The sequence below is a fragment of the Salmo trutta genome, chromosome 11 (assembly GCF_901001165.1).
Source record: "Salmo trutta chromosome 11, fSalTru1.1, whole genome shotgun sequence".
Taxonomy (NCBI): Eukaryota; Metazoa; Chordata; class Actinopteri; order Salmoniformes; family Salmonidae; genus Salmo; species Salmo trutta.
Window position 1 is genome coordinate 13,614,099 of NC_042967.1, and position 237,500 is coordinate 13,851,598.

Below are 237,500 nucleotides of genomic sequence, written 5' to 3' on the forward strand. Positions count from 1 at the left end.
CTGAAAAATGTGGAAATACCCTCAGGCTTCAAACCTCTTAATAACTTCACTCCCGGGACCCCCTGGTTTCAAACCACACACATACACACGAACACACGCACTCTCCTCCAAGGGCTCCGACTCTGCCCTTTAACAGTGACCCTAATTCATCTACTCACGTCCACATGATGACTCTGTTTCCACAGTATAAGTAGTATACATTGCCCACTTTCTGCCCCCTCTTCAATGACAAAAGACCCCCCTCCCTTACAATGTAAAACAATCGGAACACCCAAATCATGGGGGGTGCAATGAAAACTAAGGTCCAGTCCATGTCCTGCTCTGGCCGGAATACAGTGTGCCTAAATCATTCCTAATACACGGTCAAGGGATTATCCTGGCAGAGCAGAAAGATTTCTAGCTAATCTATATCGGAATGCTTGGTGAGGACAAGGTAAATGGAAGTGGCCGAGACTAGGAGGGGTTGCTGCTCTTGGAAGCCAACACTCTTCATATTTTTTTTCATGGCAATTACGGGGTGGATGGATGCGAGAGAGAGAAGCTAGAACCTATTTCTGGTCCTCTGGAACACAAATTTCCTTGAAATTACAGAAGGAAGCTATCACTATTGTGTAATTTTGTGGTAAGAGGAAGGTTTCCGAGCACCAAACCTGGAGGTTGGCAACGTGGAAAACAATAACACCAGGATGTGTAATGAACACCTGATAATACCGTGTCAGTTGGTGGCCTGACCTTATATGTATTTCCTGACCTCTGAGATTATAACTGAGATGTTTTAATTAGGCCAAGACACCTACTATTATGGCGCAATTGGTATTATATGCCTTTCTTGGCAGCAGGGTGCAACCACTGCCCTGCGGCTTAATTTCTCAAGCAGCTCTGTAAAGGCATACGGGGAACATGAGGAAGGGAGGGGGAGCAGAGCAGAGAGAAGCCCACAGAGAAGGAATCAATTACATGATGATTTAATCAATGGAGGAAAGCGCGAAAGCAGTAAATTTAGTTTACAAAAAGGCTGGTCAATAACTCAATTTCAACTGTGCAGTGGCAGCTGTGGGGTGGGTTTAGGAGGGGGGAGGAGTTGGGGTAGAGGGGGGAGGAGTGTGTGTGTGTGTGTGTGTGTGTGGTGTGTGTGTGGTGTGTGTGTGTGTGTGTGTGTGTGTGTGTGTTGTGTGTGTGTGTGTGTGTGGGAGGGGGGGGCGTTCTGGCAGGGACGGAGATGGGCGCCGTTTTAATTAGTTCTGTATTGGAAGTGGAACAGTGGAAGCGTTGTGGAGCGGGACGGAACAGCTGCAGCAGGGTGCAGGGATCGCTGGCTGGCCGACTGGCTAGAAGTCTGGCTGGGCTCTCCCTCCCTCCATCCCTCCATCCTTCCCTCCTCTCCTTCTCTGCTGTGCCAGCTCAGGTGTCTGGGTCTGCCTGGGGAGCGACTGGGTGGCACACACGGTTGTGTGGCTCTGCGTGGTTGGCAGCGGGTGGGTTAAAGGCCTGGGGCTGGGGGCGGTGTGGGGGAATGTATGAAAGGGCTGGTGGCTCGCTGGGCAAGGCTGCCCCGAGGGGATCACTGTATGAGAGAGGCTGGGAGCCAAGGGCCTGTCACCGGCCAGCCAGACCGGCACTCTGCCCTGCTCTTACAGGGCCAGGGCCAGGGGCCGACACAGACAGGGAGACTACAGTGCATTCGGAAAGTATTCAGACCCCTTCCCTTTTTCCAGATTTTGTTATGTTACAGCCTGATTCTAAAATGATTAAATAAAAATGTTACTCATCAATCTACACACAATACCCTAGAAGGACAAAGCGAAATCAGGTTTTTAGAATTTTTCCAAATGTATTACAAGTAAAAAACAGAAATACCTTATTACATAAGTATTCAGACCTTTTGCTATGAGACTCAAAATTGAGCTCAGGTGCATCCTGTTTCCATTGATCCTCCTTGAGATGTTTCTACAACTTGATTGGAGTCCACCTGTGGTAAATTCAATTGATTGGACATGATTTGGAAAGGCACACACCTGTCTATATAAGGTCCCACAGTTGAGGAATTGTCCATAGAGCTCTGAGACAGGATTGTAGAGTGGCCAGAAGGAAGCCACTCCTCAGTAAAATGCACATGACATTCTCTTTGAGTTCGCCAAAAGGCATCTAAAGGACTCTCAGACCATGAGAAACAAGATTCTCTGGTCTGATGAAATCAAGATTGAACTCTTTTACCTGAATGCCAAGCGTCACGTCTGAAGGAAACCTGGCACCATCCCTACGGTAAAGCATGGTGGTGGCAGCATCATGCTGTTGGGATGTTTTTCAGCGGCAGGGCCTGGGAGGACTAGTCAGGATCGAGGGAAAGATGAACAGAGAAAAGTACAGAGAGATCCTTGATGAAAACCTGCTCCAGAACGCTCAGGACCTCAGACTGGGGCGAAGGTTCACCTTCCAACAAGACAACGACCCTAAGCTCACAGCAAGACAACGCAGGAGTGGCTTCGGGACAAGTCTCTGATTGTCTTTGAGTGGCCCAGCCAGAGCCTGGACTTCAACCCGATCAAACATCTCTAGGAAGAGACCTGAAAATAGTTGTGCTGCGACGCTCCCCATCCAACCTGGCAGAGCTTGAGAGGATCTGCAGAGAAGAATGAGAGAAACTCCCCAAATACAGGTGTGCCGAGCTTGTAACATCATACTCAAAAAAAAAAAGATTAAAAAAAAAGGCTTTTTTATTTTAATACATTTGCTAACATTTCTAAAAACCTGTTTTTGCTTTGTCATTATGGAGTATTGTGTGTAGATTGATGAGGGGAAAAATCTATTTAATCCATTTTAGAATAAGGCTGTAAGGTGGAAAAAGTCATGGGGTCTGAATACTCATGAATGTTGTTCTGGAGGCAGCTCTGCAGAGTGGTCACTAGCTGGCGCAGCCACAAAGTCATACCATCTGATTTTAAACCTAACCTAACCCTAACCTTAGCCACACTGCTAACCTTAATGCCTAACCTTAACCTTAAATTAAGACCAAAAGGCATATTTTTGTTTTCATAAATGTTTACAATATAGCCAATTTTGACTTGCAGCTGGCCTATCTAGCGGATATCGCTAAGTCCTGTGTTCATCCCAATAAACGTCAATCTATAGTTATCTTTTTTTATTCTGCCCTGTGTCGCTGTAGTTAGCCTATCAAAATATCATATCAAAGCCTATCAAAACATACATTTTTTTGGGATCTTTAAAATATTTGTGCATGACAAAAGAACATGAAAACTAAGCTTAATGAGCCCTAAAAGGTTAACTAGTATTGCTCCATGTTATAGCAACCAGGCCAAACAGAACCTCAACTTCCACTCAAGTCTAAACCCCAGGAACAACCCACAACCCAAGACCTCACCTCGACCTAACCACACAGCACCACACTCGCACTCCGGTCCAATGTTGAGATCTTATGAACCAATTGGTTTAGATATTATTTTACTTTAGGCCCTCAACTCTGTCTACTTTGGCTCTGTAGACATCAACACTGGCCTGTACTGACTGTACGTTTAGCTACATGAATTACTAGCACATTATTTGAGATTAAAAGGGTTTCTCAGAACTTTGGCTTGTTTTAATGGGGAAAGTGTAAATCATTTGACATGGAATGTTTCTTGAGGACTGAGTCAGAGTCCAACTTTCCGCCCAAAGGTACCAGCAGCGTCTGTCTCACTGTTGGGTCAGATGTTGCCAAGACACTCTCAAAAGCTCCATTGACAAAGCGTTTGGATTTAGAGGAGAGAGCTGTGGTGATGGTTTTATTTGACTATGATACAATGCTGACCTCTTGTGGATAAAAATAAAACCGGCATTCTGATCTCCAATCAAATCACATACACATGTTTAGCAGATGTTATTGCGGGTGTAGCGAAATGCTTGTGTTTCTAGCTCCGACAGTGCAGTAATATCTAACAACTAATATCTAACAATTACACAACAATACACACAGATCTAAGTAAAGGAATGGAATTAAGAATATCTAAATATTTGGACGAGCAATGTCAGAGCGGCATAGACTAAGATACAGTAGAATAGAATACAGTATATACATATGATGGCCAGCCTGATGGCCTTGAGATAGAAGCTGTTTTTCAGTCTCTCAGCCCAGCTTTGATGCACCTGTACTGACCTCGCCTTCTGATGGTAGCGGGTGTGAACAGGCAGTGGCTCGGGCGGTTGATGTCCTTGATGATCTTTTTGGCTTCCTGTGACATCGGGTGCTGTACGTGTCCTGGAGGGCAGGTAGTTGGGTAGACCGCACCACCCTCTAGAGAGTCCTGTGGTTGTGTGTGTGTGGGGGGGGGGGGTGTAAATCAAATATTATTTGTGCATCAGCGCATGTGACAAATAATATTTGATTTGATTGTATCTGACATTCACGCCCTGCATGCGGTTTTGCGCATGTGCTAGGTGATAGAAATGTCAGTACTGGTGCTTTAAACAGTTCGAGCAGTTTCGAGCAGTTGAAGGACCAACCGCACAGATAGACAACTTATAGTGTAAGTTCAAATTGTATTCAACATTCTGGCTTGTAAGGAACATGTCCACGATTTTGCAGTTTGTTTGACTGCGTACCAATAATTGGTATCAAAGTATGATTTATTAGGCACCTTGAGAGGATGAGGAGTGTGCGAGAGGCCTTTAAATCCGCTATCACTACACTCTTAGAAAAAAAGGATTCATCTGCTGTCCCCATAGGAGAACCATTTTTGGTTCCAGGTAGAACCCTCCGTGGAAAGGGTTCTACCTGGAATCAAATGGGTTCTACCTGGAACAGAAAAGGGTTAAATCATGGGTTATCCTATAGGGACAGCTAAATAACCCTTTTAGGTTCCAGACAGCACCTTTTGTTCTGTGAATGTACTGCCTACTGCTATTGTAAGTAGATATTTTGTTATTTGTCCTTAAAAAGATTGCATGAGCTCCATCATCGCTGTACGTGCCTGCTGTCTGACGCCTTCAATGGAAAGAACTGAGAGGTTACAAGACACAAATACAGCATGAGGACTCAGATCAACAACAAGTATCTGTGGCAACCTGATAAAGACAGACATGACCCAATGCAGTCATAAGATGAGGTAAGATAAGGGTGTTGTAAGGGTACTGTATTACACACATACACCACAACACACGCAAGCATCAGGAATCAAATTCAGCGTCCACCTTTAACGATGGAATCAAACAATAAATGTCTGGGGTTGGGTATGGGCAGAATCCTAGATGATAGAAAAGCATCACTCCTCTGCGTTTGAGAGAATGTCTGAATTCTGAACCCGAAGGGGAGGGGGAGTAGTTTTGTATAAAAGTTTGTAATTTCCCCCAGTACTTTTTCGAGCAACGTTATTTCTCTATTATACATCCTGTGGCGGTGAATGTTCTCTGTGGCTTCATGGCCCAGCATCCTGAGAGGGATGCACTAGACTGCACTGCATTTCCTCACTCTGTTAGTGACACAGTCTACAGCAGGCTACTAGAGTAACAGGGAAAGATAACTATACACAAGGGTTACTCAAAATGGACAAAATACAGTTTACTTTTCCCTGGCTAATTGTCCTTTTGGGTAAGCTGCCTCTCTGCCTTTCTCTGTTTTTGCGACATTTACAGTATGTTTACATTTTAGTTATTTAGCAGACGCTCTTATCCAGGGCGACTTACCGGAGACATGTTGATGTGCCCTTGTGCAAGAGCACGTTAACCAAGTCGGCTCGGTGATTCGAACCAGCGACCTTTCGTTTACTGTCCAAAAGCTATTTTTTATCTTTAAAATAATAACAAAAATGTATTTTATTTTTTGGGGCTGGCCAAACACTCTTAAACACTAGGTTACTTGTTGAATTTTATCTAGTATAACATTACTTTGATGTACTTTGCTTGTTTTTTGTATAGGTAAGATCAAGTCTTTGATTATTTTGCACAGGTTATTATAGAAATACAAGATTGTTTTCTCAACTGGCTTTGTCAATTCAGTTTATCTGCCAAAATGCTGCTGATGTAATCAATGCTCTATCTATGCAATGGTTTCTTCTCTCTATATTCTACACAGTGTTGGGGAAGCTACTCTGAAATCATAGTTTACCAAACTCCCAGTGACTTTACATTGGAAGAAGATGAGCTACGCTAAAGCTGCCCTTACAGGGCTCTACGAGGGGCATGGGTGCGCCTAAGTTGAAAAATGCAGGCGTACACAAATACATTTAGGAGCACAATGAAAGATATTTGAGATTACATCCTTAATTTTTCTATTCCAGGTCTACACAGCAAAATAATTAGGCGCATAAGCGAGTAAAAAGGTTGTGCAGTAGAGCCCTACCTTAAGGGAAATATAGTTTACTTAAATAAATCTTCTTATGGATCGGTGCCCCGTCTACGGGACAGTTGTTGCTCAAAATGCATGATGTGACTACAACGTCGTTTTAACAACAACAAAAAAGTAGTTCACTACATTGAAGCTACTTTGTGAAAATGATCATTTCTAAATCTGAAATATGATAGACCGGGGATTCCCAAACTCTGATACCAACAAAAAAAAGAAAGGAGAATATTTCCTACTCCACCCATACTTTATTTTCTTATTGCAAAAAACAAGTAGTGTGTAGTTCCAGTACTTAGCTACACCACTACATGGCAACAAAGTAATGAACTACTGAAAACACTACCAAGATGTGAATTTAGTTCAACTACAGTACCACCAAGCTACAGCAAAATGTCATTAATATGAGTAGTTGAACTACATGTAGTTCGCTACTCCCCAACACTGATTCTAAACCATACCCATGTCTTTTTCCAGGTCTCGTCCTGGCTTCTACCACCACAGCCCAGACACAGCCAGTCAATCCCACTGTAACCCAGCCCACCTCAGCCTCCAACCCAGCCAACGACACAGCCACTCCAGGACATGCCATGGCTGTAGACAACGATGATTTAACATTATCCGCCATAACCCCAAGCCTTCCTGATCTAATGTTTGATAACGGTCCTATAACCAATTCCACCGGGAGGCCTAACCACACGGTAACTACACCACTGAAGACCAGTTCAGGTAGGTTGGAGTTGCTGCTTTCACTCTATGGTCAGTTTATGGTCAGTGGTCGATACTGGAGATGGAGTCTTGACCTCGTTGTCTTGGGTCTTGAGACCACTCAAGTCTTGGCTCCATCTCTGATCGATGCTAATTTCCTGCCTGCTTTGGTGGAGGTAAAGTAACAGTCATTTCTCTCAAGATGCATCTCCAGGACCTACATCCTGGCCCTCACCAATGGAAGTCTCTACATCAAAGCCCCCAGCAGAGGCCAGCAGTACAACTGCTGGCACTTCTGCTACTAGCACCACCAAGAATACAGGTGAGTTGATCTCAACAGAGTGAAGTGAATCCACTGCGAAGTGAATCCACTGTGAAGTGAATCCACTGCGAAGTGAATCCACTGTGAAGTGAATCCACTGTGAAGTGAATCCACTGTGAAGTGAATCCACTGTGAAGTGAATCCACTGCGAAGTGAATCCACTGCGAAGTGAATCCACTGCGAAGTGAATCCACTGTGAAGTGAATCCACTGTGAAGTGAATCCACTGTGAAGTGAATCCACTGCGAAGTGAATCCACTGCGAAGTGAATCCACTGCGAAGTGAATCCACTGCGAAGTGAATCCACTGTGAAGTGAATCCACTGTGAAGTGAATCCACTGTGAAGTGAATTCATCAGTACACAACTTCTATCTTCTCTTTATTTAAAAGGTTTGGCGGGAACTGCTCAACCAAAACCCTCTGCGAGAAAATCGCCCCACATTGGTAACGTGATTGCATTTAAAAAATGTCTCAAACTTGCCCAACGGTGTGTGTTCTGACACCAAATCTGAATTGGTTATCATTTGTCAGACTAACCCACATTATAAATAACATTAACATTTAGGTCCCGAATGACTTGCATGGCCTTTATCTTGTTGCTCAACAATGGATTGTTTTCTGTTTCTTAATAGGATTGATCATCTTGATTGTGATCCTCATCACTTCCTGTGTGCTTGTAGCAGCATGCTTCTTTACAAAGAAGACATCAAGGGTGAGTAAGGTGTATGCTGTTTGTCAAATTCAATTCTGTGATTTAATCAATTCTAACGTTCTATAACAAATCTTCAGCTTGACTTTGTACTAACACCAACCACTAGCATTCAATGATGTCTGTAGATGCCTGTATGTTTTCTAGCCTGTTGAAGTGTGTGTGTGTGTGTGTGTGTGTGTGTTGTACCCTGTTGTGTTTCCAGAGGTACTCCGTAGATCTCCGAGACAGGCATGAGGATCTGCCTCTGAGTACTGCGGATCCTGACGCCGTGTTTGACAACTCCTCAACACAGAAGGGTGACAACATAGAATTACATGTAATATGTATAGAATAAAACATGTATTATTATACATCTGTATGGATGAGAATACACTACATTCATTTACACTATCATCATGAATGATCATTTACTACACATTAATAGGGAAACTTAGACTTTGTAGAAGCCTTTGTACACAAGACATCACCAAAACACTTCTGTAAATCTTGATTTAGATTTTATTCATCCCATGCGTCATCCCATGCTAACAGTGAAACGCTTACTTACGGGCCATTCTTAACAATGCAGAGAGAAAGAGAAACTGAACTACCCAAAAAAGAATAATGAGCATCTAGCTAATGTACATTAACTCGTGGTCAAACTGGTAATACGTGTTAGACTAGTAGTAAGCATTTTTTATTGAACCTTTATTTAACTAAGTCAGTTAAGAACAAATGCTTGTTTACAGTGGCGGCCTGTAAACCATGACTAATGCATGTTATCTTTGATCACTTCTCCAGAGATGGACACCTTTACCGCCGTGGATCTCAGCAGCACCGAGGTCCTGGTTAAGGGAAGTGAGGGAGAAAGAGGTGAGCTTGATGAAGTAATGGGGTCATAGGGTCAGTTTGCTGGGCCTATGATAGTGTGCCCCCAAAAGAGGAACAATTCTCTATTAGAATGATATATTTGTAGTTTTTCTATGAGTTATTGAGTTATTGCACAGTGATCTGTCAAGTGTGATGTATTGTTTGGTTACTGGAATGGGTTTTGTGTTCAGAGTGGATTTCCTCTTTTGCAACAGCCGTTAAAGAGAAGAGAGTCGAAGTGTGTTAATAACTATACTGTACATTCATAGTTATCTACGTTTTAAAATGGCCAGAGTCACAGCTGAAATAATACATTTTCAACTTCATTTTAAAACTTCATGATGTCTTGTGTGGCAGGTGTGTGGGAATAATGAGAGAACTTAAAAGAAAAGACAAACCCACTCACTGCTCTTATCACTGTTTTTATTCAAGTTTTATTCAAAACAGTGATAAGAGCACCGTGTAAGGTTTAGAGTCCCTAAGAGCTTACATTTACAGTCCCGACCGAAATGATTGGCACCCTTGATAAAGATGATCAAAACAGACTGTGTAAAATAAAAAATGCTGAGGTTTGTTTATTTTTTTAATTTTTTATTTAACCAGGTAGGCTAGTTGAGAACAAGTTCTCATTTACAACTGCGACCTGGCCAATGTATGGGAACAAGTAATAAAACAAATCTAAAAAAGATATCAAAATGATTAGCACCCCTAACAATTCGTATAAATAAAATCAAACAAAATTGAATCAGCATTAACATAGCATACTTTTTTTGTATTAATCTCAGCTTAAAGGGGAACTCTACTCAAACTATAATTCAGTGTTTTTTTCATTAGTCCACTGTTGATACAGTCCCAAAATGTTTTGCATGTCAGCAGTCAAGTTTTGAAGATATTTGTCCTGTTACATACACATGTGTAATGGAAATGTGTTTTTTTGCACGTCACAACTCCCCCTGAAGCAAAGTGTCCCTGACCACTTATTCATGGTGACACAAAATGCATCATTTAAAGAACTGTATTGTGGCCTTTCATAACTTCCTGTTTCACTGGGGTAAAAATGAGGTAACACGCATGAAAATCCATTTGTCATCCATCACAATGGGGAAAAGGAAACTACTAGGCAACATTTACAAAGTTTAAAACCACTGGAACAGTGGTGAGCAGGTCTGGTAGAGAACCCAACTGTAACTTGTCCCCAGTCACAGTGAGGAAGATGGTTAGGCAAAGAAAAGTCCAAGGGTCATCGTTGGAGAATTACCGAAGTTGGTCGCATCCTGGGGTCACCAAGACTCCAAATCTACAAATAGACGCCGCCTCCATGCCAATAGGAGCCTTTTTTGAGCAACAAATGTAAACACCTGGTGTTTGCTAAACAGCATTGGCACTTGGATTGGGACCGGGTGTTATGATCAGATTAGACAAAAATAGAGCTCTTTGGTCACACACACCGTGGTTTGGTGTTTAAAAGAAAAACCCTCAAGATATGGTGGTGGATCTTTGATGTTGTGGGGCTGTTGGTCCTGGGGCCCTTGCTAACTAAGGTCAACGGCATCATGAACTTTGCCAAGTTTTTCAAATTAATTTTGTATTTTTATTTAGGCTTTATTTAACTAGGCAAGTCAGTTAAGAGTAAATTCTTATTTACAATGACGGCCTACACTGGCCAAACCCAGAAGCTGGGCCACTTGTGCGCCGCCCTATGGGACTCCCAATCACGGCTGGTTGTGATACAGCCTGGATTCAAACCAGGATGTCTGTTGTGACGCCTCTAGCACTGAGTTGCAGTGCTTTAGACCTCTGCGCCACTCAGGAGCCCAAAGTTACAGTACATCTTTGCCAAAAACCTGGTTGCTTCTGCCAGGAGGCTGAAACATTGCCCCAAGTGGATCTTCCAGCAAGAAAATTACCCAAGAACACATCAAAATCCACAAAGAAATGGTTAATTGGCCACAAAATAAAACATTTGTGGTAGCCATCCCATCTCCGGACTTCGAATAATTTTGATACTTTTTTTTAATTACTTGGTAAACAAACTATGCATTGTTTAGATAGATAAGAACTTCCCCACTGGGCAAAAACTGGTTGAATCAACTTGGAAAACTGATTGGATTTGAAAGAAGTCATCAACGTTAGGGATTTTTATATTCTTTTCTCCTTACTTTTTAACCTAAATCCAATGAGATTGTGCCATTTTTTTGTCACGTTGAATTCACGTTAATTAACAACTCAACCAAATGTACTGTAAATCAAAACTAGACGTTGAACTGCCTAGTGGGTCAGCTCTCATTGCATCCATAACACATTTGATTTGTAAAAGGTTTTCTCCCGCCCCAGGCTAACTCTGCCCGGTGTCAGATCATACTTTGAATAACCAGAGCCGCATGACTCATGGAGGTTGAAATGCGAGAATAGACTGTAAGACACGTGTATGTCTGTGTGTGACTTCAGTCTGATCTCAGTGTGATAACCTCCAGATAAGGAGTAGACTGACCTCTATGCAGCAGACCTGGGTTCAAACAGTATTAGTTTTCTTGCCAAAACGTTAAGCGTTAAGCATTTGACTGAGCTTGCCATGGAGTGCCAGATAAGAAGGGTTTACGCATTTGGGACTTCTACAAAACGTCAAATGATTAGCATTTCAGTGCTCTCAATCTGTTGAATGTAATACAAGAGACAGTAGAAAATGGAATGTCCCGTCTTGCTCCATTGAATGACAGCACCCAACCTACTCTGTGTAATGTCATCTCTGTGGTGGGGTGCCGTACCAACGTCCGCCACTGGATGGAAACAAAACCCTAGAGAATAAACAGGAGAAGTAAAAGCACAGAGCAAGTTGTTCATTGGTCTCTGATGGATATGTAACTACAGCTTCTATGGTATAGGCTACCTTTTTATATGTTCTTGGGTTATAAGACATGACCTTTTATACTTTGGTCTATTGTTCTCAGTGCTTTAAACAGAGGACATTTCAAAATAGTGACAGGTTTTGTGTCAGAAAATCCCATAGCTCTAATATGCTGCTCAGCTGGTTGTGGATAACCATATCCTCTTTTACCAGAGTGCTATCTTGTCAAACAAGTGTATCGTCCTCAACCCCATCTTATCTGCAAAGTAAACCTGTTTATGTACTAAATAGGGCTGGCTCTACGCTGACCTTTTTTTTAGAAGGAGCACGTGTGCACCTGTGTTGAAAAATCTAGGCGCGCACGCAAGAACATTTAGGAGCACAATGAGAAATATTAAAGCTTGAATCGTACATTTTTTTAATATGTGCACTGGTGCTCCTAAATGACAATTCTAGGTCGCACAGCAAAATATTTTGCCACATATGCGAGAAAAATGGTGGCAGTGTAGAACCCAGCTAAAGAGTCCTGGATGTCAGGCATCAGACACCTGTGTATTAAAACACACACAGTGAAATAATGTAAACATCAACCGTTATAGTAAGAGAAGAGAACACCATGCAGCATTAGCTGTTTTAATTCATTCTTTATCTGTGATAGTCCTTCCTTTAGACGTAACGTTTCATTCAGGTTGAAAGTGGTTGGAATTGTTATTTCTCTCCGAGATCTTCCCAGGATTTGTGACTGTCGTGGGCATGTCTGAGCTTGTCTTTCTCTCTTTGCCCTGGGTCACACTTTGTGGAATGGGTCAGTTTTTATTGGCGCTTTTAAAAGTAACTACCTCTCAAGTAGTTTTTTCCTCTCCTTTTTTAAAAAAAATCATCAACTCAAGAAGTTGCACTGGCATCATGTTTTACTACTGTTATGATACAGCTCAGTAGCGACAGACGTCTGCTTCTTTTGCAGTTCTCCCGGCCGTAACCTTCCACCTTTACTTTTTTCTGTGCTCTTTCTAAAAGAGATACAAGTCAAACAAATGAAACCATGGTCTGGAGAGGTGTGAATTCCACTGTTGTAAAAGCATACTGCTGCCCCATGACTGTAAAGTCAGTCTGTTAAAAAGGAGAGACAACTGTCACTAGGACTGGGTTTGAGATGGACACCATGGAAAGGATCTTATGTGTATGAAGCAGAGTAATGAGAACAGTTTAACTCCTTTTAGAATGAATTACACACCCGCACACACACTCAAACACAAAGGCCCACAGATACACAATTAGACATGGTCTCTATTTCTTAACCTCTCTGTGGTCTTTACGGGTCAGTGCCAAGATCCTTGCAGTCTAGTCCGTCTCCTTTACTAGAGGTGTGGAGAGAAAGCCCTTTTGAAATATTTTGGTTGTTGTCGGTCCTTTATGTATTTGTGTTCCTTTTTATGGTTTGGCTTGACCAAAATGTCCTACATGTCCGTCAGCTGATCGATTTGGTCGACTTCGACTTTGTAAGATTGTTTTTCAGTACCATGATGTAATGGCTAGATTGTGTTACTACGTACTTGGTATGATGTTGTAAGAACCTCTTGTTTAGGGAGATATGTTCTCTGCAGAAAAAGGGGACACTTTGCTATACTCGTTTTCAAGAGTTCTCTGCTTGCGGAAGTACACACACACACACACACACACACACACACACACACACACACACACACACACACACACACACACACACACACACACACACACTCTACCGGTCCAAAGTTTTAGAACACCTCAAGGGTTTTTCTTTTCTTTTTACTATTTTCTACATTGTAGAATAACAGTGAAGACATCAACACTATGAAATAACACATATGGAATCATGTAGTAACCAAAAAAGTGTTAAACAAATCTAAATATATTTTAGATTCTTCAAAGTAGCCCTTTGCCTTGCCCAAATTTCAATATAGAAATAATAAACAAATCAAAATACACTGCTCCAAAAAATAAAGGGAACACTTAAACAACACAATGTAACTCCAAGTCAATCACACTTCTGTGAAATCAAACTGTCCACTTTGGAAGCAACACTGATTGACAATACATTTCACATGCTGTTGTGCAAATGGAATAGACAACAGGTGGATATTATAGGCAATTAGCAAGACACCCCCAATAAAGGAGTGGTTCTGCAGGTGGGGACCACAGACCACTTCTCAGTTCCTATGCTTCCTGGCTGATGTTTTGGTCACTTTTGAATGCTGGCGGTGCTTTCACTCTAGTGGTAGCATGAGACGGAGTCTACAACCCACACTAGTGGCTCAGGTAGTGCAGCTCATCCAGGATGGCACATCAATGCGAGCTGTGGCAAGAATGTTTGCTGTGTCTGTCAGCGTAGTGTCCAGAGCATGGAGGCGCTACCAGGAGACAGGCCAATACATCAGGAGACGTGGAGGAGGCCGTAGGAGGGCAACAACCCAGCAGCAGGACCGCTACCTCCGCCTTTGTGCAAGGAGGAGCAGGAGAAGCACTGCCAGAGCCCTGCAAAATGACCTCCAGCAGGCCACAAATGTGCATGTGTCTGCTCAAACGGTCAGAAACAGACTCCATGAGGGTGGTATGAGGGCCCGACGTCCACAGGTGGGGGTTGTGCTTACAGCCCAACACCGTGCAGGACGTTTGGCATTTGCCAGAGAACACCAAGATTGGCAAATTTGCCACTGGCGCCCTGTGCTCTTCACAGATGAAAGCAGGTTCACACTGAGCACATGTGACAGACGTGACAGTCTGGAGACGCCGTGGAGAACGTTCTGCTGCCTGCAACATCCTCCAGCATGACCGGTTTGGCGGTGGGTCAGTCATGGTGTGGGGTGGCATTTCTTTGGGGGGCCGCACAGCCCTCCATGTGCTCGCCAGAGGTAGCCTGACTGCCATTAGGTACCGAGATGAGATCCTCAGACCCCTTGTGAGACCATATGCTGGTGCGGTTGGCCCTGGGTTCCTCCTAATGCAAGACAATGCTAGACCTCATGTGGCTGGAGTGTGTCAGCAGTTCCTGCAAGAGGAAGGCATTGATGCTATGGACTGGCCCACCCGTTCCCCAGACCTGAATCCAATTGAGCACATCTGGGACATCATGTCTCGCTCCATCCACCAACGTCACGTTGCACCACAGACTGTCCAGGAGTTGGCGGATGCTTTAGTCCAGGTCTGGGAGGAGATCCCTCAGGAGACCATCCGCCACCTCATCAGGAGCATGCCCAGGCGTTGTAGGGAGGTCATACAGGCACGTGGAGGCCACACACACTACTGAGCCTCATTTTGACTTGTTTTAAGGACATTACATCAAAGTTGGATCAGCCTGTAGTGTGGTTTTCCACTTTAATTTTGAGTGTGACTCCAAATCCAGACCTCCATGGGTTGATAAATTGGATTTCCATTGATTATTTTTGTGTGATTTTGTTGTCAGCACATTCAACTATGTAAAGAAAAAAGTATTTAATAAGACTATTTCATTCATTCAGATCTAGGGTGTGTTGTTTAAGTGTTCCCTTTATTTTTTTGAGCAGTATATATATAACACTTTTTTTGTGTGGATACTACATGATTCCATATGTGTTATTTCATAGTTTCAATGTCTTCACTATCATTCTACAATGTAGAAAATAGTAAAAAATAAAGAAAAATACTTGATTGAGTAGATGTGTCCAAACTTTTGACTGGTACTGTATATATTTGTAACCATATTTTACGAACTATGAAAAACCCTAACATTATCATTAATCCTAGCTTGCATGCAGAGTAATGCCTTGGCCTCTAATTAGTCAGCCACTCTCAACTTGTACCTCTGCCTGTCGCTCTCTGATTCTTAGCTTTGGCTCCAGCTGTGAGGGATGACTTGAAACAACCTTAATCTTTCCCAACTGCTCCGGCGACCGACCTTGACACTTTCTTTTCTCAATTATCGAGTCTGGTCCCAGAGACTGATTTAGCTCTCGTCGAGGCTAATTACAGATCTCACTCTCCATTCCCACATTCCCTTGGACAGTAAATTAGCGTGTTGGTTTTGAGTGAGTCGGGGGGCTTGGAAGAAACTGAACTAATGACGGCGATTAGCGTTAGCAACCAGCCACTGAGTGGGGCGGTGGTGGGCTGAGCATCAGAGACATACACACAGCTTTGTTTTCATGCATTTTGGGGGGTAAAAATGTATTCCCGTTCAAAATCCTATTTTCCTAAACCTAACCCTTAAGCCAAAAATAGGATTTTAACAAATTCAGGACATGAAAAAAGTCCTGACTTTTCAAAATGTGTCTTGTTTTCCTACCTTGTCAGAACATTCTGGTGACTTGTCAGGACATTGTGGTCCTGATAAGGTAGGAAAACATGTACACACACACACACACACACACACACACACACACACACACACACACACACACACACACACACACACACACACACACACACACACACACACACACAGTAGCCAGAGGTGTCACGCCTGTTCCATCATTATGCACACCTGTCACCATCGTTACGGGCATCAGCGCTTCATTGGACTCACCTGGACTCCATCACTTTATTGATTGCCTCCTCTATATCTGTCTATTCAATCAAATTTCAATCAAATGTATTTATAAAGCCCTTCTTACATCAGCTGATGTCACAAAGTGCTGTACAGAAACCCAGCCTAAAACCCCAAACAGCAAGCAATGCAGGTGTAGAAGCACGGTGGCTAGGAAAAACTCCCTAGAAAGGCCTGAACCTAGGAAGAAACCTAGAGAGGAACCAGGCCATGAGGGGTGGCCAGTCCTCTTCTGGCTGTGCCGGGTGGAGATTATAACAGAACATGGCCAAGATGGTCAAATGTTCATCGATGACCAGCAGGGACAAATAATAATAATCACAGTGGTTGTCGAGAGTGTAACAAGTCAGCACCTCAGGAGTAAATGTCAGTTGGCTTTTCATAGCCGATCATTTAGAGTATCTCTACCTCTCCTGCTGTCTCTAGAGAGTTGAAAACAGCAGGTCTGGGACAGGTAGCACGTCCGGTGAACAGGTCAGGGTTCCATAGCCGCAGTTTGATCCCTGTGTCAGCAATAATGTTATGTTTCCCATGTCCAGACGCTGTCCGTGTTTTGTTTCATGTCTGTTATTTATTAAATATTCACTCCCTGTACTTGCTTCTGGTCTCCCAGCATCTGTCTTCACAAGAGGTAGCAATGGTGGTTAACAGATACCGGTTTACAGATCTGAAAAATGCTACAGATATGTCGAGAACAGCAGTGGTGTCGTCCCCCCGTCCCCCCCGGCCTCCTAGCACCCTTGTCCCCACCAGCCCCCTCAGTCCCCCCCATCACCTTGGGTAAGATAATAACGAGGCGGCCATACTTTCCCACAGCTCTTAACCAGCTGTGTGGAGCTGCTCTCCCAGCAAGGCCTGGTCAGTAATCAGGACCTCATTAGGCGACCAACCAGAGGCCTGGGCCTGGCCTGGATCAGCTGGTTCAGTAGAGGAGAAATCCCCCAACAGTCAAAGTGGGCAGAAACATTCTTGTAGGAACAGTAAGAGAAACACTGCAGGCCAGGAGACAGATAGGAAATGCTATCATTATAGTAATGCTTAAAGGTAATGACAAAGCACAGTCTTGTAGAGCAAGGTAAATATGCCTTTCTTAGCCGGAATTTGGGTGAACATGTGTTAAATACAGGTATATGCATTAATGGGTGTGTTGAAATGTGCTGTGGCAAGCTCTTCAGAGATAATTGTGTGTATAATTTGAATATAATATGTTAAGACACTGACATGATTAAACTCTACTCCCTCTGCAGCAGATAGTGAGAACATCTCTGACTCCCCACCGCCTGCCAGCCCTGTGGACAAACCTGATGATGGGGCCCCTGGAGATGTGGCCCCTGAGGCCCCAGCGGGGGAGACTGATGACGAGAACACTGTCTCCAATAAGACCTCAGTGGAGTCAGTGGAGGCCAACGAGAACAACAACAACAACAACACCATCACCACCGCCAGGATCGCTTCAACATCTCCAAGAGGTTGGTATAGTTCAATATCTGCTACAACCTCTGTGTGCATGTGTGTCTTTCTGACGGGTTGACACATTTCCGTTGAACATTTGTACACATCTTCTTCTAACGTCATGGTATCTATGGCTAATGATGCCGTTAATTGAATTTTCTTCCTCGCCTTTTAAAAAAGTGGGCTAAACAAATCACACCTCTCTTTTCACTTCTTTGTGTCGTTTGAAAATACGACGAGACAGATTGGTTTATCCACTTCCTCTTTCTCTGTAATTGACTCAGGGATACAATGTTGAACAGAAGTGTTCTACTACGTCTTGAACATTCCTCTCCTGGGGAGAATGTAATTAACAGCATGGTGATAGCACCACAACTCCCAGACTATGTCCATATCTCAGCGTGAAGGATTCTTCTATAATTGGGTGGTGAAGACTGAACCAACAACTCAACAAGACAGTTAGTTCAAGCTGTCGTATTCTAAAGCAACATTCAGTTAGGCTCTAATAGCAGTGGCGTTCCTCATAAGCAGTGGAACATAGATGAACGCACAATGGGGACACTTGAGTCCGTTTTAAATGTCTGGTCAAAACCGATGGAAAGCATCACTATATGGTCAAGCCATGGCAAGTGAAAGGCAGTTGTTAGCAGCAGCAGATGTGTGTGTCTGACCCTTCCCCTTTACTAAGACATGTCGCAGAGCTCAAACCAAGAGAGAACGCCAGTTGTCCTTTCAGTCTTTCAGCGGTCCAAAAATGCATGGAATATTTGTAAACTGTGGCTATAGGGTCACTCGTAAGGATGGCTGTAGGATTCCATTGTTTAGTCCCACTACTATCAGATGGTTCTACAGTATATGATTCAGAACACATGTTCTACCATCACATCAGTTTTGAATGTTCTACTTTGGCAAAGATCCTGACTTTAGGTCTGCTGCCATTACTCAAATATTTTCTGGAATGTATGAGTGCAGGGATACAAGCATCCTTTAGTAACCATTAGCAGGTGAAATGTAGCCATAGATCTACAAGCATCCTTTAGTAACCATTAGCAGGTGAAATGTAGCCATAGATCTACAAGCATCCTTTAGTAACCATTAGCAGGTGAAATGTAGCCATAGATCTACAAGCATCCTTTAGTAACCATTAGCAGGTGAAATGTAGCCATAGATCTACAAGCATCCTTTAGTAACCATTAGCAGGTGAAATGTAGCCATAGATCTACAAGCATCCTTTAGTAACCATTAGCAGGTGAAATGTAGCCATAGATCTACAAGCATCCTTTAGTAACCATTAGCAGGTGAAATGTAGCCATAGATCTACAAGCATCCTTTAGTAACCATTAGCAGGTGAAATGTAGCCATAGATCTACAAGCATCCTTTAGTAACCATTAGCAGGTGAAATGTAGCCATAGATCTACAAGCATCCTTTAGTAACCATTAGCAGGTGAAATGTAGCCATAGATCTACAAGCATCCTTTAGTAACCATTAGCAGGTGAAATGTAGCCATAGATCTACAAGCATCCTTTAGTAACCATTAGCAGGTGAAATGTAGCCATAGATCTACAAGCATCCTTTAGTAACCATTAGCAGGTGAAATGTAGCCATAGATCTACAAGCATCCTTTAGTAACCATTAGCAGGTGAAATGTAGCCATAGATCTACAAGCATCCTTTAGTAACCATTAGCAGGTGAAATGTAGCCATAGATCTACAAGCATCCTTTAGTAACCATTAGCAGGTGAAATGTAGCCATAGATCTACAAGCATCCTTTAGTAACCATTAGCAGGTGAAATGTAGCCATAGATCTACAAGCATCCTTTAGTAACCATTAGCAGGTGAAATGTAGCCATAGATCTACAAGCATCCTTTAGTAACCATTAGCAGGTGAAATGTAGCCATAGATCTACAAGCATCCTTTAGTAACCATTAGCAGGTGAAATGTAGCCATAGATCTACAAGCATCCTTTAGTAACCATTAGCAGGTGAAATGTAGCCATAGATCTACAAGCATCCTTTAGTAACCATTAGCAGGTGAAATGTAGCCATAGATCTACAAGCATCCTTTAGTAACCATTAGCAGGTGAAATGTAGCCATAGATCTACAAGCATCCTTTAGTAACCATTAGCAGGTGAAATGTAGCCATAGATCTACAAGCATCCTTTAGTAACCATTAGCAGGTGAAATGTAGCCATAGATCTACAAGCATCCTTTAGTAACCATTAGCAGGAGAAATGTAGCCATAGATCTACAAGCATCCTTTAGTAACCATTAGCAGGAGAAATGTAGCCATAGATCTACAAGCATCCTTTAGTAACCATTAGCAGGTGAAATGTAGCCATAGATCTACAAGCATCCTTTAGTAACCATTAGCAGGTGAAATGTAGCCATAGATCTACAAGCATCCTTTAGTAACCATTAGCAGGTGAAATGTAGCCATAGATCTACAAGCATCCTTTAGTAACCATTAGCAGGTGAAATGTAGCCATAGATCTACAAGCATCCTTTAGTAACCATTAGCAGGTGAAATGTAGCCATAGATCTACAAGCATCCTTTAGTAACCATTAGCAGGTGAAATGTAGCCATAGATCTACAAGCATCCTTTAGTAACCATTAGCAGGTGAAATGTAGCCATAGATCTACAAGCATCCTTTAGTAACCATTAGCAGGTGAAATGTAGCCATAGATCTACAAGCATCCTTTAGTAACCATTAGCAGGTGAAATGTAGCCATAGATCTACAAGCATCCTTTAGTAACCATTAGCAGGTGAAATGTAGCCATAGATCTACAAGCATCCTTTAGTAACCATTAGCAGGTGAAATGTAGCCATAGATCTACAAGCATCCTTTAGTAACCATTAGCAGGTGAAATGTAGCCATAGATCTACAAGCATCCTTTAGTAACCATTAGCAGGTGAAATGTAGCCATAGATCTACAAGCATCCTTTAGTAACCATTAGCAGGTGAAATGTAGCCATAGATCTACAAGCATCCTTTAGTAACCATTAGCAGGTGAAATGTAGCCATAGATCTACAAGCATCCTTTAGTAACCATTAGCAGGTGAAATGTAGCCATAGATCTACAAGCATCCTTTAGTAACCATTAGCAGGTGAAATGTAGCCATAGATCTACAAGCATCCTTTAGTAACCATTAGCAGGTGAAATGTAGCCATAGATCTACAAGCATCCTTTAGTAACCATAGGCAGGTGAAATGTAGCCATAGATCTACAAGCATCCTTTAGTAACCATTAGCAGGTGAAATGTAGCCATAGATCTACAAGCATCCTTTAGTAACCATTAGCAGGGTGAAATGTAGCCATAGATCTACAAGCATCCTTTAGTAACCATTAGCAGGTGAAATGTAGCCATAGATCTACAAGCATCCTTTAGTAACCATTAGCAGGTGAAATGTAGCCATAGATCTACAAGCATCCTTTAGTAACCATTAGCAGGTGAAATGTAGCCATAGATCTACAAGCATCCTTTAGTAACCATTAGCAGGAGAAATGTAGCCATAGATCTACAAGCATCCTTTAGTAACCATTAGCAGGTGAAATGTAGCCATAGATCTACAAGCATCCTTTAGTAACCATTAGCAGGTGAAATGTAGCCATAGATCTACAAGCATCCTTTAGTAACCATTAGCAGGTGAAATGTAGCCATAGATCTACAAGCATCCTTTAGTAACCATTAGCAGGTGAAATGTAGCCATAGATCTACAAGCATCCTTTAGTAACCATTAGCAGGTGAAATGTAGCCATAGATCTACAAGCATCCTTTAGTAACCATTAGCAGGTGAAATGTAGCCATAGATCTAGGGTTAAAACTCCCCATGGTCATCACTTCATCTATGCCCTGTCTCCTCATTATTTTGTTTCTCTCACACACACTTTTTCTCTCTCTCACACTTTCTCTCTCTCTCACACACTTTCTCAGGACGGGCCATGACCAGCAGCTTCTCTGAGGTTCCTCTGGACAACCCGGCCTAAAAGACATCCTCCTTTATCTGCAGCCCCTTCACAACCACGGTAAGCCCCCATCGGACCCCCAACCTCCCCCCTGCAGCTGCTGAACTACTTCCCCAGCTCAGGTGTTAGTAAACGGATCACTCCCCCCCACCCCCCCTACCAGCCAGGTCAGCAGGCCGCAAACGACTTCTGCTGGAAGTGCCAGATATGTTACTGAACCGGTCTCCCTGAATTAACATTGCAGTATAAATAGGAAGTCATAACCACCAATCTACCGGTACTGCTGGTCATTATCTATCAGTCTGCATTAGATTATGGGTTCCCATCTTCGTAAATCTTCTTGACGAGGCTAATCCACATTGATATATATATATTCCTTGAAGGGATGTTTGTGGTTGTCGATGCATCTGGACTCAATTCTCCATTGACGGTCATAAGATATTCCAGCATATATCACAGTTGAATTACTTGTGTAGCGAGGATTTATATAGGCTCCAGGTTGAGTGAGAGGGACACATGTAGGCGTATTTGTTATACCTCTGCAATTTTATAACTTATTTATTGGACAGACGTCGTTTAGCCTCTACAAGAACAAGTCGTACAGCTAGAAGGAAACAACCACAACTTGCACATCAAATATCTTTCGCAATCTACCAAACAGCTCCCAACCCTCTTCAAGATCTCCTTGCCCACTTGCCGCTAAACAATGCATTTCCGATTTCCACTCATACTGTCTCATACAATTGTTCTGCTCATAACTCTGCCTCTTATCTCATTTCGATCAGGCACTCCAGCTAGATTCCTCAGAGAGACTCCAGCAGCTTGGGTCCTCTCAGCCAGTCAGTCAGTCAGACAGGAAGTTATAACTATAGCCCCCTGCACCTGTGTCTCTCTTCTCTCTGAAGCCTGCCGCCACTACAGTGCTGCAGCCCAGGGCCTGGACCCTGAAGACCTGAGGAATCCACCCCGCTCTTAACAGCCGATGATAGGCCCAGATCTTAGACGCAACGTGTTAACAGTCACAGGTCGCCTCCCATTTCACAAAAAAGCAGACCCCCAGAAATCCCTGTTATCTCACATCCATCAGGGGTTGTCAGTCCCTCACTTTTTCCCACCCCTCTCTTCCTCCCCCCTTTTCTCTATCGCTCAGTCAGTAGTTTTGCTTGGCCTGCTTTTTTTGTGTGACCCTTAAGATGACATGTAGTGTTGACATTTCCTCATACAGTATAGTAGAATCACATAATGTAGAAAGATGTCTAGTGACCATCCCTCATAAAACTACATTTACAGCAGAATGAATCAGGTCTCATAAAACTACATTTACAGCAGAATGAATTAGGTCTCATAAAACTACATTTACAGCAGAATGAATTAGGTCTCATAAAGCTACATTTACAGCAGAATGAATTAGGTCTCAGAAAGCTACATTTACAGCAGAATGAATCAGGTCTCATAAAGCTACATTTACAGCAGAATGAATCAGGTCTCATAAAACTACATTTACAGCAGAATGAATCAGGTCTCATAAAGCTACATTTACAGCAGAATGAATTAGGTCTCATAAAACTACATTTACAGCAGAATGAATTAGGTCTCATAAAGCTACATTTACAGCAGAATGAATTAGGTCTCATAAAACTACATTTACAGCAGAATGAATTAGGTCTCATAAAACTACATTTACAGCAGAATGAATTAGGTCTCATAAAACTACATTTACAGCAGAATGAATTAGGTCTCATAAAACTACATTTACAGCAGAATGAATCAGGTCTCATAAAACTACATTTACAGCAGAATGAATCAGGTCTCATAAAGCTACATTTACAGCAGAATGAATTAGGTCTCATAAAACTACATTTACAGCAGAATGAATTAGGTCTCATAAAGCTACATTTACAGCAGAATGAATTAGGTCTCATAAAACTACATTTACAGCAGAATGAATCAGGTCTCATAAAAATACATTTACAGCAGAATGAATTAGGTCTCATAAAGCTACATTTACAGCAGAATGAATTAGGTCTCATAAAGCTACATTTACAGCAGAATGAATTAGGTCTCATAAAGCTACATTTACAGCAGAATGAATCAGGTCTCATAAAACTACATTTACAGCAGAATGAATCAGGTCTCATAAAGCTACATTTACAGCAGAATGAATCAGGTCTCATAAAACTACATTTACAGCAGAATGAATTAGGTCTCATAAAACTACATTTACAGCAGAATGAATCAGGTCTCATAAAGCTACATTTACAGCAGAATGAATTAGGTCTCATAAAACTACATTTACAGCAGAAGGAATTAGGTCTCATAAAACTACATTTACAGCAGAATGAATTAGGTCTCATAAAACTACATTTACAGCAGAATGAATTAGGTCTCATAAAGCTACATTTACAGCAGAATGAATCAGGTCTCATAAAACTACATTTACAGCAGAATGAATCAGGTCTCATAAAGCTACATTTACAGCAGAATGAATCAGGTCTCATAAAGCTACATTTACAGCAGAATGAATTAGGTCTCATAAAGCTACATTTACAGCAGAATGAATCAGGTCTCATAAAACTACATTTACAGCAGAATGAATTAGGTCTCATAAAACTACATTTACAGCAGAATGAATTAGGTCTCATAAAACTACATTTACAGCAGAATGAATTAGGTCTCATAAAGCTACATTTACAGCAGAATGAATCAGGTCTCATAAAACTACATTTACAGCAGAATGAATCAGGTCTCATAAAGCTACATTTACAGCAGAATGAATCAGGTCTCATAAAACTACATTTACAGCAGAATGAATCAGGTCTCATAAAACTACATTTACAGCAGAATGAATCAGGTCTCATAAAGCTACATTTACAGCAGAATGAATTAGGTCTCATAAAACTACATTTACAGCAGAATGAATTAGGTCTCATAAAGCTACATTTACAGCAGAATGAATTAGGTCTCATAAAACTACATTTACAGCAGAATGAATTAGGTCTCATAAAACTACATTTACAGCAGAATGAATCAGGTCTCATAAAGCTACATTTACAGCAGAATGAATCAGGTCTCATAAAACTACATTTACAGCAGAATGAATCAGGTCTCATAAAACTACATTTACAGCAGAATGAATTAGGTCTCATAAAACTACATTTACAGCAGAATGAATTAGGTCTCATAAAACTACATTTACAGCAGAATGAATTAGGTCATGTAGGAGAGTGCAATTAGAAGAGAAGGCTACTGCGTAGCACCACTGACAGACCTGTCCTTTATGGGTATTTAGGAAAGGCTGGATAAGAAGGGTGGGGATTTGTAAGGCAGCCCGTTGCGCCATCCCGTTGGGAAGAATAGTCAGGTTTCCCCTTTTTCTCCCTCTCTCTTTATTTTTTATTTCTCTCGCTCTCCCCCCTCCAGGATGGTTTGAGCAGGAGATTTAGAATGAGGGTCAGTAGGGGGAGAGGAGAGGCAGACTAATGGATACATTTTTATGAACACTGTTTTTATAATGCAGGTATGTATGTGTACACTGCATGTACACAAATATGCACAGTGTAACCATAGTCATTCTTAAAGATGACTGACGTGTCTCCAATCTCCGTCTTTAAGGTAGGGGAAACCGTGAGAGAAAGTCTTGGTGGCTATGCTGTGGCTGTGTATGTAATTACAATCCTTGCCTTCGGACTGCCATAATTAGTTCATTAGAGGATTGGATAATTGGTCCAGACACTCTCTGAAGAAATTACTACCTTGGTTCAGAGTATTTTACAATACACAAGGCCCCATACACCTCATTGTCCCAGGATCCATTTCACGTGATTTATTAACAGATGTATTTAACAGAATCGTTGGAGACAGAGTTGACCATGTAGATGGAGAATAACTAACCGTAGATAATATATGACGACGTTAATAATCCTACATGTGTAATGTAGCAAAATACATCTGTTAAAATAACATGTTTTATGCTAGTTTCTATTTACCTATGTCACAGTCATATATATATAATCACATATACCCACCGTTTAACATTTTAGTTCCTGGAGATTCTGGCATACCATTGCCTTCCAGAGCTTTCATATGACTTACACAAACAGTGAGAACTGAGTCTACCAAGGCTACCTTCTAGCAGCAGGTTATTGATATGGTTTAGAGTTTCACACTGGGGGACTGATATTGGATCACGGTAACTACAGCGACATTATTTATATTTACATTTACATTTAAGTCATTTAGCAGACGCTCTTATCCAGAGCGACTTATTATATTTCGGCAATGGAAAGCAAGTATGCCCGCTGATAGGCTTGGTAGTTACACTCTTAGAAAAAAGAGTTCCAAACGGGTTCTTTGGCTGTCACCATAGGAGAACCCTTTTTGTTCCAGGTAGAACACTTTTTGGTTTCAGGTAGATCCCTTTTGAGTTCCATGTAAAACCCTCTGGTAACGTTCTACATGGAACACAAAAGGGTTCTACATGGAACACAAAAGGGTTCTTCAAAGGATTCTCCTATGGCACGTGTCAAACTCATTCCACGGAGGGCCGAGGATTTTCGCTCCTCCTTTGTACTTAATTGATGAATTAAGGTCAACCTGGTTGTCTAGGTCTTCACTGAAAGGGAAAACCAAAAACCAGCAGACACTAGGCCCTCCATGGAATGAGTTTGACACCCCTGTCCTATGGGGACAGCCGAAGAACCCTTTTAGGTTCTAGATAGCACCTTTTTTGACCTAAGAGTGTAGCTTATTATTCTCACTGTTGAATTGTAGTTATTAACTCTATATTCTAAATACAGTGGAAAAGACGAGGATTATACAGCAGCTTCAGTTGTGGATTTCACATTTAGCATGAGGAGAAAATGCCCTTCTTGGAAGGAAAGCTCGGCCTTGCTCATACACAATAAGAAAAGCTGTCTATTTTGTGTTGTAGATACTGTACATAGAAAACAGACTGAATCGACCTTGAAGGAGTCATAAAAAGGAAAGAAAGAGAAAAGCAAGAAACAGCCAGCCCTTTCTTCCTTCCACCTGGTTTAGGTAGTGATGAGCAAGCTGGAAAGCCTGAACTTGAAAGGCCTCTTGCCTCCCCCATCCAGGGGAGATAATGGACATGACCCGACAGCTCATGAAACAGCATAATTAGCTTGTTAGGCCGGCTGTGTTATTTTCCGATCGGGTTTGCTTTCATGCCGTCCGCTCACGGGGGTTATCATAAATTTGACTGTGGAATAGCCTGTCGGTCCAGAGAGAGGGGAGAGAATGTGGGCAAGCCTAGCTAGTAATTAGTGTGGGCTATTTTATTGTTCGAGAGGTGCTTTTGTTCGATGTGATTGGACACATAGGTTCAAAGACAGGGCAAGGCTGTGTGGAGACTGAGGCCAAGGATCAGATTATGTTATCTCATGTGCTTATGAACAGATCTACTAACTTTGTGCTTAGATATATTTGTCATTCATCGGCCCCAAAATAAATATTTTTCTTGTTTATGTAGTGGCAATGCTGTCCCCAGTAATAAATTAAAAAAACAGACCTCCATTTTGTGGTTTGAGACCACCATTTTGGACGTCCCAATGGCTCTATGGCAGTGTGAGAGGGGGCCTGGGCTCAGTAATAACAGTGGCTGGATGCTGCTGGGTGGTGTTTCCTGCATGTGTGGGTTTTGATGTGGTGATGGAGATGACAGGGCTCTGTCATGTCACCTGACTGGCTTGATGTTTTATCATAGGGAGGGACTAGTGGAAAGGCAGGCTGGAAAGGCCCCATACACACACACAGGACAAAAACAGCTGGTGTCAGCTGATCCCAAATCTGCCTCTTGTGTCCTGTGCAACACAACAATGTTAGCTCACTAAGCTAAAAGCCTAAGCATTTGCTTGGGGAGCTAACAGAAGTCTTCAGGCCTCAGGCAGTTACTCATCAGACAAGCTTGATTCCCCAAACCATTACATAAGCAGTGTACAGTCGTGGCAAAAAGGTTTGAGAATGACACAAATATTAATTTTCACAAAGTCTGCTGCCTCAATTTGTATGATGGCAATTTGCATATACTCCAGAATGTTATGAAGAGTGATCAGATGTCATGCTGATTGAGTTCGAATAACAGACTGGAAGCTTTAAAAGGAGGGTGGTGCTTGGAATCATTGTTCTTCCTCTGTCAAACATGGTTATCTGCAAGGAAACACGTGCCGTCATCATTGCTTTGCACAAAAAGGGCTTCACAGGCAAGGATATTGCTGTCAGTAAGATTGCATCTAAACCAACCATTTATCGGATCATCAAGAACTTCAAGGAGAGCGGTTCAATTGTTGTGAAGAAGGCTTCAGGGCGCCCAAGAAAGTCCAGCAAGCGACAGGACCGTCTCCTAAAGTTGATTCAGCTGCGGGATCGGGGCACCACCAGTACAGAGCTTGCTCAGGAATGGCAGCAGGCAGGTGTGAGTGCATCTGCACACAAGTGTCAAGAAGGGCAGCAAAGAAGCCACTTCTCTCCAGGAAAAACATCAGGGACAGACTGATATTCTGCAAAAGGTACAGCGATTGGACTGCTGAGGACTGGGGTAAAGTCATTTACTCTGATGAATCCCCTTTCCGATTGTTTGGGGCATCCGGAAAAAAGCTTGTCCGGAGAAGACAAGGTGAGTGCTACCATCAGTCCTGTGTCATGCCAACAGTAAAGCATCCTGAGACCATTCATGTGTGGGGTTGCTTCTCAGCCAAGGGAGTGGGCTCACTCACAATTTTGCCTAAGAACACAGCCATGAATAAAGAATGGTACCAACACATCCTCCGACAGCAACTTCTCCTAACCATCCAGGAACAGTTTGGTGATGAACAATGCATTTTCCAGCTTGATGGAGCACCTTGCCATAAGGCAAAAGTGATAACTAAGTGGCTCGGGGAACAAAACATCGATATTTTGGGTCCATGGCCAGGAAACTCCCCAGACCTTAATCCCATTGAGAACCTGTGGTCATTCCTCAAGAGGTGGGTGGACAAACAAAAACCCACAAATTCTGACAAACTCCAAGCATTGATTATGCAAGAATGGGCTGCCATCAGTCAGGATGTGGCCCAGAAGTTAATTGACAGCATGCCAGTGCGGATTGCAGAGGTCTTGAAAAAGAAGGGTCAACACTGCAAATATTGACTCTCTGCATCAACTTCATGTAATTGTCAATAAAAGCCTTTGACACTTATGAAATGCGTGTAATTACTTCAGTATTCCATAGTAACATCTGACAAAAATATCTAAAGACACTGAGGCAGCAGACTTTGTGAAAATTAATATTTGTGTCATTCTCCAAACTTTTGGCCACGACTGTACTCTCTGCCCTGGCTCACCAACAGAGATAGACATTGTGCAGGGCTCCACACTGAGAATCATTCAACAATAGACCAGCTCAGGTTGTGTAATATGACAACAGCTGCATGTATCTACAGACTGATATTTATAATGTTAGATTAGATTAGTATTCGGCCGGTTATGTGGCTCACATAGCATGAGTAGTCCTCTCCCCTGACAATTATCTAGTTATTACTGTATATAGCCATGAGATTAAACACTTATTGTGTTTGAATGAGATTAAAATACACGTTTGTGTTGGTGGCTGACAGCTGCCTGTGACCGAAGTTTGAATGTGGAGTGCATGGAGTCAGGTTTCAGTGTTGATTGTACTTAACTGTCTGAGGGTCCCAAATGCCCTATGACAAAATGGCGTCTCTGGCGTCTAGCTTTTTAATGTGATACTGTTATATACAGGCTCTGGATGTTACTGTTAGCCACTGTTCTGTCAAAAGACATTTCTTTGATCATGAAATGTATGCATATTGTTTGACATGAATTCCTGACCTAATATCAATTTGTAATCCCTAAATTCCATTACTGACTGAAAGACCACATAATGAGCATCTTCATAGTCATTGTTTATCACACAACACTGTCAAACGACACCCCACATCTCATTTTGTAAAGGCATTACCCTCAACATTTCATACACCCCTTCTTTAATCCCTTGTGCCCTACTTATTTAAATCAGCACTACACAGAAGGTCTTGAATTGCCTCCCTGTCTCCCTGTTTCTACTCAGCCAGTGTGTTGAGAGATGCAGAGTAAAGGTTCCCTTTGATGCTCAGATAAAGAGTTAAAAGCCTTCAGACACGCCCTATGCTGGCTGGGCTCCGCACACTCTCTCACACACACACACACACACACTGGCCTGGGTCCCCTCCTACGTTGAAGTCACTGGAGGCTGCTGAGGGGAGGACGGTTCATAGTAATGGCTGGAATGGAGTCATTGGAATGGTAAGAATCACATGGAAACCATGTGTTCAATACCATTCCATTGACTCCATTCCAGCCATTATTTTGAGCCGTCCTCCCCTCAACAGCCTCCACTGTCCGACGTTGCTGTGCTACATCCATCACAGATGGTTGATTTCTCTGTAAATCCTCACACCTTGTTTGTTTGCCTCTATTTATAGTGCTGATCCAGGCCGGATTGAAACAGGATAGGTCTAGCAGTGGATCTATTGACATATACAGGACCAGACACACCTACTAATTCAAGGGTTTTTCTTTATTTTTACTATTTTCTACATTGTAGAATAATAGTGAAGACATCAAAACTATGAAATAACACATGGAATCATGTAGTAACCAAAAAAGTGTAAAACAAATCAAAATGTATTTTATATTTGAGATTCTTCAAAGTAGCCACCTTTTGCCTTGATGACGGCTTTGCACACTCTTGGCATTCTCTCAACCAGCTTCATGAGGTAGTCACCTGGAATGCATTTCAATTAACAGGTGTGCCATGTTAAAAGTTAATTTGTGGAATTTCTTCTTATTTTGTTTGAGCCAATCAGTTGTGTTGTGACAAGGTAGGGGTGGTATACAGATATAGCCCTATTTGGTAAAAGACCAAGTCCATATTATGGCAAGAACAGTTCAAATAAGCAAAGAGAAACGACAGTCCATTACTTGAAGACATGAAGGTCAGTCAATCCGGAACATTTCAAGAACTTTGAACGTTTCTTCAAGTGCAGTCACAAAAACCATCAAGCTCTATGATGAAACTGGCTCTCACAAGGACCGCCACAGGAAAGGAAAACCCAGAGTTACCTCTGCTGCAGAGGATAAGTTCATTCGAGTTAACAGCCTCAGAAATTGCAGCCCAAATAAATCCTTCACAGAGCTCAAGTAACAGACACATCTCAACATCAACTGTTCAGAGGAGACTGCGTGAGTCAGGCCTTCATGGTCGAATTTCTGCAAATAAACCACTTCTAAAGGACACCAATAAGAAGAAGACTTGCTTGGGCCAAGAAACACGAGCAATGGACATTAGACCAGTGGAAATCTGTCCAAATTAGAGATTTTTGGTTCCAACCGCTGTCTTTGTGAGACGCGGAGTAGGTGAATGGAAGATCTCCGCATGTGTAGTACCCACTGTGAAGCATGGAGGAGGAGGTGTGATGGTGTGGGGGTGCTTTGCCTGTGACACTGTCAGTGATTTATTTAGAATTCAAGGCACACTTAACCAGCAAGGCTACCACAGCATTCTGCAGCGATACGCCATCCCATCTGGTTTGTGCAACAGTTATCATTTGTTTTTCAACAGGACAATGACCCAACACACTTCCAGGCTGTGTAAGGGCTATTTGACCAAGAAGGAGAGCGAAGGAGTGCTGCAGCAGATGACTTGGCCTCCACAATCACCTGACCTCACCCCAATTACCTGACCTTACCCCAATTGAGATGGTTTGGGATGAGTTGGACCGCAGAGTGAAGGAAAAGCAGCCAACAACTAGGCAAGCATATGTGGGAACTCCTTCAAAACTGTTGGAAAAGCATTCCAGGTGAAGCTGGTTGAGAGAATGCCAATAATTTGATTTTATGGGGTATTGTGTGTAGATGAGGGGAAAAAAATGTAATCCGTTTTAGAATAAGGCTGTAAAGTAACAAATGTGGAACAAGTTAAGGGGTCTGAATGCTTTCCGAATGCACTGTTTATTCAATCTTTGACACTCTTACTGACAGTTGTGGCTGCTTTGTGTGATGTATTGTTGTCTCTACCTTCTTAGCCTTTGTGCTGTTGTCTGTGCCAATAATGTTTGTACCATGTTTTGTGCTGCTTCCGTGTTGTGTTACTACCATGCTGTGTTGTTGTCTTAGGTCTCTCTTTATGTAGTGCTGTGTTTTCTCTCTTGTCGTGATGTGTGTTTTGTCCTATATTTATTTTTCATTTTTAATCCCAGCCCTTATCCCCGCAGGAGGACTTTTGCCTTTTGGTAGGCCATCATTGTAAATAATAATTTGTTCTTAACTGACTTGCCTAGTTTAATAAAGGTTAAATAAATAAATAAATATTCCACGTGGGAGTATATTCACTTTTGGTTGGTAGGCAGAAACAGAAACACTTCCTACAACTGTAACCCAGCTGTCTTTTCCTTTGGCTTTAGCGGTCAGGCGTGTTTCGGACGATCTAAATGTGTTTAGAATGCAAGAGGGTAAATTTACAAGAGGGCCACTTACAGGTGCTAATTAATCTATTATAAACATACACCCAAGGCTTCCTGTTAGCTTTGCATCTGTCATGACCTGGTCGTATCCCTTTGCCCTTTTCCTGTTTTCTTTTCTTTTTTCTCTTTTTCTTTTACCAACACTCAGCGAAACCATTAGTATATTTAACCTTTACTATATTTAAACGTTAGGATGCAGCCCTGCCTCATAGTACAGTACACAGCTGCTGGTGTGGGTGGAATGTAGCTAATGTAGCTATCTAGCTGCTCGCTATTGAAACACTATCACATTCTGTGGCAGAGGTCAGAGCAAACTGGGTGTCAAATTCATCTTGTGAAAAATCCAATAACTGAGTGAAAAATACATTTGTTAGTTCAGCCAGTTGATTTAGTGGCAGTTGTTTCCTATAACAACCCTAAGTATACAAGTCAATCAAAGACAAAATTCAGATAACCCCTTAGCTAGTTTAGATACCGTTTGGCTCATTGACTATTATGGATCTCCACCAATGTTAACACCATGTCAAACTTCATTTGTAGCCTGTGCTAGAGGACATGGCTTTCCAAACAATTTAGAGGCAGGTTGTTTTGAAAGAAATCCCCATTATGTGGTCATCATGGCTTGCCTTTGTAGAAGAAGCTGAAACCTTGACAAATGGGGTCAAGTCAAACAGATGCTTGAGAGCTATCTATAACCAATAAGGAACTCCAACCTTCTCCAACCACTCTCTCTCTCTCTCTCTCTCTCTCTCTCTCTCTCTCTCTCTGTTTGAATTATAGTTTAGCTGTTTTATCATATACTTACACCATACTCATATAGTCGCCTAAAATATAGCCTTCCGTTGCTATCAAACTCTTGTTGCGTAGTAAGCTGATTAGCCTTGTTCATTAGCTTTCTGTAGAATACAAGGGAGTATAATTGAGACATTGATTTGAGTATCTATTGCTAGCCCTGGTCCGTGATATTTTTACACACTATACTGTGCCTCTCTTTATGAAAGGAAACATCTCTCCTTTATGTGACCTGAAACCATGCCCCAACCCATTAGTCATATCGGCAGTGCGTTTACCACTGCTATCTGGTCCAGAGATCAGTCAGATCGCGTTTGTATAATACCACACACATCTCACGTGTTCACTTCCTGAACTTGTCTCCACATCACAAAACCGCTAGGTGGGGTCGGTTCAACTTCCTGCTTGGGTTCCTTGACCTTCAGTGACCCTTTGCGATGGGAGCTAAGTAAAAAGGTCAGAGGTCAGCGCAACCTAATTAAAGGGTATACGCTGACCACAAGGAGGAGAGTGATGTACTCCCTGTGTCCTAGGAGACACACCCACATTCTTTAGTGGTCACTGAGACATGTCCATGCAGAGGTTGAGCTAGAGGGAATTGTCCTCAAGGAACATCTAGACCTGCACACACTTAAAGCTGCAATATGTAACTGTTTGGGGGACCCGACCAAATTCACATAGAAATGTGTCATTCTCAACTCTAAGAAGTGGTAGATATGTTCTAGGTGCATTATTTCTATGCTTCCCGTTCTTACCTTTCGTTGTTGCGAAATTTACTTTCTGTTTCATACACCAGCTTCAAACAGCAACATATTTTTGGGTATTTTTACAAGATATTTCACAGCGGTTTAGATGGTACAATGATTCTCTACACTATACATTGCTTGTTTGGTCACATAAACTAAAATTAGGCAAACTATTTGAAATTTAGCAACCAGGAAATGGCAGAGCGATTTCTGCATATTGCACCTATAAACATACAGATGCCACACACACACACACACACACACACACACACACACACACACACACACACACACACACACACACACACACACACACTGTCACGACTTCTGCCGAATTCGATGCCCCTCCTTGTTCGGGCGGTACTTGGCGGTCGACGTCAGCGGTCTTCTAGCCATCGTTGATCCATTTTTCATTTTCCATTGGTTTTGTCTTGTCTTCCTACACATCTGGTTCCAATCCCATTCATTACATGTTGTGTATTTAATCCTCTGTTTCCCCTCATGTCCTTGTCGGAGATTGTTTGTGGTTATGTGTTCGTGTATTATGTATAGGTGTGCGACGGGTTAGTTTACCCATGTTTATTTTTTTATGTACTTTGGTTTTGGAGTTTGTTTTATATATATTAAACTACTCCAGTTACACCAAGTGGGTTTCTCCTGCGCCTGACTTCCCTGCCACCTTCCCTGCCACACACACACACACACACACACACACACACACACACACACACACACACACACACACACACACACACACACACACACACACACACACACACACACACACACACACACACACACACACACACACACACACACACACACAAGGTAAAGGAAGATATTTCTTAAGAGCTCACTTTTACAATTTCACTGTTCACTATACCCTCTACCTAACCCTGGACGGTGACCTCTGACCTTTTTTGAGTGTTTGTATTTTAGACTCTTCCCAAGAGTTCCACCATAGCTGTCACGTTTTCCCTTCTCTCTCTTGTATTCTCGCCATGCTACCAGACAGCTGGTTGCCAAGTGCTGTAAGACACACACCGTCATTGACTTCGCTTTAGGAGCTAAATAATAATAATAATAATAATACTGGTCTGTCAACAAAGGAAAGCAGATGATAGAAAGGCAATGGCAATAAAATAATATGGCTATAAGTTTGATATGCTATATGGAAATAGTATTTACACCTTGGTAGCTTAGCTTGTCAGCGGTCACCCAGGTTCCATAGCTCTCTAAATAGGGGCCCGTTGTTCGACACCACAGGGTTTTCCGAATAGCACCTAGTATCTTCATTGCAGCTAGCAGCAGCCCTTGACATCGTGTGTGTGATCTGGTAGCATGCTATGATGTGATGCCCACTTTGCCCAGACACTATTCCTCGAGATAGAGGCTACTACTCTATTCTATTATTGCATCCGGATGTTCCATTGAGCTTTACAAAATAGACCAGGCCAAAGGCCAGTCTATTGCAGATGTAGGATCTTAATTTGAGACAGTTTGCAACAGGAAACGTGGATTATAATTCATCTACATTTTTGTTGGGGTAAATACATATTTCGTAAGGGAAAATCAAGTCTGAAATTTCGTCGTGGAATTACTAAGCCTTTTTGAACCTCAAATAGTTCACGAGGTTTAAATGTCCTGCTTTGCAGGAAAGTTCGCCTGCAACAGGGTGATCAAATTAGATCTGTACCTATACTCTGAAGTTGAAATCCGGTATCCTAGACTAACAATGAAGGACAATAATCCAGTCATTGAACAAAACCCTTACAGTTCCTCTGACCAACACCATCTGTCACTTCCAGTTGTTTTACAAACAGTCAGTGCTTTGAGGACCTACTAAGAGTTCAGAAAATCATTTGTGGGGAGTTGGGAGGTGCAGTTAGTCGAACGTCTCTAGTAGTCAGCAGAACTAAGGTCAGGCTTTGTTTACTGAACAGAATTCCCCTGGGGCAGGATTATCCAGATAATCTCCTGGGAATTGAGTCCGCCCGCCAAATGCCGGATTAGGGAAGTGGCCGATCCTTTCAGCTCCTCTAGAGTCCCTAGGCTCAGTTTTTCAAAAGTGATCTAGCTGGATTTTGGCAATCGGATACGATTTAAATGAATAGAACGAGTGTCCCAATTCAAGTCAATAATTACTCTGTTCTATTCATTCTATTTCTATGCATTTAATCCTATCCGATAGGCGAAATCTAGATAGATAACTGGGCCCTGGTGATGCCTTCTCCACACTCATTCACAAACACTGTCACCTTTCTATGTACAAAGCAATAAGTACTGTGGATGGATTTAGTCTTAGTTCCTGACAAGGTATTTCTATTCCATGAGATCAGATTCTGTCCTGGAGGCACACTGTTTGGAAGGAGCAGCAGCCATAACAGCTTTATGTCCATCCCCATAATGCGATACTACCTGTGACTTCAATAGTATGTAAGGGATAGACCTGTCACCATCCTCTGCTTGGTGTATTTTCTGCCGGTGTCTCCATCCAACGTAATTGGTTGTTTTAGCATTCCTGTCCACTCCTCCTGGGTCTAACCTACTCTCCGGGCCTCTGGGCCTACTGTGATCAGAGACTTGGTGAAAGATGGACATTCACCTGCTGGTATCGCCTCAAGCATCAGCTCCAACCTCCAACATTCCTTCCTCAGGCCCAAACTGACGAATCACACCACGGCTTAATATGCCTGTGTCTTTCAGTGTGTTAGTCATCGCGGTTGGGGGACTTTTCTCCCCACTCTCTAGGTGTAAAAACAGTTTACTTTAAATGAACGCTTTAGGTATGTTACACTGCGGCCACTATTGCTACGTTTTGATGTGTGTGTATGGTGGTTTTAAAATTGAGATGTTTTACCAGATGTTTGATAGTGAAATGTTACTGGTTGAGAAATAGTAATACAAGTTGACGCAGGGCTGTGCATATTCATGACTATGATGAATTTGGCTTTTGTTGTTGTAAATGTAATGCATTATGTTTATATTGCACGTAAACCTATTAGAAGAAACACTGTACCTTTAAATGAACTTGCGGTTTTGTTCTTCCTCAGCAAGCTTTCACATTGATATTAACAACTGCATACTAAATATGTAGTAAATCGCTGCATTGCTTTGACCTGAAAGCTATTACGATTAGCTATTAAACTTTTCAGCACTTAACCTTTCAGTTGTTAATCTGTCAGATCAAACAGATTTTTGCTTCCCTAGTTATTTTCTCTCATTGGTTATTTTGCTGTTTTTACATGCCCATACTAATAGGTAGGTAATTAGCTTAGACACATGCATTGCTCTTTCATTCAAAGTGTTTCCAAAAACGTCTTTATGGAAACGTCTTCTGACAAAATGGACAATTACAGTTCTATTGTATTCTACCATGCAGTGTAGGAATATTGACTGCATGGAACAGGTAGTTTAGAGGAGACCGTTGTGATGACGAGTGGGCGGTTCCAAAAGGCCAGATCTGCTTTACTACACGCTGTAAAAGCCCAGGGGAGAGGGAAAGAGCGGTGATAAATTGTAACGTTTGAAACTGTCCCTCTGTGATGTCATAAAGCAATGATAAAACAGGTATATAGTCAGTTTAGGACAGAAAGGATTTTGGATTTCACTTAGTTTCCACCTGTCGTTTTTAGAGGGGGGTAAAGGTGAAGGTAGTAAACAGGTCTATGCAGGTTGTAGGTAATGAGACTGAAAACCGGTTGAGGTTTTGGTCTATTACTATCCATTAACAAAATGATAGGTGGAAACTTACCTCCGCTACAGTTCAAACACTTGACTCCTAGGCCTTACTACAATGTGAGCAATCTAATCAATTGTAATCACTACTTTTGTAACCCAGCATTTGAGCTCTTGTTCAGAGACCAGATTGAGGAGGTGGTAGTCTCTCGCTGGACTCAGGTTAGCCTTCGTAGCATTTTCCCCAGAGTCACTAAATCCCCAGTGGAATGTCAAGCCTTTCAGTGACTAGGTTTCTCCTTCACTATAGTAACTGCCTAACTGGGGGTTCTCTCCACACAGATCCCTATCTGTTCCTATATGGCTCAACTTTAGCTCAGTTTAGCCCAGCCACTTTACAGAGCTGTGCGAGAGCTCACCTGTCCTGCAATATGCAATCAGACCCTTAGTAATCACATAAGCTCTGCAATATGCAATCAGCCTCTTAGTAATCACATAAAGCTGTTCTCTGTTACCTGGTCTCCTTTTTATTGCATGCATTTGAGATTACCGGGGGTCACATTTGAAAGTGCAACGGCAGGATATAAGAACTGTGAGGATGAGACACTCCTACAGCATGGTCGGTTTTCATTGATTTGGTCATGTACTATAGACTGCACTCCATCCATATCCAATAAGCACCTGTTAGCTGCCTTCAGTTCTTATTTGGGTATGTAGGAGTTTTATGTATGAAATCTGTACACGCAGCTTTTTGTCGATCTAAAAGTGAATCTAGTCTAAGTCACCAATTGCTTTTTATGGAATTGAACCACCTCAACTCCACGGTCTTCACAGCTAGGGGGCATACACCGGTTCGAAGAATCCATAAAAGAGTCATCATAAATCAATTCAATAGAGTTTTTTTTTTCCATGTCCGGTATCCTGTCCCGCAAACAGATGTTTCAGCACAGGTGTCAAAGGTCAGTGGCCACGTAAACATGGTCAAAGCAGAAGGTACGGCAGGGGGTTACAGGTGACGAGAGCCAGGATAGTGGTGTCACAGGATGACTAAGGACACAACTTTCCAGGAACATCCAGCCAGGTAGAAATATAGATGGAGAAAACTGAGGAGAAAGTTAAAAAGCCCTGAAAGGTAGCCCAGTTTGATCTCCCCATCGTGACGCTTCATCGATTACAAAGCAGGATTAGCAAAGGTTGAAGCTAAGTGCTTTTCAGATGAATAACTGTTCTGCACAACAAAATGAATCATTTGAATCATGAGTGACCCACTGACTTCATGCTGACTTCCACGTTGTTTCTTTGTGTTTTTTAGGCTGAAGAAAAAACGTGAAGTAAAAGATAAATTCATCGGAAACGCCTGAAAACGAAGTATTTCTTTCAATTCATATTATATAGGCGGGTTGATTAAGTTGATGTTTTCCCTGTCTATAAACAATTTAACTATTGTTGTCTTTTATATCTCAGGATAACCTACGGAAATGCTAAATTAAATTTCACAAATGCTATCATTATATTCTGGTACTTTTATTATACTGTATTTTTGTTATCATAGCCTTCGGAGTTAATACGCCTAATTTTGATTCATTCATTTAAATTCTAAACATATGCCCTGCGTCATAGGGTCCATGTCTCTTGTGTGTGCGTGTGTGTGTGTGTGTGTGTGTGTGTGTGTGTGTGTGTGTGTGTGTGTGTGTGTGTGTGTGTGTGTGTGTGTGTGTGTGTGTGTGTGTGTATAGATAGGAAGTATGTCTTTAGGGAAGAGTAGCAGTGTCAGAATGTGTTCATGTTGTTGTTCTGATTTACTTAGGATTTATACCAAGGCATTGTTGAATACTGATTTCTGATTGGCTTGAAGGGCATTCTAGAAAGCTGCATTATTTATTTACATAAACTCATATGAAGTCATACGAGATATGAGGTCATGTATGAACTTAAAATTGTTAACATCTCTGTTTCCAAGATACATTTTTGGGGAGATCAGTTTCAAATGTTTATGCAGATTTTTCACATTCCCCTCAAGCTATATTGTCAATTCATTTGTCTTTTTGAAAAAAAACGGCAATACTTCCATCGCCATTGTCTGTACATTTTATTTGCATGGATTTGATTATATCCTTTTTGGCTGTTTTGATGTCAGTAGCTAGATAAATGTAGTGAATGTCTCACAATGTGTCTGTTATTGGGCGATCTCAGTCCTACTCAGCGTGAAGCTTGTGTTTTATTCATGTTCTTCAACTTCCCCTCGTGTCAGCTGGGCCTCGTTCAGGAGCCAAACGTTGTGGAAACGTTGCAGATAGAAATGTCATGATTAGAGCTGACGTGAGACCTGATTCCGCATCTCACAGAGGCATGTCTGTTCTGCAAAATATATTTCTGAACGTTTCACAATGTTGTGCCCTGCTAAATGCAGCCCTGATCCCCCACATACAGTGAACTGGACCCTGCTATTGCGAGGCCACCTGTTAATACCCTCATGAATTAGAAACCAGGCTATCGAGCCAATCCACTGCATATCCATCCAAGAAGACATCCTAAAAGGCTTATGGGTGGATTGCTCTGGATGATGCTAATAATAGCAGATATGCTATAATTTCCACGTAGTAAAACACAACAAAAAGGAGAGGAAAGGGAGGCCAGGGCAACAGTCCAAGCCAAGAAGATAGCAGTGTTGGTTCATGATCCAGGGGAAATGAAAGTGATACTGTGATATAGCTTCGCTATGACAGAAAGATACAGCTGGGAGAGGTGGGATACGGGCGAGAACTCCAAACTGTTTCCTTTACAGGATAGTTTATCCTCTTTCTACACACTCATTCACAAACATCCCAATGTAGTGTGTCAAAATATATCTCCTTTTTTTTCATGCATCAAGTCTAAAATCTTGACACAAATGAAATGTTAAAAGCTAAGTAGTCTAGAAGATGTTTCCATAAACAATGCTCTGTCTAGAACACCTGTTTCTCTTGTTTGTACATTTTAATAAATCTATCAAAAACATCTGCAGCATCTAGTTGTGGTTTTTCTAAAAGTGTGGAGACGGCACTTCCTTCTCTCAGATTTTTCAAGGGGAAAAAACATTTCAAGAAACTTTTTTAAATAGTTGTCATTGTAACAAGGTTCCCCTAGTCTCAAGGTTCCCCTAAACATGTCATTTCTTCTTGCTGACCGGCCAACTGTCCAGCATCCCGCCTCCAGTCCAGCCTGTCATGTTATGGTAAGTGTAAACACGGGCTACAGGTGTCAATGCGTTCGCTTCAAAGTGACAGCGTTAAAAGACAGGAATTCCCTGACACTGTGCCACACATTCCTGGGACTGCAGTGCAGCACTTCCTCAAGTCTCAAGCAGGGCTCTTTTAGCTGGACTGGCGTTCAATAGCTAGCTCATTATCACCGCTAATTAGACCTTGAATATAGCCTTGGAACATGGATCGACCATGACATTGTGTTTGTAGATAATCTAGCACTCCATCTAAACTCCTTCAGTGTGAACTCCTTCGGCCGTGTGCCTTCTCACACCGCTGGAGGTGTACAGTTATTCCCTGACAATGCACAGTCTTGTGCATTAATGCTTACTTATGACCATAAATGACTCGTGATCATACATACTTTTAAAAGTCTTATGTAATGTAGTTATAGTACCACCCATCTAGTGCCTAGTTTTTGGGCCTGTTCCAGGTGCTATATGAAGCTTGTCTCCAGGGCTTCTGTCCTGTTCTGCCTAGTGATAACGCCAGGTGATAACACCAGTCCCTACAGCCAGCGGACCAATCGGGTGGTTTTTACATCTTAATCCACCATTAAGAGCTGAAATGCTGCGTTGGGCCTTGTGGTGAGTTCGTGACGGCAGGAGAGGCACTGGAATGCAGGCTCATACCCTTCAAACCTGACCACAGTCATTGGGGCCTCGCGCCAACCAGCTAAAGGAGGCAGAATACTACCCTCCTCCCATCCTCTCCCTGAACTGAACCGGATCCAAATGTATTAGGATCCTTCCTGGTATCCCCTATTTATACGCTGTGTATTTTTACAGGCGGGCCGGATGATTCGGATGCTAGCGTCAAAGGGTGAAAGCAAAGAGAAAGGGGTTATGGTGGACCCTCTTTCTGGGTGCTATTCTGAGGATGTGGAGGGGGGCTTATCAGAGGTAATCAGGGAAAGGTGGCCACTAGAACTTCTCCATGTTCAGAATCTGCTAAATGGGACCTTCTAAACGTGCACTACATGACCAAAAGTATGTGGACACCTGCTCGTTCAAACATCTCATTCCAAAATCATGGGCATTAATATGGAGTTGGTCCATCCTTTGCTGCTATAACATCCTCCACTCTTCTAGGAAGGCTTTCCACTAGATGTTGGAACATTACTGCGGGGACTTGCTTCCATTCAGCCACAAGCATTAGTGAGGTCGGCCATTGATGTTGGGCGATTAGGCCTGGCTCACAACCAAAGGTGGTTGATGGGATTGAGGTCAGGGCTCTGTGCAGGCCAGTCAAGTTCTTTCACACCAATCTCGACAAACCATTTCTGTATGGACCTCTGTTTGCGAAAGGGGGCATTGTCATGCTGAAACAGGAAAATAATTTCCCCAAACTGTTGCCACAAAGTTGGAAGCACAAAATGGTCTAGAATGTCATTGTATTCTGTAGCGTTAAGATTTCCCTTCACTGGAACTAAGGGGCCTAGCCCAAACCATGAAAAACAGCCCAAGACCATTATTCCTCATCCACCAAACTTTACTGTTGGCACTATGCATTGGGGCAGGTAGCATTCTCCTGGCATCCGCCAAACCCCGATTCGAAGCGTGATTCATCACTCCAGAGAACGCGTTTCCACTGCTCCAGAGTCCAATGGCAGCGAGCTTTACACCACTCCAGCCAATGTTTGGCATTGTGCATGGTGATCTTAGGGTTGTGTGCGGATGCTCTCCTATGGAAATCCCTTTCATGAAGCTCCAGACAAACCGTTTTTGTGCTGACGATGCTTCCAGAGTCAGTTTGGAACTCGGTAGTGAGTGTTGCAACCGAGGACAGATTATTTTTATGCGCTTCTGCACTCGGCAGTCCCGTTCTGTGAGCTTGTGTGGCCTATCACTTTGCGGTTGAGCCGTTGTTGCTCCTAGAAGTTTCCACTTCACAATAACAGCCCTTACAGTTGACAGGGGTATCTCGAGCAGGCTGAAATTTGACGAACTGACTGGAAAGGTGGTATCCTATGATGGTGTGACATTGAAAGTCATTGAGCTATTCAGTAAGGCCATTCTACTGCCAGTGTTTGTTTATGAATTACATTTTACATTTTTACATTTTAGTCATTTAGCAGACGCTCTTATCTAGAGCAACTTACAGTAGAGTGCATTCATTTTTATTACATTTTTACGTACTGGCCCCCCGTCGGAATATTGCATGACTGTGTGCTCGATTTTATACACCTGTCAGCAACGTGTGTCTGAAATAGCCAAATGCACTAATTTGAAGGAGTGTACCTGTTACAGGTTCAAAATAGCAGATTTGGACACTGATAAGCATTTAAATTGGACGCAGTGGCTGTACAGTAACATGCTTTACATGATGTCAGAGTTCAAGGTCTCCACTTCACAGTTCAGTATTGGTTTTGACTGACAGCAGTTCTGAATTTGAACATCGTTGTTGTTGTGCAACATATTTTGTTGTCTGAGTGAGGGAAATGCCATAAATAAAGAGGACTCTATGTATTTTGAAAGACGAGGTGATTAGGATTATAATAAATATACCGCTTTGATGTCATACAAGCCAAACACCAGTGAGTCCAAATGTGCACGTCACATTTCCATATCATAAAACTCAGGTCAACGGTTATGATCACTAAGCTTGATGTACAGTTACAAGACGACATGGCGTCATACCCTGGGTTGTTCTGAACAGAATGAGCCCGTTTCTACATCTGCGTTTTCTGAGAAAAATGTGAAAATCTCACTCACTTGTTCTATGAATGTAAATCTGTGATAGATTTTTGGGGAAACCTTGCTGAATATTTATTTACCGTTTTGAACACTACCCATGTTTTTGACATGAAGGATATAATATGTTACTTTTGCAATGATAAAACCATTGAAATGATAGTGAATTTGTTTTATTCTTGTTGCCAAATACTTTATACTCAAAAATTACAAATATTTTTGATTGAATTTAATCATCTTGTTAAGACATTATCCATAGTGAATAACAAAAAGAATAACATCTTACTGAATCATTATAATGACATTTTTTTCAGTGAATACAATTTCACTTTAATATTTTTTTTCTTTCTTTTTTCTGTATGTATTTAGTATTTTCTTGTTTATACCTGTGTTATGTTTTTGTTAGACATGTTTGATGTAGAGAAGTAAGTTGTTGATAATTTTGTATAATAATAAAAAAATATATATGAGCCTGTTTGTCATATTGTGAAGAAATTTGGCGTGGAACAAGCATCCGAATGCACTCGTGACTATTCTATGCACACCAAAATTACAATCTGCTTCTCTGAATTTCCTTGTGAAAGCCTAACACTGTAAGATCGTAAGAATGGCTTACCAAGAAAAACTTCCTAGAGGACTCATTCAAGATAAAAAGAAGTTGGAGCACCCAGCAACAAAAAAGACAGCCACTGCATTTTGTAACTTAGCTAGCCATGTTGGCAATAGTGCACGCTTTCAAATGATGCCCACCTGACCAGATTTTGATTCATAATGGACCTTTTTTTGAATGTGTAAACAACAGTAATTGTGTGATGCTGGGAATACAGGGCAGTGTTCAACAAGTCTGCTTGCTCTAGTTCCTCAACAGCAGCTAGGAGAGCTGAAAAAAAGCACCTTATAGTTAAAGACACTTTGAGTCATAAAAGTGCATTGAATTTACTTTGGAGAGGTGTGTGGCCACTTGGGGAAAGAAACCAGTTAGTCCTCTCACTCAAGCACTTAAAAAAAAAATGTTTTGTCTTATGTTGTACCTAACCCAAATGTCCCATGAATATTCTTATCATGTTACCAGAATGTATCCAGAGTATTTTCAGATTTCGTTATAAAAAAAACATGCGGGGAAAAGTACAGTAAATGTAAAATGCACATAAAATCAACACTGTAATGTTTGGATTCAGTCTTGTCAGATTGATTGTTTTGTCCTCGCCTTTAGTCGAATCATTTTCTCAATCTCCAAACTGTTCATTTTTAATTGCTACTATGGTTATGCATACACTTTCCTGTAAGAAACTTTAATTTCGCCCTATCCATATAGGCCAATTCCCACGATTGTAAGCGGTTAAAGTAACTTTATACCTGACAGAATGGGGACAGCATGGACAAGTGGGCTAGTCTGGTCATTCAACGACACAGTACAGTGCAATGTAACATTCCTATGTAATATACTGTAACTGTGGCAGACAGCGTCCCAGCAGGGTGCATGGCTTTTGCCTGGACAGCAGCTGCAGACCCAGCTCTGCTATATAGGACACTCCATCCACAACTAAGAAAACATTCCACCCCACTGCAACTGTACTGTCCCCTTCCCTCTTCCCCCAAGATGCATGGTTTGACCCTCATGTAGCCTACAGTTCCAGGCTTTCCACTAGAAGTGCTAGGGCCCATAGGTTCACTGAAGTAGGATTTTCTATGACAAGATCCAAGTATGAGGTGACTGAATTTAGTGTGAAGTATGAAGGTGCTGAGTATTTGCCATTGCCTTATTGTCTGTGACTTCTAGACAATGACACTCCAACAAATTATTGGTTTGAGAAAGACTCTTTATTAATTGTCACTGCAATGTATCTGTCACGTCCTGACCATAGTAAGTTGTTATTTTCTATAGTAGAGTGGTCAGGGCGTGACAGGGGGTGTTTTGGGTGGTTCTATGTTTTCTATTTCTATGTTTAAGTTCTAGTTTTTCTATTTCTATGTTGTTATTGTTTGGGTTGCTCTCTAATTGGAGGCAGCTGATCCTCGTTGCCTCTGATTAGAGATCATATTTAAGTAGGGGTTTTTCTCTTCTGGTTATGAGTAGTGTGGTTTTCTCTCTGCGTCACGGTTGGTTGTTTTTGTATATTCAGTTATTTTTGTGTATTGCATTTAGTTTCACAATAAAGTATGTGGAACTACGAACACGCTGCATGTTGGTCCGATCCTTCAAACAGCCGTGACAGAATCACCAAGAAGTAGTAAAGCTTAAATTCAATATTTTTATCAAATAATGTTTTTTTTATAGCTACAAGGGACCTAAAATGTAAATATCTAAATGATCCTTGGTAGGTCCATCTTAAAACAATTCAATTTCTTAGCTTAGTAGAACCCCCCCAATGTGTCCATGTGAAATTATGTAAAACCGTTGTTTATAATATGTTGGGATGTCCATGTGAAATGATGCATTTGTGATAGAAAGGTATGGTGGGCTATCATGTTGGAACATTCCTAGCGGAAAGGAGTTCCTGGAAAGAGTACTTAGGTGCTCAATTTGCTTTTGCCTGGGAGAGTGTAGGCTGGGCAGGTAGCAGGTTGGCTAGAGTAGAGCCATACCTGAGTTTTATTGGCAAATAGTTGTTGCCTGACTAGTTTACTGAGAATATCTTAGATTTTTTTCAAGTCTTTGTCAATGTCCTGTTTGTTATTTTCTGTATAATGTATATTGGCCAATTTGTCCTGCACCTGTTAATAAAAGCCTCTGAGTGGTGAGCACCAGAACATCATGTCTGTCTCCTCACTGTCTGATCCTCCACCTCAGCATCTGCTTCACACTTATTAACAGTCCTGACAAAGCTTGCTCACTTGAGTACAAAACTGTGTGTGATTAGGGCTGCGTTTACACAGGCAGACAAATTCTGATCATTTTCCACTAATTGGTCATTGACAAATTACATCAGATCTTTTCACATCAGATCTTTTTCAGAACTAATCTGATTGGTCAAAAGACCAATCAGTGAAACAAAAATCAGAATTGGGCTGCCTGTGTAAAGGCAGCCTCTGTCACGAACAGCCAGAATGCATTGACACTATAATTAGTCGTCTGTTAGCACACGTCAGCGTTGATGGCACATAGGTGAGCACTGAGCGGCCTAGTAAAATAACGGTAAGTCCTCTACCAGTAACGTTACTCCCCTTCACTACTGACATTGGCCTACAGGGATGCATGTCCACAACTGTCCCGTGCAGCTGTAACTAGCCATTCATCATGATGTAGAGGTTATGAGATGCTCAAGATCTATAAACTTTACAGACATGTTGAGAATGCATAGAATGTTTTTAAACACGGTGTGAACACAGTGTGACAGATATGACCAGACAACCTACGCGACGAGATGGTGCTACAGTACACAGCAGTACGCAGGAGTAAGTGGTGTCATGGACATGGTTAGGAATTTACAGACATAACGCTAAAGTAAAACAAATGTTTATGTCCTTATTTGATAGCCTACACTTAGAAAAAAGGGTTCCAAAAGGGTTATTCGGCTGTCCCCATAGGAGAAGCCTTTTTGGATCCAGGTAGAAACCTTTTGGGTTCCATGTAGAACCCTCTGTGGAAAGGGTCTACATGGAACCTAAAAGGGTTCTACCTGTAACCAAAAAGGGTTCTTCAAAGGGTTCTCCTATGGGGACAGCTGGAGAACCCTTTTAGGTTCCAGATAGCACCTTTTTTCCCCGAAGAATGTAGATTCTATAATTAAATGATTTTTCATTATATTCTTTTGCCAGGTTACTCTTAATGCCAATTTTACCCAATAATAACTTTGTTAATGCATTAATTTGATTACAAAGTGGAGAAAGTCATGTACTTGGGTCATTCAGATTTGTGGTTACTTGCTGCCCTGGGCATACAGGTGAGTATTCATACACTGAGTATACAAAACATTAAGAACACCTGCTCTTTCCATGACCAGGTGAAAGCTATGATCCTTTATTGATGTCACTTGTTAAATCCAGGTGAAGGGGAGGAGACAGGTTAAAGAAGGATGTTTAAGCGTTGAGATAATTGAGACATGGATTGTGTATGTGTGCCATTCAGAGGTTGAATGTGCAAGACCAAAAACGTAAGTGTCTTTGAATGGGGTATGGTAGTAGCTGGCAGGCGCACCGGTTTGAGTGTCAAGAACTGCAACGCTGCTGTTTTTTTTACACTCAACAGTTTCCCATGTGTATTAAGAATGGTCCACCACCCAAAGGACATCCAGCCAACTTTACACAACTGTGGGATACATTGGAGTCAACATGGGCCAGCATCCCTGTGGAACGCTTTCGACACCTTGTAGAGTCCATGCCCTGACGAATTGAGGCTGTTCTGAGGAAAAGGGGGGTCCCAACTCAATATTAGGGAGGTGTTCCTAATGTTTGGTGTACTCAGTGTACATGATAGATGTTTGACAATGTATATGCATGACTAGTCATCTGTTAGGGACTTCTGTAAATCAAATTCATGGAAGATAAAGACAAAATGATGTGAGCGCTTGGGATTATCAATCAATCAAATGTATTTATTAAGCCCTTTTTACATCAGCTGATGTCACAAATTGCTGTACAGAAACCCAGCCTAAAACCCCGAACAGCAAGCAATGCAGATGTAGAAGCACGGTGGCTAGGAAAAAGTCCCTAGATAGGTCGGAACCTAGGAAGAAACCTAGAGAGGAACCAGGCTCTATGGGGTGGCCAGTCCTCTTCTGGCTGTGCCGGGTGGAGATTATAACAGAACATGACCAAGATGTTCAAATGTTCATATATGACCAGCAGAGTCAGATAATAATAATCACAGTGGTTGTAGAGGGTGCAACAGGTCAGCACCTCAGGAGTAAATGTCAGTTGGCTTTTCATAGCCGATCATTCAGAGTTAGAGACAGCAGGTCCTTAGAGAGAGAGAGTCCAAAACAGTATAGCCCACGAAGATCTCGCCCCCAGCACGACAGGAAGATCACGTCAGTGACTCAACTCACTCAAGTGACCCACCCCTCCTAGGGACGGCATGGAAGAGCACCAGTAAGACAGTGACTCAGCCCCCGTAATAGGGTTAGAGGCAGAGAATCCCAGTGGAGAGAGGGGAACCAGCCAGGCAGAGACAGCAAGGGCAGTTCGTCGCTCCAGTGCCTTTCCGTTCACCTTCACACTCCTGAGCCAGACTACACTCAATCATAGGACCTACTGAAGAGATGAGTCTTCAATAAAGACTTAAAGGTCGAGACCTAGTCTGCATCTTTCACATGGATAGGCAGACCATTCCATAAAAATGGAGCTCTAAAAAGCCCTGCCTCCAGCTGTTTTCTTAGAAATTCAAGGGACAGTAAGGAGGCCTGCATCTTGTGACCGTAGTATACATGTAGGTATGTACAGCAGGACCAAATCAGAAAAATAGGTAGTAGCAGGCCCATGTAATGCTTTGTAGGTTAGCAGTAAAACCTTGAAATCAGCCCTAGCCTTAACAGGAAGCCAGAGTAGAGAGGCTAGCAGTGGAGTAATATGTTCAAATTTTTGGTTCTAGTCAAGATTCTAGCAGCTGTGTTTAGCACTAACTGAAGTTTATTTAGCGCTTTATCCGGGTAGCTGGAAAGTAGAGCATTGCCGTAGTCTAATCTAGAAGTGATAAAAGCATGGATACATGTTTCTGCATAATCTTTGGACAGAAAGTTTCTGATTTTTTCCTAGAACTAGCATCTCTGTTTTGTCCGAGTTTAAAGAAAAAAATCCCCTTTAAGTTTATATCTGCAAAAAGATGATTCTGAGATCATTGGCTTTAAAGTTCCGAGCCCTCATTGGCTTGAATGGTGTCAGTGATTTGTATCTTGTATTCTTTGGAACTTAACAACGTGAATTGGGGTATTTAGAGTACTATATAGGTAGAGAACATTGAACAGAACAAGGCTATGGCAATAATTCAATTTTGACAAAAATGCAGATAGAACCTTATAGTCCTAAATTCTCGATGGTTGTAATGGGAAAGTTTGGAAGACGGGAAAATATACATTACCGGAAAGCATGAGTCATGTAAGCTTCTGCCTGGACCTCAATTTGACTTCACCTTAGTGGAAGAAAAACTGCTGCAAAAGTCAAGCATGACATAGACAGTAGGAATTCCCAATCTCTTCTCAAGGAGGAAAGAGGGGGATTTGAGAATACACTTTGGCTTTGTTCTCCATCCATCATGGGTCATTAAGGGTCTGTCATCGTGTGCCTGTCCCCAGGATGGTGAAGTGAGACCTGGCAGCAGCAAGAGCTGAATGCCCTGGCCCCTGCCCAACCTCTCTCTGTTTACCAAAGGCCATCAATAAGAGCATGGCCCCAAGGGAACAGAGAAGGTAAACCTCACACAACTAGGCCATTGATACAGTACAGTCAAGCTAATGAGTCAGTCAGCCCTATGCCATGTGTTATATACTGTTACTGTACTGTGACTCAACAGCTATGGCTAATGCTAACACTAGGCTAATGCTAGGCTTGTGCTAATGCTAGGCTAATCCTAGGCTAATGACCCTTATTAGCAGCATCCACAGGCAGCGCATACACTCAGCAGTCACTGCTAGCATTTTCTACTTAGCATTTAACCCCTGGAACAATCTAATGGTCCATAATGAACTATAGTACTGCCTGGGTTGGATGACAACTAGAGAGGAAACCCTATCCTGCTTGGAGCGAAACAGAAATAGTTTTTTAAACCGTAGAAATAAAGTAAATAACCATTGGGGTTATACAGTTATATAAAAAGCTTGGTTTGTTTGTTTCTATAGTTACACCATTCGGACACACCCACCGTTACATTCCTATAACTGTCCAGACGAGCGGAGGTAATGCAGGACTTATTTAGGAGATGTAATGAAAGGACCTAGATGCAGAATGCATGCCATGCTGGGTATTCGGCACACGTTAAGGGCCGTTTGTCACGGGAGGAGGTTGCTAAGTGCCATGCAGTGTTGTCCGAAACGCGTCAGCATCTCCAGAAACAGTACAGCCTTTTATTTTGATCAGCGTTATTTAAGGTATAAGTTCAGCAGCTCACCCAGAGTTCACCCACCCATGCATTGTTCAATGGGCCCCCTTGTAAAAATCTCTTCCCCGGGGGGACCGAGTGGCGCAGAGTTCTAAGGCACTGTATCGCAGTGCTACAGGGGTCACTACAGACCCGGGTTTGATCCCGGGCTGTATCACAACCGGCCATGATCGGGAGTCCCATAGGGCGGCAAACAGTTGGCCCAGCGTCTTCTGGGTTAGGGGAGAGTTTGGCCAGGGTAGGCCGTCATTGTAAATAAGAATTTGTTCTCAACTGACTTCCCTAGTTAAATAAAGGTAAAAAAATACATTTTAAAAAATGTACAAAAGATTTGTGTCCAGTGCTTCCTATCCGTATTAAAGAGATTTATAGATTGAGCCCATTTCACCAGAAAGTGATTCAGTGACAGAACAGCCATATTAATCACTTGAAACTGTATTTCATTTGTACCAGCTGTGGTAGATTGAATGAATGAGAAATTATTGCTACACTTACATTTCTAGAACAGTAAGTTTGGGTTTCTGCAATAATAATTCCTTATTCTCCTTGAATATACTTGGTAATCATGATAAAAGAGAAAGAAGTATAGAAGACTTGCGTTTTTTAAAATTGAAACTGTGGACCAACGTCCTCATGATTATAGCTTAATAGCTATCATACACGTTACTCTATAAAAGGTCACTAAGTATATTTATCTTAACGTGACCTTGCGCCGCGCCATACCGAGGGTGCATTCTCACATTCTCCCTGGATCCCCAATCTGACCGCAACACGTCTCTCTGTGTCATGCTGTGTCGTCGTGACCCACCATCATGAGAACCCAGCGAACCCTCATGCCTACTGTCGTCAAATCGAATGTTTAGATGAAAAATATAATAATCCTAAATAATATAAGACATTGACGTGAGAATGCTGAAGACCTGGCTGCTGAAGACCTGGCTGCTGAAGACCTGGCTGCTGGCGACCTGGCTGCTGAAGACCTGGCTGCTGAAGACCTGGCTGCTGAAGACCTGGCTGCTGGCGTAGATGCCTAGATCATGTGTCGCGTCATGAGATGAGATAAACTCCTCTCCATCTCTCCATATCCAGGGAGGACGGGCCTCGGAGGGGGTTTCCATCATTGCATGGCTTTAAATCTGATGCCAGTAACAGCCCACCGCAAAGGATATATTTGGACTTTCTACTAATAATTTATAGGAAAGGTCATGCAGTGCTTTTTTTAACTACAGTAGAGACATGGTCTATCGAATTCTGCAGGTCACTTCCAATCATCTGTAATATAGCCTAGCTATAAACGATTATGACAAGAATTATAAATATGATATTTACTCATACACATATGGAAAGCCTGGTTCCTCTCTAGGTTTCTTCATACTTGGGAGTTTTTCCTGGACACTTTGTTTCTGCTTCTGCTTGGACTTTGGGGTCTAGGACTGGTTATTGTAATTTATAGATTGATTGACTGATTGATTGAAATGGCTTTTTGCTTACTGTATCTGTCTGATTGTAACATAAGCTGTTTCTAGTCTAGTGTCATTAAGTGAAGGGGTTTGTTAGGGGATGAGGCCAGTGTCCCAGGGTCACTGTCACCCCACCTGCCCTGCTAGGCCAGCTGATGCCAGGTGCTGGGTGGTTCTCAGTGTGTGACCGAGAGGAGTTTGGTACCGGGGTGTCCCAGAGACCTGACCCTAAAGGGCACCAACCCGTGAACAGATCATAAACCGCCACATGACCAGGTCACACATGTCACGTTGTTTAACTTATTGAGGCGTTCAATATTTGCCCTGTAGGCCTGTATACCTGGTGCCATTTTGTTTTGCTGTTGACAGTTGCAGTTTGAAAATGTATTTTGTTCAAGCGAGTGTTGATGTTGAGTTAGGTCAATGTGTACTGTTTGAGTGGACTAAGAGGCTGAACATCCATTTTGTAAACTGATCCTCCAATCTCTACTGTTGTCCATGTCAATTTCTCAGGGACGAAGGATAATGTTAAAACATGGCTCATGTTACCAATAAAATCCTCTCCCTTAGTTAATTTTATATTACACAGGCGTCATATGGAGGACTACATTCAGTGCATTCAGAAAGTATTCAGACTCCTTCCTTTATTCAACATTTTGTTACATTACAAACTTACTCTAAAATTGATTAAATAAATGTTTTTCCTCATCAAGCTACACACAATACCCCATAATGACGAAGTGAAAACAGGTATTTAGAAATTTTAGCAAATGTATTAAAAAATAAAGCAATTCAGACCCTTTGCTATGAGACTCGAAATTGAGCTCAGGTGCATCCTGTTTCCATTGATCATCCTTGAGATGTTTCTAAAACTTGATTAGAGTCCACCTGGAGTAAATTCAATTGATTAGACATGATTTGGAAAGGCACACACCTGTTTATATAAGGTACCACAGTTGACAGTGCATGTCAGAGCAAAAACCAAGCCATGAGGTAGAAGGAATTGTCCGTAGAGCTCTGAGACAGGATTGTGTCGAGGCACATATCTTAGGGAAGGGTACCAAAACATGTCTGCAGCTTTGAAGGTCCCCAAGAACACAGTGGCCATCATTCTTATACGGAAGAAGTTTGGAACCACCAATACTCTTCCTAGAGCTGGCCATCCGGCCAAACTGAGCAATCGGGGGAGAAGGCCTTGGTCAGGCAGGTGACCAAGAACACGATGGTCACTCTGACAGAGCTCCAGAGTTCCTCTGTGGAGATGGGAGAACCTTCCAGAAGGACAACCATCTCTGCAGCACTCTACCAATCAGGCCTTTATGGTAGAGTGGCCAGACGGAAGTCACTCCTCAGTAAAAGGCACATGACAGCCCTCTTGGAGATTCTCTGGTCTGATGAAACCAAGATTGAACTCTTTGGCCTGAATGCCAAGTGTCAAGTCTGGAGGAAACCTGGCACCATCCCTACGGTGAAGCATGGTGGTGGCAGCATCATGCTGTAGGGATGTTTATTAGCGGGAGCTACTGGAAGACTAGTCAAGATTGAGGGAAACATGAACAGAGCAAAGTACAGAGGTCCTTGATTAAAAAAAAACCTGCTCCAGAGCGCTCAGGAACTCAGACTGGGGCGAAGGTTCACCTTCCAACAGGAAAACGACCCTAAGCACACAGCCAAGACAACGCAGGAGTGGCTTCGGGACAAGTCTCTGAATGTCCTTGAATGGCCCAGCGAGAGCCCGAACTTGAACCCAATCGAACATCTCTGGAGAGACCTGAAAATAGCTGTGCAGCGACGCTCCCCATCCAACTTGACAGAGCTTGAGAGGATCTGCAGAGTAGAATGGAGAAACTCCCCAAATACAGGTGTGCCTAGGCCCCCCCTTTCCCCCTCTTTTACACCGCTGCTACTCTCTGTTGTTATAATCTATGCATAGTCACTTTAATAACTCTACCTACATGTACATATTACCTCAACTAACCAGTGTCCCCGCACATTGACTCTGTACCGGTATCACCCTGTATATATCAAATCAAATTCACACTATTGTTATTTTACTGCTGCTCTTTAATTACTTGTTACTTTTATTTCTTATTCTTATAGGTATTTTTTTTAAACGGCATTGTTGGTTAGGGGCTCATAAGTAAGCATTTCACTGTAAGGTCTACACCTGTTGTATTCTGCGCTTGTGACTAATAACATTTTATTTGATTGATTTGATTTGTAGCATCATACCCAAGAAGACTCGAGGCTGTAATCACTGCCAAAGGTGCTTCAACAAAGTACTGAATAAAGGGTCTGAATACTTATGTAAATGTGATATTTAAGTTTTTTTTATATATACAGTGAGGGGGAAAAGTATTTGATCCCCTGCTGATTTTGTATGTTTGCCCACTGACAAAGAAATGATCAGTCTATAATTTTAATGGTAGGTTTATTTGAACAGTGAGAGACAGAATAACACCAAAAAATCCAGAAAAACACATGTCAAAAATGTTATAAATTGATTAGCATTTTAATGAGGGAAATAAGTATTTGACCCCTCTCAATCAGAAAGATATCTGGCTCCCAGGTGTCTTTTATACAGGTAATGAGCTGAGATTAGGAGCACACTCTTAAAGGGAGTGCTCCTAATCTCAGTTTGTTACCTGTTTAAAAGACACCTGTCCACAGAAGCAATCAATCAATCAGATTCCAAACTCTCCACCATGGCCAAGACCAAAGAGCTCTCCAAGGATGTCAGGGACAAGATTGTAGACCTACACAAGGCTGGAATGGGCTACAAGACCATCGCCAAGCAGCTTGGTTAGAAGGTGACAACAGTTGGTGCGATTATTCGCAAATGGAAGAAACACAAAAGAACTGTCAATCTCCCTCGGCCTGGGGCTCCATGCAAGATCTCACCTCGTGGAGTTGCAATGATCATGAGAACGGTGAGGAATCAGCCCAGAACTACACGGGAGGATCTTGTCAATGAGCTCAAGGCAGCTGGGACCATAGTCACCAAGAAAACAATTGGTAACACACTAGGCCGTGAAGGACTGAAATACTGCAGCGCCCGCAAGGTCCCCCTGCTCAAGAAAGCACATATACATGCCCGTCTGAAGTTTGCCAATGAACATCTGAATGATTCAGAGGACAACTGGGTGAAAGTGTTGTGGTCAGATGAGACCAAAATGGAGCTCTTTGGCATCAACTCTTTGGCATCAGAGGAATGCTGCCTATGACCCCAAGAACACCATCCCCACCGTCAAACATGGAGGTGGAAACATTATGCTTTGGGGGTGTTTTTCTGCTAAGGGGACAGGACAACTTCACCGCATCAAAGGGACGATGGACGGGGCCATGTACTGTCAAATCTTGGGTGAGAACCTCCTTCCCTCAGCCAGGGCATTGAAAATGGGTCGTGGATGGGTATTCCAGCATGACAATGACCCAAAACACACGGCCAAGGCAACAACGGAGTGGCTCAAGAAGAAGCATATTAAGGTCCTGGAGTGGCCTAGCCAGTCTCCAGACCTTAATCCCATACAACATTTGTGGAGGGAGCTGAAGGTTCGAGTTGCCAAACTTTAATGACTTGGAGAAGATCTGCAAAGAGCAATGGGACAAAATTCCTCCTGAGATGTGTGCAAACCTGGTGGCCAACTACAAGAAACGTCTGACCTCTGTGATTGCCAACAAGGGTTTTGCCAACAAGTACCAAGTCATGCTTTGCAGAGGGGTCAAATACTTATTTCCCTCATTAAAATGCAAATCATTTTATAACATTTTTGACGTGTTTTTCTGGATTTTCTAGTTGTTATTCTGTCTCTCACTGTTCAAATAAACCTACCATTAAAATTATAGACTGATCATTTCTTTGTCAGTGGGCAAACGTACAAAATCAGCAGGGGATCAAATACTTTTTTCCCTCACTGTACATTTGCAAAAAAAATCTAAAAACCTGTTTTTGCTTTGTCTTTAGGGGGTGTTGTGTGTAGATTGAGGGATAAAACAATTTAATGTGGAAAGTCTTTCAGAATGCACTGCATAGGATGTATTGGGAACAACACTTAAAGGTTTTCTTTCTGCATAGGTTTTCCTTGTGCGTATGCTGTCGAGTGTTTTCTGCTGCATTAAACATGAATGCTTTGTATGATGATATTCTAAACCTTATCAAATATCATCCCATGCAGCGAAAAATAGAATAGAAGCTTGTTAACCCCAAGGTGTGAGGGGTTGTGGTATGGTGATACACCAGGGCCCCTGATCACAGGAATAGAGTGGAGGGGAGGAAGAGGACGTTACTGACCTTGGCTTTGGGTATTTTCTGGTAGCCTGTCTGTCAGGCCACAGTATGATAAGAGAGATGTCACGGTTCATTAGCATTGGACCTGGACCTTCTGAAAGACCCCACTGTTCACCTGAAGCACAATGTGAAAATACCATGGCGATCGCTGATGATATAGCCTATCAGAGCACCGGGTTGACTTCAAAGTGTCTCGGAAACTAATGGGGCAGGTTACCTGCCTACCTATACCTCATAATATCTGACCACGAAAATACCCTGAGGAAAACATTGTGACATTTTAAAACTCTTATTACTTTGTTTTTTGCATTTCATATTTAACTGATCATGTTAACTGACTAAATGGGATTATTTTTTTTTTCTATTTTGGTTGGAATGTAGTTCAATAACCGTAGTTCATGTAACCTGCACCAGGTTACCCAATAGAGGGCACTATCGTCAGTGTTCCATAGTGTCATTGCCTTGCACTTCAAACGCTCCTGTTCAATGTTTGATCATGCTTAATGCACAATGAAAGCGAACCTCTAAATCAGCACTGGTGTTTGAATCTGAAATATTTAACGTAATAGTCCACAAAATCATCACATCCTCCTTAGTGTAAGACTCATTCAAAATAAATATGCATTAATCAAACTGTGTATTTATGTAAGGAGGTTTATTATCAATGTGTTTAGACCAGGGGTTCTTAAACTTTTTCAGCTCGAGACCCAAATGAGAAATTGATGTTCCTCCCGTGACCAAAATTGTCCTCCAACAACCCAAATTAAGAAGAAATAGTGTGTGATTACAGATGTATTTTCATAACCTGCGACCCTTCTCTCACATACATGCCCAGGGCCCACTTTGGGTCCCGACCCACATTAAAGCCAATTCTGCATGTGTTGTCTTGGAAACCTGGACACGGCATTTTTGGAGGTCTTCAACTGATGATTTAGGTTTCTTTTGGAGAGAGGGAGTGGTTTAGGTAGTTTGTTGGGGGGCAGAGGAGGATGGGGGGGCTGAGACAGGGAAGGCTGGGGGGGTATAGAGGAGGAGGGAAGGCTGGGAGGGGATAGGCAGGGGGGAAGAGAGAGGGGAGGGAGGGGATAGGCAGGGGGAAGAGAGTGGGGAGGGAGGTGATAGGCAAGGGGGAGAGAGGGGGGAGGGAAGGGGATAGGCAAGGGTACTGGAGGGGCTGTCCAATGTGCTTTCTTAAATTAGCTGTTGGGGGCAGGAGGCATTCTCTCCGTGTTGTAAGAGGGAGGAGTCTGGGGGCGCTGTCACTGTCTACTGCTTCAGTATTACCTGCACCATAAGATCAACGACACTTTTCCTGTGTGAGTGTGTGTGTGGACAGAGAGAGAGAAAGAGGGAGCAGAGAGAGAGAAAAAGAGACCCAAGCTTCAACTTTTCAACAGCCAGAGTGGGGTTTACTTTTTCTCATCTTTTTTCTTCTCTTGAGAGATTTGATTTGAAGGACATTTATTTCTGCTGAGTTAAACAAAGTTGCAGGGCAACTGGCAGTGGACATGGCTGGTTGTCTGCAAAGGACAGGACTTTGTAAAGGGCAGGCACGTTTGTTGAGATGCCTCTTTATGCTTTTCACTCTGGTCTTTTGTTTTTCCTCTGTGGACGCGGAGCACCACCAATTCGATTCGGCGTTCCTTTACCGACAACGACAAGGACATAATGCTGACAGCATCATCGTGGCCAACAATGGCCTCCGTGTTCCCTTCGGGAAGTCTGTGTACCTGGACCCTGTCAATGACCTGGTGACTGAGGTGCAGCCCGGAGACCGCTGCTCCATCACGGTCCTGGAGAATGACCCACTGGCCCAAAAACCCGGAATGCTTAGCCCTAAGAAGTTCCCCTGTGCGTTTGACAGTGATGAGGTGAAATACACTCATTTTGGTTCCCGGAGCCCCAGTAAAGACAGGGTGAAGCTGCAGCTACGCTACGACTCCCAGACGGACACGGTGGTCATCCCCTTCATGCTAGAGGTGGAGGTGGTCTTCCAGCAGCTGGAGGTCCTCACCAGGAACATGCCCCTGGCTGTGGACAAGCTCAACAGCAACAGCAACCCCATCGACAAAAAGGGCCTGGACTTTTCCTTTGAGGATGGTGTCACTCAGTGCAAGGTCGCCACGCTGGTCGGCGCCGGCGGTCTCCCCAGGTATGGCACCCTTTTAAATAATTCCACTAATGGCCAGATGATGGACTGTGATGAGTTTCTTAAGCAAGGCATTCGCTACAAGCACACATCCACCACCAACTCTCCTAACAGAGACTATATCCCCATGTTGGTAGAGCTGCAGGATAATGAGGGAAACACCATTATGCAGGAGCATTTCCAGATCATGGTTAGAATCAGAGAGGGTACAGAGAACACCCCTCCTAAGCCTAGTTTTGTTGCTATGATGATGATGGAGATTGATCAGTTTGTGATGACAGCTATCACCAGTGATATGTTGGCTGCCGAGGATGTTGAATCTGATCCAGACGACTTAATCTTTAACATTACTTCCCCCCTGGGCCATCAGCAAGGCTACATCATCAGTACAGATGATCAGAACCTCCCCATCACCTCATTCTACCAGAGAGACATTAAAGATTTGAAGATAGCCTATAAGCCTCCGTCTGAGGATTCAGAAGTAGAGAGGATTTTCCAGCTCGAGTTTGAAATTGTAGATACAGAGGGCGCCGTCTCTGATACGTTTGCCTTTATGATTGTGGTGAAGCCTATGAATACTCTTGCTCCCGTAGCAACCAAGAACACAGGGCAGCTTTTGTTTGAGGGCCAGTCCAGAACTCTCTCCAGCTCTCACAACTTAGAGATCAGTGATGAAGATAACTTGGACAATGTGAAAATCACAGTGGTGGACGGCTTGAAGCACGGCGAGCTGAAGGTGCTCGGCGCTCGCAAGAAATTCTTCACACCTGCCGATTTAGATGCCGGCATTGTGGTTTACCAGCACGACGGCAGCGACACCTACAGCGATAACATAATTTTTAGAATGACTGATGGCAGCAATGAGGTCGAGTTTTTGTTCCCTATCACTATAGCCCCCACTGACGACGAACCCCCTACTATCAATGCAAACACCGGCCTGGTGCTTTTCAAGAATGAAATCATGCAGATTTCCCCCTTCATTCTGAGCGCCACAGACATAGACTCAGAGGATTCTACCATTAAATTCATCCTTGAGGCCCCATACTCCACTGTAGGGGAGCTTATCCTCAGACAAGTGGAGCCTCCCTCTGACCCCTCTCTCTGGAAGTTCAGTGAGACAGATGAAATGTTTGAACAGGTGGTGACCGAATGTTTCCAGCAGGACATTCTAGATGGGAAGCTTTTCTACCGCCACATTGGGCCTCACAGCACCACCACTGTGATGGATCAGTTTGTGTTCCGCGTTCAAGATGACAATAACCCACCAAACCAGTCCGGTGAGCATACCTTCACCATTAAAATCCACCCGGTGGATGACCTCCCACCAGAGCTCTACCCAGGGACCACGCTTCACATGACAGTGCAAGAGTATGAGCTGACTCACTTCAAGAAGACGTTTTTGCGTTACACAGATCTGGACTCGGATGACAGGGATCTGAAATACACCGTCACCAAGCCCCCCATTGACACAGACGAGAACAACCCGGCCCCCCTGGGTGACATTGTTCTGACTGACAGTCCCGACTCTGTGATCAGTGAGTTCACACAGGCGCAGGTCAACCACCACAAAGTGGCCTACAAGCCCCCAGACCAGGAACTGGGCATCACTCCAAAAGTCCTTCAGTTCACATTCATTGTGGAGGATACTGCTGGGAATACAGTAGATGGACTATTCACTATTTTCTTACAGCCCGTCGACAACAAGCCTCCCTTTATCACCAACACTGGTTTCACTTGCCAGGAGAGAAGCACGTACATCATCACTAAGAAGGAGCTCGATGCCACCGACCAGGACACAGAATATGAAAATATTCTATTCACTGTGACCCAGATTCCTCGCTATGGGCAGTTGCAGTATTTAGGGATCGATATGTCGAACAGTGAGACATTTGTCCTTGAGGATATCGAAAATGGCCATATTGCCTACATCCATGGCGGGGAGGAAAGCCTCAGTGACGTTATCAAGTGTGACGTCAGCGACGGCTTCCATGAGGTACCTATCATCATCAAGATCTCCATTAACCCAGTTGATGACGAGACCCCCACCATCATGCTCCCTGCTGGCCTTCTAGGGGCATCCATCGATGTCCTGGAGAACGGGGCAACTGAAATCACCAGCAACGTCATCCAGGGCCGCGACGAAGACACTGACGACCTCATGCTGACCTTCATTGTTGAGGAGCCCCCCAGGCTCGGTGAGATCCTGGTGAGCGGTGCCCGCGCCGAGAGGTTCACCCAACAGGACATCATCAACGGCGTGGTGATGTATGCCCACACTAGTGGTGAGATTGGCTCCTTCAAAGAGCATGACTCCTTCAACCTCACCATCTCCGACATGTCCGATGAATGGGTTGTCGGGGGCAACAAGGTCCAAGGAGTCCGGGTGCTCGTCACCATCCTGCCCGTCGACAGCATTCCACCCATCGTCAGCGTCGGGGAGCAGTTTGTGGTGATAGAAGGGGAGAAGAACGTCATTACTCTGGATCACGTTATGACTGAGGATATGGACACAGACAACAATGACATCCTGTGCACCGTTATTGTCCAATCAACATCCGGGTACGTGGAGAATATTTCCCCAGCTCCAGGTTCTGAGAAGTCCAGAGCAGGCACCGCCATCACTGCCTTCAGCTTCAAAGATGTCATCCTCGGTCATATCTACTACGTCCAGAGCATCCACAAAGGTGTGGAGCCTGTGGAAGACAGGTTCACCTTCCGTTGCTCCGATGGCATCAACTTCTCTGATCGCCACTTTTTCCCCATCGTCATCATCCCTGCCAATGATGAGAAACCAGAGATCTTCATCCGTGAGTTTGTCGTGATGGAGGGCATGAGTCTGGTCATCGACACACCCATCCTGAATGCGGCCGATGCAGACATTCCAGGGGACGAACTGGAGTTTGAGATCATAAAGAACCCCAAGCATGGCAAGATAGTTCAGCAGCTTACAACGGGCACAGTCCCTGTTGTCAGGTTCTCCTTGGAACAGATAAATGAGGCCTCCAACATCATCTATGAACACGACGACTCAGAGACCAAAGAAGACAGCTTCGAAGTTAGGCTCACAGATGGGAAACACACAGTGGAGAAGAAGATTCTCATCATGGTGATTCCTGTCGATGACGAGACACCGAGAATGGCCATCAATGACGGACTGGAGGTTGAGATCGGAGAAACCAAAATAATCAACAACAGGGTCATGAAGGCTACTGATCTGGACTCGGAAGACAAAGAGCTCATCTACGTTGTGCGTTACGGTCCAAGCCAAGGCTATCTCCAGTGTATCACCAAGTTCGGACACGTTGTGGGCAACATCACCCTCGACATGAACTTCACCCAAGACGAAGTCGACAAAAACCTGATCCAGTATGTGCATACGGGCCAGGAGGGTGTCCGTGACCTGCTAAAGTTTGATGTTACCGACGGCATTAACCCCCTTATCGACCGATACTTCTACATCAACATCGGAAGCATCGACATGGTTTTCCCCGATGTCATCAACAAAGGGGTGACCCTAAAAGAAGGGGGCAAAGTGACTCTCACCACTGACCTGCTCAGCACCACTGACATCAACAGCCCGGACGAGTTCCTCAGCTTTAGCATCACACGTGCCCCTAGCAGAGGCCATCTTGAATGCACTGACCTCCCAGGTGTGCCCATCTCCACCTTCACCCAGCTGCAGCTGGCCGGCAACAAGATCTACTACATCCACACCTCAGACGATGAGATGAAGATGGATAGCTTTGAGTTCGAGGTGACGGACGGCTACAACCCGGTCTTCCGCACCTTCAGAGTGTCCATCACGGACGTGGACAACAAGAAACCTGTCCTGAGCGTCCACAAGCTGCTGTTGGGAGAGGGTGAAAACAAGCTCATCACCCCATTCGAGTTGACTGTGGAGGACCGTGACACCCCAGACAACCTGCTGCGCTTTGTGGTCACCCAGGTGCCGGTTCATGGCCAGTTGCTGTTCAACGGCACCCAGCCAATCAACACCTTCACCAAGCAGGACCTGAACGAGAACCTCATCACCTACAAGCACGATGGCACCGAGTCCAACGAAGACAGCTTCTCGTTCACCGTCACCGACGGCACACACAACGACTTCTACGTATTCCCTGATACCGTGTACGAGACACGTAAGCCTCAGATGATGACCATTCACATCAGCACTATTGACAATGGGGTCCCCCAGATCGTGGTCAACAAGGCCGCCCCCTCCCTAAGGGTTCTGCATAGTGGCCACCTTGGCTTCCTGATCACCAGCAAGGCCCTGAAGTCCGAGGATCGAGACAGTCCTCACAAAGTCCTGAAGTACTCCGTGGCCGAAGCCCCACAGCACGGCTTCATCATGAACACCGCCCTGGGAAATGACAGCATCAAGGCCTTCACACAAGGTAAGACTAGCATTTAATATTACATATATAAACATTTTTTTAAACAATTGAGGAAAAAGTGAACGAACATTCAAAACAATTAAAATCGGACAAATGTACTTTTACATTTTTTTATTCTAAATTGATTGAAGTTCCGTACTTTGGGAAAATGATGTTTACAATATCAGTAAGGCCAGTATTCATACTCTTGCCAGAATCATTATTGTAATGCCTTTGTCTTTGACATAATCTAAAGTGATGCCTGAGGGCTGTAAGTAACCTTCAGTAAAAAGTGGAGTAATCATCTGATGTCTAAAGAATGTAGAGATTCTCCTCCTTACATTTCCAATTCACCCTTTCATGTCATCAGCTGATATCGACGAAATGAAGATTTGCTACGTGCTGCTTGATGGTAGCAACGCCACAAGTGATATCTTCTACTTCACAGTAGAAGATAAAGGTAAGACCCTCTTTTTTAATATTTGAACCTCATGCTCATTGACGTTGTAGTTTCCCATTACTGCAGACTTATATCACATGGCCTGTAGGCATTCTTTTCGGCATCAGCCTTCTTTTCAGATTGAATGTCTCTTTGAGATTGAATCTTCCTGCTCTCTGTCAATCTCCAAAGTGTTTGCATCACAAAGACTTAAACGCAGTTCGCCATGACTGACAGCTAGCACAGAGCCCCTTCTCTCTCCTCGGACCACCGCTGAGGGTGGCAGGTTTAAAGGGGGTTTAAAGAAGGGGTGGAAGAGGTCAGTGGGGACATGGGCCAAACAGTGTCCCTGGGTGTGTTAGGAGTGAAAGAGATGGAACGCCCGGCAATTAAAAAAGCTCTGAACTTTATTGTATCATGAACAATGGGGGTTTTCCTTTGTGGTTTTTGTCCTGGGTTTCCTTCAGTGTTTGAAGTGATAGCATGAAACCACATTTGCCACCTTCAATGCCTCCAAGGCATTCCAAGTATTCATCTAACCATATGTTCATTTTTATGGAAATCGATCCTAGATAAGTGAGGATAGCATGAGCCTTTGACCCTGTGTGTAGAGGAAACCACTAATTTTGAACAGCAGTTTTGTAAGGATGAAGGTGACTGTTACGGTCCTGACCTGCTTCATTGCTTCTCTAGGTTAGTGGAACAGAAACATGTGGCTTCTCAGACACACGTAACTATTTCATAGTGAAGTTAGCGGGTTTTGCATCACAATCCCAAATTCTCATGGAATCGTTTTAAGTGCTTCTATTTTTTGGATTCTATTTTCTGTTTGACTTGTCATCACCATCCGATATGGTCTTCTGCGTTTTGCTGCCAGATCCATTCCTTACCTTCTCTAGGGATCCTTTGCTTGGGAGGCTTTGGATTTCAGTAGCTGTGTGTATTTATATTCCCCTGGAAATGAACTTTTGGTCCGATGTCATATGAACCGTTCCTTATTGGATTTCATAACTATCCACACAGGTTGCATTTCTATCGTGACAATCCTATTGGTGTTTTCAGTATACAGTCATTAATATGCATGATTATGATGTTAGTGTTTGTATAACGTAGCTTTTCTATCTTATTGTCGGTAGATTTCAACTATTGGAGTAATGCATGTATATCATAAAATATGTTTTTGGTTTCAAAGTATATTCTACATATTCTACACATTTGTGTATCACACACAGACTGTAGAGTTTTGAAACGAATCAGTTGTTGGATATTCGTTTGCGCTTTGTTATGGTTCACTTCGTCCAAAGTATCATTATGGACCTACTTTAACTGCATCACAGATATATATAGCGAATGCAAAGCAAAGTAACAAAATATAGCAGGTGGGGATGGGGGCATGCGTTGCTATTTTAACATCAGCTGTAAATGCTTAACACATTCTGAGGTTTTGAAATGCATCCCTCCATGACACACTGTAAGAAAAGTTTGGGCTATATTTATGCTGGATTGAGGACTAGCTAGCTAGCGCAATATCATCATCATCATCATCATCATCGCCATGGTTGTTGGCCACGGAAGGTTTAGGTGTCAAGGCCTTTTGGTCAATTCCTCTAGTTGTTATCACCAAATTGACCCCCTCCTAAGTTAACCCTTTCATCTTCATGTTAGCATTCACTTCCAGTAATTAACTCTCCTGTTAGGACAAAGAATTGGCTGTGAGAACAGAGTGGGAGAAAGGTTGTTAAATAATTTCTGAAGGTATAGCACAACAAGGAATTATTTTCCTGTACTGTCCCAATTCACACATGCTGAAATACTGAGACTTATTTTCTTAATTATTTATATTTTTTAATGCATGTGTCTTCCCAAAGTTTCCATATGTTTTGGATGGACACTTCCTCTTACACTGCTAAAGCAGAACATGCTGAATTCCAGATGGCCATGAATGGCTGTCGCTCTCAGACAGTACAGCCTTAATGGATAATGGGGCTTTCTTTCTCAGGGCTGTCTGTAATTGAGGGTCTGGCTACGACAGGAAGGGGACACAAGGGCTTCAATTAGCTCCACAATCCCCTGTGTTTGTAGTGTAGTCTGTCCCACTGTTCTGTTTGAGATTCCAGCCAGCACATCTGAACCAGGTGTAGGGTTGGCTATATACCTCTCTGCCATCTGTCTAATGTGACTTTGTTTCTGTCTGACTACGGTTCACATGTGCAGAGCACTGAGTCAGGGCTGGTAGGACACACACCACACACACACACCGAGTAACATCAAATAAAGGCATGAAAAGGCAACAATTGCCTGAGTCGTAAGTCTGTTACTGTCATGTCGGAACAATTTGAAACAGCATTCTGTCGGTCAGCGATATGCACATAAAAGTTTAGTGTTTTTTTTATGTGTGTGAGAAACACCGCTGGACGTTCTAGATTCTATAGAATAAATGTTTGCAGCAGAAATGACCATGAACAATACCTTAAAACTAATAAGCGTGCAAAATTCACCTAGAAAATAGTCAAAATGGCTGCGTTGTCTCCCTGTAGAGTTTTATTGCTGCATTGAAACAACATGTCATAAATAATGTGTTATGGGTAAGAAGAGAAAGAGCGAGAGGTCAGGGTATTTCCCCTGGGTGTTGGTCAGGAGTGGGTGTTGGGCCCTAGCCTTTTGGGGGCCCTATGAGAGAGTGTAGAGACTTATTTTAGTTTTAAAGTTAATTTCCTGCAATTCTACACATTTGCCATTATTTGGCCATGATTACTACAAGTTTAAATAGCTGACTGGACTAACTTACCAATCTAAAAATTGTTAGCTGACATGAGCTAAATGAGTGACTGCCAGTGACTGACATAATGAGAAAAAACTGCTAATGCACAACCAAATGTCGAAATTGCACCTTGTGTATTCTACTATTCTTACTCTCAATAGTATGTTGAGACCCTGACTGAATTCCTTTGAATAAAGCTCTCCCCTTGTCCCTCACCTTGATGGGAATGTAGTGATATAGCATAGCATAGCATAGCATTAGCATAACCTTTATGTGTGAAGTGGTGATGTAGCGTTAGCATAACTTGGTGCGTTAGCATACCTCAAGACAAAGGAGATTATTGTAGACTACAGGAAAAAGAGGACAGAGCACACCCCCATTCTCATTGACAGGGCTGCAGTGGAGCAGGTTGAGAGCTTCAAGTTCCTTGGTGTCCACATCACCAACAAACTAACATGGTCCAAGCACACCAAGACAGTTGTGAAGCGGACACGACAAAACCTATTCCCCCTCGGGAGCCTGAAAAGATTTGGCATGGGTCCTCAGATCCTCAAAAGGTTTTACAACTGCACCATCGAGAGCATCCTGACGGGTTCATGGGTGAACGGGTTCATGGGTGGAATGTTATTAATATTTTTCATAATTTCATAATTAATAAACATTATAAAAAATACAAATAAACTGAAATTACGGTGTTTCTATGTCAAATAGTTTTGACATAGAAACACCGTCAGGGTATAATGACAAACACTGCAGGTCACTAATTTATATAGTGTCAAAGGACACACAGGTGTCTGTAATCATGGCCGGGTTTGGCCTGATATTATTGGTATATTATCATATATAAAGATAACATACAAAAAATATGAATGTATAGCATACGATCATAGATACAATTTGGCTACATAGGCCTACAAACATTTATAATGAATAACAAAATCACATTAATCACAGGAATGGCTTAAGATCAAAGTCTACATTGAGACCGAAGGGAGCAAGGATCTCTCCTAGAGAGGGTGACATGTCCGATGCCGATCTAACGTAGGGACGAAATCGAGTGGTTGGCTTCCAAAAAGGGGGAAGCTACAGACACATGCTAGTTACACGGTCTTGCATGCGATGGATGGGTACACACTCAATCTCCTTACCTTTAGAGACTTACAGTCTCTATGGTGGAGAGGGTGGTGAGGAAAGGGGGATGAAAGAGGGAGGAAGGGGGAGGAAGGGGGGAGGAAGTATTTCCCAGTCCCAGCAGGTGTCGAGAGACACAGAGACAGCCGTCCCCATAGCACGGCTGTGTGTGGGGGGGGGGGGGGGGGGTTTAGTGATGACTTCCCAGTGTCTCTGCATTGTTCAAGAAAGGGGCCAGCAGTTGCCACACTGCAGGAAGTCTTGTCTCTTGAAATGGACAGTTGCCACATTCCAAGTCCTGGTAGCATATGCTGTCCTTTTTCTGTCAGGACCCCAAAGGGAGGCCCTGCGGAGTGCCTGTTTAACTTTTCACCCTTCAGGGAGATCCGATGGACGGAGGAATGTGTAAATCATCAGTCAGCCCTGAGGAGTAGCAATTAATTTTTTTTAATGCATTTTGGAAATGGTTGTTTAGAAACTGATGTCTGTGTTATACAACAATAAGCAGACTGCCTGAATCATAAGTGACAAACTCAGACAGGTTCCCTTCATTCAAGCCTTAATGTATTATTTGATGAGGGAATACCTTATCCCTTGAGGCCCATAAGGACCCAACCAGCCCACTGGTTCTGTTCTGAGTGGAGATTATGAGGGACTCTGATGGATAAGGTGAGCTGAGGTATAGACCTACTCCCTCATCTCCAGGCATATGGCTGTGTAGAGATGTCCTCTTCGTTGAGTGATGGACTCAAGGAGGAGTTGTTAGAACAGGTGAGAACGGTTAGGGTTAGGAGGACAGGGTATTATTACATTCACTACACAGATAACTGGTTATTGATCTAGTGTCAGCCCTCCGTCCCTTCACCTAATCCTGCTGAAAGACACAGCAAAGCCCTGACCTGGAAGGGAGGGAATTCTGCCTCGCTCAAAATGGCCACCTTTGAATGTTTCCCCAACACTGTTTTTGTTGTTGTTGGTTATCCCTGTGTGATAATAGGTTTATGACAAGGTGCTTGGATGAAAGGCAGTGTCATTCTATCATAAAAGGCTAGATGTATTTTCCATTTCCATATAGCTTCTTCAAAATAAACTAGTCTAATGGCACAACTATTACTAGCCTCTGAGCTCTGTCCCCATAATGAAGTTCAGTCTGTCAGTTGGGGTTACTCCTCTTGTGTCATCCAGGACTGTCTACAGACGAGTGGTCCACCAGGGCTACCCTGCCAGAGGCTAGTAGTAACCCCTTAAACAGAACAATGTCAGACTCGTCCAGACTTCTGAAGGGTTTTTCTTCCTCCTTTTGTCTTTTTTACCTGTTGAACCAGGAAAAGCCCATTGAGACCTGGCCAAGAAGGCAGCAGCATCAATACAACATTACAACATTACAACATTAAAAACAATACAATCTGCACAACAATACAATCAGCATCAGCACAACAATGCAATACAATCAGCACAACAATACAATCAGCACAGCAATACAATACAATCAGCACAGCAATACAATACAATCAGCACAACAATACAATACAATCATCACAATACAATACAATCAGCACAACAATACAATCAGCACAACAATACAATACAATCAGCACAACAATACAATACAATCAGCACAACAATACGATAACAATTTACCCTCCTCCTGAACAGAGTCTTGCATCAGAGTTTTAAACTCATCCAGGTAGTTAGATAGATATGGGAAGTCTACATCAGATTTTTTTAAGAGCGTTTGTTAAGAAAATGATAGGCTAGTGAGTAGATAACGAATATTAGCTTCCAGGCAAACTCTACCAAGGTTAATACGTTATGCAAGAGGAGGTCGTGCCGTTTTAGTTTTCATAGCAATATCAATGATCAAAATGTACATATATAGTCATGCTATATATGAATAGAGTTGAATCATTCTCGGTTTTCTAATCTGGTAGCTTCCCCTTTCACTCCAGGCTCCTGTTGCATGGAATAATAGTAGACCAGTGGCAGAGGTGACAGTGTTATGTGATCATTCCTGGGAACAAGGAATGTGCTTCCTGCCTTCAAGACTCCCGTCTCCTGCCACACACACAGACATACCTGGAAGTGAAGTTGGAACACTAGTAGACAGGTGTATGGGACTGGGAGAGTTCCAGGACCGGCAGTATCCCCTTTCATAGTCCCCCACAGACCCCACTCACAACCCCCAGAAATCAAAGCCAATAGTCAGATAGGATTGTTTGACTGCATTACAGCCCCCTGTTCTGTTCCAGAGGGGTAGAATGGCACTTTTTCAGAGGAGGGGAATAGTCTTTTTTTAGAGAGAGAGAGAGACAGAGAGCGACAGAGAGAGAGCATGTATGATGTTCCATAGTTGTTCCCATAATAAAACATTTGTTTCCCAAAGGGCTAGTGCACAGCACATAACAGTACTGTAGGTTTGAGTGCTGTCGAGGCAGTGAGAGCCAGTGAATGAGGCTTGAGTGGGTCGCGGCCATTTTACACAGCAGGCACCATGACTTCCTAAGTGTGTTCGGATCTAACCTGTCAGCCATGTCAACAGCCGGCCAACGATTTACTGTCCCCTGGTGCCAGTTGAAGGTCTACCTACATGTATACTGTGACTGTGAGGCGGAGGCTTCTTCCTCTCCCTCTCTCTCGCTCTCTCCTTGCCTCCTGACACGGGGCAGATAGATTTATTGGTGTTGGGAGAGTGTTGGTGTTGTGATGTATGGCTCCTAGAGGTTATTCATGTCTGCTTCCATATGGCAAAGCTGTCTGCTGCTCCCCATACTTTCTTTTAAAAGTGTCTTTATATTCTATACTTTACATTATATTCTACTCTCTCGCTGTCTGTTTAAAGATGTGTCACTTGCACACTTGTTCTGCACAGATGTAGGGTCTTAATTGGAGCCAGTTTGCCACAGCAGGAAAATAATCTTTCAGCAACGGGAAATGTGAATTATTTTTATAATTAATAGACATTTTTGTTAAATACATTTTTCATAAGGGAAAATTAAGTCTGACATTTCAGAGTGTAAATTACAAATTTCAGAAGCATTTTTCAAACCTCAAATACACTACATGTTTTAAATGTCCTACATCGCCGAAACGTTACCCTGCAACAAGGGGATCAAATTAAGATCCCACATCTGTATGTCTTCCACTTAAGCTATAACGTCAGTATCTATTCTCTCTTTCATTTCTATTTACATTTTAGTCATTTAGCAGATGCACCTTTCCTCTCTCTCTTCTATCACTCCTTCCCTCAGTCTGTACGTTCTGTGAGGATTCACTAAGAATCCTGACACCACTTAGTCGTTTCATTTAGCTCAGTTGATAGAGCATGGCTCTTGCAATGCCAGGATAATGGGTTCAATTCCCGGGATCACCCATACGTTAAATGTATGCAAGCATGAGTGTAAGTAGCTTTGGATAAAAGTGTCTGCTAAATGGCATATAGACTGAGTGTGCAAGACATTAGGAACACCTTTCTAAGGTTGCACCCCTTTTGCCCTCAGAACAGCGTTCCACAAGGATACTGGCCCATGCTGACTCTAATGCTTCCCACAGTTGGCTGGATGTCCTCTGGGTGGTGGGCCATTCTTGATACAGAAGGGAAAATGTTGAGCGTGAAAAACCCAGCAGCGTTGCAGTTCTTGACACACTCAAACCAGTACACCTGGCACCTACTACCATACCCCATTCAAAGGCACTTAAATATTTTGTCTTGCTCATTCACCCTCTGAATGGCACACATGCACAATCCATGTCTCAATTGTCTCAAGCCTTAAAAATCCTTCTTTAACCTGTCTCCTCCCCTTCATCTACACTGATTGAAGTGGATTTAACAAGTGACATCAATAAGGGATCATAGCTTTCACCTGGATTCACCTGGTCAGTCTATGTCATGGAAAGAGCAGGTGTTCTTAATGTTTTGTACACTCAGTGTTGTGTGTGTATATATGATTAAATGATTCATTTTGGCATGTTGCCATGGACAGTTAGATTCGTTTTCTCCAAAATGATGCAATAAGCGCCAGTGGCACCATTGGGGGTGACCCAGTCTCTCTGTCACCTTGTGATGTGCGGCATGTTGCCTTTCCGACCCAGATCAGGTCACTGTTCTGGAGTCAGTGTTATTTTACAGTACACGGCAGTGGCCAATAGGATCTATTAATATGCCTGGCTCCTCCAATCCAAAATCCCAACCATGGGATCTTCGGAATGCCCCAGAGGAAACTAAGTTGAGTACTCTGGCATTTGAGAATTCACTTTCTGTATTGTTGCGCCAACGTTAAAAAAAGAGAAAGCTGTTGTAATTGAATAAATTGTGTAGAAATTCTGATCATACACCTCAATATAATGACTAAATGAATGGACCACATGTGAAATCTATATTCACACAGATGTTGTTGATGGTTTTAGCTGCAGGGACTGTAATAATAAGGGCCATAGGTAGCCAAGCGGTTAGAGTGTTGGGCTAGTAACCCAAAGGTCGCTGGTTTGAATTCCTGAGCTGACAAGATGAAAAATCTAGCGATGTGCCCTTGTGTAAGGTACTTAACCCTTATTTGCTCCAGGGGCGCCGTACTACCCTGACCCTGTAAAACAACCACAGGAGGTTGGTGGCACCTTAATTGGGGAGGATGGCCTCATAGTAATGGCTGTAACGGAATTAATGGAATGGTATCTAACTCATCAAACAAATGGTTTCCATGTGTTTGATCCCATTCCAGCCATTAATATGAGCTGTCCTCCCCAATATGAGCCGTCCTCCCCTCACCAGCCTCCTGTGAAAACAACACATTTCACTGCACCTATCCGGTGTATGTGACAATAAAACATTATTATTATATTTGTATCTATGTGGTTGTTTTGCCTACTTTAGTTGACTGCAAATCACTCTGGATAAGGGAGTCTGCTAAATTACAAAAAATTTACATTTCTGCAAGTTTATACTGGGCCATGTTGCAGAGTGCAATGTGACCCAGTATAAATAAAAAGAGGAATGAGGAAATGTAATAATCATGGTCCTCATTCCTGTCACTCAGCGGGGATATACTTACATGGGCGTCGCTTTCTGTTGCTCACCCTTGCATCATTCTCTTGGCTGTCAAAACCTCATTCTGACCAATGATATCCCCCCTCCTCTTGAGTCCCACCCACTATCCTAAGTATATCTATGTATGGCTATGAATACTGTAGCAATGTAAATAGGACCTGATGACCTGATGAAGAATGTGGAATGAACACTGAGGGGGTTTTCTGTAGGGCTGCTGGTTGCTTTATGGATGGATTGCTGACCATGGTCTAGGTTGAAGATGACAAACGTTAAAACAAGGGTATCTAATATCCCATAACTCTTTGCAACAATGGGACCTAGTTAGCTAAGGTGCTGGTAGTTAGCAATGGCGGACAGGCTCATTGTAATGGCTGGAATGGAATAATGAAACGGTGTCAAACACATCAAACATATGGAAACCACGTTTGACTCCTTCCATTTATGCCATTTTAGCCATTACAATGAGTCCATCCTCCTATAGCTCCCCCCACCAGCCTCCTCTGATGTACAGTCAGGAGATACAATCAAACATGTTTGGAATCGGAATGAACCTAACTGATGTCTCCATTATATCCTTAGTCATCGGGGCTCACAGGAGACCATCTTGAGAATCTTGGCTAATCCCCTAACAGGTCATTAAAATGACAGTGGTAAATTAATTTGACCTGTTAGCCACTAAAGTTACATGTTGTTGGAGCATAGGGGGGAGAGCTAGCTAGCTACCGTGTGAGTTAGTTATCCAAAGATGGCTGCACCGTAGGGAGCCCCATACCTGGAAAACATCCAGTCTTCTCACTCAGGTCTAAGAACATGAAAAATGTCCAGGGGCCAACACTTAGCAGTGGCTGTGATATACTGGCCGTGCTTACTGCTTACTCAAACCATTAGCCTAGCATTAATAAATCACTCTAAGGACACATTTATTAAGAGCCTGAAACAGGGGCGTTTCAAAATGCCGTCTTCTATAAAACATTTCATCTGATGGTGAGAATGATTATTATTGTCAGTTTGAAACGCAAAATAAATGTGAGCTGGGAGTGTGGTTGATATGTTAGTTGTTAAAATTGTAATAAAATGAGTTCGTAAATCAGTTAGAGACATCAGAACCCCTCCATTTTGATCTATTCCTGTAACTTTCTGAAAGTCCCAGCAGAGACACCTGGTTCAGAGGGAATGTGGCCATTACTTAGCCTTACATACTCGATCCACATTATTGCTCTCATAAATATCAAGGAAGGCGTCCCTCTCCACTTCGGCAAGACGCCTCAGTTCATTTAAATAGGCAGCAGCGCTGAGCACTAATCAGTGTACATATCATTTGAGATGGAGTTTTATACAAACACTGAAAGGCTACCGCTCAGTTTCACTTTAGGTTTATCTGAATCAGTGGTAGTGATGTGACCTTCTCTAATGGAAAGCAGAAAGTGTATGGTGTGCTTGACAACACACCACTGGATCCGTGTCTGGTGTAGTTGGATTCCATGCCAGGTCTGGACACGGTATCTGACAGGATTCACAAAAGGAGCCAGAAGAGGATCCCCTCCTCTGAGTTTGAGAAAGGAAAGCAGGCAGGCAGGCAAGGAGGGAGGGAGGGAGGGAGGCAGAGAGACATGCCAGAACAGTGGGCTGTGGGCCACCCAGACAGTGGCCTGCTGTCCCTTGTTCATCCTGGAGGGACAAAGCCAACATAGGGATAGAGGGATGGGGTGGGAGGGGCACAGCTGTCACTCAGATTCTTTTTCTGGAATCTGAAGTTCTGGCAGGAGTTCTCTGAGACACCGAGCGAGAGAGAGAAAGAGGCGTTTTTTTAATCTGTTCTTATTACTTGAAAAACATGTTTCTGGTTCTATTGACCCCACTGAAGGTGCAGAGCTTTAGGTTCACCGTGGGCAGAGTGGACACATTTTAATGACAATGGCTGACTGGAGTGTCACACCGGCCGGATCTGAAGCCCCCTATCTCACTGTCATGCCTATGGCTCTGACCATGTCCACCTGGGGGATGGAATGTGATATCATTATACACAGACAGCTCAGATTGTAATGATATCACCTTGTCATTTTTTTAAAGGGTATGTTTGTGTGCTTGTATCATTGTAGCAGGTGCTGATTTGTTTTTGAGGCCTGCCTGCCAGCCAACTCTCTTGGACGACACACAAAATATATGGATGATGACAACATTGCCTTTGTCATAGTTGTCATAGAGTTTTCAAAGGCTCAGATATCACACAGCCAGGGCTTTGAGGTCCCCTCCACTGGCTGTGCATCTATGTATAACATGATGTATGTATAACGTCACAGCGATGTCATGGTGTCACAACATACAGTATCTCTATCAGGTCTATCAGGTCTGGGAAATGGAGACATGGTTAGACTTTTCCTCAGCTCTTTTTTCAGTTGATTCCCATCCGCCCCCCGGTCGGAAATCCAACTCTGTTTTTAAACAGGCGTCAGGTCAGGTGGTAAATGCTAGATGTCCTTAAATCTCACCTGTCCTATTTTATCGACCTGTTGATTTAGGTTATTCTGAGGATTTAAAGTCAAATGAACTCCAAGACCTTATTGCACCCTATTGCACCTTATTGAGAAATAACAGCAGCTGATCAATTAAATTAAATATTGTCATTAGCGCTTAATTTCCCCAGTGCAGAATAGTCTGTTTCTAATTCTTACTGGTCAATTGACTCCTTTGTTTTCAATATTATTTTACTTACATAGTCTCATCATCTACATTATTTCACCAGACAAACTACACCATGTTAGAAACTGAAGGTATTTCTATGCAATCCACAAGACAAAATGTCATTATTACCCGATTATTACATGTCTTGAGGGTAACAGTGTCAGAGCTGACACCAGAATCTGTCAGATAGACTGCCAGTCTGGATGCCAGAACGATAGAGTCTTTTTGTCTCTGACCATGTTCATACGATAATCCTATCTGACACACAATACAGGCTCACTAATCTCAATATCAGCTCTGTGTAAACTGGGCAGCCTGCCGAGGAACACGTGCTGTTCTGAACAGAAACACTCCTTCAGATTCTGTGGGTTTGAGGAGATATGAGCAGAAAGGTATACAGGTTTTATAAATCAAGTTTCTTCCTAGATAAGGGATTATTACACTTAATGTGATGGACTGAGGTGTGACTGTGTCTGTAGCATTTAGTTTATGTGCACGGTACGTTATAAGTACAGTGACAGACGAAAGTCAACAGTCACTGCACTTCCATTTTACATTTCAAAGATGCTTAAGAGGTGTTTGATATTTCCACTCAGGCTAAATGAAAATACACTTAATCAAACACTCAAATCTTCTTTTGAAGTTAGCTGGCTCGTCTTGTCTATCAATTGGCCACATGCACACTCATCAAGCGTGGTGGAATTTGGGGCAGGCAGAGACAAACATGATGAATGCTTCCTGTATTTTTAGCCGGAGCTGTCAGAAACATGAGCATGGTCGAGGATAGCCACCGTTAGGTGCTAGGGGCTCCTATGTCAAACTGGGACTCCATGGCTACTATACTATAGCTTGGGGGATGGCTTTTGTGTGTGTGTGTGTGTGTGTGTGTGTGTGTGTGTGTGTGTGTGTGTGTGTGTTTTAGAGTAAACAACATAGTGAAATGATCCAATTTATCCAATGCCCCAAAAATCCACTAGTTGGTATCAGTTCAATTCAATCCACCGTCATTGACATCCAGGCTTGGCGGAGTGTGGTTTGATCCTGGCCCTGTTGTGTCTTGGTGCTGGCCCGGTGCGCCATGTTGACATGTGGGTTTGAGGAAGTGGCCCCATTTCCTCCCTCCAGTGTTTTCATTCTCCCCAGTCACATAGCAGAACGCCCACAGCTCCTTTCTCCCTCAGCCAGGCAAAACCAACCCCAATGCAGGCTCAGTGTATGAATGAACCAGATGCTCCGTGCTGTTGTCCTCCATAAAGCCTAGTGAGAGTTTATTTCTTTAGTTAGCCTCCTCTCACAGGTTCTCTCTCACCCCTCAGAGGATTGGTTCTGCTTCCTTTCGTTAGTGTTATGTAGGGGTTAATATCCAAAGGGTCTTTTCTCCGCATTGACCTACCAAATCCTCGACTCTGGTGCTGCAACCATCATGCTGCAAGAGTGAGATAATAATGATATTAATAACACATAATAATACATTGAATTTAGAGCACCTTTCAAAAACCTCAAGGACACAACAGGGTTAATAATATCAAGGGTATTTACTTCTTGACACGGACCTAACCAAATCCACCACCATATGTTTGCAACCACTATGCTACTAGGCTAACACTAGCACTCCTCTGCTAGAGGGAGATCAATGGTTAAATATCCCAGGGTCTTTTCTCAGTCTACCTACCAAATCCTCAACTCTGGCGCTACAACCATAGAAATAGAATGATATTCTTATGACCACAACCACCATGGTGCTACACTAAAGGAAGTAAAGGGTTAATATGAAAGGGTCTTTTCTTGACATTGACCTACTTCCTCCATGGCTGATCAGAGTTAGACTCAGGGGTCAGGTTAATAACAGGCTAATAAGGCCTTTCTGCCACTGTGACCAGCGGTGCAAAACCGACCAACACCTCTCTAACCTCCGCGGCTCTCTGAACCCACTAAGCTCTGGCCAATCAGACACAAGGTCAAGGGTCCTCCTAGGGCCTGTCAGAGAGGGGATAAGCCAAGTCGTTTGGACGTTTGGCCGCAGTTATAAAAAAGAAGCTTGGGATTAAGATTTAAGCATTAAGAAAGTTACTGGCTAAGTAAGTAACTCTGTCTGTCTAGAGCGGCCACTGTCAAGTGGAATACTTTCTTTTGAAGGATAAAGGAGTCATGTGATAGTATGGATTAAGGGCAGAGGAGGCAACGTATAGTCAACGGTGATCAGTTCCAGGTGACTACGAGCTTCAACCTGGGTTCAAATACCGTTTGATATCTTATTTAATTGTCACGTCCTGACCATAGTAAGCTGTTATTTTCTATGGTAGAGTAGGTCAGGGCGTGACAGGGGGGTTTTCTAGTTTAGTTTTTCTATGTTGTTATGTTCTAGTTTTGTATTTCTATGTTGGGTTGCTCTAGTTTTGTATTTCTATGTTGGGCTTTGTTTGGGATGATCTCCAATTAGAGGCAGCTGGTCATCGTTGTCTCTAATTGGAGGTCATATTTAAGTTGGTGTTTGTCCCACCTGGGTTTATGGGAGATTATCTTTGAGTCAGTGTATGTTTCACTTCTGCGTCACGGTTTTTTGTTGTCATTCAGTTTATTTATGTATTGCATAGTTTCACAGTGTAAATAAAATGTGGAACGACACACACGCTGCATTTTGGTACGCTCCTCCTTTCGACAGCCGAGACATTAATACCTTAAAAAAAAGGGAGGGGGGGTTGTACTTTTGGGACTATTATATTGGTCCCATTGCATCAGGTAAGCTTAATAGAGACCAGGCAACATATTTGAAATTATGAAATTATTTAGAATAGTATTTGAACCCAGGTCTGGTTAATATGTGTTTTTATGGCACCTGTTCTCTTCATTAGGCCTAATGAGGTAGATACACTTCAAGCTGAGAAAAATGACCTAGATATGAAGTCTTAATCGCTTTAAATCTGGGGTTTTACAGAGGGTCCTGTCCAGGTTCAAATCTCAAGTTAGAGGTTTCCGTATGCATGGGTCACAGACTCAAACATTGTAAGGACTAATGAGTTAATCTTTCTGTTTTTCATCACAACAAATGTGAGCTACTTTCACAATACTAAGGTTTAACACCAAGGGGTAAAAGGTATATTTTAAGCCTATAGACATGAAGTTACCCTTGTCCCTCAGAGGTGCTGCTGGTGCTTAAAGGGAAACGGCTGATGCTTAAAGGATATGGCTGGGGCTGCCATGTCAGTGAGTCACCAGGAGTAATGGAGCTTCTCTCTGCACCTCACCTTTAACCCCTCTGCTAATACTGTCTGGTTTGGGTCAGAGGTGACAGAGAGGCAGGCAGACAGACAGACAGACAGAGACGAAGAGAGACGAAGAGAGACAGGGATTCCCTTGAAAAGACCATCACTTACAGTAGCTATCTGAGTCACTGTCAGCAAGTGATCCTTTAAAAACTGGTCTCTCGCTCTGTGTCCTGTTTTGGCCCATTCCCTGAGACTGGTAAGGAGGTAAGATTCTTGCCAGGGACAGACAACCCTGCCAAAGGAGCCAGGGAACTGACACACGTATGTGGGTGAGGAGGTGAGAAACCCTAGCCAAGCACTGTCTGAGAGTGAGTGGGGGGGGGGGGGGTACAATGGAGTGGGAGAGGAAATTAGAAACTAGGCATCATTCAAGAGGCCTGTGATGGAGGATTTGGGGGTAAGCCCTGACATTAAGTTATCAAGTTACTCGTCACAATTTAAAATACTTTCCAAAAACTGATGTCAAAGTTTTGTCTTCCAGGTGGAAACAAGCTGAAGCCGCAGCCATTCCGGCTCAACTGGTCATGGATCAGCCTGGAGAAGGAGTACTATCTGGTGGATGAGGACGCCAAATTCCTGGAGGTGACGCTCAGACGCAGGGGATACCTGGGAGAGACATCCTTCGTCAGTGAGTATTGGAAGTCTTACACAGTATTTACCACAGTATTTACAGCAGTCTTTACCTAAACAGATAAATACAATGACTAAAATGGGACCTATAGCAATATTTACCTCTAAAAATAGATATAGAATGACTAGAATGGCTCCTAGGGGAGTATTTAACGCTAAACATTGATATAGAAGGCCTAGAAGGGTCCCTATAGCCGTATTTACCTATAAACATAGATATAAAATGACAAAAATTGACCCTATAGCAGTATTTACCTATTGACCTAGAAATACAATGGGACATGTGAAGTGTTCCAAAAAAAATGTTTTCACATGTGAAATCTAACGTGAAATTGTGATTTTCCACATGTGAAACCATGTGGTTTTTATGTAAGGGAACATAGATATGATTTTTGATTTATTAGGATCCCCATTAGCCGACGCCAAGGGCATGCACTCTTTGAAAAAAAGGTGCTATCTAGAACCATAAGGGGTTATTCGGCTGTCTCAACCCTTTTTTATTGCAGGTAGAAAACCCTTTTGGTGCCAGGTAGAACCCGCCACCAAAAAGGGTTCTCTTATAGGGACAGCTGAAGAACCCTTTTGGAACCCTTTTTCTAAGAGTGTACCATGGTAGATCCTGTTGGAACTGGCTTGCACTTGTTAGGTCATCACCCAAGTCAAATCAAATCAAAACAAATCATCACCCAAGTGATATATCTGAGATAGTAAATTTCTCCCATTGTTTTCTCTGCTTGTCATTCAGATAAAGGTAGTTTTAAATTGCCACTATTTTATCCCTAATGGGGTGTAAATATTTCAATCACCCACCACCATCAACTCTGACTAGGGGTACTTCGAAAAAATTTAAATGTCAGTGGAGAGACTATTCAGAAAGCAGGACCTATTAAACTGTCATTGTGTAAAAGACTGATTAGCCCTTTAAGGGTCTTCATGGAGTGTATTTATATATTATTACCCTGCCATTAGAAGAAACCTAAGAATAAAACAGACCCCCTGGTTATCAATTTGCCCTGTGTGTGTTCCTGTTTGACTGATGACCCATTTCCTGTCTCGCTGGTGAAAAAGCTAGTTTGATTGAGGGGTCAGATAGCCCTTCCTCATAGAGGTCACCAGGTAATGTCAACATGCTTGTCTGTTTGGCTACATCCAACACACAGGCTTTTATTGGGTACACTCCTATCTTCACAGTTGTCTTTGACAACGCAGTAGTGGGCAAATATGAACAAAGACAGACAATGAGAGCTAACCAGGCAACTACAGTCTGTAAATCACAGTCAACCTGCAGTCAACTCACATCCTCTGATGCCCTACAAACTACACAGTACTACGTGCCATTACTATAAAGCTATTCAGTTCAATTAGGTTCAATTCAATTCAGCTCAGCTTACCTCAGCTAAATTCCTACTAAATGAAATTAATTTAGGTTCTATTTAGTTCAGTTCGATATGGTTCTATTCAGGCATCACCACCAAGGATGGCACGGCGGAGAAGGACAAGGACTTCCGGGGAAAGGCCCAGAAGCAGGTCCAGTTCAACCCAGGCCAGACAGTGGCCACCTGGAGGGTGAAGATCTTCACGGACCAGGAGTTTGAGACCAGCGAGACCTTTGAGATCCAGCTGTCAGAGCCTGTCATGGCCGTGCTGGAGTACCCCGATACAGCCACTGTGGAGATAGTGGACCCTGGTGATGGTAAGAATGAACGGCCTTATCTTCAGATTGTCTGTTTGATTTGCCCTCCGACATGAAATCCTTTATGAGTAGTAGATAGGCTTAAGTCAATTGGAAAGGCTACATTAATTTACATGGATTGACACTAAAAAATATATAATTGTATCCTTCATTTAAGATTCCGAATCAGATCATGTTTATAGTTCCATTGCTGGGCAATTTGATGGCAGCAGCAAATATGCATGCATCAAATAAGTACAGACCCACCTGGGCTTGTAAACTCTTCTTCTCTTGTTCTCTATGGCCTATCCTTTGTGTTTCTCCCATAGAGATCCTACTAAATTACTATTCTAATTCTGAATTCTATGGTTTCTCCCTCTTTCCTCTGCAGAGTCCACGGTGTTCATCCCCCAGGCAGAGTATAAGATAGAGGAGGACATTGGGGAGCTGCTGGTGCCTGTTCGCCGCTCTGGAGACCTCAGCCAGGAACTCATGGTCATCTGCTACACCCAGCAAGGTGAATACAGTCAATTATATCATTCAAATACATGGGTTTTTACAAAGATTAAATGCATGAATAAAATACACATAGATATACAGTGCATTCGGAAAGTATTCAGACCCCTTCCCCTTTCCACATTTTGTTACCTTACTCTAAAATGGATCAAAAATATTAATAATCTCATCAATCCAACACACAATACCCCGTAATGACAAAGCAAAAACAGATTTTTAGAATTGTAAAAAATGTAAAACAGAAATACCTTATTTACATAATTATTCAGACCCTTTGCAATGAGACTCGAAATTGAGCTGAAGTGCATCCTGTTTCCATTGATCATCCTTGAGATGTTTCTACAACTTGATTGGAGTGCAGTTGTGGTAAATTCAATTGATTAGACAGGCACACACCTGTCTATATAAGTTCCCACAGTAGACAGTGCATGTCAAATCAAAAACTAAGCCATGAGATCGAAGGAATTGTCCGTAGAGCTCCGAGACAGGATTGTGTCGAAGCACAGAGCTCGGGAAGGGTACCCAAGAACACAGTGGCCTCCATCATTCTTAAATGGAAGAAGTTTGTAACCACCAAGACTGAGCAATTGGGGGAGAAGGGCCTTGGTCAGGGAGGTGACCAAGAAGCCGATGGTCACTCTGAAAGAGCTCCAGAGTTGCAGAAGGACAACCATCTCTGCAGCACTCAACCAATCAGGCCTTTATGGTATAGTGGCCAGACGGAAGCCACTCCTCAGTAAAAGGCACATGTCAGCCCACTTGGAGTTTGGCAAAAGGCACCTAAAGGACTCTAAGACCATGAGAAACAAGATTCTCTGTTCTAATGAAATCAAGATTGAGCTCTTTGGCCTGAATGCCAAGCGTCAGGTCTGGAGGAAACCTGGCCCCGGTGAAGCATGGTGGTGGCAGCATCATGCTGTGGGGATGTTTTTTTTAGCGGCAGGGACTGGGAGATTAGTCAGGATCGAGAGAAAGATGAACGGAGCAAAGTACAGAGCACTCAGAACCTCAGACTGGGGCGAAGGTTCACCTTCCAACAAGACAACAACCCTAAGCACACAGCCAAGACAACGCAGGAGTGGCTTTGGGACAAGTCTCTGAATGTCCTCGAGTGGCCCAGCCAGAGCCCGGACTTGAACCCGATCGAACATCTCTGGAGAGACCTGAAAATAGCTGTGCAGCGACGCTCCCCATCCAACCTGACAGAGCTTGAGAGGATCTGCAGAGAAGAATGGGACAAACTCCCTAAATACAGGTCTGTCAAGCTTGTAGCGTCAAACCCAAGAAGACTTGAGGCTGTAATGGCTGTCAAAGGTGCTTCAACAAAGTACTGAGTAAAGGGTAAGAAAACTTATGTAAATGCAATATTTCAGTTTTTGCTTTGTCATTATGGGGTATTGTGTGTAGATTGATGAGAGGGAAAAACAATTTAATCAATTTTGGAGTAAGGCTGTAATATAACAAAATGTGGAAAAAGTCAAGGGGTCTGAATACTTTCTGAATGCACTGTAGATATATTGTAACATAAAACTACTCTCCTCCCCCCACAACTGCCTGTCATTCTTCTATTGACCCTTAACCATTGACCCCTGAACTCCTTTTCCCAACAGCCAGTGCAACGGGCACCATCCCCAGCACGGTCCTCTCCTACAGCGACTACATCACGCGTCCCGAGGACCACACCAGCGTGCTGCGCTTCGACAAGGACCAGAGGGAGAAGCCCTGCCGCATCATCATCATCGACGACTCGCTCTACGAGGAGGAAGAGAGCTTCAACGTGACCCTCAGCATGCCCATGGGGGGCCAGGTGGGAGCCACCTTCCCCAGCGCGAAGGTCACCATCCTGGCCGACAGCGACGACGGTGAGTGGGGTTGTTGGGCGTATGGTGGGTGGTGGCATCTATAGTCACCTGTTGTATACAGAGGTCACTCAATTGTCATGAAACCCTACTTGAAACTTGAAACCCTAGCTCAAATAGTTCAACACACAGGTTCAAGTCAACTTGAATGCTACTCGTCAATGGCAACAGACTCAATGATTCCTGACCCTTTACTATATTGACTATAAAGGAAACTCTACCAGTATCAGATTTACTTCCTATTCGACCCCCCAGTCTCTTGGGTTCAGTGAACACGGGTACACTCTTTTAAAAAAAGTGTGATCTAGAACCTAAAAGGGTTCTTTGGCTGTCCCCCTTTAATAAAAAAGTTTGGCTCCGGGTAGAACTCTTTTGGGTTCTATGTAGAACCCTTCCACGGCGGGTTCTACCTAGAACCAAAATTGTTTATTCTAGGGGACAGCAGAATAACCCTTTATGAACACTGTTCCTTTCAGCTTTTCCCTATGATTTCTTGGGACTTCCCATGGGTCACTCCTAATGATATGACTTCCTGGGACTTCCTATGGGTCACTCCTAATGATATGACTTCCTGGGACTTCCTATGGGTCACTCCTAATGATATGACTTCCTGGGACTTCCTATGGGTCACTCCTAATGATATGACTTCCTGGGACTTCCTATGGGTCACTCCTAATGATATGACTTCCTGGGACTTCCTATGGGTCACTCCTAATGATATGACTTCCTGGGACTTCCTATGGGCCACTCATAATGATATGACTTCCTATGGGCCACTCATAATGATACAACTCCCTCTATGTTTGTTATGGGGGCTTAACTGTTGCCCGAGACACTTTGATGTGCCCAGTTACAATTTACAAGTGTACAGGTGTACAGGTGTGTGTGTGTGTGTGTGTGTGTGTGTGTGTGTGTGTGTGTGTGTGTGTCTTTGTCTCTGGGTTTTTGTGTGTCAGTCTCTGTCTGTGCTGTGTGTTGTGTGTCAGTGTGCACCTGTGATGCCTTAGCAACCCAAACCTTTTCATCCACATTGATTTATTATAATTTGATCTCCCAGCAGTTGTCTAATATCAAACACAGTCGCTGAAAACACATAGTCGTGCAACTAGATACAACACTATTGAACTGATAACAGGGTCATTACTTTCCACTGATGATAAACGCGTATCAATAGCATTACTTAGCTTCACTCTTTGTTCTCCTGTTAGTGAGGTAGAATAAAGGAACAATTGATGCAGCCAAAAGCACTAAGGTAAAGAGGAAAGACAGGAGACTGAAAGAGAGAGAGCTGGTGCCAAACAGTAGATGAAAGGAGAGAGGAGAGGGAGGAAGGATGTGGTTACAAGTTGGTTTATGAACAACAAAAACAACTGAGCCACATAAGAACTACAGTAGGGCTTGTGAGAGCATGTACTGTAGGACTGTACAAAGCCAAGTGAAGCCTCTTTGGTGAGAGTGTTACCATCAACACCATAACTCAGAGGCCAGGTGCTGAGGATCCTCCAGCCACCATCAACACCATAACTCAGAGGCCAGGTGCTGAGGATCCTCCAGCCACCATCAACACCATAACTCAGAGGCCAGGTGCTGAGGATCCTCCAGCCATCATCAACACCATAACTCAGAGGCCAGGTGCTGAGGATCCTCCAGCCATCATCAACACCATAACTCAGAGGCCAGGTGCTGAGGATCCTCCAGCCATCATCAACAACATAACTCAGAGGCCAGGTGCTGAGGATCCTCCAGCCATCATCAACAACATAACTCAGAGGCCAGGTGCTGAGGATCCTCCAGCCACCATCAACACCATAACTCAGAGGCCAGGTGCTGAGGATCCTCCAGCCATCATCAACACCATAACTCAGAGGCCAGGTGCTGAGGATCCTCCAGCCACCATCAACACCATAACTCAGAGGCCAGGTGCTGAGGATCCTCCAGCCATCATCAACACCATAACTCAGAGTGCCAGGTGCTGAGGATCCTCCAGCCACCATCAACACCATAACTCAGAGGCCGGGTGATGGCCACCCAGCCCGGGTGATGCCCTTCTTTACTGTAGCCACTGGTCTCTACGTGTAATCTATTCCACTACCGGTCCACTCGCGGATGGCGCCATTCCCCAAAGCCACACACAGACAGACAGTGGCACACAAACACACTCAACCCAAGACAAAAGCACCTCTCCCCATATGTTTGTCCTGACTTCCCTCTCTTTGCCGGGTCCTTCCCCTCCCCCCTCCTCCCTCCTCCCTCCTCTCGCTCCACCCCTGACTACACACTCCATCTGTTCTACAATCCTATACTTCTAGTAACAGGTGGTAGAACTGGGAAGAGAGAAAACGGAATAGAATAGAAACTCCAGTCTTAACTACACCGGACAACCCTCTGTCATGACACATAAAAGAGCTCTCTGAACGTGTTTTGTTCTGAGTCACTCCTCCAACTCCACCGTTCAGTGGAGCTGGGGAAAACAGAGGGCTTCCCTTTGTGTTGCAGGGGCCAAGAGGCAGGTAGGAAACAGGGATTTGTGGGAGAGGAATGTCAAATGACAGGCATGTTTTTCCTCCGGCTCCTGTTTGATGGCGTTCAGCCTCCATTTTTGTTTTAATTGTGTAGCTGTTATCTGAGATGGGGGTGATGGTTTGTTTACAACTTCAAGAATGCTTTGGAAGTAAAAAAGAAAAAAAAAGTGCAACATATTAGGATATCATGTCGACATAAATGTTCCCTCTTTTCATTTGCATGTACGTCAAATATCACCCATAGGCTTTAGATGAGAAAGAGGAGATGTGTTTGTTTCTTGGACACAGGTAAACCAAGAAGCATGTTCAATGGAGATTTTCCATTGATAATGATTGTTAATCCAGGACCAGTCTTAAAGGTCCAATGCAGCCGTTTTTATCTCAATATCAAATCATTACTGGGTAAGAATGAATTACCTCACTGTGATTGTTTTAAATTAAAATGGACAAAAATACACAAAAATTGCTTCTTAGCAAAGGGTTATTTCTCAAGCAAGAACTTTTCTAGGAATGTCTGGGAGTGGTCTGAGTGGGAAGGGGAAAACTGAAAATGAGCCGTTACTGGTAGAGGTTTAGACATCTCTTTCTTATTACCACATGGTGATGTCACCATGGAAGACCAAAACTCCATCCCACCAAAACAGGCTGAAATTTCAGGCGGCCTTTTCAAACAGCTCTTACACTAACAGCTATTTCACAGTATTATTCCAAACTCAAGTGTGGAAGTACATATAAAACACAGAAAAATCACGAAAATCAGCCTTTAATCTGTGTCTGGGAAACTGCCCCTTAGTGTTCAAGTGATTAACTTTCTGAATCTGAGGCCACTCCAGTCCTCCCCATCCACTCTATCTGACTGAATGAGTCATTTATCTCTCTTTAGTTGTCTTTCTGAGCCATTCCTCTTCTTCTCCTCTTGCACTTCTCTTCTCCTCCTCCTCCTCCTCTCCTTCCTCTCTCCCACCCTTCAGAGCTCATTCATTTCACTAACTGGTTTGTTCTAATGACAGACACACTCACAGTCAGGGCTACACTCCCCACTCCCTCCCCTGTAATTTGGAGTACAATGGGAACGTTATGTATAAGTAATCAGCGTGCATTCTCAGACATGATCTCCAGGCGACAAGAGGAGATGTCTTCTCAATGGAAAGATTCATTCCTCCATTGTGCCACAAACTTCTTGGTGGGTCCTGAAATCTAAAGTGACAACGTGTGTGTGTGTGTGTGTGTGTGTGTGTGTGTGTGTGTGTGTGTGTGTGTGTGAACCTGTGGTTGGGACCCCGGCCAGCATTAGGCTTCATTGTTATTAGTCTGGCTCTTCCTTCTCAGTGATCCTTTAAGGATTGCCATGTCTCCTTCCCCCTAACCAGCCACCCCTGGTACTAAACAGTATCTCTGGTGATTGAGAGGCATTGAGAGTAAGCCAAGTTTCAGCGGGTCAGCGGTGGTTGTCTGACTGTGGCAGTACAAGCCCGAGTCTAAAAACATCTCTAGACCACCTCTTAAAATCCTCTTCACCTAACAGTCAGTTAAATGTGTACATACTTCCTATTCTCCATGTCTTACTTTTACTATTTTATCCAGCTATAGACTAAATAATCACGAGTGTCACAATATTGTATCTGCCCCTTATAGAGATGGCAGAAAGCTCAATTATAGATCAACCTCATTAGAGGTGTACAGTAGACAGCGGTAGCTTGTCAGTGATGATCAGTCTGGCTGTTATAGAGGGGTGTACAGTAGACAGCAGTAGCTTGTCAGTGATGATCAGTCTGGCTGTTATAGAGGGGTGTGCAGTAGACAGCGGTAGCTTGTCAGTGATGATCAGTCTGGCTGTTATAGAGGGCTGTACAGTAGACAGCGATAGCTTGTCAGTGATGATCAGTCTGGCTGTTATAGAGGGGTGTGCAGTAGACAGCGGTAGCTTGTCAGTGATGATCAGTCTGGCTGTTATAGAGGGGTGTAGAGAGATTAATCCGCTGTGTGTTCCAAAGATATCCATTCCTTCCCTCTAGTCTATTACTCGGAGAAGTAGAGAGATCCTCCTGCCTGTGCTGCCTCCCCCGTCTCCTCCCTCTTATCAGTGCTACTGTCATCAGACAAGGAGGACATCCCATCCCTCTTCTCCCCCCAACTCATCCCCCTTTCACTTATCCACCATTTCTACCTGGCTTTTCAGGTGTGCACTGTAGACCTCTGGCACTGAGTTCAGACGACACTGTCTGGCCTCGATGAGGGGAGGATGATGAAGGGATGAGTGGGATGACAGCTCTCTTCCTGGAAAGAGAGGGAAAGAGGGGGGTGACCCCGTCAGCCGTACCAACTGTATCTGACAAGCCGAGTTCAGACCAGAAATGTGGATTATCCCATGACAGCTTCTTCCCTAAAGACATCCTTAATTGAAACCACATTTTTGTAACTTAATGTTCATATCCGTAAGATGTAGATGATAATATACTGACCTAACCTCTCTCCCCTACCCCTCTCTCTCTCCCCTCCCCCCTCTCTCTCTTTCTCCCTCTAACCCACAGAGCCCTCTCTGTATTTCGGAGAACTAGATTACATTGTGGATGAGAGTTCGGGCTACGTGGAGGTCAGGGTCTGGAGGACTGGCACTGACCTCTCCAAGACGGCCACAGTGACCGTCCGCTCCAGGAAGAGTGACCCCGTCTCTGCTGAAGGTCAGAAGAAGAACGTGGATGTTAGATCTATCATTCCTATCCTCTTTGTGGTGTAGCGTTTCCAGAATACAGTGCCTTGCAAATGTATTCATCCCACTTAGCGTTTTTCCTATTTTGTTGCATTACAACCTGTAATTTAAATTGATTTTTATTTGGATTTCATGTAATAGACATACACAAAATAGTCCAAATTGGTGAAATGAAAAAAATAACTTGTTTCAAAAAATTCAAAAAAATATATATATATAAAAAAAAGAAAAGTGGTGCCAGCATATGTATTCACCCCCTTTGCTATGAAGCCCCTCAATAAGATCTGGTGCAACCAATTACCTTCAGAAGTCACATAATTAGTTAAATAAAGTCCACCTGTGTACAATCTAAGTGTCACATGATCTCTCTATATATATACACCTGTTCTTAGTGGTGTTGCAGGCCCCAGAGTCTGTAGCACCACCAAGCAAGCGTCACCACCAAGCAAGCGTCACCATGAAGACCAAGGAGCTCTCCAAACAGGTCAGGGATAAAGTTGTGGAGAAGTACAGATCAGGGTTGGGTTATAAAAAAATATCCGAAACTTTGAACGTCCCACGGAGCACCATTAAATCCATTATTAAAAAATGGAAAGAATATGGCACTACAACAAACCTGCCAAGAGAGGGCCGCCCACCAAAACTCACAGACCAGGCAAGGAGGGCATTAATCAGAGAGGCAACAAAGAGACCAACGATAACCCTGAAGGAGCTGCAAAGCTCCACAGCGGAGATTGGAGTATCTGTCCACTTTAAGCCATACACTCCACAGAGCTGGGCTTTACGGAAGAGTGGCCAGAAAAAAGCCATTGCTTAAAGAAAAAAATGAGCAAACACGTTTGGTGTTTGCCAAAAGGCATGTGGGAGACTCCCCAAACATATGGAAGAAGGTACTCTGGTCAGATGAGAATAAAATTTCACTTTTTGGCCATCAAGGAAAATGCTATGTCTGGCGCTAACCCAACACCTCTCATAACCCAGAGAACACCATCCCCACAGTGAAGCATGGTGGTGGCAGCATCATGCTGTGGGGATGTTTTTGATCGGCAGGGACTGGGAAACTGGTCAGAATTGAAGGAATGATGGATGGCGCTAAATACAGGGAAATTCTTGAGGGAGGTTCACCTTCCAGCAGGACAATGACCCTAAGCATACTGCTAAAGCAACACTTGAGTGGTTTAAGAGGAAACATTTAAATGTCTTGGAATGGCCTAATCAAAGCCCAGACCTCAATCCAATTGAGAATCTGTGGTATGACTTAAAGATTGCGGAACACATCCAACTTGAAGGAGCTGGAGCAGTTTTGCCTTGAAGAATGGCCAAAATCCCAGTGGCTAGATGTGCCAAGCTTATAGAGGCATACCCCAAGAGACTTGCAGCTGTAATTGCTGCAAAAGGTGGCTCTACAAAGTATTGACTTCGGGGGGGTGCATAGTTATGCACGCTGAAGTTTTCCGTTTTTTTGTCTTATTACTTGTTTGTTTCACAATAAAAAATATTTTGCATCTTCAAAGTGGTAGGCATGTTGTGTAAATCAAATGATACAACCCCCCCCCAAAAAAATCTATTTTAATTCTAGGTTGTAAGGCAACAAAATAGGAAAATGGCAAGGGGGGTGAATACTTTCCCAAGCCACTGTATCTGTCACAGTATTTACATTTCCCCTGGAGTCCCTCAATCTCTGTTTTCACATTATTCACAATCTCTCTATCAGTGTAATTACACAGAATTCCCAATCGTTCCTAATACTTCTCAAACATTCCGGTGTCATCTCTTTCATGGTAGTATTCCAATGCCCTTACTGAGTCTCTCCCCATTTAGATATATGTGTAATGTTCTATTTCTATGTTCCCTGTGTCCCCCTGCCAGCCGGCCTAGACTACGTGGGCATCAGCCGTAACCTGGACTTTGCCCCCGGGGTGACCATGCAGACATTCAGAGTGACCATCCTGGATGACCTGGGTCAGCCGGAGCTGGAGGGGCCGGAAACCTTTGACCTGGTGCTGAGGATGCCCATGAACGCTGTGCTGGGAGAGCCCAGCAAGACCACCATTACTATTAATGATACTGTTACTGACCGTGAGTTATACACACTCTGTAACACATACATGTAGATATATAGCCCCCAGAGAGACCACCATCCCGGCTAATGATACTGTTACTGACCGTGAGTTATACACACTCTGTTACACATACATGTAGATATATAGCCCCCAGAGAGACCACCATCCCGGGTAATGATACTGTTACTGACCATGAATTCTACAGACACACACACTTTTTCACACACTGTTTTAGCGTTAACATAACCACTGTTTTAGCATTAACATAGGCTGTTTTGTTATCCATATAGAAGTAGCTTTGAGATGATGGTCTAAGGCACATTTAGTCAGTGAGCAATGATAAAATTAAGCTATGCTCCCTATGCAGAAGCCATGAAAAGAATATTGAGCTACTAGAAAACCACTGTACTGATAAGTAGTATTCTGTTCTCTTCAGAGCCTAATTCAAATCTATTTATCATTCCAGTGCCCAAGGTTCAGTTCAAGGATGCTGCCTATAAGGTGGATGAGGCGGACGGGGAGATGAAGGCCGTAGTGTATCGTAGTGGAGACATCAGTCACAGGTCTACGGTGCGCTGCTACACCCGCCAGGGCTCTGCCGAGGTCATGATGGATTATGATGAGAGGCCCAACACGGACGGGTCCCTCGTCACCTTCTTCCCAGGTAACCCCAGTCTCTCTCTCTCTCTCTCTCTCGGTTTCTCTCTCTCCATCTCCCTCCCTTTCTCTGTCTCTCTCTCTCCCTCTCCCTTCCTCGCTCTTCTCCTCTCTCTTTCTCCTTTCCTCTCTCTCCCCCTTCTCTTACTCTCTCTCTCTCTCTCTCCCTTCCTTCCTTCCTTCCTTCCTTCCTTCCTTCCTTCCTTCCTTCCTTCCTTCCTTCCTCCCTCCCTCCCTCCCTCTCTCTCCCTCCTTCCCTAGCTCTACCCCTTCTCTCTCTCAATGTCTTTTTATATGCCAACCCCCCCATATCCTCATATTTCTATGTGTTAACGCTGTGTTCCCCCTGTCTGTCTATCCTATAGGGGAGAGTGAGAAGGAGTGTGTGGTGAACCTGGTGGATGATAACCTGTATGAGGAGGATGAGGAGTTCCGCCTGGTGCTGGGAACGCCCAAGAGCAAGTCACCCTTCGGAGCCTCCATAGGGGAACAGAAAGAGGCGGTGGTCACCATTACTGACGAGAAAGACAGTAAGCATTACCCAAGGAACACGGAAATATCTACCACACCTAACATTGGGCTACATTGTATAGATCTATCTAATGAAGTATTACAAATAAAATGCCAAAATACTCTGTTTTATTAATTATTTTATTCAGTCTCTAGAGAGTTAGAGTTAATAGTATGTTCTGTTTTGTATCTGGAGTCTAACCTGATTCTCTCTCCTCAGAGCCCATCATCCGTTTCAGTGAGATAAAGTACAGTGTACGGGAGCCCCAGATCCAGGGGGAGACAGCCGTGGTGAAGATCCCTATCCTGAGGCTAGGAGACACCTCCAAGGTCTCCCTGGTCAGGGTCCACACCAAGGACGGGTCAGCCACCTCTGGAGAGGACTACAACCCGCTGTCGGAGGGTGAGTCCTACCATTAAGTTATCATATAGTTTAATCATGTAACACAGACATAACTAACCCTAACGTCTGGAGAGGACTACAACTCCCTGTCGGAGGGTGAGGGCCATTACCACAGTAACAGAATGATGTTGAGACTCAGATTTGACGCTTTAAAATGGATGTCAAAGAAAAAACAATGATTGCAAAGTAAAATAAACTATACGACTCTATGCACAAGGACGACTTTTAACAATGTCCACTGAACATTTTACAAAAACACATTTAGTTGAAGAAACAGCACAAATCGTCATTCTGTTACCAAACTTTGCATCTGCACTGTTCTTCAAGTAAATTCGTTTTTTTGTAACATTTTCAGTGTAAATTGTTAAAAGTAGTCCTTGTCAGAGAGTTGTATGGTTTGTTTAACTTTGCAATATGTTTCATGTTTGACAGACATTTTAAATTCTCAGCATTATTCTCTTTTCTGTTACCATAGAATTGCCCCTATACAGCCATCATTGTCATACCGTGTTGGGTATTGTCGTGTATAACTCATTCACACCAAAAACGACCTGATACATTTTTAATAGAGATCCTTATTAAGCTCTTGTTTAACCGTGTGTGTCTCTCAAGATGTGGAGTTCAAGGAGGGCGAGACAGAACTCTTTGTGGAGGTGCAGATCCTGTATGACGGCCAGAGAGAGATGAGAGAAGCCTTCGTCGTCCACATGAAACCTGATGAGTACATGGTCGCAGAAACGCAAGTAAGACTGAGGGCATGGGATCTCTCTCTCTCTCACTCACACTCTCACTCTCTATTTATTTAAACCTTATTTTACCAGGTCAGTTGACTGAGAACATATTCTCATTTACAGCAACGACCAGGGGAATAGTTACGGGGGGATGAATGAGGTGACCGTGAAGGTATGAGGGCCAGATTGGGAATTTAGCCAGGACACCAGGGTTAATACCCCTACTCTTACGATAAGTGCCATGGGATCTTTAGTGACCACAGAGAGTCAGGACACTGTTTAACGTCCCATCCGAAAGATGGCACCCTACACAGGGCAATGTCCCCAATCACTGCCCTGGGGCATTGGGATCTTTTTTTATTTTAGACCAGAGGAAAGAGTGCCACCTACTGGCCCTCCAACACCACTTCCAGTAGCTTCTGGTCTCCCAACCAGGACCAACCCTGCTTAGCTGCTTAGCTTCAGAGGCAAGCCGGCAGTGAGATGCAGGGTGGTATGCTGCTGACACCCACCTAGATCACCCACCGAGACACACACACACACACACACACACACACACACACACACACACACACCATATAAATACCCTCAGCAGGTCTCAGGGCATGCACACACACTTGAACACACAAATAGCCAGGCAGCAGCTGCCACTGTCAGCGGCCCCAGCACCCAAATCACCAGCTATTATAAAAAGACGTCCTGGTTGAGTCCATGCTATGAGAATGTCCCTCAAGTCAACCCACAGAGCAGTGTGACCTACAAACACAGCTATGTGGCATCCCAGACATGTACTGTACCATACCACTAACCTGACACAAATAATGCTAGAGGCGTACGCTCACTTTAACTCACTTTTCTCCTTTGGTATTACAAATATGCTGTTCTAAGGAGGACTCCACCTTCTCAAACGTCCAAGTTTACAATGTAGAACACAAAGTGTACAATACCCGTGGAATGGTGTTTTGAATCTCTCTCTCCCGTTCATCAGATGAGTAAGGCAATTGTGTACATCGAGGAGATGGACAGCGTGGCAGACGTCACCTTCCCGGCTGTGCCTACTGTGGTGTCCCTGCTAATGTACGATGACACGGCCCGCGCCAGGGACAACCCTCACCCCTCTACTGGCTACCCCATCGTCTGTGTGACGGTGAGTGGTGGCCACTGGGCCCAGACACACACACACGCAGAATGCAACCACCTAGACACACACACCTTATATCCAGGTGTTTAACCATGTAAAGCTAAGCTAGCGACAAGGTGGGAATACTTTCATCCAGTCCAAAAAGCTGAGGCTTCAAACTGAAGGTCTTTGTGTTTCATAGTTTCAAAACCTGTTGTTTAAGTGGTAAATCAATCCATTTTCCATTGAAATGCTTTCTCCAGTTCTGACTAAATCCTAAACGTGAGGCCCTTTCACCGGCATAACAAATGTACATATGTATTCTCAAATACATATTACCGACATACCATTGCATATAGCCTCGTAAACTTCACTTCACGTCTTGAGCTCGGTTTACAAGACTACTGTGTATAGTCCTATTACATGCCATAATCCCACATATCTGTGGCCCCTCCCTCACCTGCAGGCCTGCAACCCCAAATACCACGACTTTGACAAGACGGGCTCCATCTGCACGGCGGAGAGCATCAACGACACCCTGACCCAGTACCGCTGGCTGGTCAGCGCCCCCAGCGGGTCGGACGGGGTCACCTCGCCCGTGAGAGAGGTGGACACCAACACCTTCTTCACCAACACTAAGTCCATCACCCTGGACTCCATCTACTTCCAGGCTGGGTCGAGAGTCCAGTGTGCTGCCCGGGCGTTCAATACGAACGGGGATGCTGGTCTGGAGTTGTCCAGCCCCATCATGGTGGTCAGCAAGGAGGAGGGTGAGTAGAGACTGGGGGGGGGGGACTTCAGAGACATCAACCTTCATGACTGTTGATGACATCTGTTATATGTCCTTATTAGGACAGAGTTACGTAGGCCTTGTGATGGAGAGTTCAAGGATGATTGTCTGTCCGACAATAATATGTCTCGTGTGTCTGTGTAGGTCTGTGTCAACCCCGTATCCCTGGCACGGTGGGAGCTGAGCCCTTCTCTGCTAAGATCCGCTACACCGGCCCTGACCACCCTGACTTCCCCAACCTCATCAAACTCACTGTCAACATGCCGCACATGGACGGTGAGTAGCAGGCTCTGTCATGTCCTTACTTACTGGTCTAGAGTCAGTTTGATTGTTTAGCTCACATGACAATAGGACTGAGGTAGAAATAACTGATTCAAGATCAGTTGTCAAGGGTAAAAAGTTACCAGGTCATTAAAAGAGTTATAAATGTTGCAATTGATTGATGATGTATTGAAACCGTCTCTCTCTCACCTCTCTTCTCCTCAGGCATGTTACCGGTCATCTCTACGCGGCCCCTTTCCAACTTCGAGCTGACCCTGTCTCCGGACGGCACGCGCGTGGGCAACCACCGCTGCTCCAACCTACTGGACTTCAACGAGATCCAGACGGGCCACGGCTTCATCACCGACGCCACCAAGAACCCTGAGATCATCGGCGAGACGTCGCCCTACCAGTACAGCGCCGAAATGCGCTCCACCAACAGCCTGAGATTCTACAGGAACCTGAATCTGGAGGCTTGTCTGTGGGAGTTTAATAGTTACTACGACATGTCCGAGCTGCTCACCACCTGTGGAGGTTCTATCGGGACGGATGGACAGGTACTGGAGAGAGAGAGAGAGACATACACACATATGCACTGATGCAAACACACACACACACACACACACACAAACTGACATGCTGGCTGTTCTCTGTGTGCAACTCTCGATTACTCAGTCTGCTGTCGTTGTTTTTTCAGTAATTTGTCAAGTTGAAAGTAGACATTTTGAAATTCCCTCCGTGTTAAATTCCCTCCGTGTTAAATTCCCTCGGTGTTAAATTCCCTCGGTGTTAAATTCCCTCTGTGTTAAATTCCCTCTATGTTACCTTTCATGCTTGAATGCTCTGAAGTGTTCCTATCCTTCTGTTTTGTACTGTGGTATATGCTGATCCAGGTACAGTTTAAGGTGACCCTGACTATGTATCTCTGTGTTGCTCTCCCTCTAGGTGCTGAACCTGGTCCAGTCCTACGTGACTCTGCGCGTGCCTCTCTATGTGTCCTACGTCTTCCACTCCCCCGTGGCCGTGGGAGGATGGCAGCACTTTGACCTGCAGTCAGAGCTCAAGCTCACCTTTGTGTACGACACCGCCATCTTGTGGCAGGACGGAATCGGCAGCCCGCCGGAGGCTGAATTACAAGGTACAGCCAATTCGGCCCACTGTTGGTTATTTTAAGTGCTACAGTGAGGTGGATGACTTGCTGTTTTACTCAGTTAATACCTGTATAATTAATAGTCTGCAGGCACATTTGATTAGAATCTCCGAGCTGACGAGGTGACAAATCTGCCGATGTGCCCTTGAGCAAGGCACTTAACCCTAATTGCTCCTGTAAGTCACTCTGGATAAGTGTCTGCTAAATGACTAAAATGTAAATAATGTCTTATGCATTATTTCACCAGTGAATGATAGAGGTGGACAATAACCCTGGTTCGATGTAACTGTGTCCCTATAGGATCCATGTACCCCACCAGCATGAGGATCAACGAGGAGGGACGTCTGGTGGTCAACTTCAAGACTGAGGCCCGCTTCAGGGGACAGTTTGTCATGTCCCACCCAGGTATTACACACACACACACACACACACACACACACACACACACACACACACACACACACACACACACATAACCGATAGGGTGATTGCATAGCTTTCTCTCCTATTGGGTTGCACTGTGACCCAGATCCTGTACCGCTATTAGAATGGACCCGTCTTAGGGGTTGTTCTGCTAAATGTCAACAGGACATTACCCTTTTTCAGTAAGAATAAAACTACCATCAACAACGTAAAATGTGTATACCTTACAACGAGGTGCGTTCATCTTTAACTTAGACATACACTCTACAGTACAACGGCGGTCCTAAGACGTTGTGTTCATGTATGCCCTTGTCAGACACATAAAGCAAAGAAACGCTCAACAGAAGTGTATGTGTGAGACTCAAGAGAGGTTTGACTGTGTTTCCAGGAACCACTCTGTCGTCCATGGTGATGTGTGCTGACCTCTCTGGCCTGACCTTCACCCTGGCCCTGATCAGGACTGAGCCCACCTACAACCAGCCCATGCAGCAGTGGAGCTTCGTCTCTGACTTCGCTGTGAGCTGCCATCTTGATCATTGTATGTCTTAAAGGTAGACTCAGCGATATGACGTGGCTACGAGCAGCACCGTAGATATTGCGATGAGCGAGACTTCACTGTCACACACAGTATCTGCGTATGTGCACGGGTTCGCGTCACGCTGTTCGAGCGTGGTAGGTGCAGGACCAAAACAGCTGAGCGCTCTTAGTTGTTGAGGAAATGGACCCACTATGCTGTTTACGTTGTGTACCTATGTCATATCGCTGAGTCTACCTTTAACTTTGTATTCTTAGTGTTTGTGCTGAAGCCAACTGGCAGATGGTAATGACAGAAGACTAGCGTTAGCTTTAGCAGCACATACAGTATGGATACCAGACCAGCAGTAACTACCTTAAATGGTTGGTGTGTTTTAAAGTTGTTTTAATGATGTTGTTGTCTGTAGGTGCGGGACTACTCTGGCACGTACACAGTGAAGATGATCCCCTGCAGTGCCTCTCCCAATGGGGAGTTCAGCATTCCCCCTGTGTGTCACCCACGAGAACCCCTCACCTTCCACATGGACATCCGCTTCCAGCAGGTCAGCACCACCACCACCACTGCATACTCACTGTCTCTGGCAGACTAGCATACCCAAGACGCTAGAATCAAGAGGAAACTTTGTCATTCACCAATGCTGATTTGTCTTGGTGTTATATGAGGCCAAAAACAATAGTAGTAGATACTTGTTGATTAAATGCATTGAACCAAACGTTTAAATCTTATCAACTCTCTTGGTGCCTGTGTTTGACCTTTGCCCTCTGACCACCCCAGGTGAGTGACCCGGTGGCGGCTGAGTTCAGTCTGAACACCCAGATGTTCCTGCTGTCCAAGAGGGAGCTGTGGCTGTCGGATGGATCCATGGGGTTCGGAGAGAGCACCGACACAGCCTTCTCAGAGGGTACTGGACTACTACTGACCACTAGTGGGCACTCTAGGAACCACTAGTCAACATAAAGATAGATACACCACTAGTCAACACATAGATGGATACACCACTAGTCAACATATAGATAGATAGATACACCACTAGTCAACATATAGATAGATAGATACACCACTAGTCAACATATAGATAGATAGATACACCACTAGTCAACATATAGATAGATACACCACTAGTCAACATATAGATAGATACACCACTAGTCAACATATAGATAGATACACCACTAGTCAACATATAGATAGATACACCACTAGTCAACATATAGATAGATACACCACTAGTCAACATATAGATAGATACACCACTAGTCAACATATAGATAGATACACCACTAGTCAACATATAGATAGATAGATACACCACTAGTCAACATATAGATAGATAGATACACCACTAGTCAACATATAGATAGATAGATACACCACTAGTCAACATATAGATAGATAGATACACCACTAGTCAACATATAGATAGATAGATACACCACTAGTCAACATATAGATAGATAGATACACCACTAGTCAACATATAGATAGATAGATACACCACTAGTCAACATATAGATAGATAGATACACCACTAGTCAACATATAGATAGATACACCACTAGTCAACACATAGATAGATACACCACTAGTCAACATATAGATAGATACACCACTAGTCAACACATAGATAGATACACCACTAGTCAACACATAGATAGATAGATACACCACTAGTCAACATATAGATAGATAGATACACCACTAGTCAACATATAGATAGATAGATACACCACTAGTCAACATATAGATAGATAGATACACCACTAGTCAACATATAGATAGATAGATACACCACTAGTCAACATATAGATAGATAGATACACCACTAGTCAACATATAGATAGATAGATACACCACTAGTCAACATATAGATAGATAGATACACCACTAGTCAACATATAGATAGATACAACACTAGTCAACACATAGATAGATACACCACTAGTCAACACATAGATAGATACACCACTAGTCAACATATAGATAGATATACCACTAGTCAACACATAGATAGATACACCACTAGTCAACACGTAGATAGATACACCACTAGTCAACACGTAGATAGATACACCACTAGTCAACACGTAGATAGATACACCACTAGTCAACACATAGATAGATAGATACACCACTAGTCAACACATAGATAGATAGATACACCACTAGTCAACACATAGATAGATATACCACTAGTCAACATGTAGATAGATATACCACTAGTCAACACATAGATAGATAGATACACCACTAGTCAACACATAGATAGATAGATACACCACTAGTCAACACATAGATAGATAGATACACCACTAGTCAACACATAGATAGATAGATACACCACTAGTCAACACATAGATAGATATACCACTAGTCAACATATAGATAGATAGATACACCACTAGTCAACATATAGATAGATAGATACACCACTAGTCAACATATAGATAGATACACCACTAGTCAACACATAGATAGATACACCACTAGTCAACATATAGATAGATACACCACTAGTCAACATACATGCTCTTTCCATGACAGACTGACCAGGTGAATCCAGGTGAAAGCTATGATCCCTTATTGATGTCACTTGTTAAATCCACTTCAATCAGTGTAGATGAAGGGGAGGAGACAGGTTAAAGAAGGATTTTTAAGCATTGAGATAATTGAGACATGGATTGTGTATGTGTGCCATTCAGAGGGTGAATGGGCAAGACAAAAGATTGAAGTGCCTTTGAACGGGGTATGGTAGTAGGTGCCAGGCGCACCGGTTTGAGTGTCAACAACTGCAACACTGCTGGGATTTTTCACGCTCAATAGTTTGTGTATCAAGAATGGTCCACCACCAAAAGGACATCCAGCCAACTTGACACAGCTGTGGGAAGCACTGGAGTCAACATGGTCCAGCATCACTGTGGAACAGCTTTGGACACCTTGTAGAGTCCATGCCCTGATGAATTGAGACTGTTCTGAGGGCAAAGGGGGTGCAACTCAATATTAGAAAGGTGTTCCTAATGATTTGTCCACTCAGTGTATATTATTAGCTGTTTTATCTTATAGAACTCACACAGCTTTCTATCTAACTGCTTTCTGAGTTTGAATGTAAAGATCATATTTAACAGTCTAATAACCATTTAATGAAGCTTTCAGTGCTTGTTGAACTGTCACAGAGCAATGGACACCACCCTCCTCTAACCTCTCCCTCCATCCCCCTCCATCTCTCCCTCCACCCCCCTCTCCAGGCTCCTCTATCTACGGCCGTGTGATGGTGGACCCAGTCCAGAACCTGGGTGACTCCTTCTCCTGCAGTATAGAGAAGGTGTTCCTGTGTACAGGAGCTGACGGTTACGTCCCCAAGTACAACCCCACCAACAAGGAGTATGGCTGCCTGGCCGACGCACCTTCACTGCTCTACAGATTCAAGATCCTGGTGCGTACGGAATTCCTCTGGAGTTTTGTTATGGTCACTTTGAATGCAGTTTGGTCAGTTTTGCTATATTTATTAATTCATTAATTCACAAGTAATTTCTTGCTTCAACCATCTACAACCATTTGTGTTCTTGACATCTCAGTACGTGAGCCATGCTGCTGTTAGGCTGTTGAAATACATTTTACGTTTTAGTCATTTAGCAGACGATCTTATCCAGAGTGACTTACAGGAGCTATTATGGTTAAGTGCCTTGCTCAAGGGCACGTCGACAGATTTTTCACCTAGTCGGCCACGTTATTCGAACCAGTTACCTTTTGATTACTGGCCCAATGCTCTTAACCGCTAAGCTACCTACCTCTAATCCATAGACATCCTATACAATATTTCTAAGTTAGGTTCTATCTCTAATTATTTCAGCGGTCTGACCTGTGTGTGTTTTCCTCCTCAGGACAAGGCTCAGCCAGAGACACAGGCCACAGCGTTTGGAGATGTGCTGTTTGATGCCACTCTGGCGCTGGACACTCCTGGAGGCCTGCCTCTGGTCAGACAGCCTGGTTCAGACGGATTCGCCCTGTCCTCCTCGCCTCTCTTCCAGGTCAGCTGACACACGCACGCACGCACGCACGCACCCCCCCCCGAGTGGCTCTCTCTTTGACTCTAATCGTACCTAATGGTCTGTAAACTGGATACCAATGGGAAAATAGTCTCTGCATGGTTGAATTAAATCTGGTTTCTGAAATCTGAGTTTGATTACTTGCACAAAAAAACTAGAATTTTCTTGTAATCACACACTGAAAGGTATAGGCCAAAGTCTTTATCACTAACCTCAAGCTCCACTGTGTCTGGATGTTCCAGGTGGCTGCAGGTCGGGAGTGGTTCATCCACACCATCTACACCGTCCGCTCTCGAGACAACGCCAACCGTGGCATCGGCAAGCGCAGCCTGGAGTACCACCACAGCCTGTCCTCCGTGGCCGACACTCAGCCCGACCTCCACCCCTCGTCCCTGGGTCGCTACCGTCGTGCCGCCCCCGCTCCGGACCTAGCCCAGGACATTGGCACCGACAACAATCGGGGAACCAACATCCAGCACATCGCTCTGGACCGCACGGACCGCCTGGTGGTGAGCCAGCGCCAGCCATGGGGTGGACGTGACCGGGCTGGGTCGGACCGCGACTCACCCTTCCTGGAGCGCCCCCTCCTGGAGAGCTCCGGCAGGGAGCCTGTGGACACCTCCACCCTGCCCACACTGGTAGGCCTGGCTGGGTTGATCCTTCTCACCTGCCTGGTGGCCATGGTGGTTATTCTGCTGGTGCGGCGCAAGAGGAAGAACCAGAAGAAGAGCCAGTTCCCTCCCTACTCCACCTCGTCGTGCTCGGCCTACAGCGGAGGGAGTGGCAACAGCAGAGAGGGCATGATGGGTACTGGGCGCAGCAGCTTGGACAGCTCTGAGGTCTAGGCTCAAGACTAGAGACAGCCCTCCTACCAACACCATCCCGTCCCCGTGGCCTTCTGATAAGACATTGACAGTTGTCAACAGTTCCACCCTTTACCACTGCAGTGCCGTCTAATGGCTCTATCCAATCCTTACCGCTGAAGCGTTATAGATTGCGTGATAGAAATGTAAAGGTCATTTCCGATTGAGCCGACATATGCAGCGTTTACCGTGAATACAGCCTCCGCTAACTCGGGAACAATGGCTTTCAATTTCAATCGCGCTGTAACACTTGAACTTCAGCAATACGGATTGAATAGAGCCCTAAGACAGGGCTAACCCTGCCTTCTGCTAGCACTGAAGACAGCACAGCCAATTCTTGGGACAGTTGATGTCAGTTGTGTGTTGTGGGCCTATAACCAGAGTATGAATGCATGCATGGCTGGCCAAGCCTGGAGAGAAAGTCATGTGAGGATCCATGAACCCTCAAAAGTGTTTTCACCCCTTTTCCTGTGGTATAACATGGGTTTTAGTCCCCCTCAACAACGAAATTGTCAGAACTCCATTCAGGTGTGCTTTAGTTCATATGTCAAATATTAGGAGTCCCCAAGGGCTGATGTTGTGGAGAATACCCCTTCCAACTATGCTAACTGCCACAGCTGAACATCCCAATTAAATCTTAAAACAGTAATGGCATCTCCAGAAGGTAAAAGCAACTAAATGTCCCCCTTGATAGTGCAGAGCAGCTTTGAGGAGACTATTCTGTCCTGTTTTTCTTAAGAGAACTAGCCTACCACGGTATGTTTGTTGTCGGTCCTTCAATCCGTGTCAACTGATGTGTTTTTTGAGTGCGAGATAGAGAGCCGAGTGGATCGAATGTTGCGTCGGTCCGGTCAAGGCTGGCTGTATCAAATGTGCTACATTTGTGTATTTTCTAATATTGATTGATGCACTGCAAAGCCCTCAGTCGTCAGCAGGTGTGCCCACTGCAGCAGAGCATAGACATGGTGCTATTCAATGGGATTGTGATTTTAGCCATTCAAGTGCGTAAACTATTAATTCAGAATGTTTTTATACATTTTTGTTTCAGGTGCGGTTTTAAAAGAAAAAAAATCACATGTATGTGCATATTATTAACTCATAAGTCTGTACATACCTGCATGTATAGGATATTCAAAGTCAACACAGGACAATGCAAACAAAAAATATATTAATTACTAAACCCTGGTGCAACTTGAAGAATATGTAAACCCCACATTTGATGCTGTTTATCAACTGAAGAATGTGACAATTTAAGTTAATAGGTGCCAATTAGTTAAGGTATAGAAATTTGTCTCCGACCAATTTAGATCAAATTGGTGACTTATCAATTTTGTGATAATTTCAATCAATTGTTTGATGTACTCCAACTTTAACTGCCAAATACAAATGTACTTTTCTGAATGATTTTGGTCCTAGTCTTCACTCAGACTGCTTGTGAACGCCCACTGCTCTTTGTGTGAAAAGCTTTGCACAAATATTCAACATAAGTATTTTTTTTGTTGCATAAGAATAGACTTATTTAAAAAAAGGGGTAATTTATTAGTGACACGTTCCAAAAATACATTTTCTACAATGTAGGTCGGTAACATAACAGAGTGGGAGTGGGGATACATACAGGTATCGTTACAATCAATGGAATGTGATAACATAACCAACAGGCATAAATACATTTCTCGTCACCTCAAGTACTAGTAAAAAAGGGTAGAAAACAACAAAAAAATTCAACTAAATCAGCGCAGCTGCAGTATGGCAGTTAGTCCCTACTAGCAGGCCTGTGAATAGAAGGAATACTATAGGGAAAGGGGGATACCTAATCAGTTATATAACTGAAATGTGTCTTCTGCGTTTAACCCAACCCCTCTGAATTAGAGAGGTGCGGGCGGCTGCATTAAATCCACACTAAGAACCTAGGTTCCCTCCTGGAATCTTCTAGATAGAACGACACGCTATAGTGAAGAAAAGTTCAGTCCTCTTGGGTTTTATACAGTAAATCATCATCACCACGGTAACCCGTACAAAACAAACAGACGCTACGGCTACTATACTGCTGCCTGCCGCTGCCCTCATTCTGACCATCACCACCTCACAGCTTTAGCTTTTTCCTGCGGCCTCCTCGCTGGTCTGGGGTCCCTTCTCCCTTACGCTTCTGAGCCTGAGGAAGTGTGGGATGAAGAGGAAGACAGAAAAGGAGTGTCAGCTCAAATAATCATAAAAATCGGCACTTCATAGAATAACGTCTGCTTACAATGGTATATTGGTATAGACAAGATTATATAGTGGAAAAGAACATTGTGTGATATTGTTAGTGTCGTGTGTGTCTTCCTGGACAATGCACAGAGATAGAGGACTGCATGACCAGAGAGTTCAGTGATGGGCAGGAAGTGGAACGTTGTGATCTTACAGAAGACTGACTACGTGGTCCTTTCTTCTTCTTCTCCGCCTTCTCCCTCTCCTCCAGCTCCATGTTCTCTCGTTCAATCAGGGTGATCAGGGTGTTGCATCGCCTCTGGAGCTCCTACACACACACACACACACACACAACTCTTGAAATGTATAATGTTTTGAATGAATGGTTATCATGTTACTGAAGAAGTAAAGACACATTTCCATCTACAGGTTGTACTCTATTGATTCTACAACAAAGTTGTACTTAATTCCACTGTCGGCCCGGGGCCACTCCACTCACCATGGCGGTCCTGGACTTGAGGAACCAGTCGAAGCGGAACTGGGGCGAGTTGCGGATGCACTGGCGCAGCTCGTCGTAGACCGACTCCTTTTCGAAGCCCAGCTTGTGCAGCATGCAAATGAGGAAGCGGTCCTCCTCCTCTGTGTAGTTCTTCCCTTTGTTGGTGCCGTACGAGATCCTCAACTGGTGGAACGGCGCCTTGTAGCGACCAATCTACAACGAGGGAGAGAAAAGATGTCCTTCAGGGTGTATGGTAAGCCTCTGGTAGACATGATCAGACACCAGCTCCAGACACATTCCTTCAGAAGGGTTGGGAGGGCCCAGACACATTCCTTCAGAAGGGTTGGGAGGGCCCAGACACAGTCCTTCAGAAGGGTTGGGAGGGCCCAGACACAGTCCTTCAGAAGGGTTGGGAGGGCCCAGACACAGTCCTTCAGAAGGGTTGGGAGGGCCCAGACACATTCCTTCAGAAGGGTTGGGAGGGCCCAGACACATTCCTTCAGAAGGGTTGGGAGGGCCCAGACACATTCCTTCAGAAGGGTTGGGAGGGCCCAGACACATTCCTTCAGAAGGGTTGGGAGGGCCCAGACACATTCCTTCAGAAGGGTTGGGGGGGGCCCAGACACATTCCTTCAGAAGGGTTGGGGGGGCCAGACACATTCCTTCAGAAGGGTTGCGAGGGCCCAGACACATTCCTTCAGAAGGGTTGGGGGGGCCCAGACACATTCCTTCATAAGGTTTGGGAGGGCCCAGACACATTCCTTCAGAAGGGTTGGGAGGGCCCAGACACATTCCTTCAGAAGGGTTGGGGGGGCCCAGACACAGTCCTTCAGAAGGGTTGGGGGGGCCCAGACACAGTCCTTCAGAAGGGTTGGGGGGGCCCAGACACAGTCCTTCAGAAGGGTTGGGAGGGCCCAGAGGTTTTCACAACTGCATCGAGCATCTGATCAAAAGGTCTAGGCTCCCCAATGTTGTTCATGTTAATGATGACCTCACTGAAATGGCTTACCTTTGTGTCCAGTGCTTTCTTGATGCTGATCCTCCTCTGGATGCGGGCCTCTCCTCTCTCGATCTGAGCCATGATCTTCTCAATGTCCTGCAGCTCGTTGCAGCGCTCCCAGAACACAGCTGTGCACACACACACGTTTAGATCTCTGTCATACACTTGGGAGTAATGTCCACTAACTATATAAGACGTAAATTCAGATACATTTCTGCGATAAAAAAAAAAGGGTAAATGTTTTTTCTTCTTACCGGAATATTCCATGACTTCCTCTGGGGTTTTGCCCTCCACCTCTCTGGCGATGTTCTCGATGTCGTCTCTGCCCCACTTCTCATTGGCTTTGATGAACTGGTTAAAGTCACGCTTGTTCCAGATGGTGAAGCCCTGTGGAGAGATCGATGACAGTTTGTAACGACACTAGCCACAAATGCTAACATTTGTCTCTACTTTGTAGTTGAAGCCATTAAAGAGTATCTCAACTGAACTATATGTAGTTCTATAAGTATGACATGGAGTAGGGCACTATGATGAATGTCTAGAGTGTTTAAGTTGGTCTTGTTTCAGCCAATTACCTGCGAGAGGAGGTTCTCCTTCTCCTCCAGCTCCTCCTCTGATAGGCCCTCGGCCTCGTCAATCTTGGCCTGCTCCTCCTTCTGGTGCTGAGCCGAGTTGGGCAGTTCTGGGTTACGAGGAACCTGGAGAGAAAATGTATATCACAAACACTCAACAGATACATCCCATTCTAAACTAAACCGACTGTGTTGGTTTGAAACTGCAAAATGGCCGCCGTCTGATGGAACATTATCATACTGACGGCATCATAATTGACCACAGAGGAGGCTGGTAAGGGGAGGACAGCTCAAGCACATATATACCATTCCAGCCATTACTATGAGCCCATCCTTAGATTTTAAGTGGCACCTGCCATCACTGATGTACCACCAGTTACACTAGTAACAGTACATGTTGTATACCTTGTAGCCAATAGTCTTCCTGTAGAATAGGATCTCTTTCTCCAGCAGTTCAAACAGCCTTGGGGGGAAGAACTGGAAGTCCTGCACATTGGGCTGCTTAGGTGGACGAGGAGCCTGGAAGAGGAGAACAGCAGTTTAAGTCATGGAGAAAGATGGTCTGGAAGAGGAGGACAGGAGTTTCAGTCATGGAGAAAGATGGTCTGGAAGAGGAGGACAGGAGTTTCAGTCATGGAGAAAGATGGTCTGGAAGAGGAGGACAGGAGTTTTAGTCATGGAGAAAGATGGTCTGGAAGAGGAGGACAGGAGTTTTAGTCATGGAGAAAGATGGTCTGGAAGAGGAGGACAGGAGTTTCAGTCATGGAGAAAGATGGTCTGGAAGAGGAGGACAGGAGTTTCAGTCATGGAGAAAGATGGTCTGGAAGAGGAGGACAGGAGTTTTAGTCATGGAGAAAGATGGTCTGGAAGAGGAGAACAGGAGTTTTAGTCATGGAGAAAGATGGTCTGGAAGAGGAGGACAGGAGTTTTAGTCATGGAGAAAGATGGTCTGGAAGAGGAGGACAGGAGTTTTAGTCATGGAGAAAGATGGTCTGGAAGAGGAGGACAGGAGTTTCAGTCATGGAGAAAGATGGTCTGGAAGAGGAGGACAGGAGTTTTAGTCATGGAGAAAGATGGTCTGGAAGAGGAGGACAGGAGTTTTAGTCATGGAGAAAGATGGCCTGGAAGAGGAGAACAGCAGTTTAAGTCATGGAGAAAGATGGTCTGGAAGAGGAGGACAGGAGTTTTAGTCATGGAGAAAGATGGTCTGGAAGAGGAGGACAGGAGTTTTAGTTATGGAGAAAGATGGTCTGGAAGAGGAGAACAGCAGTTTAAGTCATGGAGAAAGATGGTCTGGAAGAGGAGAACAGCAGTTTAAGTCATGGAGAAAGATGGTCTGGAAGAGGACAGGAGTTTTAGTCATGGAGAAAGATGGTCTGGAAGAGGAGGACAGGAGTTTTAGTCATGGAGAAAGATGGTCTGATTCATTCCACACAGCTATCCCAGTGGCATGCGTATATTTGTAAGTTGCTCTGGATAAGAGCGTCTGCTAAATGTAAATATAAATGTATACATAGCCAGAGGCCGGCGGTAGCGAGGCTTACCTTGGGTGCTTTGGGCTCGCTGACACGCAGGGCCTCTCTGAAGTAGGCATCCACTGCGTAGTTGGCCTTCCTCTCTCTCTTGGGTGGCTCGATCCAGTTGGTGACCACCTTCTTCTTCTCCCTGTAGTCCTCTCCTTCGAAGGTGTACACACTGTTGTCGGACTCCATGGTGAAGTTCCTCAGGGAGCTCTCGCCCATGGTGTTCATCTTCTCCTTCAACTCCATGGTCTGTCAGATACAAACACACAGCAAAGCGTTAGCATCTAGCTATACATTGCTAATGTGTTTGGCCTCTAGATATCAACCCACATATAGCAATGCTAATGCTATCACATATTATATAAATGATCCGAGTGCAGATAAATGCTAATGCTAGGCCCAATGCCAGCGCTAGGTCCTTGTCCGTCTGTGTTCTGACCTTCTTCTCGCCTCGCTCCAGGATCTCGTCGATGTCATCGTCGGTGATGTCGCTCTCCTTGGAGGCGAAGACGTGCGTGGCGCCGTGCCGGATGATAGACAGCATCTCATCCTTCCCCAGCTTGTTGGCATTGGGATCCACTAGCCTTCCTGCAGAACAGACACAGTAGACACAGACAAGTCAGCCAGTTGCATTACCAAGGCATTGACTTCAATAGTGTAGATTTGAAACTGGGAAGAGGAGATCCAAAATGGCCACCGGTGTAGTACCTTGCTGGATGACGATGGAGTCCAGTTGGAGCTTCATCTCGGCCCGCTCCACAATCCTCTCCTCTACTGTGTTTTCCGTGATGAAACGGAACACACGCACCTGCTTCTTTTGACCAATCCTGTGAGCTCGGTCCTGAGAAGAAAAGTTAAATGAACCAATCAGGTAAGTGTCTAACAGTTACCAGGTAGAAGCATCTTGATAAATGAAGTTACTGGTGAGAGATTCTATTGAATGTAAGCTCACTTGTGATATGATTCAAACTAGGGGCAATTGACCATGTTAAATCTGTAGGGCAAATTCTAATTAAAGTAATAGTAAAATGTCATATAAAAGACTGATTAATTAGTCCACTAACGTGGGTCAATGAGAGGTACTGACCATGGCCTGCAGGTCGACCTGAGGGTTCCAGTCTGAGTCGTAGAGGATGACCACGTCAGCTGTGGCCAGGTTAATACCCAGCCCTCCGGCCCTGGTGCTCAACATGAAGATGAACTTAGGGCTGTTCTCCTCATTGTACGCGTTGATGGAGATCTAGAGGAACAAGGGAACATGGGAAATGTAGTGTTAAATGAAGTGTGTTCAAACTGCAACGAGTTAAATTGTTTGTATTTACAAGCCATTTATTAGCCTGGTCCCAGATCTACGTGTGCTGCCCTGCCAACTCCTATGGTCAATGTCACACCAAGGCAGCACAAACAGATCTGGGACCAGGGTAATAAGCCACTGCCGTTAATGAGATCCAGGAGTGGGAGTCATAGTCGTACCTGTCTCTCCTCGTGGGGCGTCTGTCCGTCCAGGCGACAGTAGCCGAAGTTGCGCCACATGCAGTAGTCCTCCAAGATGTCCAGCATCCTGGTCATCTGGCTGAAGATCAGCACACGGGAGCCTGGGAGAGGGAGGGGAGTTCAAAATGGCCGCCAATCAATCATCCACCATGCCTACATTGCTGCAACTTTAACATAGTAGTTTGAATCACAAAAAGTCTGAAATAGCCTTTACACAACACTGTCTCCATATCAACTTTAAAGTTGAAAGGGCCACAGAGCCATCAAACAGGCCATAAAAACACCAATTTTGTAACTGGTCTTAGAGGGGAGCCTTTCGTCCACCCACCCTGGGCCTTCATCTTGGGCAGCAGCTTGTCAAGGACAGCCATCTTGCCGCTGTTGACGGCCAGGTGCAGGTCGGTGGTGTAAGGCGGGCCGGGCTCGGCCCCGTCAAACAGGTACGGGTGGTTGCAGCACTTCCTCAGCTGCATCAAGACGTTGAGCAGACGCATCTTGTCCATCTTCCCTGCAGAGTTCAGGATGTCTATGTCCTTCATCAGGATCTTGGTGTACCTGAGGAGAGACGGGACAGTGTTTTCAATACACATTATGGTGCATAGGGCTGAAGAATTCGTTTGGCAGGGAAAGGGCACACGTTGACTGTGTGATGGCTACTCACCATTCTCTCTGCATCTTACTCAGCCCCACATACATCTTGATCTCTTTCTTAGGCAGCAGAGACTTCTCCACCTCATTTTTGATACGACGCAGCAGGAAAGGACGCAGTACCTACACACACAGAGAGAGAGAGAACATGGGGGAAGGCCCCATAACACTATTTGATAAAACCTTACATGGTTACATGTTTAGTTCATTAGGATCCCCATTAGCTGTTGAACATGCAGCAGCTACTCTTCCTGGGTCCACAAAAAACAGTTATAGACAAGAACAACATAAGATGTTATTACATTCAAATAGAAAGTAATACATTGTCAAGACACCAAGAGACATAAATACTATTTACTCACTATTCATATATACACAGTACATATTCACGTATACAGTACAGTTAAATGTAAGGAAGTGTTTCAGATACTTACAGTGTGAAGACGTTCCACCAACTTCTGATCCCCCAGGCAGTTGTTGGTGTCAAACCACGAGTCAAAGTCCTTCGAGAGAAAAATTAAAAGTTAAATCAATCCATATTTTCGGGACCCTTTAAATAAGTGAAAAATAGAGAATATTGTTATTTTCACTAAGTGTTACTAAGCGTTATTCCTAAACTGTAGTATTAATGTAGGGTAATTGTCTGTGTGTTCAACAATTTGTTCCCCTCAGGTACATTAAAGTTCATCCTATTTTATCTGCCTCTTACCTCTGAGGAGTTGAAGACGTCTGGCAGCAGGAAGTTGAGCAGGGCCCAGAGCTCGTGGAGGTTGTTCTGCAGCGGGGTGCCGGTTAGCAGCAGACGGTTGGTGGTCTTGAATTCACGCACTATCTCAGACAGCTACAGCACAAACATACACAGGTAAGACAAACCACCTAAGAGTCTTTTGTGAGTTGAGCCCATTGACGTTTTGTTAGTGTACATACACATTTTAAGTCACATATTTACATTTAATCAAATATGTATACAGTGTGTGTGTGTGTCAACTTTAGAAGCTCGCTAACCTTTGACTTCTCGTTCTTGATCCTGTGGGCCTCGTCGATGACCAGGTACCTCCAGTTAAACTTCTTGAACACGGCCTTCTCTATGATGAGCATCTCGTAAGAGGTGACACACACATCCCACTCCCCTGGCAGCAGCACATCTCTGATCAGGGCATTCTGGGGGGGAAAAAAAGAGGGTGAAGATACAGGGTTATCGGTGGGGCACAAGACCAAAGCCCCAGCAACATCACCAGTCTAACGCGCTGCAACTGCTGTAGTACAAGTTATTGAAAAATGACTGACTTGCATTGGCTTGCATTATGCAGAATATCCATTAGTAGTCTTATTTTACAGGAAATGTACGTGTTACGTTTTCAGTTGCAGACGGAGATAGACATTAACTGACTATTTCCATGACAACATTTCTTCCCATATGGAACATTGGAAAACACATAAGCCTCAACACTGTCCCACAGTCACCACCCAATGCTTTCCAGTTGATCTACAGCAATCAACATGCCCTGTTCATTTTACATCAGAGAATTCTGCTGCTGCTCATAGCTCACCCTCTGCTCTCGGTCTCCGATGAGGCAGACTGCTTTGAGGGAGGGGACCCAACGTTTGAACTCGTTCATCCAGTTGTACAGGGTGGACTTGGGCACCAGCACCATGTGGGGCCCGGGGATGCTCCTGTAGTGCTTCATGTACCCCAGCAGAGAGATGGTCTGCAGGGTCTTACCCAAACCCTGAAGGACAACAAGCAAGGTGAGTATATATAAAATAAAGCTCAATAATTTGAATACCGATTTTTAGCATGAATGGGTCTTTGGATGCTGTTACTGCTGTAGTCCAGGACATGAGTCTCTCACACACACACACACACACACACACACACACACACACCAAGAGATATACATGTAGAACTACCGGAATACCAAAAAGGTAACATTTGTCACTTTATTTTGAAACGAGAACCTACCATTTCATCAGCAAGGATCCCGTTGATTCCGTTCTCGTACAGAGAGATGAGCCAGTTCAGACCACGGACCTGGTAGTCTCTCATTGTACCCCCTTTTACAACTGTTGGGAGATAGATACAGCACAACATACTCAGTAGTGCACAAGTTTGACATACTTTCCATTCAAATATGGACTATAGTAGTCCCAGTCAGGACTTTGCTACATTAAAGATGCACTATGCAGAAGCCATTTCATGGATGCTAAAATTCTAATAGTTCACCTAATTTCAGTTTGTGACAAAACAAGCAAGTTTAGTGTAGAGAATCTTTGTAACATGTAAACCGCTGTGAAATGTATTTTCCATAACATTTTGTATTTTCAGCTGTTTGAAGCTGGTGTACAAAACCGAAAGTAAAAGATGCAAAACTTAACCATGGATAGCATAGAAAATGAGTACCTAGAACAGATCTACCGCATCTTAGACTTGCTTTCAATGAGAATGACAGATCTATAACACGCATTTCTATGTGAATTTGGTCAGGTCGCCCAAGAGGTTAATAAGTAAAACCATGTGACTGCTTACAGGAGGGAGATTCGTCGAAGCGGGTGCAGACGTTGGTGGTCTTGCTGCTTTCGCTCAGCAGCTCTTCATCCTCTTCCTGCTCTGTGCGACGATGACGGTTACTGTCAAAGAGAGAAAGGTGTACCCGCAATTCATCAGAGACAGCATATCAAATGCCCCAAACGTACACCAAATGTACTCCCACGGAAGACTGACGAATCATAAGGTCAAGTTATTCTGCGTGTTGCGCTGTATACTCACTCTCCGACCGAGAGGAGATTCTGTTTCTCGTCCTTCTTGACACGAGGGCGTCCTGGCTTCATCTTGAGCGGGGAGGTGGGGGTCTTCTGGGCCGCAGGTTGGATGAAATGGGCAAACACCTCTGTCTGCTTCAGTAGGTACTCAAATCTGTTGGTCCGGTCTGATGCCTACACACAGAAAAGCAGTGAAACTTTGTGAGCAACAAATTACGTTTACAACCGGATAATTAGATATTAAAACTGAAAATGAACATCTAGCAGTGTGCCATTACCACTTTCTCCTCATAGGCTGGCGCTGTAGATGAAGAGGGGTCCTCATCTTGGGCATCCTGTCCGGCTTCAGAAGACTCCTCCTTGCTGGCCTCTGACGCGTCATCCTTTTCCTGGAAAAGAGGAACGTAACTCCACTTTCAAAACAACTGAGAACTCAGACATCTCTGACTTCTGACCTAAGTGGCTTCAAGATAAGTGGGAACTCGAAAAAAAGAAGAAAAAAAACAACCTCCGACTGGGAAAAATATTTTGAAAGGTCATCTAACTCGGAATTCCAAGTCGGAAACTTGGGCATCTTTCTAGAGCAGTGTTTCCCCAACCCTGGTCCTCGAGTACCCCCAACAGTACACCTTTTTATTGTAACCCTGGACAGGCATACCTGGTTCAACTTGTCAACAAGCCCTAAATGAGTTGGATGAGGTGTGTTTGTCAAGGGGCTACAACAACGAATCTGTTGGGGGTACTAGAGGACCAGGTTCTGGAAAAACTGCTCTAGAGCTCCGACTTTCAACCTGAAGATCACTGGCGTCACGATTTGACTGGGACTTCCCTGTTGTCTTAACGTGAGCTAAGCTGCACTAGTATAAAGAGGATCGAATGCAGCGTCAAACAGATGTAAACAACTGCTACAATTGTATAGAAACCCTTGATGCGTATTAAAATAAAGTGTATTAGCTGTAACGTTAGCTAGCATAGTGAGCTGAGTGTTTATGAAACAGGCTAGCTGCTAGCTCTACTATACAGTACTGCGAGACACACTCTCCGGGAAGATGGGTCGGAGCTGTCGATTAACGTTAGCTAACGACGCAAATGCTAGCTAGCTGAACAACTCGAGCTAGCAAAGACAAAGTTTGAGATGGCTCGATTTGGAAGTCACAAAGGACATGTGGTTGATTTTAGCATAATCTAAAACTTGTTGAGCCATTTTTTCGAATGATGGGCTCAGAATTTGTATTATTATTATTTTGTTCAGGCTCACCTCCACTCCTCCGGTTTCTTCAAGTTCAACTGCTTGCTCTTCCCGCAGCTCCACGCCGTTTCCAGTCTCGGACATTGCTACCGAATTTCTTCCTCGATTTAAACCGATCGTCTGTTTATTCGATTACTTCGTCCGCCTATAAATGGCAGCTATGGTTTTCAAAAACTTTCTTTCAGAAAATACGCTGCTATAGTCCTACTGTTTATTATGAAAGAGATTGACTGGCTACAAGTGATTCATTCGCTAGCTTCCTTTCCCCGCTACCCGCGTTCACAAAGGTTCCGCTTTGTCTCGCGAGACTTTGGTAGCGTGGCTGCGTGTTTACTCCCAAAATGCAAAAACTGCACAAATTTACTGACTTATAACCCATCTGCTACATCTATCAGTCTAAATGCTATGCCTATCCAATGGCTATGAGCTCAGTTTGTGCGTAAAATAAATCCGTGGAATTAGACATTTTGTTTTAAGTCATTACAAACCATTGTCAGTATGTTTATATTTGTATTTAAACAAACCTGTAATTCACAAAACGTTTATATATTTTATTTAATAGTCGCCATTTTTGTTCTTTATTAAACAGGCAATGAGATCGTCAAAAGCAGAAGGCTCCTAGATAAATTCGTGGTCCATCGGAATGACGTTTCTGCAGGGCTTTTAAATCAGCTGATTTTATAATGTCAAAATAAGAGATGAATGAGCTGTCAACAGGCGACTAATGTCAACTGGCATTTTATGATATTTTCATTGGATGCTGGTGTTATGAATTATATTGGTACGTGAGGTTTGGGAGGATACATTTCTGCTAGTTGAATTAGTTACTTCTCCGGCCTGCTTTGTTGCAATACCATACACAGCTAACGTCATGCTAGCATAGCTAGCTAGTTTGTTAAAGAACGTTAGCTAGCTAGATTGCGAAAAATAACTTTGTTATGCCTACATGGTTTATTTGTGCATCAATGTCTTTAATCTCAGATAATTTGAATTCGATAACATGCCGCTTGTGGTTACTGTAACTATCTGAATGTGTTAACTTGTTTAGCTAGCTAAGTTAGCTAGCTTTGTGATGATAAGGCAAAGCATGATGCTGTGTTGTTTTTGTTTACCTGTGGCCAGCTTCATAGCCGTGTGATATTGCTATGCTTATACAACTTTTCAGCAATGGTAAAAACGATTACAGTTTGTTATTTACAAGTTGTTGACCGAATCATACGTCTAGCTAGCTAGCTGTGGTGGACATGCCATGAAGAAATGGAAAGCTAGCCAGAATAAGTAACTGGTCACTAATGGTGGTTGATGACCTGCTCGCTCTCGTCTTTTAGGTGTGGACTGCTTCCTGATCTTTTCCCTCACAGCTATATAGATCGCCTGCCATCATGGACAAGATTCTAGAGGCGCTGGTCAGCTCCTCTCACTCAGTCCCAGTGAAGAAGGCCATTGTGAAGAAGGTAGTCGAAGCCGCAGAGAAAGAGGTCACGGCGGAGCAATGTCAGGCCCTGTACACCCTCACCACTCGCCTCATCTTCTTGGGCGACGACGCCTTCCAGAAACAGGTGGGCTTCCAGGTACTGGAGGCCTATGCCCGCTACCACCGTGCTGATTTTGAGCTCTTCTTCAGCAAAGACTTTGTCCTGGGCCTGTTACAGCAGGGCTACGGCCCCCTGGACAGCAAGGACCCGGCCATAGTCGACTACATCCATGGCTGCCTGCGGCTGCTGATCAGCTGCCCCTCGGTGCTGGATATCTTCTCCATCATCCAGACAGAAATCCTAAGGATGGTGTGCGAACGGCCCGAGCCAGCCCTGTGCGCCCGTCTTGCCACCATGCTCTCAGACTTCGTACAGTGCATCCCCCGGGAGAAGGCTGCCATTTTGTTCTGCCAGCAGTTGGTGAGGACCATTGGGTACTTCCACTGTCCGGCCAGCCAGGAGCAGGAGCTGAGGGAGTACGTGGACCAGGTGACCAAGGTCAGCACGTTGCTGCAGAACATCTGGAAGGCGGAGCCGGTCACACTGCTGCCATCTCTGCAGGAGGTGTTCGCTATAATCTCCTCCACTGGTGAGACTGAGGGAGGGTGCACCACACACAGTCACAGATGAGCACACACGCACAGATTGCACTGTATGTGTCTATGCATCAATGCCCCATACAAGTTGGGGCGGCAGGTAGCCTAGTGGTTAGTGTTGGGCCAGTAACCGGAAGGTTGCTACATCGAATCCCCGAACTGACAAGGTAAAAATCTGTCGTTCTGCCCCTGAACAAGGCAGTTAACCCACTGTTCCCAGGTAGGCTGTCATTGTAAATAAGAATTTGCTCATAACTGACTTGCCTAGTTAATTTAAGTTTTATAAATCATTTGAACAAAATAAGCAGTTTCAAATACAATATCAATTTTTACTGTACAGAAGTAAAGTACACTATAGTATTTTCTAATGCAGTCACTAATTTGACCTCAATCTTCGCCCACCTATGGAAAAACTAGGAATGTCAGGCTTGTTAGCACATGCTTGAGACTTGGAACAGTAACTTCTTTGTCATTTTAATGATCCAGGGTGGTGGAGCGTTCATGCACCGCTCAATATCAGACTTGAATTGGGTCACTTGGTTAGGGTAGAGGTTGTAAACAACACATTTGAATACAATTGGGACATATTTAATAAGCTGTGACCCCCCCCAAAAAAACATCAGTCAATTATACTCAAGTTTTTTTGTGTTCTGCACAGACCCCTCCTTCGATCCCTCCATTGCCCTAGCCAGCCTGGTCCAGCACATACCTCTCCAGATGATCACAGTTCTCATCAAGAGCCTTACCACCGACCAGAACGTCAAAGACACCAGCATGACTCAAGCACTCTGCAGGTCACTGGGTGCCTTTACTGTATTTTTTTCATTAGCTAAACTGAATAAATGAATCCGTTGTATTTGCGGTGTGTATACTAGGTGGGATGTAGAGCTTTTCTGCCCTTCACAGAGCTCGTCCTTATACTGTTCTCTCCATCTCTCTCTCTTTCCTTCCTCAGGATGATTGACTGGTTGTCCTGGCCTCTAGCCCACCATGTGGAGATGTGGGTCATTGCCCTGCTCAAGGGACTGGCTGCGGTGCAGAAGTTCACCATCCTCATAGATGTCACCCTGCTTAAGATTGAACTGGTGGGTAGTGTACTGACCACTATTACCTCAGCAGGGAGTGTCAATGCACCAATGAGCTAAGATGGTAGTTACACATGGTAATAGCAAAGACAGTACTCTATATGAAGATAGGCAGAAACTGCTTCTCCAATAGAAACCCCCGATCACACTGTAGGTGACGTCATGGCGACGTTGGCTAGCTAAGCCCATGCGCAGAAACCCGTCATCGTGTTGAACAGTCGTCTAGCGCTGAACTGTGCAGGCCGTCAAATCAAAGGCACTCCTTCGATATAAAGTAGTATTCGACGAAAATTAAAACGTGTCAGTTTGTCACTTTCACGAGGTTGGAGTAATAACATGTTCAACTACTGAAGACATTGGCTGGAATCTAGGCTGTAGCTTTAGATTTTGAGACAAGCCACAACTAAGGAACAATTTTTCACTTCTCTCATTGACGTATCAAACCCCGGCCTGATCTGTTTTGCAAGCGTTCCCGGAAGTCTTACGATGTTGCGCCTCTGGGTTTAGAAACTCTGTGGTGATAGCATCTATAACTACAAGAGTAACTTCAGTTAGAACTGATGAATAGATGATCACATGAACGAAAATGAGTTCCTGTAGTTTGGTCATTATGGTGTCTAGCTATATCACTTCTGAATTGTGTGTTTCTGTGTCAGTGTGTGTGTACAATACATATGCTGTATGTTATATCTTTGTGTGTAGGTGTTCAACCGTCTGTGGTACCCCATCGTGCGACAGGGGGCCCTAGTGGTTCTATCCCATATGCTGCTGAGTTTCCAACACTCTCCCGAGGCCTTCCACTTGGTAAGAAACACACAATACAACTCGTTCTATTGCGCTCCGCATGTCTTTCCCTCCCTCATTCCCCCCATTTAGCTGAAATGCCTTCAGGCTCCATTAAACTGCATTTCCCAGAAGCACTCTCCTCTCAGCAGGGCTCTTCCACTAATGAGGTGTGAAGTGTTTAAAGCACCATGATGGTCCTTTAGTTGACTGGTGGTGGTTTCATCTGCCATGATTGTCAATTCATTTTAAAAGGTTGATTACATTTAAGTCAGTGTGACCCCCCCCCCCCCCAATGACAAAAAGGGAGGCTTAATGTAGCATGTGAAGGTTGATGTTTTTACCAGTCACTACATCAGTGTGTTTAGTGCTATTCTACTGCTATATGCAGTGCCTAGTTTCCTCCACTGCACCTTTCCATCTTGTAACAGATTAGAACAGATGTGATGTGCATATGACCAAGAACATCATGTCTATCAGCACTGACTTTGCTGATGAGGATAAATTGACGTACCACGACTGTGAGACGTTGGTTGTCTCACCTAGCTATCTTAGGATGAATGCGCTAACTGTACGTCTGCTGAACGACTTTAATGTAAATGTTTGTCTACAATACGTTCAATGTGTGTTCCCCAGGTCGTGCCACACATAGTGGACCTGGTTCAGAGTCTGAAGAGGGACGGCCTGCCCACCAGTAAGGCTTTCCTGCTGCATTTCACAGAGCTCGTCCACTGTATGATGTACCAGTACTCTGGCTTCCCTGACCTCTACGACGACATCCTGGAGGCCATCAAGGTAAGACACCTTGACAACGAGTGATCACACGAGTGGTGCCCTTTGTTTTCTGTGTCAAACATTTACTGTCCTTATATTATGATCCACCTGACATGGGGGGGGGGGGTTAGGTTTACGTTATTTATGTGACAAACTGTAGTGTTTGTGGCGCCGTGAATAATGTCGTCATTATTGAAGGATAGACCTTTAACATTCGGACAGTGTACAATACTATGCAGCTCATGTATAGTAAACGGGGTGTATGGAGTGTCTGAAAGCTGTCTCCCTCCCCTCTAGGAGCTACCTGGGCCCGGGGAGGAGAAGATCAAGCTGGTTCTGAACCAAAGTGCCTGGACGTCCCAGTCCAACTCGTTTGCCTCAGGCCTGCTGAGGCTGCCGGGCAAGTCTGAGACGGGCAAGACTGGCCTCATCAACCTGGGAAACACCTGCTACATGAACAGTATCATACAGACACTCTTCTCAGCCACAGAGTGAGTAGTGGGTTTAGTACACACACAACAGCCTTCCCTGTAGCTCAGTTGGTAGAGCATGGTGTTTGCAACGCCAGGGTTGTGGGTTCGATTCCCACGGGGGGCCAGCACAGAAAAAAAAAATGTATGCATTCACTACTGTAAGTCGCTCTGGATAAGAGCGTCTGCTAAATGACTAAAATGTAAAATGTAACTACACCTTGCATTTTATATTGAATTGACCACGTGGTTAACAAAGCTGTCTGTATGCATTCTCACTTGAATCCCCTCACGATAGAATGATATAATGCTGTAATATTTATGTAGGAAGTTCTTATGAAATGCTCTGCACGAACCCATCTATGGTCCTGTCCCAGTTTCAGGAGGCGTGTTTTATCGTTACATCTGAATGATGCCACTGCCAACACACTGATGAAGAAACTACAGCTCCTCTTCACCTTCCTCTCACACACCCAGGTTTGTCTCCCGCTGCTGTTAGTGGCCATCGGGTTTTTCAATGGAAATGACTATGGCTCCATCCCTGACGTTTCACTTGGTGTGTATTCGGTGAGTGGTCGTTCAGTTTGTGTGTGTCTCTCCTGCAGAGGGCAGCGTACGCCCCCAGAGTCTTCTTTGAGGCGTCTCGGCCCCCCTGGTTCAATGCAGGTTCCCAGCAGGACTGTTCTGAGTACCTCCGCTTCCTCCTGGACAGGTAGGTACACCATCTAGTAGACTGCTGGAGCACCCTACAGCTCCTTCCTCCTGGATAGGTAGGTACACCATCTAGTAGACTGCTGGAGCACCCTACAGCTTCTTCCTCCTGGACAGGTAGTATACCATCTAGTAGACTGCTGGAGCACCCTACAACTCCTTCCTCCTGGACAGGTAGTACACCATCTAGTAGACTGCTGGAGCACCCTACAGCTCCTTCCTCCTGGACAGGTAGGTACACCATCTAGTAGACTGCTGGAGCACCCTACAGCTCCTTCCTCCTGGACAGGTAGTACACCATCTAGTAGACTGCTGGAGCACCCTACAGCTCCTTCCTCCTGGACAGGTAGGTACACCATCTAGTAGACTGCTGGAGCACCCTACAGCTCCTTCCTCCTGGATAGGTAGGTACACCATCTAGTAGACTGCTGGAGCACCCTACAGCTCCTTCCTCCTGGACAGGTAGTACACCATCTAGTAGACTGCTGGAGCACCCTACAACTCCTAAAACCTGTATGACTCCAGGTACAGATGGAAAGAATGTATGTATAAATCTAGTGTTTTGAGAGAAGATTTTAAGAAGTTAAAGAATTTATGTTCACTCGAATGGGTGTTATTGAAAAGGACAGCTCCATTTATTATGCTGTTACATTCATTTGCATGTTGTATTTTTGGTTGAACTTTCTCTTGTCTCCTCGTGTTCTGTTGCCAAGGTTACACGAAGAGGAGAAAACCATCCAGGTTCTCATGTCAGCCAAGTCAAATGTCTCCCCTGGCAACGGACCGAGCGACGACACCGGGGGTGAAACCTCTGCGGAGGATGCCGGAGTGTCACCTGTGGCCCCTGTGGAGGGGAAGTCCGAGGGGAATGACGAGAGGACGCTGATTGAGAGGATGTTTGGAGGCAGGCTGAGCACGGGTATCCGCTGTATGACATGCAACAGTGTCTCAGAGAAAGAAGAACCTTTCACTGACCTATCCCTGGCCTTCTGTCCCTCCACCACCTCCAGCCCTCTTCAGACCGAGGGCCCCTCAGAGGAACCCCGCGGCCCCTGCCAGGGGGCTGTCAACGGGGGCAGTGAGGCTCCCGAAGTAGGCCCTTCTCCCAAACCCGTCACGGCCTCCACCACCGGTGTCCATTTTGTTCCAGGGTCCAGCGAGCCACCGCTGTCTGTTCCTGACCTGGTGGACTACTTCCTGGCGCCAGAGATCCTGGACAAGGAGAACGCCTACTTCTGCCAGAAGTGTGGCTCGCTGCAGCGGGCGGAACGGGGGATGAGGGTGGTGGCGGCGCCCGAGTACCTCATCCTCACGCTGCTGAGGTTCTCCTACGACGCCAAGTGCCACGTGCGCCGCAAGATCCTGGACAACGTCGCCATCCCGCCGCTCATGAGACTGCCCGTGCACGCCCCTCCACCCAAACACTCTTCGTCCTCTTCCTCGCCACCATCCTCTCCACTCCAAGTGGACTCACCCGAGAGCAGCGAAAATCTGGCCAAGAAACTGAAGCCGTCGCAGAGAGAGGAGGAGGAGGATACTGGGCTAGAGGGCGACAACGGGATGGCAGGAGGAGAAAGTGAGGTAGGGGTGTGGCCGGCGGCCCAGTTCGTTCCTTACATCCTCAGCTCTGTAGTGATGCATTCTGGGATGTCGTCGGAGAGCGGCCATTACTACTCCTACGGCCGCAACCTCAACGGGGCCGACGGAGCCCAACACCATCTAGCCAATCCCCTCGCCCTGGGGGAGGAGCCTGGGAACGGGCAGACTGAGCCCATCGCACTCACTTGCTCCGGGGTGACTCATCCCAAACAGGAAGTGGAGGTGGTGTGCGGAGGCCAGGCGGCCGGGGATTGGCTGCTGTTCAACGACAGCAGGGTGACGTTCACTTCGTTGGGGTCGGTTCAGAACGTAACCAACCGTTTCCCCAAGGACACGGCCTATGTGCTGATCTACCGGAAACAGGACGTTACCGGGGGGCAGAACAGTACCGGGGGAGTGACGACCAACGGCATGAGACTGGGCTCTGAACCTCCGCTGCAGAAAGAACTGATGGACGCCGTCACCAAGGACAACAAGCTCTTTTTACAGGTGAGAGAAGGGGGTGTGAGGAGTTACAGTATAGTGAGTGAGGCGTTTTCTGTTTGCTCGTGTTTATCCAAGTGCTCTACTCACTTTCATTTACAGTATGTTCATTTTTGGTTTGAAACCTTAAAAAGGAAATGGTCTCTTTTAGTTATCTGTGCTTTTTTTAAAAATAATTTAATCGAATTAACTCTTAAATTGGTGACGTGTAAGCAGCCTCTTCCATTGGCTTTACAAGTAGGACAAGCCTCACCTTTGACCCCTAGCCTCTTAACCACTAGAGGGCAACAACCCATATTATAATAATCTACTTTCATCTCTCTCCATGACCAGTTTTAGATAACAGGGCAGCAGAAGGGTGAAAATCCGATTCACTCAAACCAATTATCTCTATATAAAAAGCCCTCCAGTCCCACCCTGTGTCGGAGCCTGTCATTTGTCACTAAATACAGGCCAAGGAGGGGTGACGCAGCCATTAGCATAACCGTTTAGTGTGATCCTGACCTAAATGATGCATCAGGCTATGCTAATGTATTGGCCCAGGGAAGTGGAATGTGTTCACTTATGATCACGCTAGCCTCCAATAACCTTCCTCTAATTGCTTGATTAGCATCGGACGCTGAGGTGCATGCGTATTTACATTTTAGTCATTTAGCAGACGCTCTTCTCCTGAGCAACTTACAATTAATGCGTTCATCTTAAGATGGCTAGGTGAGACAACATATCATAATCGTATAGGTACATTTTCTCTCAACAAAGTAGTTATCAGCAGGGGTGCAACTTTACCTGGGGAAGGGGGGGACATGCGCGCCCCCCCCCCCACACACACAGACACACACACATACATTCCGAAATTGCATTTTTGTCCCCCCCCAGTTTTATCATTGGAATGTGATACAAAACAAGGCAACAGTGTGCTTTAGGACCATGTGGACGCCTCTGAGTGGTCGGTAGGCTGTTTGGCGTGTTTATCTGACTGGATACTTAACTATTATTTTTTTTATGTCCCCCCCCACTTCTAAAACCAAAGTTGCGCCCTTGGTTATCAGCAAAGTCCGTGATGGTGGGGAAAATACTTTTTTTTTTTTGTGGGAGTGGCATCAGTATGTCAGACACGTTTCCATATTCTTCAGGGTATTTCTGGTAATGTCACGCTTTGCTCTTCTCTTTTGAACTTGTTTTTGGAATTTGTCCTTTCAACTTGTGCCCATGTTCAAAATTTAACAGGACCCTGTTTTCCATGTATCCATTGACAGGATTAAAGTAGTTCTGAACAAGCTTTGATCAAAACATGTTGCAAGTATTCAGAAAGCCAACCATACACATGTTACACATTTCCCTTGTGCTTTCAAGTTGCAATTAGTCAAGTGAAATTTTATGAGTCGTTAATCTCTCAAAAAATAAGACTTCAACCACACATTTGCAGAAACCACTAGAGGACAGCAGAGCTGCATTTTCTTGCTCAGACAGACTACCCAAACTCCTGGGTCATGCTCATTAGGACAGGCATCATTTAAAAAAGTTCTGCAATGGAAAATTAAACTCCAGGTAGTCCCTGCCTAATGAACGACCCTCTGAACAGTGTTTAATGGTCCCGAACTCCTTTGTCCAATAGGAACAGGAGCTGAACGCGCGGACCCGAGCTCTCCAGGCGGCCTCTGCCTCCTGCTCGTTCAGGCCCAACGGACCAGACGACAACGAACCCCCGGGCAGCTGTGGTCCCTCGGGGGGAGGAGGAGGAGGTGGGGGGTTCAACACTGTCAACAGACTGGTCTTCTGATGGAGGAGGGACTGGGAAGAGTGAGAAACAAGTAAATATAGCACTGAAAGACCACTGGACTCTATATATGAGAGACATGCACAGAGAAGTCTGGTTGGCTGCTCATCCAGTGGATGGTGAAGCACATATGAACGTAGAGAGAGCGCTGAAGATCTTGGAGGGAGCACTTGAATACAATGCATAATGTACACGCCCACATTGACTTAAATCCAACACACAACACTGAACTCAACACTGGACTCAACCTTACAGTGAGGGTCTTACCTCTCATGTCTGCCTCTGTCGTTTTTATTATCATCCATAACTCACAACTTTCTGCCTCGGGACAAGCTAGACCTCATAACCTTTTTCTGGTTTGCATGCATTTCTCTTTATTTTTTTTCAAGCGGTGGGTTTGATTTTTGATAAGGAGATTCATTGACGTGTACTTGTCAGACATTTTCATATGCAATAAAATGTACAGATATGGGTGCGAAAGTATATTCAATAAACATGGAATGATTAACTAATGCCATGAATACTGTATACAAAAAGTATAAGATGCGATTCATCTTTTAATACGAAATGTGTGTCATTTGCGTGAGAACAATTGCATGCTGAACGTTTGACAACGTTCTTAAGGTGGGGTTATGGTTACTAACATTGACTCTTATAATTAAGTTATTCATTCAGGGATACTTTTTTTGTTGCAGATTTTGTGCCTTTTTGTTAGATACTATTAAACCAGATTTTACAAGCAGAATTTGACTGGAAAGATACAAACCTCAGCCTTGCTGTACAGTGTTTTAAAGTAATGTACAATACATGATTTTCCCCAGTATTAAAGATGAATTGCTGAAAGGGTCTTGTTTGTGTCTTCGTGCTCTGTCCACCTCGCGCTACCCACAAGCCCCCCCCCCCCCCCTCCACAATTGTCATTTAGATGCTCTTGTATTGTTGGCTTCTCTGAACACACTGCGGTAGCTAGCTATCGGCCGTGTGAATGCATGGCTGTGTTCAGCTTCATGTGTTGTCAGTGACCAGTCTGCCCACACATAATCAATGCCTCCTACCTTTTGTCTTATTCAACATTATAATATTGTAGGTTGGGGTTGCTATATGTATTGTTTTTCTTTTCATGGCATTCCTCTGCTGTAGCCATACTAAACATTACATGTACTGGCTATGGTTCTTAGGTTTCCAATTGGCCACTTGATGTTTGAGTGAATGTTAAGTCTGGTTTTGAGGCACTGTTAATGATTGAATGTCCAGACATTTACCTTTGGGTGGTGTTCCTATTTAATGAAGTCTGTTGCTGTGATACAGATGAACGGCATGCTAAGTTACAGTGGCGGTAACATTCCCTCTGCCAGTGTGGATGTGATTTCATCAGAGAACTTAGAGGGGTTGGGTTAAATGCGGAAGACATGTTTCAAGTTGAATGCATTCAGTCGTGCAGCTAACTATGTATCCCCTTTCCCTTCCGTAGATCAAAGACCGAGCAGAGTGGCTTTGAAGCTGTAGCCAAGACCACCTGCTTCAGGTGTGGTGCGTTTATCACTGCTGTGGCGTCTCAAGGTTTTTCATGCACAGTCCCGGCATTCGGTCAATTACCGGTGCTCTTCTATGCCCATAGGTGAATATGTTTGAGTAAGACTGAAGGACTGTCCAGGAAGAAGGAAATAAATCCATCCTCCTTGACAATCTCGTATAATACCATGGGTCGTGTTCATTAGGCACCAAATGGAGCAAAACGTTCTGAAACGGGGAAGTACTATCTGAACATGTCCGTTAACAAAAAAAACGCTAATATTTGTTTTACGTTGCACAACATTTTTAAATGTTTTGTTACGGTGTGCCCTAATGAACATGACCCAGTAGAGAGATTATAGGAGTAACAGAAGGGAGAGTTCAAGGTGATGTCAGACACCTTCCATGGGAAAGCCTCATCATTCAACTTACCAGCCAGGATAGGTGTCCTTACCCAGTGGAAACTGACCCAAAACCTCTTAGACGGGGCCGACATGTTATAGAACCCTTACCCTCTCCAAAAGGAGATCGAGAAGCATCTTTATGTAATGGGTCTTAAAACAGTAGTAAGACTTGCAATAGTGGCACTACATGAATAGGAAATGGGAGAGAACGGTATGCAAGGGTTGACCCTATCAGCACACTTGCTGTTGCTAATGGCATAGCCAATATGTGTAATGTAGCAATGCAAGCTTGTGGTTTGCAAATGGGGCATTTCTGTGCTATTCGGTATCCCTGCCATTAGGTTTACAACACACTGTAGTAGTAGCACTGTAATCGCCTCAAAAAGCATTTGGGAAAAATCAATGGCACTCAATTATTAATTGACTGATCCATTTGCGTTTCACTTCTACCGTTTTGTAAGGACACATCAAAAGTTTTATTGAGCAATGGCATTCACTGTAAGTTATACAACTCAGTGTTGTATGATATCAAGTGTGGCCTTTTTTTGATAGCACCAGAGCAGCTTCATCAGCAGGTTCAGATATACTGAAAAAAATATAAATGCAACATGTAAAGTGTTGGTCCCATGTTTCATGAGCTGAAATAAAAGATCCCAGAAATGTTCCATACTCACAAAAAGCTTATTTCTCTCAAATTTTGTGCACAAATTTGTTTACATCCCTGTTAGTGAGCATTTCCCCTTTGCCAAGATCATCCATCCACCTGACAGGTGTGGCATATCAAGAAGCTGATTAAACAGCATGATCATTACACAGATGCATCTTGTGCTGGGGACAATAAAAAGTCACTCTAAAATGTGCAGTTTTGTCACACAACGCAATGCCACAAATGTCTCAAGTTTTGAGGGAGCGTGCAATTGGCATGCTGACTGAAGGAATCTACCAGAACTGTTGCCATATAATTGAATGTTAATTTCCCTACCATAAGCTGCCTCCAATGTAATTTTAGACAATTTGGCAGTGCGTCCAACCGGCCTCACAACCGCAGAACAAGTGTAACCACGCCAGCCCAGGACCTCCACATCCAGCTTCTTCACCTGCAGGATCGTCTGAGACCAGCCACCCGGACAGCTGATGAAACAGGAGTATTTCTGTCTGTAATAAAGGCCATTTATGGGGGAAAACTAATTTCTGGTCGGCTGGGCTTGGCTCCCAAGTGGGTGGGCCTATGCCCTCTCAAGCCCACCCATGGCTTGATTAGGGCCTAATTTATTTATTTCAATTGAATGATTTCCTTTTATATTCCTTATAACTGTAACTCTGTAAAATCGTTGAAATTGTTGCATTTATATATTTTTTCAGTATTGTATGTAGATTTGCCTGGCTGCAATTTTTAGGAGCAACTTTTTCAGTCTTGTATTTACTGCCATGGTGGCAAAACAACTTCCCCCTGGGAACATATGAAGTACACTACAATTCAATTCAATTGAAGTTGTGAAATACTATTATTGTGGCGGTGGGCTTTAAAATGGATGCTATAACCCCTCTATTATTGCAGAGATTTCAATGTGACAACAATGAAAGCAAAAACCAACGTGAGATGAATTGATGAGCAGCTAACATCCCCACACAAACACAAATCACAAAAGCATATTGTTTGATCCCTGTTTTGATTGTTTTTATTTTTCTGTGGTTGGTCTCCACCCACGGCACGTCAAATGCAATTGGTTTTAATGCCTTTCTCATAAAAGTTTAAGTCCATTGCAAAAGCATGAACTCTGGAACCACTCATTTAAAATGTAATTTAATAAACATAATGCCTTCTCTGTCTCCCTCCCTCCCTCCCTTCCTCTCTCCTTTTCCATTTCAGTCTATTGGGGACCATGAAGTTGGGATTTATGCTCCTGTTAAGTTCCCCAGGGACTAGCATGGCTCAGCAAAATTCCAGTGACTAGAGCAACTTTTACCACAGCAATATCTTTCTTTCAGCTCTATGGTGTCATAGACCCCATCTTGAGGAGCACCCAGTAAAAAGGAAAAATGATCTCCCGGGCTGAATAGTATTTTGGAAGACATTGACAAGTAGGATCAATAGTATTATGGATGGTAGACTGACAAATGTACTCAATTGTTGTCCTCACTGGTTGGGCTTGCCTGCTGTATGGAGCTATGCTGTGACAAATATCTTGAATGGCTATGTGAATGTTTAAATTGATTAATATTAGAATGTAAAGTCTCACTCACAACTGGGTGGGTCATGACTGTACTTAGTTGTGAATCTGCATATGATTAATACATTGTATTACTAGTCCAATGCTCTAACCACTAGGCTACCTGCCGCCCTGTGATGGCTGTTGTGCACAATAATAGTTATTCATTTGTATTAGTAAGTTATATGAAAAGTTAATATTTGTTTTGGTACATCAGTTGACTATTCGTTAATCACAACAATATTGACCTTCATGTATACTATGCTCAAACCCATTAGAAATTGGCAGTCAAACATTATAGACGCACTTACAAATACAGGCTAATAGCCAAAAGACAGTGGAGAGCTTTTTACCATTACAATAACATTCCTGGATTCCACAGATACTTTAACCCCCATGGGAACTCATCTCTGTCAAATTGCCAATAGTCAGGCTCAGGGTCTACAAGAACAACACCACTAGAGTCTTCTACTCTTGCAATGAAGCAACAAAGACATTTCAGGTCTAAGGCACTGCATCTCAGTGCTAGAGGCGTCACTACAGACACCATGGATCGAATCCAGGCTGTATCACAACTGGCAGTGATTCGGAGTCCCATGGGGCACCCGCAGAATTGGCCCAGCGTCGGCCGTCATTGTAAATAAAAATGTGTTCTTAACCGACTTGCCTAGTTAAATAAAGGTAAAACATATGATGAAGAGATCTGTTTGATTTATTGTTGCTGAAATTATAATATTCCTATTCGAGTTTTGTTGTTTCTGGTGTTGGTGCTCACACTTACACACATAGATATAATGTAATGGAAATCGCCAACTTTGTAATTGTACTGTCATTTCTACACTGTCCTCGAGGTTGCATGACTTCGAGCGCACAAATGGCGCGCATTGTGGTAAGTGTAGTTTCCACGTGCGCATGGTATGAGAGGTCCTACATTGAACACAGGAATGCAGTTTCTTTGTTATTTCGTTCAATCATTAGAAAGCCATCTTTTCCCCCGGTATTCAGTCAGATGGGTGTAAATCTATACTAACCATATGCAAAAAATAATTTATCAAAATGCGGTTATTTGTTTTTTGGGGGGGGATAAACGCCAAACAATTGAGAACTACATGTCCCATGGTGTGTTGGTTAATTTTTCCTGCACGCCGCCTCTCCCTCTGTCTGCGCGTTCCAAAGGAGGCTGTCAGGCTGAGTTCAGGGAAAACACAGAGCTGCCGATCTGTCAATCATAATTAGCAACCACAGGGAGTGAAACTGGGAGGAAGGTCGGTGAAACGCTACGTTTTTGGGTGAAAAGGCACTGTACTTTCCGTGAAACAATTATGCGTCGGAAAGGAGAGGAAAATACGTATCCTAGTGTGCTTAAAAATATTTGTTCGACTTTGGAAGGAATTGCATAAAAGCGCTTTCACTGAAACCAAACTCGGCGAGTTTCACTTGCAAGCAACTATTCTGCTTGGAGTACGAAACATATCCAGAAGAAGGTAACCACGGACGCACGACACTTTGGGATTTAATTTGGCTATTTAACACACTTCTTGACAAAAGTGGTTGATACATTTCAGAGGACTGTCTTAAAGTCGCTGTTGGTGACTCGTAGCGCAGACTAGGAGGTGTGACGGCATTTATCGCTTACCCAACTCATAAAATCTCAACCAATGCGACATTGTAATTTTTTTTCAGCTTTTTTTTTCTCCATTGACCGCTCCCTGTCAATATTTGCAGGTTCACTCAAAACAATCTCGGCCCAAACATCCAGACGGCGAGGAAGAAAGGAGGAAAGATGAGCGGGGGAGATGTGGTGTGCTCGGGCTGGTTAAGAAAATCTCCTCCAGAAAAAAAGTTGAGACGTTACGTAAGTCTAAGCTTGATCATATTCATATCTTGCTTTGGATCGTTACCACAGAGCGGATACAGTGTAGCTATGCAAATGTAACACTTTCGATTATTTCGAATTTGCCTACGTTGCCTCGCTGATTATTTACCCCAGCTGCACAAAGTTTATGCAGCATCTCGAATCTGTGTTTGCTACAACAAAACTATCGACAATTCATGAATAGCAAGAAGTGGATTTAAAATCCTTTTGTAGTATTGTCAAGTGACTGGCCTCCTAGGCTACATCTTGTTATGGTGACAGCCTGCATGCTGTTGACCTTTTCAATGATTTGATGCAAATTCCAACAGTGGGCCTATTTCAAAGCATTCATGAAAATGATCCCATACTGTGCAACATTCGCATTCCACGGCAAGGCAACTGAAATGCTCGTCTTGTCTAGTCATAGCATAATAGTTTGAGCAGAAGCTTTAATGTCAAAATCCTAAGTGTAGGTTTGACTAATGTACGGATCTAACAAACAGATCACGTTGACAACTCTCACAATGTCGCGAATGAATTCCAATTGACTTGTGTTCTTAAAAGGAATGCTTTCGAAAGCAGTTCCTGGTTGTCACAGGAAATGAGAATGTTCCGTCTTCTCCATAGTCTAGTCTATGTAGACTAGGGAAACACACTTCCCACGCCACTTCGCTACCGAAGTGACTTTTTTTGGTAGCAGGTTAGGAGAACTTACGCAGCAGGTTAGGAGACTGAGGTTAAGGTTACCAAAAATCCTCTCCTAACCTGCAACAAATCACTTTGTATCAAAGTGGTGTGAAGAGTGTCCCATGTAGACTCGAGACTCGGCCTAGTTACGAGACAGGGAGGTATGCCCATATAAATCAGTACAGTATTCAAATGATATGAAAAAATACATTTCAATCACAGTTGCATAGCTAGAACATGATTATGCAAAATAATGGTTGTCTCTCTATAAATCACACACTTCTTTGGAAGCTGGATGTCATTGTTGATAGTCTTACATGACCTTTGTGTTTTTAACCTGAAAAGTATTAACATTCTCAGAACCATAATGAAATTGCCACCCTGTATATGTCCTCTTTCTTTACTGTGTGAATCAGTGGGCGAATCAGTTGGCTGTATATTAGTTCCCATGATATTGGATCTGTTATCTATCCAAAGAACACCTATCGCCATTGTATTCGTGGGCCCTCTATCAGTTGTATTTGTTCCAATCTACAAAGATGGCGTATTAAAGAGACTGCATGCCACAACTCTGAGACACAAATTGCCATTTTTAAGAGTCTTGCTGTGTCCAAAAGGCTGTTAAGTGTTGTATTTGTGGCTTATTGGATATCTCTATTGATGTTTGCATTAGGAACTGGACAGCCCTGCACTCTACATGTTTTCACAGTTATCCTCAACCGATCTCTCAGGGAGGATCTCGATTGTATACCCCTCGCGTCCTCTCTCCTCGCCGCCGCCTCAAAACCCATTGGAGGTGAAGGATCTCTGGCTTTCTCAGCCAATGGGTTTTGAGAAGGAGGCGGATCAAGAGGAAGTTGCGAGGAGGATGCAATGAGATTCTCCCAATGTGTCTGGTTGGCTATACTGAACCAAGGCATCGCCTGCCAAATACCATTCCTTCTGTCCGTCCTCCACTGATGTTATGAGCAATCTGAATCGGCACAGAACTGTTCATTGTTCCCCATGCCTAGGACAGGAGTTTTTCCTGACTGCAGTCCCTGTTTTTTTGCTTACTGGCCCGACGCTCTAACCACTAGGCTACCTGCCGCCCCAAAGCTAGAGCCTGCGTCGAGGGCCCAGAGCGTTTCCTGTTCAGGTCACATGGTCAGGATAAGAAGTCCAGCCCCTAGTCATGATCAATCGGCACCCGGAGCTCAACACTCCCTCTGTCCTTGTGAAGTGTGACAGTCAGCCAGGGGGGTGTAGGGGTTACTATGGGATGGCTAGTGGTGGTGACACAGTAACCATGGTGATACAGTAACCATGCCCTCCCACAGCAGGAACAGATGAGACAGGAGACTGATCACATGACACTTAGTGACCAAAGTTCCTTATTCCCAAGACACAGGGAGGCCGTGTGTGTGATGGTTTAACTGGTGGGCAGTGTAGGGAGCCAGCCCAGCTGCTGCACACACTGAGGTTGTGTAACTGCTAACTTGGTGGACTGCGACACCCTGAGGTGTTCATTCATCAAGTCCATCTTACTTACAGCATGTCACTCTGAAGTGACAGACTGGGAACATTTATCCTTATGTGAATGGAGCACTGAGAACGGTCTACTCCCTTAAAAAGTGGACATTTTGTTAAGTGCGTAATCTAATGGGTAAATGCAGTGCGTTGCATTTCACCAGGCCCCTGAGCAAACTGATTGTGACCTGATTGCACTGTAGCCTACTACTTCACTACCCTCAGGTCTATAGACTAGTGTGTATTTATCTCACCCTACATTTATTAGGCCTTAAGAATGTGTTTATCTATTTGTATGATTTGGTACGTGTCCATTCTGGCCTAAATGGCTTCATTGTGCCCCTATAACAGCCTGTTCTGCTGCTGCCTCGTTGTGGCCCTGTAGGAACAGCCTGTTCTGCTGCTGCCTCGTTGTGGCCCTGTAGGAACAGCCTGTTCTGCTGCTGCCTCGTTGTGGCCCTGTAGGAACAGCCTGTTCTGCTGCTGCCTCGTTGTGGCCCTGTAGGAACAGCCTCTTCTGCTGCTGCCTCGTTGTGGCCCTGTAGGAACAGCCTGTTCTGCTGCTGCCTCGTTGTGGCCCTGTAGGAACAGCCTGTTCTGCTGCTGCCTCGTTGTGGCCCTGTAGGAACAGCCTGTTCTGCTGCTGCCTCGTTGTGGCCCTGTAGGAACAGCCTGTTCTGCTGCTGCCTCGTTGTGGCCCTGTAGGAACAGCCTGTTCTACTGCTGTCTCTGAACAACTCTTTGACCCATTTCATCTGATTCACACTTCTGCCAAAGCCTGGCGGCGTCTGTTTAAACACCGCTTTTGTAACCTTTTGTGTGTGTAATTTTTGGAGCTGTGTGTGTCCTTAATGGTGTTCTACAATATGAATGGCTGTATTTAACCCTCCAGTGTTAATAGGATCTGTGTGGTGTAGATGAGGCCCTGCATGCAGTATGAGAAGGAACACTGATCACTGGCAAATTGTTGTTTCTGGTTGAAGCTGTTAGCTGGAGCCCCCACTGAGTTACACTTGGCCGTGTGTTTGTGTGTGTGTGGCTAACGACAGCAGCAGTTGTGGGTGGAGGTGACCTCACTTGAGCCCTCTCAGGACGGCCTGGGACTGTGAATAACAGAACCCATTATGCCTAACACAGCCTACGGGTCCTCAGGATTACGCCATAACCACGACATCATGACCCGGTTTCAGGTGCCCATCCAGATTAGAGGCCAACATAATATACACTACCGTTCAAAAGTTTGGGGTCACTTAGAAACTTCCTTGTTTTTGAAAGTAAAGCACTTTTTTCCCCCATTTTAAAATAACATGAAATTGATCAGAAATACAGTGTTGACATTGTTAATGTTTTAAATGACTGTTGTAGCTGGAAACGACTGCTTTTAATATTTTTTTTATTGAATATCTACATAGCTGTACAGAGGCCCATTATCAGCAACTGTCACTCCTGTGTTCCAAATGGCACGTTGTGTTAGCTAATCCAAGTGTATCATTTTAAAAGGCTAATTGATCATTAGAAAACCCTTTTGCAGTTACGTTAGCACAGCTGAAAACTGTTGTTCTGATTTTAAAGAAGCAGTAAAACTGTCCTTTAGACTAGTTGAGTATCAGCATTTGTGGGTTCGATTACAGGCTCAAAATGGCCCGAAACAAAACTTTCTTCTGAAACTTGTCAGTCTATTCTTGTTCTGAGAAATGAAGGCTATTCCATGTGAGAAATGGCCAAGAAACTGAAGATCTCGTACAACGCTGTGTCCTACTCCCTTCACAGAACAGCGCAAACTGGCTGTTTCTGTTTCTCAAACTAGACACTCTAATGTACTTGTCCTCTTGCTCAGTTGTGCACCGGGGCCTCCCACTCCTCTTTCTATTCTGGTTAGACAGCGAAGGGAGTAGTACACAGCGTTGTACGAGATCTTCAGTTTCTAGGCAATTTCTCACATGGAATAGCCTTAATTTCTCAGAACAGGAATATACTGACTAGTTTAAGAAGGAAGTTCTTTGTTTCTGGCCATTTTGAGCCTGTAATCGAACCCACAAATGCTGATGCTCCAGATACTCAACTAGTCTAAAGAAGGCCAGTTTTATTGCTTCTTTAATCAGAACAACAGTTTTCAGCTGTGCTAACATAATTGCAAAAGGGTTTTCTATTGACCAATTAGCCTTTTAAAATTATAAACTTGGATTAGCTAACACAACGTGCCATTGGAACACCTGAGTGATGGTTGTTGATAATGGGCCTCTATACGCCTATGTAGATATTCCATAAAAAAATCAGCTGTTTCCAGCTACAATAGTCATTTACAACATTAACAATGTCTACACTGTATTTCTGATCAATTTGATGTTATTTTAAAGGACGAAAAATTTGCTTTTATTTCAAAAACAAGGACATTTCTAATTAACCCTGAACTTTTGAAAGGTAGTATAGGTCTAACTCTGGCAAGGGTTCTGAATGTAAAGGTGACCTTACAGATACAGGATTGGGTATTTCGTGTGTGTGTGTGTGTGTGTGTGTGTGTGTGGAGGCGTTGACTGAGAGGAGGGGTCAGAGAGGTGGTTCTGTTGCTTTTTGTCAGGGAGACGGGTCATCTATAGACTGTGTAGGTTGATCTAAGTAGACCTTCTGTTTGTGTGCCCTCTCATTCTCCAGTGTTGACCCTTACTGTCTGAGCATTCAGCCTCTACTCTCCACAGTAGCTCCAGTCCAGACACGTAGCCCTGGCGGCTGCCGGGAGGTTAACCACTCTGGGCAAAGTTTGTCCCCGGCTGGCCAGCTCAGCCCCTGATTGGACGAGATCAAGGGTTAAACAGTTCAGCGGCCTGCCTGTGTCTGCAGCACCGCCCTGTTTACCGGCAGGCAGAGCACTGGCCCGCTCAAAGTGCACACTAAGGCCTTTTTTCTATTTTATGGGGAGTGGAGACATGTAGGCACACAGACAGCGTATATAGTGGGAGCGTAACCATGACAGTGCAGGGCCCCAGAGAAAGGGGTCTCTGTCACATGGCTAGGGGCCTTACTTTGGCATATAGACTTCATGGACCACAGGGTTGTGGGTGTTTTAGTGTGTTTATAGGTTTATCCATACACAGGATGGGTATTTTTTTCAATTTGATATACTATGGCCAAACTCAACTCTGGACCTCAAAGCCAGTTCTGCTGCTTTTTTTCATTGTTCCCCTCTAATCAGGTGCTGATTTAGACCTGGGACACCAGGCGGGTGTAATTCATTATCAGGTAGACGAGAGAACCAGCAGGCTCCGGACCTCGTAGAGTAGGCGTTGAATTTCCCTGCCCTATAGGATGTATTAATGTAAGGTCACCTTCAGAAGCGTTGCGTTCTCCTTTCTCGTCTTGGTGAGATGGTATGAGGAAACCTACCACAACCACTCCAGTCTGATTTAAAAAAAAAAAAAAAAAAAAAAAATTCCCAGCCGCAGAAATGTAAACGTTTGCTCTGAACATGCATCTCTGTTAGGTTTTCATTTCATTGACATTGCACTTTCCGTCTTTCTTTTTTACCAACTTCCTCTTTCGTTTCTCGCAATCTGTGAATTTATGGAGGTCCCGCTTGTAAAGCTTTCATCAGAGAGCCCTGCAGGTTGTGTGTCTCGACATCTGCTCTCTGTTTTCTACACTACCCAAGGAAATTAAAGGGGACAGAAGTTGGTTGTTACTTCGTCAGCTCCACTTAATGTGCGGAGACAGTTGAGGCCGGGAGGCAGCAGGGGGAATCTCTCTGTGTCCCCTCCCCCGTATGGTGACGTGGATCGCTCCTCTCCGCATAGGAAACTCAATTGGTTGGTCCCATCCAAAGCTTTCAGAGGGGTTATTCACGCTGTGCTTTTCCCATCCTTTCCCTCACAGGGCCTCAGTGTTTGAACAACACCACTCCGGAGACAGGCTGACACAACGAGCTGAGAGGGAAAATGTTGAACCCTAAAGGTCCCTGTTTTGAGTCTCTCTCTCACTGTCCCAAATGGCAGACTGTTCCCTATATAGTGCACTACTTATGGGCCCTGATCAAAAGTAGTGCACTATATAGGGAATATGGTGCCTTTGGGACAAATCCATAGGGTGATGGCAGTAGACTCACTGAGGACATCCTCTAGCCGGCTCAGAAAATATCCTTCCACTCCTGTAAATGTCTCTCCACCAGTTAGCAGCTTGATGGAGTCTGTCTCCTGACCTGAACCACTTACTGTATGTAGCTCGCTGCAGCGCCCTGTAAGCCATTACTCGTGCTCAAGCCTAATTTAACATTTTTGATTTGCGACCAACCACGGAGGAAATTCTGCAACTTCTGAACAAACGACAGAGCGGACGGATAGACAGACGGGACTCAGTGGAGTGGTCAAACGAAACAAAGGAATAGCTTTTTTGTTGAGTACAGGATTAAATCTGCTTAGCAAGTGGAACAGAGAAGCGCTTGTGTGGCGTTAGCGTAAGAGGCTATTCCTAGCCAGCAGCCAGCATACATTATTGTTTAGACCAGGGCTCTCAACTCTGTTCCTGGAGAGATACCCTCCTGTAGGTTTTCACTCTAACCACAGTTGTAACTAACCTGATTCAGTTTATCAACCAGCTAATTATTAGAATCAGGTGCGCTAGATTAGGGTTGGAGTGTGAACCTACAGGACAGTAGCTCTCCAGGAACAGATTTGGAGAGCCCATGTGTCCCAAACAGCACTATTCCCTATGTATTGCACTGCTTTTGACCAATAAGTAGTGTACTATATAGGGAACAGGGTCCCATTTGAGATGCAGAGTATGTCCTCGCTACCACGACAACGGAACAGTCCATTTTGAAAAGCAGCAGACTGTTGTTGTGTGGGAGCAGTCATGCCCAGAAAATAATGGATTGCATCGGCCATCAATTATTTAAATGTCCATTAGAAATATAAAGAAAAAAGAAAGGCATACAAAATTAATGCAGGGTGATATCTTGTTGACGCAGCAATTACAATGCCGTTACATATCACTTACACCCTGTTTATCCCTTTTTTCACTCGTTTCGAAAGACTGAAATTAAAGTTGAAATATTTTCCAAACAGATTAACTGCATCAGACCCATTCATTGTTTGTATTTGAACGATTCTCCCAAAACCAAAACGACCACCTGACTAGTGTTTATGTACCCAGAGCTCCACCAGTATCACCAGACGACCCAAGGCGCTTTTCGCTTGTCGAAGTTTTCATTTGCTTGTTTACGTAGCGGGGGCCGCTTGAAACCCAATCACGACATGATAAACAATGGGCATAACCACAATAACACAGCAGCCAATTAAAGCTAAGCCCTATGAATAAAGTTTTGGTTATTTTACAGGGGACACGCATGGGTGAAAACCTCCTCCGCCAGTGTTTTATAACATCAAGGAAGCCTGATTTAACATGACCTGTGCGGTCTGGAGAGGTAGCGTATTTGAGCGGCTTGTTTTTCACTCAGGTGTGTGTGTGGCAACGGGAGCGCTCGCTTTCGCCTGATTTGGTTTCATTGGTGTAGTTAGCAATTCAGTGATGAAAGCCATAGGTCTTTTTATAACAGACACTAGACAGTTAAAGTATGCACACTTTCTGCTTGATAGTCTGTCTGGGACTCAGGGACCAAGAAATAGGCCTGGAGTTGACCCACAGGCTTAGTGCTACAGCAGGTACGTGTAGCCGGTCAGACGAGGCACACTGTCTGACAGCGTGGACTGCAGTGATATCATAACAGGGATAAGATCTATTCAACTTCTAAGTTATTAAATATTTATAACTATTAAGTATACATTTATCTTTATTTCCTTGGGGTCTGACTTGTCCTATTGTTGTTGTGGAGTGGGAAAGGCCACCAGAAACGACCCCATCCTTCCCCATATGTAACAATGTCCTTGCGTCACTCACTACCACGGTGTGGACAGCCCTGGTGACCAGTTCTCTGTTTCTGTGGTTATTCTCGTCAACTGCGGCTGTGGTCATGTGGCGTTCTAGGCCCATGTCGTCTTTCCAAAGTCCGCCTGTTATAACTCCCAACGTGCTCCGCTGACAAACACTGCTAGTAATGCTACCACCACCCACCCCACTATTCTTCTCTCCCTCTCTCCTTACCGCTCCTCTTGGGGAAAATAGCAACTAGTTGGAAGTTAATCCCCCTTTTTAAACAACAAGCTTTTTGTCATGTTGCTTGGTGGCTGGGCTGCTGGCCTCACTTGGTGCACTCTGTAAACAGCTGTGTTCCTTTATTGCCTGGCTCTTGCTGTTTGTACTGTCATGGAGTCTATCTATCTCCCGCTGAATGTACAAAACATTACAAACACCTTCCTAATATTGAGTTGCACCCCCCCACCCACCCCCTTTTCCCCTCGACATCCTCAAGTCGTCAGGGCATGGACTAAAAGCTGTCAAGCCTTCCACAGGGATGCTGGCCCATGTTGACTCCAATGCTTCCCACAGTTGTCAAGTTGGCTGGATGTCCTTTGATGGTGGACCATTCTTGATACACACAGGAAACTGTTGTGTGAGAGACCCTACAGCATTGCAGTTCTTGACTCAAACCGGTGAGCCTGGCACCTACTACCACACCCTGTTGAAAGGCACTTAAATATTTTGTCTTGCCCATTCACCCTCTGAATGGCACACATACACAATCCATGTCTCAATTATCTCAATGCTTAAACATCCTTCTTTAACCTGTCTCCTCCCCTTCATCTACACTGGTTAAAGTGGATTTAACAAGTGACATCAATAAGGGATCATAGCTTTTACCTGGATTCATCTGGCCAGTCTGTCATGGAAACAGCAGGTGTCCATAATGTTTTGTACACCTAGTGTGTATACACACACACACACACACTCTTTGTGTGGAAACTCTCCTGTGGTTGTTGTAGAGCTCCACAGTCCCATGGCGTTATGGTTGAGTATGCCAACTCTAACACTATCCAGACCCAGTTCTTATGAAGCACAGAAGACACTTCTCCAGACTCTTGGCATGGCTGTTGTGCTCAAGACTGGATATGTTTAAATGCTAGCCTGTACCCAGGGCAGACAATTAAGCCAGATTTGGTCCTAAGTTATGCAATGCAGGCTACACAAATGCAACTTGCAGTATGATATAATGTGAACGTGTTCAGAGTTCAACTTTAGAAATTGTTATTTATTGTTCCACGTTAAGCCAGTCCAGTGACATCTGGCTGGAAAAATGGCTCGCTGTAAAGATATTGCCTGGCTACCCAAACGCTACGCCACGACCACGGATGCTAGTTTCTTCTCTGCAATTTATCTGAGTACCTACTACTTCCCCGACGCAAACATTCTAACCGTTCTGATTGGTCTCAGAAACCGATAGGTTGGGCCGGAACACTCGTGGATAAATTGCCGTTTTTATTTTTTTTACATTTGCCATTGGCTTTGATACTCCGATTGGTTAGAGATGATCCAATTGCTGATTACTTTGTTCTGTACAACAACACTTATTTTGACGTTGCCATCGTTGAAGTAGTTTGTGGCGGTCTCAGACTGAATTATGTAGCAAACAGAGCAGCGGAAGAATTCAGTTGGAGTCATCGGGCTAGTAAAAATAGACCTTATGACAGAGAGAGAGGCTATTTCCAGACCCAACTTTGAGTCCTACTGCTGCTCCAGAGAGAGGGGGCTGTTGCAGGGACCCAGGAGCACACAGATGTCCAAAGATGGTCCCTTTGCTTTGGCCTCTCAGGCAGAGCTGGCTTCCCCTTCCAGCAGCTCACGGGACCAGACCATAGAAATACAAATATGACCTGCAGGCCATCCACCCATCACAGAACATTGACTTGAATGGGAATTCTTTTTCTAGTGATCCTGTTTCTATTCCAGACCACTGGATTGTTTGTGCAGTCATGGGAACAAGTCTCTAAAGCTGAGAGTGTGTATGGAGCCTGTGTATAAGCACATGTGAAATCGTCCTGGAAGGAGTTCAGGACCAGTTCCGAGGCGAAGTGAGCAAGGTGTGTGTGCATGTGTTTGCTGTGTGCATTTTGGGATATTCCAGAATGTCAATCAATAACCCCCTCCACCTCCTCATAGGTCATCGGTAAGGAGAGAGTGGGAGGGAGAGAAAGGAAGGAAAATAAAAGATGCACTGAGCTAGCCTCAAACCCACACCATTAGCCAGCCTCGGTCAGCCTACTCTCTGTCCCTCTCCCTGCTCAGGGCTCCTCTTGGCAGGCTGTGGCAGTAGGAATGTGAGCCTCTTCTGTGCTTCTGCTGTGTTCAGTGAGGGCTGGCCTCTGGCTGATTTGTTGTTTCTGCTGAGCGCAGCACTGAGTCTGATGGGGGGGAAAAAGGCGCAGCTCCCTGGCGCCCCAGCACGGCATGGCGGCCGCTTCCTGTGTGCGGTGCTGATGGCTACCAGATGTCTGGAGGGAGAGAGGGAAGAGAGAATAGTGGTCTATCACGCTGGTGTCTAGTGTTTTTCATTCTGTTTCACTTTTGTGCTACCTCTTTCTTCTCGGTCACTCTCTCTCGGTCACTCTGACAACTCCTCTCTGGGTCGCTCTGTCACTCTGACAACTCCTCTCTGGGTCGCTCTGTCACTCTGACAACTCCTCTCTCTGGGTCGCTCTGTCACTCTGACAACTCCTCTCTCTGGGTCGCTCTGTCACTCTGACAACTCCTCTCTCTGGGTCGCTCTGTCACTCTGACAACTCCTCTCTCTGGGTCGCTCTGTCACTCTGACAACTCCTCTCTCTGGGTCGCTCTGTCACTCTGACAACTCCTCTCTCTGGGTCGCTCTGTCACTCTGACAACTCCTCTCTCTGGGTCGCTCTGTCACTCTGACAACTCCTCTCTCTGGGTCACTCTGACAACTCCTCTCTCTGGGTCGCTCTGACAACTCCTCTCTCTGGGTCGCTCTGACAACTCCTCTCTCTGGGTCGCGCTCTGTCACTCTGACAACTCCTCTCTCTGGGTCACTCTGACAACTCCTCTCTCTGGGTCACTCTGACAACTCCTCTCTCTGGGTCGCTCTGACAACTCCTCTCTCTGGGTCGCGCTCTGTCGCTCTGACAACTCCTCTCTCTGGGTCGCGCTCTGTCACTCTGACAACTCCTCTCTCTGGGTCGCGCTCTCTGGGTCGCGCTCTCTGGGTCGCGCTCTCTGGGTCGCGCTCTCTGGGTCGCGCTCTCTGGGTCGCGCTCTCTGGGTCGCGCTCTCTGGGTCGCGCTCTCTGGGTCGCGCTCTCTGGGTCGCGCTCTCTGGGTCGCGCTCTCTGGGTCGCGCTCTCTGGGTCGCGCTCTCTGGGTCGCGCTCTCTGGGTCGCGCTCTCTGGGTCGCGCTCTCTGGGTCGCGCTCTCTGGGTCGCTCTGTCTCCTCTTTCTCTGGCTCTAACCTAATCCCACAGTTTCTGGGTGTGTATCAGGGTGTGAGCTGCTGCTGTGGGCTGTTTAACCCAGTAGAGGTTGTTAACTCTGCCTGTCTGTCTCAGTGCTGCTCTTAGTCAGCTTATAGTTGAGCCTCTTCCCAGATCCACTTTCATAGAAAAGACATGCTTCATTAGAAACTACCATTAAATCATCTTCCCTACTCCTGCATGCCTTGGACACGTCCCAAATGGCACCCTATTACTTATCTAGTGCACTACTTTTTGACTAGGGCCCATAGGGCTCATGTCAAAAGTAGTGCACTATGTAGGGTGCCATTCTGGGACGCAGACATGAACTAGATGAGCATAACTGGGCCATAAAGCCTGTAATGCTACTTTTTAATATCCAGACCTCATACATTTTACAGCCGCTGTAATTCATGGTCGTTGAGAGAAAATGGTGTGCCCTTCACATTTCAGTGTTTAATGACTTTACTGTTTGATCTAGTTTGACTCTTTATCAATCCATGTGAGTGGTCTACTGTTGAGAGTCGACCACAAGGGACCGTGTGTAAGTGCACCTGTGCTTCTGCAGGGCCTTCATACAGCCTCTAGACCCACTGCTGCTGTGGCCTAGCCCCTCTTTGTGTGGCCCAATCTCCCCTCTTGAGGATTCCTGTGTGTGTTTGTGCGACGGGGGGAGGAGGCACCCTGGAGACAAGCTGTGAAATGCCCGCCGCCGCCCCGTGTAATTTCTCGGGTTACTGCGAGTCAGCCAGGCCCATACGGACAGACATACACTCCTCCCTACCTCTATCGCACTCTTTCTCTATTTTTCGCTTTTCATCTTGTTCTTTCTCTCTTTTTAAAATCATGATCTAAATGAGTTCATACCAGAGAAAAAGAGATGTGTGTCTAGTCAAGAGGTAGAGGGGGAGAGGGGCAGGCCAGTCCTTTCTTAGCCTGTCCCCAGTGAGTGTCCTGCGGCCAGCCTGATTGCATTATAGAGCTCTGCTCTGGTGCTGCTCTATATCTCTGGCCTGGCTACCAGCCAGAGGAAGGGGGGTGAGACACACACACACACACCTCCCAGTGAAGACCCTGTTGTGAGAGTGGGCTCTGATTGGTGGCTGAGAGACGGTGAACTCCCACCTTCTCTCTCAGTATTCCCGTGAACTCTCCCAACGTTATTTCCGTATATCTCTCGGGTACGTCTCAGAACCCTGTGGAATAGCTTGAGGGCTCGACCCGTCGACATTTTGTAATGCCGACTTCGTCTCTCGCTCTGATATACCAATGGCATTTGGCTAGGCGACTGGACTGGTCGATCAGGCATTGAATTCCAGGTCAGTACTACTATGCAGAATGTAAGCATTTTTGTTTGATTTATTGTTGAGGGAATTCTATTGAGTTAACTACTGCATATCTGGACATTTTGGGGATTTCCAACTATAGACCCTGGCTTTCTGGTTCCCAGGTGGACTGACAGGCTGCAGGTGTTCACACAACTCAAGACACCAGCCGTTGGAGCTTAGCTCTTTACTGCTCCTTCAACACACCAACTCAGCTTCCCCTATTCAGAAACCGTACAGCCTATTCAGAAACCGTACAGCCTATTCAGAAACCGTACAGCCTATTCAGAAACCGTACAGCCTGTGACGGAGTCTCTAAGTGTTGGGTCAGTGAAAGTAATGTGGTTTTGGTTCTCAAAACGATCATCCCAAAAACAAAAGATCCTTCCTCCATAGTTGATTCGTAAAGTAATGGACAACATTCTAGTAAGTATTCTGACATGCTGGTTGTCTGGAAGGGATTTGTTGTTTACAGTAGATACGCCTCAGCCAAATACTGCTCTTTCAACTAGAACTTATCGATCAACAGGCCATTAAGTTGATCAGTGTTATGCCCATAGATGTGGTTATGTGGGGCTCCCAAGTGGCGCGGAGGTCTAAGGCACTGCATCTCCGTGCAAGAGCCGTCACTGCAGTCCCTGGTTCGAATCCAGGCTGCATCACATCCGGCCGTGACTGGGAGTCCCATCGGGCGGCTTACAATTGGCCCAGCGTCGTCTGGGTTTGGCTGGGGTAGGCCGTCATTGTAAATAAGAATTTGTTCTTAACTTACTTGCCTAGTTAAATATAGGTTAAGAAAAGTCAAAGGTCTGGCATTGTGTCATGCATTCATTGTCATACTTCCTTAACATTGTCTTGGTCTGTTTTGCGTGTTCAGCTCCACTATGCCAGTGTGTGGTTTGGACCACTACTCTGCCATTTGGCTTGTCGAGTTGTTCGCTCAGTCATTCTCTTGTGTGTACAGACCAGACACAGACACGCACTCTCAGGCCAAGACAGACCACGGCAGAACTAAGAGGGGAATTGTCTGGGCCGCTGGTCTTCCCCTCAGCCTGGCTGCTCGCTCTCTGCAGCCAAGAAACACTGATCATGTGAACGGCCCTGCCCTGCCAATGGAATGTGTTGAATTCCTAAAGATGCAGTTTTGACAAACACGTGATTTTGGGGGGGGCTGCCGTACATGTTTTGATCCTCAACCTTTGTACAGATGTTATTGTTGAGAACCAACTTGAATATCAGGCAAAGAGGAGATGTAGAAGGGGAGGGAAGTCTCTGCCACCTACCTCCACCATGCCTGCTCCCCCACGTTAAGTAGACAAACGCTGTTGAACAGCACAGCTAGAAATGTCATGAGTAGAACCTACAGTATTCCTCCTAACATGAGAGAGCATGTTTGTTCCCCAAAATATATTTATATCTGAGCCTTCCGCATTGTTGTGCCCTGTACTGCTATAGTCAGATGACCCAGTCCGAGCCCTTATCTCCAGTCCCCCATCAGTTCTCACGGCTGATCGGTTGCCAGTTCCACTAACAACAATCCCCCTAACTGAATACTATCCTGCATAAATTGAATAGGCTACTGTATAGCAACAAGGGCAATTAACTACATAAATATGGGAATCGCTCTTAGTGGCGGTTCCGTTAGATAAGCAATTAACGTGTGTGTGTGTGCGCGTGCGTCTGGAAGTAACAGTAGTCCTCTGTCATTGCAGGCCTATTAGGAAGAAAGGACACTATTCAAACTCAAATCATCTAATCCTTCAACCAATCAATAACTCAATAAACCTACAAATCAACGAGTCAATTCTATCAGGTTATTGGGTTAACAAGCTAATAGGGGTCAACCTACTGTATGACTGACTAAATCACATGGTGTATATAGTGGTACACTTCTCCCTGCAGTCTGTCTATCCCATATAAGGAATTCTAAACTAGAATTCTAAACTAATCTGAAACATGAATTACTGTTGCATAATTTATTATTTAGGAAAACAAATTGCTCTTGTTTTCTGTAATACAATTGGAGTACAACCCATCTTATTTGATGACGGAGGCCTACACCACAAATGGACTCTTTCGCGTAGTTGAAGTATTCTCCCATACATATACAATAGCTTACTGTATTTCTGTGTTTTCCTTACAAACATGCAACAAGTGAACACATGGACTCCACCTCTGTTCAGTTGTCAGTTAGATAGAAGCCAGTGGGTGTTGTGTTCTCCATTGGGCTAATCAGTGTTTGACTTGGGCAGGAGCTCACCGGAGCTGAATACCGACACGTCAGATTTTCTACTGCTTGAACTCCTGTTCCTCTTATAGAACATTAGCTCAAAAGTATTGTGGAGCTCCTGCACTTAAATATAAACAGTACCGGCCCCCAAAATAAGTACCGGAACCCATTTCAGTCCAAGTCGAGCACTGGGGATAATAGCTATTGAGCTTTGGTTTCTGTTGCTCCATCCCTCTACCACAAACCAACATCTATACAGCTCCACCAGCCAATAGCGAAAGTGCATGAAGATGGCGGCCATCATGTACTTGCCACAAGTCACATAAGTTGCATGGACTCACTCTGTGTGCAATACTAGTGTTTAATGTGATTTTTGAATGACTACCTCACCTCTATACTCCACATATACAATTATCTGTAAGATCAAATTTTATTTGTCATATGTGTCGGATGCAACAGGTGTAGTGTGAAATGCTTACTTACAAGTGCTTAACCAACAATGCAGTTCAAGAAATAGAGTTAAGAAAATATTTACTAAATAAACTAAAGTAACACAATAAAATAACAATACCGCGCTATATATAGGTGGTACCGATGCGGGGGGTACAGGTTAGGTAATTTGTACATGTAGGTAGGGGTAAAGTGACAATGCATAGATAACAAACGGTGAGTGACACCAGTGTAAAAACAAAGAGGGGGTGGGGGGGTGTCAATGTAAATAGTCCGGGTGGCAATTGGATGAATTGTTCAGCAGTCTTATGGTTTGGGGGTAGAAACTGTTAAAGAGCCTTTTGTACCTAGACTTGGTGATCCGTTACCGCTTGCTGTGTGGTAGCAGAGAGAACAGTCAATGACTTGGGTGACTGGAGCCTTTGACATTTTTTTTGGGCCTTCTTCTGACACCGCCTAGTATTTACAGTTGAAGTAGGAAGTTTGCATACACTTAGGTTGGACTCATTAACTCGTTTTTCAACCACTCCACAAATTCCTTGTTAACAAACTATAGTTTTGGCAAGTCGGTTAGGACATCTACTTTGTGCATGATAGGTAATTTTCCAACAATTGTTTAGACATATTATTTCACTTATAATTCACTATCACAATAAGTTTACATACAATAAGTTGACTGTGCCTTTAAACAGCTTGGAAAATGCCAGAAAATGATGTCAAGCTTTAGAAGCATCTGATAGGCTAAATGACATCATTTGAGTCAATTGGAGGTTTACCTGTGGATCTATTTCAAGGCCTACCTTCAAACTCAGTGCCTCTTCGCTTGACATCATGGGAAAATCAAAAGAAATCAGCCAAGACCTCCACAAGTCTGGTTCATCCTTGGGAGCAATTTCCAAACGCCTCAAGGTACCATGTTCATCTGTACAAACAATAGTACGCAAGTATAAACACCATGGGACCACGCAGCCGTCATACCGCTCAGGGAGGAGATGCGTTGTGTCTCCTAGAGATGTTGGGGGGCAGGGTAGCCTAGTGGTTAGAGCGTTGGACTAGTAACCGTAGGACTAGTAACCGAAAGGTTGCAAGTTCGAATCCCCGAGTTGACAAGGTACAAATCTGTCGTTCTGCCCCTGAACAAGGCAGTTAACCCAGTGTTCCTAGGCCGTCATTGAAAATAAGAATTTGTTCTGACTTGCCTAGTTAAATAAAGGTAAAATAAAAAAACGTACTTTGGTGCAAAAAGTTCAAATCAATCCCAGAACAACAGCAAGGACCTTGTAAATATGCTGGAGGAAACAGTAAAATTAGACCGATATCGACATGACCTGAAAGGCCGCTCAGCAAGGAAGAAGCCACTGCTCCAAAACCGCCATTAAAAAAAGCTAGATCACGGTTTGCGACTGCACATGGGGACAAAGATCATACTTTTTGGAGAAATGTCCTCTGGTCTGATGAAACAAAAATAGAACTGTTTGGCCATAATGACCATCGTTATGTTTGTAGGAAAAAGGGGGAATCTTGCAAGCCGAAGAACATCATCCCAACCGTGAAGCACGGGGGTGGCAGCATCATGTTGTGGGGGTGCTTTGCTGCAGGAGAGACTGGTGCACTTCACAAAATAGATGGCTTCATGAAGAAGGAAAATTGTGGATATATTGAAGCAATATCTCAAGACATCAGTCAGGAAGTTAAAGCTTGGTTGCAAATGGGTCTTGCAAATAGACAATGACCCCAAGCATACTTCCAAAGTTGTGGCAAAATGGCTTAAGGACAGCAGAGTCAAGGTATTGAAGTGGCCATCACAAAGCCCTGATCTCAATCCTATAGAAAATTTGTAGGGCAGAACTGAAAAAGCATGTGCGAGCAAGGAGGCCTACAAACCTGACTCAGTTACACCAGCTCTGTCAGGAGGAATGGGCCAAAATTCACCCAACTTATTGTGGGAAGCTTGTGGAAGGCTACCTGAAATATTTGACCCAAGTTAAACAATTTAAAGGCAATGCTACCAAATTCTAATTGAGTGTATGTAAACTTCTGACCCACTGGGAATGTGATGAAAGAAATAAAATATGAAATAAGTCATTCATTCTCTCTACTATTAATCTAGACTTTTCACATTAAAATAAAGTGGTGATTCGAACTGACCTAAGAGATTTTTACTAGGATTAAATGTCAGGAATTGTGAAACACCTTAGCTAAATACATTTAAACTCAGTTTATGTAAACTTCCGACTTCAACTGTAGGTCCTGAATGGCAGGATGCTTGGCCACAGTGATGTACTGGGCCATACGCACTACCTGCTGAGCAGTTGCGATACCAGGCAGTGATGCAACTGGTCAGATGCACTTGATGGTGCAGCTGTAGAACATTTTGAGGATCTGGTGACCCATGCCAAATCTTTTCAGTCTCCTGAGGGGGAAAAGGTGTTGTTGTGCCCTCTTCACGACTGTCTTGGTGTGTTTGGACTTGGGTTGCAAAGGGTCGGAAACTTGCCAGTAAATGTTCCATGGGAAGTTAAGCCCTGGAATTTTGCTTAAATTCACCAAAAAAGTTAGCTTATAATTGAACCTTTTTTGTGGGACACACAAGGCAATTCTAGGTCTTGTGGCATATTTTGGTTAAACTATCCCCAATTCAATGGAATTGCAACCCTCAGCATGTATAGTGCATTCTTCCATCACATGTGCAGTGCACTCTTTCATCACATGTACAGGTGATTCTCAAGATCTTGCACACTAATGAGATGCTATTGAGCCCACGCTACATGCTTTCTGGTAAGTTTTGATTACGATACTGGGTGGGGTGAATATATTATATGACTTTTTTTTTGTTATTAACTAGTAAATAGTAGCCTACAGCAAAGTGTGTTTAAATCATTTCATACTTAACAATTTCTTCTAGTTAGTTTTTGCTACCATGTGGGTTTTAGCTTGCTTGAGCCTGCTAACTGAGGAGTGTTAATTCACCTGTGTCCATACATTGTTTGATCTAACTGCTTAACTATTTATCTGTATGTGGAATTGTATTTTTTTATTTTTTTTATTCATTTTTGTCTAATCTTTACAGGAAAATGCCTCGGACTATCTGATGTATGGAGACATTTCACTGCAGCTAATGTAGAAGGAAAAGCGGTGTACATTTGCAAATACTGTGCCAAATCATATGTGAAGAATGCAACAAAGATGCAGAATCATCTGGCCAAGTGCATAAAGTTCCCTCAGCGCTCACAACAAGCAACCTCTGACAAAAGTCCCTCTACTTCTATTCGAGTTGAACATGATGAATCAGACCTTACCTTATCGATAGCAACAGCTCATGGTCCTCCTTGAATCAGAAGTTTTTTTGACTCAATGGAGGAACCTAGTCAGAGAAATGCTGATGAATGTCTTGCTCGAGCTGTGTATGCAACTGGTTCACCTCTGATGCTCACAGGCAATGTGTATTGGAAGAGATTTCTGAATGTTCTTCGCCCAGCATACACCCCTCCAACCAGACATGCTTTTTCTACTCATTTGCTGGATGCAGAGTCCAGGTGAAGGTCAAGCAAATCATAGAGAAAGCAGACCGTATTGCAATCATCTCTGATGGGTGGTCGAATGTTCGTAGGCAAGGAATAATTAACTATGTCATGTCCACCCCTCAACCAGTTTTCTACAAGAGCACAGAGAAGGGACAACTCACACACCGGTCTCTACATTGCAGATGAGCTGAAGGCAGTCATCAATGACCTTGGAACACAGAAGGTATTTGCACTGGTGACAGACAATGCTGCAAACACGAAGGCTGCTTGGTCTGAAGTGGAGGAGTGCTACCCTCACATCACACCAATTGGCTGTGCTGCTCATGCATTGAATCTGCTCCTCAAGGACATCATGGAACTGAAAACAATGGATACACTACAGGAGAGCCAAGGAAATTGTTAGGTATGTGAAGGGTCATCAAGTTATAGCAGCAATCTACCTCACCAAGCAAAGTGAGAAGAATAAGAGCACCACATTGAAGCTGCCCAGCAACACTCGTTGGGGTGGTGTTGTCATCATGTTTGACAGTCTCCTGGAGGAGGAGGCTCTCCAAGAAATGGCCATTTCAGTCTGTTGATATGGACAGCCCCATCAGGATCCTCTTGGATCAGGATCTCCTCTTGGATCAGGATCTCCTCTTGGATCAGGAAGATCTCCTCTTGGATCAGGAAGATCTCCTCTTGGATCAGGAAGATCTCCTCTTGGATCAGGAAGATCTCCTCTTGGATCAGGAAGATCTCCTCTTGGATCAGGAAGATCTCCTCTTGGATCAGGAAGATCTCCTCTTGGATCAGGAAGATCTCCTCTTGGATCAGGAAGATCTCCTCCTGGGAGAAAGTGTTAAGCAGCCTGAAACCTATAGCAGCTGCCATTGCATGGATTGAGAGAGACAATGCCATCCTGTCTGATGTTCAGACTTCTTGCCGATATAAGAGAATAAATCTGTACTGCCCTGCCCACTTCACTGTTGCTCCAAGCAGAGGAAACTGCAGTTCTGAAATGCATCAAAAAGCGTGAAGACCTCTGCATGAAGCCCATACACACCACAGTGTACATGTTGGACCTCAAATATGCTGGCAAGCGCATCCTGTCTGGTGCAGAGATCAACAAGGCCTATAGTGTCATCACCACTGTGTTTTGCCACCTTGGCCTGGATGAGGGCAAGGTTCTTGGCAGTCTGGCGAAGTACACTTTCAAGCAAGGGCTTTGGGATGGAGATGAGAGATGCTGGCACACATGCCATATTTCATCAGCCACCTGGTGGAAGGGACTTTATGGATCTGTGGCTCTATCCCCTGTTGCCTCCATTCTCCAAATTCCACCAACATAAGCCACCTCAGAGCACAACTGGTCCTTGTTTATGAACACGCACGCAACAGGCTGACCAATACAAGAGTTGAAAAATTGGTGGCCATCCGGGCAAATCTGAGGCTTTTTGAGCCTGACAACGAGCCATCCTCAACAAGGTTGGAGAGTGACAGTGAGGATAAGGCCTCAGTCTGATGTTCAAGAGCTGGACATTGAGGTTGTCCAGGGAGAAGACATTGAAGCCTGAGAGGAAGACAAGCAAGGCTTTAGTCTAGAAACTATCATTTTACAGATGTATGTTGAAAATGTTTTCGAGAGATGCGATGGATTATTGGGATCATTCAATATTCCATTTTTGTTGTTCAGTGAAATCATCCCATGTGAAGAGTCAACTCATTTAATTAAAGCTCAATTTGTAATTAAATTTGTTTTTTTAACATTTCTATTGGAAGGATTTAATCATTTTCATTTGTCTACTTATGATAAGGTTAGTTTGTTTCTGTCTCCATATGATATGGTAAATATATCCAATGCAGAAAACATCTACATTTAAATGGTATTAATTTGCATATTTCTGTAAATTCCCATGGAAGGTTTCCAACTTTTGAATATTCCCCAAAATATGCAACTCTAGTTTGGACCATGATAGTTTGTTGATGTGGACACCAAGGAACTTGAAACTCTTGAACCCACTACCGCCCCGTCAATGTGAATCGGGGCGTGTTCGGTCCTCCTTTTCCTGTAGTCCACGATCATCTCCTTTGTCTTGATCACGTTGAGGGAGAGGTTGTTGTCCTGTCACCACACTGCCAGGTCTTTGACCTCCCTAAAGATACAGGCATCCTTCTTAACTTAGTTGCCGGAGAGGAAGGAAACTACTCAGGGATTTCACAATGAGGCCGATGGGGACTTTTAAAACAGAGTTTAATGGCTGTGATAGGAGAAAACTGAGGATTGTAGTTACTCCACAATACTAACCTAATTGAGAGCGAAAAGGAAGCCTGTACAGAATAAAAATATTCCAAAACATGCTTTCTGTTTGCAACAAGGCACTCACTAAATTAATACTGCAACAAACTTTTTGTCCTGAATAAAAAGTTATGTTTGGGGCAAATACAACATATTGAGTACCACACTCCATATTTTCAAGCATAGTGTTGGTTGCATTATGTTATGGGTATTCGTGTAATTTTTAATGACTGGGGAGTTTTTCAGGATTTAAAAAAAAGGTAATGGGGCTAAGCACAGGCAAAATCCTAGAGGAAAGTCTGGTTGTCTGCTTTCTACTAGACACTGGTGAATGAATCTCCCATTCAGCAGGACAATAACCTAAAACACAAGACCAAATCTACACTGTACTTGCTGAAAGGCCGAGTTACAGTTTTGACTTGCATCTACTTTAAAATCTATGGCAAAACCTGAAAATGGTTGTCTAGCAATGATCAACAACCAAATTGGTTGAGAGCTTGAAGAGTTTTGAAAATAACAATGGGTAAAATGTTGTACTATCCAGGTGTGGAAAGCTCTTACAGACTTACCCAGAAAGACTCAAAGCTGTAATCACTGCCAAAGTTGTTTTCTAAAAAATAGTGACTCAGGGGTGTGAATACTTATGTAAATGAGGTATTTCATTTTCAATATTTAGCAAAAACTTTAAAAAAAAATGTATTTTTCACTCTCATTATGTGGTATTGTGTGTAGATGAGTGAGAAAAAAAAAGAAGATTTAATCAATTTTGATTTCAGGCTGTAACACTACAAAATGTGGATTAAGTTAAGGGGTAAGAATACTTTATGAAGGCACTGTAATTGAGAAGACTAGGCAACCAGGCTTATTGGCACTTTGTGTGTGTGCGCGCACACTCTCACTTCCCTACAATTCCTCTCAGACGCAAGCAAATGTAAACAAAATTGTGTCACAATACTGATGTGAAAACGGTCATTTAGAACACAGAAACCAGCCCACTCTTATGTGGCAGAGCATAATATAGTGCATAGTAAGACATTCCAGTGGCTTGGGGGAAATTGCTGCTGTGACACAGTAGGCTGTCATTAGACTAGCCTTGTTCTATCTATGGGAACACATACACAGCAGACTCACTGTAAATCTCTATATAGCCTACGGGCCATTTGGCTTTCATTATTTTAGATTATTAAAGTTCATGTTCACGGAAACCCTCTGTCCTGTTGGCCAAAACAGTCAGGGTAATGTTATGGATGGAGTAAAGGCCTGGGGCTGGGCCGCTGCTTTATTTGGTGGTGCTGCTGCTACGGCTCATGCCGTTAAGAGAACGAGAGACTGGCTGGCTCTGTTGTTTAGAGGGATGGAGACCATTTAGTAGTGGTTTGGTGGGGTAGGAGTAGGGACTAGAGAGGGTTGCTGTGGTCATGGAGGGGAGAGCGGAGGTGGGGTTATCTTGACGGATCACGAGAGGAGACGCAGACAGAAAAAAACAAAATCCCATTTGGATTGGTTAGTCCGGAGAGAGTCTTGTCTCTGGCAGCAGTGTAAGCAAACTGTTATGCTGTTTGTCTTGACTACTGTAAACCACAGACAGCCGCACAGTTCTCTACTCCTGTCTTCTTATTGTCCATCAAGGTGTCTTTGCTCTAGAGGTCGACCGATTAATCGGAATGGCCGATTTAATTAGGGCCGATTTTCAAGTTTTCATAACAATCGGAAATCGGTATTTTTGGACGCTGAATATTCTTTCATTTATATATTTTTTAAATGTTTTATTTAATTTAATTTTTTAAGACCTTTTATTTAACTAGGCAAGTTAGTTAAGAACACATTCTTATTTTCAATGACGGCCGTTAAACGATGGGTTAACTGCCTTGTTCAGGAGCACAATGACAGATTTTTACCTTGTCAGCTCGGGGATTCAATCTTGCAACCTTACAGTTAACTAGTCCAACGCTCTAACCACCTGCTTTACATTGCACTCCACGAGGAGCCTGCCTGTTACGCGAATGCAGTAAGTAGCCAAGGTAAGTTGCTAGCTAGCATTAAACTTATCTTATAAAAAACAATCAATCAATCATAATCACTAGTTAACTAAACATGATTGATGATATTACTAGTTTATCTAGCCTGCGTTGCATATAATCGCTTAGGTACACGTTGCTCCAACCATAAACATCAATGCCTTTCTTAAAATCAATACACAAGTTTATATTTTTAAACCTGCATATTTAGCTAAAAGAAATCCAGGTTAGCAGGCAATATTAACCAGGTGAAATTGTGTCATTTTGCGTTCATTGCACGCAGTCAGGGTATATGCAATAGTTTGGGCCGCCTGGCTCGTTGCGAACTAATTTGCCAGAATTTTACGTAATTATGACATAACATTGAAGGTTGTGCAATGTAACAGGAGTATTTAGACTTAGGGATGCCACCAGTTAGATAAAATACGGAATGGTTCCGTATTGCACTGACAGGAAAAACTTTTTGTTTTGGAGATTATAGTTTCCGGATTTGACCATATTAATGACCTAAGGCTCGTATTTCTGTGTGTTATTATGTTATAATTAAGTCTATGATTTGATTTAGCAGTCTGACTGAGCGGTGGTAGGCAGCAGCAGGCTCGTAAGCGTTCATTCAAACAGCACTTTTGTGCGTTTGCTAGCAGCCCTTCGCAATGCATTACGCTGTTTATGACTTCAAGCCTGTCAACTCCCAAATTGAGGCTGGTGTAACCGATGTGAAATGGCTAGCTAGTTAGCCGGGTGCGCGCTAATAGCATTTCAAACGTCACTCGCTCTGAGACTTGGAGTAGTTGTTTCCCTTCCTCTACATGGGTAACGCTGCTTCGAGGGTGGCTGTTGTCAATGTGTTCCTGGTTCGTGCCCAGGTAGGAGCGAGGAGAGGGACGGAAGCTATACTGTTACACTGGCAATACTAAAGTGCCTATAAGAACATCCAATAGTCAAAGGTATATGAAATACAAATCGTATAGAGAAATAGTCCTATGATTCCTATAACTACAACCTAAAACTTCTTACCTGGGAATATGGAAGACTCATGTTAAAAGGAACCACCAGCTTTCATATGTTCTCATGTTCTGAGCAAGGAACTTAAACGTTTGCTTTTTTTACATGGCACATAGTGCACTTTTACTTTCTTCTCCAACACTTTGTTTTTGCATTATTTAAACCAAATTGAACATGTTTCATTATTTATTTGAGGCTAAATAGATTTTATTGATGTATTATATTAAGTTAAAATAAGTGTTCATTCAGTATTGTTGTAATTGTCATTATTATAAAAAAATCGTCCGATTTAATCGGTATCGGCTTTTTTGGGGTCCTCCAATAACCGGTATCGGCGTTAAAATCATAATCGATCGACCTTTACTTTGCTCTGTTAGTCACTGTCTGCTCCATGAGGTTTTTCGGATACCAGTAGAGTCCTAGTTGTGCCTTAATGTCTTGAATCTACAGTGAACTGTTGCGCTCCACCACTGTCAAATACATTATGCTTGGAAAAGGTATCGTTCCATGTAAAACAGGGCTAACCTCACGCAATGTAGTTGTGCCCGTAGTTTCTCACATCTGCAGTGTTATGAACGGTAGCACTCCTGAATGCTGCAGCACTGGTGTTAACAGAGTAGCATGTCAATAGTTCCAGAGAACTGCTTCAGGAGTAGGAAGTGGGGTGGTTGCTGTTCTTTCCATGAACACAGTGGTGTTTACCCCATTTAAGGAACTGAAACCCCCTGCAGGCTCTCAGCTGTGGTGTGCAGAGTTTAACAGGAGATACACATCATGACACAATTCTCAGGAACACACACACTGACAGGCGTACGCGCACACACACGCATCCCAGTCAGATACGCACACAGACACACTTTGATTTGTCACATGCTTTGTAAATAACAGGTGTAGGCTAACAGTGAAATGCTTACTTACGGGTCCTTTCCCACAATTGATAACCTAACTCGTTGCACACGTCATAGCACTTAGTCAGTGTGTACAAGCCTGCTGGGCCTGAGGAGGCACAAGTCAACCCCCGTCCTCTGTAAAAAGGGCCAAAAAACATCTAGAAAACTATTTGAGAAATTGCTGACATTGTTTTGGGGCTGCTTGCATTAGGCCTGACTTAGGAAATGGTTCACATTTCTCCTCCTGCTGCTGCCTGGTGGCTCCAATCACACACACTATCCCCTTCAATCGAAAGTGAAGCATGGTGTCAGTATCGATGTGATAATCTGGGCCAATGAGAGGGGGAGGTGTCTCTCTCCTTGCTATCTGAACAACATGCCTCAACAGGCCCAACACCTTTTTAACACTTTTTTTTTGTTACCTTTATTTAACTAGGCAAGTCAGTTAAGAACAAATTCTTATTTTCAATGACGGCCTAGGAACACTGGGCTTAACTGCCTTGTTCACTGGGCTTAACTGCCTTGTTCAGGGGCAGAACGACAGATTTGTACCTTGTCAGCTCGGGGTTACTAGCCCAACGCTCTAACCACTAGGCTACCCTGCCGCCCCACTTCTTAGAGGGGAAACACACAGGCACGTCATGTGACTGGAGTCACTATAGAAACGGCAGGATTATGATCCTCAAAGGGATATACCTGCACTTGTAGGAGGAGACAGGTGTGGTATAACTTGATTTAAAATAAACTTCTTCTCACTGCTTACTTTAGTTGCACTTGTTGAAGTGTTCACATTTGCAAGTAGTGTGTGAGAGCTTTTAGCCCTCATAAGGAGTGTTTGATTATAGAAGGTCAAGTATTGCAGTCGTGTTGGTTGCTATATTTCTTTGAACCAAATCATTTGTAAATACTCATTTTATACTGAGTGTACAAAACACCTGCTCTTTCCATGACAGACTGACCAGGTGAATCCAGGTGAAAGCGATGTTCCCTTATTGATAGCACTTGGTAAATCCACTTCAATCAGTGTAGATGAAGGGGAGGTGACAGGTAAAATAAGGATTTTTAAGCCTTGAGACAATTGAGACATGCATTGTGTGTGCCATTCAGAGGGTGAAAGGGCGAGACAAAAAATGTAAGTGCCTTTCAACGGGATTGGTGCCAGGCACAATGTTTTGAGTGTGCCAAGAACTGCAACGCTGCTGGGTTTTTCCACGCTCAATGGTTTGTGTATCGAGAATGGTCCACCACACAAAGGACCTCCAGCCATCTTGACACAACTGTGGGAAGCACTGGAGTCAACATGGGCCAGCATCCCTTTGGAACAGCTTTGGACACCTTGTAGAGTCGATGCTGCGATGAATTGAGGCTGTTCTGAGGTCAAAAGGGGCTGCAACTCAAATATTAGAAAGGCGTTAATGTTTTGTACACTGTGTACTCTAGTGTTTTGGTGAGGAAACAAAAACGTGATGTTCCTTGCGACACCAAGCACATCCACATGTCTGCGACTGTCCATTGAGTCCGTTCCATTTCCTTATCTTTAAATATAGTCAGTGCAACTTCAGGCCCATTTCCTCTCCCTCCTCCTTAGTCATAGAGCAGAGGAATTGGATTATGGTTGAATCAACGCAGCCCGGGGCAGTAAATGTCATTTAGTCTGGGTTAGCTCTGCTCTCTGATTGGATTAGAGACGGTCTGTGTCTGCTGCTGGTCACTATCTTCAGACACTCCGGATGGGACCCAGGAGAGAGAGAGAGAGGGAGAGTGTGTGTGTGTGTGTATACCGGCCAGGGATTCCCCGTTTAGATGCATACACACTTATGCAGACATGTAAACGCATGCATTCACTATGGCTGCCACAGTAATCGTATGAATGTGTAACTGACAATTATGGACAGTAAACGTGTGTGTGTGTGTGTGTGTGAGATATTTTTTGTTATCGTCTCAATATATTCATTTTAGGAAGAGGGGGATTTGAACTTGAACAGTTTTCCATTTCCCCGTGAGGAGGGTAAGGTTTGGTCATTATTTTACGAGCAGAACCACATGGTCGTAGCTCAATTTTGAAGATTCATTAAAGCGCACATTTTTTTTACAAATAAAAAATGACCATGACTGTCATTTGCATGCGAATTAATCGTTACCCAAAATCACGTCGTCGTCACAGCCCTAGCATTCACATTCACACTCGCACTCAAACCCACATGACACAGGCATGCACGTACACACACACCCTCAGTGGGCAGTGAGAAGGTCTGGTTATGTGTCTGGCTGGCTGGCGTCTCCACCACCCACAGCCTGCTGCTGTAGTGTGGATGTTCTACTGATTAGTGCTGTCTCTCTGGTTCCATCAGCTTCATCAACATACTGTGGTTGTGTCTGTCAGAAGTTAACCTGTCCTTCATGGGTAGTGGTGAAGCCCCGACCTATTAGGCATATCATCGTCTTTTGACCATCTGTTAGTAAGGTCATGAACTTTGCATGACGACGTATGACAACAGGTCGGAACGGACACAACAGGTTGTCAGCAGGCCTTGTGGGCCAGACTTAAGGAGAACTAAGGTCCTGACTCCATTTGGCCACAGCCTGGCGATGGGCGGACGGTGAGGGTATTTTCTGTCCTGCCTCGCCGCTGTACGACTGGCCTAGCTAGCATAGGCCCCTCTCCTCTCGGTGGAAACAGCCTGCCGTGGCTGAGCGGGGAATAGGAGGTGGAGGGGAGGTGGCCTCTGTTATTTTCAGTCCATTGTGTCTACTTCCTGTGGGCCAGTGGTTATTGGAGCAGGGTGTTAGACTTGACGGAGGTGGGGAGGCAAGGAACCAGACTTGGTCGACTTGACGCTGGCTGGCTGGCAAGCAGCTTGGATGACTAGCTACCACGCTCCTGTCTTCGCTTCCCTATACCCGTCTCCACTCCGAATCGGCACCACCAGGTAAAACATTGCCCCCTGATTTCGTTGGCATACTAGTGGTAGCCATGTTTTCCTCTTGTTGCTATGCAGGTTTTTTACTTGTTGTTGGGGAAATGATGTTCGACCACCCATGTCTGGCGGGTAACGCCTACCTTCACTCAGCGCCTATGGTGCCTATTTCTTTCAAGTTGGACATTGTAGATCGTCTGTCCGCGGCTTGTTTCTTTATCCGTTGCGTGTGGACAGTGTTTGCCGCCGCCGCTAAAAACCCAGTAACGCGGGAGACAGGAAGTGGGCGGTGGAAGTGTGCCATCCGCCCTCACTCTTATGTAAGGTGAAGCCTCCTCCAGGGTGGCCGTTGTAGGCGATGTGTATTATTTGAAGACTAGGAGAGGAAGCTGGGCAGTACCTGTGGTAATAACACTCTCAATGAGAGCCTTTCTGTATGATAGCATTGGGCTAAACGGTAGACCTTTCTCAAGGGAGCTAAATCTCATTAGGTTTACTTGCATGTCCATGTCAACGGGGGTATTGAGTTTGTAACCTGCACTGTACAGTATATTATCTAACCTGTGTAATCAGTGTGTGAATCCGTTCCGCTCGGTATTGCATTGAGACAACCAAATGCTACACTTGTGGAGTTGTGGGGGCCCAAAGGGGACATGGATGGATGGACAGGACATCCCCAGTTCCCCTCACACTCAGGACAGGGCCCCTCTCCTAAAGGATTCCCTCCCATGGGGGGGATCTATAGTTAGCCCTGACCAACGGACCCCTGCCGCGTGACAACGGAGGCAAAACAGGAAGTCTTTTTGCCATGTGTGTGTCGGGAACAGATGACCAGGAAGATAAAAAGAGGAGAAAAATGCCAACAAAGTGGAAACTTCCAGCAGCAAGGGATGGTTTTTCTCCTCTCTCGCTCTCGTGTTTTTCTCTTCTAAAAGACCCTGTTTCCTGGTAAACATTGAGGGGGGGGGGGTGTATTTGGTTTGGCGTTTGAGAAATGGATTAGTACCTACTGTTCAGTCAGTGGTTGTGTTTGTGTGTTCAGTCGCTGTGGGAGAACTGTTACTTCACCACGCTCTCTCAGCCGTGAACGATGGGAAATCAACCAACACGTTAATGTTTAAGCCCACTCACTCATAGTTAATGCTTTACCCGCCTTAGGCCTCTGCAGCCTAACCTGGACTGACTGGAGCTATACATACTGGGGGATGTGGTGGGGAGGGAGGATTTCTCCACTCTGGCAACCATCAACCCTGTCTGTCGCTGGGGGTTTCGGGTTGCTGGTGGTTGAGGAAACGGAACCAGTTGAAGAGGGAGATAAAAACGTTCCTCGGTTTCTAAAACCAGGCCATTCCCACGGGACCGCTGTTACTGTTCAGGGCTATTGATCTCCCACTCTCCCTTGTTCTCTTGCCCTCTCCCTCTCTCTTTTCCCTTCCTCCCCCCTCTCATTCTCTCTCTCTCTCTCTCCCCCCTCTTTCTTTCTCTGCCTTTCCTAATGAATGATTGTGGCCTGACCCCTGACTGAGAGCTCCTCTTGTCTCTGCCTTAAGAGTCAGTAACAGTCAGTCACACAGCCCTAGCCTAGCCGTCACAGCAGCAGTAGTACGGCGTTGGGTGGCAGTATGACAGGTGGACAGCAGCAGAGATGGGACTAGTAGGATCTGGTGGACAGGGGAGCTGCCTCTAACTGGTCCTCTGTGGATAACACCTCCCAGCTGACCAACACTCCCACAGACAGGTAAGAACTAAAGCACCTCGGTTATCTCAACTGGGAAGATGCAGAAGGTGTTGTTCCAGTAGTGGACACTTGTTGTCCCAAGACTACAGGAAAGCCTTTGAAGAAGTGTGTGTGTGTGTGTGTGTGTGTGTGTGTGTGTGTGTGTGTACTGTTTGGCTGGATAGCAGGGCTATCAAACATGGATTTGTGTTCTTTGGACTGTCAGTGTAGAGGGCGGTTGGTGGATATGAGGTCCGACGGTGACGGCGCCTCGCTGGGTGTGAATTTCACAGCTGCACATCAAAGAGCAGGACTGTGGGACGGCAGAGGGAGGGAGGGAGGCTTGTTTTGTTCATCATGGTAGATCAATACACAGTGATCACATCCAGCCAGCCAGTGCAGCTCAGGGTCTGATGCATACAGCTATAGCACGATACTGGAAGGTTATGTAGATGGGATGCTCTCTATGCATCGCCACTTAGGCTACATCCCCTCAACAGGACATGGAATTGTAAGGTGAGGATGCTTCTCTTGCCATTGTTTGTGTGTAGGGCTTTTTGGCAGAATACTGTACCTTGGCTGTTGGGTCACTTCATTGTTAACGTCATATGAAAACAAGATGAGAGAAGTGGAGCTCCTTTTTTTTTTTATTCTGCTCTCGCAACATCACAGAAATCATCATTAGTCAGTCTTCGTCTCAGCAAAGCAAACGTTTTATGAACTCTGCGTCGGGTCTTTTTTGGGGGTCGCCATATTCTCCAGTCTGTCTCCATTGTTATTGCGACCTCATGTGCATGAAGACTTATGCGGATTCCATGCCTTTTTCTGTTGCTGTTAGCAGTGCTCTGCATAGACTGTAGGCTATTTATACAGCTGGCCTTTCCCTTACGGAGAGGAGGAGGAGAGAGGATCGTCCTTATGTTACACGGCAGATGTAGGTCCCCGCCAGTGTATTTCCAGGGGGAGGACAGTGTTTAAGGTCACAGTATATGATGACGACATTAGGTGGACTGGCCACTGTTTTTCCTTCTGATGTTGGCTCTTATTCAGAAGAGCCTGTCCACATTCAAATCTTCTCCCCTGCTTATTTGTACATCTCTGTTGTGTTACTGACCAGTGTAGGAAGAAATGGAGAGGGTGAGAGAGAGAGGGAGACTGTTGATAAACAGCGTGAGGATGCGTGTCTACTCAGAGCAGAGGGGTCTATATATATATATATATATATATATATTAATTAATTAATTAGCCGGCTAACGTGCCTAAATATTCTGAAATAACTTCTTTTTTTTTTTTAAGATAAGCTTGAAATGGGCATGGTCTACTTAACTCAACAACCAAAAACACATATCTAAGTTCAGCTTCCTTTTATCAACCAGAAAATAAACGTATTTCTGGTTGTTTAAGAAAGTTAGCTGGCTAACTCATTGGTCTTGCTTGGTAGTATACCCTTCTGATGGTAGCCTACACCTGGCATGGTTGTTGTTTACAAGGTCGCTGTACTAGAAGGTCACGGGTGCTCCTCAGCCCATTCCTCCTCCGTGTCTTTCCTTACCAGTATGACTTTATTTTTCTCTCTCCTTTTTCCCCTCTCCCCCCCCCCCCTCTCTATTTTGCTTAAACACACACAGGAATTGAGGGGGAATCTCCATGATTCATATTAGCCAAGGGCTGTGTAATGTAAGTGTGTGGCCTCCTCAGCCCTGTGTCTCCACCTTCAACAAGCCTGCTGCCGGCTCACATATCAGCTCAGGTGCTGGAGATGGGAACTAGGGACTGACTCTCTTTAGAGGGGTTGTGTTAGGGCTATGGGGCAATCAATCTATGGTTCTATGGTGGTTTTCCTGGAGACAGCGTTACCTAATGACCTCAGACTGGATGTGGTAGCCCCCCCCCATTTGGTTTTCAAATACGGTTTTCTTTTCTCCTGCTTGTGATGTGGGAGAGTCGTTTTTTTTATTGGAAGCAAAATTAGTTTGAACTGAAGTTTTATAACTGACCTAATGTCAAGTTAATCACGATGGGTTGGCCGAATGTATTTATTTTTCCTGTTTCATTGTAATACCTCAAATTAGCCAGTTAAACAGAGCAATTTATGCTCTGGTATAAAAAGCAAGCACCTTAGTCAATATGCACAGAGCTGCAGTCTAGACTGTCATGCGTGACCACTCCCTGGGTGCTTGGCAACGTCATTCACTGTGTGCCTTTTTTTAGAGGGCCACTCGTATTCTATTTGGACAAAAAATCCCCTTGCCCCTCGTATGTGTTCTAAATGAGCGCGTAGACTTTGCCCATAAAATATTCTGTTAACGGCAGGCAAAGCCTTTGCATCAACCACTCTCTTACCTAGCCCCCTGTTTCAATCAATTATCAACAAAGTGAAATCCGAGTTTGGTTTTAAATATGAACTCTTTGTTCAGTTCATGCTAGTCCATTTCATACCAGTCAGTCGACACTAGTGGACTTGAGAGGACCACAGTCCGTCCCAGTAACTCTCCTCGGTAAGAGTTTTGGTGACGTAACAATACGAGAGTGCCTCAATTTGCTATGAAATGACACACTGTGAACCAGCAACACAGAGCAGTGAATTTAACAGATGTTTTTAATAATTAACATTCAGGATAATGTGTATCCAGGTCTTTACTGTGTTGTGCTGTCAACAAATTGCACATCCTGCTTTCACTGGACATCTTCATTAGTTTAGGAAATGATCAGAAATAAACAGCGCAACGAGGAAGTGTCAATTGTCACTTAGCAACGGAGCTGATAGAGGTAGAGGTGACGCTCTAGCAGGGGCCGTGTGTGTGTGTGTGTGTGGGGGGGGCTCCTATGAGTGTGAGCGAGTGACATGGGGAACAGGGAGGAGGGAGGGAGGGACGAGCGACCGCTACCAACCTATCAGACGTGTTCTATAGTAGACTAATAGTATAGCGTGAGTCCTACACAGTTAGAAACAACTCCGTTTAGAATAGAAACGTAGCAGCCTACTGTTGTACTTGGCCGTTGTAGCCTAACCTCCTCCTTTAATTTATAATTCCAATATATCTCCTAATTTTTCCCCCACATGGAGGCTCTGACTGTACCTTATTGCCGCTTTGATGACTTATGATTGGCCAACAAGAAGCTACGCTCACAACTCTCGTGAAAATCAAAGAGCTGCAGCATAAATGAGTCTCAGTCTCTCTCTCGCTCTCTCTTTGTCATGGGAAACATATGTTTACATTGCCAAAGCAAGTGAAATAGGTAATAAACAGTAAGAAATGAACAGTAAACATTACTCAAGTTTCAAATGTCATATTATGGGTATATACAGTGTTGTAACAATGTGCAAATACATTGAACAAAAATATAAACCACATGTAAATTGTTGATCTCATGTTACTTGACTGAAATAAAAGATCTCAGAAATGTTCCATATGCATTTCTCTCAAATGTTGTGCACGTATTTGTTTACATCCCTGTTAGTGAGCATTGTATCCTTTTGTCAAGATAATACATCCACCTGATACCAAGCTCTGGTGGACATTCCTGTCATCATGCCAATTGCACGCTCCCTTAAAACTTGGAACATCTGTGGCATTAAGTTGTGCACATTTTAGTGGCCTTTTATTGTCCCAAGCACAAGGTGCACCTGTGTAATGATCATGCTGTTTAATCAGATTCTTGATATGCCACATCTGTCATGTGGATGGATTATCTTGGCAAAGGAGAAATGCTCACTAACCGGGACGTAAACAAACATTTTAGAGAAATAAGCTCTTTGTGCGTATGAAACATTTCTGGGATCTTTTATTTCAGCTCATGAAACATGGGACCAGCACTTTACATTTTGGGTTTATATTTTTGTTCAGTGTAAGAGGGGGGCTGTGCTCTGTTAATGGGGAGTGTTTGGCGACCAGGCCCGGGAGGAAACTGACCACGCAGACCGTGCCGTCTCCAACCTCTTTTTATTGACCGTGCAGGAACAAGACCATAAACTGCACAGGAAGGAAGACTTCGCTGGCTCAGGATTCAGGAGATTGGTTGAAGTCTGAAGATGTGACACTGGCTGGAAAAATAATAAAATCCTCCTTCTTTGTCTGCAAGGAATGTGGCTGTCTTACTGAGAAGCAAACGTTTTGGTCTTTTAGTTACTGGTAGTGCTGAGATGTTTTTTTGTGGTTGTGATTAGGCCTGTGAAGGTTAATGGAATGACCACACTCACTAACAAAAATCTGAATAGTATAATTTCTATTTGGTGCACATTTTCTCCTCTCCTCTGCTCCTGACTGCATGTGCTGCTGTAGGGGGGGGGGGGGGGCGTTGCATAGGCAACCAAATTCTTGTTTGCCGCAACACCTTGCTTGTTTCAGCAAGGAGCAACAAAGTTACATCATGTTTAGAGGTCATGTTACTGCGGAAATGGACTGAACCTCATGAATGCCCGGCCGTCCCCTCTTCAGTCAGTTGTTCGTTACGCGATTATACAGTAATTGTGGCAGCCCGAGCAACCAGGCCCAGGAGGAAACTAACCGAGCGCAGGAAGTAAGACTCTTAGCTGGCCCAGGATTCAGGAACTAGGTTAAAGTCTCAAGATGTGACACTGAGCATGTTTACATGCACATTAATATTTTGATATCAAACTGATTATGGCAGAGTATGGCGTTAGTCACGTAAACACCTTTTTATCTGCTTGTCTTAATTGGGTTAAGGTCCTAATCGATGTAACACCTAGTTCTGAGCAGTCTTTTGAATTACTAGGATATGTAAAGTGTTTTTCGGCGTTCCAGCTGTGTATTTGATCTGCCTATGTACCAGCACTGGTCGCGCAAGCCTCATATATGAAGTGTGTTCGGAAGAACTTAGTATTCACACTTGGTCAATTTCAGCCAATTTTTGTCGACTCGTGCCAGCACATTGGTAGCTTAATTTGTCGTGCGGTGTGAGCACTCCATTTTGAGAGGTGGCCTGAGTTCCGTTCGCTTGAATTACGAGATCCGTTTCCCTTTTTGTAGGGCAATGTGAACACAGCTCCCCAGGTTCGGGATTCTTCCCGCACCACACACACCACAGCCACACCGTTTACCCGACCATAACCCCTCACATTGGTGCCACAACAAAGAGAAGATGTGTGGGTTTGCAGAAAAACAACGTGTCCCGTTTTTGGATATTGATTAACCGTTGTCAAGTATGCACAGGAATTCCAAAATATGTGTGGAGTTTTTAGTTCAAGATTATTTGTTGGCAATATGTGATCTATAGTATAGGCTTAGAGCTTTGTAAGCTGTTTATTGATTGAGGGGTTTGAATAGTGTGAGTATTTGGTGTAAGTCATAACAGGGTACAAAATCTATCTATAGTTGTCACATACAAACGTTATGTCTGAACTGGGAATCGAATATTCTTTGCAAAAATAACACGGTCACTGTAGTAGAATGTTTATTTTGACGATTTTCTGCATTTATTCAAGTCCCATGAGGCAGCCTGATGTCAGATGTGTCCACAACAGGATTATTAGGGACCTTTTTCTGCTGGTAAAGCATGTAAACGTGTCTTACTGAAAAGGGAAGGGGATATCTAGTCAGTTGCACAACAATGCGCTCAACCGAAATGTCTAACGCATTTAACTCCACCCCTCTGAATTGCACGGGGAGCAGTTGTTGTTGGGGAGTTAACTGCCTTGCTCAAGAGCAGAACGGCAGATTCCTACCAGCGACCTTTCGGTTACTGGCCAGAAGCAAGGTTTTTGTCTTTCAGTTTGTCTTTTAGTCACTGTTAGTGCTGAGGGGAATTTTGAAAATGTTGTGGTTCTGATAAGTTGTGTGTGTGAAACGATGACCATATCCTCGTTCTCAAAGAGGAGGAAGAGAGACGTAAATATTAGAGGAAGACTCTCCCCATGACTGCTGAAGTCAGTTAACCATCAATGTCAGTGAAATGAAACATGATCAGCTTTTATAGTGGAATGGGAACTGGTGTGTTTGTGTGTTTTGCTTTTCAGAGATGCTCTTGGGTAATCGTTTCACTATCTTTCCAAATATGTGTGTTGGGGTGCATTTAAATGTTTTAACACACACACACACACACACACACACACACACACTCCACCCCTGCCTGTGTCTGGCCCTCCCCCTCTGATTTAGTGGTGGGTTGGGGGCTAGTGGTTGCTGCTTTCTGCTGTGTGCTGCTGGCAGTTAAGGTCTGGGACCACCTGATTACACTACACAGGAAGTCAGAGGAGGGAGAGGTCAAACTGCAGCCCCGCGCAACACACTGCACCTCTCCATAAAGACAGGAGGAGAGCAGACAACAACACACTCACACTTTAACCAGACGCTTAAGGAGACTCATCAAAACCCCGCGCAGCACTCGTAAGGTACAGTAAAAGGGAACGCTCGGTCTCCTGTGTGTTTGTTTGGACAGTGTCAGCCAGGGGAGGTAATATCAAATACATAAAGATTGTGTGCGTGCCAAGCTGCCAAGAGGGTTGCTGGGAGAGGCCAGGTGAGATGACTGAAACTCACCTGTGGAGTGTGTGTGAGACAGTGGAGCAGCATGGGCTGAAACTCTGGTCTGTGTTTGGGGTGGAAGAACGGAGTCAGAGTGGTCGGTGTTTTGCACTCTCCTTTTTGGCCTGATCCCTCAACGTAACTGGAGCTTCTGCTCTGCTGCTTTGTATTTGACAGGGTCTGTCTCGTTGACATTGGGCGACATGCGAGAGGCTGGCGGAAGGAGGACCAGGCAGCCATACACTATAACGGAACAAATAGATCCAGATGTTTGTTCTATTCAGTTGTTGGAGGGAGTACTATTAAATCCACTCATGCTTGTTGAGGTGTTAGCTCAGTATTTTATTACTGATTGAAAACCAATGGCTTTACAATAGTTGTGAACTGAAACACTTGCCACCTTTTTTTGTTTTAACTATTTTATTTTGGCCTCCTATGTCTGTTTATGACATGAACTGTACCAGTGGTTTAGATGGGTTTTGAATTCCCCTAACGACTGTGCCATGTTGGACAGAGCCAGATGCTAGCACAGAGACCATTTTCTCTCTGTTCGGTCTCTCTCCCGCTTGCGGGGAAAACTGCTATTGCTCCTCGGTCTCAAACTGCCATCGCTCCTCCAGCTCCCAGCTCTCATTTCCTGCCCCCGCGTGGCGCTTTCTCTTTCCCTCTTTCCTTCTCTCTCTTATTCTCTGGCTTTGTGTGTCTGTCTGCAGGGGCGGCTGGCCCGCACCCTGTACCTCTGTCTCTCTTCTCTCTCCCTGGGTTCCTGTCTGGCCAGGGAGGACTGTTAGGACACATACCGACTCCCACTGATTAGAACAGAAACAAGGGAGGTCTTTTCTCACTTCAGAGGAACCTTGAATAAACTCACATTGTGGCAGTTGGGTGGTTTGTCAATAGCCTTTTGACACACTGACAGTTACCTTCTCTAGTAGAATACTATGTGAAAACACTGTTCAATGTATCAGCACCAGTATCATCACTCTGTTGTTTTGTTTCCCCAAACCTCTAGAGGTGCCATACTCATGTCTTTGTGTGCACAATTTGCCTTTAAAAGCAGATCCAGAACCTGTTATGTTGTTGCTAGTGATTAAAGTGATAGTTGCTGGCAGAGAAAGCTGATCCCAGGTCACATGCTGATGGCAGTGAATAACAGGAGAAGGGACTGACCACTGACCACTAGTCTCCAGGCAGCTGGACCTCAGGCCTGCCTGCCTGCTGATGGAAGTCCCCTTTCCCTCCAGCGGGGGAGGGGGATGACGCCTGGACAGACACACTGCTCGAGCGTCAACTGGCCTTCGCTGACCACCATATCTCTTGTGGCCTATGAGGATGTAAAAATAGCTGTTTAGCAACAAGAATCTTAGACATGCCCAGAAAACAAAGACTAATTTATGCAAGCTACTGGGCTAAGCATAGAGAGGCTTTTGTGCCCCCAACCTCCCTCTCTCTCCAGACCTCATCACCAAGGCCGCGAGCGCCAAAACCTCTGACGAGCTCTAATACTCTACTTTAAGAACGGGCATTGTTTGGGAGAGCCTTGGGGTCCTTGCTGATTGGCTTGGAGTACCACAACGGTATACGCAATTGCATTTGTTTATAAGCCCTGACGTTGGACTGCAGCGTCATTCAGAATGTGTGGTTGGTTTCAGGACATTTTTGAGTAAGCAGAGAGCTATTTCACAATAAAAAAAAATAAAACCGTTTATCCTTATCTGGTGGTGGGGGTTGATTCTCACTAGTGCTTTCACGTCTTGTTCTACTAATACTATTTCCAGCAGGTCTGTGTTTTTATTGGCTTCTCCCAAGTCATTACTGGAAGGCTTGACTTGTATACCTGTTGCAACACTGAGCTTTTAAAGAGGACAGCATTATGACGAATGCCAGAGCCAATAGTATTGCAACTGAATGCGTCTCGCGTCTGTCATGAACACGGAACAGGTAAAGTTCCAGAATGGCTCCTCCCACTCTCTTTACCTTTTCCCAGCACTGTTGCACAAACAGTCCTGTGGCCTGCCTGTCTGCATGAGCAGATCTATAAGAAAGACAACAAATGCTCCGCTACCTGGAATGCCCCATAGAATCTAGGCTACATATGCTCTGAAACGCACTTGATTAGAACACATGCTTGCTGGGTAAACAAGATCTCAATGAGGGTTATTCTGTTGAAATGACCTGCGTTTGCACGGCACCGTCTTTGTTTGTGGGACCTCTCAAAGAACAGTTCATGCGTTCACAGTCTGGAAAAGCAAAGTGTAATCAGAGGAAAACCAACCAACGTGTGAGAGATGACTGCAGCGTATCGCTGTGTGGTTTTTAATAAGAATGGCCAATGACGTGCGTACACCGTGGACGTGTTCTGTGGGTTTTCCTCATCTTTCTCTATCCTGGTGCTGGAGCGGAACCCGACTTGAGAACAAACAGACCTGTTTGTTCAAGGTAGAGGGAGCGGGAGGGAGAGAGGAACAAGTTAGTAGTTTGGTTTACAGGCAGAGCTGAGAGGAGGTTGTTGTCGAATGGGGGGGTGGCAGCTGAAGAACGCTTCGTTCTCCGGTTACCGCACCTGACGCCTCAACTAGCTCCTTTCTCCCTGGCTGCCTCTCTCCCACAAGACTCCACTCTATTCACCACAACACATGGCTGGAACAGAAGCTTCTACTCTTACTCAGGGCTAGAGAGATGGAGTTTAAGTCAGAAGTTTACATACACGTAGGTTGGAGTCATTAAAACTCGTTTTTCAACCACTCCACAAATTTCTTGTTAACAAACTATAGTTTTGGCAAGTCGGTTAGGACATCTACTTTGTGCATGACAAGTAATTTTTCCAACCGTTGTACACAGATTATTTCACTTGTAATTCACTGCATCACAATTCCAGTGGGTCATACGTTTACATACACTAAGTTGACTGTACCTTTAAACAGCTTAGAAAATTCCAGAAAATGTCATTGCTTTAGAAGCTTCTGATATGCTAAATGACATCATTTGAGTCAATTGGAGGTGTACCTGTGGATGTATTTCAAGGCCTAGCTTCAAACTCAGTGCCTCTTTGCTTGACATCATGGGAAAATCAAAAGAAATCAGCTAAGACCTCAGAAAAAACAAAATTGTAGACCTCCACAAGTCCATCCTTGGGAGCAATTTCCAAACGCCTGAAGGTACCACATTCATCTGTACAAACAATAGTACGCAAGTATAAACGCCATGGGACCACGCAGCCGTCATACCGCTCAGGAAGGAGACGCGTTCTGTCTCCTAGAGATGAATGTACTTTGGTGCGAAAGTGCAAATCAATCCCAGAACAACAGCAAAGGACCTTGTGAAGCTGCTGGAGGAAACGGGTACAAAAGTATATATCCACAGTAAAACAAGTCCTATATCGACATAACCTGAAAGGCCGCTCAGCAAGGAAGAAGCCACTGCTCCAAAACAGCCATTTAAAAAAAGGAGGACAAATATCGTACTTTTTGGAGAAATGTCCTCTGGTCTGATGAAACAAAAATAGAACTGTTTGGCCATAATGACCATCGTTATGTTTGGAGGAAAAAGGAGGAGCCTAGCAAGCCGAAGAACACCATCCCAACCGTGAAGCACGGGCTGGCAGCATCATGTTGTGGGGGTGCTTTGCTGCAGGAGGGACTGGTGAACTTCACAAAATCGATGGCATCATGAGGAAAGATAATTTATGTGGATATATTGAAGCAACATCTCAAGACATCGGTCAGGAAGTTTAAGTTTGGTTGCAAATGGGTATTCCAAATGGACAATGACCCCAAGCATACTTCCAAAGTTGTGGCAAAATGGCTTAAAGACAACAAAGTTAAGGTATTGGAATGGCCATCAAAGCCCTGACCTCAATCCTATAGAAAATTTGTGGGCAGAACTGAAAAAGCATGTGTGAGCAAGGAGGCCTACAAACCTGACTCACTTACACCAGCTCTGTCAGGAGGAATGGGCCAAAATTCACCCAACTTATTGTGGGAAGCTTGTGGAAGGCTACCCAAAACATTTGACCCAAGTTAAACAATTTAAAGGCAATGCTACCAAATTCTAATTGAGTGTATGTAAACTTCTGACCCACTGGGAATGTGATGAAAGAAATAAAAGATCAAATAAGTCATTCTCTACTATTATTCTGACATTTCACATTCTTAAAATAAAGTGGTGATCCGAACTGACCTAAGACAGGGAATTTTTACTAGGATTAAATGTCAGGAATGGTGAAAAACTGAGTTTAAATGTATTTAGCTAAGGTGTATGTAAACTTCCGACGTCAACTGTACCTCTCTGGGTTTGGTCTCTGCCTGGTCTTTTCCCTTTGGACTACTGACTGCTTATTGTTTCTTTATGGCTTAGGTTAGGCTATGTAGTCCATATGAGAGGGGTTTGGTCGTACGTCACCTCCAAGTGACCTAGTGTGGGGAAAAAAGCAGTCACTGTCTGCAGACTGACCGGCCTGAAAATATGTGACCCCGTTCTTTGTTAGTGTCACCAGGCCATCTTGTTATTTGTTATGGCATCATCAATACCCTGACCTCTTCTCCCCTCTCCAATCCTTTCCTCTCCCTCCTTCTCCATGCTCACTCCTGCCTCCTCTCTGGTTCTGTCCTGTTACTCTCGGGTTCTCTCCCCCTCTCTCTCCCCTCCTCTCTCCCTCTCTGGGCTTGGAGAGAAGCTGTTTTCAGAGGAACAAATGGAGAGGCTGTTCCCAGCCGGGGATGAGTCAGTGCAGCTGGAGCTGCAGGTCACACGCCCCCGGCGCCCTCTCTCTCTCTTGCTCCCTCCTTCTCCATCCCACCTCTGCCAAGATTGCCTTTGCTGGGCCCAGTGCTAAATGCTAACACACCCAAAGCCACTAAGGGAGCTATGCTAGGCTTATACTGCTAACAACCACACCAGAGTCATTGAGGGAGCTAGGGTATTATAATGCTAATAACATGTGCAAAGTGAGTTGTGCCAATGCTATGCTACAAATGCGTAATCGCTGTTAGCCCCATGCTTTTGCTAATACCAAACCCAGAAAAACAGAATAAATCTATTGCATTCCACAAGTCTGATTTTAAGCAGAGAGTTCTATGCTAATGCTAACAACAATCTGAGTAAGGGATAGTTCCAGGCTAATACTGACAACTGACTCAGTCATGGGAGCAAAGGGTTCAGGACACTATCATCCAGACGTTACCTTTCATAAATCAACAGACTTTAATACGCTGCTCTTTTGTCAGTCTCTCCCTTTGAAACTCTTAAGAGAGAAGATGGTTTACAATTACATAATTATTCAGGTCAAGACCGTAAAACAATCTGACCTCCCCTCACCCCTTACTAAGCACACACAATGGCTGAAAGAAGAAAGGGGGACTGAGAGAAAGGGATATTTCGTGAGGCACCTGCTGTCTTTAGTGTAGGAGAGAGACCGTAAATAAACCTAGCTGCTCCATCCATTTAAAGTTAACATATGCTCTTGTTTTGAACCAGAGAGAGGGAAAGAGAGGGAGAGAACACTGGACCAGAGGGGTAATGCTCTCCACTACGACACTTGCTTAACCCATTAGCCCGGCTGCTCAGACATAATAGCCCAGAGATAACCACAGGGCGTGTGAGCCTTTAGACCTCATGCAGTTTCCACCTCCCGGAGTATCATCTAGGCAGAGGCAGTATGACCTGTTCTGGCCCTTGGAGCAACTGGGAAGTGGGAAGGAAGGGAATCCCAATCCATCTGGTAATGACTAGATGGGGAAATGAGGAAAGTGGCTTTTGATGTGGCTGAGGTTGGTTAGGGTTTACCATAGCTTCAATAATGAGTGACATCACTCCCCTGCAGAAACTGAGTCTCAGCCATTACGATGCAATTAATTGATGTACTTTGAAAGGTATGGCAACGTTTTCAGCGGTCAATTGCCTTTGTAGATTGCAACCTTATTTCCTTAACAGTATCTACTTTTTACGATCCTTGTATGTACTCACTACAGTAAGGCGCTCTGAGTGTCTGCTAAATTTGACATTTACATTTAAGTAATTTAGAAGACGCTCTTATCCAGAGCGACTTACGAATTACGACAAAAACATTTAAAAGAATGTAAACTTGGCCTTGATTTTTGTTTTCGTATTGTACCAACCCACATGCTTTCACTTGTCACTAGGCAGCATGGGCCTGCAGTGTTAAATATAATGGAGCAGGAGGTGAGAGGTGGTTGTTGTCAGCGAAGGTGACTAACTGTGTTGTAGCTAGGCAGAACGCTGCAGCTGACACACTGTAACCCTGTGTTGGTGGCAGTGCCAGCAGCACGAGGGGTGGTTGCCCGGGACTCTGCTCTGACATGTTTGTGAAACACACTGAACACAAGCCAGCGTGCCTGGCTTAGTCCTTCCTCTCAAAGGTAGCAGCTGTGTGTGTTTATATATGGAGTTGGGACAGCCGGGCTCTGGTCACAAATTCCTACACAAACAGCCCCAGTAACCTCTGTAATCAGTTATGTAACCCAGTCAGTCGGTGGGTTATGATTCGTCTCGTGGTGTTACGTTGGTTCGCTACACTTATCAGGACAGATTAAACCCTTCAAGTTAATTTCCTGGTTTACTGTAGTGCATATCCGATTCCAGTGCCAAGTTTGTTTTTGGTCTTTGTGTGCATCTCCTGTTCTTGGCTCATGCCTGGGTGAGTCAGTTGATTACTAGGCCGATCTGTGGTACTCCTTGTTGAGCTGCTGTCATCTTAACACCCCCCCCCCCCCCCCCCCCCCTCCCTGAACCATTCACCACCTGGCTCAATGTGGGAATATCTGTTCAAAGTGCAGGTAGGCCCTTTATGAAGAGGCAACCAAGCTAAAGTTTGCTGTAACAGCTATATTATAGACAGCTAATTTCCCCCGGAAGACTAGCACCATGGCTTAATACCTGACATGTCCAACCAAACACTGTCAGTTTCCACTATTAGGACCAACCCAAGAGCTTATGGTTAGCAGTGGCTATGTGGTTAGTGGCTCCTGTTGTCGTTCCAAATGGACTCGACTCCGCTGTTCCAGCCCATTGAGTCTGACGGTCCAGCAGGGCACACGCTGTGCCACATTAGTCCTCGTTGGCACACGAGCCAAGGCCCATTTCACACTTTACAAATGACTTCAGCGTCACCTTTCGCCTGCTAGTCAGTCGCCGGCGCTGGTATCCTAGGAACAACACCGTCCTATATGTTCAATTGACGGTTCTCTCTTTTGCTCCAAATGCTACTGTGGCAGGCAAAAAGCCCAAGGCCTGCCTTGCTTAAAGCTGAACTATTTCTTTGAAACAATAAAGCCTCCACCCGCCTCTGTTTTGTTAAGGAATGGACCTAAAGAAATAGAACCACTCTCATTCATAGAGCTATGGATGCAAGGACTGACCAGCCATGATATCAAAATGAGAGTTTTAACCGTGTTTTGAGGCTTGTTTGTTTACATTTTACTTAGTTAACAAACATTGGAGTAAAACAAGCTGATATTTTGGGTGCTGATGGGTTATGACAGTTGAACTAAGTTAATGGATATATATCATTAATTTATAAGACCAAAAATGATTAGCGCAATTAAGGATTCTAGCTTTAACTCCCAAACCATCAGATATGTAGAGTATATGGATGTTTAAGTGTGCCATTTATCTACCCTGGAGGACCATCCATAGCCATCGGTGCTCTTAAAGGCTCTTCAGGTGCATTAGCTACCTTTTTTTAATTGCAATAGAATTAGCCCTCATAAGTGCAGGAAGGAGCTATTATGTAGTTAGCAATGATAAAGAATATATTGAGTATTATGTTGCTGGGCCCAAATTCACATTGTATCTCAAAGTAGGAACGCTGATCTAGGATCCAGGTCTGGCCTGTCTATGTAATCATATTCATTGAGAGCTATCTAAAAGGTGAAACTGATCCTAGATCGGCAGCAGTCCTACTCCAAGGCGCTGCCGCCTCAAGGTTGTTAAACACTAGCCAGCTCCTCCAGCTGCCTGGCCTCATTTCTAGCTACAGTACCGGAGAATGTCATTAATCACTGTCCTAAATGGCGGCATAATGTCCCATTCTTCTTCCCCTTCCAGAACATTCTTTGATTAGGATTAGAGCCCGGTGGAACTCCCCAACCAGCTGGTGCGCTTATCCTTCTGGAATGTTCACTTTCACTATTACGTCATTTGGTTGTTTATTATGAGAGGTGCCACAGTTAGACTATGTAATAGATGTTAGTTAGTATGTTAGAACAGTCGAGGGCGGTTGCACAGAGATTAAGGCTACGCCTGGACTTCTTTAAATAGCTTTCAATGAAGATTTTCCATTATAAACACTAAGTACAGGAGTGGTTTTAATCTGGGTCTGTGTGTGTCACTATAATAAACCAGACGCTAGGCTACGTCATGCTGTATGATGGGTTGGTATTGTTTGGTTTTAATCTGGGTCTGTGTGTGTCACTATAATAAACCAGACGCTAGGCTACGTCATGCTGTATGATGGGTTGGTATTGTTTGGTTTTAATCTGGGTCTGTGTGTATCACTATAATAAACCAGACGCTAGGCTACATCATGCTGTATGATGGGTTGGTATTGTTTGGTTTTAATCTGGGTCTGTGTGTGTCACTATAATAAACCAGACGCTAGGCTACGTCATGCTGTATGACGGGTTGGTATTGTTTGGTTTTAATCTGGGTCTGTGTGTATCACTATAATAAACCAGACGCTAGGCTACATCATGCTGTATGATGGGTTGGTATTGTTGCCAACTTCCCAGAATGTCAGTGTTGGTACAGTAATCAAATCAAAGTTTATTGGTCACGTACACAGTTTATCAGATGTAGCTAATGCAGAGAAACGTTTGTTACTAGCTCCTAACAACGCAGTAAAATGTCATAGTAAACAATATATATTTTTTTACACTGGAAATCAAGAAATATCGGCACGAATCCAATTAACAGCCAAACAGCACTGTAACAGTAATCCAAATTCAATATATATATGTACACTGCATGAATCTACACAAGATCTACTGCATCGTATGTACAGCAGTAGATATGTCAAGACTCCAGTATATAAATACATATGTATGGGCAGACGATTGGGTAGTTGGGAGTCTCTAAAGCTCTGGGCCCTTTGTGGCCCCTATCTATCAGGCAGAAGGTTGAGACTGGAGCCCTGGAGCTCCAGATATTCCAGGGGGCAGCTTAATAAAGTCAAGCCCAACAAAGGCCACTGTTCTCTGGATAGGAGGGCAGGGCCAAGGCCATAGCCAGGAATGTGGCGGTTGAGGGCCCCGTGCCCCACCCACTGTTACCCTCTTCCCTAATGTCTGTCTCTGTCACTCTGATTCACCCACCACACCCCATAACCAGTCTTCAATGTGGGGAAACCCCCAATGTGGTAAAGTGCTTCAAGTCTATTGTATTAGCTTTCTCTCTCCCTCTTTCCTTTTCTCACTCACTCTTGTCTTCTTCCCCCTTTACCTCTCTCTTCTCTCTATACTGTTCATCCATCTCCCTCTGACACTCCATCTCTCTCCCCTTCTCCCCCCTCTCCTCTCTGTCTCTGGGTCAGTGGGGCCCTGATGGCAACAGTGTGACTCCACTCGGATGGCATTCCCCCATCCAGCCCTCCCGGTCGTCCCCTCAATGGTGTCTCTGTCTGGCTGGAGGCTGGAGCGGGCACAGGGGTCTCTTCCTGCATCACACCCTATCAGAGGGCAGGGGAGGGTGCTTGAGGGGGGGGGGAGACAGCTGCTGCACCAGGGGCTCCTCCTGTCTCGTCCCACCCCGTCCCACTCCACTCCCCCAGACAGTGAAGAGTCAACACACACTTGGTTACGACTTAGATTGTTTGGTTGGTTGTATGTAAGGACTGATTTGTGATCAGTTGATCGACTCTATCGTCTTGGGCCTTGGGAAGTAGACCAACCTGGATTAGCTGTGTTCTGTGATCAGCAACGACTGCTCTCAGATCAGTTTGGGGACTGTTGGATTATTGACTGTTCTGTGCCTCATTGACTACAATGGAGGAGAGGACAGTAACAGGAGTTCAGCACTGCTAGAGTCCTCATTGCCTCTGCTGGCCTTTTCAGGATCAATAGCACAAGGTAGGTCTGTGCTGGCCTGGTTCCAGATCTGTTTGTGCTGTCTTGCCATCTCTTATGGTAATTGTCACAACAAGGGCCATAAGAGTTGGCAAGACCACACAAACTGATCTGGAATCAGGCTAGGTCTGTGGACAGAGTTATTGTCTAACAGTGCTGCTTTTCAGCTACTGTGTGCATCAGTCACTGTCATGTGTGGTTGTTGTGAAGAGCTTTTTGGACTGTTTTCCACTGACAATAGAAAGTATGTGTCAGCGAGATGCCATTGGCTGTCTGGCTGGAGACACCAATGGCATTTCTGGTTGCGTGCAGTTTCACTGAATAGGAACCTGGCAGGGGTTTACAGGGACCAGTTTAGCTAAGATTTAACTAGAGTAGTGGTGTGATGAATGGAATGGCCACGTGTGGGTCAGTGGAGAAAGAGAGCTTTTAAGAGTGATTCTCATTGCTCATGTTTTCACACAGCTTTCCATTCCTGACCATTTTCCTCCCACCCCTACACACTATCTGCTACCATGCTAATATGGGAAAAGCACCCCTTAATCAAGTAGGCTTGTAAAACTCACTCCGTGTTGAAGCTGCAATGAAGCACCACTCAAACAAGCCTTCTTCAACAAGCTCTTAACCAGCACCATTGAAACTAGTCAGACCAGCTGTTACTATGGACAGCAGCAGGGCGGCAGGTAGCCTTGTGGCTAAGAGCGTTGGGCTCGTAACTGAAAGGTCTCTGGTTCGAATCCTCAAGCCAACTTGATGAAAAATCTGTCAACGTGCCCTTGAGCAAGGCACTTAACCCTAATTGCTCCTGTAAGTTGCTCTGGATAAGAGCATCTGTCAAATGTCCCCGTGTGTTTAAACCAGGGTCGTTTTCATTAGGCACCAAACGGTAGAAAAAGTACTGAAACGGGAAGGGACTACCTGAGCTTGTCCAATAAGAAATGCTTAGCAGAAATGAACACGACCCAGGCCTAACCTCTCGCTCTTTCTCTCCCCCAGTGTAACCTCACCCCATGGCCCTGTCCTCTCGCTCTTTCTCTCCCCCAGTGTAACCTCACCCCATGGCCCTGTCCTCTCGCTCTTTCTCTCCCCCAGTGTAACCTCACCCCATGGCCCTATCTGTGTCCCCACAGGGTAACCTGAGCCCAGAGTGCTTTGTCATGTACCAGAGAGAGTGGTCGCCCTCTTTTGTCTGACCGCAACAGAGCAGCGCAACAACAACATGCTAATGTGTGCTGCTTGGGTTAGGTTAGGCTGCTGTTCATGCTGGACAGGACCAGTTCTACACAGACTGGGTTAGTTGCTCTGTGTATTGTTATCTGAAGGCTGTTTTTGGTTGCTCATGTTTTATGGTTGAATAAACTGTGATTATTAAATGGGGTTGATATTTTAGGGCCGAGCTTCTTGTGGAGCGTACTGTGTGGGAGCGGGGCGGGGTCAAGCAGACCTCTTGAACCCTGCGCCGGCATGTTTACTTGTAGACTGTAAGGAGTGTTAGGGTTTTTGCAGGGTTGTGCCATGAATGTAGGCCTATTAGAATTTCAAAGGGTGTGTGTGTGAACGTGCATTTCTCTGTGTGTTTGCGTTTCTGCCGTGCACGGCTGCATACGTGTGTTTGTGTGTGTGTGTGCGCGCACGCCCATGTAAAGTTCCCCCTTCAGCCAGCCTGTTTATTTCTCCAGGGTCGGCTCTCATGTTGACAGAATAGGACAGCAGGACGATGCTCTCTCTCCTCCTGGCTGTTCTTCCCACCCGGAGCGCTCTCTCCTCTCCTCCTGGCTGTTCTTCCCACCCGGAGCTCTCTCTCCTCTCCTCCTGGCTGTTCGTCCCCACCCGGAGCTCTCTCTCCTCTCCTCCTGGCTGTTCTTCCCACCCGGAGCTCTCTCTCCTCTCCTCCTGGCTGTTCGTCCCCACCCGGAGCTCTCTCTCCTCTCCTCCTGGCTGTTCGTCCCCACCCGGAGCTCTCTCTCCTCTCCTCCTGGCTGTTCGTCCCCACCCGGAGCTCTCTCTCCTCTCCTCCTGGCTGTTCGTCCCCACCCGGAGCTCTCTCTCCTCTCCTCCTGGCTGTTCGTCCCCACCCGGAGCTCTCTTTCCTCTCCTCCTGGCTGTTCGTCCCTACCCGGAGCTCTCTCTCCTCTCCTCCTGGCTGTTCGTCCCCACCCGGAGCTCTCTCTCCTCTCCTCCTGGCTGTTCGTCCCTACCCGGAGCTCTCTCTCCTCTCCTCCTGGCTGTTCGTCCCCACCCGGAGCTCTCTCTCCTCTCCTCCTGGCTGTTAGTCCCCACCCGGAGCTCTCTCTCCTCTCCTCCTGGCTGTTCGTCCCTACCCGGAGCTCTCTCTCCTCTCCTCCTGGCTGTTCGTCCCCACCCGGAGCTCTCTCTCCTCTCCTCCTGGCTGTTCGTCCCTACCCGGAGCTCTCTCTCCTCTCCTCCTGGCTGTTCGTCCCTACCCGGAGCTCTCTCTCCTCTCCTCCTGGCTGTTCGTCCCTACCCGGAGCTCTCTCTCCTCTCCTCCTGGCTGTTCGTCCCTACCCGGAGCTCTCTCTCCTCTCCTCCTGGCTGTTAGTCCCCACCCGGAGCTCTCTCTCCTCTCCTCCTGGCTGTTAGTCCCCACCCGGAGCTCTCTCTTCTCTCCTCCTGGCTGTTCGTCCCTACCCGGAACTCTCTCTCCTCCTGGCTGTTCGTCCCTACCCGGAGCTTGGCCCGCTAACAAAGGGAACTCTGTGGATGGAAAAACAATTGAAGGGAGGGTGAAAAAAAACACACAGCATTGTTAATCCGGTTAAAATCTTAACCCGAAAAAACAACAACAAAGCTTTTAGTTTGCATTCCTCACAGGCCGTTGCTGGCTGTGCTTGGGTGAGGCAAGGGCTCTGATCTCCAAGGGGAGTTGTTTTTCTACCATTTTGGTTTCCCCTCCATGTTTGAAATTCCATGAATAGCATTTGTTTTCTGTTATGTCATCTTTTGTATCCAATTTCACTGTTCAATATTCTATACCTCTATCAAGTGTCCATTGATAGGCAGAGTCTATTTTGCTCCACAATATTGCTCAACCTGAAGCGGATTGATTATAGCACAATTAAAGCTGCAATCCGGGAATGAATCCTCCCAAAAAACTCAAGCTTAGCATAAGTGACTCAGCGAATCAGAGTTGGTGGCTCATAGCAATTAGCCGCAGTTTGTTTTCATGATGTGCTTTTTAGTCCTGCTTATCCTTGAGTTAGCTTCTCCTAGTTCAGGGAGCAGGTTTCATTGAACAAGTTAACCACGTTATAAGTTTAAGCTACACAGTTTAGGTGAAAAGGCATCTAGATGGGCCGGGCCTCATTTGTAAAAATAAAAGCATTCGAGAGCGGACTCCTGTTTAGACATCTCACTTGGTTCTGTCTCCTTTTCTCCTTTGACTGACTTTCGGATGGTAGTGCCTGACGATCATTGACACCCGGGATTTATTCTTAGTGCCTTTTGTGCAACTAAAACTAAACCACTCCACGTTGTCATTCTATCCATCCCACAGTCTTAAGTCTGCCATCTAAATAGAATCCCATTCTATTTCTATTCTATTTCTTTGCCATATCCCATTGTCTGGGTCTTGTACCCAGTGTTTAAACCCTAGCTGCCTTGGAAGCTCTGTGCCTGTGTACCAAATGGACCCTATTCCATATAGGCCCTGGTTAAAAGTTGGGCACTATATAGGGAATAGGGTGCCATTTCTCCCGGAACCTGTGTCTCCTAGACAGATGGAGGACAAATCCTATTGTAAAATCCTAATTGCCTGTGGCCCTTTTTAGAGTGGTTGGTTGTGCTCTTCCACAGTCGGGCTACTAGACCTAACCAGACCAAACTATGTCTGTCTGTGGTGACTGTGGGCTCTTGGTGTTCTAGACACACAGTTCTGGCTTGTCTGTCCTAGTGGGGCTCAGAGGAGAGAGATGAAGAGGCTGTAGAGGGAGGGAGAGGGATGGACTGGGATATAAGAAGACGGGGAGAGTGGGTGAATTTTGAGCACAGGCCTGTCCTTGTGTGGCTTACAGGACCAGAGGAAAGAGCGATGGAGGGAGAGGGAGGGCTAGAGAGAAGCACACAGAGAGGCCAGGGTGGAAAAACAAAGCCCCTGTCCAGCCTGTGGTCAGCCAGGAATGGAGCCGTATGAGCGAACACACAGTGACCTTTCTCTCTCTGTCCCTCTTTCTCTCTCTCTCGCTCTTCTCTGGTCCCCTGAGCCACTCTAGGACAAGGCCATACCCAAAAATATGTGTTGTGAAGTCTTCAGGGGTTTGTTAAGCTTTTCAAGGGGGGGTGGGGGAGGTTTTATGGGTGTACTGTGGAATTTAAGTAAGGGATGATATGTGAACAGATCATCAACATGAAAATGTCTCCCGTCTCCCCTCTCTCTGCAGGCATGGAAGAAGCGGTGGTTTGTTCTCCGCAGCGGCCGTCTCTCGGGCGACCCAGACGTGCTGGAGTACTACAAGAATGACCACGCCAAGAAGCCCATCCGCGTGATCGACCTCAACCTGTGTGAACAGGTGAAACACTACTTATGCTACGGCTGATTAGAACCTGGAGTTTGTTACTCTGGACCCTAGTTATGTAATACGTTTTTTTTGTGAGGTCACGTGATCAGGGAAAACTAATGGTCCTAGTAATGCTACAGTACCACTAGCTAATACTTCTAAAAGGCAGTTATAACAGTAATGACATTGACAGTGGCTTATAGCTGCTGTGGCTACAACGGATATTGCTACCCCTATTGTTTGTAATGCTAATGCTAAGCCCTATTGTTATGTAGTTGGTAATGCTACAGCTACATGTTAAAGCTAACACTCCACCCCCCCCCCCCCCCCCACACACACAGGTGGACGCAGGGCTCACGTTCAACAAGAAGGACCTGGAGCACAGCTTCATCTTCGACATCAAGACCATCGACCGCGTCTTCTACCTGGTGGCCGACACGGAGGACGACATGAACAAGTGGGTCCGCTACATCTGTGACATCTGCGGCTTCAACCCCACGGACGACGGTAATGATGATGCTTCACACGCACACACACACGTACCACGCACATCCCTGCGCAGGCACGCACACTCGCATGCACTCACACACGAGAGGAACTCTGAGATGTGTCTATACAATGAGAAAAGAGAGAAACGCAGAAATGCAACAGAACAGTCATATGCATGAGAAAACGGTAGTCTTTCCCCACACGTATTACTCTCACATAATGATCACATCCTGGTGTAGGTTTGGTTTGGACACGGTGTGCCAAGCGGCCTTTGTTTCCAGCACAGGCTTAATGAGGCCTAACGAGCCGTGTCTTCAGGTGGGTTCACGTTACCACATGTTTCCCTGTACAATTAAAGCATTGTGTGCCCCCCCCCTCCCCCCTAAGCTGAGCCCCACTGCCACTTTATCTCCTTCTCTACCTTTATTGTTCCCCCTTTCTCAGTTGCTCTCTCGTTTGTTTCCTCTCGCGGTCTTTCTGTCACTCATTTGTTCTCTCACATTTGTTACTTCGTTCGCACGCGCGCGCTTACTCAGGGAAAAGCGAGTGAGTGGGGACCACCAAACCAGAATTGTGGTTTATTTAGAGTTCCTCTTTCTACGTCCATTCCCACCGTCATCAGTGGGGGCCACATACAGGTGCCTCCGGACCTGAACTTCCCTCTCAACTGACATGGGAGGTACTGTCGAATTCAGGGCCTAAAAATTATATTTTTTTAGATGGAAAAATCTACCAGCCACTCAAAACGTATGAGCATGCTTTGTAATGTTTCTAAAACAATACATGTATTACTAGTAAGAAGTAATGTGGTATATTAATTACATTTTTAACCAAAATATCACAGATGAGACAAAAATGTTCCTGTCCCTTTAAGAGCGGGGGTTACCGTGGTAACGCGGCTCCAGTCTTCGTGTTTGTGCCTGTGAGATTGTCTGACTAGAAGAGTTGTCTTGTCTAGCTGTTGAAACTCAAACATAGAAAAACAACCTAGCTTGTGAACAAAACAATGTAAATGGCCAAGAAACACAAGGACAAAGTCTCACATCAGTAGACTTACATTTTTCTGTAAATTAGACCAACGTTTATGCCTGTGCGTAGCGCTTCTAAAAATGAATCTTTCACTCTTCAGGTGCGCACAGCCTCCAGCCCAGGCAGTGTTGCAGCAGAGGTGGGATCGGCTATATATGATTCGTAGTTCTTTGACTTTGTGCGACTCATTTACCAGCTATGAAACAAAACCAATGCCAAAATCTACCTGCATTTTGCAGCTGGCGCGTGTTAATTTTAGGCCGTGGTTGAGTTGCAGAAATGGACCCTACAGTCTAAACTCACTATTGTAATGCATGTGGGTTTAATCAGAATGTTAGGGAACCATTTAGAGGCCCTAGTCGAGGAGAAATGTCCCAGACTTTATCAGCAGTACCCACTACATCTATGACAACAGGGAGACCATGTATCCAACAAGGTCAGCTTCACTCCTTCCTCGGTGTTGTGGCTGCATCCTACCCTCTCTGTTCTAGTGTAACTTCAACCACAACATATTATCTATGGGGCTGTTTTGGAAGGTTGAGTTTATTATGGGTTCCAGCAGCAAGTTTGTCTTAATACCCATGCAGATTTCTGTGGTGGAGCGGCGTGGCTCTCATATTGCAGAGGGGCCTTGGCTACTGCTCTCTGTGCCTCGCGAAGTCTCGCTCGCTGATCATACAGCACAAACAAAGAGGGGACAGTTCAGCCCACTCCCGCGCCCAGGCGAGGGTGCACCGTGGCTGGGGAAATGTCAGCGAGTGGAGGGGGCTGGAGCAGCAGGGCTGTAAACCAGCGGTGTGGGAGGGGGAGAATAAGGAGGAAAGGGATTCTCCTGCTGCCTGGGTGAAGCCGCACATAAGACAGACACACAAGGGGATGGAGAGAGTGAGTGATAGTGTATAAAGCAGGATAGTAGTGTGTGGAGTGAGAGTAGGAGGGGAGAGCGGGAGGGAGAGAACTGAGGAGGGGAATGGGGAGAAGAGACGAGATGAAGGGATGCTATGTATAGGGAGTGATTGAGGGAGAGAAGGAGAGTGCACAGGATAAAGCAGGAGAATAGTGACTGATTGGGGCGCGATTGAGGGAGAGGGTGTACAAGAGAAAACGGAGAGTAGGAGAGAGTAACGATTCAGAGAACAGCTGTCATCTCAGGGTGCGCATCCTTGAGCTTGAGCACTTAGGGAGCCGCTCAAAGACTGTGTGCGTGTGTGTACACCACACTGAGAAGTGTAGGCGGGGAGTAATGCAGGCAGAGAGTAGGTTATGAATAGAGCACAAGCACAGTCGCCTCCACACACAGTCGCCTCCACACACAGTCGCCTCCACACACAGTCGCCTCCACACACAGTCGCCTCCACACACAGTCGCCTCCACACACAGTCGCCTCCACACACAGTCGCCTCCACACGGAGATGGACAAGGCAGAGACCTTGAGGAAATGCTGTCTGGCTGTGGTTGGGATTCAAAAGGCAAAACAGATTTGGATAAGAACACAGCTCAGTATTAATGGTGTGAATAACATTGGCAGATACAGTAGCTGTAGGAAGAAAGGAAGCATTTGGGTTTATTTCCCTCACTAAATTCCCTCGTAATGTACATGTAATGCTACATTTTAGTTTCATGGTTGTATTTCTCATGTGTAATCATTGATTGTTAAGATTGGAAAGTCAGTATTTGCGTGGTTCACAGACGTGTGTGTGTGTGTGTGTGTGTGTGTGTGAGAGAGAGGGAGCATGCATGCATGTGTTTGTACAATGTGTCCTTCAAGTCTGACTCATCACCTGTTTGTACTGTTTGTACTGGATGTATCTTGCGGTATCTCAGTCATGTGTTCAACTTGGTATTCAATTCCCGCTGCTCTGTAGTGCTTTTGTAGAACGTTATACTGTTTTCTGTACACAAACAAGTCAGAAATCTAACCATACAAACACCTATAATATTATCACAACAGAACATGTACGTTTCACTAGTAACTGTTGTGCATGGAAGTATTCTCAACAACATGATCCTAACTCCGGTGTACAATGCACAGATGTTCTGACTGTCTCCCCTCTTCTCCCTCCCTCCCCCCTCTTTCTTCCCCACAGAAGCGGCAAAGGCTGCCCACCAGGCGGCCAGCAGTGGCTCTGTGGTGGACACGCCCCCTCACCCTGGCCTGGGGGGTCCTCCGGCCATGCTGACCAACGTGCCCCCACCCTACCAGCCGGTCAGCGTGCGCCACCTGGACTCAGAGTCCAGCCTGGACGAACCCCAGGACTACCTGTGGCTGGTCAACTGTGAGAGCAAGAAGCCAGAGCCCAACAGGTGAGTGTGGGGTCATGATATGACAGTGCAGTGCTGCCATTGGTGCAGAGTGGAGAGGTGTTGTGACATTTCCCTATGTGTTTCTCTGACATCTAGTCTCCTGTTAGAATGTACTTTAAGTTTGTGTCCTTTTTTTTTAACTAAGTATGGTGTCTTTAGCCTCCCCCGCCCCGCTCTCCTCCCCCGCCCGCCCTCTCTCGCTCTCCTCCCCCGCCCGCCCTCTCTCGCTCTCCTCCCCCGCCCGCCCTCTCTCGCTCTCCTCCCCCGCCCGCCCTCTCTCGCTCTCCTCCCCCGCCCGCCCTCTCTCGCTCTCCTCCCCCGCCCGCCCTCTCTCGCTCTCCTCCCCCGCCCGCCCTCTCTCGCTCTCCTCCCCCGCCCGCCCTCTCTCGCTCTCCTCCCCCGCCCGCCCTCTCTCGCTCTCCTCCCCCGCCCGCCCTCTCTCGCTCTCCTCCCCCGCCCGCCCTCTCTCGCTCTCCTCCCCCGCCCGCCCTCTCTCGCTCTCCTCCCCCGCCCGCCCTCTCTCGCTCTCCTCCCCCGCCCGCCCTCTCTCGCTCTCCTCCCCCGCCCGCCCTCTCTCGCTCTCCTCCCCCGCCCGCCCTCTCTCGCTCTCCTCCCGCTTACTTTATTTACTCTTGTGTGCTTTAGTAGGTCTCTTGTACTGTCTCTATATATTGTCCATATTTTAGTGCCTCTTCTCTCTTGTTGATGTGGTTCTTTGACTCTCTCCTCCTCCTCCTCTCTGTGTGTGGTGGTGTAGCTCTGTGACTCCTCTCCCCCAGGAGTACCTCCTCCTGGAGGAGTGTGAGAGCAAAGGGGCTTCTTCTCCTCCCCAGGTTAAGCAGTGAGTCTGGAGCAGCCTGTCTAGTGTGGAGTGACACACACGCGCATGCATACACGCGCACGCACGCACACACACACACACACACACACACTTGTGCACAAAGTCACACAGGTACATGCACATATACATGTATACACACAAATACACACACATTGTAAATACACACAAAACTAACCCAGCACTTACCTTTGGAATTGATGTGTTTGAGAAGTGTTCATTAATCCAAAATGCAGCACCTGGCTGTTCGCACAGGGAAATGAGGAATGATCCAGAATAGCTTAATATGTCAATGGACCTTTGGCAAAGGACAGTGCAGTGTTTAACCCTGCATGTTTTGAAATGACCCACAGGATGAAACATGGATCATTATACTGAACCTACAACTCAATAAGATCTGCTCAACAACATATCCAGTGGACCTCAATAGGAGTTATTGGTGGTTCTGTTGACGTAACCCATATCACTAATCTATGTTGAAGTGTGTGTGAAATGTTCACACACCATTCAGCCTCCTGATGTTTATCTATCTGTGCCGTTGCCATAGAGCCCACGCTGAGTGTTCCAAGTCGACCTCGTCGGAGACGGACCTGAACGACAACGTCCCCGCCCACCGCACCCCAACCTCCACTAGCTCCTCCTCTAAGCACGCCAACGGCTTCTTCTCCTCTGTCCTGCCCCCTCACCCCTCCTCCGCCTCCTCCATCTATGACTCTCCGCCTTCCCGCGGAGGCGACCTCTCCTCCAGCCTCTACCACCTCCCCCGCTCCTACTCCCAGGACACTGTGCTCCTTCCCAAGTCGGCCTCCGCCTCCTCGCCCCCCGTCCCGGTCGACGGCGACGCCCCGGAGCTCTACGTCTTCAACGCGCCCTCGCGGAAGCCCTCCATGGAGACTCAGATGAGGAACCTGTCGGTTAGCTACGATATTCCTCCCACACCAGGCAGTAACTGTACCTATCAGGTGCCTCGAGGTCCAGCGAGTGGTGGGTCTGAGGGTGGGGATGGGATTCCTCCGCCCCGGCCCCCCAAGCCTTCCCTCAGCACCCTGACCCCGGGGCACCCGCCGCCCTCCGCGGAGCGCTCGCCCACGGACACGTACTGCGTGCCGCGCTCCATGTCGGAGACGGACGGGAACTACTGCGTGCCCACCAGCGCCGGGAACAAGGCCCTGAGGAGCAACACCATCGGCACCATGGACTCATCACGCCTCAGGAAAGGTATGGCTCATTGATTGATCTTGATTCATTGGTCCTGATTTATTAGTCCTGTCAAATATATGAGAAACATATATAATTGATCAGGAGCATTCCATTTCACTCTCACTTTTTGCTAAGTGACAGGTTACCACATCCTTTCACTAATCATGAGGCTAAGTGATGTGTGTGTGTGTGCGCATCATTATAAAGGCTAAATACACATGCTAGCAACGATAGGATGTTCATAACACATGGCTGGTGTGTGCTGTTGTCAGCCAACACTATCATCTGCAGCGCAAAGCAAGTGTCTAATCCTCCAGGATAATTATCTTGACGCGACAGATGTGTTTTTGAATGGCTAATTACAAATACTTTTTCACAGCCGAAGACTGCCTTGCCTCCAAGGACATCTGGTGTAGCAGTATTAGTGGTGTTCGGTTACCATGCAGACAGACAACACGTACTTTCAGAGTTTAGGAGAAAGCAGTTTGGTGCCTTAGTTCCAACCTCTATGTACAGTCGATGCTCCCAACCCATTTGTCTACTAGCAGTAGAGAAACAACACTGATCATCACCCCCTCTGGTGGTGGCCGCTGGTAATAACCCTTGTCCCCGTCCCCCCCCCAAAAAAGTATAATATTTTTCTTGTTAAAGGTCAGTCATTTACACGACCAAAAAAGCATCGGAGGTTAAAGTTCAAGATAAAACATTATCCCCAGCTACATCCGGTCCAAGTCAGTTCCTATCATTTAACATGAAACGGGCCTGTTTAACTAACACAAAGACATTTTGCAAATGTCCCGGGATTCCCCGTTTTGTCTAGTCGTTTGTGTACCAGAGCAGGCTTTGCTTTGCTTGCCTTGGCTTTAGAGTCTGGCGACCTCCCAAGTCGTATCATCCTGTTTGTCTGAACTCCTTCTGAAATGCATTAGTGTGAAGTTACACATGATGACCAGAGCAAGAAGGGCAACTATAGTCCAGAGTGCCCAGATGAGACAGACTTCACTTATCCCTGTTCAACACTTCCTGTGGTTCCAATGGTGCATTTGTATTCCCTTTTTTATGTAGTATTTAACACCATTTTGATTCATACTGCTGTAAGCCCGACCTAGACTACTATACTGTAGGTATGTTGTGTTTACACTGGTTTTAAGTGTTCTGTCATGTTTGTTGCAGATTTGGGCTCCCAGGACTGTTACGATATCCCCAGGACGTTTCCCTCTGACAAGAGCTGCTCGTTTGACTTCAACGAAAGCTTCAACAGCTACTTGGTCAGTCTTTCACCGACATGCTCCCGAATCAGTTTAAAACGATCAACGTAAAGGAACTCTCGCATCGATACTGATCCTTCCAAGTATTAGACTGTTATGACTATGGAGTTTTGAAGTGTACTAAGGTGCAGATTAAGATAAGGAAGCTTGCATGCTCTCACTACTTTTCTTGTGTGTGTGTTTTTGTCTTATGTCTGTCTATGCCCTCATGTAGCCTGCCTCTCTTTCTGCACCCCCTCCCCTCCAGAAAAACAAAGGCATGATGCCAGTGGGCAGCCAGTCCATGGAGGAAGTTGACCAGAACTACGTACCCATGAGCGCCAACTCCCCGTCCCACCACCGCTCCGGCAGCCTGTCGGGCTGTGAACCCATCATGGAACCCAACTATGTCCCCATGACCCCGGGCCCGGGCACCTTAGAGTTCTCCCTGGGCAAGCAGGTTCCCCCGCCGGCCCACATGGGGTTTCGCTCAAGCCCCAATACCCCACCCCGCAGGCCCATGCTCATCAGCGATTGTCAGCCCCCGCCCGTGGACCGCAACCTCAAACCGGACCGCAAAGGTGAGGGAGGAGAGGGGGGCAGGGAGCATGGCTGGGGGGTGAAGGGGTGTGGCTGTGAAGGGGAATGGGGGTGTAAAGGGGTGTGTCTTTGAATGAAAGAGAATCTTGGTACGTTTGTCTTTATCTGCTGTTGCATCAATGTTTTCACAACTGCTCATCTCTCTACATCCTGGCATTCAACTCTAATTCACGCTCATTTACATGTGCTGGCTCATGGTTATGAAAGGCAGATGACCATTGCATTATTTAGAATTATAAACTGGGTGGTTCGAGCCCTGAATACTGATTGGCTAAAAGCCGTGGTATATCAGACCGTATACCACGGCTAAGGGCTGTATCCAGGCACTCTGCATTGTGTCGTGCATAAGAACAGCCCTTAGGTGCCCCCGAGGTGCCTTATTGCTTAAGTAGAACACTTCAGAATGTGTCATTATACAATTCCTGTATGGCATCAGACAGGAGTGCAGATTGTTGTGGCTCACCCTTTGCTCCTCTCCTCAATGTAGGCAGTGTTCTAGACCTCTCTCCTCAATGTAGGCAGTGTTCTAGACCTCTCTCCTCAATGTAGGCAGTGTTCTAGACCTCTCTCCTCAATGTAGGCAGTGTTCTAGACCTCTCTCCTCAATGTAGGCAGTGTTCTAGACCTCTCTCCTCAATGTAGGCAGTGTTCTAGACCTCTCTCCTCAATGTAGGCAGTGTTCTAGACCTCTCTCCTCAATGTAGGCAGTGTTCTAGACAAAGCCTCATCCACCCTCCTCTCAGCCTTCTCTTTTAGCTTAGCCTGCTCTCCTCCTCATTTTCTATCCCCCTCACCTCATTCAAAGGGACTTTTGTCCCTGAGTTCAGGGGGCCCTCTCTGGGGCTTTGGGGGGGTGACCAGCCTGGGCCACCATCACCATGGAGCCCCCCCTCTGAAAGGGCCTCTTTGATGGCGCAACAACCCCCTCCTGAACCACATTTCAATCTAGAGCGGGAAGGACTTGAATGTCCCACCGGGGAGGCAGACCCAAAGCAGAGGTCATTACCAGTCACTGTCAATGGTGTCAGGGAAGATGTTAGAAATCCTGAAGTCAGTCCCTCTCTATTCACGGCTTAGAGCTTTAACTTTCAGATCAATGACTCTTGGTTATTTTCATTCCAGTGTCTACCATGGTGTCACAATGGGGTGCTGAAGGTGAGTGATTCAGTGCAAGGACATGTTAGACTGGAATGTTACTGTGGTCATGGGGTCCTTATTATGGCGACAAAGGGATAGGCATACAGTTACTTTAGTTTTTTACTTTAGTTTTTCATAACCATGGGCCGTCACCGTAAACTTCCATCTCAATGCAATCTCTGTCCTCACCTAACCATCAATGCTATCCATCTGCTGAGTTTGGGACCTCTGTCGTCCAGCCTGTGTGTTCTTGTAGGGCTGTTGTGTTCTGTAGTCTTCAGGGTTAATTTCTCTAGCCTTCTCGCTGGCTCTGGTACAAATCGACCGCTAGACTCTATGCACTTGGTGGAAGTTTGACCACATTGCTTTAACAAATCAATTCCTCTCAGATCTCCACAATTGAATAGGGTCCAGGGGTCAATTTGGGATTGGGCCTCTCTTGCTTGGTTTGGTTCTGTAGGTGAGGTCTTGTGAGGCTGAAACATCTGTGGTCGATGCCGACAAGTAGCTTCATTCATTCACTTTCCTTATGGCTTTGTTATGGGGTCAATTATAAATGTCTGCCATGGTTTTATCTGGGGTATGCTGTGTTTTCTGGCTATAGTGATGGTTATACATAAGGTTATAACTTCAGTCTGCTGGTGTACAGATACATGTGTGCTTTTATTGTCTGCTGTTGTGGATGTGTTGTTGCACTCAAAATGGTCCTCTTGGTGGATCTTCCACACTCATACTGGTGCATGTTGTTGTTCTGTTAAGTCTCTGTTGAGGCCAGCCGTGTTACAGGGTTCTGACTAGAGGGAGCACAGATACGACCGGAAGTTAGTTTTTCATAGCTGGTTAGGAGAATTGACCCAGCAGGTTAGGAGACATGGGTTAAGGTTAGGGAAATGGTTAGGGTTAGCTAAAATGCTCTCCTAACCTACTATGAAAAGTCACTTCCGGTCGTAGCTGTACTCCCTCTAGTCACAACCATGTTGCGTGGAGTGAGGTGCATGATGGGAAATGTCACCGTCTGCTGTTGCCATGGCGATGGTCCTGTCTATACTGTATATACACCAATAGGGACGACGCAATGGTAGGGTGGAAGTAGTGAGTTGTCTCTCAACAAAGTCTGTTGATCTGTCGGCTTTGCATGGCAGGGTTTTATTAAAATAGGGGTTACAATGATGTCATCGTTTTATCAATGATGGTAATGTGAAAAGTCTTCTTTTTTAACCAATCAGGTCAGAGTCCTAAAATAATAAGAGCAAAGGGGGTTGGTTTAGAGCGAACCGACTCTCAGACCGTAGGGGAGTTCCCAAGACGACGCAAGGGTAGGTACTACCAAACAACGACGCCTGAAACTTGGTTCTGAATACTCATCTCTCATTCTCCCCGAACGTGTCTGAACTCAACGCATGCTTCTGAATGTTCTCCTGTGACATCACGCGGTATCTTGTCTCATCCAATCAACTAACTCCTGGACCAGCGGGCCCCTCTTCTGTTCAGTTGTCATTTCTGATTCCACATTTTGTTCTCATAACACGTTTTTGAACCGCACCAACACCCTAGAGATATTATCCTCTAGGCTTCTTCAGGAAATGGTGGAAAGATCATATCTCAGGAATGTTATTGTTGTCCAGTGGAAGATCTCCAGTACGTAGGAGAATGTTGTCAGTGTACTAGTGTACCGCACCAACAACCAAATCTCAAGCCCACGTATTCAAAGTAATCAATAGCATTAATGTATTACACGAGTACAGTAATTGTTTCTTAGGTTACTGACACACAAACACACCAGTGATGGACTGTTCTAACCAATTACTACCTCTTGTATTTTTAACACTTTTTGGCATGCTCCTGTTTCAACATGTAATAAATTCTATCATGTGCTCTTTATTGTATTTGTAATGGAGGAAAGTTTATTACTCAGGTACGATCAATGATATTTTCCCCTCTTTATGTTCTGTTCAGATATGTGTGTATATATATCTCCGGTTTGCATGAAGGGTGTTTAGTGCTGTACTGTAGGCTGAGAAGTGTTAGTGCTGCTGTCCTGTAGACTGCAGCACCAGATGGTGTTTTCTAGCCAGGCTGAGGGAGCTATGCTGAATGTGTTTCTATAGCACCCGGGTTGCCAGATTGGGCTCTGTTACGTTAACCATGCGGGAACGGTTGGCTGTGGACACTCAATGTGGACATACTCTATAAACCTATAACCAATTGATTACATTTTTGTATTACACACAACTTCTCATATTGGAATCCAGCCTACAGTTTTAGTCTTGCAAGGAGGTATTGTGGCTTTTAGGGACCTCTGTTGGCCAAATGAAAGCCTACCTCCACACCACCTTTTGAATGGTGGAATAGAATGTATTGTGTTGCGATGATGGTACGTGATGAGAGAGATTGACGGGGGTGTTTGCCCCTCCCCTCTACAGCCAAGCCCGCCCCTTTGGAGATCAAGCCCCTACCTGAGTGGGAGGAGTCATCAGCGCCTGTCCGCTCGCCTGTCACCAGGTCTTTTGCTCGGGAGTAAGTGTCTTACCCTTTGACCTTTTACCTCTACAGCAGCTCAGGGTCAAAGTGGCCCTTAGGCACAGATCTAGGATTATTGTCGCTCACCGCATCCTAACCATTTGGGAGTAAAACATAAAGCTGACCTTAGGAATTCGACTAAGTTGACACCTACCTTTCTACTGCATATGACTGTAGGTTTGGTATTATATCAGAACACTAACCCTCCGCATGATTGTAGTCACCTCATAACATGTCAAAGTAGTCATGTCTTAGAAATATGCTTTTTGTCTTTTTCCAGTGAGTCATTTTTAATCTGCAGGGAACTCTGCAGGCACTGCTGCTATTTGTGTGCGTACCGACAGTGTGTTAAACGGTGTGTGTGTGTGTCTGTGTGTGACGCTGCTCAGTCCCTCCAGGTTCCCCATGCCCCCCAGGCCTCCCTCGGTGCATAGCACCGCCTCCAGCACCGACTCCGAGGACTGTGATGAGAATTATGTAGCCATGGTCTCTAAGGCAGACGAACTAGTATGTAACACACGTCCTCAACTACTCTCTTCTAAAATATTCATGTTAAATCCTACAATGATTTATGTACATTTTCTAACAAAAAACTTGTCACATTAATAAGCTAATGTTCCACATACAGTCAGTAGCCAATGAATGTATTACAATTCAATTATAAAAAAATATATATTCACGGTGAAGTGCACCATTTGCAATGTAATTTATTTGATGGCATATCTTAGTGGGCTGAATATCCATAGAACATCAGTATGCAGAATAATTTAAATACACTACATGACCAAAGGTATGTGGACACCTGCTCTTCCAACATCTCATTCCAAAATCATGGGCATTAATATGGAGTTGGTCCCCCTTTGCTGCTATAACAGCCTCTACTCTTCTGGGAAGGTTTTCCACTAGATGTTGGAACATTGCTGCGGGGACTTGCTTCCATTCAGCCACGAGCATTAGTGAGGTCGGGCACTGATGTTGGCCTAGCTTGCAGTCGGCATTCCAATTCATCCGAAAGGTGTTCGATGGGGTTGAGGTCAGGGCTCTGTGCAGGCCAGTCAAGTTCTTCCACACAGATCTTGACAAACCCATTTCTGTATGGACCTCGGGTGCATTGCCATGCTGAAACAGGAAAGGGCCTTCCCCAAACTGCCACAAAGTTGGAAGTACAGAATGGTCTAGAATTTCATTGTATGCTTTAGCATTGATTTCCCATCACTGGAACTAAGGGGCCTAGCCAGAACCATGAAAAACAGCCCCAGACCATTATTCCTCCTCCACCAAACTTTACAGTTGGCACTATGCATTGGGGCAAATAGCATTCCCCTTGCATCCGCCAAACCCAGATTTGTCCATTGGCCTGCCAGATGGTGAAGCGTGATTCATCACTCCAGAGAATGCGTTTCCACTGCTCCAGAGTCCAATGGCGGCAAGCTTTACACCACTCCAGCCCACGCTTGGCATTGTGCATGGTGATCTTAGGCTTGTGTGCGGCTGCTCGGCCATGGAAACACATTTAATGAAACTCCAGACGAACAGGTCTTGTGCTGACGTTGCTTCCAGAGGTAGTTTGGAACTCTGTAGTGAGTGTTGCAATCGAGGACAGGCGTTTTTTACGCCCTACGTGCTTCAACACTCGGCGGTCCCGTTCTGTGAGAATGTGTGGCCTACCATTTCGCGGCTGAGCCGTTGGTGCTCCTAGACATTTCCACTTCATAATAACAGCACTTACAGTTGACCAGGGCAGACATTTTATGAACTGACTTGTTGGAAAGGTGGCATCCTATGATGGTACCATGTTGAAAGTCACAGAGCTCGTCAGTCAGGCCATTCTACTGCCAATGTTTGTCTATGGAGATAGCGTGGGTGTATGCTTGATTTTATACACCTGTCAGCAACGGGTTTGGCTGAAATAGCCGAATCCACTAATTTGAAATGGTGTCCACATACTTTTGTGTATATAGTGTAGTTTGACTTCACTTCAAAACATACTGTTTTTTGTTAGTGTGGTGATATTGAAATGATGAGTCCACATTTCTTGTTTCTAATTTCCCATGTTAGTATAGTATACCTAGTAAAAGTTATACTCCGTTATCATCCTCCTTGGCCTCCCAAACCTCATCTTTTATGGAGAAATCGATGGTTGCCACAGAAGGACTCCTCTTCAACACTTCTATTTTCTTCACCTCTTCTTTCCCCCTCCATCACTTGTCATCCTGCTTTTTTGTCTTTTTCGTTTGCGCTTTCACTCTTTTCCCCCTGCAGGTATTCAGTCCATCTGATGGACATCTCCTTCCCCCTGCAGGTATTCAGTCCATCTGATGGACATCTCCTCCTTCCCCCTGCAGGTATTCAGTCCATCTGATGGACATCTCCTCCTTCCCCCTGCAGGTATTCAGTCCATCTGATGGACATCTCCTCCTTCCCCCTGCAGGTATTCAGTCCATCTGATGGACATCTCCTCCTTCCCCCTGCAGGTATTCAGTCCATCTGATGGACATCTCCTCCTTCCCCCTGCAGGTATTCAGTCCATCTGATGGACATCTCCTCCTTCCCCCTGCAGGTATTCAGTCCATCTGATGGACATCTCCTCCTTCCCCCTGCAGGTATTCAGTCCGTCTGATGGACATCTCCTCCTTCCCCCTGCAGGTATTCAGTCCGTCTGATGGACATCTCCTCCTTCCCCCTGCAGGTATTCAGTCCGTCTGATGGACATCTCCTCCTTCCCCCTGCAGGTATTCAGTCCGTCTGATGGACATCTCCTCCTTCCCCCTGCAGGTATTCAGTCCGTCTGATGGACATCTCCTCCTTCCCCCTGCAGGTATTCAGTCCGTCTGATGGACATCTCCTCCTTCCCCCTGCAGGTATTCAGTCCGTCTGATGGACATCTCCTCCTTCCCCCTGCAGGTATTCAGTCCGTCTGATGGACATCTCCTCCTTCCCCCTGCAGGTATTCAGTCCATCTGATGGACATCTCTTTTTTGCTTCTTCTATTCTTCTAACTTGTGTTTTTCTTCCATCAGTTCAAGGACCCTTTTTGTTGACAGGTCAGATATAAATAATTTTCCCTGGCTCAGGCTCCATGATCTGGTGGTGTAGGCACGTGAACACAACCCCGGCGACCAGGGTTTGATTTCTGTCTCCACCTTTCCCACTTTGTCTCACCACTGTTTCGTCTTCCTGCAGTTTCTAATCTGTCTGAATACAGCAAAAAATGTCCTAAATATATATATTTATTTATTTATTTATTTTCCCGGTGGGAGTCATAAATTGAACAGCACAATCACTGTTTAACGTTGTTCCGTTCTCTCCTAAAGGAAATTATCTTAACTATACTAAATTGACTGGTTAACTTCACCAACAGCAAAATGGGTAATTTCCTGTATAGTATGTCTGCTTGATTGTTTTTATTGATATGTTTTCCCTTATCGTTTCTTCGCCTTTACCCAATGTTTACTTCCTGTTGCTTTTTTCACTCATATTTTTTCCTAGTCCCTCTCTTCCTCCTCCCCCTCTCAGTACATCCTTTGTTATTGTTTGACCTCTGACCTTTCCCTGCTGTCTCTGTAGAGAGGAGTCCTTCTACTGCACTGTCCCCATCACCCCTGTTAAGAGGGAGATGGAGGGCCTTGACACCGTAGAGGAGGTGAGACGGGTTGCCAAGTGTGGTTAGACAAGCTGCCTGGGTTGCCAGTTTGGAGCCTAACCGGAGATGCCCATAGAGCCTATGCTCTCACTGCATGGTGTGGGTTGTGGTGTAATTTCCCCTCCAAAACCCACTAAGATTTCAGGCACCGTCTGCAGTGGTAGTGTACATGCTGACGTGACTTGAGGTTTGCGTAATACCTCAATGTATGTTTAATAGTAGACTGTTCTAGTTCTGTCTCCATTGTAGCTGTACTACCACTCCTCTTGCCCACTCCTAGAGTGTAGCACTAACATTTAATCATGCTCTGTGAGTGTCATCATCCCCCTGTCTCCACTGTAACATGGTATCTCCATTGTTGCTTAGAACATGAAGCTGGGTGCGCCCATGACGGCGGACGGGGGGAGCAGCCCAATGGTGAAGCCCAAAGGAGACAAGCAGGTGGAGTACCTGGACCTAGACCTGGACCCCGGCAAGTCTACCCCACCACGAAAGGTGAGACCTCATCTCTCTCTCACACACACACTCTCTCTCACTCACTCACTCACTCACTCACTCACTCACTCACTCACTCACTCACTCACTCACTCACTCACTCACTATTGAAGCTGACGTGTGTGTGTGTGTGTGTTCCTCTCTAGAAGAAGAGTAATGGGATTGGTCTGGCAGTGTCAGATGAGCGGGTGGACTACGTGGTGGTGGACCAGCAGCGGACGCAGGCCCTCAAGAGCACCCGGGAGGCCTGGAACGACGGACGCCAGTCCACAGAGACAGACACCTCCACCAAAGGGCCCAAGTGACCCCCAGCTCACCCAGCTATAGCCTCACGCTGCTGGGCCGCAGACATTACTCCAAGCCCGGGCTCGGGCCCCGGCCTTCACCTCCTCCACCACCTCCAGACTCCTAGTGCCGAAGTGAAGGGGCCGGCGGACCTCCAGGGCCGCTAAACTGTCTTTAGTTTACACTGCCATCAGTCAGTCCGAGGACAGAACAGCGACAGCACAGCGCCCCTCTGTGGCAGACAGGGGGTATGTGCCAGGAATAAGCTGAATGCAGTATGGATGCAAGTAGGTTTGATTGATGTATCAGTCCTCACCTGCCTGATATGGGGACTCTGTAAAGACATTACCACATCCACAAAGACTTGGAGTCTGGAACACTTACTGCCACTTATGGTGGATGTCAGTTTAGATTTTTCCTCTAGTTGGTTGGAGAATGACCAGGAGAAGACTTAAAAACATTTCCTTTATGATTAAATCACAACACTGTGGGACACTGTCTGGAGTCTGTTTTGGGAGAGAATGGGTCATCTCTCTTTCAGAATCAGAATGCTTAGTGTCTACTTAATACTTTACTGCCAAGGTTGCCTAGTTTTGCTGGTAGGAAGTTGGGCCATTTTTCTCTTGTACAGGTCTAATATTATCCAAAACATTGTAAGAGAGAACCAGGTTTTCTTAGTGAAAAACTTGTTGTGAATGCAAGGAAATAGAATACAAGTAACTTTTTCTGAAACGCAACTGACCAAGTGCTCAATCAAAGGTTTGGATTCACTGAAACAACGTCATCTAATCGACTGAGAAATTATTCTCTTCCTCGTTTAGTTTTTAGCGGAAGAGGAAACGGCTTGCCATTTGCAAAACGAAAAGTCTGTACAAAGTGTTATGTATATAAACAGAAAGTGTCCTTTATTCAACACTATATGCGGTGTGTGTGTGGTAATTCTGCAGGGTGGAATTCTATACGCTCTCCGAGATGGTATCGGGACATGTGATATGAAATGACAGAATCAACTGTGACGGCTTGTAACGGGAAGCTCCCCGACACTTTCTGTGAGTTATGCAAAGGTGTCAAACGTAGGTTTATAGAAGAGAGAAATCAGGTACTCATTCAAATACTAATAACAGCTATTTCCATTTCTAATTTATTTTGCGTTATCTCAACGATAGATGTCCATGTAATAATCTATCAACGGACAGATTTGATGCTATAGAGCAAAGTGCTGTTGAAAATGCCTTCTCGACGAGCGCCAGTCAATTTGTTTCAGGAGTTTATTATTGTGATGGCGTGTCGATTTCATTATCTCTCTTAGGTTTTAATTTATTTCAAATGGATTTACACACACACACACCTTCTGGGATCTGATGTATGTATGCGATCTACTTTACTTGATATGTCTTTGTAAATAGTGAGAAATTGATGTTTTACCTAAAAAGAAAATACTTCAGAATCGTAGTGTTTTTTTTCATGACGACTATTGGCTTTACTAACTTTCCAGGGACCCTATTCACAGTGTCTGAGTAGGAGTGCAGAAGCCGGTTTCCCGAAAGCATCTTAACGCTAAATTCATTGTTAGAACCATAGGATCCTACGGTTCTAATGATGAACTTAGCCTTGAGATAGTTTTGCGAACCCGGCCCTGGTTTAGGATCAGGTCTCCACTGTTCATGTAATCTTAGTCATTGTAAAAGGCAAAACAACTGATTCTAGATCAGCACTCTTACTGAGATGCTCCATGAATACAGGCCCATTTCTCTCTAAGTCCTAAGCATGTTTTACCAGGAGAGTTAGTCTTTGCTGTATATATTTGCACCAACTATTCCAGCATGTATCATTTGAATTGAAAAGCTGTGCCTGTACTGTCATTTCCATACTACTTAATTCTCACCGTCCCATTGCAGCTTTCTGTCTCGAGACCAACTGCAAAACGTTGATGCTTTATCTTTTTTTTAATGAATCAAAAGAGAAACATTTCCATTTGAAAGTGAACTAAATAAAACAACCTTTTTTTTGAATCCTCTGTGTTGTCACCTACACACTACAGTATGTCACCTATGTTATAAAGAATGTTGGGTACTATAGGGAGGAAAACAATGATGGCGAAATGAAGGGAACGAAGGCCAGGAAGTCCCACCCACTGAGGCTGGTGGGAGGAGCTGGAGGACATGGAGCTGGAGTCGAACATGGTTTGTGTTTGACCATCTATTCCATTCCAGCCATTACAATGAGCCCGTCCTCCTGTAGCTCCTCACACCAGCCTCCTCTGGACCACAGACATTTCTATAGAGGAATGAGAAATGCATGCACAAAGTGATGTGCTGTACACAAAGTGATGTGCTGTGTTTCAGGAAGTGTCCAAATGCCTACCACTTCCCCAATCAATGATTACCTCACCTGTTCACTATTGTCATTTTAATTTGATAGCTCTCCATTTAGCCAACAAGGGAAAAACCTCTTCAACATGCAGTACTTTACATATAAATCTAATCTCTCACATTTCAGTAATTTCCCTTGAAGATTTGGAGCAACGTAATCTGGATGAAAAGCGGACAGTTGTCAATGTATGGGAAGCGTGCTTGGACTGAGTGGGTAAGTGTCTGTAGAAAGATGAGAGAATTGATTGCACTTAGGGTTTTTGTACTACATTGGCTGCGTTAAGACAGGCAGCCAATTCAGAATTATTTTTTTTCTTCACTAATTGGTCTTTTGACCAAACAGATCAGCTCTGAAAAGATCTAATGTGATTGGTCGAAAGTCTAATTAGTGAAGAAAAATCTGAATTGGATGCCTGTGTAAACGCACCTTTCTAGCCTTTACTCCTCTCTTGTCACTGACACAGTAGCTTGCAGAGACTTTTGTGCACTAATAATACATTATTAGCATGTTCCTGTCATTTTGACACATTTAAATGGAAATCCAATTATTATAAAAGGACTGTAATCATAATTAGTCAAAACATGTACTTGAGGAGCAGTGGAAATGTGGCTGGTGGAGATGGCCTGAAGTATTCCAGTTTCTTCTATGATTAATCTTCAACACATTCTTATTTTTTTATCATTTCTTTGTGTCTGATTCAATTTTTTTAGCATATCTGATTCAAACAACCAAAAATGACATGGAATCGGATATTTCAAGGTACATTTCAAACCACCACCGTATGTGGTTTGAAAAATCTGACTCCAGGCCTGGCGACTTGTCTGAACAGTCAAATCTGATTTGCCCTCAAGTGATTTTTAGACTTACGTGGCATATCTTGTTGCTTGCTAGCTGGTCTGTTAACAGTTTTACTGAAACGTGGTAGCTAACTAGCTAACTTGTTAATTGTTTACAAATTAATTAGTGAATGTGCTAAACAGCTACCTAGGTAGCTAGTTGATTGCTGTGGCTGGCCAAAAAAATACGGGTTTTGAAAGTTGGATCATCTTATCCTTCGAGCGTTTTAACACTGATTTTGAACATTCGGAGCAACTGGCAAACATCCATGGCAGGCATTGTTGTCACCTTAGCATGCTACACACTTAGTTGTGCTCAATCTGATGTGAAAAGATCTGATGTAATTTTAGTGTAAAACGCATCCTTCAAGCCTCTACTTTACTTCTCTTGTCACTGTTTGCCGCAGTAGCTTGCAGAGAGACTTCTTACGTGCACTCGTAATAAATGAGCCTTTCATGTCGTTTTTGACACATTTTAAATGGAAATCAGCAGAGGACCGTAATCATAATTGGTCTGAAATTGAACTTGTTGAGGAGCAGTGGAAATGTGGCAGGCGGAGATGGCCTGAAGTACTCTGGTTTCGATTATAATTCATATTCAACACATTATTATTTTTATGTCTGTGTTTGTTTTCCATAGTTACCAATTTATTTTCTTCTACTGTCGGGATCTTTAAGTTGGGCGTATTCCATAAATTATGAGCATGGCATTGTTCTTGGATGTCTAATGTTGTTTTGTTCTGTTTTGTCTCACTGTTCCTCTGGTTGAAAAAGAATGGTTTGAATGAGGAACCACCATGTAAAACAATGGGTAGGGACTTCTAGGAACCAACACGTAAACTAGTCATTTATTAATGTCAGTCTTGCCATTGCTGTTGACCAATTACACCACTAGGGGGCATTGTTGCTTGACAAACCAGTGAAGAAGTTGACGGGCTCTTCCACATTGGGCGTCACGTTGAGCGCGACAGGGTGCTGCAGTACATTCTGAGAAAGATTGATGGACATTGTTTCTTTCTTGACAAAAACACTCACCCGAGTTGAATGTTCAACTATATTATTATGGGAGAGGAGTAATGATATGTAGCCTAAACTTATCACATACACATCATAAGATACATTTTGTAACACTTTTATTTATTGGACTTCATATACATGGGAATGGTAGAAACACCTTCATGACTAGTATCCTAGACACAGATTAAACCTAGTCCTTGACTAAAAAGCGTCCTTAATGTAGAATCTCAACTGGAAGTGTTTTTAGTCGAGGACAAGGCAGGGAAACCGTCCGTCTGTGCACATTGGAAGCTGCAGGATCAGCTAAAGGTTGAATATGATAGGTTCTACTCCAGTGGTTATGATGAAACAACTGGCACCACTTCAATGAATCCACATTGTTTTTCAACCCAAGTCCTATAGGTGGACAATAAACCAAGACACCCTCTTAAATCTCACACGTTTACTTTTAGCCACATATAACATCAAAGTAACTTTCCAAAGGGCATACATACTATATCACAACATAGTCCACTAGTACAATATATCACTGTCGATATATCATGGCAGAATTCTTCCCCTTTCCCAGTCCCAAAGACATTCGGCAACACCTCAACATAAATCTCGGAGTACTTCCTCTAACCCGTGTCATACAGATTTATGCCGTTGAAACTGGTCTCCCATTTATTCCTCAAATACAGAAGTGCTAGAGCGAATGGCGCTAGGCTAGCTACCGTTGGGCGGCCATCTTTAATCCTATAAATCACTACTACTCCACATCTGAAGATGGATTTACTCTTTGGGTACAGTGACGGATGTCTGTGTTTTGCTGTACTGCATTAAGACTGATCGCTGAGCGAAGAACCTAATTGAAGTAAATTAGTTATGATTGACAGTCTATTGCTGTAGTGCATGGGTGTCAAACTCATTCCATGGGGGGGCCTAGTGTCTGCTGGTTTTTGTTTTTTCCTTTCAGTGAAGACCTAGACAACCAGGTGAGGGGAGTTCCTTACTAATTACTGACCTTAATTAATCAATCAAGTTCAAAGGGAGGAGCGTAAACTCACAAACGCTCGGCTTTCCATGGAATGAGTTTGACACGTGGTGTAGTGGGACAGAGCGGGAAGCTGTGATATTGCTACTGGGTTAGCTACATTACCTGGGTTGTCTCTACCAGGGCTACTGTATGCGAGCATTCATATTGCTGTAACATCATATACCCAAATGTCATGTTTGTCTCAGCTGTTTACCAAGAAAAGTGACATGGTGCCCCTTTCATTTCCCTGCTTTCGTCCAATAGGTGACTAAGCCTGTTGACTGTCACTCTGCTACTCGATGCTCTTGACCGTGTTATTTTTAGTTGTACTAAAACATAATACACATTTCCATAGATTACAGTATACGAGCTGGTCGCTGTGACATTTTTCACCTCACATTCTCTGTGGTGCTGAATGTGCGAGGTACTGGTGTGCCTCGTTATGAGAAGAATAATGGCCTACATTTGTTTGGAGAATGTAGAACCCATCTAGCTTTCCTTGATCAGTGTTATTCTGACTTCAAACACTTTGTAGTCAATAGAGATGAAAGATAAAGGTGTTTTGTTTTAGGTTGCTAACAAGCATTTTAATGTAGAGATGTTAGATATCAAACCAGCCTGGGATGTTGAGAAGCCACTGGAGGGGTGTGTGTGTGTGTGTGTGTGTGTGTGTGTGTGTGTGTGTGTGTGTGTTAGGGCTGTGACGATACCAGTATCACAATATTTTTTCCATGGCAAAAATGAAAACACGAAGCAAACCAAACTCTCTGGTCCTTTACAAACCTGCTGTATGTAACATATGGTGCTACAGCTTGGTAAATAAATACATGTGACTCTGGATGACGTCATCATGTCTGTTTCCAACATTAGAGCGGATTTCTAAAGAAGTTCAATCCGCTTTGTGTTTTGTTCCCTTACCACCATACTAAAGAGTATCACCATACTGGTATTGTCCCGGCCCTAGTGTGTATGCTGGCTTGTGTGTGTTTGACAATGTGTTCATGTTGTTGAGAAAGATATAGAGACAGTATGTGGGTGCGTTTTTGGGAGAAACAGCAGGCAGTAGAGGGAGTGTGAGTGTGTTTTTGACACTGTTTGAGAGATGGAGAGAGACTATGTGCATATTTTTGGGAGAAGGAGAGAGAAAGACGGAGGAGGAGGGATTGTGTTCCTGCCTGTGTGTGTGTGTGTGTGTGTGTGTGTGTGTGCTTCTCCATGCAGATTGGGATGTGAGGCTCTCTCTGCAGTATCTTTGACAGTGTGTGAGTAATGGAACAATCCCTCAGTTCCAAACAGGGCCAACAGAATAATGATGAGCCTGGCTGGGAGGCTGGGGGAGGATGAGAGCTGCTCCTGAGTGAGCTGTGAGCTCCGGGCCTGCCTGCCTGACTGTCCTGCTGGACCTCTGCCTGGACTGATGGGAGCTGTCAATAACTGAGCCCGGGACTCGCCTGGGCTGCACAACCCTGCCAGCATGTCTCTGTCTGTCTCTGTCTCTGTGTCTGTCTTTGTGTCTGTCTAGCTTATCAGTGTCTCTGTGGCCACCTGTATGTCCTTGTGCATGTGTGTCCATGTGTCTCACTGGCAGCCTGCCTGTCTGTCTACCTCTCTCGCGCTCTTTCATTCTGCCTGTCTGTCTGCTTCCCTCTCTCTCCCTGCAGACTCCCACCCAGCCGTCTCCCTCTCTCCCCCCCAGACTCCCACCCAGCCGTCTCCCTTTCTCCCCCCAGACTCCCACCCAGCCGTCTCCCTTTCTCCCCCCAGACTCCCACCCAGCCGTCTCCCTTTCTCCCCCCAGACTCCCACCCAGCCGTCTCCCTTTCTCCCCCCAGACTCCCACCCAGCCGTCTCCCTTTCTCCCCCCAGACTCCCACCCAGCCGTCTCCCTCTCTCCCCCCAGACTCCCACCCAGCCGTCTCCCTCTCTCCCCCCAGACTCCCACCCAGCCGTCTCCCTCTCTCCCCCCAGACTCCCACCCAGCCGTCTCCCTCTCTCCCTCCAGACTCCCACCCAGCCGTCTCCCTCTCTCCCCCCAGACTCCCACCCAGCCGTCTCCCTCTCTCCCCCAGACTCCCACCCAGCCGTCTCCCTCTCTCCCCCAGACTCCCACCCAGCCGTCTCCCTCTCTCCCCCAGACTCCCACCCAGCCGTCTCCCTCTCTCCCCCCAGACGTCTCCCTCTCTCCCTCCAGACTCCCACCCAGCCGTCTCCCTCTCTCCCTCCAGACTCCCACCCAGCCGTCTCCCTCTCTCCCCCCAGACTCCCACCCAGCCGTCTCCCTCTCTCCCCCAGACTCCCACCCAGCCGTCTCCCTCTCTCCCCCAGACTCCCACCCAGCCGTCTCCCTCTCCCCCCAGACGTCTCCCTCTCTCCCCCCAGACTCCCACCCAGCCGTCTCCCTCTCTCCCCCAGACTCCCACCCAGCCGTCTCCCTCTCCCCCCAGACGTCTCCCTCTCTCCCTCCAGACTCCCACCCAGCCGTCTCCCTCTCTCCCTCCAGACTCCCACCCAGCCGTCTCCCTCTCTCCCCCAGACTCCCACCCAGCCGTCTCCCTCTCTCCCCCAGACGTCTCCCTCTCTCCCTCCAGACTCCCACCCAGCCGTCTCCCTCTCTCCCCCCAGACTCCCACCCAGCCGTCTCCCTCTCTCCCCCCAGACTCCCACCCAGCCGTCTCCCTCTCTCCCCCCAGACTCCCACCCAGCCGTCTCCCTCTCTCCCTCCAGACTCCCACCCAGCCGTCTCCCTCTCTCCCCCAGACTCCCACCCAGACGTCTCCCTCTCCCCCCAGACGTCTCCCTCTCTCCCTCCAGACTCCCACCCAGCCGTCTCCCTCTCTCCCTCCAGACTCCCACCCAGCCGTCTCCCTCTCTGCATCTAAAATGTTTGAATCCCATTAAGACCTGAACAGTGTCGGGGTGAATCTCAAACACTTCCAGATGCGTCATCAATGTTGTGGGCCTCCAGTCAGACAGAATCGATCCATTCATGTGTCTCCCAAATGACACCCTACCCCTACTTACTTCTTTCAATAGGGCTCTTGTCATAAATAGTGCACTATGTAGGCAACCTCCCCCTCCTGGCTCACTACGCGAAGCCAAAACCCTCCTTAGGCACAACTCTCCCTCCTAACCTGCCTATCCTGTCAACTACACTTCACATCATCGCCTCAATTCCTCAACTTCCTGGAAACAAGTTAGTTATTTTTAGTCCATTCTATTCATTCTATTTCTATGCATTTGATCCTCTCCAATAAGCGAAATCCGGATAGATAACTTTTGAAAACAGGGCCCAGGGGATGCAGATTGTTCTGTGCCACGCTCTCACATATTGGCTGGTTGTAATGAGATTTAGGGAGCATCAAGGACAGCGTTGTGTGGGACCGGAATATAATCAGAGCTTTGGAGAGGAAAGACATTAGTATATTCTAAATAGTAATAATAGTATTTAAAGTGTGGGATTGAATGAGGATTCATAGTTCAAGTTATGAGAACGATGATTTGAGTCATTATCCACTCTGCAATTTTTACTGCAGTTATTATACATTGTTTTTTAGGCCCATTAAACCAGGTTATGCTAAGTCAGTAAGCTGGAGCTGCTCTGGTTTGAGGAAAAAGTTTATCTGCTGTGTCTTAAGTGCAGTGTAATTAGTATATAACGACTCTATCATTGTAAAACTATCCGCTTCTTTCTCTTCTAGAGTGCCAATAGTTGTCGTTCAGCAGTTATGATGATGGCAATACTTCCTCATGGAAAGTAGGACTAACTTTCCTGTACGTGATCAATGAAGACGCGTTCGCACCAATCAGTTAAGAAGGGAATTAGTACTGAAACATGAGCCGAGCACAGCTTCGCTCATGTTCAATTGAACTGGATGAATGCTACATTATTAGTTGACTGATTTCACCAACATTCAATGACAAATGGGCATCGACGAGCGTGACATATTGGCAGATTAGATCCACTGTTGGTATTCCATTGATTGCAGAGAAGAGAAATAGACATGCCACGTGTGCTCATTCATTCCCCTTCGTCTACAGCGAGACGGAGTGTTAATTGCGGTTGAAGAGTGAGGGATCTGTGATGTGTGCAGATGGATTTGTCTCTAATTGCTCAGCTGCATGATCTCTGTGTGATGGGATGTCTTCTCTGTTTCCAGACCACGCACTAAAGTATCCAATCCCTCTCAGAGACTGATTCACATATCCACTCTACAGTCAGTAAGTCATCTAGCCTACTGTAGGACTGTACTCAGAAGTGGATATATATACAGTCGTGGCCAAAAGTTTTGAGAATGACCCAAATATTAATTTCCACAAACTTTGCTGGTTCAGTGTCTTTAGATATTTTGTCTGATGTTACTATGGAATACTGAAGTATAATTACAAGCATTTCATAAGTGTCAAAGGCTTTTATTGACAATTACATGAAGTTGATGCGAAGAGTCAATATTTGCAGTGTTGACCCTTCTTTTTCAAGACCTTTGCAATCCGCCCTGACATGCTGTCAATTAACTTCTGGGCCACATCCTGACTGATGGCAGCCCATTCTTGCATAATCAATGCTTGGAGTTTGTCAGAATTTGTGGGTTTTTGTTTGTCCACCCGCCTCTTCAGGATTGACCACAAGTTCTCAATGGGATTAAGGTCTGGGGAGTTTCCTGGCCATGGACCCAAAATATTGATGTTTTGTTGCCCGAGCCACTTAGTTATCACTTTTGCCTTATGGCAAGGTGCTCCATCATGCTGGAAAAGGCATTGTTCGTCACCAAACTGTTCCTGGATGGTTGGGAGAAGTTGCTGTCGGAGGATGTGTTGGTACCATTCTTTATTCATGGCTGTGTTCTTAGGCAAAATTGTGAGTGAGCCCACTCCCTTGGCTGAGTAGCAACCCCACACATGAATAGTCTCAGGATGCTTTACTGTTGGCATGACACAGGACTGATGGTAGCGCTCACCTTGTCTTCTCCGGACAAGCTTTTTTCCGGATGCCCCAAACAATTGGAAAGGGGATTCATCAGAGAAATGACTTTATCCCAGTCCTCCGCAGTCCAATCCCTGTACCTTTTGCAGAATATCAGTCTGTCCCTGATGTTTTTCCTGGAGAGAAGTGGCTTCTTTGCTGCCCTTCTTGACACCAGGCCATCCTCCAAAAGTCTTCACCTCACTGTGGGGTGCAGATGCACTCACACCTGCCTGCTGCCCTTCCTAAGCAAGCTCTGTACTGGTGGTGCCCTGATCCCAGAGCTGAATCAACTTTAGGAGACGGTCCTGGCGCTTGCTGGACTTTCTGGGGCGACCTGAAGCCGCCTTCACAACAATTGAACCGCTCTCCTTGAAGTTCTTGATGATCCAATAAATGGTTAATTTAGGTGCAATCTTACTGGCAGCAATATCCTTGCCTGTGAAGCCCTTTTTGTGCAAAGCAATGATGACGGCACGTGTTTCCTTGCAGGTAACCATGGTTGGCAGAGGAAGAACAATGATTTCAAGCACCACCCTTTTGAAGCTTCCAGTCTGTTATTCGAACTCAATCAGCATGACAGAGTGATCTCCAGCCTTGTCCTCGTCAACACTCACACCGGTGTTAACGAGAGAATCACTGACACGATGTCAGCTGGTCCTTTTGTGGCAGGTCTGAAATACAGTGGAAATGTTTTTGGGGGATTCAGTTCATTTGCATGGCAAAGAGGGACTTTGCAATTAATTGCAATTCATCTGATCACTCTTCATAACATTCTGGAGTATATGCAAATTGCCATCATACAAACTGAGGCAGCAGACTTTGTGAAAATTAATATTTGTGTCATTCTCAAAACTTTTTGCCACGACTGTATAGTCTCATAGCAAAGAGTCTGAATATTAATGTAAATTAATTGTATTTTTAATACAAAAAAATCTGTTTTTGCTTGTCATTATGGGGTATTGTGTGTGTGTGTGTGTGGATTGATGAGGGGGAAAAATGTATTTAATACATTTTAGAAGGCTGTAACGTAACAAAATTAAGCCAAGGGGTCTGAATACATTCCAAATGCGCTGTATTGTAGCTAGAAGCCATGCACAGCATTTTGGACATTCGGACCATTCAGACAATGTCAGCAAGTGTATTGTCACATGCCTCCTACCAGGACATAGCAACTCCAGGGTCAGGGAAAATGTAGATGTCACTGAATGTCCATTGTACCTGAGAGGGTCAGTTGTTTTGAGCTTAAAGGAATAATCCACTCAAAAAATTATATATATATATATATATATCACACACACACACACACACACACACACACACACACACACACACACTATCCCATAATGTAATATATATATGTTTTGCATGTCAGCAGTCAAGTTTTCAAGATATTGGACTTTCAAGAAGCAAATTGTCACTTGCCACCATCAAAATCCATCATATGATGCAGAACGCAGTGGATTTTTCCTATAATGCAGAAGGATGGTTCTAAATCTGTAAATATCTAACGACTCTACCATCCTAAGAACCAAACTATTTACAAGGGAATACCCCTGGCCCCTAAATCAAATGATGTTTATGTTAATACATAGCTAGATAAGGCCTCTTCAAGTCAATTTCTGTTCATTTATCTTCCCTACTGAGAGAATGTTGTCTCCCGGTGACGGCCATTTTAGCTGAGTGCAGATCCTTTTCCAAATGTCCAACTCCTTTGCTCAAATCATCTTCATGTGAATGAACAGATAAGTCCGATATCAGTGCACTTATCTTCCCCAGTGAGAGAATGTTGCCGCTGAAGGTGGCCATCTTGGCTGAGTACTGCTGAGCGCAGGTTATTTTCAAATACATTACCCTCCCTTTATTCAAGTCATCTTCATGTGAATAAACCGATAAGTCCCATATCAGTGCATCTTTCTTCCCCCAGTGAGAGAGTGTTGTGGCCCAGTGGCGGCCATTTTGTCTGAGTAGTGCAGCATTGTCCCAGTGAATGACAGCTCCAGCTGCATTATTGATTATTAGTGCTTGGGAGGGGGGGTGAGCGCCACAGCACAGCAACTTGTGTTGATAAAGCAGACACATCAGATAGGAGTTGACTGGAGCTGCTTGTAGCAGCCCTTGAGTGTATGTGAACGTTGGAGACAGACGGCTGGTGAACGCAGCCCGGTGCTCAGCGGTAGGAGACAGACGGCTGGTGATCGCAGCTCGGGCTCCGCAGCAAATAGCCATCCGTCTGTGTAATAGGGCTTGTCAAAGTTTTAAAGTGGATCAGCAGTTCACTTTGAGCGGGGCGCATTCGTTCCGAACGAGAGGCTGATCAGCTGTGAAAGCCCAATTGAGGGCTCTCTAAAAACGCTGTTGATGCGGAACGATTTTATTTTTGTCAGTGTGTGACTTCCTTCCTGTCCCATTCTCATTCTGTCAATGTTGTCAGGCCAGGTTTTTCTACGTTTAATCTGTACCATTCGTTCGCTCCTCTCCTCATCCGCATTGGTTATTTACCAACAAACGGAAGCGGAATGAATTAATAATTGAATTTGTTTTCCGCTTTTCTTGAAGCCTTATGTAAATGGATGACATCTTTAATTGGGCCGCCACAGCCCATCAGCGGTATATGGACCTTTTTCTCTGTGGTTAGTTTATTTTCAAAACAGATCCTTGTTGTGCTTGGGGTGAAGAGACTCGTTGCTGCTATCCCTGTGTTATCTCTTGATTATTCTTCTTCTCACTCTCTCTCTCTCTTTCACTCTCTTTCACACTCACTCACTCACTCACTCACTCACTCACTCACTCACTCACTCACTCACACTCTTACTTTCCACCTTCCACCTCTATTAGTCGAATGGTATGTCAGCAGCATACCACCCTGCATACCACTGCTGGCTTGCTTCTGAAGCTAAGCAGGGTTGGTCCTGGTTGGGAGACCAGATGCTGCTGGAAGTGGTGTTGGAGGGCCAGTAGGAGGCACTCTTTCCTCTGGTCTAAAAACAAATATCCCAAAGCCCCAGGGCAGTGACATTGCCCTCTGTAGGGTGTGGTCTTTCGGATGGGACGTTAAATGGGTGTCCTGTCTCTCTGTGTCCACAAAAGATCCCATGGCACTTTTCGTAATAGTAGGGGTGTTAACCCTGGTGTCCTGGCTAAATTCCCAATCTGGCCCTCATACCAATCTGGCCCACGGTCACCTAATCATCCCAAGTTTACAATTGGCTCATTCATCCCCCTCCTCTCCCCTGTAACTATTCCCCAGGTTGTTGCTGTAAATGAGAATGTGTTCTCAGTCAACTTACCTGGTAAAATAAGGGTAAAAGATTAAGAAGTTGGTAAGATGAAGAAGCCTGCCCTCAGGTAAGCCAGACAGCCCACCCACTCCCCCTCAAACAAGACATGTGATGTCTGTTTGGTTCTGTGTTCAGCAGTGTGGGGTTGGCAGAGGGACTTATGTTATGAGGAACAAGACAGCCAAGCCAGAATGGCCAACGTCGAGTGAAGGACTTTGTAAAAAGTGGTAATTCTGTCTAATCATCATTACACAGTCATTACATTAAGACATCACGTGTGTGTGTGTGTGTGTGTGTGTGTGTGTTCTCCGAGGCTCTGTCTGTCTCTCCTATTAATTCTCAATCCTCAATGTAATCACCAGTCTTGGCTGCAGCAACCAGAAACCTACTACTCAGACATGTTCTTAAAAGGTAACTTTTCAGGCTTTGATGCAGGTTTACTTGGCTTTCGCCGGCCTTGGAAGAAGTGCTGGTAGATGTTGTTGTAAAAATTCTGGAGGCAATAATTGTTTGTCTCAGCGAGAGCGAGAGAGATAATAAGCGAGATATTTTAATGCAACGTTGTCCTTCGGTTAAAGATGGAACTACTGACATCATTATTGCATCCTCTATTTGGACTAAGAGTACTGTACAATACGACAAGATAACTTTGTGACATCTGCTGATTTGATTTTCTGCTTTATCTCACTAACACGTTCTACACGTCTTTCACCCGGTAGACGGTTACGGAAGATATTTTCTTTTGACAGTCTCGTTACAGTCAATTGAGGAATGGTTTAATCTAATCAGGGAGGCAGATAGAGGGAGAGAAACATGCTCAGTCATTCTCCACACACTTTTGAACCGCTGCCATCCACTTCACACAGTCTTCACTCCTAGACTGCCAGGACATGACAAGCGAGGGTAACTCCTAATGCAACACAGAGGGGCAACGCTGTTACATCCAATGCCTGTTTGCCTGAGGCTGATGTCGATGCCGCGCAGGTGCTTGTACGCGTCTACACATGCATATACACACCCTCGCATTCAAACGCACACATGTGCACACACACACGGACAAACACACATGTAAATAGTACTCAAGCGTATTGAGCTGGTCTTGCTGTTTTGCTTTTGTTGTCCTTTTATGTCTTTTTTATTTTTGCATTGTTTTCTTTTTTAATTTGTATTTTTCTTTTTGTTGGTGCATTGTGGGACTGTGGCTTGAGTTGGGGGGGGGGGGATGTAAGGAGAGATTTGTTTTTCGGTGGTGGGGGGGGGGGGGGATCTTGGATGGTTGGTGGCCTGGTGGTTGGGAGCTTGGGCCGGTGACCGATAGGACGCTGGGTCACTCTGGATGGGAGTCTATTAGATGACTAAATGTAATGTACATGTTGAGCGGCTTCACTGCATGTAGATTGTATGTTTTAATATTCGATAAATCAAAAAATTATAATCAAAACATTCTAATGCAACAAGGTTGTGTGTGTGTGTGTGTGTGTGTGTGTGTGTGTGTGTGTGTGTGGACACGTCTGTGTGTGTGCAACCTGGTGTGAATGTATGTGCGTTTGTGTGCGTGTAATCGTGCATGTATGTATCTGCATACACACTTGCTTGAGTGTACATGAATCCATGTATTTCTGTCTAGGCATCTCTCCAGACACTACAGGTCCTCAACAACAAAAAACCCGTCTGGAACAGAAAGAGAGCAATCTATATTACTTTATAGTATACATATAAATCATATCCATGAGGTATTGAGCGCATATTCTCCAGTTATTGCCGCCCCACAACAAAAGCAGTTAAACACTTGGCCTGGCAAAGTATCTGTGAAAGGCCCGGGCCGAGGAACTTTGAGTGATACATTTTATGCGTCCTTAGCTGCCTGTGGTAAAAAGGCATTTTAAAGCTGGAGTCTGTCCAGTGGTCAATGATGCGGATTTATTAGGAAAGGGAAGGGATAAGAGGGGGTCCGACATGATTCGTTTCCTTCTAAAGCACTTCGTTTGGGAAATGACGCAGAGAGAGGTGGGTATGGTGATGTCTCTCCCAGGACACATTGCCCCTCCAAATACAGTTGCATCATCTGCATAGAAATAGATTGGGTAGAAATGCTTGGTTGAATGCAGAGCAGGCAGAGCACAGTGAGAAAGCTGTGGTCAGTGGAATACTCCAAATGATTCCGTCCTGATTCCCATCTGGTTGGCAAACATCACTTCTCCCATATGTGATAACAGGTCTATGGATTCCATTTCTAGTTCTATCTCTCTAAAAGGGTTACAGACAGGAAATGTTTAAAGACATTTTCAACAAGCAACACTTGAAAAATTGTGTGTGTGTGTGTACGTGCGTGCTCCATCTTTACTGATTCCTTTGCCGCTGCCCACGGAGAGCTTATGAATTTTACATAGGTGTGCGCTATTACACACACACACACACACACACACACACACAAGCATTCCCTAGTGTGGTGCCCTCTACAAGAGCAGCATGTCAACCACCCCCCTTCCCTCCTCTCTCTCTCACACACACACTCCCTTGCTCAAGAAGGGGCCATCTATCTCTACTCTGGACAGAGGCAGCAGGAACCAATGAAAATAAAGTTAGTTTGTGCTGCAGTCACCACATTGCCAGAGCTGCAGCGAACCCACACAGCCATCTGGGAACCCCTCTGGTGTTCAGCTGCACGCCTGCCGGTCCAACCCCAATGTTCCCCTCGCTCCCTCGCCGCCGCGCCACTGCCAGGGCACCAATCGTTAACAATCCCCCTTTCCCCTCCTCTCTCCTCTGTCCATCCCTCGCTTCCTCCCTCTCTCCCCACCTCCCTCCGGTCTCTCCCCTGACCTTTCCCAGGCAGTGTGTTTCTCCGCTCCAAGCGGGGGGTTCTGTCCAGTCAGCCAGCCAGGCTAATGGACAGCTGCTCTTGCTGCTGCTGTTGACGTTGTTCTCAGAATCTCTGGCTGTACTGTAGACACAGCAGCATAGATCTGTAGAGTAACTAGTGCAGTGCCTAGAGGTGCTCTGTGTGAGGCTGTCTGTTTACCTCTGTGTCCTCCACTCTCACCATAGCACGTAGACAGGACCGAGAGGCCGGACACACACGCAGAGGGACGGACGCAAGCTTTTTTTCTTCCTGAAGACGTCCTTTGACACCAGGTAGGAGAAATGTATTTCCTTAATTTGCTGAGCGTGTGTGACAGTGTGTTGGTGAATCTTGTGACAGAATTTGAAGCCGACGTGAGGAGTGTGTGTACATTTCTGTGGAAGTGCACAGACCTATCAGCATGCAGATGTGCATTATTGTGCCAGTGTTTGTGTAATATTTCCTGGGTTGGAAAACATTGAAAAAGTCCACTACACTGCTGCCACCTTCATCCTTTGTGTAAAGACGGCCGTACATTTCATATAGAGTTGCAAGGTAAGTCCATTTGTGCAGTAGTGGCTTCATTTGTTGCTGGTAAGATGCAAAACGAATTGTCTTACATGTCCCTGGCTCTATCAAAGTCCTGCCTCAACTCAGTCCCTGGTCATCTTCCCTGGTTTGGAGTGTTCCCAACAACAGTGTCCGTACTACTGTAGCTTCCATTCTGCCATGTCATTCCACTCTCTGATGTGCTCTAGTCATTTCCAGATTTCCAGTTACTACATGTAAGGAAGGTGTTCTGACCTGGACAGTGGTCAGGCCACCAGTGCAGTGTTCTGATGTTGTGGTGGGTTCTGGAACCCCACCTCTTGTGGTCGTTGTATACTCCAGTACCCTCCAACGGCAACCGCAAGTGCAGAAGCCGGTTGTAAGAACGTCTCTGGATGCCTTTTGCCCCCTGGCCGGTACAGCGGTCACCCAAGGTCCTTTACCTCAGAATCCCTTGCACCACTAACTCACTCAGGCTGACTCAATGATACAGTGGGAGAGTGGCAATGGGGATTAAGCCGTGGGTTGTAAGAGTGCGCAAGATGCTAACCCACTCGGATGACTGAGTTTTCCCCTTAGCATTTGGTAGCCAGTGCCATTAGCGACCCGGTTTATAGCTAGTAGGCTGTCTAAGTGCAGTCTGTAGACAGAGATAGACTGCTTTACTAGGATCAGATCAACCCATACTCAGTGTTCCCCGGCAAGATGGTTGAGAACATTTGCGTGCTAGCGTTGTCTGTTTCTCTACCTCCTCTCCTCCTCCTTTCCAGTTTCCATCCTCTCTTTCTTTTAATCCCTGCCCGGGCTTCTTTATTTTTTAAAGAAGCGACGGCAGCCACATAAATGACGGGGTATTCAGGAGGGATATCATGACGGTTAATGTATTATTCACAGTTGACTGGTGTTTAATTAATTGCCCCTGCAGTGAGTAGTACTTGAGCACATGGGGTAGAGAAAGAGAAGTGGGCCCATTCCAAATAAAACCCAGGGCCTCTGGTTAATCAACGGGCCTCGATAGCCAGCCAGTGGAAGACGCAGCGTTCCGTAAACCAGAGGTTTAATCATACTGACAGGAAGTACAACGTGCTGCACAGTCTGGATGTTAACGTCTTTGTCGTGACGGAGCTCAATTGCGGGTGGCGCAATTTGCGGCGCCGTAGCTCGTTATCAAAGTGTGGGGAACGTTTATAACCGAAGCAGTTTCACGTATTGGATGGGAGGTGGGACTGTGAGATTTAAAGGGAGACCGCTCTGACTGAAGAGATGACCATTGTCTTATTATGTCATTATTCATTATATGTCACGTATGGTAGGATACTGTTTTCCTGAGCGCTGGCTCAGGTGGCTTGGCATTCCTTGTTGCCATGTTGTATCTCTCTTAGCCAGATAAAGTGTGTTATCCCATTTGGAAACAACTGCAGAGATCCTGAAACACTCATGAGTCATGACATGCTGTTGTTTTAAGGGCTACTTTACCATCTGTACACAACATGTTTTCCTCTCGTCTTGTACATGAGATGGATTTCTTTCTACATAATCTATTATCTTTCTAAAGCCCAATGTTACATTATGTTAATTTTATCGCAGCGTAACAGCAGCGCTTGCCATGGTTGATTCATTACAGATAAAACAGATGTCTTATCCTCAAATCATTAAAGGCCCGGTGCAATCAACATTCTGTTTACCCTTCGTTTTGTATCATGTTGTACAACAGCTGAGGAAACTAACACTGTAGAAGTGTGGAAGAAATGTGATCAGTGTTATTTTCTGATAGTTATTTCCTGGTTGAAAATATAATCTACGCAGGTTCTTCTAATCAGCAGGTTTGCATGGGCGAGAGTTTCGGCTTTCCGTGGTGACATCACCATGAAGTAAATTGGTTATTAGACCAATAACAAAGAGTTCCAAACCTATCTGCCAATAGTTTGTTTTCAGTCTCCCCCTCCGCACTCAGACCACTCCCAGACAGTCCTAGCAAAATCCTTTCTTGAGAAATAGTTTTTTTTGCGGAAAAGCTATTTTTGCCCATTTCAATGGCAATCTATTACAGTAAGGTGCTCACTTGTTACCCTGAAATGATTTGATATTGATATAAAAACGGCTGCATTGGGCCTTTTTAAGGAGGGAAAACTGTTGACTTTTCACATTCCCTCTTCTGAAGTTTATTTTTAATTGTTTACCAAGTCTACAAGCGGTTACTGGCAGACTTCAATGGTTTCTGAGGGAAATCATCTCTCTCTCACACACACACACTCTCTCTCTCTCACTCACTCACTCACTCACTCACTCACTCGCCTACTTTCTCGTATGCACTATCTTAGTCAGATGAAATGTGTTATCCCATTTGGAAACAACGGCAGAGACCCTGAACATGGCATGCTGTATTTTAATGGTGTGATCATTGTTGCCAAAGGCTACTGTGTGTACACTGTCTCTCATGCTGTTAGATAGCATTCTGTTGTTTTACATATAAATGTCTTTCTTTTTACATCCTTTAGTGTCTTTCTAAACTATGTTGCATTATGTACATTTTAATGTAGCGCAACAGCACTGCTTGCCATGGTTTATTCATTACAGATAAAACAGATGGCCTTATCATCAAATCATTAAAGAGGGAACACTATTGAGATGTCAAATTCCCCCTTCTGAAGTTTCTATTTAATTCTTTACCAAATCTTCAAGCTGTTACTGGCCGACTTCATTGGCCTCCCTCCCTCTCCCTCTCCCTCTCTCTCGTGCTCTCTCTCTCTCTGTCTCTGTCTCTCTCCTCTCTCTGTCTCTCTCTCTCTCTCCTCTCTCTCTCTCTCTCTCCCTCCCTCCCTCTCTCTCTCCATCTCTTTATTTAACTCCCACCCACTCCCCTACTTTCTCATATCCGCTGTATTGTGTGACCTTATTCTAGTCACAGCATCACATGAATCACCTCCATCTCCCTCGGGTTCTTAACCTCATAACTAAACCACTATGTCCCTCTCTTGTCATAGAGCCACAGATGTGGTGTTGGCGGAGAATAATATACAGATGCTCTACTACTATATCATACCTACATAGCCTAGAATTTATCCTTGGATACAAAATTCCCATGAAGCTACACAGAGAGACACATGACAGCTAGGTCTGCTGTCATGAACTTTCAGCGAGCCCGAGGTATGTGGTTTCAGTGAGTCAGAGGTACCGTATGTGGTCTTAATGAAATGTTTGAATATGTTGTAAAGCAGATTGGGTTAAATGAAATCTCCTGCTTTCTCCTAAATCCCGAGGCAGGTTTAGAATGCAAGGTGTACGTGGCAACCTTCATGTCAACATTAGCCTCTACCACAAACAAGGTACGGCAGCCATCTTTTCTTTCTCTAGCGAGTGATGATCTGGCCACCATTTGTAACTTTACGACTCTGTATTAAACACTGCGGCAAAAGCCTGCTTCATTAAGAATCACTTGAAAATAAGGTCTGATGCATAAAAGCCTTTTAGACTTTTATGCGCTCATTAATAAACATTTATGACTTAATTCTAATGTGACTGACAGCCTATTTATATGTAATCGTTGCTCATGCATAAAAGTCCTTTGAGTTCATCATAGTAGAATACACTGTGAAAAGTAACTGCCTAAATCATTAAAGAAATTTAGTGGTGGGTACTCAAACATCTCCAACGGTCAGGTGAACTCAAACCATATAAGTGGTACTAACTATCTCAATAAGATCTCTTATCCCTTAACGTTTTTGAGAACTGTTAACAAGTATTAAGTTATTGAGTAAACTTTATTTATTTGTTCTGCAAATCTAAAGTTGAGTTATTACAAGTTATGATTATTTAATATTTTAAAGTCAATCTAACATTTATTAAATAAGTTGTTCTTACTTGATTTATAATATTTTACGTCTTTACTTAAAATAAGGTAGTAGTCAGACACTGATATTTGAGTAAAAACACTATCTGTGTAGTGCTGAGATAGAATTCTAATGTTTTTGCAAGTTCTGAATACTTAACAGTGCCATGTGGGTCTGTTTTTAGAGGATTGTGGGTAATTCAATATTTTTAGACTATGATACTTTCACACAATGTTGTATGCATATGTGAAGTATATTTCTAAAATAGTATTAAGCAGTTTGTTGTGTAATTGTTCATGATGAACGGATATCAAAACCGTCGGACAAATTGATGTTCAATAAAGAGACAAGCCATTCCCACCATCAACAAGGTCATGTGCACCATTCTTAACGACTGTGGCTAATGCAGCATCCTGTAATGCTTACAGTCAGTGGTGATTGGCATGCTTACAGTCAGTGGCATGCATGTGGGATGCATGCCACTACACAACACTAAACAATACATTAATTTCACTATACCACTGCTACACCTGGCTATCAGTGGAGCCTTGTCTGGCAGCTGAACAGTTAATTCCGCCTCATTTACTGCCTTTTAAAAAAAAACATAGCTGATATGGCTGACTTGCTTAAACAAATGTGGTTTCTACTCACTATGGCATAAGGGAACGATGAGCAGATAAGAGGCAATCCGTGATTTTGATTAAGACATTAATGAGCGAGCGAGGACAGACGTAGTCAATATAACTATTTGTTCAGCACTTTTGAAATGTACAGCGACAGAATTCCAAACATGGGCCGTTCTTACAGTGTTCTCTCTGTACACCAAGTCAGAACCGTAGGATAAATAAAGGGGGCATATAAGCAAACAATGAAAGCTCTTACAATATTCGATGATGACATTTCTCTAAAACAGGTTATGGGCTACATGTGCACCACCAAGTCAGATCAGTAGGTGAAATCAAGAGGTGAAAATAGACCAAATTATTAGAGTGAGGCACATTGGCTACTAACAGCTTACTACACAACATACACTTAGTATTACTTTCTTAGCTACAGTATACATATCTCCCAGGCATATTACATAATTTATGCAGCAGCATACAAGACATTTTTGGACTGTGCTCACTTGAACAGGAAGGTGGCTCGGAGGTCCTTCGTGGCAAATTTTGTCATCAAACTTTGTCGTCAACGTCTGGCATTCTCTGGATTTGTTGTGCTTTCAAGACAACTGGGAACTCAGGAAAAAAGGGTTGAATCATGATGACGTCAGTGATCTTTAGGTCGTAGCTCTAGAAAGAGGCCCGAGTTCCCGATTTACCATTTCCAGTTGGATGAAAGTTCAAAACATATTTTCCCAGTCATAGCTCGTTTTTCCCAAGTTACCAGTTGTCTTGAACTCACTTAAGTCAGAATTTGTAGTTCCAAGTTAACAGTTGTTTTGAGCACGGCACAAATCATGCTTCATTGACAGCATTGCCAATGATGAATGTTTATCATTTTTAACTAGGAAAAGAGACCCTTAATTGTAGACTTGGGTGGGACCTCACAGCCACTCCACTGAATAGCAGGCTAATGATTGATTTGCAATGCTTGCAGATAGCTACTGATTCCTTCCAAACCACTCATTGTTGAATTTGCGATTTCCAACTTATTGTGTAATGTTTATGTCCAATGGCCAATGAGCACCGATACGTTTGATCTATAATTTCTCTTCATTATTTATTTCATATGACAAGGATTAAATAGGATTTACCAGTAGGTTGTCGACTTGATTCATGATGACTGCTAGCTAAGATTTTGAAAGTATGATGTTGACATGATCAGTCCAATCAAAGCTACTGTAGATATAACGTGATTTGATGTCATTTTATCTGTGGCCAATGACCTTGAGCCTTCTTGGATGGGCACTTCAAATGTAACTCTATGGCAGCACCCAGGGGCTAGAATTTTAGAGCTCTACCCTTGGACTTGGAGGTGACGTAGAGTCCCATGAGTGACAAAACACTAAGCCAATCATGGCGCAACGCTCCGTATTCTCTGCTGGCTTGCCCCACCACCACAGAAAGCACTGAGCTAGGCTGAAACATCTGCATTTTTGAGCCTTACTCAAGAAAACCAAAAAGAGACCGTGTTTGTATGCATCAATATTAACTCAATGATATACAGTTGAAGTCGGAAGTTTACATACACTTAGGTTGGAGTCATTAAAACTCATTTTTCAACCACTCCACAACCACTCCACAAACGAACTACGGTTTTGGCAAGTCGGTTAGGACATCTACTTTGTGTAGTAATTCTTTCCAACATTGTTTACAGACAGATTATTTCACTTATAATTCACTGTGTCACAATTCCAGTGGGTCAGAAGTTAACTTAATCAAAGTTGACTGTGCCTTTAAACAGCTTGGAAAATTACAGAAAATGATGTTATGGCTTTAGAAGCTTCTGATAGGCTAATTGACATAATTTGAGTCAATTGGAGGTGTACCTGTGGATGTATTTCAAGGCCTACCTTCAAAATGCTTGACATCATGGGAAAATCAAAAGAAATCAGCCAAGACCTCAGAAAAAAAATTGTAGACCTCCACAAGTCTGGTTCATCCTTGGGAGAAATTTCTAAATGCCTGAAGGCACCACGTTCATCTGTACAAACAATAGTATGCAAGTATAAACACCATGGGACCATGCAGCCGTTATCCCGCTCAGGAAGGAGGCGCGTTCTGTCTCCTAGAAATGAATGTACATTGGTGCGAAAAGTGCAAATCAATCCCAGAAGAACAGCAAAGGACCTTGTGAAGATGCTGGAGGAAACAGGTACAAAAGTATCTATATCCACAGTAAAACGAGTCCTATATCGACATAACCTGAAAAGGCTGCTCAGCAAGGAAGAAGCCACTGCTCCAAAACCACCATAAAAAAGCCAGACTACGGTTTGCAACTGCACATGGGGACAAAGATCGTACTTTTTGGAGAAATGTCCTCTGGTCTGATGAAACAAAAATAGAACTGTTTGGCCATAATGACCATTGTTATGATTGGAAGAAAAAGGGGGAGGCTTGCAAGCCGAAGAACAACATCCCAACCGTGAAGCACGGGGGTGGCAGCAGCATGTTGTGGGGGTGCTTTGCTGCAGGAGGGACTGGTGCTCTAAACAAAATATCATGTCAGGAAAATTATGTGGATATATTGAAGCAACATCTCATGACATCAGTCAGGAAGTTAAAGCTTGGTCGCAAATGGGTCTTCCAAATAGACAATGACCCAAGCATACTTCCAAAGTTGTAGCAAAATGGCTTAAGGACAACATTGCTTAAGGACAGCAAAGTCAAGGTATTGGAGTGGCCATCACAAAGCCCTGACCTCAATCCTATAGAAAATTTGTGGGCAGAACTGAAAAAGCGTGTGCAAGCAAGGAGGCCTACAAACCTGACTCAGTTACGCCAGCTCTGTCAGGAGGAATGGACCAAAATTCACCCAACTTATTGTGGGAAGCTTGTGGAAGGCTACCGAAAACGTTTGGCCCAATTTAAACAATTTAAAGCCAATGCTACCAAATTCTAATTGAGTGTATGTAAACTTCTGACCCACTGGGAATGTGATGAAAGAAATAAAAGCTGAAATAAATCATTCCCTCTGCTATTATTCTGACATTTCACATTCTTAAAATAAAGTGGTGATCCGAACTGACCTAAGACAGGGAATTTTTACAAGGATTAAATGTCAGGAATTGTGAAAAACTGAGTTTAAATGTATTTGGCTAAGGTGTATGTAAACTTCCGACTTCAACTGTATATATTTTTGTTACATTGTTTGCAAACTGATATGTGACATGTATTAATGCCAAAATAACATGTATTAATGGCAAAAAATGTGGGTGCCGTCATCCACCTGCCCTGAATGACGGGTCGCCACTGCTTGCAGCTGTACCTCCAGTTACTGCTAGAGGAATGAGCATTATGCTCAACAAAGCCTGCTAAAGTGGGTTAAAATGACAAATCGTGAAATACATAAAACAATGGTAAACATGAAGTGATGACCCCTGAAAATTACTATTCAGAACAACTTACTACTTACAAATAGTATTAAAGGTTAAAACATTTAAGTAGACCCTTCAATTTTATGTTCACTACATCAAATATTCATGTTCAATTAACTTCAATGGTTATGGTTCAGAATACATAATGCAATTTAGTGTAAAAAAAAGTTCATAGAACACAAAACAGTTAAGTATTTACAACTTTGATAGATAACCATATGGGTGATGATGTCACTTTATTACATTATTTCTTGAACACTGCAATACTTAGAGTTGGGTAACTGTAATAGTTCTAGGCAATGAAGTTTCCACAAACAGTTTTTGTTAGTTGAACTAAATGTTTTTTGTATTTTTTATTTTACCTCCTGTTTTGATCTTGTCTCATCGCTGCAACTCCCAAAGGGGCTCGGGAGGCGAAGGTCGAGTCACGCGTCCTCCGAGATATGACCCGCCAAACCGCACTTCTTAACACCCACCCGCTTAAACGGAAGCCAGCTGCACCAACGTGTCGGAGGAAACACTGTTCAACTGACAACCGAGGCCAGCCTGCAGGTGCCCGGCCCACCACAAGGAGTCGCTAGAGCACTATGAGCCACTTAAAGCACCCCCCTAACCCAGATGACGCTAGGCTAATTGTGCGCCACCCTATGGGACTCCCAATCACAGCCAGTTGTGATACAGCCTGGGATCGAACTCAGGTCTGTAGTGATGCCTTTAGCACGGCAATGCAGTGCCTTAGACTGCTGCGCCACTCGGGAGGCCCGAACAAATTACTTTTTACAATGTACTAGTCTTAGAATCTTTCTCAAGCATTCTGTTTTAGCAGTTAATGGAAGCTCACTGACTTGGAAGGTTGGTTTGGGAAGATGATGGAAATATTGTGGGATAATACATTGTTTATCCAAAGTCTTTTCACAGTTCTAACATGAACTTCTTAAATTGAATGAACTTGGTAAATAGGAGATGCAGGATGACTTCTTTGTCGGCAAGGCTGGCAAAGAAGAAAACTTGCCATATTGAAGGAGGTCATTTTGAATTCTTCTCAATATGGCTGTGGCTTTGTCTGGATTGATTGTTGAGCTTTGGAATGCAACTCATGTCTCACAATGGAAAGCTAACAATGTCCCCAGAGCATCCTGTTGTCATTGACAATGACAGACAGAAGCTGTTGATCACAGATTGGTCCTCACGGGAGATTACCGTCACCCCAACTTATGAATATTCACAAGTCTAAATGAGATGATCCAAAAAGGCTCTGTTATCATGGATCCTACATTTACCAGGTGTGTGTTTGGATGATGACAGGGGTGCTGGTCTTTGGGGAGTTATGTGGAGAAGCGAGCCTCGCTCAAGCCTCTGTTTGAAATATCCGCTCGAGACGACAAGTTGGCATTAAATGGTAGGAAAGCAAAGGAGGCAGTCCGGAACACATTGACGAATGGCAAAAAATAACTCTAGACTCATTTTTCTTAGTTTCTGTCAAATCTCCTTTTCCAGCGTTTCCTTTTTAGATTCCATTAGTGTTGGCAGACGTCTTTTAGAAGAGAAAACATGAACACCCACAGGATTCTGCCTGGAAAGTGGCCGCCAGTCATTTTGACATTTTTCCACAGCCAAGTCCAGGCAATAAATCATGTATTACCTAAGTCGTTCATTGTAAAAGTTGGAGTTTGCCACAGGCTCCGTGGATCGACGGACCAGACACACTAGCTTCCCTTTGGGAAGAACGGAGGGAGACAGAGAAGCAGAAGAGATTAGTTCCTCTGTTAAAACAACCTCAATGGAAGTAATGGACATTCTCTCACTATTAATTCTCCCTGTCAATATGAAGTATTGCTGCACCTCTCGGTCTCTAGGCACTCTTCTTCTCCAAACCCAGAAGGGCCTTCCCGTGGGACTAATTTTGAGAACGCACTGGCACTAAATGCCTCATTAGTAAGACGGGGCTGTCCAAACTGAAGGACAAATGTATTGTCTGTCTTGTTTTACCTACGGAGTCATGTGGATTTACCAGAGAGAGAGAAGATCACTTTCTGCAGTCCCTTTTAAAACAGCAATACATTTAAAAGAAGTGAATTGATATTTAGCTTCAAATCAAAGTGAAGTCTTACAATTATGAGGGTGTTTGCTAACGTGTTTGCTAACTAAATTAAAGGGATGAATGTACGATAACTTTGGTTGTTCCCTCCATGATGATTTGGAATCCAAACCGCAGGAGCTCTATTCTAATTAACCAACAAACAAAAAAAGAACTTGCTTTGTACCGAGGACTCAGGAAGGAAGGATGCTCTTCTCGCGCCGACATCAGATCACTAATTAATTTGCATTAATGCAAAGTTGATCATATTCTGCTGCCTGGCGCATCTCCTCAATGTGTGGGTAGCTCTGCAGTTATATAAAGAGAATGCAAAGTGTACATACATACATGCATACATACATACAGATTTCAATTTTGTTATCACAGATGGGATCTGCAACAGTGTTAGTCTTTGGAGATGGGAAGTTGCTGCCAAGCCACCTCTACCAACCTTCCTAGAACCCTCTATCTAGCCCTTCCTCATCACTCTCTCCATTCCACCTCTCTCTCTCGCTCTGTCTTTCTCGCTGTCTCTCTCTGTCTTTCTCGCTCTCTCTCTCTGTCTTTCTCGCTCTTTCTTGCTCTCCCGCTCTATCTTTCTTTCTTTCCCTCCCTCTCTCTCTCTCTCTCTCTCTCTCGCTCCCTCTCTCTCTCTCTCGCTCCCTCTCTCTCTCGCTCTCCCTCTCCATTTTTCTCTCTCTCTCTCTCTCTCTCTCTCTCTCTCTCCTATCAGCTTAGAGGGAAATGGATTGTCTCCTGGCTCCCAAAATCAATTTGTGTCAGCACACCAGGTCTTCTTTCTGGAAGTGCCAATGCAGGGGAACACTTGGTATTCACAAAATGAAATAATGGGTGACCGTAAATCCTGCCGAGAGAGACCCTGTCGGCTTCACTTAGGTTTAGGGGAGATCTCTTCTCCAGATGCATCTTGTTAGCATCTCCTGTTGGCATGCTCCTTCAGTCTGGCTCTCTTCCCCCTCTCTCACTCCTCCATCTTCAAAGTGTTACCCTGAACGGCTTGATGAGGAAGAGTTATTTAAGGCAATGGACAGGATGTAGAAGCGTTGGCGGAGCATTTTTACTTTGATTGGATGTGTGTGTGTGTGTCTGTGTGTGTGTCTGTGTGCTTTAATGGTGGCCTGTGAGTGTCAAATTGGCTTGGTTTGGCTTGGATGTGTGTGTGTGTCTGTGAGCAGAAAGCACTTCTCTCCTCACCGCATTATGCCAAGAGATTAATTGACTATGTCTACCCGGGACATCTGCCTCAATGTCCTCTGACAATGCCTATCGTTTTTAACAAACGACCTCACGCTGGGATATTTCTGACCACCCTAAATATAGCCATTCCTCATGTTCCTTTTACCCTGGGCACAATGACAAAACGCCGGCTACAGCGGTAACGGCCGCTCCATGACGCTCCGTCATTGAAATTCACGGGGGAAAAAAACAAGGCACGTTTTTTTCAGCAAGGAGGTTCAGGAGCAACGCTGTGGCGCTCGAGCCATTTGTAAAATCCCGTTCAGATGAATTCACATGAAATAAATGTTAAGTCGCCTGACAAGCAATTAATAAAGACTGCGTTTTGATTTAGAGCCACGACGAGGGGGGATGCCAGGGAAGGGAGAAATGCTATTAGTGGACACTGGGAAGGAGAAGCCTTATCTCCGTCTAACCGCTGTCTTCTGGGCTCCTTCCCTCCCCTTAGGGTGGCTTTGGCGCTGGCTTAGTAGTCAGCGATACACACCACACAGGTGGGATTAGTGAGCCTAGCAGGAAGTGGGGACAAGGGAGTTAGACAATGTAGATGAGACCAGACCCTGTCATTCTCTTGTCTGACAACTCACCCTGAATGCAATTCTACAAAATGAGGGGCGTTGTACAAGACAAATTCATCAGTGATTGGATCCTCTTTAACAAATCTAACCAATCAGAGTGTCAAAGTTGATAACGTGATGGAGGCTGGCTCTGGCCAAACCCATCGGTTTCTGGGATCAATCAGAATGCTCAGAATGTGTCCATGTTGTAGAAATCGTAGGGCTCGGAGGCAAATCCAGATTCATCCTGGAGAAGAAACGTCAGTTTGGACAGAGCGATGTGGATGGGTAGACAGGCAACTCTCCAGATCGATAATGTCCTCAAATGACTTATTGAGATGAACCCAAGATCAGATTGTCACGCCCTGGCCATAGAGGTTTTTGTTCTCTATTTTGGTTATGCTAGGGTGTGACTAGGATGGGCATGTATTTTTTCTATGTTTTTGTATTTCTTTGTTTTGGCCTGGTATGGCTCTCAATCAGGGACAGCTGTACATCGTTGTCGCTGATTGGGAGCCATACTTAGCCTGTTTTCCTTTGGGTTTTGGGGTGGTTAATTTCTGTTTAGTGTTGTTACCTGACAGAACTGTTTTGGCTGTCGTTCGTTTCTTATTTTGTGTAAAGTGTTCCATTAAAATATTATGACGAGCACTAACCACGCTTCGCCTTGGTCTACTCCATTCAGCAGCCGTGACACAGATCTACTAGATGGAATTCCATTTCTGGGAAGTATTGGGGTCTAAATGTGACGCACTTCGTTAGTGTGGGACTTGGACGTAAGTGCATGGCTGTGTGGTGTTTTCAGTCGGACAAATATAAACCCACACTTTCCCCAGCTGATAAGTGTTTTTGCAACTTTGGGTTCATTGTTTGAAGACTTCGTTGGTTCATGCGAATGCACCTCAGGTGTCCTTATTGTTATTAAAGCCACTCCCCTCCCAAGCAAGTGTTTCGAGGATAGAATTTTGATTAAGGTGTTTGTTTAGAAGCAAGGTAAAACGACCTGTTTGAAACCCATCTCTCACACACAGCACTCAACAAACAAATTCTAAATAAAACAAATACCTTCCCCCAGCCTTCTGTTATCCAGAGAAAATCAATTTCCTTATTTGCTTTTCAAGTGCTTACTCATGGAAGGGGACGGTACAGTACCTCAGCGTTTTTTAAAAGATGAAATAAGAAATAATCCCATCAGTGCGAGAGAGAAGTGCCCGAGGTGGCGCCAACCAGACGGGCAGTAGTCAGGAGCCTCATGCTGGGGAGGCTGACAGAGCCAGGCTTCATCCCAAATGGTACCCTATTCCCTACATAGTGCACTACATTTGACCACAGCCCTTTGGGAAGCCTATGGGTCCTGGTCAAAAGTAGCGCACTATGTAGGGAATAGGGTGCTATTTGGGATGCAACCCCCAGTGTTGATGCTTGGGGCTGTTGATTAAGTGTAGCAGGGGAGGCATGACTGGTGTTTACCTTGCAGTGGCCCTGAACGTTATTCTCTGCTCTCGGTAACCTGCTGTGGCGGCTGATTCAGGATGTCTCTCTTCCAACCTGGAAAAGCAACGTGTTGGCAAATATTAAAGCACATCTGCCGGTCTCAGCGTGTCACGGCCTAACAGGCCACCGTAGGCTGTTGGTTCACGACTGACTCTGTCACAACAGACTCCTGGCAGGTTCAAACTCCTGTTTGGACGGTGTGAGTAATGGGGCGTAATGATGGTCAGAGCTCATTGGATCTCAGTACAAGTTCAAAGCTTGGTAGAAGCTTCTTCTGCTACCCAAGCTTTGCATATCATCAGTCCTGTTTTACTTGGTACTTATCTCACAACGTGCACTCTGGTATTACCTTCAAAGGATTCAGCTTGAGTCTGGGAATTTCAAAGAAACACCTTTCGCCGTGTTATTACTAGGTGAATATCTGATAAACACGGGACTATAAAATGAAGTGTAGTCCATGAATGCCCTAAAGCGAGACATGCATCTCAGACATTAGTGATCATTAAGAGAATGCTAGTGGTCGTAGCACATCACCAGGAAGAGAACGAGACCGCTAAGAGTCCAGCAGAGAAAATACAGCATGCAGGAGAGAGAAGTACAAAGCAAGATGAAATGTCCTCCGTAATGTATAACACTGTCAGGGTAAAAATGGGACCCTACTCCCTATACAGTGCGCTACTTTGGAGCCCTGGTCAAAATGTGTGCACTACAAAGGGAGCAGGACGTTACCCTCCAGCTATATAGGCCCGTACTCACCAGGGGCATGAAACTATTATTAGCTCATGTTCAGAACGAACCGTCATGGATTTAAGCTCAGTGGGAACTGACTGGGCTGTTCTTAAAATGGAGAGAGAGAGAGGGTTGATTAGCATATACCGGCGACTAAGCAGTTTTGGGGCCGAGCGGAAAAGCTACTCAATCCTCCTAAGTTTTGTTTGCAAATCCTGTACTAGGAATGTATTTTCCAACCCCTCCATACTGTGTGTCACTCGCTAATTCTCCGAGGAGGAGTTCTGAGTTTAGCGCATATGTAGTGAATGTGTCGTCTACAGTAAATGCGTTAAACCTGCGTTATTCCGTTATTTCATGTAATGTAGGCTATCTGTGCATGATTGACCTTCTTAATGGATCTGTCTTAATGGATTTAAAAGATTTCAAATAGTTTGATATACATTGGAGCCTTCGTTTTTTTAAACTCCCAAGTCACTTAATTTTGTGACATTATGGTTGTGTTGATGGAGGCTAGAGAAGCAGTTGGGCTTATCTGGGATCTTTTCCAGCTTTGGAAGGAAGAGCATTCTTATGGGATTGACTTTCCATCAAATGTCCCTGTGAAAAACTATTGGGGCCTTGTGTTCAGATCTATACTCATGTAGTTTTCAAAACATACCAATTCAAATTCTTTAGTTAGTGGTTAAATTACATGAAATCCATACACATTAGATTAGACATGAAAAGCAAAATGATCCACTTGTTTATCCCAACCAGATGATCAATTGATAGGATATTAAAAGGCATGATTATAATAAAAACATTATTCGTTATTATTTCAGTCTTTAGTGTGGGACTATTGTCTCTGGTAGTGCTGTGAAAACTTGCCTGTTACCAAAGCAAATGTTGTTTTTGAAGTCAGAACGGATATGAACCAAATAAATATTCTAACATTTTCTTTAATCATAAAAGGAACAGTTTTGCTGTAAAAGTCGAAACTGTTTTGCAACTCCTCTTTGGTTTTAGCGTTCATGGCTTCTTCAGATGTGTTTAAGTATCACACATACTTATTAATAAGTCATTCGTGTCCTGTAGCCCTTGCTAATCTAATAACATGTTTATAAATTAATTTGATTCTGTTGGATTTGAATCAGGGAAGCACCTCAACCTTCTAAGAGTAAATGTATAATATCTGCAGGCCTAACTTAACTCCTGAATGCTTACTAATCTAACATGTATTATGCAACAATAAGATAAATAGCCCTAAAAGTGGACGATCAAAACATTGGTGAAACAACAACAACCCATTGGGTTACAACGAAGGTCTAATTTCCTCTTATTCATGAGCTATAAAGAAAACACACAGAGCTGCCTGTTATCCATCATCCCTTTGGCTGAGGAGCTGCCTGTCATCCATCAACCCTTTGGCTGAGGAGCTGCCTGTCATCCATCGACCCTTTGGCTGAGGAGCTGCCTGTCATCCATCAATCCTTTGGCTGAGGAGCTGCCTGTCATCCATCAATCCTTTGGCTGAGGAGCTGCCTGTCATCCATCAATCCTTTGGCTGAGGAGCTGCCTGTCATCCATCAATCCTTTGGCTGAGGAGCTGCCTGTCATCCATCAATCCTTTGGCTGAGGAGCTGCCTGTCATCCATCGACCCTTTGGCTGAGGAGCTGCCTGTCATCCATCAAGCCTTTGGCTGAGGAGCTGCCTGTCATCCATCGACCCTTTGGCTGAGGAGCTGCCTGTCATCCATCAATCCTTTGGCTGAGGAGCTGCCTGTCATCCATTGACCCTTTGGCTGAGGAGCTGCCTGTCATTCATCAATTCTTTGGCTGAGGAGCTGCCTGTCATCCATTGACCCTTTGGCTGAGGAGCTGCCTGTCATTCATCAATTCTTTGGCTGAGGAGCTGCCTGTCATCCATTGACCCTTTGGCTGAGGAGCTGCCTGTCATCCATCGACCCTTTGGCTGAGGAGCTGCCTGTCATCCATCAATCCTTTGGCTGAGGAGCTGCCTGTCATCCATCAATCCTTTGGCTGAGGAGCTGCCTGTCATCCATCAATCCTTTGGCTGAGGAGCTGCCTGTCATCCATCAATCCTTTGGCTGAGGAGCTGCCTGTCATCCATCAATCCTTTGGCTGAGGAGCTGCCTGTCATCCATCGACCCTTTGGCTGAGGAGCTGCCTGTCATCCATCAAGCCTTTGGCTGAGGAGCTGCCTGTCATCCATCGACCCTTTGGCTGAGGAGCTGCCTGTCATCCATCAATCCTTTGGCTGAGGAGCTGCCTGTCATCCATTGACCCTTTGGCTGAGGAGCTGCCTGTCATCCATCAATCCTTTGGCTGAGGAGCTGCCTGTCATCCATCGACCCTTTGGCTGAGGAGCTGCCTGTCATCCATCAATCCTTTGGCTGAGGAGCTGCCTGTCATCCATCAATCCTTTGGCTGAGGAGCTGCCTGTCATCCATCAATCCTTTGGCTGAGGAGCTGCCTGTCATCCATCAATCCTTTGGCTGAGGAGCTGCCTGTCATCCATCAATCCTTTGGCTGAGGAGCTGCCTGTCATCCATCGACCCTTTGGCTGAGGAGCTGCCTGTCATCCATCAAGCCTTTGGCTGAGGAGCTGCCTGTCATCCATCGACCCTTTGGCTGAGGAGCTGCCTGTCATCCATCGACCCTTTGGCTGAGGAGCTGCCTGTCATCCATTGACCCTTTGGCTGAGGAGCTGCCTGTCATTCATCAATTCTTTGGCTGAGGAGCTGCCTGTCATCCATTGACCCTTTGGCTGAGGAGCTGCCTGTCATTCATCAATTCTTTGGCTGAGGAGCTGCCTGTCATCCATTGACCCTTTGGCTGAGGAGCTGCCTGTCATCCATCGACCCTTTGGCTGAGGAGCTGCCTGTCATCCATCAATCCTTTGGCTGAGGAGCTGCCTGTCATCCATCAATCCTTTGGCTGAGGAGCTGCCTGTCATCCATCAATCCTTTGGCTGAGGAGCTGCCTGTCATCCATCAATCCTTTGGCTGAGGAGCTGCCTGTCATCCATCAATCCTTTGGCTGAGGAGCTGCCTGTCATCCATCGACCCTTTGGCTGAGGAGCTGCCTGTCATCCATCAAGCCTTTGGCTGAGGAGCTGCCTGTCATCCATCGACCCTTTGGCTGAGGAGCTGCCTGTCATCCATCAATCCTTTGGCTGAGGAGCTGCCTGTCATCCATTGACCCTTTGGCTGAGGAGCTGCCTGTCATTCATCAATTCTTTGGCTGAGGAGCTGCCTGTCATCCATTGACCCTTTGGCTGAGGAGCTGCCTGTCATTCATCAATTCTTTGGCTGAGGAGCTGCCTGTCATCCATTGACCCTTTGGCTGAGGAGCTGCCTGTCATCCATCGACCCTTTGGCTGAGGAGCTGCCTGTCATCCATTGACCCTTTGGCTGAGGAGCTGCCTGTCATCCATTGACCCCTTGGCTGAGGAGCTGCCTGTCATCCATCGACCCTTTGGCTGAGGAGCTGCCTGTCATTCATCAATTCTTTGGCTGAGGAGCTGCCTGTCATCCATTGACCCTTTGGCTGAGGAGCTGCCTGTCATTCATCAATTCTTTGGCTGAGGAGCTGCCTGTCATCCATTGACCCTTTGGCTGAGGAGCTGCCTGTCATCCATCGACCCTTTGGCTGAGGAGCTGCCTGTCATCCATTGACCCTTTGGCTGAGGAGCTGCCTGTCATCCATTGACCCTTTGGCTGAGGAGCTGCCTGTCATCCATCGACCCTTTGGCTGAGGAGCTGCCTGTCATCCATCGACCCTTTGGCTGAGGAGCTGCCTGTCATCCATCGATCCTTTGGCTGAGGAGCTGCCTGTCATCCATCAATCCTTTGGCTGAGGAGCTGCCTGTCATCCATCATCCCTTTGGCTGAGGAGCTGCCTGTCATCCATCGACCCTTTGGCTGAGGAGCTGCCTGTCACCCATTGACCCTTTGGCTGAGGAGCTGCCTGTCACCCATTGACCCTTTGGCTGAGGAGCTGCCTGTCATCCATCAATCCTTTGGCTGAGGAGCTGCCTGTCATCCATCGACCCTTTGACTGAGGAGCTTAGAAGACAGACACAACAGACTCAACAGCAGAGCCCTCAAATACCTTCTAATATTTACCTGTTGAGCACACCGAGTTCACACAGAGAGACACACACACATAGAGGGAGGGAGAGACGGAGAGACGGACAGAAAGGGGGGGAGACGGACAGAAAGGGGGAGAGACGGACAGAAAGGGGGAGAGACGGACGGACAGAAAGGGGGAGAGACGGACGGACAGAAAGAGAAAATGCCTTTTGTTGTTTGTTTCGGGACTAGTTGTGTGTCTTTTGGTTCCACAAGTAGTGTGTCCCAAAATGACTGTTGGGCTTCAAAACAAAGTGTAACCCCCCCAACACACACACACACACACACACACACACACACACACACACACACACCAATCAGTAGAAGCAGGTCTCAGGAAACCCAATCAGGCTGGAGAGCTCTCCGCTGTAACACTCTGAGGCTGCTTTGATAGCATGAGAAATGAGGGGCCTCTTTCTTCTATCTGAGAGAGAGAGAGGAGCGAGCGGGAGAGATGAAAGGATGGAAGGAAGGAGTAAGAGAGAGAACGATGGAGAAAGAAAGGGAGATGGAAGGGGTAATGGGCCACCCCACCGGTTTTCTTAATCTCATCCCCTGTGAAATTTAAGCGCCCTTATGTTTTTCATCAGGTCTGAGACGGGGGGCCAATCGCCTGCAGGCACTTCAGGTAGTGTGTCCTAAAATGACACTTGGCCTGGAAAAAAGAGTAAAACACACATAGACACACAGCACCACAGTCTTCCATCATGGTGTTTTATAGTAGCCGGCTTCTGTTCCGGTTTGTCTCAGGAAACCCAATCGGGCTGGAGAGATCTCTGCTGAAACACTGGGAGTCTGGGTGGCCCCTTTGACAGCACGTGAAAAAAATAGGCCTCTTTCCTCTGTCTGAGAGAGACGAGAGAGAGGGTGAGAGAGAGAGATATATATATATATATATATATATATATATATATATATATATATATATATATATATATATATATATATATGGTGAGAGGAAGGGAAGGAAAGAAGGATAGAGACAGAGAGATGGATGGGGTAATGGGCCACCCCACCAGTCTTGTCAATCTCATCCCCTGTGAAGTTTAAGCCCTCTTCTGTTTTTCATCAGGACTTGGACGGGGGAGCCAATCGCCTGCGAGTGCTCGACACCTACAGATCTCTCTGGCAGACCTGGGCCTTTTCATTATCCAGTCCAAGAAAGCCCTTTGGTTGTTGCGTTTTGAACACCTGCATGTTAGACATTGGAGTGTTAATAAAAGGTTGTATTTCATTTGCTGCATTTAATAGAGGTTAAGAATGAAAATGATGGTTGTGTGAATACAGCATTAATAATGATCCCCACATACTCAAGTTGAAGGATGTCCTTTTGATTTTGGGGCGCTGAGGATCTTCAAAGAACTTTTTCAGGAGGGGAGAGTTTGGGATGAAAGTGTAGTGAGGAGGGGACGGGGATTAGGGCAGCACCCCTGTGAGGTGGACCAATTTCCTAGTCTGACACAGATCTGAAGGGGGTTTGATCATGTCCTCTAAAAGATAAGGCGCCGCCACGGCCGCTGCTCCCATGGCGACCGTTGATCTCGGCGACCGTCGGGGGATTTCTCTCACCACACTGTCATCAAACGGCCATTAAGATGTCGTTGTGTTAAATGAGATGCATTAGCCTGTGAGAAAGGCCCTCTTCATTGGACTGCCTTTAAACGCAAGTGATTAACACATCCTTGAAGGGTTGGACACGTGCGCACGGACACACACAGAGACACACACACAGAGACACACACACAGAGACACACACACAGAGACACACACACAGAGACACACACACAGAGACACACACACAGAGACACACACACAGAGACACACACACAGAGACACACACACAGAGACACACACACAGAGACACACACACAGAGACACACAGAGACACACACACAGAGACACACAGAGACAGGGGAGGGGTTGAATTGGAGGGCCAGTGCTTCCATTTTGCTCGTCAGTCAATTTGTCTCCCGGCATTTCCTAAATCATTATCTAGCCTCCATAACTCACAGGCTTCTAACTATAACGGAAAAGACATTTAGGAATCCGCCACATATGTTGTTTTACTTGGTCATGAGTTTTAATGAAAAGTCAACGAGCTACGACATCAATTAGCAATTAGCAACCTCGATGTAATTGCATTGGGGTTTTTTTTCTGTGACGAGAGACCTTTTATTTTTACATCACTCATTAAGTAATTATCTCACCCAAATGGATCATTGCATGTTTAGCATCCGTGCTATGAAACAGTCAATTTGAATAATACTTTGACCTCTCAAGTCTTCGTTCGCTGTGTATTTACATGACATATGCTAATTGAATGCTAATAATGTGTGAAATAAACCATGCTAGCTACCTCGTTAGAACCCTGGTTGGGAATGGATTATGGAAGTGTGGAGAAAGCAACATTTACATGGTTGAGTTCAAAAAACATTTCTCTACTTCAATGTAGTGAGGAGAACTTTCATGTATATTATAATCGCAACACGTGGCAGCCATTTTGATTTTTCCTCTTATTGTAAAGGCCTTTGTCTTCTCAGACTTTAAAGGAAAATCCAGAATAATAGATCCCAAGCCAATATTCAACAGTGAAATTAAGAATGAAGCATATCAAAGGCAATTTGGTCCTGTTTTAGTGATTGGGTGTAGGCGTAGACTAAGGGCCTGGGAGACGGGAGCGATAGGTTGAAATAAACATGTCACGTCAGCTTGTTTTATCTCATTTAGGCTCGAGTTACATCAAATGGCGTAGAGAGGAGAAACTGCATGGGAAAAATGAGGGGAGGGAAAAAAGACAGGAACCTTCTTTTGCTTTCAGCTGAAATCCAATGTAATGTCGAATCCCTATCTCCCTCTTTATTTCTCTCTCTTTTCTCTCCATCCCTCCCTCCCTCCCCACGATTGCAATATTTTCCCCAAGACTGCCCATTTCAAAGAGATTTCTACGCCTTAAGAGACGGTCATTTGTAATAATAATCGTCTCTAGTCTGCGTTTGGACAGACAGACATCACCCAGCAGGCAGCATAGCTTTTAGAATTATTAATTGGAGTCTGATGTTGCAGCATCCCAGTAATTTGCTGTCAGAGCGCTGGCATTTTGCTGGATGCTTCATGTCAAATAGTCCATTTCTCTGGAAAGTAACATAGAAACTATCAAGCAATTCATGGCTTTGCCAACCGGCCATGTCATATTCCTTTATCCCACTCTGCCAGGCTCTGTCACTCTAATTACAATGTGTTGTAAAATACAATAAGTTTAGAAAGTGTGTGTTTGGGTATGCATGTGCGTTTATTTGGCATAATTTCTCTTACAATCTCTTGTTTCCAAGGCTACACTAGTTTAATATTCAGTTGGTGTATGACAGAGTGAGTGGGATAAAGACGAGTGAAAATATCTCAGACACTAGAGCACTATATGAAGACTAGCCTATGTGCTACTTCCTCAAACCTAAACCAAACTAACAATCGCCTGACTACCAATTCTACCTTTAAACTGTTAACGCTTCTACTGTGACGACAACCCAACCGAACACATCACACTTATCATTACACACACCTGCTACCATCATTACGCGCACCTGCGCCTCATTAGACTCACCTGGACTCCATCACTTCTATGATTACCTCCCCTATATCTGTCGCTCCCTTTGGTTCATTCCCCAGGCAGTATTATCTTTGTTTTTCATGTCCAGACGCTACTCTTGTTTTGTATTGTTCCATGTTTATTGTTTTATTAAATTCACCCCCTGTACTTGCTTCTCGACTCCCAGAGTCTGCGTTACACATAAACGTGACACACATCAGAAAGCCTACCTAGTAACAATACTCTGTTTTCATCATATACTTAACTGTAGTAGTACCAAACTGTGGGTTCAAATAGTGTAACAACCAAAACACACCAACATTTCTCCAGGCAGGCAACACACACCTTCAACACTCTCAGCACTCCTCCACTTCTGTCTGTCTGTCCAGAAACTATGTGATTGTTAGATTTGTTCTTATTCTTCTTGATTTCTCACTTTGCCAACAGCCCCCCTCCTGACCAGTTCTTTGAAAACTCTTCAACCCTCAGAAATAAAATAATAATTGAAGAACACAATTCTGATGGAATTCTGATGCAATGGTGGGGAAGAAAGAGACAAAAGCTCCCGCTGCATAGAAAGAAAGAGAGGGGGAAATCATTTAGGCACCACCGAGAGCCATTGTAGTGTCTGTGATGTGGTAGACAGTGAGAGAAGACAACAGTAGCAGTCACGTGGTGGGTACGTGACTTCTCCCAGAGTGCAAAGAACTAGAAACAAACCAACAATAATATTAGGCTGATAAGACAATGTGGGAGTTTTCTAGTAATGAACTCCTTGGCTAATAAACCTTCACTTAGTGTAAGAGAGAAAACCAGCGGGTGTGACGGCGTTCGTTTCGTTTGACTTCTCTTGTAATTATTTCAAAGTACCTCGCAGAGTGGGTCACCCCAAATGTGACCCGCGCAATGAAGTGTGAAGTCTCGCTTTCTTTTTTCTCTCTCTCTCTCCCCCCTTTCTCTTGGCTTCTCCTCTCTCTCTCTCTTTCTGCAAGTGTAATGGTTCTTGTTCCTCTGGGCTCTGTCCAGGAGCGGACTGGGACTAAGATTGAGCCGGTCTGTCCAGGGCAGGACTGGGACTAGGATTGGGGTGATCTGTCCAGGGCAGGAAAAGGATTGGGGTGGTCTGTCCAGGGCAGGACAGGACAAGGATTGGGGTGGTCTGTCCAGGACAGGACAAGGATTGGGGCGGTCTGTCCAGGGCAGGAAAAGGATTGGGGTGGTCTGTCCAGGGCAGGACAGGACAAGGATTGGGGTGGTCTGTCCAGGACAGGACAAGGATTGGGGTGATCTGTCCAGGGCAGGAAAAGGATTGGGGTGGTCTGTCCAGGGCAGGACAGGACAAGGATTGGGGTGGTCTGTCCAGGACAGGACAAGGATTGGGGCGGTCTGTCCAGGGCAGGAAAAGGATTGGGGTGGTCTGTCCAGGGCAGGACAGGACAAGGATTGGGGTGGTCTGTCCAGGACAGGACAAGGATTGGGGCGGTCTGTCCAGGGCAGGAAAAGGATTGGGGTGGTCTGTCCAGGGCAGGACAGGACAAGGATTGGGGCGGTCGGTCCAGGGCAGGACAGGAACTAGGATTGGGGCGGTCTGTCCAGGACAGGACTAGGATTGGGGCGGTCTGTCCAGGGCAGGACAGGACTAGGATTGGGGCGGTCTGTCCAGGGCAGGAAAAGGATTGGGGTGGTCTGTCCAGGGCAGGACAGGACAAGGATTGGGGCGGTCGGTCCAGGGCAGGACAGGAACTAGGATTGGGGCGGTCTGTCCAGGACAGGACTAGGATTGGGGCGGTCTGTCCAGGGCAGGACAGGACTAGGATTGGGGCGGTCTGTCCAGGGCAGGAAAAGGATTGGGGCGGTCTCTCCAGGGCAGGACAGGACAAGGATTGGGGCGGTCCAGTCCTGCATGGGGAGGCTCCTCAGAAAGGATTTATAAAAGAATGATGAGGGTCGATGCTTAGGATGAGGGGGATAAGGGAAGGAGAGAGGAGAGAGAGTGAGTGTGCATGCACGCATGTGTGCGCGATTGTGTCCATGTGAGTGTAGATCTGTGTGGTTTCTGTAGATCTGTGTGGTTTCTGTAGATCTGTGTGGTTTCTGTAGATCTGTGTGGTTTCTGCAGATCTGTGTGGTTTCTGCAGATCTGTGTGGTTTCTGCAGATCTGTGTGGGAGAAGACAACAGTAGCAGTCACGTGGTGGGTACGTGACTTCTCCCAGAGTGCAAAGAACTAGAAACAAACCAACAATAATATTAGGCTGATAAGACAATGTGGGAGTTTTCTAGTAAGGAACTCCTTGGCTAATAAACCTTCACTTAGTGTAAGAGAGAAAACCAGCGGGTGTGACAGCGTTCGTTTTGGTTGTCTTTACTTGTAATTATTTCAAAGTACCTCGCAGAGTGGGTCACCCCAATGAAGTGTCTCTTTATCTCTCTCTCTCTCTCTCTCTCTCTCTCGCTCTCGCTCTCGCTCTCGCTCTCGCTCTCGCTCTCGCTCTCGCTCTCGCTCTCTCTCTCTCTCTCTGCAAAAACATGTCAAGGGAATTCCGTAGTCTGCTTAAATTGCATAATTAAATTGCATATAGGAACAAAAACTCAGGGGTTGGACTAACTATTTTTAGCCACCAAACTATTAATCACAGAACAACTTAAGTACCTTCAGAGGCAATTCTATTGCTGGTACTGTACAAGGTAGCAGTGACCGAGTTATTAATGGACCAGGGCTTCCAGAAGAGGCCAGTGGGGCTCAGACGTAACCCGCTCTGCAGGCCTCCCACCTGGGCCACTCTTCACCTCTCCATCACCTCTACCATAAATCTAGCGGAGAGTGAGCCGGAAACCGTAGGTTTGGTGGCATCAATATCTCAGGTGCCTCTTACCACCGATGTTTCCTTGAGCCAGAAACTTAACTCCCTAAACTGCTCATTGGGCGCCGAGTTCAAGCAAGGCCAGGCCACCCTTGTTGTGCATGTCTCCAAGGACGACGTGCAGTCCCTTTG

At 44.8% G+C, this 237,500-nt stretch overlaps 5 protein-coding genes across 20 annotated transcripts; 4 read left to right on the forward strand and 1 right to left on the reverse strand.

Moving 5' to 3' along the window:
• The first annotated feature begins 5,408 nt into the window (after positions 1-5,408).
• Positions 5,409-40,483, forward strand: LOC115202244 (mucin-5AC). 2 transcript variants are annotated; one of them, XM_029766236.1, is made up of 10 exons: positions 5,409-5,581; positions 6,809-7,060; positions 7,242-7,361; positions 7,751-7,804; positions 7,993-8,072; positions 8,275-8,368; positions 8,853-8,924; positions 17,578-17,796; positions 21,719-21,810; positions 38,799-40,483. In XM_029766236.1, exons 1-9 carry the CDS (start codon positions 5,536-5,538, stop codon positions 21,769-21,771), a joined length of 990 nt encoding a protein of 329 aa, XP_029622096.1. In that variant the 5' UTR covers positions 5,409-5,535; the 3' UTR covers positions 21,772-21,810; positions 38,799-40,483. The 2 variants fall into 2 exon arrangements, with proteins under 2 accessions (XP_029622096.1, XP_029622095.1); XM_029766235.1 differs by having other exon boundaries at positions 5,411-5,581; positions 17,575-17,796.
• A 17,021-nt stretch (positions 40,484-57,504) lies between these two features.
• LOC115202245 (FRAS1-related extracellular matrix protein 2) lies at positions 57,505-102,906 on the forward strand. Its single transcript, XM_029766237.1, has 24 exons — positions 57,505-62,748; positions 63,098-63,187; positions 78,529-78,675; positions 80,140-80,370; positions 80,741-80,866; positions 82,476-82,727; positions 87,778-87,927; positions 89,826-90,035; positions 90,486-90,683; positions 91,042-91,206; positions 91,407-91,589; positions 92,202-92,332; positions 93,309-93,467; positions 93,907-94,210; positions 94,375-94,506; positions 94,717-95,048; positions 95,437-95,629; positions 95,942-96,046; positions 96,453-96,580; positions 97,006-97,140; positions 97,374-97,500; positions 99,842-100,029; positions 100,478-100,624; positions 100,885-102,906. The coding sequence occupies exons 1-24, from the start codon at positions 57,711-57,713 to the stop codon at positions 101,485-101,487; spliced, it is 9,474 nt and encodes a 3,157-aa protein (XP_029622097.1). The 5' UTR covers positions 57,505-57,710; the 3' UTR covers positions 101,488-102,906.
• Positions 102,907-103,020: 114 nt separating this feature from the next.
• Positions 103,021-113,738, reverse strand: LOC115202247 (SWI/SNF-related matrix-associated actin-dependent regulator of chromatin subfamily A member 5). Its single transcript, XM_029766240.1, has 23 exons — positions 113,447-113,738; positions 112,467-112,577; positions 112,196-112,362; positions 111,956-112,056; positions 111,392-111,492; positions 110,979-111,158; positions 110,434-110,589; positions 110,138-110,269; positions 109,863-109,931; positions 109,442-109,551; positions 109,109-109,335; positions 108,760-108,881; positions 108,374-108,526; positions 107,995-108,127; positions 107,726-107,874; positions 107,308-107,535; positions 106,169-106,282; positions 105,767-105,889; positions 105,446-105,578; positions 105,201-105,319; positions 104,192-104,404; positions 103,907-104,020; positions 103,021-103,657 (listed from the first exon to the last, which is right to left on the reverse strand). The coding sequence occupies exons 1-23, from the start codon at positions 113,519-113,521 to the stop codon at positions 103,589-103,591; spliced, it is 3,099 nt and encodes a 1,032-aa protein (XP_029622100.1). The 5' UTR covers positions 113,522-113,738; the 3' UTR covers positions 103,021-103,588.
• A 167-nt stretch (positions 113,739-113,905) lies between these two features.
• LOC115202246 (ubiquitin carboxyl-terminal hydrolase 38) lies at positions 113,906-124,036 on the forward strand. 2 transcript variants are annotated; one of them, XM_029766239.1, is made up of 11 exons: positions 113,906-114,218; positions 114,766-115,501; positions 116,167-116,302; positions 116,464-116,593; positions 117,296-117,397; positions 118,013-118,171; positions 118,448-118,641; positions 119,004-119,097; positions 119,226-119,332; positions 120,045-121,419; positions 123,029-124,036. In XM_029766239.1, the coding sequence occupies exons 2-11, from the start codon at positions 114,820-114,822 to the stop codon at positions 123,191-123,193; spliced, it is 3,144 nt and encodes a 1,047-aa protein (XP_029622099.1). In that variant the 5' UTR covers positions 113,906-114,218; positions 114,766-114,819; the 3' UTR covers positions 123,194-124,036. The 2 variants fall into 2 exon arrangements, with proteins under 2 accessions (XP_029622099.1, XP_029622098.1); XM_029766238.1 differs by having other exon boundaries at positions 113,907-114,218; positions 118,998-119,097.
• A 4,438-nt stretch (positions 124,037-128,474) lies between these two features.
• Positions 128,475-197,945, forward strand: LOC115202248 (GRB2-associated-binding protein 1). 14 transcript variants are annotated; one of them, XM_029766244.1, is made up of 15 exons: positions 128,475-128,800; positions 129,042-129,171; positions 180,030-180,158; positions 180,488-180,653; positions 183,752-183,968; positions 184,726-184,809; positions 185,354-186,024; positions 187,180-187,274; positions 187,489-187,834; positions 188,976-189,008; positions 190,217-190,306; positions 191,414-191,507; positions 191,900-192,017; positions 195,520-195,648; positions 195,798-197,945. In XM_029766244.1, exons 2-15 carry the CDS (start codon positions 129,100-129,102, stop codon positions 195,951-195,953), a joined length of 2,400 nt encoding a protein of 799 aa, XP_029622104.1. In that variant the 5' UTR covers positions 128,475-128,800; positions 129,042-129,099; the 3' UTR covers positions 195,954-197,945. The 14 variants fall into 14 exon arrangements, with proteins under 14 accessions (XP_029622104.1, XP_029622103.1, XP_029622102.1 ...); XM_029766243.1 differs by having other exon boundaries at positions 128,476-128,937; positions 195,795-197,945; XM_029766242.1 differs by having other exon boundaries at positions 128,476-128,929; positions 195,795-197,945.
• The last annotated feature ends 39,555 nt before the right edge of the window (positions 197,946-237,500 follow it).

Bases quoted from the DNA above. Each gene is read 5' to 3' on its own strand.
- LOC115202247 (XM_029766240.1), bottom strand. From the start codon at position 113,521: ATGTCCGAGACTGGAAACGGCGTGGAGCTGCGGGAAGAGCAAGCAGTT. The intron at 112,363-112,466 runs GTAATGGCACAC...TTCTGTGTGTAG, and splicing joins CAGCCTATGAGGAGAAAGTG to GCATCAGACCGGACCAACAG. The intron at 104,021-104,191 runs GTGAGTGGAGTG...GTGTGTGTGTAG, and splicing joins TCAAGTCCAGGACCGCCATG to GAGCTCCAGAGGCGATGCAA.
- LOC115202245 (XM_029766237.1), top strand. From the start codon at position 57,711: ATGGCTGGTTGTCTGCAAAGGACAGGACTTTGTAAAGGGCAGGCACGT. The intron at 94,507-94,716 runs GTGAGTAGCAGG...TCTTCTCCTCAG, and splicing joins CAACATGCCGCACATGGACG to GCATGTTACCGGTCATCTCT. The intron at 95,630-95,941 runs GTACAGCCAATT...GTGTCCCTATAG, and splicing joins GCCGGAGGCTGAATTACAAG to GATCCATGTACCCCACCAGC.
- LOC115202246 (XM_029766238.1), top strand. From the start codon at position 114,820: ATGGACAAGATTCTAGAGGCGCTGGTCAGCTCCTCTCACTCAGTCCCA. The intron at 118,172-118,447 runs GTAAGACACCTT...CCTCCCCTCTAG, and splicing joins ACATCCTGGAGGCCATCAAG to GAGCTACCTGGGCCCGGGGA. The intron at 119,333-120,044 runs GTAGGTACACCA...TCTGTTGCCAAG, and splicing joins CTCCGCTTCCTCCTGGACAG to GTTACACGAAGAGGAGAAAA.
- LOC115202244 (XM_029766235.1), top strand. From the start codon at position 5,536: ATGGACAAAATACAGTTTACTTTTCCCTGGCTAATTGTCCTTTTGG. The intron at 8,369-8,852 runs GTGACAACATAG...TCACTTCTCCAG, and splicing joins CAACTCCTCAACACAGAAGG to AGATGGACACCTTTACCGCC. The intron at 17,797-21,718 runs GTTGGTATAGTT...ACACTTTCTCAG, and splicing joins CGCTTCAACATCTCCAAGAG to GACGGGCCATGACCAGCAGC.
- LOC115202248 (XM_029766243.1), top strand. From the start codon at position 129,100: ATGAGCGGGGGAGATGTGGTGTGCTCGGGCTGGTTAAGAAAATCTCCT. The intron at 180,159-180,487 runs GTGAAACACTAC...CCACACACACAG, and splicing joins ACCTCAACCTGTGTGAACAG to GTGGACGCAGGGCTCACGTT. The intron at 190,307-191,413 runs GTAGGTACTACC...TCCCCTCTACAG, and splicing joins GTTCCCAAGACGACGCAAGG to CCAAGCCCGCCCCTTTGGAG.